The sequence below is a fragment of the Bos taurus genome, chromosome 5 (assembly GCF_002263795.3).
Source record: "Bos taurus isolate L1 Dominette 01449 registration number 42190680 breed Hereford chromosome 5, ARS-UCD2.0, whole genome shotgun sequence".
Taxonomy (NCBI): domain Eukaryota; kingdom Metazoa; phylum Chordata; class Mammalia; order Artiodactyla; family Bovidae; genus Bos; species Bos taurus.
In genome coordinates, this window is record NC_037332.1 from 110547212 (window position 1) to 110828407 (window position 281196).

General features: G+C 51.2%; 8 protein-coding genes, 3 long non-coding RNA genes and 6 other non-coding genes across 29 annotated transcripts; 8 read left to right on the top strand and 9 right to left on the bottom strand.

Moving 5' to 3' along the window:
- The first annotated feature begins 12189 nt into the window (after positions 1 to 12189).
- Positions 12190 to 18383, top strand: APOBEC3Z2 (apolipoprotein B mRNA editing enzyme, catalytic polypeptide-like 3B). Its single transcript, NM_001346123.1, has 4 exons — positions 12190 to 12331; positions 13862 to 14027; positions 17473 to 17752; positions 17937 to 18383. Exons 1-4 carry the CDS (start codon positions 12288 to 12290, stop codon positions 18053 to 18055), a joined length of 609 nt encoding a protein of 202 aa, NP_001333052.1. The 5' UTR covers positions 12190 to 12287; the 3' UTR covers positions 18056 to 18383.
- A 3340-nt stretch (positions 18384 to 21723) lies between these two features.
- On the top strand, positions 21724 to 27135 carry APOBEC3H (apolipoprotein B mRNA editing enzyme catalytic subunit 3H). Its single transcript, NM_001346124.1, has 5 exons — positions 21724 to 21872; positions 24442 to 24598; positions 25513 to 25780; positions 26029 to 26144; positions 26881 to 27135. The coding sequence occupies exons 1-5, from the start codon at positions 21805 to 21807 to the stop codon at positions 26890 to 26892; spliced, it is 621 nt and encodes a 206-aa protein (NP_001333053.1). The 5' UTR covers positions 21724 to 21804; the 3' UTR covers positions 26893 to 27135.
- An 11934-nt stretch (positions 27136 to 39069) lies between these two features.
- CBX7 (chromobox 7) lies at positions 39070 to 61866 on the bottom strand. 4 transcript variants are annotated; one of them, XM_024991818.2, is made up of 6 exons: positions 61579 to 61866; positions 59377 to 59420; positions 52689 to 52754; positions 48623 to 48689; positions 45580 to 45652; positions 39070 to 45186 (listed from the first exon to the last, which is right to left on the bottom strand). In XM_024991818.2, the coding sequence occupies exons 1-6, from the start codon at positions 61645 to 61647 to the stop codon at positions 45029 to 45031; spliced, it is 477 nt and encodes a 158-aa protein (XP_024847586.1). In that variant the 5' UTR covers positions 61648 to 61866; the 3' UTR covers positions 39070 to 45028. The 4 variants fall into 4 exon arrangements, with proteins under 4 accessions (XP_024847586.1, XP_024847584.1, XP_059742463.1 ...); XM_024991816.2 differs by having other exon boundaries at positions 45580 to 45754; XM_059886480.1 differs by lacking the exon at positions 61579 to 61866 and adding an exon at positions 60525 to 61383 and having other exon boundaries at positions 45580 to 45931; positions 48623 to 48726.
- Positions 61867 to 82363: 20497 nt separating this feature from the next.
- LOC132345357 (uncharacterized) lies at positions 82364 to 86193 on the top strand. The gene is made up of 3 exons (XR_009494677.1): positions 82364 to 85366; positions 85492 to 85562; positions 85841 to 86193. It is a non-coding gene; the product is annotated as an uncharacterized lncRNA (long non-coding RNA).
- A 19845-nt stretch (positions 86194 to 106038) lies between these two features.
- Positions 106039 to 106453, bottom strand: LOC112446629 (uncharacterized). The gene is made up of 2 exons (XR_003034630.2): positions 106346 to 106453; positions 106039 to 106225 (listed from the first exon to the last, which is right to left on the bottom strand). It is a non-coding gene; the product is annotated as an uncharacterized lncRNA (long non-coding RNA).
- A 45-nt stretch (positions 106454 to 106498) lies between these two features.
- LOC132345359 (uncharacterized) lies at positions 106499 to 115411 on the top strand. The gene is made up of 2 exons (XR_009494678.1): positions 106499 to 106536; positions 113465 to 115411. It is a non-coding gene; the product is annotated as an uncharacterized lncRNA (long non-coding RNA).
- Positions 115412 to 118297: 2886 nt separating this feature from the next.
- Positions 118298 to 148453, bottom strand: PDGFB (platelet derived growth factor subunit B). Of its 6 annotated transcripts, none has more exons than XM_059886638.1 (10): positions 148374 to 148453; positions 144181 to 144302; positions 143942 to 144020; positions 138242 to 141446; positions 129870 to 129966; positions 127481 to 127570; positions 126134 to 126342; positions 124740 to 124881; positions 120241 to 120394; positions 118298 to 119888 (listed from the first exon to the last, which is right to left on the bottom strand). In XM_059886638.1, exons 4-9 carry the CDS (start codon positions 138302 to 138304, stop codon positions 120267 to 120269), a joined length of 729 nt encoding a protein of 242 aa, XP_059742621.1. In that variant the 5' UTR covers positions 138305 to 141446; positions 143942 to 144020; positions 144181 to 144302; positions 148374 to 148453; the 3' UTR covers positions 118298 to 119888; positions 120241 to 120266. The 6 variants fall into 6 exon arrangements, with proteins under 6 accessions (XP_059742621.1, XP_059742622.1, XP_005207395.1 ...); XM_059886639.1 differs by having other exon boundaries at positions 148382 to 148415; XM_005207338.5 differs by lacking the exon at positions 144181 to 144302 and having other exon boundaries at positions 148374 to 148433.
- Positions 135872 to 194923, top strand: LOC101906018 (uncharacterized). Of its 3 annotated transcripts, none has more exons than XM_015471391.3 (3): positions 135872 to 136736; positions 153815 to 153887; positions 154514 to 155041. In XM_015471391.3, the coding sequence occupies exons 1-3, from the start codon at positions 135994 to 135996 to the stop codon at positions 154574 to 154576; spliced, it is 879 nt and encodes a 292-aa protein (XP_015326877.1). In that variant the 5' UTR covers positions 135872 to 135993; the 3' UTR covers positions 154577 to 155041. The 3 variants fall into 3 exon arrangements, with proteins under 3 accessions (XP_015326877.1, XP_015326876.1, XP_015326878.1); XM_015471390.3 differs by having other exon boundaries at positions 154663 to 155041; XM_015471392.3 differs by lacking the exons at positions 153815 to 153887; positions 154514 to 155041 and adding an exon at positions 194096 to 194923.
- A 939-nt stretch (positions 194924 to 195862) lies between these two features.
- LOC112446867 (small nucleolar RNA SNORA2/SNORA34 family) lies at positions 195863 to 195997 on the bottom strand. Its single transcript, XR_003034953.1, has one exon. It is a non-coding gene; the product is annotated as a small nucleolar RNA SNORA2/SNORA34 family (small nucleolar RNA).
- Positions 195998 to 198595: 2598 nt separating this feature from the next.
- On the bottom strand, positions 198596 to 204856 carry RPL3 (ribosomal protein L3). The gene is given in 10 exon segments (NM_174715.1): positions 198596 to 198691; positions 198897 to 199016; positions 199262 to 199357; positions 199728 to 199829; positions 200332 to 200492; positions 200983 to 201169; positions 202070 to 202205; positions 202761 to 202929; positions 203668 to 203860; positions 204837 to 204856. Coding segments are annotated over 10 exon segments (1212 nt in total). The 5' UTR covers positions 204840 to 204856; the 3' UTR covers positions 198596 to 198646.
- On the bottom strand, positions 199528 to 199603 carry MIR2440 (microRNA mir-2440). Its single transcript, NR_031048.1, has one exon. It is a non-coding gene; the product is annotated as a microRNA mir-2440 (primary transcript).
- Positions 200830 to 200923, bottom strand: LOC112446876 (small nucleolar RNA U83B). The gene has a single exon (XR_003034962.1). It is a non-coding gene; the product is annotated as a small nucleolar RNA U83B (small nucleolar RNA).
- On the bottom strand, positions 202206 to 202261 carry LOC112446879 (small nucleolar RNA U82P). Its single transcript, XR_003034963.1, has one exon. It is a non-coding gene; the product is annotated as a small nucleolar RNA U82P (small nucleolar RNA).
- Positions 204310 to 204373, bottom strand: LOC112446859 (small nucleolar RNA SNORD43). Its single transcript, XR_003034945.1, has one exon. It is a non-coding gene; the product is annotated as a small nucleolar RNA SNORD43 (small nucleolar RNA).
- Positions 204857 to 205071: 215 nt separating the features above from the next.
- On the top strand, positions 205072 to 213416 carry LOC132345358 (uncharacterized). Its single transcript, XM_059887165.1, has 3 exons — positions 205072 to 205196; positions 206256 to 206394; positions 211756 to 213416. Exon 3 carries the CDS (start codon positions 212362 to 212364, stop codon positions 213400 to 213402), a length of 1041 nt encoding a protein of 346 aa, XP_059743148.1. The 5' UTR covers positions 205072 to 205196; positions 206256 to 206394; positions 211756 to 212361; the 3' UTR covers positions 213403 to 213416.
- A 17587-nt stretch (positions 213417 to 231003) lies between these two features.
- On the top strand, positions 231004 to 261347 carry SYNGR1 (synaptogyrin 1). Of its 3 annotated transcripts, none has more exons than XM_005207334.5 (4): positions 231004 to 231153; positions 251786 to 252023; positions 253405 to 253550; positions 257551 to 261347. In XM_005207334.5, the coding sequence occupies exons 1-4, from the start codon at positions 231055 to 231057 to the stop codon at positions 257770 to 257772; spliced, it is 705 nt and encodes a 234-aa protein (XP_005207391.1). In that variant the 5' UTR covers positions 231004 to 231054; the 3' UTR covers positions 257773 to 261347. The 3 variants fall into 3 exon arrangements, with proteins under 3 accessions (XP_005207391.1, XP_010804016.1, NP_001029795.1); XM_010805714.4 differs by having other exon boundaries at positions 257617 to 261347; NM_001034623.1 differs by lacking the exon at positions 257551 to 261347 and adding an exon at positions 254784 to 255086 and having other exon boundaries at positions 231024 to 231153.
- Positions 261348 to 262643: 1296 nt separating this feature from the next.
- Positions 262644 to 262716, top strand: TRNAG-CCC (transfer RNA glycine (anticodon CCC)). The gene has a single exon. It is a non-coding gene; the product is annotated as a tRNA-Gly (tRNA).
- Positions 262717 to 281196: the final 18480 nt, after the last annotated feature.

The following is a 281196-nucleotide window of genomic DNA, read 5'->3' on the forward strand; positions in this document are numbered from 1 at the left end:
TTCTAACACAAGTTAGTTCATCTTGTTTTGCTGTTTGTTTGTTTTTGTTCCAAACTAGTTTAAGAGTTCCACTTTCACTCCTCAATAGATTTTTATGTATTTCCCATATGCTTCTTCACTCATTATTTCATCTAGTTCTGAAGGGCTATTGAGCATCATCTTGATCAGCCAACCATCTTCATACCAAGATCTGTTGACAAGTCCTGGATTTTCTGCTAGAGTTTCATGCATTTCAGTTACTTCTTCGAGAGGAGAACAGAGTTCACTAGCAGCTTTCACACTTGTCAAAGCACCGAATTCCTCTTGTTTGTCCAATTCCAATTTGGTCTCAACTTCAAGCAGACTACAGTAAAACAAACAAACAAACAAAAAAAACCTCTCAAAGCTTCCTGTGCAAAATTGCTGATTCCCCCTGTTCCAACATGGTTTTCAGTTGTTACCCATTCATGCTTGTCTGTGAATGTACACACCCAACAGCAGAGAGGGGCCTCATGGCGGCCTCCCATCGCCCCCAGGGCCACGGTGGGCTGGGCGCGCTGGGTGCAGAGATGACGCCAAGTCTGCAAGCTCTGCGCCGCTCACAGCACCATCTGTTGGTGTTATTCAGTCGCTAAGTCACGTCCGACCCTTTGCGACCCCCATGGACAGTAACACACCAGGCTTCCCTGTCCTTCACTATCTAACTCGTCTTCTTTCTGTGCTTTGTATAAACACATTTCCCCCCAGAACCTTTGGAGTCTGGCTTCTGTCACTCAATTATGTTTGAGGTTCATCCACTCTGCTTACCATCAGTTCTCATTGCTGGAGAGAATCCCACCAGGTTCTTCATCATCTATGTGGTTGATGGACATTGGCTAGGGGCACAGTGACCGTGGCGGAGCTTAGGAGACCATGAGGAGCCCGAGGAGAACAGAGAATGCCCGAGCTTAGATTCATCAGGACTGTGTTCTTTCCCCTCAGAACATTGCTCATGTGTCTGTACAACCAATCCCATCAATTCTTTCCAATCCTGTATGGGGATAAGCTCTCATAGTGGTCCTAATTTGTATTTTCCTGATGTTACTGAGGCAAACTTGGGTCCACGAACCCACAGTCAGTGAAGCCAATCTACTGACACCAGGTTGTGATGAAGGGAAGAGCAGTGCTTATTGCAGATGCCAAGCAAGGAGTCCAGACAGCCAGTGCTCAAAACACTCCATCTCTCCGATGACCTTCAAAGAAAAGTTTTTCAGAGACAGGGTGAGGGAGGGGGTCATGAAGTGCATGATCAGCTCGTGGAGATTCTTCTGAATGGTAGGTGGTGAGGTAACTGGGAGTCAACATCATCGACCTTCTGGTTCCAGTTGATCTGGGGTCTACATGCTCATGGGCAACAAACAGTTAACTTCTTCCACTTGCTGGGGGTTTCAGTATCTGCAAAACAGCTCAGAGGACATGGCTCAGAATATTATCCATAGCCCTTGGGGAGACTCTAAATGGTCTTGATTTTGTTTAATGGCTAAACTATTATATTATTTTCTCTTGCTTGACTGTTGTCCTTCTGTTTCTGCATTTTCTCACTTCTCCAATTAAATTTATTCTTTGGAACTCAGGGAAGACCTAGGAGGCTAAAGATTTTCTACAGGCAAGAAAGAGATGGGTGGAAGACACTGGGAGAGGCCCGGGGGGTCCTGCTTGGTTATACTAAGGACAAGATGAAAACGCTGTGTTTGTTTACTCTCTTGAAGGGAAATCCTATTCCTTTCACTCTCTTTCTTCCTGTAAAATTTGACTTGACCAGCTTGCTACTGGCTTTCCTATTACAGATGAAGTTCCATGGACTTGCTCGAAAATATTTGCTAATCTTCCTAAACACAGAATAATGTAAGACAGAGATGAGGGTCCCCTCGCCCCACAGCAGTTATAAGAGACCTTGCTGTGTCATAGAAGTAGTTCAAAGCACCAGTTCAATGACTCTGAACATCAGATGGAATTTTTTTTTTTTTTTTTTAGTTTTCTGTTTTTTTTTTTTTTAATTTTATTTTATTTTTAAACTTTACAATATTGTATTAGTTTTGCCAAATATCAAAATGAATCCGCCACAGGTATACATTTGTTCCCCATCCTGAACCCTCCTCCCTCCCCCCTCCCCATACCATCCCTCTGGGTTGTCCCAGTGCACCAGCCCCAAGCATCCAGTATCATGCATCGAACCTGGACTGGCAACTCGTTTCATACATGATATTATATTCACGGAGCATCAGTGTTGATTTCGGGGCTGTTGGACTCTTGTGTGAACGCTGGTAGCTACTACCAAGTAGAATAGGGTAATATTGGGAGTAGCTGGAGTCAGCTGCCAGTTCCAATCCTGTCTCCACCACCTGCTGGATTATAACACTTGACAAGTTACTTGCTTCCCTGGTAGCTCAGCTGAATCCTGCAATGCAGGAGATTCCTGGGTCGGGAAGATCCGCTGGAGAAGGGTCCCTTCTGTGCTTCAGTCCTGTCTTATAAAATGGAGACAGTAATAGAACTTCTTCATAGGTGGCTGTGAAGCTTAAATGCCTTTGTTTATATTTATAGCTACACATATTATGAAGAGTGCCTGACCCATTGTAAGCAGTATACATGTGTTTGCTGTTATCCATTACTAGAAATCTGTCTCTGAAAACAGAGCATTAAACATTGTCACAAAAATGTTGTGTAAGACCCATACACCGAGAGCAGCTCTAAGAGAAGGTATGTGTGTATGTCTGACTCTTTGCAGCCCCTTGGACTGTAGCCTGACAGGCTCCTCTGTCTATGGACTTTTCCAGGCAAGAATACTGGAGCAGGTTGCCATTTCCTACTCCTGACCCAGGGATCGAACAAAGTCTCTTGTGTCTCCTACATTGGCAAGCAGACTCTTTACCTTTCTTCTTTCTTCTTTACTGGTACCACCTGGGAAGCCCCAAGAGAGGGTCAGTGAAAGCTGCTCAGTTGTGTCTGACTCTTTGCGACCCCATAGACTATACAGTCCATGGAATTCTCCAGGCCAGAATAATGGAGTGGGTAGCCTTTCCCTTCTCCAGGGGATCTTCCCAACCCAGGGGTCAAACCCAGGTCTCCTGCATTGCAGGTGGATTCTTTACTGTCTGAGCCATCAGGGAAGTCCAAGAGAAGGTAAGGGAGACCTAAATACATAGAGAGAGGTACCATGTTTGTGGATGGGAGGGTTCACTATTCACTGGGGTCAATCCTCTGGTTCCACGCAATCCCAATCCTGCCCCCTTGTGGTAGCTTTGCCACGTGTGGGCTTGGCCAGGCCAAATGACATTTCCCAGAGTTCCATTCCCAGTAGTTTTGGACCAGGCCCTGGGAGGACTGTCCTGGCTGGTTTCCAGGGAGGACGAGAAGTAGCACCTCTTCAAGGTGCTCACGTGTTGATGTGCTGACCAGACTCAGCACGCTGGTGTGAAGCAGTAACTGCCTGCAGCGGCCAGGACTTTCCCACATCCCCCTGATCGCATTCTTATCTCGCTGAAGAAGGGCCCCAGCAGGACACCCAGACCACTGAAGTCAGAGGCAAGAATGATTGTAGGGGTTTCTGTTCACCCTTGTGTGCTCCACAGCTCGTACTGAGGGTCCCAGCTTGTTCTCATTCACCCACGCTTACATCCATCTTCCCTTGCCAGCTGCTTTCTTGCAGACTTCAGCATCAGACACAAAGACAGCATCTTACAAAGACTACTTAACCAGCCCCCACAATTCCAGAAAGTGGGAGTTCTGGAGGAAACCCTTATATGTGCCATGTGATCCCGGAGTCCCACCTCTGGGTATACATTGGAAGGAAATGAAATCAGCGTGTCCGAGAGAGGGCTTTGTGAGGCATTCCGTGTTCACTGCACCATTGCTCACGACAAGGAGACAAGGAGCCAAGACAAGGAGCCAAGACAAGGAGACAACCAAAGTGCCCATCAGTGGGAGAGTGGATAAAGGAGATACTGCAAACACACACACGCATATCCTGAGATATTATTCAGTCATAAAAAGAAGAAAATCCTGCCATTTGTGACAATGTGGGTGAAAGTGGATGACGTTATACTACATGAAATAAGCCAGGGAAAGACAAAACAAAGTATGTTATCATCTATATGTGAAACTTCTTAAAAGTCAGACTCATAGACACAGACAGTATAATGGTGGTTGCCAGGGGAGGTGGGCAAATGGGGAGACGCTGGGCATCGGGTACAAATTTTCAGTTATGAGTAAGTTCTGAGGATCTAATATACAGAATGGTGACTATAGTTAATAACCCTGTATTGGAAACTTGTAATTTGCTAGAGGTAGATCTTAAGAGTTCTCACCATACAAAAGGTGACTCTGGATGTGTTAACTTGAATGTGGTCATCATTTTACAACGTATATGTGTATCAAATCATCATGTTGTATATTCTAAATACATACAATTGTATTTGTCAATTACACCTCAACAAAGCTGGAAAAAAAGAGAAGTCCTTATATGAAATGTATATATCACAGATGCCCTGATTTTCTTGGTTGAACTTTGACTAATGAATGCATCCCTGAAGTGTTACCCTCCTCCATCAACTAACCAAGAACATTAGCAAAATTTTAATGCTCATTCTACTTTGTGGGAGATGTATTTGCTTCTTGGGGGATGTGATGAAGGCTGAGCCCTGAGTGTCCCTGGTACCAATGGACAGTTGGATATTGATTTCCAGTGGGTTCAAGCTAGGGCATCATGATCTGAATTGGATCCCTGCTTCCACCTATACCAGCACGTTGCTAAATAATTCACGTGTTAAAGACATATTTAGAACTCATCGATCATTTAAAACAATAGAGGGCAAATTTGTGGAGTATAATTGAACAGTACTTAAGATAAAATTTATCTCATAATATGCATGTATTAGAAAAGAAAAAAATTGATATTTGAAGCTTAAGTGATCAGTTCAATAAAAGGGAATAGCAAAAGGATTAACATCAAAACCTAGTACACTGAAGCAGACAAAGCTGAAAAATCTCTTCCAAAAAGAGAGAAAGCAAAAATAAACTATATTATGAGTAAAATGGAGTCATAGTTATAGACACCATAAAAAGTCTCTACCTTTTATAGAAGTACATGTCAGAAGAGAATACTATGAACACACACCAATAGATCTGAAAAATGAGGCAGAATGAACAACTTTCTAGGAAAAAAATGATAGAAATTATGCCAAAAGAAAAAGAACACATGAGTTAACCCTAAACCATTTGAAGAAATGCAATTATTAGTTTAAAAGGTCACAAAAGCAATCATATCATGTTACAAGCCCAGAAAGTTTTATGCTGAGTTCAATCAACCCTATAAGTATCAGAACTAAACTTTCTTAAGAAATAAAAAAAAGTTAAACCTCCCCTAGTTGTTTTTGAGCAGTTACAATAATCTTGATTTTAAAACTGAGTAAGAAGAATGTGAAAAAGAAAAGCTATAACCATATTTATTTATAAACATAAATATGAAAAGTCATAATTAAATTGTTAGCAAATATTCACGCCAAGGAAGACTTAAAGAATATAGGACTTACGGACTTCCCTGGTGGCTCAGTGGTTAAGAATCTGCCTGACAATGGAGGGGACACAGGTTCGATCCCTGATCCGGGAAGATCCCACATGCCTCAGAGCAACTAAGCCCACGTGCCACAGCTCTTGATTGAGCCTGTGCTCTCGAGTCTGGGAGTTGCGATTACTCAGCCCACATGCTGCAGCTGCTGAAGCCTGCGCGCCTTAGAGCCTGTGCTCTGCAACCAGAGACACCACCCCAATGAGAAGCCCTTGCAATGCAGCTAGAGAGTAGCCCCTACCCCCTACTACTAGAAAAAAGCCCGTGCATCAACGAAGAACCAGCACAGCCCAAAATAAAGAATACAGGATGTGTAATATTTATTTCCCTATCTTAGAAGAATTTTCTTGGGACTTCTCTGGCAGTCCAGTGGTTAAGACTCTGAGCTTCCACTGCGTGGGGCACAGGTTTGAGCCCTGGTCAGGGAATTAAGATCCTGCATGCCTTGCAGCATGGCCAAGAAATGAAATTTTTAAAAAAATTAGATATCTGTCTCATATCATATACATGCATGGAAAAACTGATACATTTGAAAACATTAAAAATTAAAACATCTACCTATGGAAAGACTTCATGAACTAACAGTCTAGTCACAGATTGGAAAAGAGTATCTGCAATGTGTATAACTGACAAAGGGTTACTATGCAGAATATTTAAAAATTCTTATAACGCAATAAGGAAAGACAAACTTCCTACTAGAAAACAGACAAAGGATGCAGCCAACAATTCTAGAAAGGGGCAAAAAATTATGAAAAGATGCTTGGTCTCCCTAGAAATCTGGAAAATATAAAATAAAACCTCAATGAGATAGCTTTTCATATTTCATCAGGTTGGGGAAATGAGAGGTCTCATAACACCAGTATTGGTGAGAATATGGGGAATTGAAAGGTTATTGCTGACCCATGAAAAGACACCGGATTCTTGGCCTCCGGAAGAAAAGAATTCAATCCGCGGCCAGAGACAAGGCTTGATCACTCAGAGCTTTTGTGCAATAGAGTTTTATTAAAGTATAAAAGGAATAGAGAAAGTTTCTGACACAGACATCAGAAGGGGGCAGAAAGAGTACCCCCTTGCTAGTGTTAGCAATGGAGTTCAATTCAGTTCAGTTCAGTCGCTCAGTCATGTCCGACTCTTTGTGATCCCATGAATTGCAGCACGCCAGGCCTCCCTGTCCATCATCAACTCCCGGAGTTCACCAAAACTCATGTCCATCGAGTCGGTGATGCCATCCAGCCATCTTATCCTCTGTCGTCCCCTTTTCCTCCTGCCCCCAATCCCTCCCAGCATCAGGGTCTTTTCCAATGAGTCAACTCTTCATATGAGGTGGCGAAAGTATTGGAGTTTCAGCTTTAGCATCAGCCCTTCCGATGAACACCCAGGACTGATCTCCTTTAGGATGGACTGGTTGGATCTCCTTGCAGTCCAAGGGATTCACAAGAGTCTTCTCCAGTACCACAGTTCAAAAGCATCAATTCTTCAGTGCTCAGCTTTCTTCACAGTCCAACTATCACATCCATACTTGACTACTGGAAAAACCATAGCCTTGACTAGATGGACCTTTGTTGGCAAAGTAATATCTCTGCTTTTTAATATGCTATCTAGGTTGGTCATAGAGTTATATACCTTCTAATTAGTTATTACAATGAATCAAAAGAATGTCTCAAGTTTGTGAAAATTTTTCCAGACCTACTCCCACAATTTACATTTTGGATAACAAGATTAGAATTTAACAATAGAAAGATCCTCCAGACCCACTCCCGTAATATACATTCTAAAATATCAGGATTAGTCAGATTTTCAGGAAGGAGAAGCTCCTCCAGCCGGATACATTGCTGTTGTATAATCCCTAGTACAAAGTTTAAACTGAGTTGTGTAATTGACTAAGACTTATTTAACTTCTATGCACAGTACATCATGCGAAACGCTGGGCTGGAAGAAGCACAAGCTGGAATCAAGATTGCGGGGAGAAATATCAATAACCTCAGATATGCAGATGACACCACCCTTAAGGCAGAAAGTGAAGAGGAACTAAAAAACCTCTTGATAAAAGTGAAAGAGGAGAGTGAAAAAGTTGGCTTAAAGCTCAACATTCAGAAAACGAAGATCATGGCGTCTGGTCCCATCACTTCATAGGAAATAGATGGGGAAACAGTGGAAACAGTGTCAGACTTTATTTTTGGGCTCCAAAATCACTGCAGATGGTGACTGCAGCCATGAAATTAAAAGACACTTACTCCTCGGAAGGAAAGTTATGACCAACCTAGATAGCATATTGAAAAGCAGAGACATTACTTTGCCAACAAAGGTTCATCTAGTCAAGGCTATGGTTTTTCCCGTGGTCAAGTATGGATGTGAGAGTTGGACTGTGAAGAAAGCTGAGCACTGAAGAATTGATGCTTTTGAACTGTGGTGTTGGAGAAGACTCTTGAGAGTCCCTTGGACGGCAAGGAGATCCAACCAGTCCATTCTAAAGGAGATCAGCCTTGGGTGTTCTTTGGAAGGAACAATGCTGAAGCTGAAACTCCAGTATTTTGGCCTCCTCATTCGATGAGTTGACTCATTGGAAAAGACTCTGATGCTGGGAGAGATTGGGGGCAGGAGGAGAAGGGGACGACAGAGGATGAGATGGCTGGATGGCATCACTGACTTGATGGACGTGAGTTTGAGTGAATTCTGGGAGTTGGTGATGGACAGGGAGGCCTGGCTTGCTGTGATTCATGGGGTCGCAAAGAGTCGGACACAACTGAGCAACTGAACTGAACTGAACTGAACTGAACGAATGTAAAGGGAAAAAAAAGTTTGTCCTTTTCTCCTCCTCGAGAATTCCAGACCCCTAATCTCCAGTACTCTTGCCTGGAAAATCCCATGGATGGAGGAGCCTGGTGGGCTGCAGTCCATGGGGTCGCTGAGGGTTGGACACGACTGAGCGACTTCACTTTCACTTTTCACTTTCATACATTGGAGAAGGAAATGGCAACCCACTCCAGTGTTCTTGCCTGGAGAATCCCAGGGACAGGGGAGCCTGTGGGCTGCCGTCTATGGGGTCGCACAGAGTCGGACATGACTGAAGCGACTTAGCAGCAGCAGCAGCAATCTCCACTTTAAAGTGTCTGCCTGGAATGCGGGAGACCCGAATTCGATCCCTGGATCGGGAAGATCCCCTGGAGAAGGAAATGGCAACCCACTCCAATATTCTTGCCTGGAGAATCCCATGGAAGGAGGAGCCTGGTAGGCTACAGTCCATGGGGTCACAAAGATTTGGACACGACTGAGTGACTTCATTTTCACCTTCACTTTCAATCTCCACTTTGAGAGCCCCAGACCCCTTTCTCCTTGGGGACCCTGGACTTCTTATCAATCTGCCTAGGAATTGACTCTGTCAGAATGGTAACATTTTTTGTTTCTCCTGGAAGGGTCTGCTGGTACTAGAGGTTTAGAAAACAGCTTGGGAACTTCTCTGGTGGTCCAGTGGTTAAGACTGAGCTTCCAAGGCAGGGGGCCCAGGTTCGATCCCTGGTTGGGGAACTAGATCCCACATGCTGCAACTAAGACCTAGCCCAGCCAAGTAAATAGGTAAACCTTTTTTTTTTTTTAAGCAATTTGGCAGTGAGTGCCAAGTAAGGCATTTTATTCCCACAAGGAGATGTCGATCCTTTAAGGGCAGCAAAAGCTCAGCTAAAAGGAGCCATGTTCCAGGCCTCCGGGTGAGGTATTGTAGCAATGAACACGACCTCTGGGAAGGCAGGTGCACTGCAGTTTCAGCTCTGGGTGTAAAGCGGCAATTAGCGTATTGAGAGCAATATTACACCATCATTGTCCAGGCGGCAACCAAAGCAATCTTGTGGGTCACGGGCTGGTCTGGGCTAAAAGTCTGTGTCACTTGTGAACAGTGAACATCTGTGTGCAAATTTGTATGTTGAAGCCCTGTTTTGGAGTCCAAACTCATCCTGCTCTCCACGGTACATGCTGACAAATTGAGAGAAGAGGGGTCAGGGCAAGGAATAGCGACTGTATTAGGAAAGCCAGCAGACCAAGAACACGGTGGACTCGTGTCCCAAAGATCCACCTTATCTGAGTTAGAATTCAGGCTTCTTTAATCCTAAAAGGAGAGGGGGTGTTACTGGTTGTTGTGAGAATCCTTTGTTCTTGCAGCTATCCAGGTAAATCTGGTCACCATGTTCCAGTAAACCTCCAACAAGACAACTGTTACTTTCTGTTCTGCAACTTTTAATCTCTATGTGAATGGGAAAGTGCCTTTAAAGGTCAGAGGCTGGCTGGAGACTGGTCTATCACATATATTCCTGGCTCTAGGCAGCGTTCTTATATGTGTGTGTGTGTGTGTGTGTGTGTTTAAAGTAATCTTTATTGATTGATTTTCCCTTTTTTTAGTTTTGAGTGTGCTGCAAGGCATGTGAAGATCTCAGATTCCCCATCAAGGATTGAAGCCTACCATGGTGGCGAAAGTGCCAAATCTTAACCTCTAGACCACCAGGGAACTCCTTGATTTTCCCCTTTTTAAAAGTGTCAATAAACTGTTATTTACAACAAATCATGTGGTTAGTCTGGGACTAGCGTCTACCACCCCTGCGTTAGAGTGGGACCCATAACCTGAATCCATGGGAAATTCCAAGCAACATTGGTTTATAAGGCTACAGAGCCAGCGTGACTGAACACAGGCCACAGAGCACAAGGGTTCGAGCTTAAGGAACAGATTCAACCTGGAGTCAGGTTTGTTCTTCTCTGTACAGCCTGAACCCCAAGCAGGCTGGAACTTGGAGGTGGGAATGATTTCGGATGCAGTCAGGAGCAAACGGCAGCAACCGGCAGCAACCGGCAACTGGAAGCAAGAACTTCGTTTCCCAGACCAGGAGTCCTAAGCCCTGGACCACAGGAGTCAGCAGGTAAGGCTGAGGTTCCTAGTCTTGCCTGCCTAATCAAGAATGAATTCAGGCAAGGAGGCAGAAGGTAAAGAGTAAAGTAAAAAGTTTATTGAAAAGGAAAAGTACATTCAGAAAGGCACAGGAGAGAGCTCCGAGAGAGAGAAATTAGCAACTTTGGGGAGTTTAAATCCTTTATAATAAATCCTTCATAAAAGGGCAGTTTTCTGAGTCTATGTCTTCCCTCAAGCCAATCACCTTACTTTGTCCTCCCTGGTTAATTTGTCTCAGGACCCTCCCCTGGGGTGCGCACGCCCACCCTAACCCAGTTGGATCTTGAAGTGAAGGCTTCTGGGAGGAGCAAGACTCATCATGGCCTGGAATTATCCTCTGACTTTTGATTCCAAGGCTTCCCCGGTGGCCCTGGGTTGGGAAGATCTCCTGGTGAAGGAAATGGCAACCCACCCCAGTATTCTCGCCTAGAGAATTCCATGGACAGAGGAGCCTGGCGGGCTACAGTCCATGGGGTCGCTAAGAGTCAGGCTGTTGTAGCCACACATTCCGGGAAGCAAACTCACTCAGAAGGACAATGCAGATAGTGGAGTGCAGTTTATTACACCGGCGGGCCCAAGGCAGAGTCTCCTCTTAGCCAAGGACCCCAACCAGCATCTGTGAAAATCTTTTATACCCTGTGTGTATGTGTCTGAACCCACCACTCCAAATTCCTTGAGACTTACATAAACCAAGGAAAATACAATCCCAGTAACCCCATCATTCACGTGCTATGTGCTCATGTGCTCAAACAGTCAAACAGTTAGCCAATAATCAATAAACCCGAGGTTATACTCCGATAGATACAGAAAAACTTATGGCCTGTCTCAAGGAAGGGGTGATTAGTGTATGTTTTCTCTTAGGCGATGAGTAACCTAGATACGATCTTCAAGGTTCCCCTGTCTGGAGGGGTCTTATCCTTCTGTTGTTTTCATAGGCACTAAACACAGAGTTCAGAGTCCATTGGAAAGGTAGCCGAGCATGATCAGCATGAACAGGCCTAAGATGGAGTCCAGGCCCTATGAATTCCTTCTTCAAGGCAACTAATAATTTTCTACTTTATTTCTTGACTCCAAGGAGAGTTTCTGCGCGTTTGTAGGGTCTCCTCTGTCAGACAGGGTTTTTTCCTTTCATTGTCTTTGCCGTGATTATTCCCTAGAGATAAGAGACAAAGACTGGCTACTAACCCTGTAAATTCCTTAACTGGAGCCCACCTATCTCTTATCTCAAGAAATGCAAGCAGAAGGGTGGCTTATTGTAGATTTCCAACCTGGAGCCCACCTGTCTCCTACCTCATAAGGGCCACACTCCCTCATGGCGTCCATTCATTCAACAGGCAGGTGTAGAGCTAGGCGCAGATTTGGGCTGGGTGAGTGGATAGGGTGGAGAGGGATCCAGTCTGCCCTCCCCCAGTGGGATCGGCTGCGGTCTGCTCTCTTTAGCCAGGGTCTGGCCCATCCCCCTCTTGGGCATCTTTACTTTCTCTTTCCCTTTGCAGTAACGTCAGGTCCTACCCCATGGAGGGGCCTGGCCCCATCAGAGGCTGAGCTCAGCCAAGAGGGAGGGCCCAGGGGAAGGTGGGTCTGAGCCTGAGGAAGCAAAGCACCCCGGGGGCCCTCCCACCCGGGGCCCTCCTCCCACCCCCGTGCCAAACCAGGAAGGAGGGCGGGCTTCCGCAGAGCCGGCCTGGGAGGTCACTCATAGATAAGGGGTTTTTCTACCCGAGAGTCCTGAGAGAGCAAGTGGAGCCCCTGCGCTCAAGACAAAGGCCAGGGATGCAACCAGCCTACCGAGGCTACAGCCAGATGCCCTGGACCAGGTACTGCTGCCCGCCCACTCTGTCTACTGGGCCCCCTCTCCCGAGGTCTCTAGGGCTGTGTCTCATCCCTCAGCCTCCTTCTCCCTGAAGTCTCTGCAGCTCCAGCCCCGTTCTTTTTCCCCCTCTGGCACCTTTTCTGAAAGGACCCTCTCCCACTTGGAGTCTTTGCCCTGTTCTGGGGAGGGGGCGCCCACTCTTGCTTCTGAACTGGCCCCTCCCACACCTCCCCGCCTCTCTGAGGGTCCTCTGGCCCAGCTCTCAGTCTGAAATGCTGTGGGCCAGTTCCTTTCCCACCTGTGCTGGGCTGCACCCTCTATGAACACTTAGAATTTGGCCAAAGGATGGCTGAAACAGCTGGTGGACTGTTTACAGCACTCCGATCCATTTTCTCTACTGTTTAGACCACTGTAAGCACAGTGTGAGAATACTTCTCTAAGGCAAGTAGAGACATCCCCTCTTCCGAGGGTACCTCAGCTCTGAGCAGAAAAATAAATGGTTTTATTTACAACCATTGGTTTAAGTAAAACCATTAAATGGTTTACAACCTGGCCACACCTTAGGTGACCACGCTTAACATTTATAACTGTACCACGGGTCTAGAATCGAGGAAAGATCAGGGGAAGTGCTCCTGTTTTAAAAGTGAGTAGGAAAGAAAGCCACATCCAAGGCTTCACACGGCTGCAAGGTCACAGATGGCACAGCTGGAGATGGCCTCGTCTGGTTGGGGCCCGGCTCCATCACTTACTGCTGTGTGACTTGGGTGGGCTACTTGCCCCCGCTGTGTCCCTGCTCCCTCCTCTATAAAATGGGCTTGGTTCCCCTGGGATTTGGGGGAGGAGTCAATGAGTTCAGATACAGAAAACACTTGAAACAGTAGCCTGAACCGGTGAATTTAGGTGTTAATCTCGTTGAAAAACTGAAACAACTATTGATATCATGTATAAAATAGATAACTAATGAGAACGGACTGTATAGCTCAGGGAACGCCACTCGGTGCTCTGTGATGACCTAAATGGGAAGGAAATCCAAAAAAGAAGGGATGCGTGTTTGTGTATAGCTGATTTACTTTGCCCGACCGTAGAAACTAACACGACATTATAAAATAACTTTACTCCAATAAAAATTAACACAAGCAAACAAATGCACAAGTGAAAAGTCAGGAATGAATGGAACTGAAATGTCAAAGGATATTATTTTGTAGTGGAGAGGTTTTTATTATTTTTTATGTTTTACTAATGTTAGGCAGGAAAACTGGAGTGGGGATTAGGGTGCTACAGGAAAGAGCAGAGCCTGGGCCCTAGGGGCAGACGTCACCCACCCTGCTGACCCAGCACCGTCTTCTCTTCCCCAGTCTTCCTGTCTGCCAAAGGCAGCAGGAAATTCCCAAGGCCCAGGAGGGTTGCTGGGAAGCAGAGCACCAAGAGCAGCCAGGGCGTTGTGCTCAGGAGACACACACAGCTGGGAGAAATGCCCGGGTCGGAGTGGAGGGGGGCGTTCTCTGCATTTTCTCTTTTCTCTCTTTCGCTCCAGAGACTCCAGCGAACACATGGCACGGTTAGATCCTGAAACCTTCTACTTCCAGTTTTGCAACCTACTCTATGCCAACAGGAGGAACTGCTCCTATATCTGCTACAAGGTGGAAAGAAGGAAATACCACTCACGTGCCTCCTTCGACTGGGGGGTCTTTCATAACCAGGTACAGGCCCCAGGAAACTCTCATCGCATTTATTTGGTGCCTTAGAATTGCAGTGCGGGCAGCTCAGATTTCACGTGCTGCCGGCATTGTGTCCTGCCAGGGGAGGAAAAGCCCGGGAGCAGGGAGTGGATGGCAAACTGCCCTTTTAGGATCCTTGCACAAGTTGTTTTCCCAAAGTTATGACTGGGGGATATAATTACAACTGCCATTCACTGGTTTTCCGACTGTGTTATGTCAGATACTAGGAAAATTCCTTTTGCAGTGCGTCCAGTTTTTATAAAAAATGCAGTTATAGGGACTTCCCTGGCAGTCCAGTGGTGAAGACTCGGTGCTCCCAGTGGGGGCATGGAAAACTAAGATCCCGCAAGCAGTTTGGTGGGGCCTAGATAAAGAAAAGAATGCAGATATAGCAGTGATGGGGCTTCCTGGATGGCTCATGCAGTAAAGAATTTGCCTGCAGTGCAGAAGATGCGGGACACACGGGTTCTTTCCCGGGGTCGGGAAGATCACCTGGAGAAGGAAATGGCAGCCCACTCCAGTATTCTTGCCTGGAAAAGTGCATGGACAGAGGAGCCTGGTAGGCTACAGTCCTCGGGATTGCAAAGAGCTGGACACGACTGAGCGCACACGCACAGCAGTGATAGTGTCCAATGTCTTTGCAGGGTAATCGTTCAAATCTAGTTCCTGTTTCAAAAACGGGATGAAATTTTAGCCCCCAGATGCTGTCCCTCCATCACAGGTATTACAAAGGTCCATAAGCAAGTTGATATAGTGGAAAAAATTGTAATCAGTCCTATGCCATTTGGGGGCTGTCAGGGAATTCCGTGTCTTCCCATACATTTTCCTAAGTCCTTGGCCTGTGAAGTCTCTACTTGACGCTCCTGGAACCTCATACAAGATGGCAGTTGACATCCCACCAGGCTTTGTTTAGAGTCTGCTGGTGGTGGGTCTCTGAGTTGTCATCAAGCTTGGCCTTTAGCTTCGGAGGAAAGCATGTGGGCTTCCCTGGTGGCTTGGTGGTAAAGAATCCACCTGCCAGTGGAGGAGATGCAAGAGATATGGGTTCCATCCCTGAGTCAGGAAGATCCCCTGGAGAAGGGAATGGCAACCCACTCCAGTGTTCTTGCCTGGGAAATCCCATGGACAGAGGAGCCTGGTGGGCTACAGTCCATGGAGTCACAAAAGAGTCGGAGACGACTCAGTGACTTAACAACAAGGATGTGTTTAGGAAGTCTGGTCTATTGTGTTCCAGTGCCGATCAGACCCTAGTAGCTGCTCTGCTAGTTGGGTCCTCACCTGCCACACCCATTCCACTTCTGTGCCTAGGGCTTGGGATCTCACAGGGGAGACCCACAACCTTCATTCTGCCTGTCCCCCAGCTGGTGAGCACGTGGCCAGGTCTCCTGGATGACCACTGCAGCATCAGCAGTGCCTAATAAGTCCACTGCCCTGCGGCTCCTGGGGCAGCATCTCACCACTCCTGCAAAATGTCCCCCACCTGCCTGCAGCCTTTTCAGAACCTACCTGGGGAAGGCAGCTCTCATGGGCTGGGTTGGGTAGGAGTGTGCGCTGTAGCAATATTACCCCATCAAAATATAATCCGAGTCATACGTGTCATCTGACTTTTTCTACTACCCAGTATTCAAAAGATTAAGAGAAACCGATGAAATTAATATTGATAAGGTATTGGGCAATGCAGTCATCCCTCTGTATGGAGCGGGAGGTTGGTTCCAAGAACCCTGCTAACACCAAAATCTGTGGATACTGAATTCCATATGTAAGATGGCATAGCATTTGCATATAACCTACCCACATTCTCCCATATACTTTAGATCATCTCTAGCTTACTTGTGATATCTGATACAATGTAAATGCTACATAAACATTTGTAAATGCAGTGTCTATGTAAGTGAAAGAGGAGAGTGAAAAAGCTGGCTTAAAACTCAACTTTCAAAAAACTAAGATCATGGCATCCAGTCCCATCAGTTGATGGCAAATAGATGGGGAAAAAGTGGAAACAGTGACAGGTTTTATTTTCCTGGGCTCCCAAACCAATGTGGATGGCGACTGCAGCCAGGAAATTAAAAGATGCTTGCTGCTTGGAAGAAAGCATATGACAAGCCTAGATAGTGTATTAAAAAGCAGACATCTCTTTGCTAACAAAGGTCCATATAGTCAAAGCTATGGTTTTTTTCAGTAGTCATGTACGGATGTGAGAGCTGGATTATAAAAAAGGCTGAGCACCAAAGAACTGATGATTTCGAATTGTGCTGGAGAAGACTCTTGCGAGTCCCTTGGACTGCAAGGAGATCCAACCAGTTATTCCTAAAGGAAATCAAGCCTGAATATTCATTGGAAGGACTGAGGCTGATGCTGAAGCTCCAATACTTTGGCTACCTGATGCAAAGAGCCAACTCACTGGAAAAGACCCTGATGCTGAGAAAGATTGAGGGCAGGAGGAGAAGGGGACAATAGAGGATGAGATGGTTGGATGGCATCATCAACACAATAGACATGAGTCTGAGCAAACTCCAGGAGATGGTGAAGGACAGGGAAGCCTGGAGTACTGTAGTCCATGGGGTCATAAAGAGTCAGACACAACTTAGCGAATGAACAAGATGTTATGTAAATTGTTGCCAGCCGGGCAAATTCAAGTTTTGTCTTTTGAAACTTTCTGGAATTTCCTTTTTCTGAATAATTTCAATAGGTGGTTGGTTGAATCCACAGATGAGCAGCCCTCAGATAAGAGAATTGTCTGTGTATCTAAGCTATATACTTATATGAATTTTATAATGCATAACTAATATAAAACTTCATGAGATAGTTTGCATTCTTTTTTGTTCATACTAAGTCACTGAAACGAACTGTGTTTTTTATTTTTAACATTTATTTATTTGGCTGCTCCAGGCAGCATACAGGATCTGTTTTAGTTGCTGCCTGTGGGGTCTAGTTCCCTGACCAGGGATCGAACCCCGGTCCCCTGCATTCAGAGCGTGGAGTCTTAGCCACTGGACCACCAGGGAAATCCCTTAACTGTGTATTTTCACACCTGCCACACAACTCCCTTCACTCGAGCCACACGTCAGATGCTCTGTAGAGGTGTGTGGCTGGTGGGTTCCCTGAGGTGCTGGGCAGCTCTGTGAGCCTCCTAGCAGACAGCACCCAGGGAACCAACCTGGACCCCAGAGGGCGTGGCACGAAGCCGGACTCAGGATACTTGTAGAATGAATGCTTGAGAGGATGGATATTGGAATGAATGGATGAGTGGGTGACTGTGGGAAGGGACAAAAGGAAGAAAAGAAGGGAGGGGACAGATGGAAAGAAGGGATAACTAGTAAGCCACCTGCCTCTGGGACACCAGCCCCTGACTCCTCCTCCTGCTGCCACCCTCACGGCCTGCTCTGCCGCCAAGAACAACCGCGCTTTCCTCCTCCGTCTCTCCCAGGTCTATGGTGGGACTCGCTGCCACACAGAACTCCGCTTCCTGTCTTGGTTCCACGCCGAGAAGCTGCGCCCTAACGAGCGTTACCACATCACCTGGTTCATGTCATGGAGCCCCTGCATGAAGTGTGCGAAGGAGGTGGCTGACTTCCTGGGGAGGCACCAGAATGTGACGCTGAGCATCTTCACCGCCCGTCTCTACAACTTCCAGGAGGAGGGGTCCAGGCAGGGGCTGCTCAGGCTGAGCGACCAGGGAGCCCATGTGGACATTATGTCCTACCAAGGTGAGAGCAGAGGGGGCTGGGGGGCTGGGCGAGGGGAGGTATGGGGGGGCACCTAGAATACCTCCCGAGAAAGAGGGGAGTGGGAGGGGAGCCTGGGGAGCGGGGAGGAGGGCCCAGGGCACAGGGAGAGGGTCAGCAGAGGACAGGCCCAGTTCTGACAGCTCTGCTTTCCTCTTTATCTCAGAATTCAAATACTGTTGGAAAAAGTTTGTAAACAGTCAGAGGAGGCCCTTCAGGCCTTGGAAGAAACTATACAGAAATTATCAGCGGCTGGTTGAAGAGCTTGAGGACATTCTCGGGTGAGGGCTTCTTTAGCCTCCCCTTTACCCCGACCCACGGCCTCCCCCTCACCTCCGCCCACTGTTACCTCCCTTCTCAGCCTCCTCTTCCCCCTGCCCCGGTCCTGCCGGGCCCCTGCCCTTGAACCTTTCCTCAGTCCTCTCTCCTTTCTTCTCCCAGCGTCTCCCTCTCCCCCAGCAAGGGGGCCCCCGCCTCCTCCCATCTCACGCGCTGACCCAACCTTGTTACTGAACTGAACATAAGTGGGTATGAACATGTATACGTGTGAAAATGAGATTTGAAAAACAACCTTGAAGACTGACTTGACTAATCAGAGAACGAGGATTCCTGATGGGAGTGACTGTATTCGTTCGCTAGGGCGTCAGCAACAAAACTCCGCAGACTTGTTAAGTCACTCTGGTGACTTAACAAGACGCATTAATTTTTCTCGCTGTCATGGAGGCTAGAAGTCCAAGACCAAGGTGATGGCAGGCTGGGTTTTCCTGCGGCCTCTCTCCTTGGCCACAGGTGGCTGCCTTCTTGCTGTGTCCTCAGATGGCCTTTCTTCTGTGCGTGACCTCTGGGGAGCCCCTGGTGTCCCTCTGTGTGTCCCAATCTCCTCTGCTTATAAGGACATTGGGGCTTCCCAGCTGGCGCTAGTGGTAAAGAACCTGCCTGCCAATGCAGGAGACGTTGGAGATGCAGGTTCAATCCCTGGGTCAGGAAGATCCCCTGGAGAAGGGCATGGCAACCCATTCCAGTATTCTTGCCTAAAGAATCCTCTGGCCAGAGGAGCCCGGCAGGCTACAGACCACTGGGTTGTAAAGAGTCGGACACGACTGAAGCAACTTAGCACACACAAGGACATCAGTCAGATTGGAGTAAGAGTCACCCTAAGACAGTGGTCCCCAACCTTTTTGGCACCAGGAACCAGTTTCATGGAAGACAATGTTTTTCCACGGACCGGAGGGTTGAGAAGAGGATGCTTTGGGGATGATTCTCATAAAGAGCATGCAACCTAGGTCCCTTGATTGCACAGTTCACAGTAGGGTTTGCACTCCTGTATGTGTGAGCTAAGTTGCTTCAGTCATTTCCAATTCTTTGCCACCCCATGGACTGTAGCCCGCCGAGCTCCTCTGTCCATAGCATTCTCCAGGCAAGAATACTGGAGTGGATTGCCAAGCCCTCCTGCAGGAGATCTTCCTGACCCAGGGATTGAACCCGAGTCTCTTCTGGCTCCTGCATTGGCAGGCGGGTTCTTTACCACTAATGCCATCTGGGAAGCCCTATTTGTGCTTCCATGAGAATCTAATGCTGCCCCTGACCTGATGGGAGGCAGAGCTCAGGCAGTAACGTGAGCGATGGGAAGCGGTTGTAAATACAGATAAAGCTTTGCTCACTTGCCCACCGCTCACTTCCTGCTGTGCAGACCCTTTCTAACAGACCACAGACAGGTGCCAGTCCATGGCCCGGAGGCTGGGGACCCCAGCCCTAAGAGCTTGCTCTTAATTCAATCACTGCCTTCAAGGTCCTATCTCAGTTACGGTCACGTTCTGAGGAAGTGGAAGTGGGGACTTCAGAATATGGATTTGGAGCTCACAGTTCAGCCCCTACAATGACCAAGGGCATCTCTGAGCTGAGCGGGCGCAGTGACAGCAGGATCCTGGTCCTGTGTGTCTCTCTCCAGGTTATGCCCCACCCCTTGACCCTGACTCGTCTGCTTCCATTCTAGACCTTGGTGCCCCCACAACCCCACCCTCACCCCACCATCACTCTGACATCATCACAGTCCGAGCTCACTCTGCTCATTCCTGGTCCCATTCCCACATTGCTGCCAGCGATGAAGCGCTGAGGATGGTGATGGAGAGTGAGTGGGGGCGGGGGGTAGTTAATGGTTAAGTTTACATTTAAATAGGCCTTTAGGGGAAAAGGTAGGATTGGGCACTTGAGAATTGAGATGATCAGAAATTTTCCCAAAAGCAGAACAGAAAGTGGAAGGGCCTCCAGGAGTCAGGTCAGAGACCACAGCTCGGCTGCTCAAGGTAGATCAGAACGTGAGTGTCTGGCCCTGTGATTGCAGAGCCAGCAGCCACATAAACGCACAGAGGAGGAGGGACTCGGTGGAGATTCCAGAAAGGGTGGCGGGAACGATGGCAAGGGGTAAAGAGAGTAAGCTCCTGATGAGCTGGGTTTCTGGGCCACCAGAGGCACAGGAAGGACCGGCAAGTAGAAAGCTGTTGGTTTGGAATCTGTCATAAAGTCCTCATGGAGAAGGTCGGGGGTCCCACTCCTCTTGGCATCTGGCATGAATTGTCAGTGGCAGCAGATGCTTGTCCGTTTGCTCTCCCCTCTTGTTTGCACTGCTGCCTGGGGGTCCTGAGCAGAGTCCCGGGGGGTCCCTGGCTGCTTCAGCTCATCTGCCTCGATGCCCTCCCTCTTGGTGTTTCCTTCAAGGAGGGAGGCACAGACGGACACAGCTGTGGATGACACACGTCCTGATTGTCTCCAGCATTGAAAGGGCCCCAGTGGCCAGCTCAAAATGCCCCGCTCCTGGCACGCCTGCATCTCGGCCCATCCCCGGCAGCTCACGGGGATTTCTAGGGCCGGGGCTGGAGGATTGCTGTCATTAGGGAAAGGCCAGCAAAGGGTTTCAGACTTCTTGTCCACCCTTCCTGCTTCTCAGGCCAGGGGTGACTTAGCTCTGAGTCTGACCAACACTTCAGTGTGCAGATCTGATTAGTCTTCCCAGAAGGACCCAGATCATTCTAGACTTTTCCATTGGCTGTGACCCTGGACATTAGGACAAAGGGAGGTAAAGGGGACAGCATTCTTATAGATCCTCTAACTTCCTGCCCAAGGTCTTGTTACCCCCGAGGCCACACCAGGGCCTGTGGGGCAGAAGGGGGTGTGTGCAGGGTCCGAGAGCAGTGAGATGACAAGCTGGGAAAAGTTAACTTAGGAGTTGCATCTGTGTGCAATCTGGACCGGAGGTGGCCGCGACTGCTCTAAGACCTCTTCCCTAGGTTTCCCCTTTCCCCAGAGCTACTTTTTCATCTGGAGGTCTTGACATGACAAGGTAAGCAGGCAGCTTACCCTTTCTTTTGTACCCACCCTCCACCCACTCTTTTTAATGGAACAATGGGGAAGCGGGAGGAGGGAGCCAGGCCAGGCTGCCTGGACAGCTTTCCAGTTCTTTCATATTTGCTGTGTGACCTCGAGAGACTGTCTTAGCCTGTCTGTGCTAGGACCTCATCTAAAATGTCAGGATAACGATCCTCCCTGCTTGAGGCTGTCGGGGCGCTGGGGTGGCTGATGGTGCACAGATCTGCCCAACACAGGGCTGGAGATGAAGATCTGTAGTGCTGACCCCCAGCCCTCCTTTTCCATCCTGCCCAGAGTCTTGCCAGGGTACTAAATGACAACAAAGTACCAAGCCGGGGTGGGTGGAGAGAGCATCAGCTTGCCCCTCCCCCAGTGGGAGCAGCCTCTGTCCTGCTCTCTACAGCCAGGGTCTGGCCCATCCCTCTTGCTGGCATCTTTACTTTCTCTTTCCCCTTTGCAGTAATGTCGGTCCTGCCCATCCATCAGAGGCTGAGCTCTGCCAAGAGGGAGGGCCCCAGAGAAGGCGGGTCTGAACCCAAGGAATCAAAGCACCCCGGGGCCCTCCCACGCCTGGTGCCAAAACAGGAAGTGGGTGGAGCCTCAGCTGAGATGGCTGGGAGGTTGCTTTCAGATCAGGGACTGTCCTAAAAGCAGGGGTCCTGGGAGTGTCTATGACCGAGGGCTGGGCTGGGTCAGGCCATCCTGGGCAAGGAGCTTGCGTTTGGACTCCCGGAACCAGGTAAGTCAAGAGCCCGGGAGGAGGAAGAGGATGGAGAAAAAGAAAACCAGCCTAGGACCTCCTGCCTCAGCTTCCCCAGGCCAGAAGGGCATCTGCCACTCAGAAAGCTGTCGGGGAACATTCTCAGATAAGGGACTCTCCCAAGGCCAAGGGCAGCCTGCTGAGAGGGAGGTGGAGCCAGAGCGCCCAGTGCCAGGGCAAGCCGAGACTGCCAAGGGGGCTGGAGCCAGGCTGTGGGGACCAGGTATCGATGCCAGTTCTCCTCTCAGCCTCAGGCTCTGCCACCATCCACTCCCAGCCCTGGGTTCTCTCTCTGGCTCCTTCCCTGCAGGGCTCCACTTCTGTTCCTCCTCTTGCCTCAGGCCTCCCAGCCTCACCTCTGCCACAGCCTGTCTGTCTGTGTCCCTGGCCATCTCTGTGTCTGGCCCTGGCCATATCCCATAGACATGGCCCCCAGGTCTTCCTGAAGCTTTTTGTGCACCCTCAATCCTAGACTTTAGGTTCAAGGATGATTGAAACAATGTCTGGAGTCAGCTACAAAAGCATTTTTGTAAAACTTTATTTTAAAGGCACAATTTTGCAAAAGAATACTCTCATTTCTGCTCTGTGGAGGGAAAACTCTCCAAGATAAGAAGATAACTCATTTCCCATGAAGACAGTACCAAGTGTGAAAAATTCAATTGATCTTTAAATACTTCTTAAAGGTTGTTTCTGTCACACCTACAGTTTTAGCTAGTCAAGGTCAAGGTGCAACATATGTGCTATGAAGATAAGTCCTCTCGTCTGAAATGTGAAGGGTCTAAGCCTTGAGTTGTCTGGGTGTCCCCAGGACTGGGGAGTTTCCCAGAACACGGGGACTTCAGGGCTAAAATCAGGAAGACTCTGGGCAGATGGGGCAGTGGTTGTCTTAGATGTGCTGCAAATGGGATTTCCCTTCTGATCTGGCCTCCAGTTCCCCTCACCGGGAGTATGAACTTCAGGGGAGGTCAGTGGTGGGTAATGAAGGGTCCCAGTCCAGAGGTGGTCTCTTTAGCAGTTGTTCTCCAAATCCACCTAAAGTTTTACTGATTAACACGAGGCATATTAGGTTTCCATTGATGAGATAGGTTTCCACTGGTGAAATCTGTGGCTTTGCTAATTAGAATAACAGACACCAGAAATGGCTTTTCATTGGTGGAACTGGTGATATTTCAGTGAGTCAGCTGGAAATATGGCAGAGCTTTTCCACCCTTGTAGGCAGAGTGTTGCAACCCGGGGTCTGGGCTATGAGGGCATCCTTGGTTTGGTTCCTGTGCCAGTTCCGATGCTCTGAGGTCACCTGTGTCTGACGCGATGATAGGCCAAGTGACATTACCGTGGGTGGAGAGTCCAAAAGGACGGTGGTCTGAGGCCATCAAGCCTCCCAAGCTTGTTCAGGCTGGCATCTGCTTGGCCTTGGGTGTCCACATGTGGTGGGGCTCTGGCCAGAGCGTACCTTCATGCACCTCCCTGGGTCTGGCAGGAAGGCTCCTGGTTGTATCCACCTGCTTCAATTTGTGCAGAGCCAGCAGCATTTATTGAAAAAAAATGGGATTTCTTGAAATCCCATGAACAGAGGAGCCTGGCAGGCTACAGTCTATGGGGTCACAAAGAGTCAGATACGACTTAGTGACCAAACAACTACGAAGCCCTGGGGGTGTCTGGTCTACAACTCATCTCCTCTGGCCTCAGGCACCCTGATCAGATTCTGATCAAGATACGGATGCTTGAGGAGTGTGGGGTTAATGGATGAGTGAGTGAGTGAAGGAATACCTAATGAAGGAAAGAAGGAGGTTCTTTCCTTGTGCTGTGGGCAAGCTCACATACTAGAACCTCGTGGTTCTGCATTTCCACGTGGGCTGGGCCACTTTGCAATGTATTACATGAAGGAAAGCAAGGTACAAAACGAAATACTTTACAGAGTACAAGCATAATGGGCGGGGGAGAAAAAGCTAAGTGAGTGCTTCCACCAAAGGTGTCTGTTGCAACACACCCTTGGTGACAGCAGTTTTTCCTGGTCATGTACCTCTGTGCTCTTTGTACAGACTAAAGTGTGATACACACACCTCAGCCAGGAGCACAAAGAGTTAACAGACAAACACCAGCTTCCATCCCCCCATCCCCCAAAGAGAAAGGGTTCTGACATTAGACATGGGATTGAGGTGCTTGTGGGACCTACACAGAGGGGTCTGGAGCTCAGGACAAAGATGTGAGAGCCGAGGAAGGACATGCCGTGTTCAGTTCTCGGGGTGCCCCCGCCCTACCCTAGCCCAGGCATCCTGCCTGCAGTGTCCTCTAGCGTGGGCTGGAGTGGGGGGGGGTCTCTTTCAGGCCAGAGGTGGGAGGTGGTCTCTGAGGTGGGAGAACTCACCCTCTTCCGTCTCCCTCCCCGGTCCCCCTGGTCAGCCAAGAAGGAAGAGACCCTCCCATACCTCCCCTTAAGGGCCCAGGCGAGCCCAAGGAATTGGGTTCAGAATGTAACCCAGCCTAGGGTGGCAACAGAGAAAGAACGCTCTCTGCATCTTGGATTTTCTCCTTCCTTGTTGCACAGAAACACGATGAATCTGCTAAGAGAAGTTCTGTTCAAGCAGCAGTTTGGCAACCAGCCCCGGGTCCCAGCACCTTACTACCGGAGGAAGACCTACCTGTGCTACCAGCTGAAGCAGCGTAATGACTTGACGCTTGACAGAGGCTGCTTCCGCAACAAGGTGCCAGACGGGTCCTCTGGGTACAGGGCCGGAAGGGGCTAACCTCATCCATGCAGGGGAAATCGCGAGACTCAGCAGAGTCTGAGTTAACCCAGCTTCCCAGGAACTCTCCACCTTCTTCCCCATCCCAGGCCACCACAGAAGGCCTTCCTTCCAGCACAAAGTCTTCCTGCTCCTCTTTGAGAAGTTCATGTTTTCTCATCCTCCAGGTCTCAGCTCAGTCATCACTCCGGGAAGCCAAGCGCTCTTCCAAGGACTGAGCACCTAACCTCACCTGCAAGATCTCCATCACATTTCTGCCTTTCTGCTCATCTTTCTACCTGTCTGTTCTTCCTCTCTTCCTCCCTGACCTGCTCCTTGGTACTACCCTCAGGTTCAAACATCTCCAGACAACCTCCTGATTGTGTCCAAACACCAGCTCACACTCTACCTGGTGGCTCAGTGGTAAAGAATCCACCTGCCAATACAGGAGATGCGGGTTTGATCCCTGGGTTGGGGAGATCCCCTGGAGAAGAGAATGGCAACCCACTCCAGTATCCTTGCCTGGGAAATCCCATGGACAGAGGTGACTGGTAGGCTATAGTCCATGGGGTCACAAAGAGTTAGACACGACTTGGTGACTAAATAACTACGAAGCCCTGGGGGTGTCTGGTCTACAACCCGTCTCCTCTGGCCACAAGGACCCTGATCAGATTCCGGTCAAGATACAGATGTGTGGAATTAATGGATGAGTGAGTGAGTGAAGGAATACACAATGAACAAAAGGAGGTTCTTTCTTTGTGGTATAGGCAAGCTCACATCCTAGAAAGTTCACAGGATAGAGCCCCTCATCCCCAACTTCACCCTCCATGTGTGACCTCTGGCCTCTGCCTTCTAACCAGCCCTTCCTGCTCTCTGTCTTATACCCTCTCCAGAAGCAGCGGCATGCAGAAATTCGCTTTATTGACAAGATCAACTCACTGGATCTGAACCCGAGCCAGAGCTACAAAATCATCTGCTATATCACATGGAGCCCTTGCCCGAACTGTGCCAATGAGCTGGTCAATTTCATCACCAGGAATAACCACCTGAAACTGGAGATCTTTGCCTCCCGCCTGTACTTCCACTGGATCAAGTCATTTAAGATGGGGCTGCAGGATCTGCAGAACGCTGGGATCTCAGTGGCTGTCATGACCCACACAGGTAGGAAGAGAGACAGAGCTGTCAGTGCCCTGGAGGTTCTGCAAGTTCCAGGAGCGAAAGCCACTGCGTGGGAGTGGGAGAAGAGGGGAGGCTGGGCAGGAAGGACGCAGGCCCAGTTGGGACTCAAGGGGTGATACCACCTGGAGGGGAAATTCCAGGGACAGGAATAGAAAGAAGGGGGAAGGAAGGAGGAAACCTGCTCCTCTGCCCTCAGGGCCTGACTCTGCTTCTCTCTCTCATATCTCAAGAGTTTGAAGACTGCTGGGAACAGTTTGTGGACAACCAGTCAAGGCCCTTCCAGCCCTGGGACAAGCTGGAGCAATACAGTGCGAGCATAAGACGAAGGCTCCAGAGGATCCTAACGGTGAGAAGCCAGCCCCAAAGCAGGTCCCCGGCCTCTCCCCGACTCCCTCGCCAGCTTCAGCCTCCCCACTTCTATCATCTGTCCTCTGCTTGCTGTCTCCCACCCCCCACTCCCTTCTCTTTTCTCATGACACCTCCTTTTGGCTCCCTCTCCCAGGCGTTTGCAGTTCCTTCCATGTCTCTCTTGATAGATCCTTTTTGTTTGTTTGCTTCAGGTCTTCTTTGTGGCTTCCCTGATGGCTCAGATAGTAAAGAATCTGCCTGCAATGCAGGAGATCTGGATGTGATCCCTGGGTCAGGAAGATCCCCTGGAGAAGGGAATGGCTAGCCACTCCCATGTTTTTGCCTGGAGAAGTCCATGGACAGAGGAGCCTGGCGGGCTACTGTAGACTATAGTCCACGGGGCCACAAAGAGTCGGACACGACCGAGTGACTGACACTTCTTTGTGGCACACAGCCTCTTAGATGCCCTGCAGCATGTGGGATATTAGTTCCTCTACCAGGGTTCGAACTTGAGTCCCCTACATTGGAATGCAGACTCTTTATCACTGGACCACCAGGGAAGCCCCTTAATAAATTCTCCTTAGCTCTCTGTTTCCCTCCAGGCCTCCAGGGCGCACTTGCCTCAGTTCTTTTCCTTTGCATTTCTAGTCCCTGCGTTTTCAGCATCACCTCTCCTCCCCTACCTCCCTCACACTTTCCTGCCAATCAAAGCTTTCTCATTCCTCTCTCAACAGGCCCCAATTTAGAAAAGATCTTCAGAGGCTTGAGCATCAGACTCTCATCCCTTTGTCATTACGGAGTGACTCAAGATGACAGTTCCTGGGGCATCCCAATGCTTCATGAACTGCTGACTCTCAGGATCGAGGAACAAGCTCCACAGGCAAGCCGCACCCTTGCCCAAGTCCAGAGATCTTTCTTCTGTTTTCTAAGTGGGAAATTTTTTTTAATTGAAAAAAATAGTAATAAAGACAATTTGAAAGTCTGTAAAACTTTACTTTCTAAAAGGGTTACGTAAGGGTTCGTCTTTCCTTCATTAAACGATGAGTACAAAGAACTTTAGTGCTACAGCTCTAGGGAAAAATTTGCTCTAGAATTCCTAGAAGAGTCTGGAACAGTGGGACCATTTTGTGATTCAACTATGCTCTATTCCTTCTCTGTATCTAACATTTGCCTAAATAAATAAGATAAGGACTTCCCTGGTGGTCCAGTGGCTAAGACTCCTTGCTCCGAATGCAAGGGGCCAGGGTTTGAGCCCTGGTCAGGGGACAATGAGATCCCACATGCCACAACTAAAGATCCTGCAAGCCGAAACCAAAAGACCCCATATGTTACAACTATGACCTGGCACAGCCAAGTAAAACAATAAACCAAATATTGTTAATAAGCAAAGTAAAACTTTATTGCATGAAGTTGACCACAGCCTTGACTGGGGAAAGAGCAGACTTGAAACTGTTTTCCCGTGTTCTTGGTTGAAGCAACAGGCATTCCTGGAATGCTGAAATTCCTGACACAGGAAAAACATTTAATAGAAAGATGTTGGATGGTTCACGGAATCTCTAGGAAGGACGAGGAACTAGATTTGAAGGCTTCACTGCCAGGAAGCCTCCAAACTATGCTGCTAGCTGGTCTAGTGGCCAGGACTGCTGGTGATGGCATGCTTCACCCACAGCAGCTGGATACTAACAAAGAATCCCTGCTTCGACTGCCCCCACTGCCAACAGTCCCATCAGGATGGAGGAAAGGGACAGGAAACAGTTAAAATAAATAATGAATACAGCATAAGATGAGAAGAGTAAAATCTAATGTATTACACTGAATGTGAACAGAGGGGCTTCCGTGGTGGCTCAGGTGGTCAAGAATTTGCCCGTAATGCAGGAGACCTGGGTTCGATTCCTGAGTTGGGAAGATCCCCTGAAGAAGGGAATGGCAACCTGCTTCCGGTATTCTTGCCTAGAAAATTCCATGGATAGAGGAGACTGGTGGGCTACAGTCAATGGGGTCCCAAAGAATTGGACACAATTGAGCGACTAACACAACACAAAATGTGAACAGAATAAATATTTCCACACTGCTTACAAAAAAAAAATACTCTTTAAGTGATAGAGCTTGGAAATAAAGGGATGAACAAACAGACAAAGGGATGAACAAAAAGATATCAGGCAAATTAAATTTTATACAATTAAAAATTTTTAAAAATAACAGCTAAAAAAGAAAGCTGAGTGCCAAAGAACTGATGCTTTTGAACTGTGGTATTGGAGAAGACTCTTGAGAATCCCTTGGACTGCAAGGAAATCCAATCAGTCAATCCTAAAGGAAATCAGTCCTGAATATTCATTGGAAGGACTAATGCTGAAACTCTAATACTTTGGCCATCTGATGCAAAGAACTGACTCACTGGAAAAGACCCTGATGCTGGGAAAGATTGAAGGCAGGAGGAGAAGGGGATGACAGAGGATGAGGTGGCTGGATGGCATCACTGATGCAATGGACATGAGTTTGAGTAAGTTCCAGGAGTTGGTGATGGACAGGGAAGCCTGGCATGCTGCAGTCCCAGTGGAGAAATATCTCCAGAAAGAATGAAGAGACGGAGCCAAAGCAAAAACAACATGGAGATGGCAAGAGTGAACATTGACATTTTAGGAATCAGTGAATTAAAATGGACTGGAATGGGTGAATTTAACTCAGATGACCATTATATCTACTACTGTGGGCAAGAATCCCTTAGAAGAAATGGAGTAGCCATATAGTCAACAAAAGAGTCTGAAATGCAGTACTTGGATGCAATCTCAAAAACGACAGAATGATCTCTGTTCATTTCCAAGGCAAATCATTCAATATCACAGTAATCCAAGCCTATGCCCAGACCAGTAATGCTGAAGAAGCTGAAGTTGAAAGGTTCTATGAAGACCTATAAGACCTTCTAGAATTAACACCCAAAAAAGATGTCCTTTTCCTTATAGGGGACTGGAATGCAAAAGTAGGAAATCAAGAAACACCTGAAGTAACAGGCAAATTTGGCCTTGGAGTACAGAATGAAGCAGGGCAAAGGCTAATAGAGTTTTGCCAAGAGAATGCACTGGTCATAGCAATCACCCTCTTCCAACAACACAAGAGAAGACTCTACACATGGACATCACCAGATGGTCAACACCAAAATCAGATTGATTATATTCTTTGCAGCCAAAGATGGAGAAGCTCTATACAGTCAGCAAAAACAAGACCGGGAGCTGACTGTGGCTCAGATCGTGAACTCCTTATTGCCAAATTCGGACTTAAATTGAAGGGAAAACCACTAGACCATTCAGGTGTGACCTAAATCAAATCCCTAATGATTATACAGTGGAAGTGAGAAATAGATTTAAGGGACTAGATCTGATAGAGTCCCTGATGAACTATGGATGGAGGTTCACGACATTGTACAGGAGACAGGGATCAAGACCATCCCCAAGAAAAAGAAATGCAAAAAAGCAAAATGGCTGTCTGAGGAGGCCTTACAAATAGCTGTGAAAAGAAGAGAAGCAAAAAGTAAAGGAGAAAAGGAAAGATATACCCATTTGAATGCAGAGTTCCAAAGAATGGCAAGGAGAGATATGAAAGCCTTCCTCAGTGATCAATGCCAAGAAATAGAGGAAAACAATAGAATGGGAAAGACTAGAGGTCTCTTCAAAAAAATTAGAGATACCAAGGGAACATTTCATACAAAGATGGGCACAATAAAGGACAGAAATTGTAGGGACCTAACAGAAGCAGAAGATATTAAGAAGAGCTGGCAAGAATACACAGAAGAACTGTACAGAAAAGATCTTTATGACCCAGATAATCACGATGGTGGAAACACTCACCTAGAGCCTGACATCCTGGAATGTAAAGTCAAGTAGACCTAAGCTAGTGGAGGTGATGGAATTCCAGTTGAGCTGTTTTTAATCCTAAAAGATAGTGCTGTGAAAGTGCTGCACTCAAGATGCCAGCAAATTTGGAAAACTCAGCAGAGGCCACAGGACTGGAAAAGGTCAGTTTTCATTCCAGTCCCTAAGAAAGGCATTGCCAAAGAATGTTCAAAGTACTGCATAATTGCACTCATGTCAGTTCAGTTCAGTTGCTCATTTGTCTCTGACTCTTTGCGACCCCATGAACCACAGCACGCCAGGCCTCCCTGTCCACCACTGACTCCTGGAGTTTACGCAAACTCATGTCCATTGAGTCAGTGATGCCATCCAGCCATCTCATTCTCTGTCACCTCCTTCTCCTCCTGCCCCCAATCCCTCCCAGCATCAGAGTCTTTTCCAATGAGTCAGTTCTTTGCATCAGGTGGCCAAAGTATTGGAGTTTCAGATTCAACATCAGTCCTTCTAATGAACACCCAGGACTGATCTCCTTTAGGATGGACTGGTTGGATCTCCTTGCAGTCCAAGGGACTCTCAAGAGTCTTCTCCAACACCACAGCTCAAAAGCATCAATTCTTCGGGCTTTCTTTATAGTCCAGCTCTCACATCCATACATGACTACTGGAAAAACCATAGCCTTGACTAGACAGACCTTTGTTGACAAAGTAATGTCTCTGCTTTTTAATATGCTGTCTAGGTTGGTCATAACTTTCCTTCCAAGGAGTAAGCGTCTTTTAATTTCATGGCTGCAGTCACCATCTGCAGTGATTTTGGAGCCCAGAAAAATAAAGTCTGACACTGTTTCCACTGTTTCCCCATCTATCTGCCATGAAGTGATGGGACCAGATGCCACGATCTTAGTTTTCTGAATGTTGAGCTTTACGCCAACTTTTTCACTCTCCTCTTTCACTTTCATCAAGAGGCTTTTGAGTTCCTCTTCACTTTCTGCCATAAGAGTGGTGTCATCTGCATATCTGAGGTTATTGGTATTTCTCCCGGCAATCTTGATTCCAGCTTGTGCTTCCTCCAGCCCAGCATTTCTCATGATGTACTCTGCATATAAGTTAAATAAGCAGGGTGACAATATGCAGCCTTGACGTACTCCTTTTCCTATTTGGAACCAGTCTGTTGTTCCATGTCCAGTTCTAACTGTTGCTTCCTGACCTGCGTATAGGTTTCTCAAGAGACAGGTCAGGTGGTCTGGTATTCCCGTCTCTTTCAGAATTTTCCAGTGCAGGGGCCCAGGTCTTGGTCCCTGGTCAGGGAACCGGTTTCCACAGGCTGCAACTAAAGATCCCACGTGCTGCAGCTAAGACTCAATGCAGCCAAAGAAATATTTTTTTAAAAAAAGAAACAGAAATTAAGGAAGCAATCCCATTTACCATCACATCAAAAAGAATAAAATACTTAGGAATGAATCTACCTAAGGATGCAAAAGACAGATACTTGGAAAACTGTAAGACACTGATTGAAGCTGAAACTCCAATACTTTGGCCACCTGATTTGGAGAGCTGACTCATTGGAAAAGACCCTGATGCTGGGAAAGATTGAGGGCAGGAGGAGGAGGGGATGACAGAGGATGAGATGGTTGGATGGCATCACCGACTCAATGGACATGAGTTTGGGTAAACTCTGGGAGTTGGTGATGGACAGGGAGGCCTGGCGTGCTGCTATCCATGGGGTCACAAAGAGTCAGACACAACGGAGCAACTGAACTGAACTGAAGACACTGGTGAAAGAAACTGAAGATGACACAGATGGAAAGATATACAGTGTTCTTAGTAATATTGTTAAAATGAGCACGCTACTCAAGGCAATCTACAGATTCAAAGCAATCACTATCAAAAACCATACGCATTTTTTTTATAGAAATGCAATGAATAGTTTTAAAATTTGTGTGGAAATACAACAGACTCTGAATAGCCCAAACAAGAGTCTGCCTTCCAATGCAGGGTTCAATCCTTGGTCAGGGAACTAAGATCCTACATGCCTTGGGGCAACTAAGCCAGCACAGCAACTCAAGAAGTCAGTGAGTCTGCATTCACTGCAGCCTGCGCTCCACAACTACAGAAGGCCTTGCACTGCAACAAGAGATGCCTGAGTGCCACCACAAAAACCCAGTACAGTCAAAATTCAGAGAAAAAAGACAGAGAGAAACAAAAGCTTTTAATAATAAATGTGAAATATGTATGCACCAAGTTGAGCAGTATCCGCCCAAATTAATACTCTTCCCAGGACCTCAGAATATTGTCCTTATTTGGAAATAGAGTCATTGCAGAGATAATTATGTATGGTCAGATCACACCAAAGCAGGGTGGACCCTTCATCTAACACGACTGGTAGTCCTTTAGGAAGAGGAAAGACACAGATTCGCATGGAGAATTTCATGTGGGGACAGAAGTGGAGGCTGGAGTAATGATCTACAAGCCCAGGAATGCCAAGGGGTATCAGCACAGCACGAGAAAAAGGCCCCACCTGGAGAAGCCATGGGAAGGAGTCTTCCCTAGCATCTTCATCGGATTCTTTACCCCTGCGCCGCCTGGGAAGCCCAGTCACTAGCTCATCAGACCACTATTTGTAGACACTTACATCGGACTGGTTTCCAAGGCTGCCATAAAAAAGTACCGCCAATGGGGTGACTTTGAGCAACAGAAATGTATCCTTTTACACTTCTGGAGAGCAGAAGTCTGGAATCAAGGTGTGGGCACAAATTAGTGATAACTAATTTAGAAATATTTGTGTGTGTCTGGTATGGGGATGCTATTCACAACTGTGATAAAATTTATGGAATGCCTAGCGTGAGTCTGAAGATGAGATATGTGGTGGTTTAGCTGCTAAGTCGGCTCTGACTCTTGTGACTCCATGCACTGTAATCTGCCAGGCTCCTCTTCCTAGGCAAGAAGGCTGCAGTGGGTTGCCTCTTCCTGACTCAGGGATGGAACCCTCGTCTTCTGCATTGCAACTGGATTCTCTACTGCTGAGCCACCAGGGAAACCCAAGAAGAAATATGTACACTTTATGAACAGAATTGCAACAATATAATAAAGGACATAAAATAGAGCTACATGAAGTGAAGAAACATTTAATGTTCCCAGGGAAAATATTTTACTTTTCCTTCTCTTCAATAAATTCAAAAGAGTATTAACAAAGATTTCATTTGGAATTCTTACATAATTTGACAAATCCAATTCTAACCTCAATATGGAAAGAGAAAAATCTGCAGGAATAGCCAAAATGATTCTGAAAAAGAACAACAATGTTGTGGAAAGGGGAATTGCCTTGTCAGATATTTAAAAACTTTGAACATATTAAATGTCAAACATACCCTAAAGCTATAGCAGCCAACTAGGCTAAAATTGGCCAAACTGATAAATTTTGAGCTTTCGAGCAAGTTGTGATAATAATGGATGACAGTCATTAAATAAAATAGGGAACCCTGAATCCATACTAATATAAATAAATGTTAATAACTACATTGAATGTGTGATGAGGAATTGGATTTTCCATAGTTTCAAATTACAGGCAGACTTCGTTTAATTGCGTTCCCCTTTTTTGCGTTTCACAGGCACTGCATTTTTTACAAACTGAAGGTCTGTGGTAGCCTGCGTGGAGCAAGTCTACAAGCAGTGTTTTTCTTACAATATTTGCTCACTTCGTGTCTCTGTGTCCCATGTTAGCAATACTTTCAATATTTCAAAGGTTTTCATTATTATTTTGTTATGGTGATCTGTGATCTTTTTTCTTATTATTTTTAAAATCTATTTTTAATTGGAGGATAATTGCTTAACCATGTTGTGTTGGTTTCTGGTCGGTGATCTTTGACATTACCATTTTAATTTGCTTTTATTGTTTTGTATTTGTAAGCTAAAGTGTGTACTTAAATTTTTTTTTGGCAGCACCATGCGGCATGCAGGATCTTAGGTCCGAGCCCCTGCAAGTGGAAGTGTAATCTTAGCCACTTGACCGCCAGGGAATTCCCAAGGTATGTACACTCTTAAAAAACATAATGTTACCGCACACTTAGTAGCCTACAGGGGAGTGTAAACAAAACCCTTATATGGGCTAGGAATCCAAAATATTCTTGCGACTTGCTTTATTTCAGTATTCATTCTATTGTGGTAGTCTGAAACCAAATCTGTAATATCTCCAAGGCATGTGTGAACCTTTCCCAGAAATGGTTATTAATTTCAAAGCAAAAGAAGTAACTTCACAGTGGAGAAGCCTGGCAGGCGCCTCCTTAATCAAATAAACTGGACAACATGAGGAACGGCACGCGGATGGGGTACCATGACAACACAGGTCACTTTTGTGATGTTCCTGCTGCAGATGCAAGACCTGAACCTAATCACAAGTGACGAAATAAAATTTATATAATAGGGCGGGACGAGAAAAATTAAAATTTTCTCTGTGTGTGTGTGTTTGTTTGGGCCTCCGCCTTCCCTCCCTAACTTGCAATATGCATCTGCACTACACATTAACCAGAGTTTCTCAAAGAAAGGAGTGCCTGCTCAACCATAAAGATCAACTTTTCCCCTTTCTTCAGACGCTGGCAACGTAACTTCGTAAAGAACAGCACTCTTTCCCAGCTCTGCAGGGGGTCATGGTGACTCACTGCTCACTTTGTCCAGGCTTACCTGGATTTATGTATCCTCGGTGAACTTTATGTGAAATAGCAGTGTGTCCCTTTGACGTAGGGTCCTTTGTCTTAAAAATGTAAACATCTCTGCCCTTGACTTCTAATTAACAGGCAGAATAATTCTAAGAGCTTTCTGAGACTCTGTTCCCCAGGTTAAAATCCTCTGTTTGGCTCAATTAAAATTCCCCCCCTTTCTTCTTAACTTGAGGGTTAACTGAATTTTCGTAGACATGTGTGAAAGTCGCTCAGTCATGTCTGACTCTTTGCAACCCCATGGATTATACAGTCCATGGGATTCTCCAGGCCAGAATACTGGAGTGGGTAGCCTTTCCCTTCTCCAGGGGATCTTCCCAACCCAGGGATTGAACCCAGGTCTCCCGCATTGCAGATGGATTCTTTACCAGTTGAGTCACCAGGGAAGCCCCGAGGAAACATCAGAGGAGCCCAAATTCAGGGACACACTTCAGAGCGCTCACTTACCTGTCATGGGTCATACAGCACCCCTTGCTGTGGGCAGCTGGGGAGGGGAACTGAGGAAATGAACCTTTTGTTGGATAGTTGCCATTTCCTCTCATCCAAAATGATGAAGGTTCTATTAGCAGTAAGATGAATTGGGTGTCCATAGGCAACTGTTATGATTTATGTCCCCCCTTAATATTCACTGTGGAACTGCTATATTTAAAATGGATTACCAACAAGGACCTGTTGTATACCACGTGGAACTCTGCTCAATGTTATGTGGCAGCCTGGATCGGAGGGGAGTTTGGGAGAGAATGGATACATGTATATGTATGGACCAGAGATCAAACTGCCAACATCCGTTGGATCATCGAAAAAGCAAGAGAGTTCCAGAAAAACATCTACTTCTGCTTTATTGACTATGCCAAAGCCTTTGACTGTGTGCATCACAACAAACTGTGGGAAATTCTTAAACAGATGGGAATAGTAGACCGCCTGACCCGCCTCTTGAGAAATCTGTATGCAGGTCAAGAAGAAACAGTTAGAACTAAACATGGAACAACAGACTGGTTCCAAATCGGGAAAGGAGTATGTCCAGGTTGTATATTGTCACCCTGCTTATTTAACTTATATGCAGAGTACATCATGAGAAAGGCTGGGCTGGATGAAGCACAAGCTGCAATCAAGATTGCAGAGAGAAATATCAATAACCTCAGATATGCAGATGACACCACTCTTATGGCAGAAAGTGAAGAAGAACTAAAGAGCCTCTTGATGAAAGAGAAAGAGGAGAGTGAAAAAGTTGGCTTAAAATTCAACATTCAAAAAATTAAGATCATGTCATCTGGTCCCATCACTTCATGGCAAATAGATGGGCAAACTGGAAACAATGAGAGACTTTATTCTGGGGGGCTCCAAAACTGCTGCCGATGGTGACTGTAGCCATGAAATTAAAAGATGCTTGCTCCTTGGAAGAAAAGCTATGACCAACCTAGATAGCATGTTAGAAAGCAGAGACACTACTTTGCCAAAAAGGTCCATCTAGTCAAAGCTATGGTTTTTTCAGTAGTCATATATGGGTGTGAGAGACTATAAAGAAAGCTGAGTGCCGAAGAATTGATGCTTTTGAACTGTGGTGTTGGAGAAGATTCTTGGGAGTCCCTTGGACTGCAAGGAGATCCAACCAGTCCATCCTAAGGGAAATCAGTCCTGAATATTCATTGGAAGGACTGATGCTGAAGCTGAAACTCCAATACTTTGGCCACCTGATGCAAAGAACTGACTCATTGGAAAAGATCCTGATGCTGGGAAAGATTGAAGGCAGGAGGAGAAGGGAACGACAGAGGATGAGACAGTTGGATAGCGTCATCGACCTGATGGACGTGAGTTTGAGTGCATTTCGGGAGTTGGTGATGGACAGGGAAGCCTGGCGTGCTGCAGTCCATGGGGTCGCAGAGTCGGACACGACTGAGCGCCTGAGCTGAGCTGATATGTGTGGGTGAGTCCCTTCACTGTTCCCCTGAAACTAGCACAACACTGTCAATCAGTTATGCTCCAATACAAAATAAAAAGTTTTTTTTTAAATAAAATACAAATTAAAAAAATCATGTTGGAGATCTAACCCCCAGGATCTCAGAATGTGACTGCATTTGGAGTAAGAAACTTTAAAGGGGAGATTAAGTTACATGAGGTCATAGGGGTAAACCCTACTTCAGTATGAGTCCTTTTAAGAGGGGACAGACCCACACAGAAGGAAGGCCGCGTGAAGACACGGGGAGAAGATGGCCGTCTACAAGCCAAAGAGAGAAGCCTCAGGAGAAACAGCTCATCCACCTCCGAGACCTCAAGCTCCTAGCCTCTAGAAGTGTGAGGTCCTGCTCCAGTCCCTACCTCACCCCCTCCTGTGGTCCTTTGTTCTGGTGGCCTTGGGACACTGATACAGAGACTAGGAGTGTCAGCTTCAGTGGGGTGCTAGGTTGTAGAGGGCAGGGTCTGGAGAGACTCAGCCCAGCCAGGCCTGTCTTCAGCAAGAGGTGGGTACAGGGCTTCCCTGGTGGCTCAGTGGTAAAGAATTTTCCTGCTAATGCAGGAGACACAGGTTCGAGCCTTGACCTGGGAAGATCCCACATATCGAAGAGTAAACCTGTGGGCCACAACTCTTGAGCCTGTGCTGTAGAGCCCGGGAACTGCAACTACTGAAGGCCTTGCACCCTAGATATGGCCCCCCACTCCGCAGCAAAAGAAGCCACCGCAGTGAGAAACTCACGCACCGAAACTAGAGAGAAGCCCGCAGGGCAACATAGGACCAGCACAGCTAATAAATAAATCCATTAATTAACTAAAAAAAAAAGAAGTGGGTAGAAGCTCCAGAAGGTGGGGCTGGGGGGTGCTTTAAGGCCATTGTTGGTGTTCAGTAGCTAGGTTGTGTGCAACTCTTTTCGACCCCACGGACTGCAGCATGCCAGGCCTCCCTGTCCCTCACTATCTCCCGGAGTTTGCCCAATTTCATGTCCATTGAATCGGTGATGCTACCCAACCACCTCTTCCTGTGTCACCCTCTCCTCCTTCTGCCTTCAATCTTTCCCAGCATCAGGGTCTTTTCCAGTGAGTCAGCTCTTTGCCTTAGGTGGCCAAAGTATTGGAGAGGGAAGTAAGATTGGAGCTTCAGCTTCAGTATCAGTCCTTCCAATGAATATTCATGCTTGATTTCCTTTAGGATGGACTGGTTTGATCTCCTTGCTGTCCAAGGGACTCTCAAGAGTCTTCTCCAGCACCGCAGTTCCAAAGCATCGATTCTTCAACCAGCAGCCTTCTTTATGGTCCAACTCTCACGTCCGTACATGACTGCACTGAAGCCCTAATGCTGGGAGCTGATGTTTCTTCCCCTTTCAAGGACAGCTGGGGACCTTCAGAAAGTCGGGAAGGCTGGTGGTTGCCTGTTCCCAGACCAGGGCCCTCTCCCTCCTCACCTTCTGCGGGTCCTCTTCTCTCCTTTTTGTGGTAGCTGGCCTTGTGGGTCTCCACGAGGCTTCTCAAGGTCAGTGGCCTCCTTTCCTCCGCTGTCTTCTCCCCTCCTGTTCCCGGGCTCCATCGGACCCTTGTCTTTCCTCCCACTTGCTTTAAACCCTTCCTCTCTTTTCCAGGTTTTGTCTTCCTTCTCGACTTGCCTTCTTTCTTGTTCTTCAGCTTTTCCTTTTTAACTCATTGTTTTTTTCCTTTTGGGCTGAGGTATACAGGATTCTACTCCCCCAACCAGGGATTTAACCCATGCCCCCTACGGTGTGCTAAGTCACTCACTCATGTCTGACTCGTTGTGACCCCATGGACAGTAGTCCCCCAGCCTCCTCTGTCCACGGGATTCTCCAGGCAAGAATACTGGAGTGGGTTTCCATGCCCTCCTCTAGGGGATCTTCCCGGCCCAGGTATAGAACCAGCATCTCTTAAGTCTCCTGCATTGGCAGGCGGGTTCTTAACCACTAGCACCACCTAGGAAGCCCGTTGGCAGTGGACACAGCTCTCTACGACCTGGCTAGGTGCACCTGAAGAGCTAACCACACCCTGTCTGTCCCACCCATGAAAATGAGCACAGTAACGATGCCACCGCAGCAGGTTGTATTCAGGTAACACACCTGAGTGTCAGGCTGCGAATTCATACCAGAGTCCTATGCAACTTTTCTTGGGGACCCACAGAGTCAAGGCTCGGAGCTGAGGGCAGAGCCTGCTGAGTCCCCTACGCTCTAACTGGAGTTTTCAAGGAGCTGCCAGGGCAGAGACCAGACTCCCCCGGGTCAGGAACTAAGAAGCAGCTGGAACTCACCCACATGCTGCCTTCTCGCCTCCTCCAAACCAACTCTGACCTTGGCCCCCTCTCCATCACCCCTGTGGCTTTATCTACTGTTGAGGCGATCCGAGCGTGGGTTGGAAAAGAATTTCCAGACACAGAGTACAGCAGAAAAGAGTTTATTAAGAACAAAGAGCAGAGATAAAGTGGGCACTGTGAGCGTGGGGGACCGACAGCTCCTGACAGGCCAGGGAGAGTTGACCGCGTTCGTTGGTCAGTAGCCAATTTTTATAGCCTCAAGACAAAGGAAATTCCCGCTGGAAGGTGGCGTTAGATGACCGGTTGGGGCGCTATAGGGCATTTACTGGGTTGGCATCTTTGCCTAATTGGGAGTCAGGAAGCTTGTTGGTGATGATGGGGGGTTGGGGGCAACAGTTACAAAGGGGCTCAGCCAGCGTCAGCGGTGGCCTTGGTTCTGGGCCCCGCTTCTGAGGCCTTGGTGCGAGGCCTCGCACCGGTGGCCTGGGGGCAGGGCCTCAACATCTACCACTTATGTGCCCACAGCCACCTCAAACTCAGAACAAAAGCTGGCTGGATCATCTTCTTTCTGGGTGCTTGCCTCCTGTCCTCTCGTCCTCATCAATGATTTTAGCCATGGGAGGATGGATGGGCCATCTTCACTTCCTGCCCCATGGACTCTCCTGATACCCTTGGCCTCTAGGTACAAGGGACTCAGCACCCCGGCACCCTTGCCAATGACAGACAGGAGGCTTCAGATAAACATTCCCATCTCCAGTCCTCCGGGTGGTGGGGGACCACTTGGAGGCGGGGGACTGGAATGCTTCTCACAAAGTCCAGGTGGAATCAACCCTCTTGCCCACGGCATCAACCTCAATGACATGCTTTTCCTCCTTCCCCATCCCTCTCTCCCTAGTCCTTACCCTGCTCCCTGGGACCACCTCCAAAATAAAGTCTCAGACCTATACCCAAGCCTAGTCTCAGACTCTGTTCTCATAGATACCGTAGCAGTTTTCAGGAGCTAGCTGCTCTAATGAAGTAAGACTGGATGGCTTAAAAACAGAAATTTATTCTGACACAGTTTGGGGGTTGGAAGTCTGGGATCAAAGTGTTGGCAGGGCTGGTTCTTTCTGAGGCTGAGGGAAGGACGTGTTCCAGGCCTCTCTCCTCGGTTGGTAGACGGCCACCTTCTCCCTGTGTCTGTTCTTATCATTTCCCCTCTCTGTCTCGGGCCCAAATTTCCCACCAGTCAAATTGGATTAGGGTCCAGGCTAATGATATCATTTACACTTGATTATCTCTGTAAAGACTCAATCTCCAAACAAAGTCATACTCTGAAGCCCTGGAGGTCGAGACTTCAACTTGTGCATTCAGGGAGGTGAGGAGGGTGGGGCTGGTTCTGGAAACACAATTCCATCCGTAACAGAAACTGAAGCTAAGACAGAGTTGTGGACACGGGTCTCAGAAGCAGATCCGTAGGGTGGGACATGGAAACAGGTCCCCCACAGTCAGACCTCTGTGATAATTCCTGACTGTGCGGTGCCCTGGGACGGGCGGCAGAGATAAAGCACTGGATACAAGACGGTGGCCCTGAATGTGGACTTGGCTCAGTGTGAAAGCTCGAACAAAGAATTGGCAGACCCAGGTCAGCCCACTCTCAACTTGGGCCTTCTAGGTTTTTTCTATTTTAAATATTTTATTTATTCGGCTGCATCAGGTCTTGGTTGCAGCCCATGGGCTTTGTTGCGGAACCTGGACTTCTCTAGCTGTGGTTCTCGGGCTCAGTAGTTGCCCTGCAGCATATGGGATTCTTAGTTCCAAGATCAGGTATTTAACCCTCATCCCCAGCACTGGAAGGTAGATTCTTAATCACTGGACTGCCAGGGAAGTCCCTCTTCTAGATGTTGTTTTGGAGAGTATAGTTATTTTTCATAGATGTATGTGTGTGGTGTGTGCGCCAAGTCCCTTCGGTAGTGTCTGACTTTGCAACCCGTGAACTGTAGCCCACCAGGCTCCTCTGTCCATGGGATTCTCCAGGCAAGAATACTGGAGTGGGTTGCCATTTCTTTCTCCAGGGGATCTTCCCAACCCAGGGATCGAACCCACATCTCTTATGTCACCTGCATTTACCCCTAGCACCACCTGGGAAGCTCCTCGTGTATGTAAATGAATCATATTTTTTGCATTTTATTTATTAGTGTTTAAAAGGCCCCTGACGTCTGGCAGCCATGGGACATATCCTGCGGGCCGTGGGGCCCAACATTTAGTCGTTAAGAGAGGCAGAGCTGCAAAGGAGACTGAACAAACGGCCTCACGGGCCTCTTATGCTGAGGGCCAACAGGAAGGAATCAGAACCCGAAGCCCTGGGATGAAAGCATTAGGGATAAAGGATCTAAGAACCTTGCCCACCAGAATCCCCTGACTCCTCTGGCTGGCATTGTTAGCCTATGGACCACCTGGTGCCCATGTGAGGGCCACACCTGAGGCAGATATCCCTCAAGGTCACTCTTTTCCTTCTCAATTCACCTTCATCTCCCCTCCTCATCCCAGCATTGTCCAGAGACAGCTCACTCCTTCCCAGGAGGAAATGCCTTATCCTCCTGAAGAACTGTAAGGCCCACTGACACACAGGAGTGGGAGTACTGAGACCACATGTGGGGCTGCATGTGAGGGTCTGAGACTTAGAGGGGAAAATTAACCAGACAGGGAGAATGTACAGGTACGAGAGCACCTCCAGATCTCAAGATTAACAAGCCAATGCGGATGCCTGGCGCTGGCCCAGTGTATTGCCAAGATGGATCTGGGGCGGGGATGGGTCTGAGAGGTCTGGAGGGCTCACCCCAGGGGTGCAGCTCTTCCCTCGGCATGGCTGTGACGCCATCGCAAGCAAAGATCAGGTGTCCAAAAGCTTTTTTTCTAAAATCATCTTTAATGTTTTAATAATTTTTTTTGCCTCATTTACCAGATAAATCATCTAAATAAATAGATGCTATACAGTCTCTTACCAACATCAGTAGAAAAATAAAACCACGCTCTGCATCTGCTCCAGCTCTCCCCGCACACGCTCACTCAGAAAAGGCATGTGCTTGGAATTGACTCGTGCCCCCCAACCCCTCCCAAATACATTCATTTAGTCTGAACAAAGCTCGACGCTCATTCTGTGCAAAGGAAGCGTTCTTGTGCTGAGCCCTGGAGGCCCGGCGGGCCAGTTATAAAGCAAAGGCAAAAACCACCGGACCATCGAAGCGCCCTCTCCCGGGGCAGGAGCCAAGGAGGAAGCTGGCGACGGGACCACCATCCTGAGAGCAGAGGTGGTCCTGGAGTGGCCTGTGGCATCAGCAGGGGGGTGGCCGTGCCAGGGGCAGAGAACATGCCCTTTGCCCCACCCCACAGCAAAACAAAAGTACCAACCGGTCTCTACATTCAAAACAGGTGGGCCTGGGGGAAGGAAAGGCAGGTGGTCCAACTTTTTCAATGCCCCCTCCCCAAGTGAGTACTGGCCTTCTGGGGTGGCTATGGGGTGGGGAGGAAGGTCGTGCCCAGCTTTTCCCCTCACCCCAAGCCCCACTGGGATGCTCAGGGCTGGAGAAGGCCTGAAGGCCACTTCCAACCCCTCGCAAAGGTCTCCGTCCTGTGTCCTGGGTGGGTAGGTCCTAAGAGCTTTGGCTGCCAGGGTTCAGCCCTCCAGACAGCAGGGCACCCTGCAGGCCGTGAAGGGTTGAGAGTCAAGCAGTGTTCCACCGCAGCAGCCACCTCGTCCCACAAAAGAGCACCCCCCCAAACCAGCACATGATGCAAACAGCTCTTCAAAGTGAGGGCGGAGGAGGCCACCTGTCCCCAGGGATGGGGTGGGTGTGACTTCTATTGGAAGCTGCCAGTCAAGTTCAAAGCCAGGGCCAGCATCTTTCTATCACAGCGAGGCCCCTGCCACCACCCTCCCCTCTGCCAGGAGCCCCTGACCTGGGACATCGGTCCACTCTGGCTGCCCATCCCCTCCCCAGGGCTCCAGGCAGGAGGGTTCCCCACAGCCCCTCGGTTCCCCGGTCCACCCCCACATACTCCTCTAGACACAAACCCCTAGGCTGGGGGTCAATCAAGTCACGCGGTGGGGGGTGGTGCCATCCCCCAGTGGAAGCACTGAATTGGCCCTGGACAACAAAGGACTGAGGAGGAAGAGGGGACCCACACGCAGCGATCTGGAATTTGGCCAGCAAGGCATCCCAAAGAAAAATGGGGTTGCAGGGTGTCTTTGGTTTGGGAACTTGGGAAGAAGGGGTCTGGGGAAGAACTGCCCTATTGGAGGAGCCTCAGCAGGATTCTGCCTACTTCCTGAGGACAAAGCAGAGCATGGAGCTGGCCCTGGGGCAGGGAGCGGGGGTCGGGACCCAGTGCCTGGCCTGAGATGGGGACAGGGGAGGGAGCCAGTCTTGTGCTTGCTCCCCTGGTGCCCACCCCCAACCTGGCTTCTCCCCTACAGGGCCAGGGTAGGGAAGAGGTCACTCCTCACTACGGGGAGAAGCCACTAGTCCACAGGACGCCTCTGTGCAAACTAGAAACAGAGCGCCCCCTCTTCTGGCAGACACAGGCCCTACCAGGGCGGGGGCAGGGGGCGGGGCTTGGGCACAGCCTGACCCGCCCTCTGCTACAGCCCGATCACAGGAAGACATGACAGAGGTCCCCCCAGGGGGAAACAAGGTTAGTCCCAGCTGCAGCGTTGAGGGTGGATGCAGAGAAGACCCACAACAGGAGGAGGAAGGGTGTCAGGAGTCAAGGGCTGCCCTGAGAAGGTGGTGGGACGCTCTCTCCCTCCCTGACCACCCACACCCACGTCTGGTTGGCTGAGTTGGGGCGGGGGGCGGGGGGGGGGGCAGAAAAAGAGGGGAGGGGAAGAGCTGGAAAGTCACCTGAGTCAGAGAGAACAGGGGCCCCGGCGGGGAGAGGGCGCGCAGGAGAGGAATGGAACCCAAGTGCCTCAGAGCTTGCGCTGATGCAGGGCACACATGCACACACTTGCACGCCTATGACTGCGCTGATGCAGGGCATACACACACACACTTGCACACCCGTGACTGCGCTGGTGCAGGGCACACCTGTGACTGGCCAGGTGAAACCTCAAGAGGGCATCCCACACCTGGAGCACTGGAGGCCATCTGGCCGCCCAGCCCCAGCCGACCCCTGCCCTCCAGTGAGGGCGCCAGCACGCTGATTGGACAGGTCCTGTCAGGTGAAGCGCTGGGGGTTGCCTATGGCAAGCTCTTTTATGCTGTGATTCACCCCACCCCCTCCACCCCCCATTCACCTGGTCAGGGCTTCTATACAGGAAGTTTCCAAGACCTGCTGCACACGGCTACGGACATGTGCGTGCAGTCACGAGGGCACGAAGGACAGTGCACACACCTGTGAGGCCAGGTGCGCATGTGACCGGTTTTCACAGGCCAGGTGGGGTGGGGTGGGCTGGGGAGTAGCTCTCAGCGAAGGGGTTTATTAGCTGGCAACCACCCCACCCCGGGAAGGGAGAGACCTTTCTGGGTTGTGCCCAGCTATCTCCAACCCTTCCCGGCTGCCCCTAAGCTCTCAGACCCCGTCGCTTTTGCTCAAAGCCAGTCTCCATCTCCCTCGAAGAGCTGGAGTGCAAAGTTAAAAGGAAAGACCCCTCCCCAAACACACACACAGAAGGGAAAAGGGGTAACCAACCAGAAAGGCGGGGGCAAGGTGCTCGGGGGGAGGTTTCAGGTCTTCCCATCCTCCTTTAGTCCCGGGGCCGGTTGCTATCTCTCCGGAGAAGAAGCAGGCCAGAGGCGTCCGGGGGAGGCTGGCCCTGTCCCCGTCCTACCCTGGAGACGGCGTCCCAAGTGACAGAGCAGTGCCAGGCCTGCCCAGGCCCCGCCCCGCCCCAGCTCTGTAAACGTCTGTCTGTCCGTCCGCGCAGAGAAAGGGGCGGGTGGGCGGGACAGTGTTGGGAGCATCACCCCTTCTCCTGGTCAATGTTTTCGTTGTTGTTTTTTTTTTTAAATAAAATAATTATCCCGCCCTAACCCCCTCATTTCCGGAAGTCCCCACCCCGAGCCCCAGAAAACAGTTTAAGAAGAGTTAAAAATGGCGGATCAGAACTTCCCGCTGCGGTCTCGGAAGAAGCCCTCGGCGGCCTGGGCCTCGCGGAAGGTGACGGTGATGGAGTTGGCGGTGATGTCGGTCACTGTCACTTCACTTGAGGGGAGCGTGGGTGTCCAAGAAGGGGGCCCCTCGCCCAGGTCTGCCTCTGCTGCAGCCGTGGAACAGACGGATAGACAGACAGACAGACAGACGGGGCGGGGGGGGGGGGGGGGGCAGCGTTGGCAACAAGGTGGGGAAAGTGGGCATGGAGGGCCGCGTGTGAACCCCCCTTCCGGCCCTCTCACCCCCAACACCAGGTCTTCCTCTGAGTCTCCAGCCAGGTCAGAGCCTAGTTCGAGGCTGGCCACATGGGGAGAGGTCACGACATTTATCTTCCCTGGCTGGACACGCGCTACTTCCGAGTGGCACCACGGAAAGAACTCTGGGCTAGGTGCCAGGGTTCCCCGCAGGCTGAGGGGACCCTCTCTGGGCCCTGACAACTCGAGGGGCCTTGCCAGCTCTGAGGGTCCCTGGGTCTGCGCCGGGGGCCGGGCTGCCTTACCCTCCTCTTCGGGGGGTTGCTCGGCAGGCTCCCACTCGCTGGCCGCCTGCAGGACGTCCTGGGCCGGTGACTCCTGCAGGAAGAGCTCCCGTCGATGGCTGTGACTCTCCAGGTTGGGCCCGCGGGGCGGGAACTTCTTGCGTGAGAGCCGCAGGTACTTGTGGGCCTTGCGGGGCTTGCGGAGCGGGAAGGGCAGGGTGGGCACCAAGGGGCCCTTGTCCGCCAGCTCTGGCGCCCCCGCCTTGACCACCCCCTTGGGGCTCCCGCTGCCGAGTGGGCGCGTCAGGGAGAAGCAGAGCTTCTCCTTGCCCTTGGCCTTGTGGGAGCTCCGCAGGTCCATGCTGTACAGCCGCTGCGGGGGCAAGCCAGGGCACGGCGGGTCAGCCCCGCCCTCCCGCCTGCTGCCGCGCCTTGGCGCATGCCGTCCCTCCCGCCCGGGGTCCCTTCCCCAACTTTCGGGGCTCAGAACCAGCCTGCACCCCACCCAGCACCCCAGCCCCTGGGCCAGGTCCTGCTCGGCCTTCATCTTGGCCCCCGAGGCACGGCCTCAGGGCCACGGGGCCAGGGCTGCAGGGCACTTTCCTTCGGTCCACGGCAGAGCAGCAGACAAGAGGTACAGATGGAAAACTGGCCGACAGAAAACACACCAGGATTTCTGCGGCCGATAAATTAAGGAGCTATTCATCATAGGAAAGGAAACTTTGCTTCTAACAGGCCCCCAAAGCTGAAACGGTCAGCTGCCAGGGAGATGGTGGGAGGCACAAGGCTCTGAAGTTTCTTGGAGAAAGTTAACACAGCGCTGGGGTGCACTGCGCAGCCCAACTATAGGGACGGTGCACTGCTGGCAGGCCGCAGATGCCCCTTGGTTCCCCCAGGGCCCTCCTCAGCTCTGAGCTGCAGCGAGGGTGGGGTGGGAGGGGTTCCTGAATGGGTCCAGACCCCTGTCGATGTCCTGCCTCATTCATGTTGAAAGGGGCTGGAGGGCACGTGCTTCCATCATTCAAAGGCTGAAGTTTTAAAATTTGTGCACTTGTCTTACTGACTCCTAGGGGAAATTTATACAAATCCAAGAAAGATCTTCGGTGCTAAGATGTTGAGGGCCTGGGCCATTCTGGGACAGGAGCTCCTCTGCTGTCACCAGAGGCCAAGAGTTCCCAGAAGAGAGTGAGGCCCACAGATGGGACCTGCGTGTCAAACATCTCAAGCTGGGGACAGAGGTCATCACAGGTGCAAGTGCCATGCTCTACTCCCACCTGCTAATCCCCATCACTTGGCATGGGCATGGGTTGTCATGTGGGAAGAGGGCTTAACTGGGAGGAGACTGTGAAGCTATGGCAATGCCTCAGCACTGCACAGCTTATCCCATAGGCAGCTTTATCAGAAACTACCTTCAACCTGGCTCACAGGCCGAGGAAACTCTCGTATAGTTCTGTTCTTCTCTACCTCACCATGAGAGAATTTTTTTTTTTTTTTTTCATGAGAGAATTATAGTTACTAATGGGTCTGGGAGCACCAGGAGTCAGATCTGGGTTTTAGTCCAGCTGTGTGACTTGGTACTGGCCTCCCTGAGCCTCAGTTTCTTCCATCAATGAAATGAAGAAATTATAGCAGCCAGCCTCCAAGATGGTCCCAAATATCTGCCTCTGGGAATTCATACCTGTGTGGAGTCCCCTCTGTACTGAATACTGCAGTGTGGGACTTCTGAGGCTAAGTCACTAAGGACACGGTGCTTTGTCCTTGCTCTCTGTTTACCCAACCCTAGGGGAGGCTAGTGGCCCTACTATGAGGCCAGCCAGCAGCCCTATGGAGAGGCCCAGCACTGAGGAACCAGGCCTCCTGTCAACATCCAGCACTGATGCACCAGGCACATGGGTAGCCATGTTAGGAGCAGATCCTCCAGCCCCGATCAAGCCTTCAGATGAGTGGATTTCCAGCTGACATCAGCTTAGTAATCTGAGCCAGAATCACTAAGGAACCAGCTAAGGTACTCCCTGACTCCTGACTCACTGAGATGGTGTGGTGTTAAGCATTTACTGCCTTCAGTTGCTCAGTTAAGGGTTACTTTGTCACACAGCAACAGATGACTGATGCACCCTCCCTGTGGGCCTGGCATGCAGATAAACTGTGTTCATTTGTGAGGAGCACGGAGCGCAGAGCTCAGCATGGAGATGTCTGACATGCTATCCCTTTCTCAGGACCCAATCAACACCAAAACCCAGGGATCACACCCACTGCAGGAAGGGAGACCCATCTAATCTGGCAAAAGCCTCATGTGATCTACAATTTAGAGTGGACAGGAGGCTGGACATGGCTCACACTGCACATGGACCAAGAAGCCTTATGTTTGGCTTTAAAGTCCCAGGTGGGCCTTATTAAATTAAGGACAGCAGGTATTGTTATCATCCGCATTTTGTAGAAGAGTAAACTCGAGCTCAGAGACGTGCCTTGAATCACGGAACTACATCAGTCTAGCCCACATCCTCTTTTCAGTGCAAACCAGCGAAGGGTAGCAGCGTGCCCTCAAGACCTCAAGCAGAGGGTTTCTTCTCACTCAAAATGACACGTTTCTAAGACATTCCAAGGCTATGATTCCAAAATTCTATGAATCTCCTTAGATTCTAACATTCCAAACTCCCCTTGTTTCCTCAACTCTCAAGTTTATCCTCCTAAGGTTCTCAAATACTACAACTTTGTATTTTGGGGACTCTGAGCATCAATTTATTTACAAGATTCTAAGCTTTCAAAATTCTAGGATCCCATGAGCCATACATCCACCCTCCCTCCCTCCACCGGCTCTCCCACCCATGCTGTCTTCCCCTGGGTACCAGCCCCAATTCTGACTCTTCCCAACTCCTCCCACTGAAACTTACCCACTAAGTGCCCCACCCACCCCACCCTCCACAGTGCCCTGGATGGAGCCAGAGGAGGGTTAGTGGTTTAGCAGAACTAGCCGGGACAAAGGCACAGAGGGTAGGGGCGGGGGTGGGGTGGGCGGGCAGGAGCAAGGGGCCCTAAGGGATGGCACCAGAGCTGGCGGGGTTACCTGCAGCAGAAGCCGCTTGGGTTTCGGACCTCTCTTCCTATACCCCGACGCTCGGTCTCTCTCCTCCCTGGGGTGCAAAGCAGATGGCAGAAGAAAAGGAAACACTGGTGACATTTAAGGGTAAGTAAGGCGTCCGCTCCACCTGGCCCTCTGCTGTCTACGGGGGAGGGGGGCACCCACCACAGGCTACCACCCATCCTAGGGTCGGGCTCCTCCCGTTGCTCTCTTTAGGCCATGACAATGGGGCAAAGTGTTCAACTCCCAGGGCTCCCTCTTCTCAACTGACTAAAGGTGAGGGCACAGCCACCGGTCCCATCTGCTGAGGTGGGACTCAGGGGGCATCTCCAAAAACACGTGGGTCTTCATGGCCCCAAGGTCAGGCCAGACCTCTGCTCTCTATGCACTGGGAACAACCCCCAGAACATTTCCAGTTTCCACTCTTAGGAGACTTGTAGAGACACCTCTCAATCAAATTTGCCTTGAATGGGCCCAGGGGAGCTGAGGAGAATGGCGGACGAGTCCTTCTGCATGTGAGGCTCTGCCCAGAACTCCCCGCCAATTTGGCATCTGCACGAACCTGGTGGGGAAGACAGGCTCCCATTGCCTGTATCGTCTGGCTGGGGAAGGGGAGAAAAACTAGCTTGCATTCAGTCCCCAGCAGATGCCAGACTCTCTGCCGGATGCCCTCCTCACTTCACACACATGCAAGGCACAACCTGAGGACGCATACAAAGACACACACACCGCAACACGCCAGATGCCCCAGCCCTGTGCTGGAGCAGAGGGATGATTCAAAGTCACTGCGCTTGGCTTCACTCCACTCATGCTTTCTGAGGCTTTAGGCCAGTCTCTCAGTCTGAGCCCAGTTAAGCCAGTAGGTCCATGGCCCCTGTTTCCCTCCTCAAAGGAGTGGCTGCCACCCGCTTCCAGGCATCAGACTCCAGGGGCGCTGGGGGCAGAGCTGTCCCTCCCACCCTGTGGAGCTTCAGCAGGTCTGCCCTGGGGTCCCAGAACCAGGGTTTGAGAGAAGCACCAAGGGCATGCGATACCCAGACCAATCAGGCCTCTCCGATCCTGGAGAGTGAGAATCTAGTCTCAGAGCCCGGTGCTGGAGCCCAGGTCACCCCTACCTGAGCCAGGGGACACCCTGGCTGGCCACCCTCCCTCTCTGGGCCTCAGTTTCCTGGTCTGGAGCACGAGCTTCCCTTCTCAGCTGGGCCCTGGGGCTCCTGTGGGGAGTGAGAGGTCCCTGACGCTTCTCAAAGCAGGGCTGGGGGGGGGGGGTGCGGAGGTAGAAAGACTAAGATCATAGGAAGAGAGAGGGAAGAAAAAAGAGGAAGAGGAGAAGGAAATGGCGGCGGGGAGGAAAGGGCCTTGAGAGAAAAGAAGCTGATGATGTCTATTATATTTGTGTAAGTGTTGTTCATTATTACATTTATTACCGTGTCCTGGGCACTCTGTACAAGGCACTGTTCTCAATGCTGCGACCCTCACCCTATGAGGGAGGCAGTTTCTATCCTCATCTTATAGCTGAGGCACAGAGAGATTAAGTCACTTAACCGATGCCACAATTCTGACAACCTTCGCTACTGGTGAAGATGCTGAGCTCTGGGCACCAGGCCTGGCGAGGTCAAGCCTGGGAGCCCCGTCAGGGCCAGCGGGGGCAGGCCTGCAGCCTAGGCCACATGACCTGGCTTCCCACCTGTGGTGCCCAAGTTTCCACCCTGTAACTGTGGGTGTGGGGGCAGCAGGAGGGCGAGGTGGGGGCTTCCACTCTGTCAGTCCTGACCTACCCAGGGACCAGTTTCTGTCAACCCCGGAACCCTCGGCCCTTCGGTGTCCAGGGCTGTGGGGATCGTGGCCCCAGCCAGGCCTCAGTGTCCCCTCGGCCCTCGCAGGACACAGGGACTCCCTGACCAGACTCCTTCTGAGTCCCTTAAAAACACTGCAAAGCAGGTGTTAGAATGCTCATCACCCCCCTTCCACTTCCTTCTCACCAAGACCCAGAGAGGAGGAGGAAGTCAAACCACACAGTGGGTCTGCAGGTCTCAGACAGTGGGTCTCATTTGTCCCTTAACTACTGACTTTTCTGACTCAAAGGAACATCCAAACCCTCTCTACCAGGACTCACAGGCAGAGTCTGAGCTGCGCCCCACCCCTTCAGCTGCCCATGCCCACTCCACAATGCTCCACCCCTGCCCAGCTCACACCAGTCCAGCCAGCCACGCTCAGAGCCCCACTCGCCTCCGTGCCGCTCCTCAGCCCAGGGTCTCTGCATCAGTGTGCTCTCTCCGTGGATGGTCTTCCGTAACATGCCTGCTGGGCTCCTTCCCTGCCTCACTCAGCTCAGGTCTCTGGACAAACGCCAGCACCCAACCACCGGCTGAAAGCAGCGGCCCCGCCCCGCCGCGCCCCGTCCGAACAGCAGCCACACGCCTGCATCTGCACCACCACTGGCCTACTCTCACTGCGGGCCTCCACGCTGGAACGTGAGCCCCGCGAGGGCAGGGACGCTTGCTGGTTTTGTGCCTCGCTGTGCCCCAGTCACTGAACAGTGCCCAGCACACAGGACAATCTCAATCAAGACTGGCTGGACAACGACAGTGCAAGCTAGGTGACCCCAGTTACCATGAGGAAAACACTCGCACGCCAGTGTCCACACTTCATGGCTCATGACGTGCTCTCACACACCTTTGCTCCCCACGAGAGCCCACGAGGTCAGCACTGTTCTCCCCATTTCACAGACAGGGAAGCTGAGGCTCAGAGAGGAAAAAGGCCCTGCCCAGCACCTCACGGCTGGGGAGTAGCCGAGCCAGGATGCTGATCCAGGCCCTTGACGCCTGCCCAATGGTCTTACCACAGTCCAGGACATTCCACAGGGTTCTCCCAGTGTCACAACCCTTTTGGATCAAGGTCCCACCAGCACTCGGGAAACAGAAAGAAGCTGTGGGACAGGAACACTGTGATTTTTAAAGGAAAGACCAGTGGGAACATTTCCTTTGAACCAGCAGCAGGAGACCTCCTGGGGGAGAAGCGATCAGAAGGGGGTGGGGAGGGCAGAGAAACAGCATCACTGGGAGTCAGGAGGCCCACCCCGATAAGCCCTAGTTGGACTGTCTCCCAGCCATGAGTCTCCTGGAAAAGTCCCTTAGCTCTTCAGAGCCTCGGTCTCCTCATCTGTCAAACGAGACCCTCATCCCTGTCTCAAGAGGTTACTAAAAGGAACCAAACAAAAATGACTTTATAAAATGGTCCTGCACTCTACAGGGGCAATGGGTCAGGGAGAGGCAGAAAGATTGGGCAGTCTGCTGGCAGGGAGGCCGGTAACACCAAGGCTCATCAGAAGGGAATGGCTAGATTATGCTCAAAAAGCCCTCCAACCAGGAGAAACGAGGTTTTCAGCAAAAGCTCTCCATTAAAGGCGTGCCCGCACGGCATCGGAGGAGCTGCCAATCGCTAACCCACCCTCAGAACTGCAGCAGAGCCCTGGCAGACACAGGAGCCTGAGACTTGGGGGCAGCTTTGTCCACGGCCACCCAGCTAGGAGGGGCCAAGCAGGAGGGGCTGCAACCCAGCTGTCCTGGCTCTAAAGTCACACTCCCCACACCCAGACCTTTCTTGAGCTTCATCAGACTTGGTGAGAGGGTCTCTAGGGGAAATCTCTCTCTGGTCCATCGCTGGGCTTGACAGAGCAATACTGATACTGCCACCCCTCACATGCAAGGCATCTCTGTGCCCACTTTCACCTTCTTCATGGCAACTGAAACCCCTACCTTCTGGGAAAATCGGGGCACGTGTAGTTAGGGGTGGCCAACAATGGCCAAGAGACTGAGGCTTGGGGTGGTTAGCAGAGTGGCTGACATCACCCAGTAGCAGGAAATGGACAGGACCCTCGGCTGCCCTGGGACCTGGTACCCAGTACCTTTCCCCAGCTGCAGCTATCCCTGCCAGAACCCTGTCCCCGGGGCCCATGACCCTTGTTCAGAGTCAAGCCACCAACAGGGCCCCATGAAACCTCAGAGCCTGCCGTCCCCGCCCCAGCCCTGGGGCCAGCTGAGCCCCTTACTTCTCCTCGTAGGCCATGACCAGGCGGGGGTCCAGGATGTGTTCCTCCGGCTCCCACGTGCTGTACCTGGGGAGACAAACAAGCGGTCAGAGCTGTCCCGCCTCCGACCCTGCCTCGCATTCAAAGGCCACAGCCGCTGTGGGCAGGACTTGCCCCTTCCTGATCCAGCCTGTAATTGTCTCCTAATCCCATAAATTGTCCCTAGCCCACCAGACTAGGTTGGGGGCCTTCTGGGGGCTTCAGCACCAGAACTCCCCTCATCCTGATCACGTCACCATAAAAATGACTTCGTCCAGCTCCCGACTAGATCCCCATGTTCACCTCAGGGTCGCAGAGTCGGACACGACTGAGCGACTAAACTGAAAGAGGGCAGGCCCATACATCCCTGGAGTCCCTTCCCATGAGAGGCAAGAGCACGTGGTGAAGAACAGGGGCTCCGGAGCCAGACTGCCGAAGTTTAAACCCCAGCTCTGCCCTGGCTGCGGCACAACTGTGAACAAGTGGCTCAATATCGCTGTGCTGATGTCCCCATCCATAGATGCTTTTGAACTGTGATGCTGGAGAAGACTCTTGAGAGTCCCTTGGACTGCAAGGAGATCCAACCAGTCCATCCTAAAGGAAACTGGTCCCGAATATTCATTAGAAGGACTGATGCTGAAGCTGAAACTCCAATACTTTGGCCACCTGATGTGATGAACTGACTCATTTGAAAAGACCCTGATACCGGGAAAGATTGAAGGCGGGAGGAGAAGAGGACGACAGAGGATGAGATGGTTGGATGGCATTATCGACTCCATGGACATGAGTTTGAGTAAACTCCAGGAGTTGGTAATGGACAGGGAGGCCAGGAGTGCTGCAGTCCATGCGGTCACAAAGAGTCGGACACGACTGAGCAACTGAACTGAACTGAAAGGTCTCTTGCGCTGACTAAATTCGTTCACGTGTTTAAGGTGGCCAGTGCACAGGAAGTGCTTTGTGCTTGTTACTGTTCCTAGCCCCCGACGCCCCAGCCCGTGTGGGCTCTGCCTGGCCCAGCTGCTCCCTCCCTCCTCAGCACACACCTGCATCATCAAGGCCAGCTCTGAAGGTCCCCTGTCACATAGCAGGAAGTCTGGTAAATGCCCAGCGACTGTCTGGTGCAGTGATCCTACAGCAGACTCCTAGGTCTTTCCACAAGGGACCTTCCACCACTCCCAGGCCAGACAGCATTCTAGACAGCCAGGACAGACCTGAGTAATTCCAGAGCTCAGCCATCCTTCTTCCTGCTGCATGATTATTTACCTAGTATCTGCTTTTAACTTAGCTTGCTATTTTATTTGAATAATTTTAAAAGCAAATTTTAAATAACTTCCAAAAGTGGGAGGGGGGTGATTCATCATAAATAGATGCTAGTACATAAAAAATATAACTTGAAAACATTTATATATGTATATAATTATGCATACAAATGTGTATGGGCATGTTAAAAAAAAAAAACCACCCAAAGCAATAGGCTGTGATTCTGGCCAAGACTGCCCCCAGGAGTGCTGGACAAGAAGGGAGGTGAGTAGGTATTAGGGAGTATTAGAAGGCAGAGAGAGGCCGGGCCGTGCCCCTGCCATCTTCTAACCAGCCAAGCTAAAACCTTCATCTTCAACTGTCCTGATTACTGTGAAACCTAATAATAGTCCCACCTATATCTGAATGACAAGCTGCCCGACAACAGACCTTTCCTCCTTTCTTTCACTGACACTTCTGCACACTCACTCTGTGTAAGGCCCCGTGAACTCAGCTGTGAAGGTCTGTGCCCTGAGTGTGACACGCCCACCACCATCCCAGCTCCTGTCCTTTGCACTTGCTGTGCTCTCCTCCCGGGGGCCCTCTTCCTCCAGGGACCTCCTCACCCTTTAAGAGTCAGGGTCCTGCAGGTCCCTGACATCCTCTCCAAGCACAATGAACCCTCCCCTCAGCTGCTCTCCAGGGCCTTATTGCTGCCCTTGGCACCTGCCATACATATTGATGAATCAAGCTGGTGCCCTAGCTGGCAGGCTGTGACCTCTCCCCAGCTTGCCCAGCCCCCATGTGTTCCGGGAATGGCTGTAGAAGTCACTGCAGAGTGCTGCTCATTCTGAAGAACTGCAAAAGTGAAACTGATATTTTTTACATAGTTTGGTAAAGCCCAAACTGAAAGCAGTCAGCAGCTGGCAGAGACGTCAACCCTTCCTCCCCACAAAGGCTGAATTTCCTCAATTGTACCTAGTAAGAAAAGAGGGAGAATTTTGTGTTCCTCTGTCTGCCCTCCACCCCCCATATCCTCTAGCTGTGGAAGTCTCTTCAGTGCTCTAGTCTCCTCTGCCCTGCCCACTTTTTGGTGATGTAGCTGCTGTGTGGTTTCTGGCAAGTCCCTAACCTTCTCTGTACTTCAATTTCCTCATCTTAAGAATCACCATCACCACCGCCACCACCGTAATGGTTAGGTGCCAAAGCAGACAACCGCAGGGATTCATCCATCCCTTGTAACACTTTTATGAGGTAGGTTACAGACACTACAGAGGAAACTGGGGCAGAGAGGTGAAGCATCTTGCCAAGGTCACTGAACCAGTAAGTAGCCAGTCTGTGGTTGGAACTCAGCTGAATCTTGGCCACCCTCTCTCCCTTTGGGTCCTCACATGGCGACGTATCTGGCTACGCACTGAGCTGTGACATGTTTGGGAGAGGGGCACGGTCTGATTGACCACGTCTTCAGTGCCTGACCCGGGGCCTGGCACACAGCGGGGTGCAGAGAAAGGGTGAGACTTGGCAGCAGGAGGCCTGGCCCTGCTGAGGAAAGGCGGGATGGGGTCGCTGGACGGGCGCCTCACCCTCTCGGATACCCTCGCCCCTCCGAAAGAGGCGGTCATCAGCAGCCCTCTGCAGTGTGGGGAGCCAGAGGTCGTGGCGAGCGTAGATCACGCTGTGTGAACCGCCCGGGTTCAAACAGGACAGGAGTGCGCGGCCGTTGAGACTTGGTCTCCGCGCCGCCGGTTGGGCCGGAACGCAAGGAGACCGACAGGGGGCTCCACTCCGCCGCGCCGTGGGCCCCGCCCCCAGCGGCCGGGCCGCCGCGCGGGCACACGCACGCACGCGGGGGCGCGCGCGCCAGATTACCGGGCCGACCAATGAGGGGCAGGGCGGGGGCGGGGACTGCGCGCGCCGGCTCCGAGGTAAACACGGCCACGTGACCGCCACCCCGCCCCCGAGCCGGGGTAAACAGGCTCGCGGCCGCGCAGGTTGGGCCCTGCCGCGCAGACTCCCGCAGTGCCGGGGGCTGGACGCCCCATAGAGCCAGGCCACCCAGCACCCCTCCACTCCGATTTAGAGCCACCCAAATGAGAAGCAGTGTGCCGGGCTCCCGGAGAGACTGGCGGGGGCGGCGGTGAGCAAGTGACTCACTTGCTGGGGCCTCCAGTTCTTCATCTGTGAAGCAGAGCCACCAATAGTCCATGTCTTTTAGGGGGGATGTGACAATCAGATGTGTTAAGCCACATACAGCACTTGTGGTACACAATAAAATGTGGTACATAATAAAAGCAAACAAGCAGTAATTAAGTCAATATCGAAAGCCTCCAGAGCGCACACACACTTGCCAAGACCAATCTCAGGACTCTGCTGCCGCTACTCAGCAGGGTCTTGGAAGAGAAAGAAGGGCCTCCTCTGTGTCTGGCACTGCTATGAACCCTTCCTTGTCTCAGGCTACCTTCCATGGGGCTCCGTGAGGCTAGAGCCCCATTTTACAGCTGAGGAAATGGAAGTGCCTATAGTTCAAATCATGCCACCTTTATGATCTGGGGGAGGGCCTCCTCTGCTGAGGGTTTCTGTCTCTTCATCTGTCCACTGGGTTGCCATTAGGCAAATTACTTAAGTGGGCCAATGCCTGATTTTAATAGGGGCTTATTGATATCAGCCTGGTTATTGGTGTATCCTGATAAACTGATACTATCATTCCTAAAGCTCCATGGAGGCCATCCTCCCCACAAACGGGGTAGCATTTACAAATGGGTAAGAACAGAGGGAAAGAAAATGTTCCCAAAGAGGGGCAGCAGGGTCCCTGGCAGGCTGAGATAAGAGTAGGGTATCTGAGGGCCTCTGTGGGGCTGAGAGCATGTAGCTGATTATTAAGCCCCTCCACCCTGTGCCCCCAGGCCCTCCCTGTGCCATTTGCTGTTCTTTCCAGAACAAGCAGGATAGCTCCTCTACCCCATCTGCTGGGGAGGAAGGGCAGTTATTCCTCTCCTGTTGCACTGAGAAAACAGGCAAAGCACCCAAAAGCTCAACAGGGGCCTGGCAGAGTGAGTGCTGGTTTACATCGTGGTTTCTGTATTAATAGAACCTGCCCAGAATGGGGAGGGTGCTGGGAGCAGGAGAGTCTGACTCGCCCTCCCACCCAGGGTGGCACTGCACTAGCCAAGGCTCCCAGGCCTGCAGGGAGCAGCAGTCCAACTACTCCACTCCCCACCCTCTTTCTCAGCCTCTTCTTCAAACAAGGCACCCTGAGGAGGGGAGACTAAAGTGGGTGATAAAGAAGCCCTGGTTCTCTTCCTCCTTTCTGTGACTGAATCTGTTGTCCCCCAAGTGAAGTGGGGTGGCAGTGGTTGGCATAAAGTGGGTACCATGTTGGCATTTATATTACTGTAGTGACCTCTCCTCTCTGGGCTCTGGTTTCCTCATTTGAAACATGAGAGGACTGATCTAAATGAGGGCTAAAGCTACTTTAGATGGCAGTAGAATCCCCCCAGACCCCTCTCCTGGCTGGTGAGACCTAGGAGCCCAGCTGCGTAACTTACTATTAATAGCAAACATTTACTAAGTGCCTTGTCTGGGTTAAGCATGCACTAGGTACTCTGTATCTGTCATCTAATCCTCACATCACTGCTGTGTTGGAGGATTCATTCCAATTTGGAGATGAGGAAGCAGAGATTCTGCTCTGCTGGGGACCTGTCCAAGGGATCCCAGCTGTTTAGCTGTGAACAAGGACCAAAGTGTGAGGAAGTCAGATGCCTCAGGTCTTCTGGCCACACAGGACTCCCTGAATTCCTGTGGGGGGTCACAAAAGGTAGTCATGAGGGCCCGTCTGGTGGTCTCATTATGTTAGGGAACAAGTGGGCCCCAGGGGCATGGACATAGGCCAGCAGAACTATGTAGGGACAGCTCTTGAAATGCCAGGTCCTTCCCGTGACTGAAGCTCTGATGGGCAGACATACTAATTCAGGATAAATAAAAGTGGGGGAAAGAACTTGAAACAGACAAATACATCTGTTTAGAGAAGGGAATGTACACAGCAGGAAAAATAGCCAACAATGCCTCGAAGGCCAACAGGCTAGTGTTCACACTCCCATGCAATGTCTTCTGGTGCAGAAGCTAAGAGAGGAGTGAGTATCCAGGGAGTATGCCCACTTCCTTTTCTAGTTTTCCACCTCCTCTTACTGCCCCTTCACCCAGACTGGAAGCCCACCTCTCCTCTGCCTAGTGGAGGAGGGGATTATCCTTCCGTCTCAGGGTGTTTGGGAATGGGCAGCAGGAATGGATGAGTGCATTACCTGGCTGGCCAGCCCCCAGCCCTAATCAACAGGATGCCTGCAGGCCATCTGGGACACACCCTAGAACTTTCACCCCACAAAGTGAAGAAGCCTGTGAGAGGAGAGCTGGGCCTGGACTACTGAATCCATTTTGCAGAGAGGGAAGCTGAGGCAGCATGGCTGTTTTCCCCTCCGCTGTGTCTCTCACCACTGTGTGTCCAAGACACTCCCAGGACCCAAACATCAGGTCACCCCCAACAGCAACACAGCAGAAAGCCCCTGGCACAGATAGCAGGGGCTCTGGAACCAGGGGGGATTCCAGGAGTCTATCTCTAGGAAGCCAGGAAGGGAGGTGGGGTGCCCACAGGCCAATGGGGAGGCCCCACGACCTGCCCATTCACTCCCCTCCCCCCAACAACTCCTGCTGGGAGGTGACTGGTTGGTGAGAAGGTTCCTGATTCGGCCTCAGCAGGAGAGGCGGGGCAACTGGGAGAGGTCCTAGACCCAAGTTGGCCCGCCTCCCAAATGGGAGATGGAGGAGGCAAGGAAGAGGGGCTCACTTCAAGCCCCAACTCTGCCTCCCGTTGCTGTGTGACCTAAGGCAAGCTGCTTACCTCTCTGAACCTCATCTTTAGAGATGAGAACCACAGCTGTCTCACAAGTCTGTAGGGGAACCTGCTCTGTAGACTGGAGAATGCTATCCAAAGGTGGCTCTGTCCCCAGCTCTATGGCACTGAAGACTCATGCCCCACTGGCTAAACTTGTCTTGCTCAATGCCACAAACTCCCACCTGGCACTGGTACATGCTGCAGCTTGAGGGCCCCTCCACCTTGCAGGTGGACATTTCTGAAGCCAAGATGCTGGGTCTTCACCGCTGAATGCCAGGAGAGGCCAGAAGCAGGGGAGCAGAGGCTCCAACCAGAAGATGGAGCACAACTCTGAAGAGAAGCTGGCACCCACCTTGACCCTCATATGCTCCAAATCCCTCAGCTGGCAGAGAGAAAACTGAGGCCTAGAGAAGAGGACGATTTAATCAAGGTCAGCTGGCCAATTACTAGAGCAGCTGGAGTGAAAAGTGAGGCAGGAGAGCGGGGAAAAGGCAGATGAAAGGATGTTCAGGTAGGCAGACAGACACACACACAAAGGAGCCTTACTTTGGGGGCCATCCTTTCCACTTGACCAAGTATTCAACTTTACCCTGGGGAGAAAGAGAGAAGGAGACAGTGAGATACACAGATGCCCCTAGGACCACTTGCAGGGCTGAAGGCCCAATCCCCTCTGCACACAGAAGTCCCCCAACACATATACACAAGACCCCCATCAACCAGAGATTCTCAATCTTTGGCTGCTCCATGTCCATCCCAGACCATCCTCCCTGCGAGAGCACAGGAGTGCACTGGGCCTTCCCTACACACCTCAGGGGTACCTGCGGTACAAGCTTGGAGCCCATGTCACGTGTGGGAACGTGCATGGCCAAAGATCCAGTGTCCAGTGTGCCAGAGCAAAGACCAGAATGCTCTTTTTTTAAATTAGAAGACTCTCCAAGTCCTAGAAAACTCCTCTTTGGGGAGTCCCCCAGGCCTCTAGCCCCATCAGCCCCATCCCTGTGAGACAGTGCCTCTGGCCCAGAGTGGACAGGCTAGTGACTCCAAGACTCTCAACTTACTCTCAAGTCAAAAGACCCTGGCAGGGCCCCAGAGAAGGCAGACAGTCCTCACCGTGAGAAAGGGTGCTTATCCCTCCCTCCAGGAGTGAGAAAATAAGAGCCAAGTTCCTCCCTTCCGCACAGGTGACAGGGGCCTTCCCAATCTGACAGGTGATACCCCTCCACACTAGAACTTTAAGACCAAGATAATGTCATCTCCTCAAAGAGGCCTGCCCTGGCCACCCTCCCTCCCACCTCATAGTTCTCTTTCTGTGTGGCACACAACCCCAGTGGAAAGCATCTGTTTACTTCCTCTTTTGCTGCCTGTCTCCTCTACCAGAATGCCAGCTCTGCAAAGGCTGGAGCTCCCTCCCCTGGCACTTAGACTGGTGCCTAGTATATAAGAGGTCCTCAGAATTTTGAATGAATGTGAAAGGAACAATGCTCCTCACTCTCTGGCACTACGGGCCCCATGTAGAAAGGGATAATTAATGTACGTGCTTAGGCTACACTGCATAGAAAGCACTGGGTTTTGAGGAACAAATTCAAATTGAGGAAACCCTAAGGGAAGGGAGGAGGAGAAGGGGCAGCCCCGACATGAAGACAAAATTCAACCCCATTGGAGTTGGGGGAAGAAAAGAAAAGGTCATGGCCTACCTTAACCCCGTTACCTTTAGCCCAAGATACCAGGGCTGAGTTTTCTCCCTTTAAAGATGAGTCGGCAATGAGCCAACTTGAGGTCCTGCTCTGCACTCATCTCTTACTGTTTGACCTTGATCAGGTCGCTTCCCTAGCCCGGGCCTCAGTTTGTGCCTCCGTCAAATGGGAGGAGGTCAACTCCCGCCCTGCCGTTACAGCCTCCCTAGGGGCGACAGGGAGGAGATAAAAGGACAGTGGTTTTAAGTGTTGGGACAGGGAATTTCCCCAAAGCCTTCCAGTCCCAACTTCCAGCCTGGGGCCAGACTACTTTGCAAACCTGTGCACCGGAAATGGGCACGGCCAAAGTCCAGGCCCGAGGCGCGGGGACCGAACCCAGCAGAACAGATGCCTCCTTAAATCGCTGGGTGTACGTTTGGGAGGCGAAGGCAAAGGGGGAGGAGCTTTGAGGATGCCGAAGCGCCGTAGGCGGCTTCACTGAGCCGTCGGGCGGGGCTGGGAGTCGGGGAGGGGAAGACTGAGGGGGTGTGCACTGAAGTGGGGGAGAGACGCGGAGGTTGGGGTGTGGAGGCGATCGGAAAAGGTCGAAGTCCAGCAGTTAAACTTAAGAGGCGGGAGGAGGCTTTTCCAAAGCTCCGCCTCCAACTTCAAAGGACTTGGCACCAAGAGTACAGAGTCCTGAGTTCGAGACCCAGATCCGATGCGAACACACGAGGCAAGCCGTTTCTTCAACTTGGGCCTCAGTCTCCCCATATTTAATGAGAGGAGGGTGAGAACGGATAGCGTTTGGGGTCCCTCCAGTCCGATCCTAATCTCCAGCTCTGGCTGGCTCAGCTGCCCCCAGCATCCTGGGGCGACAACTTTTAATTCTACTCTCCCTACAAGGTGGCGGGGGAAACTGAGGCACGGGCTGGGGATACGGGCCCGGCAGCGCGGGGCTGCCTGGGTGCCCCCGCCCCCACTTTCTCCCTGGCCTCCAGGGTAGAGGGGACAGTACTGGGGACAGAAGGGGACCCCATAGGGGTCCTGGGAGCCGCCCCCCGGGCAGCCTCACCTTCCGCACGCGCTTCTTCCGGATGCTCTCTACGGCGAACACCTGCTCGCCGATGGCTGACAGCTCCATGCGGGGCGGCGGGCGAGCGGGCCCGGGGCCGGGCCGGGCCGGGGGCGGAGCTGCGGGGCCGCGGCTGCGGCGCGCGATGCTCGGGCCGGCGGGGTCCCCGTCACCCTCGCCCGGGCGCGCACGCGCACGCGCACGCGCGCACACCCCCTCGCGCTCCCTCACGCCGCCGACGTTCCATTTTTGAACCTGCGCAACGTTTTCCTCGGCGCGAGCGAGCCCGCGGGCGAGCGCGCCGGGCGGGGGCGAGGGCGGGGCGGGGCGGGGCGGAGCGGGGGCTCGGCTCTCGTCTAGCCGGCCACGCCCCTCCATGGCTCCGCCCCCGCTCGGGCCCGCCCCCTCTGGAGGTCCGCCCCCGGGCCTCGCGCGCGGCGTGTCTCTTTCCAAAGCTGGCGGCCCGCGGGACTTATTTGGCGCGGGCTCCGCTAGGCGAGGGTTGTTGGACGTGATGTTAATACCCAGGAGTGTTTTCTAAAGTCCTCCCGGTGACTCTGAGGGTCTGGAAACGGCCTGGCCCCGGTTGGGCATATGAGGGCCTGGGGGAGAGCGGGGAGGCCATTTGCCTCGCCTCTCACAAAGAATAGACGAGATCGCGGCGCAGACCCTCGGGCGTCAGGAGGGCGGGGACGGCCAAGGTTTCCCAACCTGTCAGGGCGTCTCAGTACCGCGGTCTCTCTGGATCCGGGCTCGGGAGCTGTGTGGTTTGCCAGTCTTGAGCAGGCGCCTCCGCGTCCATCCTTAACGTCTGTCTGTCCGTCCGGGCGGTTGTGCTGAGACGCCCGGTCCCCACGCGGCCGCTGCCTCAAGGGCCCCCGCTAGGCAATACTTGGCGGCAGGTATGGCCGCGGCGAATCTAAGGTGTGCAGCGGAACGGATTTTGACGCCACGCAGCCCCAAGTCCCCAGTCACACGCACTTGACACTCTGCACGTAGTAGGTGTTCGACTCTGTGGAATGAATGGATCTTGAGATCTCAAACAAATCCATTCATTATCCCCATCCACTCTAACACGGTTCTGTCTGTACTACGGCGCCAGCTTTCCGTCCTCACCAGGAACCCGAGTCATCCGTGCCCCTTGGGTTCCCAACCGCCTGCCTGCATTTACCCCCCAAATCCTGCCTTTCTGATCTCCTCCCATCCACACCCCTTGTCCTTTCTCTGGACTACAGCAACCAATGCCCTCCGAGCCGAGTCCACAGTGTCAGAATGAGCTTTCTAAAATGCAGATCTGACTGGATCACTCTAGTGCTTTAAAACCTTCCATAGCTCCCTGTGCCCCTCAGAATAAAGTCCAGACGCCTCTGCCTGGCGTCCTGGGTAGAAAAAGAGAAAAGAAAAAGAAATTATTTTGCACGGACTTTTTATAAGGAGCAACGGAAGCCCGAGGCAGTAGAATGATACATCCAAAGCACTGAAAGAAAATAACCATCATTTTAGAAACTGAGTGAAATTTTATTTCAAGATTTATGTACCCACTGAAAATGTCTTTCCAGAACAAGGGGAAATCATAACATTTACAAATACAAAAACTAAGACTTTGCCAGTAGCAGACCCTCCCTAAAGGAAATTCCAACGGAAGAACTTCAGGCTGGAGGAAGATGATCACAGACAGAGGTCTGATGCAACAGAGAATAAAGAACAATGAAGAACGTTGATAATACAATAACAATGTCTTCTGGATAAAAATAGAGTTAAAATACACAACAATGGCATAGAACTTGGGTGAATGGATTAAAGTGTTCCAAGATCTTTCTATTCCTCAGGAGGAAAACGAAAATAGATAGCAAATATACTTAAACTCTGATGAGTTAAGACTGTAAGTTGTCATTAACAGGGTAAACAGAAAGAATGGAAATGCAGTATATAGTATTTAGCCAAATTATTAGAGGGGAAACAGAATGAGAAAATCAATCAATCCTAAAACAGCAAGAATGGAGAGAAAAATACAAGATAGGTGGGACAAATAAATAACAGTTATAAATTCAAATGTACTATAAAACAATGCAAGTGGACTAAATGTTGTAGTTAAAATACAAGATTACCAGGCAGGATAAAAATCCAACTACCTGTAATTTACAAGAGACATCCACAAGAAACATTTCCAAAACAAGGACACTGAAAGGGTGAAAGGAAATGCATGGTAAAAAAAAAAAAAAAAAATTCTTATAATACAAAGGCTAATAAAAGAAGACTGGTGCAGTTACTTTAGTATCAGAAAAAAATCACTAGAGATAAAGAAGGTCACTTCATAGTGAAAATGGTCCAACTGACCAGAAAGAAAGAACAATTTCAAATTCATACGTAAATACCATAGTCTTAAAATATAAAAAAACAAAGAAGAGAACTATACAGAGAAATAGACAAACCCACAATTACAATGGGAAATTTAAAAACACATCCTTCTGTAATCAACAGAACAAGCAGAAATATATTTAATGAAGATAATATTAAGAAACTTGACTAGGGGACTTTTACAGAACAGTGTAGCTACAAGTGCAGAATATTCTCCTTTCAAGACATAGGAGATATTCACAAAAGCGGCAAAGTTAAGGACAGAAAGTTATCAGCAAAAGCAAAAGTTATTTCTATGAAAATATTAGTTGTACTGAATTTTCCCATGGACAGAGGAGCCTGGTGGGCTACAGGCCATAGGGTCACAAAGAGTAGGACACAACTGAAACAGCAGGCAGGCATACCTCAATTTGAAAATCCTGGGGAAAATGCTACCACTCATTAGCAATAAACACTGCAAAGCAAAAGAAAAAAAAAATCAGTTAACGTAATTCACCATTAGTTAAGGAAGAAAGACATATTGTTATCACAAAAGATACAAGGAACGTTCAAGATCTGTTTATGTTTTAAAACCTGTAGCAAATTAGGAATACAAGGGAATGACTTTATCCTGGTAAAAGCATCTACAAAAATCCTACAGCAAATATTCTAATTAATAGTGAAATGTTGAGATTAGTAAAAAGGCAAGGATGATTGCAATCCCCATTTGCATTAAACATGGCATGGAATATTCTAGATCTGTGTTATCCAATATGGTAGCTGCTAGCCCCCATGACTACTGAGATCTTGAAATGTGATCTAGTCTTAATTGATGTGTAAGAGTAAATTTAAATACATGTTGAATTTTAGATAGTACCCAAAAAAACCCATACCATAAAATGGTCTCATTAATAATTGTATATTGATTACATATTGAATATTTTAATACACTGGGTTACATGAACTATTTTACAAAAATCCATTTCATCTGCTTTTTAACATTTTTAGCATGGCTATTAATTTTAATTTTAAAATATACCTGTGGTCTGCATTTATGACTTACATTAGATTTCTTCTGAACAGTGTTGACTAGACAGTAAGATAATAAATGAAACTAAGGGAAAAGGATTAGAAATAAACAAAACTGTCACTATTTTCTGGTTTTGTGTGGAAAATCCAAAATTTCCTCAAAATATTATTAGAATTGAAAAGACATGTTAGCAAAATTGTTGGATTAAAAAAGTCAGTATACAAAAATCTGTTGTGTTTTGTATTCCTCTATGCAGCGGTAAATAATTAGAAAATATCACTTTTAGTATAATAAAAATATGTAAAGGACCTAGAAATAAATCTACTGATTTATACATCTAGGTCCTTATGGAATAAAATCATAAAATTTCATTGTAAGACATTAAAGACTATCTAATGGGGAGTTAAACCATGCTCATGGATTGAAAAGACCTAGTCCTGGAACCATGACCATTCTCCCCAAATGGGTCTAAGTCAAGAGTCAAGGCAAGCCTAATCAAACTCACTGCAGGAATCTTTTGGGAACTGGATAAACTGAATGTAAAATTTGTATGGAAGTGCAAAGGGCTAGGACAAGTCCAGGTGCCCTTGAAGGAGCTGAAGAGAGGGAGGCTGGTGGTGATGAGATCACCCCTAGCAGATACCAAGACATTATAAAGCTAAAGCAAATAAGACAGTGAACTATTGACACAAGAACAGATAAATAGGACAGTGAAACCAAAATGAAAGCCCAGAGGATTATAACCACAGACAGATCAATCTATCTAGAGAGAAGGAGCAAGAGGCTGAAACTGCTGGTCAGTGAGTATGAACTTTTCAGTACAGGGTAACTGGGATTATCAATTCTCCATATTGGGGTGGGGGTGAAATTAGACCTCCCCCTGCCCCCAAATTAACTTCAAGCCTCAATGTGAAAGGCAAAACTCTGAAATTTTTAGAAAATAATATTTTAAAATATATTTATTAACATGAGGTAGAGGCTAATTTCTTACACGAGAAACAGAGTGTAAGTCACATCGGAAACAGTTGATAACTTCAGCTACATTCAAATTATGAACGTTCTTTTTCAAAAGACTATGTAGAGAGTGAAAAGAGAAGTCAGTATTCAAAACACTGTAAATGGACAAAGGAGAATATATAAGGAATTCCTGTGAACCTGTAGGAGGATAGACAACAAATTAGAACAGAAATCCAGCAGCGGGGAAGGTGGGCAAAGGCTGGAACAGGCACTTGTAAAGAGGAAACACAAGTGATCAGTCAAACGAAAAGGCATTCACCCTCACAAGTGATGCAAATACAAAGCCGCAATGAGATATAGCTTCACTCTGACTTGCTAAGCAAGGATCGTAAAGGCTGATAATGGCAAGTCCCGACAAGAACTCTCAGATACTTTCTGGTGAGAATAAAAGTGGACTCAGCCACTCTGGAAATCAGTTTAGTGCGACTGAGTAAATGGAAGCTTGCACATCGCCTAGGAGCCAGCAGTTTCTCTCCCAGGGACACGTGTGAGGACGATTTTTGCACATGCGCAACAGAAAACTCATTTTAAAATGTTCACAGGAAGGACATTTGCAAAAACTTGAACCTGGAAACAGCCCCAGCATCTACTAGGCTGGGCAAGTCTGGAATATTCACACACTGGATTATTACCCAGCACTGAAATTGAGTGAACTACATACGGTGATACACATCAGGGTGAATGAGTCTTTCAAAATAACGTTAAACAAAAGAAGTAAGACTATAAACCATACGGTATCACTTACATAAGTTCAAAACCAGGCAAAGCTAAATACTACTTTGTACAGGGATGCAGGTGTGGATGGTAAAAAACTAAAGAGGGGACAAGGAAACTATGATTGCAGAGAGTGGAATGGTGGTTTTCTTTTGGGGAGAGATATGAAAGTGGATGCAAGGGAACCCACGGTCCTGGTGATGTTCTCTTTTCTTATTTGAAAGCTGTTTATGTGGATGTAAGCTTTATTATTAGTCTTTGAATGTCCATAAGTTTTATACACTCTTGTTGTAAGCATGGTGTGTCACAATCCAAAAATGAAATTTAAAAGAAATCTTTGTGAAACTATAGTTAGGGACCAGACTCTACAGGGCATTTTAGACTGTGTTAAGGATTTTTGTCTTTATCTTAAAAAGTACTAGATTGTTGAGGAAAAATTGCAGCTGGAAGAGCAATACAAAGAATAATAGAAAAACTGACTCAAAATAATTCAGGGTATAAGATAACTTTGGGATGAAACCTCTTCAGAGATATTTTAGGAGATCCCACATGTGAAAAGCAGAAACAAGCTGCTTTGAGAAGGTAGCAATCAGAAAATAAGAAAGAATTCTTGAACATAAAAAATTGCCGAAATTTAAAAAATGAACAGAGGAGTTAGTGGATTCTAGAATATAGAACCAAAAAAAAAAAAAAAAAAGGAGAATATGAAAGAAAAGACAAAAGCTAAAAGGAATCTATGGGGTCTGACATCTGTATCAGGAGTTCCAGAAAGAGAAGGCAGGGAAAGCAAAGGGGAGGAAATGACCAAATAGAAAAGAATTTCCCAGATGTGAGTAGAGACACGGCCATCACGTTGAAAGGATTTATCAAGTGATGAGCAGGGTAGACACACACTAACAAATGTCTGAACATCAGGATAAAAAGAACATTAATTTAAAAGCTTTCTGTTTAAAAAAGATTGCAAAGAAAAGAATACGAACCAGTCTGGCATTACCAGTAACAGAGCCCAGAAAATAGCAGAGAAAGGTCTTTGAATTCTAAACAAAAATTACTTTGAATCTAAGAGTATATGCCTTCTGGGCCAGTTTAAAGTGTTCTATTCAACAGAAATTATGACTTACAGTGCTGTAAACAAGTAAGAGGCTACTCTTCTCATCTAACCAGATGAGGAAACATTGCTTGCTCGTTCAGTAGATCAGAGACATCAGGGACAGCATCTCTGTGATTCCGCAGGCTTTAGCTTATATTTGTTGCCATCTGGTGATAAGATGACTGCTTCAGCTCCAGACCACACACCCATGTTCCTTTCAAGAAGGAGGGTAGAGGGTGGTGCCATGTGCCCATGTTCCCTTTTATCCTGATTTTAGCAGGAAAACAAAGCTTACCCAGAGAAAGTGCTTATGGTTCAGTTGCCAGAAATGTGTTGCAGAGCTTCTCCCGGTTGCCAGAGATTCTGAGAAAACGGGTATTCAGCCAAATTACATTGCTGCCTCATACACAGAAAAGGGGCAAGAAATAAGTAAGGGAATGGATACCAGGTAGGGAACTAACAGGTTAGCCTCACTAGCCAAACTCAAATGTGATGGCTAAATAAGACAATTTTCAGACATGCAAGAACTCTGAAAATTTAATTCCTGAGCATCCGTCATTAGGAAGTCATTTGAGCATCTACTTCATCAAGAATGGCAAGGTATTACTCAGGGTAAGTAAGGCTAGCTATTAGACCAACACACATGCACACACACACACACACAGAGTCTCAGTAGTTAAATACACCAAGGATTCATTTCTTGACCACCTTGGAGCCAGTGATGGGTACTGAGGCCGGGAGGGGCTGGGGCAGTCTGTTCTCCATATTCATTTAGGACCCAGACTTCTTCCATCTGTGTTCTCCACAGGGACATCAAGCCAGATGACAAGGGAAGAGAGTAAATAAGACACATTATCTTCACAGAAGTCTAATAAACCTCCCAAGCACATTCCATCGGCAAGAACTAACTATGCATGTGACCCAGTGCAGGTGGGAGGAAGTGGGTCATCACAGGTGCCAAGGAAGCAGAGGAGCTGGTGGGCTTTGGTGAGTAGCTGCAGTCTCTGTACAGGGTGGATACTGAGAAAGCTGTAGGAGATGAAGCAGAGAGATTATCTAGGAGTCCAGTGGAGCTTCCTCAGACAGCAAAGAGATCAAACCAGTCAATCCTAAAGGATTTCAACCCTGAATATTCATTGGAGGGACTGGCGCTGAAGCTCCAATACTTTGGCCACCTGATGTGAAGTGCCAACTCTTTGGAAAATCCCCTGATGCTGGGCAAGATTGAGGGCAGGAGAAGGGGGCGACAGAGGATGAGGCGGTTGGATGGCATCACCGACTCTATGAACATGAGTTTGAGCGAACTCCAGGAGATAGTAAAGGACAGGAAGCCTGGCATGCTGCAGTTCATAGAGTCGCAAAGAGTGGGACACGACTGAGCAACTGAATGACAACCAGTGGAAAGAACTTTCAGGAAAATACCTGTTGCAGCAAGCCTAGAAAGCAATTTTCATGTCTCATGGGTAGAAACCCAGGAGTGGAATCATTGGAGTGTAAACGGCAACTTTCTAAGAACCTGTCAAATTGTTTTCTACAATGGCTGGACTATTTTACATTCCCATCAGCACCCAGAGATCCACTGCTCCATGTCCTTGCCAACACTTGATATCATCAATCTTTTCCATTTTAGCTATTTATTGCCGGTATACTGATAGAGAATTTGCATTTCTCTAATGACTATTGATATTGAGCATCTTTTCATTTGTTTATTTGCATAGCTCAGTTGGCAAAGAATCTTCCTGTAATGCAGGAGACTCTGGTTCAATTCCTGGGTTGGGAAGAACCTCTGGAGAAGGGAAAGGCTACCCACTCCAGTATTCTGACATGGAGAATTTCATGGCCTGTATATAGTCCATGGGTTTGCAAAGAGTCGGACACGACTGAGCAACTTTCACTTTCACATCCTCTTTGGTAAAATGTGTCTTCAAATATTTTGCCCATTTTGCAAATCATCTTCTTTGTCTTATTTTCAGTTTATAAGAATTCTTTTAATATCCCAAGTCCTTCATGAGATATATGTTTTGCAAATATTTCCTCCCAGACAGGCTTGTCTTTTCATTTTCTTAATGGCGTCTTTCAAAGAACAAAACCTTTTACCTTTAGGTATGTGATTCATTATGCGTTACTTTTTGTATGTGATATGACATGAGGATCAGGTTCATTTTTTTCCACATGGTTATCCATCTTGTCAATTTCTACCAAAAAAGACTGATAGAATTCTTATTAAGATTACTTTGAATCTGAAGTTTGATTTGGAAATGACTGACATTTATATATATGTGATTTTATTTATTTATTTTTGGCTGTACTTGGTCTTCGTTGCTGCACGGGCTTTTCTCTAGTTGTGATGAGTGGGGGCTACACTCTACTTGTGGCTGGGGGGCTTCTCATTGAGGTAGCTTTTCTTGTTGCAGGGCTCAGGCTTTAGGGCGAATGGGCTTCGGTAGCTGTGGCACATGGGTTCCGTAGTTGCAGCTCCCGGGCTCCAGAGCACAGGCTCAGTAGTTGTGATGTACAAGCTTGGTTGCTCCACGGATATGGAATCTTCCTGGATCAGGGATCGAGCCTGTGTCTCCTGCATTGGCAGGCAGATTCTTTACCACTGAGCCACCAGGAGAGCCCCTGACTGACATCTTAGCATTGAATTTTCCAATCCATGAAAATGTTATGACTCTCTATTCAGTAGCATTGAACATTTAGTTTTCATTTGATTTTTCTCAAAAATGTCAAAATTGTCAGCAATGTTCTGTAGTTTCAAGGGTGCAGTAGCTACACATCTTTGTCAGAGTTATCCTTAAGTGTTTCATGCTGTTGTAAAGTGGTGTGTTAAAATTTTAGTTTCCAATTGTTCACGACTAGTATATACAACTGAATTTGATATTTTGTATTGATCTGTACGACATTGCTAAGCTCATTTATTAGCTCTATTAGCTTGTTTTGTAAATCCCATCCAGTTTTCTATGTAGGTAATCTTGTCTGTGAATAAAGAATTTCCCTTCACATCCAGTCTGTATGCGTTGCTTTTTCCTGCCTCGAGGCACTGGCTAAGACATCCAATGCAGTGCTGACTAGAAGCATAGAGGGCAGACATCTTTGCATTTTCCTGATCTTTGGGAGAAAGCACTCAGGCTTTTATGATATTAGTTACAGACTTTTTGGAAGACACCCTTTATTAGATTGGGAGAGCTTTCTTCAGCTCCCAGTTTGCTGAGAGTTTTTATTATAACAGCGTTGAATATTGTCAAATACCTTTTTCTACATCTATTGGGATGAGCCTATGGCTTTCCTTGTTCATTAACAGGGTGAATTAACATTTGACTTCTATATCAATAATAAAGTTAAATATATTTTTAAGGTAAATACTCTCAGGCCCTGAGGGGTGTCGCAGACTCTCCTGCTGACTCACTTCCGACTCATCTCTCAATGCCATCCTTTTCATCCCGACCCTTGTGGTCACCGCCACTACCACCACCCTCAGACCAAGCCACCAGAACCTCGCACTTCAGTCCTTGCCACCTCTTTCATCCGGCACTGTAGCCAGAGTGACCATATCCTTCCCTACTAACCACTTGCAATATTGTGATTCTAATAAGACATATCAGTTTGGTTTCCCCATTTCTGACACAGAGCTCCTAAAACCCTTGGTATTTCCTAAGTGATAAGAGTGATAAAGGTATCCTGATATTTATAACAAACGTCTTTCAACCACATCTGAGTTTATGTTCATAAGGTGACTTCTGGAAAGGTAGGGACAGGTTGCCAAGGAAACTAACCAGAGGCTTAGAAGGTTGGAGCTTTCAGCTCCAAGGAAAGAAGAGCTGAAGGTTGAATCAATAGCCAGTGGCCACTGATTTAACCAATCATGCCTATGTAATGAAGCCTTCATAAATCCCCAAAAGCATGGGGTTCAGAGATCTCTGGATTGGTGAATACCTGGAGTCTTGGGTGAATGCACCCAGAGAGCATGGAAGCGCCACACCTCTTTCCCATACTCTGCCCTGTGCATGTCTTCCACCTAGCTGTTCTGAGTTGTATGCTTTTATAATAAACTGGTTATCCAGTGGGTAAGCTGTTTTCCTTAATTCTGTGAACTGCTCTAGCAAAGTAATCAGTCCAGAAATAAGGGGCTATGGGAATCTCCGATTTATGGCTGGTGGTACAGAAGCATAAATGACAGCCCGGACTTACTATTGGCTTCTGAAATGGGGGATGGCGGGGGGGACGGCTGGCCTTGCGGGACTGAGAACCTTGACCTGTGGGATTGGACACTGTCTCAGGGTAGAATTGTTCGCTGTTTGGTGGTGCTGGAAAAACACACAGGATCACCATTCAGTGGCTCTCAGCTCAGGGCCTCTATACATAAAGCTGTTCCCTTCGTGACTTTTTCCCCCGTCCCTCTTCCGATTGCTAAGGGCCTAAGCCAGTCACTATTGTTTACATCCTTCAAAATGAATCTCAAACATTTCCTCCTTTGTGAAGCCTCCTGGGCTACTCTTTCCTGCCCCAGCAAAGCCTCCTGGGCTTCGCTCAGTGACAGCTGTGACCCTGCTGCCCATCTGTGTGCCCTCCTCCATCGGACTGGGAGCTCCTCCTGGAGGACAGGGACCATGTTTGATTCAGTTCACCATCCTGGTGCTCTGCCCAGGGCCAGGGTCACAAGAGGGGCTTTGCATTTGTTGAGTGAATAAATAACGCTCAGTGAGAGGCTGGCCTTCCACAAAACCAGGGGAAGAGGGCACTAAATGGGGGCTTTGCAGCAGGAGGCGGGAAGGCTGCTGAAGGGTCAGCCTCGGGACTTTCCTGGTGATCTTGTGGCTAAGCCTCTGTGCTCCCAATGCTGAGGGCCCTGGTTTGATCCCTGGTCAGGAAACTAGATCCCCAAGCCATAACTGAAAGTCTCAGAGGCCTCAATGAAGATCGAAAATCCTGCGTGCTGCAACTAAGACCCCATGCAGCCAAATAAATGAATACATTAAAAAAAAAAAAAAAAAGACTGGCACAATCATTAAAAAAAAAAAAAAAGTGGGAGGGATGGGGGGAAGAGGTCCTGTAGATTGCAGAGGGAAGGCTACAGGATGTCAGGTGTCTGCTTAAGCCTGGGAACATAGCAAGATGCGTTCTGACCACCAGGTGGCGCCAGGCGCCCAGGTGTCTGACTGCCCAACACATGTTCCTCAACTTCCTTCATAGGATAAGACGCCCAAGAAGGCCAGAGCCAGAACCTGCAGGACCCACAGCAGCAACACAAGAGGCCGGCCTCTAGGCTGGCCCTTGGTGTCACCTCAGGTCCTCAAGGGGTCCTGCCCCATCTGCTTTTCTGTGCCTGAGATCCCACCTACTGGAGTTGGGATGACTCCGCTACACTGCAATTCCCCTGCTCCTCCCCTACATCCCAGGGAGGAGCGCCTTGGATGATGCGTGTGTCACCACAACAGCAGAAGAGAATGGGACATGGATCCAGGGTCCTTGGGTTCAAATCTCCACTCTGACACTTACTGGTCGTGTGACAGGTACCCAGCACTGAGGCTGGGTCTTGCTATGAGCAGGCACATTCTGAGCACTTTACTTGTGTTACTCCATTAATCCCTCCATCATGCTATGGTGTAGGAACCACCGTTAGCCCCATTTTACAGATGAGGAAACTGAGGCACAGAGAAGCTAAGTAGCTAAAGATTACACAGCCAGGAGGTGGGTCCTGCCAGGGAGGGATTAGGCATGGATGCAATGCCCAGGGCTGGGAGGAGAGGAGGGTGGGCGTGGAGGCACAGGAAGGAGGCCAGAGGGTCCAGCTATCAGGGGAGGCCAATCAGACTGAGGAAGAGCTGCCCAGGGGTCAGAGGAGAACGGCCGGGGGGGTGGGGCCACCTTGGAACCAAGCAGGAGAGACACGTGGAAGATGCTGAAGGCTGATGAGAGATGTATCAGGCTAAAGAGTGACCGTGAAGGTGGAGAGGTGGTGTGGACAAAAGGAACAGGGGAGAGGCATAGGTGGGAGTTGGGGGTCCCGGGGCTTGTCTGTTCAGGGCAGACACTTGAGGGTGTGTCTAGGCTGTAGGGGAAGGAGGCAGAGCAGGGAAGAACCAGTAGAAAGGGGGCAGTTGGTGGGAGGCGCGGAGCTGATGGTTCTGGAAGTCGGGGGAGAGGAACAGCACCGGGAGCACCTCCTGGGTGCAGGGTGAGCGGCCCACATCGATGAAGTCCCTGATCCTCACGCTTCCAGCTCTCTACTAGGAGCACACGGAGGCCTTCAGCGACTCACTGAGAACCCCAGGCCGTGTACTCTCCTCCCAGGCCCCAGTGCCTCCCAGGGACTCAAGCCCCCACCCAGTCCGGGGAGAGAGGCCATGGAGCAGGACCCACAGGCTCGACCCCACCCACGATGCCTATGATCAGGGCCAGGAGGCTGAGGCTGAAGGGGACGGTCCTGACCTCTGGGTCAGAGGTTTCCCAGTATATCTCCCTGTTTCTCCTCGGCCTGTTGCCCTCTGTCCTCAGGGCCAGGCTGGGCACAAAGCCCAGAAATGGAGTTGTCTTGGGGATCCCCACTTAGAAAGCATCTTAGGATGGTTTCTAGGCACTTACAACCGTATCTGTCTTCATAGGCGCGTTACTTCTCTGGTCCTCCAGCACCCCAGGAGGTCCACCCTGTTACAACCCTCTTCTTGAAGGTGGGAAGCAGCACAGAGATGTTGAGCATCTTGTCCAAGCCACACAGCGAACGAACGACGGAGCCAGAACGTTCCACACTGCAGACCACATCAGATTCTGTTATTAAAGCTTCTCACCCTCGGGTCTATCTGGTGTGGCTGCAGAGGCAGGACTGAGCCCCGCTGGTCCAGAGGCTGACACACTCTTAAGTGCTAGGCCAGCCTCCTGTCTCTCCAGAGAAAAAGAGCCCCCATTTCACAGATGGGGAAACTGAGGCCTAGAGGGGAACAACTTGACAGAGACCTCACCCCTGGGGTAGAACAGGACTCTTAGCCACCTGTGATGACCCTCTGCCACTTTCTGTCCTGGGAGACCCATCCCATTCCCCCCGGGGCCTCTCCCTGCACCGCCCAGCCCTTCTCCCTCCCTCTTGCAGGCAAAAACCGCCCACAGCCAGCCCGTATCCCTTTTCCTGTGGCTCATTCAGCAGCCCCCAGGAGGATTTCCCGGGGCAGGTGCGTGTGGGGTGCTGGATGAGGAGGCAGGAGGACAGGAGTGGGCAGGCCAGTCCGAGTCCCACCTGAGGACCTCAGGTGCAGCCCCAAAGCCCAGACGCTGCTGTGTCTGGGGCCCAGCTTCCGGCTGAGCGAGCCCAGGACCAGAAGGCCAGGCTCTGGGACTCAGATTCATTTCCTCCCGGGTCCTGAGCGCACCTGCTCCCGCCCCTCACCACATCTGCTTCTCCTTCCTCACCCCTAGCCCTGGTCTCGGTTCCTTTTCCTGCGGGGACACCCTGTGGTTCTCTGATCTCTTCTCGGAACCCTCGTCCCCTCCTCCATTTCAGTCTTCCCTCCCCCAACCTGGGCCTGGGGCAGCCTCCCTGCCCTCCCTGGTGACCATCTGGCTTCTGCTTCCTCGAGGGTAGTGGTGGGAGAACTTGGAGGGGCCTTGGCCTTCCTCCGCCACCCCTCAGTCTATGGCTGGGAAAGCTGAGGCCACCAACCCAGGGGCTCCTCAGAGGCATGGCAGGGGCTTGACATTTGAGTGTCCCTGTAGGCTGGCATGGGGCCAGCATAGGGGCAAGTAGTGCTGTGTGGCATGTCTGAGATGGCAGGTGGGTCAGCTGAGTTGGAATCCAGTTCCACCATGCCGTGCTGTCAGCCTGGGGCAAAATTCTCAACCTCTCTGAGCCTCCTTTTTTTTTTCATTTGTAAACTAGGAAGAATAAGACTTACTTCACAGGGCTGTAGTGAGAATGAACAAAATGTGTGCAAGATAAATATCTCAGTGTAAGGTGGCTATAACTCGTTCATTCAATAAATATTGACTAAACACTTAGGTGTCATTACTACTACTACTACTACTACTACTACTACTACTAAGTCACTTCAGTCGTGTCCAACTGTGTGTGACCCCATAGACGGCAGCCCACCAGGCTCCCCCGTCCCTGGGATTCTCCAGGCAAGAACACTGGAGTGGGTTGCCATTTCCTTCTCCAATGCATGAAAATGAAAAGTGAAAGGGAAGTTGCTCAGTCGTGTCCAACTCTTCGCAACCCCATGGACTGCAGCCTACCAGGCTCCTCCATCCATGGGATTTTCCAGGCAAGAGTACTGGAGTGGGGTGTCATTGCCTTCTCCATATGTGTCATTCTGTTAGTTCAAAAGAAAAGAAACCAAGTCCACGGTGCCCAGGTTCCCTGATCTCCCATCCTCTTCTTTCCTGATATGTCTCTCCCCCACATTCCTAATCTGTCTAGAGCAAGCAAGCAAGCTTAGTTGCTCAGCCATGTTCGACTTGCGCAACCCTTTGAACTGTAGCCAGCCAGGCTCCTCTGTGCATGGGATTTTTCAGGCAAGAATACTGGAGTGGGTTGCCATTTCCTTCCCCAAGGGATCTTCCCAAACCAGGGATCGAACCCACATCTCTTGTGTCTCCTGCATTGCAGACAGATTCTTTACCCACTGAGCCATTGGAGAAGCCCATGTCCAAAGATGTCTCCCTAAATTATCCAATTGCAGATATTCCTGCCACACTGGGAAGCCACCAGTGGCCCTCTGGTGCCTAGAGTATCAGACTCTCTGATAGCCCTCTGATAGCCCTCAAGGTCATTCCTGATCCGGCTCTCACCTCTCTTTCCCACGAGGTCTCCCCTTACTTTGTGACACCTCTGAGTGTCTGGGGGCCCTGAGTAGAACAGCGATCCTCTTCATCATTGCCAACAAACTCCTATCAAGTTTTTTTGGCCTGTTTCCTCCAGCGGCCCCCACTGCCTGCATGGGGGTGGGTGTGAAGCTCGGTCAGCCTCTTCATCTGAGCATCCACCTCACCCCAACCACCGACCCCCCACACACACACACTGCTTCCTTCCATCACCAGCTTTGGCAGGAACTGCTAGGCTCGTCACACATACTGGGGCGATCATTGCAGAGGGTGACCTGCACTCTGTCACCATACAGCCAGTGTCATGCACCTTCATCACGTTCCCAAGGCCTTGGATGCTGGCCCCTCTGCCCCTGAGCCTTAGCTTCATCCGAGGTCCTGGTCCCCTTCTAGATAATGGGCACAGTGCCTCCAGCTGCCTTCCAGAACTGTCAGGGCCTAGGGGCCAGACTGTATCATCCAGGCAGAGCCCTCAGCACGTGGGAGAGAGCGAGCCCAGAGGAACCTTCACCCCCCAACCCAGGGCTCAGTCTTCTCTCTAGGATCCTACCAAGTCTTCCCCACCTCTGCTTGCCCACCTCCATTGACAGCGCTGCCCCTCACAGAGGGCTGCCTGTCCGTTTCTGACTCTCAGTTCATTCTGAGCTGAAAATTGCCTCGATGAACCTCCGCTGATTCATTCATTCCTTCACAAGTTCATGCAACACTTGTCGCGCATCTATGCGCATGCGCCAATCAGTGAGGCGGGAGGAAGATGGCGATGACCACGAGGATGGAAATGAAGGAGGAAACTGAGGCTGGAAAGAGACAGGTCACCACACAGAATTTCCCAGCCGGGGGTGGGAGGTGGGGGGCGGCCAGGACTTGTTTTCATCTCAGTGCCCCAGGCGTCTGCCCTTTCTTTCCCCTGAATTAGATGTACCCCTCGCAGGACTTGGGGAGTAATAATACCTGGCGTGGGGGTGGGGGACTAGCCCATCTGCTCCGCAGAATTTGGGGGGGGTTGCTCAACAGAAGGGCCACTGGGAAGGATCCCTCTCCCCCCGACCCCCTGGCCAGGAGCCTCCTTCTGAGAAGGAAGTATTATTTAACCGACATTGTGTCAGGAGGGGAAACACGGGGTCCCTGGAGCTCAGCCAGCCTCCTGCCTTCAGGCTGTTTGGCTTTGTTTGTTTTTTCGGCTCTTTTTTTTTTTTCCTTTTTCTTTGGGCTAATTGTTCTCATTAAATCTTTTTGTCCTGTTTTGCTTTTTACCGCGACTGACAATGCTGCTCGGTGCTCAGCGCGGCTTCCTGTGTTTCTGCCCCAGCTCAGGCCTCCACTGGGGCCTTGCTTCCTGTTGTGAGCGGTTGCCATGGCGACTCGAGCCCCCCCCCCCCGCTCCCCCCCGCAGTGGGCTCCAGAGGGTGAGGGGGGTGGGCAGAGGGGGAGACAAGGTTGACATCATCGGGTGAGGAGGCAAGGGTCCGGGGTCTGGGGGGGGTGGGCGGTGAATGGAGGCCGGGCAGGCAGTGGCGGGAGCCTGGCGCGTTGTTGAGTTGTGACTCATAGCCTGGGAAGGGGAAGAACGCCCTCACATTCTTTTGGGAGGTAAACAAGGTCAGGGAGTGCGGCAGGGGATCCTGTTTACCTGCCCCTGCCCCCCACCTCCCCCCCGGGGACCAGGAGCCTGTGCAGGACAACACACTGGAACAGAACCAGACAGACCTCAGGGGCCAGGGGAAGGCGGGGGGCCTGGTGACTCCAGCCCAGACCCCCTTGGTGAGGGCTGGTGGGCCCCAGCTGCAAGGTGACAGCTCTGTGAACTTCAAGCAGGCCACTTGCCCCCCTGAGACTTGGTGCCTCTGTTTCTAATGGGTCGGTCCTCCTGTGTCGATGACCCCTTGTTCTCCCATCACCTGGGTCTGGGTCCTGGTGGGCCTGGCTCTAGGCAACCTCTGCAGCACAGCTCTTTGAGGCGCTGTAGTCTGTCCCCACCCACCGACAGCGCCTGATCCAGGTCAGGGATGGGAAGGCTGCACCTGAGCTGACCAGGGTGATGTCCGAGAGGGGCAGCCCAGACCCAGGGCCGGAGCAAGCAGGTAGAGATAGGTCCGCAGCCTGGAGTGTGGGGACACCTCTAGGATCTCACAGCTGGAGCCTAGTGCCCCTCATTTCTCCCCCCTCCACCCCTGAATCTCCCTTCAGCCTTCCCAGAGGGCTACCTCCTATCCCTGCCCCTCGGACAAGTGACAACCCCCCTGCCCATCACCGAGGGTCCAGAAAGAGCCCCTCCTGGATCCTGAACCCTGGTCAAACTCCTGGATTCCCTGATGCTGAGCTTCTGCAAGAACAGGGGTGGGGGTGGGGGGCAGAGCTGAGCATCAGCCCCTGTATCTCAGAGACAACCTCCCACCTTAATCCTTTGCATATTGCCAAACAGACCAGCTGCCCATGGAGGGAAGGGTCTGCCTCTCTGAAGCATGCCCCCATATTCTGCAGGTGTCATGGGGGGGCCCCAGGAGACAGCCTTTAGGGGCCACAGTGGAGATGAGGCCAAGTGGCCTGGTGGCTAAGAGCAAGGGCCTCAACTGAGAGCAAGTTGGCTCAACTGTCAGACTGGCTTGGACCAAGTCTGCCTCTGGCACTTGCCAGCTGGTACCCTCAGGCATGTTCCCTGGCCCCTCCTAGTCTCAGTTTCCTCACCTGGGAGAGAGAACCTGATAGGGTTGGTGAGATTGAGTATCAACCTGTGAATGAAGCACAAGGTACGTAGTAGGTCCTCAACAAACATCCATCCTGCACAGGCCCGCCGTGTGCTCCCCCTTGGTGCCAGCCCCCCCAGGCGCTCCTGTACCGAGTGCCCATCCCAGGGCAGGAGCGGTGCCCACCACATGCCCTGTGCCCTGTGGTTTTCCCATAAAGGGGATGGCCGCGGGCTTCCCTGGACAGGGAATATCCTGTTCTCGGTGTGGGGGGAGGAAGAGGAGCGGGAAGGACACAGCCGCTCCGCATTCCTGGCATTCTTGGCCGGAGCCTGTCCAGCTGCCTGGAGCAGGCGCTGCCGGGGGTGCTGGCCCAGTGCCACGCTGGCCTGGCCTGGCAGAACAGCATCCCACTTGGGGTGCCCCTTGGACTTGAGGGGACAGGGGACCCCTCTCTCGTACCATCCCACTCACCCCAGGCTATCACAGAAGCAGACAAACCCCAACCCAGGAAAGAGAGACCTGGGGGGCCAATAGGGGAGAGGGTTCTTTTTTTTTTGTATTTTGACTTGCTTCTTTATTTTTTTTTTAATTTATTTTAAATTGAAGGATAATTGCTTTACAGTATTGTGTTGGTTTTTACCAAACATCAACACTAACCAGTCCCAGGCTTACTCACGTCCCTGCCCACTTAAACATCCCTCTCTCCTCTCTCCGCATCCCAACCCTCCAGGTTGTTACCAAGACCCTGTAGGAGTTCCTTGAGTCATACGGCAAATTCCCATTGGCTATCTGTTTTACATATGGTAATGTACGTTTCATTGTCGCTAGGGAAGAGGATTCTGCTTTTAGTTCTGCCTGTGGGGCTCCCCAGATTGTCCCCCATCCCCAGGGAATGGGATTTTTGTCTGTCTATGGGACTTTTCAGGCAAGAATACTGGAGTGGGTTGCCATTTCCTTCTCCAGGGGATCTTCCCAACACAGGGATCGAACCTTTGGCTCTTGTGTCTCCTGCTTTGGCAGGCAGATTCTTTACCACTACCACTCAGGAGAAGCCCTGGAGAATGACTGGGGGGAGCAGGGGTGGCTGGATCAGGGAAGGAGAGGGAGAGGCAGAGGGCTCTGAAATTCTAGTCTTTGGTACCTGGGACACTTACTTTTCCTTTATGAGACTCAGTTTCTCCATCTGCAAAATGGGAGGGTTGTCTCCCTCCTTTGGGCAGTCTCTGCCTTGCTACCCTGTGGTGTCACGATCTGATAACTGCCTCTTTGCAAAGCCTCTTCCCCTGATCAAGAGCAGAAACCCAGCTCTTCTGTGCACTGAAAAGCTGGGGCAGGTTAGGGTGATTTCCACTATTTATCTAGGCCAACTCCATTTGCAGCAATGATCTGCAGACTTCTGAGACTCAGAGAAAAGCCAGAAACAGTGCAGTCCCAGGGTGGTCAGTCTCCAGAATCTCCTGCATGGGTGTGTCTTGGGGGGTCCTGGGAGGGAAATGACTTGTCCAAGACCCCACAGTCAGCCACGTTGAGGTGACTCTGGACCCCATGCATTCACTGTTCCTTCCCCAGACTTCTGAGGGCTGCGTTCATTCTTTTCCTTGTTTTTCTGCAAACAGAGCAGAGCAGTCTGGGAAGGAGCAGGGTCAGGACAACTCCCAGGGGTGGGCCTCAGAAACTCCTATCCTCGGGAGACCACACCCATGCACGGGCCCCTGTCCGCTCTGAGCTGTCCTCTGCACTGGGGGACCCGGGAGATCTCCCAGGGTGGGTGGGGAAGGGTGGGAGGGATGTGCTGGAATGGACACATTGGGGGTCAAATCTGGGGCACCAGTGTCTGGACTCCCTCCTTCTCTCCTCTCGTGCAGTTCAAGAGCCACCCCAAGCCCTTCTGCCCAGTCCTAGAGACCCTGTGAGCCGTCTGCCCTCCTTTCCCCTTAATGCAATTCAAAAGCTCTTTGCTGCTCTTGGGACAGAGACCAGGGGACTCTGGTCCAGGCCACACAGGGAGCCAGAAAAGGCTCTTTGCTGGAATCAGGAGCCCTGAGAGGTCCCAGCGCTGGACCTCCACGCCTGCATTGACCATTGGAGGGCAGAGCCTCCATGGTCCCAGGATTCTGAGGGTTCTGCTCTGCAGTCTCCCTCTGTACACACTCGAGGGCATTAAGCAGAAGAAGCCCCGTTCCGTCACTTGCTCTGGCCCGCGGCTTTCCCGTCAGAGCACAGCCCTGCTGCCCACCGCCCCACCTTCCCCATCCCTGACCTCCTTAAAAGCCCAGACACCCCAAAGCCATTGCATCTACTTCCCCTGACCCCTGTCTGTCTCCTGTCTGCTCTCTCTGTCTGCTGTCTGGTGTCTGTCCCGACATCTGTCTGTCTGAGGGACAGTAAGAGGAAAAGGCTGGAACCCCACCCTGCTGGGTCCACATGATCAGTGCACTGTTCACCCCGGGCTGGGAAATCACCTCCATTGTGAAGATGGGGAGCTGCCGGAGTGTGTGTCAGGGTGTTTATCACACAGCGTGCTGTCAGAGTGTGGGGGTGGATGGGTGGGGGTTGTGTATGTGTGCAGAGGTCAGGGGGGCAGTGTGTGTGTCATGAGCCCTTGGTGAAATAAACTATGATAAACTGACACAGTGAAATATTATGCAGCCATTCAAGATGATGTCTTTGAAGAATAGTGGTGACATAAGATATGGTCACAATATAAGATTTAATAAAAGAATAAAATGGGTGCCCAGAAGAAAAAGTTGAATGCTGATAATGCTAATATCTGGATACTTAGCTAGTAAATGCTAATAATGGTTATCTTTGGATTGTTAAATTAGGAGTAATTTTATCTTTTATCAGTTCAATTCAGTTGCTCAGTCGAGTCCAACTCTTTGCAACCCCATGAACTGCAGCACGCCAGGCCTCCCTGTCCATCACCAACTCCTGGAGTCCACCCAAACCCATGTCCATTGAGTCGGTGATGCCATCCAACCATCTCATCCTTTGTCGTCCCCTTCTCCTCCTGCCCTCAATCTTTCCCAGCATCAGGGTCTTTTCAAATGAGTCAGCTCTTCACATCAGGTGGCCAAAGTATTGGAATTTTAGCTTCAGTATCAGTCCTTCCAATGAACATCCAGGACTGATCTCCTTTAGGATGGACTGGTTGGATCTCCTTGCAGTCCAAGGGACTCACAAGAGTCTTCTCCAACACCACAGTTCAAAAGCATCAATTCTTCAGTGCTCAGCCTTCATAATCCAACTCTCACATCCATACATGACCACTGGAAAAACCATAGCCTTGACTAGACAGACCTTTGTTGACAAAGTAATGTCTCTGCTTTTTAATATGCTGTCTAGGTTGGTCATAACTTTCCTTCCAAAGAGTAAGTGTCTTTTAATTTCATGGCTGCAGTGATTTTGGAGCCCCCAAAAATAAAATCTGACACTGTTTCCACTGTTTCCCCATCTGTTTGCCATGAAGTGATGGGACCGGATGCCATGACCTTAGTTATACCCTTGCATATTTTGCATGTTTTCTGCAATGAGCATGTGTCGGTTTTAAAAGTTTTAAAAAGGAGAATAAAGGTACTAAAAAACACATTAAAGATAAACTAGAAAATAAAGAAACAAGACTTAAACTAAGGCCTAGCGGAAAACACTGAACTTAAAACTAAGCCATATGTGCAGCTTAAAGTCAGCCAACACTGAATGAGCACCTATTGGGTGCTGGGGATCAGTGGAGCGATTATAGAAATGCTCAAGATATAGCCCTCCCTGGCGAGTGCACTGTCCACTGGGAGGGTGGGACAGTCACCAGGCACAGACAATGCTGACACGGATGGAATGTGTTCCCCAGAGGAAGGCACCAGAGAAAGAGAGAGATGGGTGAATCAGGAGGGCTTCAGGGAGGAGGTGACTGCTCACAGGACGGCTTCAAGGGAGGAGGTGACTGCTCACAAGAGGGCTTCAGGGAGGGCAAGGGGTAACAGGGAAGTGCAACAGGGTGTTGTTAAGAGACCTGCCCTATGTCTGGAGCATCATTTAACTACAGAGCAGGAGGGACACGCAGGCTGCAATTCACTAGAAGCCCGCTGTGCTAGAGCTAAGTGGGCATTCAAAGGATTGGTCAGCAATTCACTCATCATTTATTCACTCAAGAAACATTCCTATTGTTCAGTATATACTATGCGTCATGCACTGTTCAGGCTTCCCAGGTGGTGCTAGTGGTAAAGAACCCACCTGCCGGTGCAGGCGACACAGGAGACTAGGGTTCGATCCCTGGGTCAGGAAGATCCCCTGGAGAAGGAAATGGTAACCCACTCCAGTATCCTTGCCTGGAGAATCCCATGGACAGAGGAGCCTGGTGGGCTACAGTCCATGGAGTCGCAGAGTTGGACATGAATGAAGCAACTTAGCAAGCATGCACATGTACTGTTTGGGGACCCCCAAGCACAGCTTCTATTCAAGTGGAGGAAAACAGGCAATAGAACCATTAACGAGTAAAATGTATGAGAGGCCAGATGGTAAGAAGTGCTCTGAGAAAAGATGAGGCTGCATGGGGAGGCGGCAGTTCATTTGCTGTGAAGTGGTCAGGGAAGGTCTCACCTGAGCGTGATATTTTGATCCCAGACTAAAGGAAGTGAGGTGTGGGATCTGGAGGAGGAGGACTTGGGGAAGAGGCAGAGGGAGGGCAAACGCAGAGCCTGAGGGGAGGGCAGGGGAGGCGAGGTCCACTTGGGGCCCATGGTGAGGAACTGCTCAGCCTGGGGTTGGGTGGGTCAGTAAGAGACTGGGGAGAGGCAGGGGCTGGACTGGGCTGGCAGCCTGGAGGTGAGGAAGATGAGGAATCTGACATGTGTTTGAAGGCAGAGCTGACATTGTTTGCCGCATCGGCCGGGGACAGGTAAAGGAAAGGGAAGGCTAATTCCAAGGTTTATACCCCAGCTGTGGGAGGCTGGCTGGCTGGGTGGGGCAGCGTCGGGATAGGTGGCAGCAGGGAGGCAGGCGCTGAGGTTGGACAGGCTGAGGCTGAGATGTCCAGCGATAAATGCAAGCCATCCTCGGGGAGTGATGGAGCTGGCATGACATTTAGGTGTCATGGGCTTGTGGGTGGTAATTAACCTATGAGAGAAGATGGGATCGCCTAGAGAATGGGTGTGGGCAAGAGGTCCACTGATTGAGCTCTGGGCTTCCCCCAACATTTAGAAGTCAGAGAAGGAAGGACGGACCAGCAGAGCAGCCTGAGAGGAATAGCCAGGGAGGTGGGGGCCCAGGAGAGCAGTGCAGAGATGGGGGGCTGGTCCTCAGCCAAGGTGCTCAGCCTTTAGCAGCATGCAAGTGGATGGGACATGAGAGATACGGTTCCTGCAAGCAATGGGGGCAAGCCTTTTAGGAAAGAGAGGGTTTGAAAAAAGAATAGAGGAAAGGCAGTCAAAAGGGCAAGTGAAGCCAATGCTTCTTAGGGGTGTTGCTGAAGAGGGGAACCACTGTGCCACCTGAAATCTAGACAAGAGGCTCAGAGAGCCCTATGCGGGCCTCTTCTCAAGGGGTGTCCAGGGGACAACTGTTTGTTGCAGGGGTGGGGGCGGAGGCAGGAGGCATTGGACAGAGCTTGGTCTGAGCTAGGTGTCCACACACAGGTGCTCAGGGCCATTCAAGGTGTGGGTGGAGCCAGGGGTGAGAAAGAAGGGAGCTGGGCTGGGAACCAGGGCAAGTGCCAAGGCCGAGGCTGGTTGTCCCCTGCGACCATTCAAGGAGTGGGAGAGTTCTGAACCCAGACACTTCATTAAGATCAGCTTCTCAAGTAGAAAGAAAAGACGGGTGTGAGTTAACAGCTAGCCCACGTGTTTACATCATTTTGATATTTCGGGTATGTGGGCCTCTCTCCTGTGCTCTTCTCCCGGGCATTGCAAATGTGAGGGCAGGCCTGGGAGCAGCGAACCTGAGTGTTGGGGTGAAGACAGGGTTGTTTTAGGGTTTGACTCATTTTCTTTTTTGTTTTTAAGACAGAAGAAGAATTAGCATTCTCTTCTGAAGAGTTTTCCTGGAAGAGAGGAAATTGGTGGTGCAAGAAGGGAAGCAAATTGCAAGAAGGGGATAAAATCCAGGGCTCAGGTGGGCCTTAGGGAGACTCTCAGATACACCAACCACAAGACCAGGGGGATGTCAGTGTGAGCGGGTGGGGGGCCAGGTTGTAGGAGCATGTGGGCATTTTCCCATGATTCCTTCTGTTATTTCAGTGAAAAAGCAGCAAGATCATGGATCATAAATAAGGGAAGAGGGCCCTGGATATTTGCAGAAGGAGGAGAAGGTGAGAAAGAACCCTCTTCCATGAAGGGGAAAACAAGCAGACCAGAAAAATGTGTCAGCGTCACCCATCCACACTGGCCGATCGCATTTTTCCCAAGATGGGAACATCTCCCACCCCACAAGCTCTTCTAGAACCTTCCATGCCTCCACTAAGAAATGGAGTCGAATTTTCCTCCACTTGAACCTGGGCAGGCTTTTGACTTACTCATTACTGATGGAATGGGTGGAACAACAGTACAACCCTTCTGAAGCTACATGAGAAGAGCTTCTGTCTTGTAGGATACCCATGCCGGAACCCTGAGCTGCCATACTGTATGGAAGCCCAAGCTAGCCCATGAAGAGACAACCTGGAAAGTCTCTAAGTCCATGGAGGGAGAGAGATGCCCAGTCAGGGCTCAGATGTTCCAGCCTCAGCCACTCAGTGAGACCCTGAGCAACACAGATGAGACCCTCCCAAACCCATGACCCACAGAATCCTTGTGAGATAATAAAATGTTGTTGTCTTAAGCTTTTATTTAATGATGCAGAAAATAGTTGGAACAAATACCAAAAGCCTAGAGATTCACGGTCATGACTTTAAAGTGATGCAACCCGTTGGCTCAGCGATATCCAACAGATTTTTGCAGGGACAAGGCCTGCACATTGGCGACAAGTTTCCCCTCCTTGGCTCAAGGGAGGAATAGAGAGGATGCAGAAGAAAAGAGAGAAGGGATTGAGTCTCAGATGTCAGGGTAAAGTCTTGGCCTTGACCCTATAGACTACTGAGAGTACCCCAGTGAGAGCTGTTTACATTCTGTGTGCATGCCAGGCCCACTGTGGTGGTAGCAATATAGAATACAGCCCACCTCCCCAGAGGACCTGGAGTTGGGGGTGGAGAGGCCTGGGGACTCAGCATGGCTACATCCTCAGCTCCTCCCATCTTTCTGAGGCCTCCAGCAAGAACTCAGTAGAAAGGAAAAGGGTGAGGAGTGATGAGCCTCAGTGCTCCCATCTGAAAAATGGGGGGCCCTGGACTTAAGGCCTGTAAATGTTCTTCTGGCTCTGAGACTAAGGATGGGACAGGGACATTTTTGGTGCTGGGCTGGATCCTGGGCTCTGTCCTGTGAGTGGGATATGCAGGAAAAGGACTCGAGGCCTGGCCCTCATCATTCTACAGGCCTTATTCAGGATTTCTGGATTCCAAGGAAGAACCAAGGAAAACCCAACATATAGGAGCAATTTAAGCTGAAGCTTCAATACTTTGGCCACCTGATACAAAGAACTGACTCATTGGAAAAGACCCTGATGTTGAGAAAGATAGAAGGCAGAAGGAGAAGAGGGGAACAGAAGATGAAATGGTTGGATGGCATCACCAATTCAATGGACATGAACTTGGGCAAACTCCAGGAGGTGGTGAGGGACAGGGAAGCTTGGCATGCTGCAGTCCATGGGGTCTCAAAGAGGCAGACACGACTTGGCAACTGGATAACAATGGGGGCTTTTAAAGACTAAAATCTATGGGCTATATAGTAACCCAAAAGCACAGGGGTTTTTGAGGTTTCAAGCAAAGCTTGATCCAGTCAGGCAGGCAGAGTGACAGGACCTGGTTTCTCTGCCTCCATCTCTCAGCTCTACGTGGTCACATTTGCTCCTTTCCCAGGCTGGCTCTCCCCTGGGGATCTCAGTATGTCCTCCACTCAGGTCTGGGTCTACTTGCTTCTCTTCAGGTCCAATGGAGAGAAAGTCTACCTCCTGGAGACCTCAAGGAGAGGTGGTTGCTGTGATTGGCCTGGCCTAAGTCAGGTGACTATCCCTGAACCAATCACAACCACAGGATGAGATGTAGTAACTGGTTAAACCAATCAGGGCCTATTTGGAGCTGGGATGGGGTCTACCCATCTGGTAACAGGGGGTGCTGTCAGGACGGAGGCAAGGGACTGGGTGCTAAGGAAAAAAAAGTGAAAAGTGAAAGTATTAATCATTCAGTCGTGTCTGACTCTTTGCGACTCCATGGACTGCAGTCTGCCAGGCTCCTCTTTCCATGGAATTCAGCAGGCAAGAATAATGGAGTGGGTAGCCAATTCCCTTCTTTAGGGAATCTTCTTGACCCAGGGATGGAACCTGGGTCTTCTGCATTGCAGGCAGATTCTTTATCATCTCAGCCACCAGGGAAGCCCCAAGGGTGCCAAGGAGGACCCCCCTTCCCCTCTCCCCCCGGCAGTGTCTGCTACTACAGGACACTGGAGAACAACAGACAAGGGCCCAGCCCATGTCCCTCAGTCCCCGCAGCAGAACCTTCTAGAGACTGCGTGCTCTGTCAGAGAGGAAGTGGTTGAGCACCGGAAAGGGGGGGAATCTCCTATCAAGGCCATTTCCGGTACCAGCTGCCCATCCGGCCGGCCTGGAGCCCTGGGATGGGGGCGGCCACCGTTGGCCGGAACCCAGGGTCTGCCTGGGACACTTGGGCAGCTGGAGACTGATTAAGCTGAGAAAAAGGCAGGCTGGAGAATGCGGGGTTGGGGAAGCCATCTGACTCTTCCCTAACACCAAAAAAGGGAACAGAAAAGGTCAGCTTAGGCACTGGGAAAAAGCCAAACAAGGAGCGTATGACGGAAGCAGACAGCCCCTTCCACCTGAGCTCAGCTCTGCAGTGTGCTGCCTTACAAGAACCCGGGAGCAAGGCTGCATAGGGATGACCTCGTTGCTCAGATGGGGAGGTGGAGGCCCCAAGAAAAGTGACTCACCTTGCAAGGTAGGGCAAAGCCCGGGTATGAACCTGAGCCCTCTCAAGACTCCCCTCCTCCCGTAGCACAGATTAGTCATGCCCATTCCCACGCACAGAGTCACGTGATGGTGAGGCCACAGGGTGGGAGGACATCCAAAACCCCCTACACCCCCACTATTCCAGAGGCCCAGCAGAGAGAGGAAGGGGGCTGCAGGGTCCAAGTGGCCCAAGTTCAAATCCGGCCTCTGCCACTCTGGCTGTGTGAACTTGGTCAAGTCAGGGTCCGCATTTATAAAATGTACCAAATACTTCCCTGAGAGGTCGTTGGAAGGAGTGATTGACATCACATATGCAAAGCCACTGACACAGTGCAGCACATGGTGAACGTTCCACGCCTCATGTAACAGAAGGGGAGTTTGTCAGGTTTAATTACCGTATCACCGCAGAAATGCTGTGATCTGCTAAACCCAGTGCAGCAAGCTGCAGAGGGCGGGGGAGGAGCTATCCCAAGTGAACCCTGAGAAACAGAGTGGGGGTGGGGCGTTGTCAAGAAATTCAGCAGGACAAGAGATGCGGGGGTCCTGGCTTTCTGGGAGGGATTCAGAGCGCTGTCCCCGCTGCTCATCGGAAGCCAGACACTGCAGGATCTGTTTTTCCTCTTTCCCCAGGGATTGTACTAGGACCCTCATCCCCTGAGCCTGGGCTCACCAGGGGTGAGAAGGTTGCAGACAGGGGGTCATTGTCCACTCTGACTGGGCCCAGATCTCGCAGCTGCCAACCCCTCTGGGACACAGGGTCTTCTTGGACCAGCCCAGCCATGTGTGTGTGGGTTGAGGGGTGTTTATCCCCCAGTTGCCATGGGAGACCCAGATTCTACACTGGGCACTCTCTCCAATGTCCTGACGGTGACCCCAGAGCATCTCTGACCAGCAGGCCTGGGTGGGGCCTGGGAGGACAAAGCCGCCTTTGGCTGCCGGCGGGCGGGTGGGCAGAATGCGTCAGCTTGTCGGCCAGCCAGAGAAACCTGGAAGCCAGCCTTGACATCCCCTCTCTTTGTCACCATGCATATCTTGTTTTTGTCATGACATGACATGACAGATGTTGCTTGCCACTGCTGCCACTGAAGTCGCTCTAGACTCCGGCCCCGCCGTCTAAGCCACAAGCCGCTGCCCTTGGTCACCTCCACTGCTGCACCCCTTCCTCCCCGTCTCACAGGCAGCCTGCCCTGCATCCAGAGCCAGGGGGAGCTTTGAGAAACACAGTTCAACCACATCAGTCCCTGGTGTTGAGTACTTCAGTGAGTACTTACAAAACACGTACCCTACAAAGGACGCATAACCAGAATATACAAAGAATTTCTACAAATCGATCAGAAAAAGAGAGGCAACCGGTGGAAAATGGGCAAGAGACTTTGAACAGGTCTATCACAAAAGAGGTTCTCCCAGGGGCTTGTAAACACATGAAGACATTATTAGTCATCAGGGGAATGCAAAATAAAAGCTCAACGAGATGCCAATACACACCAGCCAAAATGGCTAAAATAAAAATCATAGAAAATATCGAGTGTTGGTGAGGACGTGGAGCCACCGGAACTCTCAGGACACTGCTGCTGCAGGGACCATATTTGGTACAACGAGTGTTTGGCCTTGTCTCACGGAAAGTGGACAGATGCTCACCCTGAATCCAGCAATTTCACTCCTGGGCATAGGTCCAACAGAAATGCATGCATATGTTTGTGGAAAGACAGGTACAAGATGTTTTTCTTCATGGTTTTCTTCTGCTTTATTCAGTGCAGCCACAATCCAGAAATAATGTGAATGTCCATCATCAGTAGAATGAAATGAGATTAAACGTATGTCACAGTGTTGAGAGGAAGAAGCCGGTCACAAAGAAGTATATGTATGATTCCATTTGTGTGAGCTTCAAAAACACCAAAGTCAGGACAGTGATGTCTTTGGGGAAAAAGGAATGAGGGGAGACGCGAAGAGGACTTCTGGGGTGCTGGCAATGTCTTGTCTCTTGATCTGGGCACTGGTTATACAGGTGTGTTTAGCTTGTGAAAATTCATCCCGAAGAATGCTTACGATGTAAGCACTTTTCTTTACATATATTGCTCTACGATAAAAAGTTTAAAGAAAAATCCTCCACCTACATTGCCCAGAGTCCTCTGTGGTGGTCCCCACCAGCTTATCCATGGTTTCCTGGACATGCCATGTAGTTCTCTCCACCTGTAATTCCTGACTCCAGTTGGTAAACATTCTGTCTGGGGTCACCACCACCACCAAGAAGCCCTCCTTTCTGGCTCCAGACAGAGAGGGCTTCTGCCTTCTCTAAAAAACCATAGGTAACTTCATTTCAGCCCTTACTCATCTGACAGTCACTTCAAAGGATTTATTAACCACTCGTAATGTGCCAGGCATCTACATGTGTGCATGAGTGCTAAGTCGCTTCAGTTGTATCCAACTCTATGTGATCCTATGGACTGTAGCCCTCCAGGCTCCTCTGTCCATGGGGATTCTCCAGGTAAGAACGCCAGAGTAGGGTGTAATGCCCTCCTCCAGGGGATCTTCCCAACCCAGGGATTGAACCCGTGTCCCTTATGTCTCCTGCATCGGCAGGCAGGGTCTTTACAACTGGCATCACCTGGAAAGCCTGTCAGGCACCTACACTTGTGAATTAAAGAGTCCTAATTTAGCAGGTTAGATTTTTTTCAAATTTAAAACTTGCAGAAATAAATAGACATGGACAAATTGCAATAAATGCCCCCAAAGGGAAGTTCAGACAAGCAGTGGAGAAAAATGCAAAGGATGGGGGAGTGGGATGGGGTTGGTTTACCCTGGATGATCAGGGGAGGGTCTCCAGTGCAGAGGCTGAGACATCAAAGGGAAGCCAGGCCAAGGTCACTTGAGAGGAGTCTCGGCTGAGGGCAGTACACTGGTGAACGTTAAGCTTTGAGTGTGCTGGGGTTGGCACTGTTGGCCTGTTCAGTGTCTGCCAGTATTCATGAATGAATGATGGGAGGCTGGGAGAGATGGGCAGGGAGATCATAGATAAGGGTTTGGTGGCCTCAAGGACACATGTTGTCTCTTTCCAAGTGTGCACCTCCAGCTGGCATGGCCAAAGCAGGAAATAAAATTTGAGGTTCCCAGAAGCATAGACCCCCCTCTCCCAGCAAATGTGCAGAGATGCAGGCCAATCGCTCCTTCATTTACTCACTTATTGTGCCAGGCCCAATACTAGGGACTGTCCCCTTTGCCTACCATTCATGCCAGATCCCCAGAGGTTATTTTAACTTCTGGGATCTCTGAGGATTCAAGTCTCGCCCTGTTTCAAAATGTATCCCCACCTCAAACCTCAGTGCCCTTCCATTGCCCAGGCAGGACTCTCCCCTGATCACCAGGGGAAATCCAGGGGAAACTTGCGTTATGCCACCTAGTTATCTACAAGCCCAAACATGATTTGGGGGCAGCGCTCACCTTGCCAAAATAATGTCTGCTTCACCAAAGAATTCTCAAAGCTATTTTAATTAGTTTTACCAACAGGACTTCTCACACACTGTTGACCAGAGCATAAATAGGTACCTCCTTCCCAGCGTATGCCAGGACTTGGAGCAATTATGACAGCATGCGCCTGTAACCTAGCCACCCACCTGTGTAAACCTTGGAGCACCTTCCACCCAGGTCTACAGGGGGCACGCCCCATGTATCCCTGGCAACACTTGCAGCAGCTGTGAAGCAGAGGCAACCCAGATTTCCCCAACTAAGGAATAGGTAAGTAGATGTTATGGGCTTCCTAGGTGGCTCTAGTGGTAAAGAACCCACCTGCCAATGCAAGAGATGTAAGAGATGATCCCTGGGTCGGGAAGATCCCCTGGAGGAGGGCATGGCAACCCACTCCAGTATTCTTGCCTTGGAGAATCCCCATGGCCAGAGGAGCCTGGAGGGCCACAATCCATAGGGTGGCACAGAGTTGGACACGACTGAAACGACTTAGCACGCAAGTGAAAGGTGGTGGATGCACATGGTGGTTAGAAGTAGCTCACCTGTAGAACAACATGGGTCAAACCCAAAAGACCTATTTGGGAAAAAGGGAAATAAATAAAATGGGATGTCTGACATGTCGTTGTTCAGTCACTACATCGTGTCCAACTCTTTGTGACCCCATGGACTGCAGCACATCAGGCTCCTCTGTCCACTATATCCTGGAGTTTGTTCAAATTTCTTGTCTACTGAGTCAGTGATACTAACCAACCATCTCATCCTCTGTCCCCCCACCTTCTCCTTTTGCCTTCAGTCTTTCCCAGCATCAGGGTCTTTTCCAATGAGTCGGCTCTCTGCATCAGGCGGCCAAATTATTGGAGTTTCAGCTTCAGCCTCAGTCATTCCAATGAATAGTCAGGGTTGATTTCTTTTAGGATTGACTGGTTTGATCCCCTTGAAGTCCAAGGGACTCTCAAAAGTCTTCTCCGGCACCACAATTTGACAGCATCATCTGACATGTTTGCATTTGTGTAAACACATACACACACACATACAAAGACACACAAAACTATATCCTCTGGGGCTGCATACGTACTTAAGGACATACATTGAGTACTCTAGGCATGGAGCCTTTGAGGGGAGGGGAATAGGAGTTGGTTCATGGATGAGCGGAGATTTTTTTTATACACACACACACAAATACAAGTGCATACTTTATATAAAACAGGAGAGAGCCTTGCATGGACATTGAAAGTGTACTAAGAACAAAGGATTTTAATTAATTCAATAATCTGCCCTTGAGGTAAACAGAACATTTAAATTTTAAATGTTTACATCTTCTGGGAAGACTTAGGGGGCGGACTTCTTTCCCTGTTCCTCCTCCTAAGTACAGCTAGAAACCTAGACATAATATACAAAACAAACACAGAGAGACTCTAAAAGGAGGGGAGAAGAAGGCAGATTAGCTGGGGATCAAAGAACCCAAGGAACAAACACACTGATGAGTTTTCTGGTTGTTGTTGTTTTCCTTCTTTCTTTTAATTTGCCTCATGCATCGCAGACTTGGAGCTGAAGAAGCTAGCAACCTGGAATTGCCAAGAAGCCTAGACAATAAAAGCAACCCCTCCTCAAAAAAAAAAAAAAAAAAAAGCCTATTCTCTCTACTCAAAAAAGGAAAACCAGAAAAGAGGCAGCCTAGCAAAATGGAAACATTTTAGACATGAATTAATTGCTCTGTTCCAGCCAATCACCTCAGAAAAATCTGTAGCCCCACTATGCCAGCAAAGAGCAAGTTTGGAAAGTATATTTCCACCCTCAAAGGGTTACAGTGAGTGCTCCAATTTTCCCACCAGGTGAAGGCCAAGTAGTAACCTGGGACTTCACTCCCACCCAAGGCTGTAACAAGGAGCCTCATCGCCTCAAGTATCAGCAGAGGTCCAGTGGGGAACTTGGACTTGTAACCCTATCCAGCAGCAGTGAGGCAGCAGCCTCCTCACTTGCCCTGATGGAGCAGCATTAGAGGAAACCAGCTAAAGCAGAAGATTTAAGAAGATAGGATCTTATAACATAAAACACAAAATGTCCAGGTTTTAGTAGAATATTTCTCATTGTGCCAAGAACCAGGAAGATCTCAAACTTCCTAAAAAAAAGACAATCAACAAGTGCCAAGACTGAGGTAATAGAAATGTTATGAACATACTTGAAACAAATGAAAAAGGTCAAACGCCTCAGGAAAGAAATACAAGGTATAGAGAAAAATGTTAGGACTTTCCTGGTGGTCCAGGGGTTAAGAATCCATCTTCCAATGCAGGGGACGTGGGTTTGATCCCTGGTCGGGGAACTAAGATCCCACAGGCCACCAGGCAACTAAGCCCACGTACCACAGTGAAGAGCCCACACGTGCAATGAAAGATCCCACATGCCACAACCAAGACCCCACACAGTCAAATAATTTTTTTTTTAAGAAGAATGTCAACCACAGAATGGAGGAGATAAAGAATTAGTGAAAACCAGATCTTCCTTGACTTATGATGGGGTTATGTCCCAACAAACCCATTGCAAGTTGAAAATATCAAAAGTCAAAATGTATCTAATACATCTAACCTACCAAAGAGAAGGCAATGGCAACCCCGCTCCAGTACTCTTGCCTGGCAAATCCCACGGACGAAGGAGCCTGGTGGGCTGCAGTCCATGGGGTCGCTAAGAGTCGGACACGACTGAGTGACTTCACTTTCACGTTTCACTTCATGCATTGGAGAAGGAAATGGCAACCCACTCCAGTGTTCTTGCCTGGAGAATCCCAGGGACGGGGGAGCCTGGTGGGCTGCCATCTATGGGGTCACACAGAGTTGGACACGACTGAAACGACTTAGCAGCAGCAACCTACCAAATATCATAACTTAGCCTAGCCTACCTTAAATGTACTCAGAACGCTTACATTAGCCTACAGTTGGGCAAAACCATCTAACACAAAGCCTATTTTATAATAAAGCATTGAATATCTCATGTAATGTATTGAGTACTGAACTGAAAGTGAAAAATTGAATGGTCTGTGTCCAGAGAAGGGTTGTAAGCATATCAGTTGTTTACCCTTGTGATCTCATGACTGACTGGAACTTGTGGTTTGCTACCACTGCCCAGCATCACGAGAGAACATTGTACTGCATCTCGTAAGCCCTGGGAAGGAACAAAATTCAAAATATGGTTTCTACCAATATTATTTTAGCACCATCATAAAGTCAAAAAGTCATAAATTGAACCATTGTAAGTTACAGACTATATGTAGAGAATAATAGAAATTACCTAACTTGAACAGCAGAGAGAAAGTAGAGCAAAAGGAACAAAGTCTCGGGGAGCTGTGGGACTAAAGATCTAACATTCATGTCCCTGGAGTCCCAGAAGGAGAAGAGAAAGAGGGCAGGCCTAAAAAGGCACGCAAAGAAATAAGGGCTGACAATTTGGCCCCAGATGTAGGCCTATAGATTCAAGAGGCTGAGTAAATCCCAAACAGGAAAAACCCAAAGAAATCCACACAAAGATATCACAGTCAAACTTGTTCTGAAAACTAGAAACAAAGAAAAAGTCTTTAAGGCAGCAGGAGAGAAATGACATGTTACTTATAGGAGAAAAAAATAACTTGAAAGACAGTGGATTTTCTTTCAGAAACTACAGAGTTCAGGAGTTGGTGGCACAAAATTTTTCAAGTGCTGAAAAAAAAGAATTTTCAACCCAGAATCCTATATCCAGAGAAAATATACTTTAGAAATCAAGGAGAAATCAAGCCACTCTTGGGTGAAGGAAAACCAAGAGAATTGTCACCATCAATTCCAATCTGAAGGAATAGCTTAAAAAAAAAGTTCTTGAAACAGAGGAAATGATTCTTTAAAAAGTAATCTTGGAACATAAGGAAGGAAAAAGAACATAGCAAACAAAAAATATGGGTAAGCACATTAGAATTTCCTTCTTGGATTCGAGAGTTGAAGCAAAAAAAAATTTAACACTATTTGACATGCCTCTAAATGTATCTAGAGAAAATATTTAGGACAATTATATTATAAATCGGAGAAAGCAAAAGGACTTAAAGGGAGGGATGATTTCTATACTTCACTGAAAGTTGTAAAATAATGACACCAGTATACTGTGATATATTATGTACATATAATACTCAGAGAAGCTACTAAAAAGCGATACAAAGATATACACTTAAAATACCATAGATAAAATGGAATTCTTAAGAATATTCAAGTAAGCTGCAGGAATACAGGAAAAGAAAACAGAAGAATTTAAAACAGAACACAGAGAAGACAAAACAAAACAAAATAACAAAATTAAGCCCTAACACATTAATAACTACATTCAACACTAATGGTCTAAGAACACTTATTAAAGACAGAGATTGGCAGAGTGGATTAAAAAAACATGATCCAGCTGTATGATATCTACAAGAAATTCACTTCAAATACAATGATATAGGCAGGTTGAAAGTAAAAGGATTCTAAAAGATGTATCATGCAAACATTAATCAAAAGAAAGCAGATGTGACTATATTAACATCAGATTAAGTAGACTTCAAAGCAGAGAAAATTGCCAGAGGCAGAGAGAAACATTTTGTGATGATAGAAGTGTCAACCTACGAAGAAGTCCTAGCAATCCTAAGCGTGTATGTACCAAACAGTAAACTGCAAGGTATGTGAAGAAAACCCTTATAGAACTGAAAGGAGAAAATAGACAAATCCCCAGTTACAGTTGGAGATTTCAACATCATTTCTCATAAGTGATAGAACAAAGAGAAAATCAGCAAAGATATAGAAGAACTCAACAACACCATTAGCCAACAGATCAACATTTGTAGAACATACCACCCAACAATGGCAGAAAACACATTCAGGTACTTTCAGAACACGTATGAATGTGAGAGTTGGACCATAAAGAAGGTTGAGTGGAGAAGATTTGATGCTTTCAATCTGTGGTGCTGGAAAAGACTCTTGGCAGTCTCTTGGACAGCAAGGAGATCAAGCCAGTCAATCTTAAAGAAAATCAACCCTGAATTTTCATTGGAAGGACTCATGCTGAAGTTCCAATACTTTGGCCACCTGATGCAGAGAGCCGACTCATTGGAAAAGACCCTGATGCTGGGAAACATTGAAGGCAAAAGGAGAAGAGGGCGACAGAGGATGAGATGCTTGGTTAGCATCACTGACTCAATGGACAAGAATGTGAGCAAACTCCAGGATATAGTGGAGGACGGAGGAGCCTGATGTGCTGCAGTCTATGGGATCGCAAAGAGTTGGACACGACGTAGCGACTGAACAACAACAATAAGAACTTTAGAACATGTACCAAGATATATCATTTTTTCTAAACTCAGTAAATTTAAAATAAATGAAATAATGCAAAGTTGTTCTCTGACTACAATGGAATCAAACTAGAAATCAGTAACAGAAGTATAATAGGAAAATCTCCAAACACTTAGAAATTAGATAAAACACTTCTAAATAATCCACAGATCAAAGAGGAAGTCTCAAAGGAATTCCAAAAATATATTGAACTGAGTGAAAATGAAAATACAACATACCAAAATATGGGACACAGCTACAGTATTACTGAAAGGGAAAATTATAGCACTAAGCACACATATTAGAAAAGAGGGAAAGTATCCCATCTCGAGAATCTAGGAAAAGAAGAATATAATAAGCCCAAAACAAGCAAAGGAAAGAAATAATAGAGATAAAAGTAGAAATCAGTGAAATTGAAAACAAAAATAATAGAGAAAATCAGCGAAACAGAAAGCTGGTTCTTTGAAAAGATCAATAAAACTGAGACGTCTCCAGCAAGACTGACAAAGAAAGAGGAAAAAAGAAAGAATACAAATTATCAGTATCAGGAACAAAGCAGGAGATTTCACTACAGACACCATAGACACCAAAATGATTATAAGGAAATGCTATGAACAACTTTACACACATAAATTTGACAACTTAGATGAAATATACCCATTTCTAGAAAAATACAAACTACCTCAACTCACTCAATATAAAACCGATAATTTGAAATATTCTGTAACTATCAAAGAAATTGAATTTGTAGTTTTTAAAACTCACCCCCCCTACCAAAAGTCTCCAGGCCCAGATAGTTTCACAGAGAACTCTACCACATGTTTTAACACCAACTTTACATGATCTCTTCCAGGGAATGGAAGAAGAGAAAACACTACCCAATTCATTTTATAAAGCTAGTATTATCCCAATATCAAAACCAGACAAAGACAGTACAGAACAAGGAACCAATTTCCTTCATGAGTGTAGATGCAAAGAACCTTAGCAAAATATCAGCAAATATAATTAAACAGCATATAAAAATATTTATACATCATGATCAAGTGGGATTTATTCCAGGGATGCAAAAGTAGTTTGATATTTGAAAAGCTATCAATGCAATCCACTCTACTAACAGGCTAAAGAAAAAAAGAAATCACATGATCATATCAGTTGATGTAGAAAAAACATTTGACATGATAATTCATGATAAAAACACTCAGAAAAAATAGTCATAGAGGAGGAACTTCCTTAACTTGATAAAGTATCTACAAAACTCCTACAGATAACATACTTAAAAATGAAAGACTAAATGCCTTTCCCCCAAGATCAGAAACAAAACAAGTATATCTGCTCTCACACTTTTATTCAACAAAGTGCTGGAAGTTCTAGCCTATGCAAGAAGGCAAGAAAAGTAAATAATATACAGATCAGAAAAGAAGAAATAAAACTGTCCCTCTTCACAGATGACATCATTGTTAATATAGAAAATCCCAAAGAATCTACCAAAAAACTCCTAGAATTAATAAGTGAATTCAGCAAGGTAGCAGGATACAATATATATGTTCAAAAATCAATAGTATTTCTATATCATAGAAACAAGCATATGGGCACCAAATTTTAAATACCATTTATAATATCTCAAAATAAATAAAATGCTTAGATGTAAATCTAACAAAATACATATACAGGATTCACATGCTGAAAACTATATGCTGATCACATAAAGCAAAGATAAATAAATGGAGCGATATATCATGTTCATTAATTGAAAGACTCAACACAGAAAAGATGTCAGTTCTCCCCAGCTGACATACAGATTTAACAGAATTCCTTTAAACACTCCAGCAAGATTTTTTGTAGCTATAGACAAGATTGTTCTAAAATTTATATGAAGAAGTAAAGGCACTTGAATCATTTAAACAGCTTTGCTTTTTTCTTAATATATATATTTTATTGAAGTATGGTTGACTTACAATGTTTCAGGTGCACAGCAAAGTGATTCAGTCATTTAACAACTTTGGAAGAAAAAAGAACAAAATGAGAGGAACTGGTCTACTTGGTTTGGTATAAACTTTTATAAGGCATAAAGGATTTATTATACACCTACTGCAATCAAGACTGTTGTATTGGCTGCGCGGTAGCACATAGATCAGTGGAACAAACCACACAAATATTCCTGATGGATTTTTTTTTATAAGAACACAAGAGCAAATCAATGGAGGAAAGACAGACTCTTAATAAGTGGTGTCAGAGCAACTGAATATCCATAGAGAAAAAAAAAGCCCCCAAAATAAAACCAAAAACCCCTCAACCTAAAAAGTCTCATACCTTTTACAAAAAATTAATTCAAAAGGGACCATAGGCTTAAATGCAAAACATAAAACTATAAAACTTTCTAAAAATGCAGGAGAAAAACTTTGGGATCTAAGGCTAGGTGAATAGTTTTTACACTTGACACCAAAACATAATCCATAAAAGGAAAGACTGATAAATTGAATACCATCGGAATTTAGAACTTTTCCTTTGTGAAAGAACCTGTTACGAAGATACAGAATTGAAAAAAAAAATTGTAAACCACTTATCGTACAAAGAAGGGATTCCCAGGTGGCTCGGACTGTGAAGAATGATCCTGCAATGTAGGAGACCTGGGTTTGATTCCCTGGAGAAGGAAATGGCTACCCACTCCAGTATTCTTGCCTGGAGAATTCCATGGAAAGAGAAGCCTTGTGGGCTACAGTCCACAAAGAAATGGACACAACCGAGCAACTAACACTATCTGACAAAGGACCAGTATCCAGGACACGTAAAGAACTCTCAAAAGTCAACAGCAAAAGAAGAAAATATCTAAGTAGAAAACACATAAAGAGACACTTCACCAAAGAGGATATTCAGATGGCAGGTAAGTATGTGAAAATATGTTCAACATCATTAACTGTAAGTGAAATGCAAATTAAACCACACTGAGCTATCATTACGTACCTCTCAGAATGGCTAAAATAAAAACTAGTGGCACCATCAAGTGTTGGAGAGGATGCAGAGACACTCAGCTCAGTTCAGTCACTCAGTCGTGTCCGACTCTTTGAGACCCCATGGACTAGCACCACGCCAGGCCTCCCTGTCCATCACCAACTCCTGGAGTTTACTCAAACTCATGTCCATCAAGTCAGTGATGCCATCCAACCATCTCATCCTCTGTTGTCCCCTTCTCCTCCTGCCTTCAGTCTTTCCCAACATCAGGGTCTTTTCAAATGAGTCAGTTCTTTGCATCAGGTGGTCAAAGTTTTGGAGTTTCAGCTTTAGCATCATTCCTTCCAGTGAACACCCAGGACTGATTTCCTTTAGGATGGACTGGTTGGATCTCCTTGCAGTCCAAGGGATTCTCAACAGTCTTCTCCAACACCACACTTCAGAAGCATCAATTCTTTGGCACTCAGCTTTCTTCATAGCCCAAATTTTATGTCCATACATGACCACTGGAAAAACCATAGCTTTGATTAGATGGACCTTTGTTGACAAAGTAATGTTTCTGCTTTTTTAATATTCTATCTAGGTTGGTCATAGCTTTTCTTCCAAGGAGCAAGCGTCTTTTAATTTCATGGCTGCAATCACCATCTGCAGTGACTTTGGAGTCCAAGAAATTGAAGTCTGTCAGTTTCCACTGTTTCCCCACCTACTTGCCATGAAGTGACGGGACCGGATGCTGTGATCTTAGTTTTCTGAATATTGAGTTTTAAGCCAACTTTTCACTCTTCTTTTTTACTTTCATCAAGAGGCTCTTTAGCTCTTCACTTTCTGCCATAAGGGTGGTGTCATCTGCATATCTGAGGTTATTGATATTTCTCCTGGCAATCTTGATTCCAGCTTGTGCTTCATCCAGCCTGGCATTTCTCATGATGTACTCTGCATATAAGTTAAATAAGCAGGGTGAGAATATATAGTCTTGATGTACTCCTTTCCCAATTTGGAACCAGTCTGTTGTTCCATGTCCAGTTCTAACTGTTGCTTCCTGACCTGCATACAGGTTTCTCAAGAGGCAGGTCAGGTGGTCTGGTAATCCCATCTCTTTATATTGCTGGTGGGAACGTAAAATTGTATAGCCCCTCTAGAAAACAGTGTGGCAATTTCTTTAAAAATTAAACATGCAACTCTATATGATCCAGTAATTGCACTCCTGGGCATTTATGCTAGAGAAACGAAAACTTATGTTCACAAACAAACCTGTACTGGGATGTCTATGGCAACTTTATTCATAATAGCCCAAACTGGGAACAACCCAGATGTCCTCCAGTGAATGAATGGTTAAACAGACTGGGGGACACCCACACTGTGGAAAAGTACTTGATGACCATAAGAAGGGAACCACTCATGTCCACAACAACCTGGATGCCTCTCCGGAGAATCACGCCGAGTTAGAAAAGCCGACCCCAGAAGGTTACATACTGCATGATTCCATTTATATAGCATTCTTGAAATAACAAAATCGCATGCTTGCCAGGGTTTAAGGAAGGATAGGGATTAGCGGGGAAGTGGGTGTGGCCGTAAAAGGGCAACAGGGGGGATCTTTGTGGGGATGGAAATGCTCATTATCTTGACTGTATCCATGCTAACATCCTGATTGTCATGTTGTCCTACAGTTCTGCAAGATGTTCTCAGTGGGGGATACTAGGTAAAGGGTACATGGGATCTCTGCACTATTTCTTAAAATTGCGTGTGAATCTACAATTACCTGAAAATGAAAAGTTTAATTTAAAAAAAGACTTTAGCTGGTATCACCTCCCTCTTTCCCTCCCGCCTCCCCTAGTCCAGGAGGGCTGATGCTATTTCTACGGACCAGCACCAGCCGTGGCTGGCGAGCCAGGGTGTCAGAACCACTGCCATCCCCTTTGAGGAAACTTAAGAGAATGGGACTGAAGCCAGATGCTAAAGGCAGACAAATGTGGTTTCACATGAAACAAGGGGAAATGATACCAGAAGGCCTAAACTGGAAGGCTTGACATAAGCCCTGGCAGACTTCCAGGGTGGACGAGGACTGAGTGGAATACCTAAATCGTGGGAACCAAAGTGGGTTCTTCCAACAAAATGGAAGCTTTTAGGCCTCTCAGGACCTGCGTGAGGTCCAGGTCACCAACTCCCTCCTAGTCTGGCCCCAGCCTGCTCATCCATGGCCCCTTGCCCCTCCTGTGTGCTCTCTTCTGGGGATGGAAAGAATTTTACCCTGAGAGCAAGAGGGCTAGTGTTCAAGTCCTGGCTCCATCAGTTACTTGTGAGACTTTGAGTCCACTCCTGCCCCCTATGGCCTCAGTTTCCCCATCTGTCATATGGGAGCAGAGGGGTAGCCTCAACGGTTCCCTCCAGCACCAACTCCATGAGATCCCCAACCAGACTTCAACCCCCAAGATCTGACTCCCCCCAGCTCATGCCCCTCAGCAGCACACAGTAGGTCTTCAGAAAATGGGTGCAGGGCACAGAGTTCCCAAGTCACATAACCTATGGCTGTCAGGGCTCAGTCATGGAACAAGTTGCAGTTCTCTGGGAACTCTGGGTGATCCCATCTCACAGCCGAGGTGCAGGGTCTGCCGCAAGATTCACAGGGCAAGCACCTTCCTGAACTGACTCGGAGTTTCCCTGCCAAACATTCTTCCATTCTTGTCTCTCAAAATGCAGTCCCTTGATCAGTAGCATGGGCCTCCCTTGGGAGCTTGTTAGACTGCAGAGTCTCAGACCCTACCTAGCCCTGCTGATGCAGAATCTGCCTTCTGACAAGATCCCCAGGGGATTATTTTGCCCAGTAATGTTTCAGAAGCGCTGTCTTATAGCACAGACCCCTAAATCCCTCTGTGTGGCCCATTCATATCTGTTCAATCAAGCAGCAAAATGTTGTGGGGTTTTGGGGGGGCTGATTTTTGTTTGTTTTTTATCTTGGCTGCGCTGATATCTTTTTATCTTTGTTGCAGCACACGGGCCTCTCTAGCTTTGGCACGTGGGCTTCTCTTGTTGCGGCCTGCAGGCTTAGGTGCCCCTTGGCATGAGGGATCTTAATTCCCTGACCAGGGATTGAACCTGCATCTCCTGCATTGGAAGGCGGATTCTTAATCCCTGGACTACCAGGGAAGTCCCTGTGTTTTATTTTGTTTCTAGCAAAATATTTTAAGTGAATTCTAGCACCTTTTATTGCTGGGGACTCCCTTTGGGGACAAATTCAATGTTTCCCAGGCAACCATCCAAGAAGGCACTGGGCTCCCACGTACACAGGGTCAGCCCCTGTCTGGTCGAAACAGACCAGTACCCAGGCCTTACCCATCTGCTGAGGTGACCATCCTGTCCTGTGATCAGGTGACCCTCCGAGTGGCGGTCTGGCTGCAATGATGTTAACAATTATAAAGGCCAGAAGCCAAGGCGTGTCCCCTTCCCACCCCCAGCTGAGGTTCCTCCCCTTAATACGTAAACACACACACTTACACACACATGCAAGCACACTTGCCCTGTACGCACACACATTTGCCCAACTGCATGCACATACACACACCCCTCCCAGGCCCTGGTGTGCCTGTGTGAGTCATGGGGTGACTCACAGGCACATCCCCCTCCCTGACTGGGAACAGGAGAGGGAAAAGAGGTATATCAGAGCCAAACGTGAGAAAGTGACTTTGGACACGCCTGGCAAGGGACTGCCGGGTCAGGGCTGGGGCTTGGTCTCAAGGGGTCCCTCCTGGGAAACCAAGCAAGTCACCGAGTCAGCAAGTCCTCCCCTCCCGCACAAGCCCACAGGACTGTGTAGGGAGAGTTAAACACACACACACACACAGCATCAAGACCAGGCCCCATCCTCGGGCCTCCCAGTGGCTCCTGGAGGGGAGAGCCATTCCCACTGGTGGCCAACCATTGCCAATAGCCCCCTAGACCCCAGCCCACCCCACCCTCAGTTACAATCCTCACACTTCCAGGGCCCGCATCCCTCTCCAGGGAGGTGTGCAGACAGAGCAGCGAGTCACCCGCGTCATGCATGAGTGGCGGAGGCCTGGACCACACTGGTCTGGAGGATCGTGTTATCTGCCGCCCCCTCCTCAAGGTGGAAAGCTTCATGAGTAACAGGATCAGGGATGCAGTGGGCTGGGAGGATGTGGGGCCTGGGGGCAACACTGAGGTTGGGACGACCAGCCACCCCCTTGAGACCTGGAGCCACCTCAGTTTTCCGATTTGGGTGATTTCCTGCCGTCACTGACTCTTCTGAGGCTCTATCTTCCCTCAACTCAGAAAACACATGGGGGAGGAGGGCAGGTTATGTGGTGGGAGGGAGCTCATGTGGGGGGTGGGGCCCCCGCTGCTGGGGCCCCAAGTCCCACTCCGCGACTCAACACCCCCTCTGTGTGTGGGATCTTCCTCTGGGCTGAACCCTTGACCCCCGTCTCCCACCTACCCTGGGGGGAGTGGAGGCAGGCGAGAGGTGTCTGAGCCACGGGGAGGCAGGGGTGGGTGGCAGAGTCACCCCGGGTCCGGGAGCTTCTCACTCGCATCGCCCAACTGCTTCCCAGGCCCCAAACAGGTGGCCACGGAGCAGGGCTGGGGGGTGGGTGGTGCTCCGACGGCCCCCACGCCCCTGCTTTCCGCCTTGATTAGCAGAAACATTCCTACATCTGTCATGGGAAGACAGCCTGCTCCCCGGCGTCGTCAATCACCCAGGAAATGCAAACACATTCTGGCTGCTCCCAGACCTTCTTCCCACAAAGTCGTGGGCAGCCTGGGGCCCCCCACCCCCACCCCGGAGCAGGCGTGTGAGAGAAACTCACTTCCCACCCTCCACCTCAGATCTCAGCTTCTGCCACAGCGGGGAAGGTCTGAGTCACACACCTCTCTCCTTACACACTCTCTCTCTCTCTCTCTCTCTCTCAGGAATACATAGAACTGCCAGCAAAACATGGATGCACTCAAAGCCATGCCCACGGACAGCTGTGCACATGCACGCAGACACACAGACTGGGGGGTGCAAATGCACTCACAGTTTTGTGCCCCTGCAGAGATCTCTCTCTCCCATAGCTAGCACACAGTGGTGCACAGTAGGTCCACACCGAGTGGCCCTTCAGCACTCCCCACCTTGGGACCTCCAGTGTAATGTCCCTATTTCTTCCTCCTGCTTCCACTGCTGTCCATTCTCCCACCCGACTGGGATATGAGCTCTGTATGGGCAGGATCTTTCTCCCATTCACAGTACCCCAGCACCTGGCACAGAGCTTGGCATACAGTAGGAGCTCATTAGGTTTGCTCAGTCAAGGAACAAATACCTGTAATTTGGAACCAAGTCCCGTCGACTCTCAGACTGGTAAGGGAGATGTGCACTCTCAGTGCTCTGTACCACTGAGTTTGGTGTTTGTTATACAGTGTTAACATGTCAGTTGCTGACTGAAACAGCTGAACTCACATGCACTTTTTCACTTGATTCACTAAGCTTATCTGGCTCACCATTATCGTTACCCCTGTTTTTCAGATGAGAGAACTGAGACAGAGAGGCTATCACAACCCTAAGGGAGGGGCAGAGGCAGCGAGAGTCCAGAACTTGAGTACTTAACCACCCCATCACTCTCAGTAATCAAATCTCCTACCCCAGAAACAGGGGTGAGGCCACCCACCGGCTGGGACCAGACTCTGCTTGTTCTCTTGTTCCTTTTTTAGCTTGCTCCTCATGCAGGGAGCCTTGGTCTCCAGGAGAGAGGCTTGCAGCAGCCCTCCTTCCCAGCTGAAGCCTTCACAGTCTACAGAGTAATTTCACAGCCTCTGTCTCATCTAATACTTACAAGAGCCTGGGGAGACAGGTGTCTCTACCTTCGGCTTATACACGATGAGAGGCTCAGAGAACTGTACATCTTGCCCAAGGATGGAAAAGAATATGAGGGCAGATAAAAGCTAACATATGTGACAGTGTATTCTATAAAAATAAATTCAGTTGTAAGCAAACAAAAGAAATATCCAATTCATATCAGCTGAGGGAAGAGAAACAGGGATTTAATTTTTTTCCATCATACGAAATCAAGAAACAACAACAGTAATCCTGGCATTGTCCCATAACTCGACAGGGTCAGAGCTGGAGTTCTTACTGTTTCCTTGACTTTGTTATCATGCACATCACCTCATTACTGCAAAATGGCTGCTGATCCTCCAAGCACTGCATCTGCATTCAAAGCGAGAAGGGAGAATAGAGAAGGACAACCTCCTCGGAAGTCTCTTTCTTTTTATCGCAGAAAAGCCTCCACTGTCACCCTTCCTCTATACCCAACAGACTTCCTCTTACATCTCAGTAGTCAAAATAGGGTCACATGGCCACACTCAGACCAACCACTGGTCCAGGGGAATCAGAGGTCCATGACTGGGTTTGACCAATCACAGTTCATCTTCTGGCACTGAGATCACAGCATTTCTGCTGACCTCATAAGCAGATCAGTGTTCTGTTTATCGGGAAAAGGGAGGATGGCCACCGGTCAGGTGAGGCGACAGGCACACCACCAGTCAGTTTCCATACAGCATCTCACTTGGTCCTCATACAGCCTTATGAAGCCAGGACTGTTTTATGTCAACTTAGCAAACGAAGTAACAAAACTGGAGAGCTGCTCCGCGTTCTTAACTATTCTTCCAGACTGCAGGGCATGGAGGGACTCACATGCCAGCAAAGCAGGAGACTGTGCGATGCGACTATGTCAGGCCCACTTACCACACACACCTCATCACACACCTGCCCTCTCTTGGCTCCAACTGTGCAGGGTCAGACTACCTCGGTACCCAGGTATGACAGGTGAATGCACCCATGCCTGGGGGTGGAGGGGGGCTGCCCACAAAGCTCACTGCAGCCACTGTGCTTTAGCCAGAGATATGGGCTGAGCCTCTCTCCCCCCCACCCCCTGCCCTTGTGGAGAGACCTTGCTGCCAGGCTCTCCTACTTCAAAGGAATCTTGGGTAGAATGACTAAGGGATTCAGAGGAAAAAGTGCTCACTCTGACCACAAGGACAGTCTTTTTTCTCCCAGTTTTTCTTTTTTAAAAAAATTGTGGTAAAATGGGCTTCACTGGTGGTTCAGATGGTAAAAGAATCTGCCTGCAGTGCAGGAGATCTGGGTTTGATCCCTGGATCAGGAAGATCTCCTGGAGGAGGAAATGGCTACCCACTCCAGTATTTTTGCCTGGAGAATTCCATGGACAGAGGGAGGAGCCTGGCAGGCTACAGTCCATGGGGTCACAAAGAGCTGAACACGACTCTAGTTAGTTAGTGAATGATTAACACTCACAAAATGCACATAACATTAAAGTTAGCATTTTAATCATTTTTACGTGTACAATTTAGTGATTTCAGATACATTCAGATTGCTGTGCAACCAGCGCCACCATCCATCTCCAGGACATTTTCATCTGGCAAAACTGAAGCGATCATGCCATCAAACACTAACTCCCTACTCCTCCTTCCCCATCCCCTGGCAACCATTATTCTAGTTTCTCTCTCTATGAATTTGACTCCCCTAGGGACCTCACTGAAGTGGAATCATACAGTTTTTGTATTTTTGTAACTGGCTTATTTGACTTGGCAGAATATCGTCAAGATTCACCCATGTTGTAGTTTGTATTAGAATTTCCTTCTTTTTCAGGGCTGACTATGGGGCTTCCGTATTTGTCGAGTGGTTAGGACCCTACACAGAAGAACTGTACAAAAAAGATCTTCACAACCCAGATAATCACGATGGTGTGATCACTCACCTAGAGCCAGACATCCTGGAATGTGAAGTCAAGTGGGCCTTAGGAAGCATCACTTCGAACAAAGCTAGTGGAGGTGATGGAATTCCAGTTGAGCTATTCCAAATCCTGAAAGATGATGCTGTAAAAGTGCTGCACTCAATATGCCAGCAAATTTGGAAAACTCAGCAGTGGCCACAGGACTGGAAAAGGTCAGTTTTCATTCCAATCCCAAAGAAAGGCCATGCCAAAGAATGCTCAAACTACAATTGCACTCATCTCACACGCTAGTAAAGTAATGCTCAAAATGCTCCAAGCCAGGATTCAGCAATATGTGAACCGTGAACTTCCTGATGTTCAAGCTGGTTTTAGAAAAGGCAGAGGAACCAGAAATCAAATTGCCAACATCCACTGGATCATAGAAAAAGCAAGAGAGTTCCAGAAAAACATCTATTTCTGCTTTATTGACTATGCCAAAGCCTTTGACTGTGTGGATCACAATAAACTGTGGAAAATTCTGAAAGAGATGGAAATACCAGACCACCTGATTTGCCTCTTGAGAAATTTGTATGCAGGTCAGAAAGCAACAGTTAGAACTGGACATGGAACAACAGACTGGTTCCAAATAGGAAAAGGAGTTCGTCAAGGCTGTATATTGTCACCCTGTTTATTTAACTTATATGCAGAGTACATCATGAGAAATGCTGGGCTGGAAGAAACACAAACTGGAATCAAGATTGCCGGGAGAAATATCAATAACCTCAGATATGCAGATGACACCACCCTTGTGGCAGAAAGTGAAGAGGAACTCAAAAGCCTCTTGATGAAAGTGAAAGTGGAGAGTGAAAAAGTTGGCTTAAAGCTCAACATTCAGAAAATGAAGATCATGGCATCCGGTCCCACCACTTCATGGGAATTAGATGGGGAAACAGTGTCAGACTTTATTTTTCTGGGCTCCAAAATCACTGCAGATGGTGACTGCAGCCATGAAATTAAAAGACGCTTACTTCTTGGAAGGAAAGTTATGACCAACCTAGATAGCATATTGAAAAGCAGAGACATTACTTTGCCAACAAAGGTTCGTCTAGTCAAGGCTATGGTTTTTCCTGTGGTCATGTATGGATGTGAGAGTTGGACTGTGAAGAAGGCTGAGTGCCGAAGCTGTGGTGTTGGAGAAGACTCTTGAGAGCCCCTTGGACTGCAAGGAGATCCAACCAGTCCATTCTAAAGGAGATCAGCCCTGGGATTTCTTTGGAAGGAATGATGCTAAAGCTGAAACTCCAGTACTTTGGCCACCTCATGCGAAGAGTTGACTCATTGGAAAAGACTCTGATGCTGGGAGGGATTGGGGGCAGGAGGAGAAGGGGACGACAGAGGATGAGATGGCTGGATGGCTCACTGACTCGATGGACGTGAGTCTGGGTGAACTCTGGGAGTTGGTGATGGACAGGGAGGCCTGGCGTGCTGTGATTCATGGGGTCGCAAAGAGTCGGACACGACTGAGTGACTGATCTGATCTGATCTGATCTAGGACCCTGTGCTTCCACTGCAGGGGACATGAATTCGATCCCTGGTCGGGGAGTTGAGATCCCACGTATCATGCGGCAAAAAAAAGGGGGGGCTGAATAATAATCCATTTGTATGTATAGACCACATTTTACTTATCCATTCATGTCAATGGACACTGGCTTGCTTACAGCTTTTGGCTATTGTGCTGCTGGGAAGGTGGGGTACAAATATGTCTTTGAAACTGTGCTTTCAATTATTTTGTGTGTATAGCCAGAAGTGGAACTGGTGGGTCGTACAGTAATTCCATTAAGTCTTTTAAGCAACCACTGTACTCTTTTCCACAGCAGTGACACTATTTTACATTCCTGTGGGGGCAGTTTTAACAGCAAATTGGAGGTTGACCTTGAAGATGATCAGCGAGGCTTAGATGTGGGGAAACCCGCAGCACAGTGGGGAAGGAAGGAGGAGGTGCAGCCCAAATTGCGGACAGGAGGGCAGGCTGTTCATGGGGGCGGCTGGGGAGGGAGAGATCAGGGTGTAGATCAGGGCAGGGGCCTCTGCACGTCTGTGGGCGAGTGTGACTCTCGTTTGAGGATGGGACCCACAGATGACTTTGAACAAAGGAGTGACCTGACCACTCTACCCCCAGCAAGCTTCACGGGGCGGCTAAGAGTGAGGGGGACTGTGGCAGAATATTCTGGGGGTGGGAGACCCAGGAGGAGGTTTTTGATAGCTGGGGCAATAGAGTGAGAATAGAAACCAAGTCCACAAAAAGAAGCAAAAAAAGCAGTGAATATGGAACCAGGATAGCAGGGTTAGGACTAGGGTGAAGCTGCTGAAGCACTCACCTTGGGCACAACATTTTAAATAAATAATATTATTTAGGGCTTCCCTGGAGGCTCAGTGTAAAGAATCTGCCTGCAATGCAGGAGTTGCAGGAGACACAGGTTCAATCCCTGGGTTGGGAAGATCCCCTGGAGGAGGAAATGGCAACCTATTTCAGTATTCTTGCCTGGAGAATCCCATGGACAGAGGAGCCTGGAGGGTCCTTAGTGTAGTAAAGAGTTGGACATGACTGAAATGACTTAGCACACATGCATATTATTTGTTTAAATAATTTACTATAAGACTTCCCTGGTGGCCCAGTGGTAAACAATTTGCCTGCCAATGCAAGAGAGAAGGGTTTAATCCCTGATCCAGGGAGATCCCACATGCCTCAGAGCAACTATGCCTGAGCACCAGAACTCCTGAACCTGGGCTCTAGGGCCCAGGAGCTGCAACTACCGAGCCCCTATGCTGTAACTACTGAAGGCTGTGTGCCGAAAGCCTGTGCACTGCAACAGAAGCCATCGTATCGCAATGAAAAGCCTGAGCACCGCCTCTAGAGGGTAGCCCCCTCTTGCCGCAACTAGAGAAAAGCCCGAGCAGCGTCAAAGAGCCAGCATAGGCAAAAACAAATAAAATTATATAAAACAATTTATGACAATATTTATCATAATGTTCTAATATTTGTATTATAAATATAGATAAAATTTATATTTTATTTAAATAAAGGATCTGACCTGGCCAAGGTTAGAGTGAAGCAAGTGAGACATCCTGAAAGTGTAAGGTTGGATCATGTCCTTAATTGAAATTTGATATTTGGTTCACTGTGGACTTTTTTTTGCATTCATTTTGATTAAAAAAATTTTTTTTTCTGTTAATGAGCATATCTACAAAACAGAAACAGACTCGAAGATATAGAGGACAGACTTGTGCTTGCCAAGGGGGAGACAAGGACTGGGAGTTTGAGATTAACAGATGCAAAGTAGTATATTTAGGATGGAAAAACAACAATATCCTCCTGTATAGAACAGGGAACTATATTCCATATCCTGTGATAAACCATAATGGGAAAGAACATGAAAAAATATATATGTGTATCCTTTGCTGTTCATCTGAATCTACCACAACATTGGTATCCCCAGTACAAAATGCTTTTGGTGTTAGAAATCTTTAAATTTAAAAAAAAAAAAGAATTATATGTATATACACGTATAACTGAATCACTTTGCAGTACAGTAAAGTGGTTTACAATGCACAACATTGTAAATCAACTCTACTTCAATAAAATTTTTAAAAATCGTGTTGAAAATATTACTTATCTTGATACTGAGTGTTGGGTGTCGCCTGAAACTTTGCACCGAGGTGAGCACCTCACTTAACTCCATCCTGGACTGTGGCATAGATTCATGCAATTATTCAGCAGGACTTACTGTGAGCCTGTGACGTAACTGTGCTAGGATCTGGGGATCCAAAAGTCGGTGAAATCAGTGTAGTTCTCTGTCCTCAAGTTTAAGGCCAAGTAGATAATGAATCAGAGAAAGACCTGTTTTAAAAGAGTTTATTTGTTTTTTTATTTATGGCTGCGTCAGGTCTTAATTTTAGCATGCGAAATCTTCGTTGCGCACAGATAGATAAAATTTATATTTTATTTAAATACATTTTATCTTCCCTCTAGTTGAGGCACATGGGCTCAGGAGTTGCAGCTCACGGGCTTAGTTGCCTCAGCATGTGGGATCTTAGGTCCCCAATCCGGCATCGAACTTGTGTCCCCTGCATTGGAAGGTGAACTCTTAACCACTGGACCACCAGGGAGGTCCCCTGGGGAGATAATGTTCAGCAGGTAGACTTCTGACCTAGCCTAGAAGAAATGAGTGAAGTGTGGTACAGAATGAGACAGACATTTAGCTTTTGTTTCGCTTCAGGGTTTTGGCCACCCACTCTGAACCCCACTTCATGGGTCTTAGCCCATGGACCACCCCCTTCAATAGAAACTAAAAATGCCAATCCCACATTCTCAGACTCCCTTGCAGCTGGGGCCTTCAAGCCTCACCCATCAGATGCACCAACTCAAGATTTAAAAACAAAACTTGGGCTGCCAAGGAGCAGAGCACCTCCCTGCTGAGCCCCGAGGACAGCGGTGCCCAGGGCTGGGTGTTGGCGTGTGGGACGTGCTGGTCACAGGGGCTGTGACATCCTTCAGGTGTTTGGAGCACCGGCCTCAGAGGTCACCTGGGAGCATCGATCTTGTTTGCATACCACAAGCCTGGGTCTCCAGCTCACTGATGATTCATGAGTCACTCAACATTCTTTGAATACCCTTTTGAGTATCTATTCTTTGAACATCCTTTTCTGCTTAAGTTAACCTGAGTTGGTTTCTACTGCCTGCAACCAAGAATGCTGCCTTATATAGAAATTGGTGCCAGAAGGGGTTACAGACCATGGATGCTGAGGGATATTCAGAGAAGCTGAGATTGGTTATCTGGACTGCTTGGGACTGGAGACAGTAAAAATTAAGAGCATAACAAGGGATCAGACCAGGAATCCTATGGCATGCGGAGGAAAATGGGAATTGCAGTCCGCCACCTGGAATCACCTGGAATCAAGAGCCCGTTGAGGGCAGGGGTTTTGAGACTGAAATTCCACTGCCTTACAAAAGCATGTAAGGAATGAGGAAATAGACTGTGGGAATGTGCTGCTGGCTCGGACAGATGAAGAAACAGAAGACAGTGTCCTGAATTCTTGACTCCAGAGCCAGATCAAAACCAGAGGACTTGTGTGCTGAAGGTACCTGATTTCTTGCAGCCATAAGGCTAAGACAGCCAAAAATGAAACCGAATCTGAGCCTGCAGCGTGGCAAGTTATATCATTAGCAGATGCCATGGCTTTCATCAGCTCTGCTCCGTGGACATCAGATCTTTGGGAAACTGTGAGCTCCGCCTTTGTATGGAGCCACGTGGGAGGGTATGGGGTAATGCTGAATCCCTCCCTGATCCCCCATGCTCACTGAACTCCCTTGAGAGCTGAAGCAACTTCTCACTGTCTGATGATGCTGGCCCTGTCCAGGGCCCATTTAACGAGCCTCCTGTGTCCCCCCATCCTTCAGGGTCTTCGGATCACAAAGCCGTCCCCAGATGGCCAGTGGGATGGGGCAGCACTGAATGTCAACCCCAAATCAAATTTTGGGCAAAACTTTGCCCAGATGTTATTTCATATCATCAAAAATCTAGAGACAATCTGTGAATGGACTGACCGAGACGAATCTCAAACAGCTGTACCTAGTGGCAGTGCTGGATTCGGGGTGTCAGACTGATCAGCTGGGGTGGCTCTAATTGTTTTCAGGATTGGTTTGTTTTTCACAGGCATGCTGAAGCCTGACCCAGCGATGGCCCACGCTCACTAAGGCAGGGATGGCAGAGATGCCAAGGTGGAACGAAGAGACAGCTGTGTGAGTTAACCGTGGGTGACCCATCCCACCTGAGGACATCTCAAAATACTTTCATGCTTTCCTTCGCCAAGAGGGTGAGGACCAGGATGCTGAGGCAACCCAACAACTTTCAAAGGATTTGGTGTCCAGGTGCGGAGTGCTGCCGGTGATCTGACTCCTGATTTCTGGGGGAAGGCGGAGTAAGGGGGCTCCTAGCCCTTGGGAGGGCAGAGGCCATGGCAGCCATGACTGGCCATCACAGCAGCAGGACCAGGTGGCCATCCCAGTGGTCTGACCATGAGGACGGGTGGGGTTAATGGATCACAAAATCCCCAGGGCAAACATGGATCAACGACCCACAAGGACCTAAGGCTTTTCTTTTAAAAAATAATTTATTTTTGATTTTTCGGTTGTGGTGGGTCTTCATTCCTTTTGCACAGGCTACTCTTTGCTGTGGTCCGAGGACTTCTCATTTCAGTGGTTTCTCTTGTTGCCGAGCATGGACTCGAGGTGTGTGGGCTCAGTAGTTGCGGTCCACGGGCTTAGTTGCTCCACGGCGTGTGGAATCTCCCAGAGACAGGGAAGAAACACGTGCCCCCTGCATTGGCAGGTGGATTCTTATCCACTGCACCACTAGGGACGTCTGGACCTAAGACTTTTATAACCCGAAAGATCTGGGTCTGCTAAACAGAGGTCTGACTTGACAGAAATCAATGGGTGGTCCCATCCCCATCTCAAAGCCAAGTCCGTTCGCAGACCCAGAGCTCCCTGAGCAAGGAAAGGACCTGATATTGCACTCCGAGTCGGTCCCATGCATCTCCCCAAAACATTCCCCCAAGGGGACCATGGCCATTTATGGAAGAACTATGCCCTGGGGAGTAGGAGGGAGGTAGGTCTGAACCTCGCTGAGTCCTTGTTTCCTCATCTGTAACGGAGGACAATAATATCTGCCTGAAAGGATTGTGGGGTTAATTGAGTAGAATAATGGGGCAGTGCCTGGAATATAAATGCACGCTCTGGCTGCAGCTGAACTTTTCATCCCTCTGTGATTTTGTGCTCATTCCTTCTGTTTCCATCTTTACTGCACGGTAGTCGAGTGTGATTGGCCCGTTGCTGGATGCTGAGAGTTAAAAAATAACACCCCACCGCTGACCAAGGTGAGGGACCTGCCAGGATCAGTGTGTGGCCCTCATGTCTCTAACCTGTGCAGCTGCTCTGTAAGGCCATACAGGGGCTTAGTGCTGCTGGGACGGGGCCAGCTGTGTTCCGTGCTAAACCTTTGTTCTCTTCATTGGTGCAATACTCCTCGGAAGTTAATAAAATGAGGTGGCAAGTACAGATCTTGGGACATGGTAAAAGTAAGAAATAGAGAGGGGAGGGAGGAGGGAGATGGTGGATGAGTAGATAGAAGGACAGATAGATAGATGGGTGGATGAATGAATAGACAGATGGGTGAATGGATGGGTGGATGGATGATGGATGGATGGGTGAGTGGATGGATGTTGTGGGAGATAGGTAGATGGGTGAAAGGGTGGGTGGGTGGGTGGATGGGTGGCGGGGTGGATAGATGGATGATGAATGGAGAGATGCAGATATGGAGAGAGATGATGGCTGAATAGTTTAGAAGATGGATTCAACATGACCCCCAGCTAGCAAGAATCTTCTTATCAAGGAAGATGGCTGAGAAGTTGAAGTATCTTATCTGTAGTTGGTGACTGCAATGTCCCAGCCTCACCACAGTGTGTGATGATTAGCCAAGCTGCCACATGGGGCAGACACACTTGATTGCTCCGGTAACAGAACTTTATGTTCATTCATTCAACGGGCATCTATTGAGTGCCATTATGTACCAGGTACTAGGCTCTGGGGACAGAAAGATGAACAGAATAACTCAGTGGGGGCTTGGAGGAGATGAGAAAAGATGTACAGTGGACCCCTGAACAATGCAGGTTTGAATGGCATGGGTCCACTTACACACATATATTTTTCAGTAGTAAATACAACAGTACTATGTGGTCCTTGGTTGGTTGAATCTGCGGATGAGGAAGAACCAAGGATGCAAGGTAGATAGGGAGGGCTGCCTATAAAAATGATATACGGATCAATCCCTATGTTGTTCAGGGGTCAACTATACATGTCGAGTGAGCCAAAAGAGGTAAGTTTTATGGCGATAAATAAAGCACGTAAAAAGGCAGCGGGGAGTGAGGGAGTTAGTTCTGGAGCAAGACTCACTGGTGGGTTGACAATTGCATGGAAGCCCAAAGGAAGGGCTGAGATCTGAAAGGAGCAGTGACTTTCCCAGGATCACTACATGACTGAACCAGGACTATACCCCAGGTTGTGTAAAAGCATTGGGATTCTGGGGTTCCTGGTCTGATGTTATGAAATAGTGGAAACACACCAGATGTGGCGTTAGCAGAGGAGGGTGTGGTTGGGATCCAGCCACTCAGGAGCTGTGTGATCTTCTGCAAGTCACTTACTCTCTCTAAGCCTGTTTGCCATTACTTCACCCTTCATTTCCTCCTCCATTCCTTAAAACAATCCCACTGGTATTAAAAGGTCATAGATATTTTTCTTTACAAGTGTAAAAGGTCCATTATTTTGTTATGTTACAGAGGCAGCCAACTCTAAGCCTCCAAGGAGGGCTACAGTTCTACTCTAGTTGAGGAAGAAGTATTGCTAACTGGGACAGAGAAGATTCCTGGGGTGTGGGGGTAGGGGTGGAGAACAAGATCTGAGTGGGCCCTAAATAAAGGAGGAGAGTTCACAAGGTGATGCTAAGTGCCCAAGGATTGTGGAAGATTAATGGTCCAACCTGGGAGCCATATCATCTCTTTCCCAGAATGAACAGGGCTATATATTATGATTGAGTTTGGTTATGAACAGAAAACCTCAAATAAGAGTAGGTCAAATAGAGATATTTCCTCCTTTCTTATGTAAAAAACTCTTGAGCTCAGCGGTCAGGTGTCAGGGACCCCCGGCCCCTCTGTTGTGCTCCACCAGTCTCAGCACTTTTTCACCTCAGTGTTCAGGATGGCTGCTGAAGTGCCAGACATCACGCCTGTATTACAGCCCACAGGGCAGAGAAAGGAACCAAGAAGGGAATGCCCTGTCCCAAGCAGAGTGGATTCTGGAAGAATGTCATTTTAGGTTGGTGGTTCTAAAACTCAGAGAGGGCCCACCAGGACCCTAGAGGCCTATAGGCTGGACACTGCAGCTGCCTGGGATGGCACAGCCGGCAAGAGCACCCGGGAAGGGGCAAGATATAGGCAGCTCTGCCTGTTTCACCCAGGACGTTCCTGCAGCTGTCCATGGAACATCACAGCTGCTTTTCAGATGCCGAGATGTCACATACACTGGGCCCTCCGGCTGCCTGCTAAGTTCCATCCCCTCCTCCCGAGCCTTCTCTAGTGCCTTGGGACCCAGAACCCTGGGGTCTGGGGAATGGGGAGGGTTCTAAGACAGGCTGGGCAGGCAGGGGTAGAAGTCTTCAGATAGGGCCCTCTGATCTGCACTGTCCACCGCCACCACTGCAAGCACAGGGCTATGAATCCCCAGATGAATCTACACTAAATAGCTATCCAAGACCCTGGCACAGACAGACACAAAATACGGGATCAAGGTGAATGAATGAATGAATGAATGAGTCAGTCAGTCTATCAATCAGCCAAATAACCAACCAATCAAGGGGTGCCCCGATGTTATTCAGTCCAACCTCAGCCAACTTGTCACCAAGCTGCCAACTTGTCACTTACACACTTCCAGTGACAGGGAGCTCGCTACTTACAGGGGCAAAACGGTTTTAGTTTTAGATTGTCCTTATCGTGAGTCAGATTCTCCACCTCCTAGGTTTCCCTGTCAGCCCCAGTCTGCCAAAGGGCTTCTCAGGTGGTGCAGTGGTCAAGAATCCACCTGCCAATTGAGGAGGCTCAAGAGATGTAGATTGGGTCCCTGGGTCGGGAAGATCCTCTGGGAAGGAAATGGCAACCCACTCCGGTATTCTTGCCTGGAAAAATCCATGGGCAGAGGAGCCTAGCCCATGGGGACCCAAAAGTCCCCTAGTCCATGGGGACCCAAAAAGTAGGACATGACTGAGCACACACACAGTCTGCCAGCAGGTAAGACCCAGATACATGAAATCAGACCCAAGTCTTCAAGGATGAGGGGAAGCACAGAATCCCACAGGTGAACCCAGGAGACCACAAGCCTCCTGCTCATCTTCTTGTGCTTCAGATGGGGCTCTGACCAGAGAGGGACTATGACTTGCCCAAGGCCACACAGCTGGCTAAGGGCTGAACCAAGATCAGACCCCAGTCCCAACCTTGAGCTGTGCTCCTTCTAAACCCCACACTCCTCAGGGACCTCCTCCAGCCTTCCCCACAGTGGGTCTCCCATCCCACAGCCAGTCCCACCCCGTGATGCTGAGAATCCATAGAGATCTCTTTGTAGAGACCCTCAGACTAGAGAAATTCACCTCTTTTCACTGCCAGTGACGGGCACAGGGCTGGCAGGTGGGGCCCAGGTATCACAAGCTGCAGTGGGACCTAGCTGTACAGAGTGGGTTGCCTGGCTCTCACCCACTCCCGGAGGCCTCCCTCAGAGCAGTAGGCTGGCATGTGTGCATAAGCATGTGTGAACGTGAGTATGTGTGCGTGTGCGTGAATTTGCGCCTGAGCCTCCGGGAGCGAGAGGAACACGCCGCAAGCTGTCGGCAAATCCTGCCAATGCAGAAAGGGTAATTGTCGCACGCAGTGCCAACAGACAGATCTCGGGCGGATTCATTTGGTTTTGTTTTGTGGTTATTTTTTTTTTTTACAACTTTAAATATGGAATATAAATAAATTTTAAAAAATAAAAGGAAAGCCCCCAAAAATATAATCACCGACTTTACAAACTGAAGAAAGCAGATTTGGGAGACAGCAGGGAAGAGGGGAAAGTGCAGAAGAAGGTGGATAGGGAGGTGGGAGGTCAGACCCCACCCCTAGGGGGCCCTGGGGATCTTTTCCCTTTTCTCCCCCACTCCCAGCCCAAGAGCTGGTTTCCTGGGAGGAGCCACCAGATCCGGAACTCAAAAGGATCTAAGAGGAGGGGCGTGAGCAGGGGCATGGAGCAGGGTTGCCCCGTCCCTTGGAGACATTCTCTTGGGCTTTTCACACCTGCCTGAAGGGAAGACTGCTTGAGCTGAGGACTTGGGGTAATGGAGGCCACATGGACAAATGCTGCCTCCGTGCCCCTCACCAAGGGCTTACTCCTGTCTGACCACTCCAAATCGTGGGCTGGGTCATAGACACAGCCAGTCCACACAGAACCTTCGTGTCAATTAGGAAAAGAATCCCTCCATTTGCCAAAAAATTGTCATAATAAATACACAAATTGACCACGTCTATGGTGTGTGTGAACTGTGATCCCCACATGCAGTGCCCTTGTGCAGTGCACACCCTGTACAACCTTACATGGCAGTCTTGGCTGGCCTGGGATACGATGGGCAGGCACCCTGCTGCCCTCTGGCCCCTGGTTTTCTGTCCTACAGAACAGTGACTGGGGTTATCTGGGGCTTCAATATGGGGTCCAAGAGCCCCTTGGTGGCACAGATAAGGGAGGAGACACAGGATGGAGGTAGAGAGATGAAATGGGAAACAGTGAACTGGGGTGGGAAGTGGGAGGAGGCGGTGGATGCCCGGGTCACCACCTACATCCACCTTCGAAGCAAACTTCATCCCTAACCCGTCTGAGAGAGCACTTGACTGCCTGGTGCTCTGGCCACACCTGCCCAGAGGAGTCCACGTCTTCCAATAATTCAAACATATTAAATGAAAAGAAGCCACTGTGAGCAGAGGTGACCAAGGGGAGACGACCGGGCCTGGGCACCGCAGGAGGAGTTCTCTCCAGTCTATGCTCCCCACGTGGTCTCAGCCACAGGAGTATAAGCACCCTGGCCGGCCTGGGGGTGCTCGCATCAGAGCTGGCTGGGGGTCCGGGGACCAGGTGGGCCATGCTGAGAGGTCCTCAGGCCCACGCGCAGGGTTTCAGGCCAGTCCACAGCACTGGGGAAGGAAGCCCCTTTCTCCCAACAGCGACCCCATCAGTCTCTCTTGCACTTCTATCCCATTTTTGCCAGGTCAGGAGAGGAAGACAGCGATGGAGTCCAAGTCCTTCGTTTCCTTCTCGAGCTTCTTGGCAAGACGCTGGAGGCCACTGAGGGAAGACCCACTGGTGGAAGGGTGGACAGACGCGTGGAGGGGTGGGGGAAGCACCATTGGCCGTCCGAATCAGGCATCGAGACAGACGGACGAGGGGAACAATATAATCACTCCAAGGACCCCATGGGGGCAATACAGCAAATACCATATTAAATAACCCTGTAGGCCAAGCAGAGGGACATGGGGGTCAGAGACAGCCTGGGGCTCCATCCCACACTCACAGGCAACCAGGGGCAGGGTTGACCAGCTGTCTCTGATTTCCAGCAGCACTTAGGACTGGGAAGTATGAGGTTTAGACCTTCCAATTCCTTTAAGATGTACTGGGACACAGCTGGGTCAGGGCCTCCCCCAGCCCCTTACCCAACCTGCCCCGTGAAAAAACTCGACTGATAACTGGCAAGAGGGGATCACGGCTTAGAGCCTGGATTTTGTAGGGGAACTGTTTCTCCCCCTCACCCCTGCCTCAGCCCAAGCCCAGGCCGGGGAGAAGGAGCAGAGTGCTGGCCCTCACCTGCCCACACTCTCCTGCAGATGCCCCTAGGCTCCGAGGGTCTCCTTCAGTGCCGTCTTGTCATGCGTGTGCTTGAACTTCCGGTGCTTCCCCTTGGGGGGCCGGCGGACTCGCACCGTCCGAATGGTTACCCGAGTTTGGGGTGTCCTGGCTGCTTGAGAGAAATAAAGAAAGGTCTGGTTAGCAGGTGGATGAGACCGGCTGAGGTCGGGGCATGTCAATGCCCCCTTGACCAAGGCCTGCCACAGACCTCTTCAGATCCTGCAGGCTAAGGGGAGGGGAGTCTGGGACCAGACCTTCCAGGTTTGGATCCCAACTCCACTGCTCACCAGCTGCACCTGAGGAACAATGACTGAGCCATTTTACGCCTCTGCTTCCCCATCTGTGAAATGGGGATAATACACTGTCCACTTCATAGGACTAGTGGAAGGAATAGTATGCTGGCCAACACAGAGAGGAACAGATGAGTTCTGGCCTCAATTTATTTGTCATTATCCCACCGACACTGGCTCTTGTTTCCATGCCCTTGAACCTGGCCTGGACTTGACCTCGTTAACCAATATAAGGAGGCAGACTGGTACTGGCCAGGTTCAGACATGAGCCTCAAGAAGGCCTGGCAGCTCCCACCTTTGCACTTTGGGGAACCCTGTGCCTCCACATAAGAAGTCTGGTTCCCCTGCTGGGGATCCCATCGTGGAGGCCATGGGGTGAGGAGAAGCCCCGGACTTCAGGGAGAGGGACAGAGGGACAGAGGCCCAGCCGTCCCAGTGCAGCCTCCAGATAACTGACTGCAACCGTAAGAGATGCCAGCAGGCCCACCCAGCTGAGCCCAGGCAACCCACAGACCAGAGAACAGAAAATGGCCATTGTCTTAAGCCACTAAGTTTAGAGAAGAAGTGATCAGCAAAAACAGCAGCTGCTCTCATTCACTTGTTTCTTTCTTCCCCAGTTTGACCTCCTACTGAGGTTTCCTCCGACCCACTTCAGCCCCTTCTGGTCGGTCATGGGATGCGGAAGCCACTAGGCTTTGAGCATAAGCACACCTCCCACCAGGGACCTGGTCCTCTCCCCCACTGCAACTGTGGTCTACCTGGCCCTCACCACCAGCACAGCAAGGTGGGCCAGACCACCGGCATCCGAACTGGGCTCTGCCAGGAGTTAGCTGGAAGCTTTGAGCAAAGCCATGCACACTCTCTGCCTAAGTTCCCATACCTTTAAAACAGAACAGCTGCCCTGGCCTCCTAGGGTTAGGAAATAATGCGTGGAAATCACCAGAAACCCTTAGCTAACACTTACCATGCACCTGGCAAAGTTCTAAGCCTTTTCCTCCTCACAGCAGACAGAGATGTGAATAGTTAACAGATGAAGAAACCGAGACAGAAAGTCTGGAATTTTAACCCAGGGATCTGCCTCTGGAATCCATGCTTTCAATCACTGGACTGTAAATCACTGTGCCTAAAAGTCTTGACCAAGGTTAGCACTTCACTTCTATCTCTCTTCCTCCTGGGCTGCTAGGCAGACAGCCTGGAAATGAAAGTTTTCTCTGCCAAGCTCAAGGCCCACCTCTTCCTGGGAGCCTTCGGAGTTTCCCCCTTGGCTCATCCAGCTCTCTGGGGGCCAACAGTTGACCTTCCACCTCACAGACACAAGTCCCCATGAGGCACTTATCCCACTGCAGCAAATGCGAAATTTAGGGACTCAGGTGGGTCTCAGATCCTTCTTGAGGGAGGCTGCCCAGGGGGGCCACTGAAGGGCCAGAGACCGAGCCATCAGCAGGACACTAGGTTGGGCAAAGCCTGAGCAAGTTCAAGGTCATCACTCAGCTCATAAGTGACAGAGCAGAGATTTGAGCCCAGGAGGCCTGACACTGACCATCACATGAGCCATACTGCCAGCTGAACTGTCCCCCAGGGCCAAAGTGCTGAAGCTAAAATGGCAAGACCTACATAGCAAGTGGCTGAACATGCCTCCTAAGAAACTGGTTTAGAAAATCCTATGAGACAAAGGCAGGGAAGAGAACCCCATTCTAAACATAAAGAAGAATATAATTTTTCCTGAATAGAAAGCACTCTCCATGGTTACTCTACAAGTAATGTACAGCACGTCAGTTTGAAGCTGTCAAATTATCGCCCTTTCCCAGGGCATCCCTGCCTCAGCTCGGCTCTGAGAGCAGGAGGAAGAGGCTGACATGGCTCTGCCTTCAGGGAGCTTGTTAGTAAGAAATGACAGTGAGATTGTCCTGCCCCCTAACCAAAGAAAGTTACTGAAAATCAAAACAGTCACTTGCATGGATTTTTTTTTTTTTAATGCTTATCTAATACTATTGCCAGGAGAAACATCAACAACCTCAGATATGTGGATGACACCACTCTAATGGCAGAAATTGAAGAGGAACTAAAAAGACTCTTGATGACTGTGAAAGAGAGTGAAAAAACTGGCTTGAAACTCAACATTCAAAAAACTAAGATCATGGCATTCGGTCTCATCACTTCATGGCAAATAGAACAGGAAAAAGTGGAAGCAATGACAAATTTTATTTTCCTGGGCTCCAAAATTTCTGTGGATGGTGACTGCAGCCATGAAATTAAAAGACGCTTGCTTGCTCCTTGGAAGGAAAGCTATGACAAACCTAGACATCATATTAAAAATCAGAGACATCACTTTGCTGACAAGAGTCCGTATAGTCAAAGCTATGGTTTTTTCCAGTAGTCATGTACGGATGTGAGAGCTGGACCATAAAGGAGGCTGAGTGCCAAAGAATTGATGCTTTCAAATTGTGGTGCTGAAGAAGACTTGAGAGTTCCTTGGACTGCAAGGACATCAAACCAGTCAATCCTAAAGGAAATCAACCCTGAATGTTCATTGGAACGTGTGATGCTGTTCACATGTTCACTTCAGCTTCAGTGATGCTGAAGCTCCAATACTTAATGTGAAGAGCCGACCCGCTGGAAAAGGCCCTGATGCTGGGAAAGATTGAAGGCAAAAGGAGAAGGGGACAGCAGAGGATAAGATGGTTAGATAGTATTACCAACTCAAAGAACATGAATTTGAGCAAACTCCGGGAGATAATGAAGGACAGGGAAACCCAGTGTGCTTCCTTGGGGTTGCAAAGAGGCAGACACAACTCAGTGACTGAACAACAATCCTATTAACTTAATGAGTCTCATATAATCCTTACTTTTCTCTGAGGAAGAAAAGATAGCACAATACAGTCAAAAGAACCCCAAACTAGACGTTCCAAGACCTGGGTTCCAGGCTCAATTTTGCTGCTGTGCAACCCTCATTAAGTCCCTTAACCTCTCTGTGCTCCAGCAGCCCTATTAGTAACACAGAAGGAGGGACTTGTAAGGTCATCTCTAGCTCTAAAATTTTTAAATACTTAAAAAGAAGAAATTGAGCCAGTGACAGCTGTCAGAGTGAGAGAAGAGCCAAGAACAAAACAGAATACCTGAATTCTAGTTATGCCCCTATCTGAAACTGGCTGTGTGGCCTTGGGCAAGACCTCGGCCTATCTAGGCCTCAGGCATCTCTTCCATATAATGTAGAGGAGGCAACTGGACCAGATCATTTTTTAGTCCATTTCAATTCAAGTCAAACTGCATGCATGCATGCTTAGTCATTTTGGTCTATCCAACTCTTTTGACCCCACGGACTGTCGCCCGCCAGGCTCCTCTGTCCATGGGATTCTCCAGGCAAGAATACTGGAGTGGGTTGCCATTTCCTTCTCCAGGGGATCTTCCTGATCCAGGGATTGAACCTGCATCTCTTATGTCTCCTGCATGCAGGAGGTTCTTTACCAATAGTGCCATCGGGGAAGTACATGTAGTTAAAATCTCTCTGGTGATTTTCCCCCACTGCCCCTAATTCCTTCATCAAGGCTACAAGGGAAAAAAAGGGTGGGGGGGGAAGGCTACAAGGAATTAATTTGATTTTTCATTTCCAGGACAAGTTGTCAAATATCTGGATATGATATATGCATGGGGTGTTCTCTTATCCAGGTCATGGTTCCTCCCACCGTTTCATGCACTCATAAACAAAGCAGGGGGCTGTGGTAGCAAGACAGGGAGGGGGGCTGCCCTGGACGGGGAGGCCAGCAGACCTCTAGAAGGAGGTGACGTCTGACCTTAGACCCAAGTGAGGAATATGAGCTAGGCTTGGGAAGAGCTAGGAGATGTGAATTTCACCCAGACGGACATGTGCAAAGGCCCTGAGGCAGAAACTTAGCTGGCCACTCAATAAGACCACCCTGGCTGGGCTGGCATAAGTGAGGGGCATTGGTTGGAAACAAGGACAGAGCGCCAGCTGGGGGCTACATACTCGCATAAGCCCTCTCAGGCAGGGGAGGACTCTGGACTGTTGTCAGCGCTATGAAAAGCTTCAGGTGAATTTAACCAGGGGCGTGCCTGATCCAATTCTCCCTGAGTGTCCCCAGCAGCTGCCATAGGAGAAGGGGGCTGCGGGGCTGAGCAATGAGAGGCAGACCTTGGATGAGCAGTTACCTCGCTGCTCCTGGGAACTCCCCGGGGTTCGGGTCACGGCTCGAGCCACCACCGTCTCACACCTGCACGCCAGGTGGTCCACCAAGGTGACGGTGGCCTTCTTAAAGATCTTCTTCTTCCGCACGATCTCAATCTTTTTCACCTGGAGGACAGAACCCCCAAAGTGCCTCTGAAGGGGACCACATGGGCAGGGGCCCGAGGGAGCCGCCTGCCTGCTCAGTATCCCCTGAGGTCATCTTTCCTCGAAAGCCCAGAGGGCGGCAGGGCAGGCGCTTCAGCCCGAACAATGGCAGGACTTTGCCCTCTGCCCTCATAGCTTTTCCATCAAAACAAGCCCTCCCCACCTGGCCTCCGGCAGTCCCCTTAGGATCCCCCAGAGAGGGAGAAAGGCATTTCCGGGTTGAATGTGGGGCCTGTGGTATCCTCATTCCCTGAGCGCCAGCCAAGGTCAGGGGCTGCGGCAGAGGCGGGGAGATGGTTGTCTGGAAGGAAGCAGGGGGAGGCTTTATCCAGGAGGGAGGCGGGAAGGGGGAGGTCAGCTGTCAGGTGTCCATCCACAGAGTTGGCAGGGCTGGGGACAGGAGATATCATGGCGGTGGACGCCGGGGTGGAGAGTGACATTGGCCATCTCGGGCCCAGGGCCCAGACTTGAAATAGAAGGGGGACACAAGAAAAGGCCGTGGCTGACCACAGGGGCGGGGAGCATGGTGAGGAGGCAGAACACTTGGCAAGAGGAGAGAGGGGTCACCTGTCGGTCCTGGGCCCTGGGGAGGTGTGCCGTCCACCCAGCAGCTGCTGTGTGGCAAGGCTGGCCAGAGGGGTGCGGAAACCTTTCCACGTGAATCAGAGACTTCTCTGGCCCTGCCCTGCCCTGTGGAGCTCCAAGGACGGCTTCTGCTCTAAAATTTCCCTTGAATCACAGTGTATACCCAATCTTTCCAGCAAAGGGGCAGGCTTCAGCCTTCTGACTCTCTGCTAGGGGCTGCCCCAGCTCTTGCAGGGCCTGCTGCCTGGAGAGCGGGGTCTTCTGTGCCCCCCTTGGTGAAGACATGACTTGTTGAAGGGAGATAAGTGGGTGCTAAAAATGCTGGGGCACCTATGAGCCCTTCTCTGTGTGGAAGAAAGAAAATGGAGATCCCTGTATAGGGGAGAGCTTTGGGGAAAGCTGAACAGCTGCTCAGAAGATCCTGAGTGTCCGGTATGTTAGGCACCTGTCTGTTGCAGGAACATTTGTCGATTTTATCCACCTGGGGGCTTGTCTGTGGCCATGATCACCCCAGCCTGGGGGGCCTCCCCACGCCTGTCGGCCTTCTCTGGACAGACCCCAGGAGCCCTCCGGGAAGGCCTCTGCACCCGCCCCCAACCCCATTCCGGGCTGGGCGAGGGCTGCGCACCTGCACCTTCCGATCCTGCACCTGCGTGGGGCGGCACTGCACGTTGCGGTTGTTGCAGCAGCCGGAGCAGCGCTGCACCTCCACGCAGGGTGGCCACACCAGGAAGTTAGCATTGGTGCGGTCTATGAGGCGCCGCGAGATCTCAAACACCTCCGTGCGCGTCTTGCACTCCGCAATCACGGCTGGCTCTGCGGCGACCGTCGGGGAACCTGGAGGGAGCAGGGACCTCCTTCAGCGGGGGTGGACCTGTCCAGAGGCCCCCTGGCCGGTAGAAAAGCCCAGGGCCGAGCCCTTGTAGGACTGCTCGCCTTCAGAAGCAGGCAAGGCCCGTCCCACCTCCTGCAACCCCGGGTTGGAAGGTTACCAGCCATGGGCCTCGGGCAGGCTGCTGATGGGCTCGAGAGTTCAGTTTCCCCATCTCCAAAATGGGGTTGAGGAGATCTACACCCTAGAACCACTATAAGGGTCAAGTTAGATCGTTCTGAGAGTGCTGATCTGTGCTACATGTCAGTTCCTCCACCATTTTATTCTACGATTTCACACATTTATAAGTTTGCCCAGTATGTGGCCCTTACTTGTGTATTACCTTACACTGCTGTTTACACTGTAATATAGTCTTATCTTGTTGCTTTTTTCAAGCCTCAGTTTCCCCATCTGTGAAATGGGACAATAACTCTGCCTACCCTGCACTTGCCAGTTGAACAAGTAATGGGAGTGAAACTTGGCCTGCAGCAGACTGACAGTCAGTGCTGGGGCAACCGCCATCTGTCATTCACATACAGAGGGACTGAGGCTCTGAGAGCTAAGTTAGCTGCCCAAATTCACAGAGTAAGGAAGGAAACCCAGGCCACTTGATTCTTATATGGCAGGGCCCCAGCCTCAGTCTACAGCGTTTGGGGACCGTAGGCAGACAGTGAGGAGGAGGGGCTTGGATTGGGCACCTGCCTCCCTAAAAATGCTGCTGTGGGACCCAGTGACCTATATCCTCCTTTGCCTGATGCGCATCACCCCTTGCTGGCTGTGTGACCTCAGGCTGCTTCTTCACCCTCTCTGGGCTCCAGTTTTCAACTCTGTAAAATGAGGTCAATAATATCTGCCTCCCTGGTGGAACTAATGAACAAATGAGGGTTTGAAAGAACTATACCGAGAAAAGAGTGTGTGTTGGGGGAGGGGAGAATGATGACTCATCTCCTGGATAGAGGGTATTTAAGGATGGCTACACACTTTTAGCTCCACGCCTTCTCAAGCGTCAGGACGAAGAAGCCGGCCCTCCAGCCTTGGCTGGCCATGTCCCCAGTTCTCTGTCCCCAGCTCCCACCTTTGAGGGGCCATCACCCTCAGTCTTACCTAGGCTCCTTCTCCCACGGGATAAGCTCTCGAGCTCGCCTCCAGAATGGGACCGGGTCAAATTCAGGTCCAATTCAGCCCCGTCTTCATCTGTAGGAGGAGGTCAGACACACTGAGAACTGCCGGACCAAGGCCGGAATCTGATGGGGATTCCAGGACAGGTGGGAGGATTGCTCCCCTCCCCCAACCCCACTGGACCACCACCGCTCCGGGGAATAGTGTCCCCTTCTGGCTCCCTGTACACCCGAGGGTCCTATCTCTGAGGAGGGGCCCCGCCAGGCAAACAAACGCCAGGGTAGCCGCAGGGCTCAGAGGGTGGCGGGGCCCTTGACTGCATCGCCAAGGGATCGTCAGCCCCACTCCCGGCCCTTCCACCACATATTTGGACAGAACCCATGTCAATGGAGTTAAAAATAACCCATCCCCTTTGCTACTGTAAGAGAACCCTCCTTGGCCTCCAGGGCAGGGTGAGGACCCAGAGCTCTGAAGGCCAGTTTCCAGTGCCCCTCCGCCCAGCGTTCCCACAGGAAGTGCTGAATGGAGAAATTCCCAGCATCCCCAGGGGGGACCAGCATGCCCTGGACACAGCCCCTCCAGAGCCCCGGACAATGGCGCAGTTGGGCGGGAGAGAGAGAGGGAAGGCGAGGGGTGGGGGTGGGGGCCAAAGACCGAGAGAGGGTGGAGAGCCAGGTCTGCTGGGGTAGGGGCGCCCGTGCCCTGCCCCCTTTCAGGCACGAGTCTCTCTCTAGGCCCCAGTCTTTCACTGTGTTTATATCTCTCCCTCTAACCTTGTGCCCCGTGTCTGCCCTCAGCTGTCCATTTACTCCTAAAGTCACAAACCACAGCTCCCTTCTCGAGCCTGTGCGGCCCTCACCTCGGTGTCATCAGCATGCCTTGAAGGCATCTCTCTCTCTAGCAATGGCAGCCGGAAGCCGCTGCAGGAAGTGAGGGCTGCAGAGGACTCGGAGCTCCATGCTGAATTGTGGGCAGCCCCTTCTACCTCTCCGATGGTTCAAGGGTCAGCAAATAAACCACGAGGACATGGAGGACAAGCTCCTGCCCGCTTCACACAGCACCTCATCTCTTTTCCTCTGTCTCCCCAGCCCACTGGCCCTGCCCAAGACAAAGCTCCCCGCTCATCCGTGCAGGCTCCCGGGGGGTCCTGTTCAGAGGAGACCGTGCCCTAACTGGTGCCTTTCCGTCTAATCTGCTGCTCCTGCGTCAGCGCGTCTGTCTGTCCTTCTCACTCCCTTCCTTTCTCTACCATCTCTGGAATGTCCCTGGTGGGGATGAGATGGGGAAAAGATGTGCTTTGTGGAAAGGTTAAGTTGATTAGGAAAAAAATAGCCACATGGTTGCCTTGAAACAGGCCCACTATTGAAAGGTTCATCTCGGAGATCCCGACCCCCACCAGGGGTACGTAGGGGCTGCCCGAGGGTGGGGGCCAAGGGCCTTGGAAAGAAACAGCAGAAAGGCTAAATTTGGCAGTTGCCCCATTGTGTTGACCAGGGCTGGCCAGTCGGGCATGGGGTGAGGGGTGTGGGAGACGTGGGGTGGGGGGCCTGGTGAACAATAGGTGGGCCCAGCTGGGTCCCCCTCCCGCGTGCCTCGCCAGCCCCCGGCATAGGCGGGTTTGAAAGGGCCCGAGAATGCTTTTGAGAGGGAGCCAGGGGCCCAACGGGGAGAGGAAACAAAGGCAGGAAATGCTGTCCCCCGTAGATAGCAGTCTGGGCAAGGATTACAAAGTGACAAAGAGACAAAACCCCAGAGGGAAGGGGAGCTGGGGGTGCAGGGGGGGTGCCGACCAGGGCTCCAGGGAACAGGCCAGAGGTTAGAATAGAAAGGAATTTGCTCTGAAGACAGCGTTTATAAATACATTCCCGACCCAGCCCGTCAGCCCCGCCACGTGTGTGCCACCAAGCACGTGCCCATGCGCTGGGAGCGCTCTTGGGCATGGGCAGGGCTGCCCATTGGTCCAAGCCAGGTGTCCCCAGGAGACCTTGGGAGACTGGGCCCTCGGCCAGAGGGGCAGGGAGATGGCTCCTCCCGCCCCATCCTCCCTGGTTGAGTCTACACCTGGATAGACATTCAGCAGATGCCCTGGGCACCTTCTCCCCGACCCCTCCTCTTGGGAACCCGTCCTCTGCACCCCCGCCAGAGCCACATGTACCAGCCACATGTACCAGCTTCGTTTGCCATGCCCCACGTCCCAGGTAGCAACCTCCCGCCTACTCAGGCCTGCCCTGGACAGGTGTGGCCAAGCCCTCCCAGGCAGCCACGGGCCTCTGGTCCTCTGGATGTCAAGGAAGAGGGCGTGTCCTTGCCCGGCCCCTTGCAGCTCCCCAGGACTCAGCGAAGGGCCAGAGCACTGGGTGAGGATTCAATTTACCTACGGAGTCTCCATGCAGCAGGCGCTGGAGGTCATCGAAGGAACGGATGGAGTGGTCACTCAGCATCTTGTAGAGCTCCTCGGGAATGGGGTCTCCCTGCCAGGCAAAGACGAGGGGCCAAGTGAGCTGAGAGCCAGGGCTTTCCAGCCATGGCCCTCTTCCTCCCAGCACACACACACTCCCTCCCATGGGAAGTTCCCGCAGGGCCCCTTGGCCAAGGGCAAGTGGACAGCCAGGATGAAGGCCTGTGGGGTGGGGTGAGGGCAGATTCCAGGCTGGACAACCAGGAGCACAGAACCCTGGGACCAAGTCTCTAAGACCCAGCTCAGATCTGTGTCCCTCACCCCAAACAGACCCCAGCTTGCTTTAAAGTTAGATTTGACCGTATGTATCTGTTTCCCCTTGAAATCCATATTCTTGCCTGGAGAATTCCATAGACAGAGGAGCCAGGTGGACTAGAGTCCATGGGGTCGCAAAGAGCCAGACATGATTGAGCGACTAACATACACACACACACACACACACCTGTCTCCCCATCACACTACAGGTTCCGGAGGCTCCAACAATCTGATTTCTCTCTGCTTCCCCTCCACACCTGACAGCTAAAGGCAGACAGCATTTGTCATGGGAGATCGAATTATCCCCACTGGACAGATGGAAAAGCAGTGGCTCCCATGGCTGATTCATGTCAATGGATGGCAAAACCCATCACAATATGTAAAGTAATTATCCTCCAATTAAAACAAATAAGTTAAAAAGAAAAAAAACTCAAAAAAAAAAAAAAAAAAAGAGGCTCAAAAAGGTGACATCCTTTGTCAGAGTCCTATAGCTGATTATCAGCAGAAGCTGCATTCAAATCTAAGTCTTTATGATGGCAGAGCCCGTACTCCCAGCCTCCTGGGTATACAAGGTGTTTAATAAGTGCTTGAAGAGCTGGATGGTCTCAGGAGGCCACATGTACTTGTCTTATCTGTTTAGTCTCTCACTCAGAAGAGGAGAGAAGGGAATCCTCAGCTATGGCCAGGAAACCTGAAAGTTCACCCGTGCCCCATGCCCAACCAAACCCTATTTTTAGAGCCCTCTGGCCTGCCACCAAAAACACTTGAAACTTAATAAGCACTTTAACAGGCCCTGTTTGAAGCTGGGCTTCCTCCAGGGAAATCACAGGTCCCACAATAACATGACAGCAGCCCTCATAGGAAGGTCATGGCCACGTCCCCCACGGTCCAAGGAGACCTGAGGGGCTGACGGCAAAGGTCTTAAGAAAGAGGTGATGGCAGAACAGAGGCTGAAAAGCAGACTCTGACCATCAGCATCTCTGGGCAAAGATGATGCTCTGCGCAAGATCGGCTGCAGGTCCGAACTCACATCCCTGCAGACAACACACGCACGTGCACGTGCAAGCACACAGAAGGGCCCTGTCTTGTGCGAGGAGCCCCAGGGAGGGCATGAGCAGACCAGGCTTACTACTGCCTGACCTTAGGTTATACAATTCCCACCTCAGTTTCCCCAGATTAAGACGAGAGGTGCTCCTGCTCCAGCTAGTTCCCTACGTTCCAAGGACTGGAGTGCTAAGGGGTTCTGCACAGGCCGTCTTGAGAAAGAGCTGCCTTCTCCCTGCCTGACAGGTGAAGGAGGTCATCCTGCCTTGTGGCCAGTCCCAGGGATGCTCCCAGAAAGGTTTGTTAGGAGCCTGGTGATTGATGAGGTTTTAGCCTCCCCCAAAGCTCCATTTCCTCATCACTTGCAGCCCTGGCCACTGGAGTCAGCCCTGGAACCAGAAGACCCAGGATGGAGCACGGCCATGCTTTTAAAGCAAATTCCTTAAGAGCCTTGAGCTCAGTTGCTTCATTTGAACGTGGAGTGTATAATCCTGCCCGGTGCCTAGGGCTGTCGGGAGAGAAGCATGAAGGTCTAGCAGTTAAGCCTGGCTGGAAGCTCGGGTCCACGACTGCACAGCCGGGAAACCAGATGATACGCGTGTGAGATGGAAAGGATATCAACTCGGTTGGCCCGCACTTGCTTTTCCCATCTCCAGCCTGCCCTGCCTCCTCCCACCCAGAGAGACCACGCCTTTGTTGGTCTCCAGATGTGAACACAGGACCCAGTTCGTGCAAGGGAAAGCACGGGCTGATCTCCAGTGAAGCCCAAAGCAGGCCATGCCGCCTGAGGGTTCTGTCTGTCTCAGAGTGAGTAGTCCAAAGAGCTGGATTCCCCCTCCACAGCTACTGACCGTCCCGTGAACTCAGGTTGGCCACCGCCCCTCTCTGGTCCTGGCTCTCATCTATGAATAGAAGGGGTTGAAGACACTTGATTCAGTTCTCATCCTGCCTGGGGGTGGCTAGAGAAGCAGGAGAGGGAAGCCAAGGGTGGGGTACCCAGCCAGGTCTCCTCGGCTTCTTGTGGAGTAATGATTCATAATTCCCCAGGAGAGGGGCCCAACGCCCAGGCCCGAATGGCACATAGCGCTCATATCAAGATCTCCTTGCCCCCTAGAGCACCGGCTGCAGCTGCCAGCGATGGCAGAGCAGGCAGGTCCCCAAACCAGCCTAGCAGATGCTCCTGACTCGGCTAATGATGCCAAGAAGATGCCATCTCATGGAAGCAAACCTCCCAGCCTGAGAGAGAGACTGGGGAAGTGGGAGAAGCACACAGTAGGTGCTCAATAAATGCTGGTAAAATGCATGAAGGACTCTCCCCCTCTCTCTGGGGTTCCCTTCTGCATGATTCTCCCACCCCATCCACCAGGAGGACCACTCCCCAAGCACCCTGCCTCCTAAAGAGTCTACTTTTTTCCTAAGCAGAGAGGTGATTCCTGCATGTGCTTTCTGTAATTTGGCCACCAGATGCCCAGAATGCCCTGAGAGCTCCTGGATTTGATACTAACACCACAGCTAATGTCTATGAAGTGCTAACCACAAGGCAGGCACTGAACTAAATGCTGTATCAATGACCAAACCCAAGAGGCTGGTGCTGCTTTTATTCCCATCTTCCAGATGAGGAAGCTGAGGCTCAGAAAAATGAAGTAAACAGCTACAAGTCGACACGACTCCTAAGAGGCAGAGCAGAGCCCCCTCTCCCAACACCACGGAGGTGCTCCTCGGTTGCTGTCGGCTCCCTACCCTGTGTGTGTCATGAGCGGTGGTTCTCAATCAGGGGCGAGTGGGCCTCCAGGGGACACTGGCCATGTCTGGAGGCATTTTTGGTGGTTACAAATAGAGGAATGCTGCTGGTATCAAGTAGGTGGAGGCCAGTGCAGCTGCTAAACATCCTTCTATGCACAGGACAGCCTCCACAATACAGGATTCTGTGGCCCCAAACATGCACAGTGCAGAGACGGAGAAGCTCTGTAGTAGACAAAAAGGCAAAGGCTTCAGCTGTCACGGAAACCTGGGTTCTTGGAGTAAGTATTTTATTTATTTATTTGTTGGCCTTGTGGCATACTGGATCTTAGTTTCCCCACCAGGGTTCAAACCCATGCCCCCTGCAGTGAAAGAACAGTCTTAACCACTGGATCACCAGGGAAGTCCCGGAGTTAAGTCTTTTAACAACCTAAAACCTCAGCTTCTTTATCTTTTAAATGGGGCTCACAATACCTCGCCGGGGTTATTGGGAGGTAGAATCAGACCTAGCAGAGCAGCCAACAGATTGATGGGTAGTTAATGAGCCCTGCTGTGGTCCGTGTCCATTCCTTCTGTGCGGCTCCTTGAGGGCAGCAGTGAGTAGCACGCATGCGTGGGGCCACAGTGCAGGACATTTTTGAGGATAACAGTGGGTGGGTGGAAAGCTGCCCACCCAGGGGAGATATGTGACTGTGCGAACCACAGGAAATGACACCTGAGCCCCACACTGGCACTTGCCGGGGGCCCTGTAGGCTGGTGGGTGAGCCCCTTCCGGGGCTGGGGGTGGTTGAGAGGTGGGGACATTTCGCCTTGTGGTCAGCTCCAGGATGCGATGCCCTGGGGGGGACTCGGGGCACCTGCCGGGGGTCAGAGTCTCCTCGTGGTGTGGGAGGGTGAGTAGTCCAGAGTCTGGGTTTCCTGAGCACAGGTTCTAGAAACCTCCTTAAGGTGGGAAGCTCCCCTTCGGAAATGGGAAAGGAGGCCTGGCACCCTGATAAAGCTGCCCCAGATCTCAGGCCTGGGGTTCCTGGCAGGGCGAGGGCGTGGCGAGAGAAGGCAGCTGGGGCACAGCCAGCCTCCTAGGGAGCCAAAGCAAACAGCCTCCTCTCCTCCCCACCCCACCCCACCCCACCCCCAACGCCAGCTGCAGAGGTAGGAAGGGCACAAGCTGGCTGAGGCCAGGTGAATTACCTGCTCCCAGCCAGGCTGGCAGATTAAAGGGGCTTGGACCCCACCCTCTGCCTGGGCCTCAGCGCGCACACAGATACACACTCCCCAGGCTGCCTGAAGTTCCGCTGTGGGAGACGACCAGGGCTTGGCCCAAGCAACCAGGGGCGTTGTCAGTGGCTGGCAGAGGAAGAAGGCCTCAGAGCACCCGCCTGCCTGAGAGTCTCAGGCCTGATTTAGATTCGATGCCAAAGCCAAGCCCTTTGAAGAAGCCTTCTCTGGGCAGACCATAGAAGCCTTTTAGAACCAGCCTTTCCCACCAGCATTTCCCTGCCCTATTGCTCCTGGGACCCTCCCTCTCCCCCATCCTTATTACGGTTAGCCCAGCACCCCCCCAACCCCCCCCAGTGGGCTCCCTCCTCTCCTTCCAGCAGAAAAACTGTTAGACTGGGAAGAGAGAGGCCAGAGCAGCAGTTACAATCCTGGCAGTCCACTGCAATCACTGCCCCCAGCCACGACCACCACCCTGATCCCAACTCCCAGCATCCAGTGGGTCCCAGGAATCTGCATTTTCAAGAGACCAGGTAATTCTGCTGCTCTTGAGAAACTCTGAGCTAATCTAGTCTTCCCTCTCTCACGCGTGCTTTTAGATGGTGGAAACTGAGGCCCAGCTCAAAACACCCAGAACTATTTGTGATCTCACTTTCCTTCTGTTTCTTCCCCTCTGTCCAATCTTGGCAGTCTAAGTCCCAAGACACGGAAAAGAAAGACATGCTTGTCTCTCAAGACTGGGGAATGGTGCAGGGGGACTCGAAGATGTCTGCTGGAGAGCAGGAGAGCTGTACTGGGCTGCCCTGGGTGAGGACGGAATGAGGCCGTGTTTATAAAGCACTTAGCAAGCCTGAGATACATGTCCGGTCCTTCCCTCCCCCTTCAAGGATTCACTGTCCTCTCCACAAATATTTACAGATTATCCATCATGGCCAGGCACCATTCTAAGCAGGGGAGACAGTGGTGACCAAGACAAAAGCTCTCTAGTGGAGTTTACACTCCAGTGAGGAAAAATGGGTAAGAAACAACTAAATAAATCAGAAAATGAAGGTAACTGCACTAGAAGGGGTACTTCAATGGAGAAGGGGGGGATGAGGGAAGATTCTGAGAGGGTCTTAGGAGGCCCATGGCAAGTATTTCTTTACTACTTCTGCTGAATCAATCTCTCTCTCTCTCTTACACACACACACACAGTTCGGGTCTTGGACCAGAGCCTTCAAATTCTGTTTGATCCTAAGCTTGCAGACACTTCTAGGGTTGGGAGATTCCAGCAAGTCAGTCTCCCACTAAGTAAGGCCATTAGCAAATAAGAAAGAAGCTGGGTGATGAAGGTCTGTGGGCCCTTTACTTCTTCTCGGCAGAAGGGTGCTGAGGCCAGAGGCATCACATGACAATGAGTGTCACCCTCCCGGAAGCCAGCTCAGCTAATGGAGATGAGACCTTATGGACTTCAGCCGACCCTCAACCAGGCCCCACCTCAGAGCTCCCTACCCTTCCTTCCCAACTGCTGGCATACAGCGGACAGGACCAACCTCAAGGCCACCTCCACCAGGAAGCCCTCCTGGATTGGCTCCCATGTCACTAGGTTTTCCCTTTTCCCTTTAGGTCTCCTCCCTCAGAGCCTCCTGAGGCTTACGCAGGCTCTGCAGGAAAGTGCTTCATAAACTGCAAAGCACGACACAACCGTGAGTTCCTGAAGACCACGTTCAAGGATGCTGTGATTCAAGTGAGGAGAGAGGCACCAGCTTCCTGGCCAGAGCCTCCGCACCAAGCACACACCCCCATGGAGTTGTGGAACAGGAGGAGGAGGTGCTGGATGAAGCTGGAAATGGAAAGGGCAGGCCTGGAGAGGCCTTTTCCAGCTGTCACCCAGCCTCCCCAGAGCCGGCTGGGGAGGGAAAGACGACAGAGCCGGCTGGGGAGGGAAAGACGACTGAGCCGGCAGGGGTGGGAAACCCCCTCAGCGGTTCAGGGCCCTCAGTCTTGGATGGAGGGTCAAAGCCGGGCCTATGTGAAGGGAGAAGTGCTCTGGACATCACAGCGCTCCCAGTCACACCAACATCTTTTTCGGCCACCTGAGGATGGTTTGAAAAAGCAACTACAGAGGGGTCATGCTCGAGGGGCGTCGGGCAAAAACCAGCGCGTGCTGTGGAGCCAGGACCTGACGGGAGGGTTCCTGTTTCCATCCCCTCATCGGACCCAGGAAGGAAATGGGGTGGCTGCAGAGGTGACCAGGTTCCAGGGCCACCTGTTGCGCGGGGGTGGGAACCTGGTACAGGGTGGGTGTACGAGCCCTGCGTGCCTGTGTGCGTGCGTGGGTGTGCGCGCACGTGTGCTGAAGCTGCGTGTTCGGGGGCCGTGCGTACGTGTGTATGCGGTGCGCGCGCGTGTGCCCCGCGTGTGCACGGGCGTGGCGGCGGCGGCGGGCGCGCGACCCGGCCGCGGTAGTGCGTGCCCGTCGCTCTGCGCACCCGCCCGCCAGCCGGAGCGCAGCATCGCCTCCGGCCAAGAGTGTGCATGCGTGGGGTGAGTGAGCGCGAGTCGGGGGGCCGGGCGGGGTGGGCTGCGGAGAGCAGAGGCGGGGGCGCTGCCGCCGTTCCCAGGACGCCCTGGCACCGGGCCCAGCCCCCCAGGCCCCGCGGCGAGGCAAGCGGCAGCTGGGGCCGGCCGGCGCCCCCCTCCCCAACAGCTGGCCGCGGCCCGGGGGGCTGCGGGAGCGGAGAGGAGGGGACGTCGGGAGGGGCCTGCAGGCGGTCGGGCCGAGCCCCGTGTCCTCCCTCCCGGGTGCTGGCCGCCGGGGATGGGGGGGGCGGGTGGCCGCGGAAGGGCGGGGCCCCAGGGCGGGCGGCCGGCGGCCCTCGAGGAGCCCCGAGAACAAAAGGAGACGGCGACGGCTCCTCCGTGGTCAAAACAACCTGCGCTGGCGGCGGCCCAAGGCCCGGCCGCGGCCTCGGAGCTCTTCACCTTAACCCCTTCGCCGCCGCCGCCTCCTTCCTGCGCCTCGTCGGAGGCCGAGAGCGGCCGGTCCTCCCCCCGGGAGCGGGCGAGGTGCGGGTTCCCGGCCGCGGCCGAGCGTTGGCGGGACGGGACCCAGGCGCGGCGCGCGGCCCGTCGCCCTCTCCTCCCCGGCACCTCGCGCCTCCTCCCTGCCCCGCCCCCTTTCCCACCTGGATTCCGGGTAGACTTGCCAACTCACTGCTACGTGAGGCTGGGAGGGGTGCGGGGGACCCGTACGATCTGATAGCTCCCGCAGACGTTTCCCTATCCCAGCTTCCTTGCTGCGGGGCTTTTCGAGGCGGCGTGTTCCGCACCCTGCGATCGGGGGAAGAGAGGTGCGTCCTCTCGCAGGGTGCGGGCGCAGGTATGGCGCGGCCTCAGGCACACACCGCCGCCGGGGCTGGATTCCCTACGAGCCCCTATTCCGCCCCTCAGGCCAGGTGCCCCAAACCTCTCTCTGCACCCACCGCGCCCAAGACTGCAAGCGGCTCCGGCACTGCACTCTGGGGCCGGGCAAGACCTGCACGGCCCGGTGGGCACCCGCCCCGACCGAGAGGAGGAGCCGGGGTAGTTCGCAGACCCCCGCCGAAGCTTGGCGTGGCTGCCGCCGGTGCGCGAGCTCTCACCTCCGGGGCAAGCCGGGTCCTGGGCAGGACCTAAGCTTAACCGAAGTGGGCTCGCGAGGACGCGCTGCCTGCTGCCTAGGCAGCACCCCACCCCTCTTGCTTGGGCTAGGAAGGGGCTTATTCTCGGGTTCCTGGAGGGGTGGGGGACAGGACCACACACACCTCCTCCCATGACGCTTAAAAGATCGGAGATCTGAGATCCCCCCAGGGAAAAGAAAGCGACGGCTGCCCCCTCCCCTTAGAGCCTAGCACCCCCCGGACCTCGCGTCGCAGCCCTCGGAGGTCACCTCACGCCCGCCGCCAAGCCCACGGGTCCAAAGTTCACTGCAGCGAAAGGAGGGGGCGATCGGGAGGCAGGGATGGGGTAATGAATGAAGCGAAGCAGCCCCAGCCGCCGTCGCAACTCACCTCGGCGCTGACCAGACGCAGGTAGCAGCAGAGAGACAGGAAGAGCGCCCAGCAGCGATTCATGCCGACTCCGGGCCCGGCCCCGCGGGGCCCCGGACGCGTGGACCGAGCGCGCCGCCCCCGCGGCCAGGGTGGGGGGCGGGGGCTGGGGAGGGAGGTGGGCTCTGCTCGGGTCTGCGGCAATCAGGCGCTCAGGCCGCTGCAGCCGCCGCCACGGCTCACCCGCATGGCCCCCGGGCGCCGCCGCCCCCAGCCCGGGCTCCGTCGTTGGGGGGTTGGGGAGGGCCTGGGCGCGGGACCAGGGTCCGAGGCCGCTACCTGGGCGGATCCCGAGCCCGAGCGAGCATCCACGGCCGGGGGGCTGCGTCGCGAACCAGCCGAGGCGTCTAGCCGTGTGGGGGCGCCCAGGGGACTCCAACCTCCAAGAGGAAAAAGAACACGGCAGTCGATGGTTGTCTTCACTCCGCCGGCTAAAGGCGTTTTCCGCTGCCCGCCGGCTTAGCTTTTTTGCAACATTTTCTGGAAAGGTCCCTGAAGTCGGAAAGTGCAAAGCTGGGCACCTCAAAGCCAAAGTCTCCCCAAAAAAACTTTTTCCAAAGTTGGTTCTGCAGCGGCGGCTCGAGTACCCGGGCAGGGAGAGGTGCAAACTCCCGCCCGGGCCGGGTGGGGGGGGCCGGAGCGTGTGCGCCCTGGCGCGGGGCCCGGGCGGCGGGCACGGCTGCTCCGCGCGCGCGGCGTGTCCGCTGCGCCCTGGGCCGCGCCCGGCAGACAGGTGGACGCGGCGCGAGTCTGTCGGTCCGTCTGCACGCCCTCTCGCCGCTCTGGACGTCCTCTGCGGGCTGCGAGCTGCGGCTGCTCCGGCTTTCTCTTTGCAACGAGGCTGGAGGGTGGGTTGTCTTTTTTTTTTTTTTTCCCCTTTTTGCGCGTGTGTGTCTGTGTGTGCGCGCAAAATATCTCTATCTGGGGAATGAAAGATGGGCGCTGGCGGCCAGAGGGGAGCCCTCGGGGAGGCAGCGGGGGAGGCTGCGGGCGCACGGGGAGGCAGGAGGAGAAGTTGCCACCCTTTCAGCTGTTCCGGCCTTTATAAAGGAGACGGGAGAGTGCGAGAGGTGGGTGGAGACAGCTTTTCCTCTTCTGGCCGAGAGTCAGTAACGGGAGGGTGGGGAAGGCTCCAGGAGGGCCTGAGGCGAGGAGGGGGAACTTAGGGGTCTCCGAAAGCCCCGCCGCCCCTCTGCCCAGGAATCCGGTCCCTGGCAAGGGAGAACTAGGGACCATCAAACGCTGGGCCCCTCAGCAGTGTCTGTGGCCTGGTTTCTAGCCCACGTGGTTGGGGGCCAGGGTGTCTCCCAAGCCGCTGGCTTGCAGGATTCCAAGGCGGCACCTCCAAGACTGGAGGTTTGCGGCCCTAGCCCAGGCGTGGTGCTGAAGCACTCAGGCTCTGCAATCCTGCCTGGCGCTGAGTAGCTGGGTCACCTTGGGCAAGTCACTTCCTCTCTGTGCTCCTCCATCTCGCCTCAAAGTGGGGTGGGTGGATTGTGAGGACTTAATGCCTGGAGAGGGCAAAAAGCACCCAGCCCCAAACCAGCCACAAGGTGATCACACAAACCCTGCAGCCCGAACCATGCAGCCAAAAGCCTGATACGCTCATCTCCTCCTAGCCGGTTGCCTGGCACACAACAGGCGCTGCCGGCATTGGCTGAATTTGAAAATGTTGAACTGCAAAGTCACACAAACCCCACAACCCTGCAGCATCCTTGTAGGGCCGCCATCATGCTCCTCCAATCACCCTGATGTTTACTACCTCCCTCAGCCCCCAGGTTGGAGGCCGGGTCCCCCCACCCCCACCCCACGCCAGCATTCATACGGTTAACGCCTTCCGCCCCCCCAGCTCCTGGAGCTGCTATGTCCCTGCCTTCAGCAGTCACACGGTCACAGTCACAGAGTCACACGCTCACACGCGGAGCCCAGCACCCACCATGAGGCCCGCAGGCCCACCGCATCACCCGGCTCCTGGCTTGAGGACACCTTTATCTGGTCTCCTTGTGCTGTCTTTGTCGTCTGCCCTTTGTACCCAAACATCCCTATGGGGTGGCAGCCTGCTCCTCACATGTGCACACACCCTTCTGAGAGACACACCGACCATCTCTTCCTAGATTGTCTTCTTGGGCCTGAGCAGGGGCGGTGAGAAGGGAGGACCTCCCGGGGGGGGTGTCTCTACAGACCGCCACACACTCCCACCCTCTTCCCATTACCGCCAAGGCAGCTTGGCTGCGGACGGGTCATCTTGGTTCAAATACTGGCGTGGCCACTTGCTGACCAAGTGTCTCTGGAAAGTCTAACTTCTCAGTCCCTCGATTTCCTTCCCTATCTCGAAACTGGAGAGAAATCTACAATTGGAGGGAGGGAAGGATTTCCAAGAAGCATGGGACATTTTTGGAGGGGGAGGGTGAAAACATTTGTCGTCTTGGCTGGGTGTGATGAATTCACAAGTATTCACATATATCCAGACCAATAAGTGCTTTATTGGAGCTGAAGACAGTTGTAGAAGAATTGTTATCTACTTCATAGAGTGGTCTGGAGGCACAGATAATCCATGTGGAAGCACAGAACAGGATGCCTGGTACATGGAATGCGTCATTCCTTCAACACAGTCCCCCGTGGCCAGGCACCGTCCAGGCACTGGGGAGACGGCTTGGTGCTGATACTGCTCTGGAAGAGCCCCATGTGGAAGGACAGACAGAGGCACGAACAGATAAATTAGGAGACAGGGTGACAAGGGGGATGGGGTGGGGAAGATGGGAAGATAATCCCCAAACCCAAGATTTGAAGTCTGCAGACTTAGAGATAAAACCCTGCTCCACTGGACAGCTAGGTGACCTTGACCTTGACCTTCTGTATCCTTCTTTATAATTGACAATAGCTACCGTTATGACTGAGGTGTCCTTATGGCTGGTAGTGTTCTTATTACTCTGCATATGATCTTCAGTGCTCCAGTGAGATATGTTTGCTTCTGTCTTGTAAATGGAGTCAGTGAAGCAACCACATAACCACAGAGTTCAAGGTCACATAGCTGTGGAGTCAGGACTTGAATTCAGGTCATCCGGCTGCTGCGCTCACACGTTTGCTTAAACCACCACGCTGTGCCGTGTCCCGGCAGGTGATGGCGATGACCGCAACGGCACTTCTTACACAGGGCTTTGATGAGCTTTAAACACACAAACACCAAACAAAACACACCAAATCAAACACACAAACCCCTGAAAAAGCACCTTGCCAACTGAGAGTGCTGTACCAATATGAGTTTTGACTTAAATACAGAGTGCTGTAGGAGCACAAAGGGAGCGCACACAGCTCAGCCTCAGAAGGGGGATGTGATGGGAGAAGGCTACTGGGAGCAGCATCGTTGGGCACCCACTGCATGCAGGCCCTGTGTGAAACACTCGGGAATGGAATCGGGAAGGAGAGCCAGCCCTGGCACTCTGGGACCGCCAGCCTCTTGAGTTAGGGAGGCATAAATCATTCCAACCTAAGATGCCTTTGCACACTGGTTAGAAGTGGCAAGACGGGGACCACAGCAGAGGCAGCAGGGACCACATGGCACATGGACCTGAATGCCATGCTGAGCAGAGCCCTTTCCTGCAGCAAGCACCATATCAATATGGGCGTGGCAGGGAGGGGGACGAACACCTCCTACTTTTTCTCTTGATAGGCTGGGCTTAACCAACACCTCCTCCAGGAAGCCCTCAGGCTTGGTGCTTACTCTGGGTTCCCACAGCATGTCCCCCATAGTATTGAAAGTGGATGTGTTAGTCACTTAGTTATGTCTGACTCTTTGCGACCCCATGGACTGTAGCCCACCAGTCTCCTCTGTCCATGGGATTCTCCGGGCAAGAGTACTGGAGCGGGTAGCCATTTCCTTCTCCAGGGATCTTCCCGTCCCAGGGATTGAACCCAGGTTTCCTGTGTTGCAGGCAGACTCTTGACCATCTGAGCCACCAGGGAACCCCCCCTGCCCCATGGCATTGTCGTTGCCCTTTTATGGGTCTGGCACTAGACTACACCCATTTCAGCTCCTGCTGTACAGTAGTTGCTCAATAAATATCTGTTGAAGAAACAAATAAATGAGTCAACATCTTACCTGTTTCTTCCTGGCCTGTTGCTTCCATCTGAAGGGTGGAAAAAGTTGGGGAGGGAGCTTGGAACATGAGCCTCTAAACTGAGGTGCACAAGATATCTGAGGGGCACCCCCTTGAAGAACCCAGCCCATCTTTGGCACTGGGACCGCTGAGGAACCAGGCTTTCCAGGAGGGCTGGGAGTGAATTATGATAGGTGGAGGCCACACTCCCGTAATTCTCATTCCCCCTCACCCCAAATAGGTCTGACCCAAGTGGAAAACTGAGCAGCCGAAGCCCTCAAATAGGTGCTGGAGGGGGCCTGCCCAAAGCTAGGGGCTTTGGGGACTGTGTTTAGAGCAAGCTAAACCCTCGTCCATTGAAAGCATCTCATACCATGGGAGTGGGGACCAGGGGCTGGGGGAGGAGTTGGATTCAAGCCCACCCTCAGGTGCCCTCAAGTCCAGAAGGATGGGAACGGTGTGTCCTGGGTATTCCTGCTCTGCAAAGGGAGCCCTGGAAGTACCTCTGCCAGGCAAGTTAGCTTTTCCCAGCTTGATGGAAGAGGAACTGGAGCGTCAAGCTGGGGACGGTCCAAGACCAGCCCACAAATGGCCTGAGACCCCAGCCCGAGCTGAGTGATGGCCAAGTGTGTCCTCTGCCCCTGCACCCTGTAGCTGCCATCGGCTCCCCCAGACCCCCTCACTGGCCAGTCCCCTGCCTCCCTGATGGCAAGGCCTTTGCCGTTGCCTTGCCCCCATGATCACCTGGAGAGGGAAGTGTTACATTGTGCGTGCTCATTTCACAGACGAGGAAACTGAGACTTAGCAAGGGCAGCGGACAAGGCTTCCCAGCAAAAACTGCCTGGGTTCAAAGCCCCACTTTACCACGTATTAGCTCGTCACCTTCAACGAGTCATCCCACTTCTCCGAGCCTTGGTTTCCTCATCTGTAAAACGTGAATGATGATCGTAATTGCCTCACAGAGTCAAATGAGTTAAGACATCTTGAGTGTTGAGAGCAGGAGCAGGCGGTCCAGCAGTGTCATCAGTTGTCCCTGTGTGCGTTATTAGCACTCTAAGCTGCACACGTGTGTGCACACACACACCCACCGGTGAACTCCAGAGGCAGGGCTAGCAGCCCACAGCTGGGGAGGCCACAGCATGTGTCCTGTTAGACACCTCCCACCCTGGTTGAGGCTCAGGCCATTGAGGCGGTGAGGGAGGCAGGAGAGACCCCAAGAAGGCAGACAGACAGATACCCGACCCCCTGCCCCTGCCCCCGCAGGCCTAGGGAAGCCTGGAGCAGCCACCACACTGCCTTCGCAGCCTTGGACCTCGTGTCCTGTAGACAAAGGCAAGGGAAGCGTTGTGTTTGTTTTCCCAGGGCCAAGGCAATGCATTTTTAGCTCCTCCAGTCTCCAGACAAGGAAGAGGATGTTTGGACGGGCAGCTCTGATGTACCTGTCCTGGAAGCTGGCTGGAAATGGAGTAAAGCCCCCCAGGGTGAGGGAACCCGGGCCAGACAGACTGGGAGACAAGTCCCGTCTGGCACCTGGTCTGCTCTCACTGCACCTTTTGCTGCTCACCTGCTGGTCCTGGAGCACCCTGCTCACTGAGACAGCCTCACTTCCGGAGCATTCGCCCTGAGCCAGAGCTTTACCTAAACTGACAGCATTGAGAGAAGTACAGCAAAGGTCACCCTTTCAGCAGCAAACGAACACGACGGGCAGAGTCCTTACCCACTTCCCAGAGGGCTGGTGCTCGTATCATAGTTTTCATACCTGGAGAAGGGGGCACCGAAGGTCAGAGAGAGATACTAGCTTACCTGGTGTCACCCAGCAAGGAAGTCACCGTGCCAGAATTTGAATGCCCACACTTTTGCCGTCACCCTGATACATGATGCCTCCCTGTGTGGCCTGGATCACAGCTGCCCAGATTTTCATGTCACTTTACACATAGAAAAGCAAACAAATTACACAAGCCAGATGAAGGAGGCTGGGCAGGGCGGGGGGCAGTGGGCCCCCAGGCCTCGCCCACCACCCCAGGGTGGGAAGCCGCCTTCTCGATCTGGGTTAGCCAGCCCTTTCCAAACCAGGGTGTCCTGGCCGCTGCGTGCCGAAGATTTGACTAGGAATTCTGGAAAGGATGGGATAGGCAGGTAGCAGACAGCCCCCTGGGTGGGGTACACCTACAACAGCAGACAAACCCTCACCAGCTTTCCAGGGGAGTATATTTGTCACTGCAGGAAACATAATGGACCTGTCAATGGGTAGCCAGCTGCAGTGTAAAAGCCAGAGATTTTTCATCAACATTCATGAGAACAAATGTCTACGTGGCACTCACTTCCTTGGCAGCTTGCTCCAATCCCTTCAGGTGTACTGACTTAGTTAAGCCCCAAGAGAGGAGCCATGATCACCTCATTTTACAGATGGGAACACCAAGATTTGGTGCAGTTCCACCAGGGCAGGGATGAGGAAGGCCAGGACTGGGATTTGAACCTGGGCAGCCGGGGCCAGAATCACTCTCTGGATGTCTACACCCATCTGCCAGGCCAGGCAAAGAGGAAGACATGTAAGTGCCCAGCCCACCTGGGCCCCACCCTCAGTCACCCTCAGATTTTGGCCCAGCTCCACAGCTCTCTAGGGAGGGCCCTCTGGTGGGCATTGGTCTGGACCCCTGGCTAAAGAAACGTCACGCTGTCATGAATGATGCTGCCACGTACTGGGCAGTGGACCCTAGAGGCTTCGAGAAAGGAAATTCGCATGGGAGGTATACGTGGTCCAGTCCTGGTCGTCCTGTCTCTCTGCCTCAGCTCACCCACCCACACCCCATCTCCCCCTACTGCCATTAGGAAGTGCCCCTTTGGGAGAAGGTCTGATGTGGCTTCAATACTCAAGATTGATGGACAAGGACCCTGCTAGGTAAGCCCTGCAGGTCTGCCTTTGAGACCCTGCAGTGGGTGCCAGTTACTAGCTGTGTGTCCTTGGGCAGGGCATTGGCCTCTCTGAGCCTCACTTTCCTCATCTGGACACTGAGATAGCCACACTTGCCTTGCAGGGCTGCTCTGAGGATTGGACAGCAGAAACGATACGAAAGAGCCTGGCACCACATACTTGCTCAGTTTGCATCGAGGTCTAGCTCTGCACCATTACCTCCCGCAGTGTGGCCCACCTCACAAACCAGCGGCCATATCCTCGGGAGCTTGTCAGGAATGCACAGTGCCAGGCCAACCCTAGACTTGCTGAGTGAGAATCTGCATTTTGGAAAGACCCTGGTGAGCCGTGTGCACAGTCTGAGGATCCCTGCTCTAAAGCATGGGTCCAGAAGGCTCCAACATTGTGATTTCATGGCTCAATCCCTGAACCACCTGACAATCCAGGGAGAGCAAAGTGTATTATCCCCATTCTACAGACAGGAAAACTGAGTCCTGGAGAGATCACGTGACTTCCCTAATTCACATGATCAGGAGGCAGCCAAGTCAGATGTCATCCAGTGCATTGGGCTTCAGGGCTGGACCTGCTGGGGTGGCCGTCCTGGGCCAATCTGGCGCTGGGCATGGAGGAGAGCAGTGCAAGATCTCAGCGTGTTCACCTGTGGAGTGGGATCCCGACACAACCTGACGGTGGGGAGTGTGTGCCGACGTGGCCTGTGTGGTGCCTGGGAGTTGTCCTCATAGAGAATCGGGAGTTGCACTGTCAGCTCACCTCTCTGGAGCCCCCTGCCCTTGAGGGGCTTACAGGCTGAGGCAGGCAGGCGAAAGACAGAAAGACCGAGACAACTGTGCAAACACCCTCGGGTGGTGCTTATATAAGTCAACAAGCAAACAGAGGGCAGCCCGGCGGGAGTGACTAATCGTCTTAATAGTAACCACCACGCAGCGGGCATAAGGCTGCCTGTCACCGGGCACATCCCTGCTGTAGCCACGGGGTTGTCATTGATGGACCCAGTGGGAACGTGAGACCCAGGGAAGCTGGGCCACCTTGCTCCTCTTACCCTCCCCCTCCCCCTCCCCCCTTCCTCCCCACCCCCTCCTCCTTCTCCCCCTGTCCCCACTCCTCCCCCTCTCCCTCCCCTCCTCCCCCTCCTCTTTGGGGTGCTCCTTCATTTTCCTTGGATATGAACCATGCTGAGGAACCCAGAGTTCACAACCAACCTCCACCACATCCCAGCCGTGTGGCCCTCAGGTGGTCCCTGCCCTCTGGGCCATAGATGAGGGTGATTCTGGAACATACCTTATTTGGTCAGGGGGGTTAATCTAGTGACTGGATGTAGGTGCTTAGCACCGAGAGCATGCCGAGTAAACGGGGGCTGTGGTTATCAGCCCCCTGACTTGGAAAACTTGGTCCCAGAAATTTGCCCCAGAGGGAAGCACCACGGAGAAGACCATACCCTCCTTACAGATGAGAAAACTGAGGCTCAGAGAGGGAAATTGACTTCCCTTAGCTCGCCCTGCCCCTTGGAGTTGGAGCGAAGCCAGATCTGAACTGAAATCACAGGACTTCCAGGGCAGTCCTCAAGGGGAGGGAACAGCAAAGGTCAGAAAGGCAGACCCTTCCCCAAGTCCCATTCACCCAGAGGAAGACCTTTTCTCCCGTGGGATTTGGAGGGGATTGCGGGGATGGGCATCTGACTCGGGTGTGAGAGGGGACCAGAGGGACACGGGTCTTGTGCATATCAGCATCTGTGTGCTATGTCCATGAAGGCACATGGGCCCGGGGGTCAGAGAGGACAAAAATGCCTGGGGCAGCAGGGATGGCCCACACAGGGGAGACGCGGCGCCATTCCTAGCGCCCCTGGGGCCCTGTGTGCAGGTGCCCGGCCGGGATCTCCCCTCCCAGAAGACCACCACAGGGTGGAGGGTGCATCTCGGCCTCCACCCTTCATCTCTCCATCCATCCCCCACCTCTCCCAGCTCCTTCCTGTTTTGATGGAAGGAAAAAATTTCAGCTTTTTCCTTCTTTATTTTTCCAGACGGGTGACTCGCTCGGGAAAGGAATTCCCCCCTCCCCAAACCATCATAATACCTATAAATCGATGCCATAGATCCAGGCCCATCCTGTTGTGCTGGGACAGGCACCGCTATTTTTGGGCGCTCTATGGGGGTGGTACCCTAAGGGAGGGGATATGGTTGGGGGAGGGGGACCTCAGCTGCCTTTTCCCAGTCCACGTCCCCCTCCCAGATTCCTCCCCACCCCCACTCGTCCTCCCAGCCTGGGTTCTGGGAGGAGGGAAGGAAGCCTGCTTAGCCAGGGTATAAATAACTCAGGTGGTTACTCAGCTCCTGAGAACATGATAACATGAGTCATGATGTGAAATCAAGAGAAGCAGTGAACAGCCTTGGGCCGCCACTCCGGGCAGGGCATTGGGCTGCCGGCAGAGAGCTGGTGCCTGGAGACCCGCAGTGGGCAGAGCTCAGGAGGATGGGGGAAGCTGCTCTCCCCTGCATGGTCTCAGACAAGCCTCCTCCTAGCTCAGACCCTCAGCTCACCCATTTGGAACGTGGGGCAGGGTGGGCTGGGTGGACTTCATTCCCGGGGTCCTCCCTGAGCTGGGAAGAGGACGGAGGCCAGGGGCCATTCTGAGCATTGAAGCCTGGGGTCCTCTCCCTTCTCCTGTCCCAGTCAGCTGGAAGAGCAGGTCTGCTGGAACTTCTGGTCCCCCTTCCCCCATCTCCAAGGCAGGTGGCCCAAGGAGTTTCCTGGGCCTCCAGGGGATGTGCAGGGTGGGCGATGGGGGCTTAGACAGGAGCCCAAGGCTCCTGGGCACTTGGCCTACTGAACCTTCCCCCACCAGGGTGGCTCTGAACCAAGGACAGTCCCCGTCCTCCTCCTCTGGCTGCCTGACCTCGGGGTGGACATGAGGCGTGGGTGCAGAAACAGGACACCCTCAAGGATCCCGGCTTAGCCAGTGTGACCAGTCCGGGGCAGCCTGGCCAGGCTGCTGGCTCAGTCCCGGGTTCTGGCAGATGAGGGTCAGAAGGCAGCCCTAGCCGTGGCCACCCCCCGCCCCAACACACACCTGCTCACCCAAGGAAGTCCTCAGCTTCAGGCTCCTCTCCAGAGCAGGGCAGGCCTGGACCCCATGTTGCCATGGCAACAGGTTCTGGAGCCTGCGCGCAGGCGGAGCCCTGTGGCTGCCTGGCCTGCTGGGGAGAGGGCCACGCTGGAGCGAAGGCACACAGTACTTGTCCTGGTGGGAGGGTGCGGGCTGGGGCACAGCTGATTGCTGTGGATCCAGGATGGGAGTCAGGACCTGAGCCGTCTGCGTGGTGGTCAGCAACTCATGCCTTAGATCTGAGCCCCACCCCTGACTAGAAAATGGCAGAGCTGTGGGGAGGACCGATGGTGTCTTGGCTGTGAAGAGCATCACACAGCTGAACGGCTATGATCAGGGCCACCCAGAGCCTCCTCTTCTCATCTGTGAGGCCCCCTCCTTCTTACCTTTGGCCTTAATCCCAAGGGTAGCACCCCTAGCACCCCCACCACCGCCACCCCTCACCCCAGCTCTGCCCTGCTGACTCTTGGCCTGGCTTCTCCTCCAGCAGGCCGGGGGCCACCCCACCACCGCCCCCCACCCCTGCAGGCCCAGACAGCTTGGCATGGCTCAGACCCAGCCATTCAGTGGACCGCCTGCCCTCTGGCCCGTCACAAACAATGGGGACTCCAGGAATATTGTCCTGCCTGGGCTGAATCAAACGCTCTAAATTTAGCCCATCTGATGCGTCCTCTGCTTCCTGCCCCTGCTGCCCTCCTTTCAAGGCAATGAGGTCACCCCGGAACCGCTTGCCCCAGCAGCTAGACCGAGGGGGTTTCCAGGTCCAGCGCTGTGCTCTTGCTGTTGCGGAATGAGATGCCTTGAGACCAGGGATCATAAGTCCTTCCTTCCTCCTTCTCTTCCTCCACCCTCCTTCTCTTCCTCCCTCCCTCCTTCCCCCTCAGGCTGCTTTGCCTAGGGCTGAGTCCCCAGGAATTTACCACCAGCCTGAGCTGGGGAAGTCCACCACGGAGGGAGAGAGCAGTGAGCACCCAGGGAAGAAGCTCCCATTGACAACCCAGAGGCCTGGACATATTGGAAGAAACACAGAGTTTCATCATCATCCATTCAAAAAAGATGTATTGATGGGGCTTCCCTGGTGGTCCAGTGGTTAAGACTCTGAGATTGCAATGAGGGGGCACGTGTTCAATCCCTGGTCCGGGAACTAAGATCCACCATGCTGTGGGGCATGGCCAAAAAAAAAAAGGTATGTTGAATGTGTGCTCTGTGCTGGGCCCAGTGTGGAAGAGGAGGTAACCCTGCCCTCCTGGAGTAAACAGATCAGAGGAAGAACAAGAATCAACGGAGTAAACAATAAATGACCAAGATCCTTTCTGTCATGACACATGTTATGACGGAAAAGAAATCAAAGAGATGGGCTCATGAAACGTGACCGGAGGGCCCTAGTTCAGAGAAATGGAGAGGTGACATTTGAACTGAGTCTTGGATGATCAGAACGAACTATTTGAAGATCTGGGTGGGGCCAAGCCCCCCAGGCCAGAGGAGAGGCAAGGGTGGCAGATGGCCTGGAGGGAAGAAACTGGTCAGGTTGTCAGGCTGGGGCTGTCAGGAGGCCAGGAGACCATCCCAGGAGGGGTGGGGTGGGGAGGGGTGGGATCAGGAGGCGGCAGGGGCTATGTGAGGAAGAAGCGGGGTGACATTCCCGTGCGAGAGGTGGTCCCCTCCCCCCGGGTGATGAGCGAGGGAGTCACGTGCCTGACTCGAAGATTTAAGAGAATTATGGTTGCTGTGTAGAGGGGGAGGGCAGAGAGACCAGAGAGGATGTTGGAGCTGTAGCATCTCGGCATAATAAAAACCATTTGCTAGAGGACATCTTCGAGATTCACCTGCTTCAGTCTTCGTGGGTCTCTGAGGCCCAGAGAGGGTATCTGCCTTGCCCAAGGTCACACAGCATGTTGGTGCTCTGCCTGGAAAACCTTTTATAGGAGTTAGTAAGAGGGACTTTGACACCTAAAGAGAGCATCTTGTCTGAGATGCTGCCCTCAACCTGGCTCTCCCAGTCTGTAGGCTGAGCCGTGGGCCGTACCCAGGATCCAGTTGGGGTAGAGGTGAGCCAACTGGAGATGTACGGTCCCTGGGGGATGGCCAGGCCCCTCCCACCACAACCCTCTCCCCTTCCAGAAGCCCCCGCTCTCCTGCTCTGCCAAGAATCTGGGGTTGGCAGGGAGTTGTGGGGGGCCTCTGGAATGTCACTTTCCGGTGCCAGCAACAGCGTGCCAACCTCGGTGGGGGCCACGGGGGCGGATGGGGGATCACCGGATCTTGTCTGGAATGGGGAGCTGTCTGCCGGGAGCCAGGGGAGGGCTGGGCCCTGCCTGCCGCTTCCCAGGTAGGGGACATCTCACATTGGAGCTGCCCTCCAACCCCTAGCTTCTGTGAACTGCTGACCCTCTGACTCTCTACTCACCATCCCTCCAGGAGCAAGGAAGCTGGTTCCCTAGGAACGGCGCCCGCATCCCACTCTTCCCTCCAAGCCCACATCCCCTAGCTTTACCCTGAATCCCAGCTGGGGGTGAGGGGAGACCATGCTCTGTGAGATTCCTATTAGACCAGGATCGAGGAACAGCACTTTGGACAGAAACTGATCTGGGTTCAAATCTTATCTTGACAGCGGTAGACTTTCTGGGCCTTGGTTTCCTCATCTGCAAAATAGACATGATTCCCCCTGCACAAGGACTTCGTGTGAGAATGTAATAAGGAACCCACCACCCAACTCCTGGACTTCCCTTGTGGCTCAGCTGGTAAAGAATCTGCCTGCAAAGCGGGAGACCTGGGTTCCATCCCTGGGTGGGGAAGATTCCCTGGAGAAGGGAAAGGCTACGCACTTCAGTATTCTGGCCTGGAGAATTCTGTACAGTCCATGGGGTTGCAAAGAGTCAGACGCGACTGAGTGACTTTTATTTCACCCCACTTCCAGTGCCTGGCACCCTCCAGCGCTCCTTGTCTGTTGGATCCCCCCCCCAGCTCCCCGCTCCTGATCAGCTGCCCTATCCCCGCTTTCCCTGGCCACTGTGGGGAACTAGGAAGCTTCTCTGCTGTGACGGGACCAGAGACCAGGAGAGGTGGAGCTCGGGAGCGGCAAGGGGCAGTGCGGTCCCTGGTTAGGGTCCTGGCTCAGGAGTCAGACTGAACTCAGTTGAGCCCTGGCTCCTCCACTGACCAGCTGTGTGGCCTTTTCCAAGTTACTAAACTCTCTGAGCCTCGATTGCCTTACTTATCCAATGGTAATAAACCATAGCGGTGCCTTCCCCCACCAGGTTACCGAGCTATGGCTGTCACTGTTACCAGCGGGTAGGGGAAAGAGAGTCTTGGGGAATCTGGTATACCCCAGTGGGCTCAGGTTGTTGGAAGCCTCTGGTGAAGGTCAGAGACAGACTTGAGTGACTGGAGTGAGGAGAGGGCAGCCAGCACCCAGACACCCGCACACGCTCCTGTGCCTCTTGTGGCAAGAGAAGCCAAGGGGCTGGAGATTCTCTGGGGACCCCCCACATGCCCAGCTTTGCTTTGCTGGTGGTGGAGCTGGGTGAGGCTCCTTTTCCAGCCAGATGCCCTTCAGGCCTGGGCCAGGGCTGCCCCCTCCTTCCCTCTGCCAGCAGGGCCCAGGCCAAGAGGCCTTTATTTTTATACCCGCAAACAATGCCTGGCCGGGCACGGCCTCCTGCAGAGGACAGAGAGCAAGGATGGGCTGGAAGCCACACTTCCTGGGCCAGCACTCCTCACCCCCAGACAGGTGCCAAGAGGACACGGCCCTCGCACAGACAGGGGCACAGGGACTGCTCGGGTTCCTCTCGCCCCTGGCCTTGACCCTGCTCTCCCTCGGGGGTCCGGATTCCAGAGTCCTTCACAGTCCCTGTTCCCCACCCAGGCTGGGATGAGCCACCCCCACCAGACAGACCTAGATGAGGCACAGCTGCTATTCTTGGGTTCCCTGTGGAACCCAGGACATCTGGCTCCTCACGGGGGACTGGCTCCGATCCCTGTCCCACCCCAGAGCCCTCTCTGCGTCCTCGGAAAGGCTCCCCTGCCCGCCCCATGCCTTTGATCCATCACTGACCCCTCACCCCTCGCTCTGCTCCTAGCTCTCCAGAAAATTCCCAAGTTTGTTCAGCAGGAGGACATGAACTGGGAGTGACTGGCAGCAACACTCCTAGAGGGCAGGGCAAGGCCAACAGATCAGAAGTCAGGGACGCGAGGTCTGGTCACACCATCAACCCCCAGGTGACCTTGAGAGAGACCCAAAACCACGTTTCTCCCTTGGTTTCCTCTTCTGCAAAACGGGGATAATTAACCGACCCTCCTCCCATCTCAGGCGGGGAGACGATTGTGAGCTCTGAGGTGCTGCAGATGCATGGGTCGCAGGGCCTCTGGATGGGCAGGAGAGACTGAGAACAGTTGTTCCCAGGGCCCACTGGTCTGGGTGAAAAGCCGCAGACGCCAAGCCAGACAGCCTGGCTGCAGATCCCTGCTCTCCGTGATCAGGCTCAGACTTTAGGTGGGGCAACTACCCGCTTAGTCCCCATCTAAAATGGAATCAAGACAGTACATGTCTTAAAGAGTTCTTGGGAAGATTGAGATAAAAATTGAGAGAGGACGTGCTTGATTCACATCAGCTCTAACCACATGTGTGGCAGAGCTGAGAGGGACACGTGTGTATCTTCCTGCTGGCATCTCCTCCTACTGGGACCCCACTCCCACAGTCTAGCCCCGCCCCTGGCCACTGGGGAGCAGCCTCAAAGGGCGACGTCTGGGAGAGGGTGCTGGAGAGGGACACAGGTCACTGCCGTCCTCAACGCGGGCTGTCTGTCCTACCCCTGAGGCTGCTTTGACAGTCGCCATAGCAGTTCTGCCTGGTGTAGCCCCCGTAGTTGCTGTGTCTGCCTTCTGCCTGCACTCGTGAGTGTGCGCGCGCTCAGCCGTGTCCGACTCTTTGCTACATTTTGGACTGTAGCCCCCCAGGCTCCTCTGTCCATGGGACTTTTCAGGCAAGAATACTGGAGTGGGTTGCCATCTCCTCCTCCAGGGGATCTTCCCCACCCAAGGACTGAACTCACACCTCCTGCACTGCAAGCGGATTCCTGACCCGTTGAGCCACCAGGGAAGACCGAGATTTGGTCTGTTTTGTCTGTTGCCTCAGTGCCTAGAGCAGTGCCAGACACACAGTAGGTGCTCAACAAGCACGTGGATGGATGGTTTTGTTGTCAGCTCTACTGAGATGTCATGCACACACAGTGGAAGTCGCCAGTTGTCAAACTCAAATGTATACAGTGGTGTAAGCACCACCTCCATCAGGACCGAGATTAATTCCTCATCCTAAAGGTTCCTTCAGCCCCTCCTTAGTGACGTTCACCCCTGGCCCCAGGCAAGCACTGGCTTGCCTTCTAGTATGATAATGTTGAACTTTCCAGGATGCCGCATAAGGTGTGTGATGTGATCACGCCTGCCTTGGAGGAGCTGACACCGGCTGTTGCGTGGGTCCTGGTAAGGAGGGCTGAGGAGGGTGGAGGGGCCCGGCAGGATGGAGGTGAAGGGTGGAAGAAAGGTGGAGGGCTTGAGAGGAACCCTCAGGGCCAGGTGAGCATTCGGCTATAGCAGCAGAGTCAAGGCTTCCTGCTGGAGCAGCTGACCAGAGGGCGAGGGGACCCTCATGAAGCAGGAGTTCAGGGGGTGTTGCTGGCTTGCCTGGAGAGAGAAAGACGCTCAGAGGCACCTGAGTCCGTGGGTGTGCACGTAAGCACACCTGTGCACACACAAGGAGGAGGGCAGCCCAAGCAGAAGGCACTGAGTTAACAGCCGCGGAGAGGCACAGTCACTCCAAGCCTTGCTGTTTGCATCTTTTCCGCGGAGAGGTTCTTCTCTCCAGGCTGCACAGAGTGGAGCCAACATGTTTGGCGAGAAGGAGGGAGGGTAGGTCTTGGTTCCTGGGCCCAGCCCTGTGAGAGGCGTGGTGCGTGTGGAAGGAATCCCAACCTTAGGATGTAGCTGGTATCCAATGCTCCCTCTAACATATGAGGATGCGGAGGCGTGAAGAGGCTGAGCGATTTGGTCTTTTACAGTGAGAGCATGCAAATACAGTTTCTTCAATTTGTGACATGCTCTCCTTACAGCCAACCTCGACCTTCCCCCCATGGAGAGACACATCCTTCTGTGTTCCCCCTCCTCCAATCTAGAGAGCCTTGGAATTTGCAGACGCAAAGCTCTGTGGTTTCTGAGCGAGGTCAGAAAATGCGATGTAGCTTCCACTTGGTTCTCCTAGGACACTCACCTCTGGAGCACTGAGCCACCACCATGCTGGGAGGAAGCCCAACCAGCCCACATAGACCAAGTAGAAGAGCCCAGAGAGAACAGGAGGAGGAGAGAGATGCCCAGCCAGCCGACTGCAGCCACTGGTTGCAGCTGCATGAGGGACCCCAAGCCAGACCATCTAGCCAAGCCCATTCCAAATTCATGACCCATAGAAACTATGAAAAACAGTAAGATGATTCTTGTTGTTTTAAGCCGCTTAAAGTGTGGGGTTGGTTGGTTATGTGGCTAATTAAAACACAGCCCTCATGTTGATGGATGGCAGAAATGGAACCAATTTTGTAAAGCAATTATCCTTCAATTAAAAAAAAATAAACACAACCCATTGTAAATCTTGTGGGACTCATGATTCAAAATACTCTAAAATCCAGCTGCTTCTCACTGCTCCACCCACACCACCCTAATCTGGGCCCCCCATCGCCTCTTGCATGGACCACTCAGCAGCCTCCTGACTGGTCTCCCTGCTTCTGCCCTGGACCCTGCAGTCTGTGGTCTGCACAGCAGCCAGAGTGAACCCATGGAGCCAAGACACCTGCTCAGAGCCCTCCCGTGGCTCCCATCTCCCTCAAGTCTTGACAGCAACCCACAGGCTCTACATGACCTGCCTCCACGACCTCTCTGACCTCAACCCTCCCAACTTTCCCCTCCTTTACTCCACTTCAGCTGTTTCTCCAAACTCATCAAGTTCAGCCCTTCCCCAGAGCCACTGCCCGTGTGATTCCTTCTGCCTAGGATTGCTTTTCCTCCTGAGGTCTGCCTAGCTCACTCCCTTACCCCTTCGGCTCTTACCCCCAATGCCACCTACTCAATGAGGCCCCCCTGACCACCATGTGCCCCCAAAACTCCCCATCCTCTCCCTGCTTCACTTTTCTCCATTGAATTTCTACCTCCTAATGATGTGAAGTGAAGTCGCTCAGTCGTGTCCAACTCCTTGCAACCCCATGGACTGTAGCCTACCAGGCTCCTCCGTCCCTGGGATTCTCCAGGCAGGAATACTGGAGTGGGTTGCCATTTCCTTCTCCAAGAGATCTTCCCAACCCAGGGATCAAACCTGGGTCTCCCATATTGCAGGCAGATGCTTTACCATCTGAGCCACCAGGGAAGTGATAACTTACGTCTCCATTTTTCACGTGTGCCTTCATTGTCACAGGAGCTCCCCGCCAAGAGCAACTTTGTTTTGTTGTTGTTGTTTTCTTCTATTTTTTTTTTTTTTTTTTTTAATTTTTGGCTGCACTGGGTCTTCATTGCTGGGCTCCGGCTTTCTCTAGTTGCGGCGAGTGGAGACTACCCTTCCTTGCAGTGTGCAAGCTTCTCATTACGGTGGCTTCTCTCTTGTGATGCATGGGTTCTAGGGCATTCCAGCTCAGTAGTTGTGGCGCATGGGCTTAGTTGATCCATAGCTTGTGAAATCTTCCCAGACCAGGGACTGAGCCTGTATCCGCTGCACTGGTAGTCAGATTCTTAGCCACTGGACCACCAGGGAAGCCTAAGATCAACTTTTTTTTCACTGCTTTGTCCTCACTGCCTAGTTCAGGGCCTGGCATGGAGAGTTTTGATGTCTATTGAATGAACGAAAGAATGGATGAGTGAATGAATGACTCCAGAATCCTTCCACTCAACCAAAACCCCTGATAGTTCAGAAGATAAAAGAAGAGGCATTGAGCTGCCCTTCTGCCCATCCGGGGTACATCCTCATGGTCCAAATGAGGAGGCTGAGGCCTGAGAAGGTAAATCATTTGTTGAAGGCTAGCCAGTCATTTATGTGGTCAACAAATGTAAAAGCTTTAAAGCATCAAAACCTTCTGGAGTCTTCAAATCCAAACTTCCTGAGTTCAAATCCCAGGGCTTCCCCTCGCAAGCCTAGGGGCGAGTTACTTCATCTCCATGCCTCAGTGTCCTTGCGTGTAACATAGGAATAATCTTCCACCCCAGAGGCAGCACATTTGCCCTGTGACAAATGAGCTTTAAGCCCCAGCACCCCTCAGCTGCATGGCCCCATCCAAGGCAACATTCCTATTTCCTGTTCTTTTTTAAAAAACTTTTTAAATTTTATATTGGAGTAGAGTTGATTATGGAGAAGGCGATAGCACCCCACTCCAGTACTCTTGCCTGGAAAATCCCATGGACGGAGGAGCCTGGTGGGCTGCAGTCCATAAGGTCGCAGAGTCGGACACGACTGAGCGACTTCACTTTCACTTCTCACTTTCATGCATTGGAGAAGGAAATGGCAACCCACTCCAGTGTTCTTGCCTGGAGAATCCCAGGGACAGGGGAGCCTGGTGGGCTGCCGTCTATGGGGTCGCACAGAGTTGGACACGACTGAAGCGACTTAGCAGCAGCAGCAGCAAAGTTGATTAACTATGTTGTGTTAGTTTCAGCTGAACAGCAAAGTAATTCAGTTGTACCTGTATATGTATCTATTCTTCTTCAAAGTCTTTTCCCATTTAGCTTGTTAAATAATATTGAGCAGAGCTCCCTCTACTAAGCAGTAGGTCCTTGTTGGTTATCCACTTTAGTTTTTTTAATAAATTAACTTATTTTTATTAGCATATAATTGCTTTACAATGTTCTGTTAGTTTCTGCTGTACGGTGGAGTGAATCAGCTCTATGTATACATACAACCCCTCCCTCTTGGACCTCCCTCCCACCCCTACATCCATTTTAAATACAGCAGTGCGAACATGGCAATCCCAAACTCCCTAACTCTCCCTCCCCCGACCCACCCTTCCCCGGCTGGTAACCACAAATTCGTTCCCTAAGTCTGTGAGTCTGTTTTGCAAAGAAGTTCATTTGTACCTTTTTTTTTTTTTTTTTTTTAAGATTCTGCATGTAAGGGATATCATCTATTTCATGTTCTTAATCACATTTTCCTTACAGATCTCAAGAATGATTCAGCTTCAGGCCCCACCAATCCAGGATTGGCCCACTGCCCATGGCATGTTCAGAATTAAATGAGTAACTGCCCACGGGATGGTGCCTGGCATATAGTGAATGCCCAGTGCTATGTTGTCGAGGGCCCACTGTGTGCCAGGCACTGTGCTTGGAGCTGGGAATTCAGGGATGAACATAACAGACCAAGATCCTGTCCTTACAGAGCTTACGTCCTGAGAGGAAGAACAATAAATTAGTAAGCACAAGCTGATTAAATGGCAGGGAGGCCTGGCGTGCTGCGATTCATAGGGTCGCAGAGTCGGACATGGCTGAGCGACTGAACTGACTGAGCTGAACTGAAAGTGGTGCTGCAATGGGGAAGGAGGTTGGGAGGGGGCAGGGCAGCGCAGAGGGGTCAAGCAGGTGATATTTAAGAGGCGAATGAATGAGAGAACAGAGTCATTTCAGGCAGAAAGGACAGCGGGTGCAAAGGCCCTGAGGTAGGAAGGAGTGGGATGCGTTGGAGAAACAGCAACAAGGCCAGTGGGAAGTGAGGAAGCAGCAGCAGGAGATGCCGTCAGAGGAGCCCCGGTGCTGGGTCCACTTCCCTCTCCCCTTCCTGCCTCTGACGGAGGAGCGCTTGCAGAACTGCCCACCAGCCCCCCAGGCCCGAGCTAGGGTGCTGCTCCGCCACCACCCCTCCTGCCTTGTGACCTCAGCTGCAGCCCAGCCCCCGCCCAGCCGCCACTTCCCCTTCTAGTTATGACCCGGGAAGGCAGGAACCGCATCCTTTACGAAACTGCATCTTCCCTCCTCACTCCCTCTTGGACTTCCAGAGAGGATGGCGGAGGTCGGAGCGGCTGACCGACTGACTGCCTTCTCACCCCTCCCCCACCCACTGACCGCCCCCTCCCAGTAGGGTCGGACCCTGGTAGCCTGCTCTCCTTCCCTTTCAGCAACCCTCCCAGACAACTTGGGGGTTCCCCAAAAGCATCAGCCATTCCTTGGGCCCAGAACACCCTTTCTTCCCTCCTCACATCTCAGCTGTTACCGCCTCCTGGAGGTCCCTGGGTTATGAGCAGAAGAGAGGTCTTGCTCATCTCTATACCTTAGGGCCAGGCATAGGCCTGGCATCAAGAAGGATCTCAGTGGACAGACGGATAAATGAATGAACAAACAGGGAAGTTATCCGGGTCCACTTGGCACATTAGCCACTGGCCTGTTTGCTGAGCATCGTGCTGGCCACGGAAGTCAAAGATGACTATGACAGACACATCCCCTCGAGTTCAAGTGTAAAGACCCCATCCCCCAAAGCCAGACGTCTGGAGCCGGTCTGGGCTTTGCACACATGTACTGTGTGACCTTGGGAAGCCACTGACCTGTGCTGAGCTTCGCATTTGCCAAAGCCGCAGCTGGAAGAGGCTAAGTGGTCTCGAAACATTATGATCACGAGTGTGAACTCAAGCCAGGTGGCCTGGGTCAAATCCTGGCCCTGTGCCCATGCCAGCTGTGATCACGGGGGAGTTTCTTAACCCCTCTGATTCTCCAGTCCCCCATCTATAGATGCTGAAGAGCTTCAGGGCCTATCTCACGGAACGGGTCTGAAGATTCACAGTGGTGGCTCCTATGGGAAGCACTGGACACGCATTAACCATCAGGTTAATTAGACAGTAATCAGGGCCGATGTCCTTGATCTGTGGCTGAGGGCTGACAGGTCTGTTGCACATCTCTTGTGTGTCAGAGCAGGAGGCTTGGGAGTATCCAGGACTAAGGCTCTGGGGTTCCTTGTGGTATCAAGGACGGGGTGACTGTCACCGCTGGCTGAGAACTGGTGCACACCACTTGTATATTTCGGCTGTGCGTACACAGGTGTTCTTTCTTGTACACCCACCGCCAGCCCTAAAGCAGCCTCTGCCCTTCCTCCCCTTGCTGGACCCTCTGAGGGGTCAAATGTGACAGTGGGCACTGAGGGAAACTGAGGGTAATCCCACCCCATGGACTGAGCTTCAAGACACTCTCTGGGATATATCCCCCCAAACCACCCACCCACCTACCCCCACACTCTCCCGGGGAATGGTGGGCCAGAAATGAGGTCACAGGCCACACACGGGAGGTTCTGGGGATCCCAGCCACTAAGGGGCTGCCTCTCAGAGTCCTGCATCCCTGCCCCTAAGGGCTGGTGAGAGGGCCTCGGGTGAACAGAGTTTAGGGGTCTTAGTGACTGCTGTGTCCAGAGCCTGTGGCAGGGGGAAGCTGAGGCCAGGAAGGCTGAGTGCCCAAGGTCGCACAGCAGTGGAGGAAGAACTGGGACAAGAACCCAGGACTCTAAGTCCCTGGCCCTGTTCCTCCTCCACACAGTGATGCATTTCTGGAAATTACCCCCGGTCGACTTTCCAAAATGAGTCAGGAACATCTGTACCTTGGGGGGCCAAAAATACTCCCAAGGACTCCAAACAAAGATGCTGACATCTTCCCAAGGTGACTGGAAGCAGAACTGGCCTTCCCAGGAACTGCTAATAAGGGTACCTTTGGGTTCGTTCAGTTGGAGTTTCAGAAGGCATGAGAAAGCCATGTTCTTGTCCTGTTCTTGCTACTGTAAAGTGAGGGACCGGGCCCCATTTGACAGGGGACATCGCTGAAGCCCAAAGGGATGGAACGATTTGCCTAGCATCACACACACACACACACACACACACACACACACTCCTGGTTCTGAACTTGGATTGCCAACCCCAAGCCCAGAACCTTCTCTGATTCCCCGGAGGAGACTGTGACCTTCCCTCTCAGAGACCTGGGTAGACTTTAAACTGCATCAACTCCCACTTCCAATTCACATTCTTTTTCATTTTTAATGAAGCAACAATACATGTTCATTTATGAAAACCTGAAAAATGCAGAAAAGTCAAAATAAGGAAGAAAAATCACCACCCACGGCCCCACCACCCAGGACAATCATTGTTAAGGTTTGATGGATTTCCTTCTATAGTTTTTTGTTTGGAACCTTTTTTTAAACCTGGCTGAGGTCATACTGTATATTAAAAGAAAAAAAACAAAACGGTGGTATCCTGCCTTTTTGACTTGCCATTATATCATGGGCACTTTTCTGGTTATTTCACTCCCTGTAACCCCGTTTCTTTTTCCTCTTCTCTGAACCTCATTTTTATTGGCTGCCTAATAGTTTGTCAAGTGGAAGTTCCATAGTTTATTTAGCCATTCCCTTATTGTCAGATATCTCCGTTATTTCCAGTTTTTCGATGTTATAAATAATGTATTTTGGTAGATCTTTGTACATAAAGCTTTCCTTTTTCCATATTTAGGGATATCTCCTTGGCTGGAATGGAATTACTGGGTCAGTGAGTCATATAGATTTCTGGCACACTGGGTCGAATTGCTTTCCAAAGGCCTTAAGCACCATCCATTCTACAGAAGAGCAAAGAGAGGCCCCAAGAGGTGATGTGAAGTGTCCACAGTCACTCAGCCAATCAATCAGCTTTGCCCACCATCCTTCCTTGGTACCTCACCTCCCTGTACCATCAGGCATTCCTCTAATCATTCAGCAGAAGAGGTGCACCTCCTATATGCCAGGAACAGGCCTGAAAGTGAAAGTGAAGTCGCTCAGTTGTGTCTGACTCTTTGCGACTCCGTGGACTATAGCCTACCAGGCTCCTCCGTCCATGGGATTCTCCAGGCAAGAATACTGGAGTGGGTTGCCACTTCCTTCTCCAGGGGGTCTTGCCGACCCAGGGATCGAACCCGGGTCTTCCGCATTTCAGGCAGACACTTTAACCTCTGAGCCACCAGGAACCGGCCTAGGTCCTCGCAATACTGCAGTGAGCAAAACAGACAAAACCCCTGCCCTCAAGACATTTCCATCCCGAAGGCATGGAGGGAGAGAGCTAACAGGAAGACTGCCCTGGCATTCGGCTCTGTGCCAACGAGAAAAGATGTTCATTGGCCTGTCAGAATCGGAGCAGCGCTGAGGAGGCAGAGGGTGACATCTGGCAGCCCCGAGGGCAGGATCCAGCCCAGTTTTTCTCAACCCCGAACTGTTTTCTAAAATTTGGCCTTCCCTTAAAAATTGGGAGAGTTCTTGGATTGCTGGCATCTCCTGAATACTCTGCAGACCTGGCCAGGCAGGGCCAGATTCCCAGATGGTCCCTGGGGACTGCTGCGGCCCAGACCCCGCCCCCGGCCACCTGGCCCCACGCCGTGCTCGGCTCTTCAGTTGTGCTTCCTGCACAAGTGCAGTCCACGGGCCTTTCGTGATGTGAGCTGGGCTGGAGGGACTAAGAACAGTAACAATCGTGAATAACACTGAGACAGTAACAAGGAGGCCAAGTCTCAAGGCAGGTGACGGAGCTACAGGCGAGAGGCAGGGTCTAAATGGGGTGGTCGGGCTCCTAAGTCCAGGCTCTCGACCGCACCTGGCTAACAGTTTAGTGCAGAAGCTCTCAGGTACCAGAAGGACCTGCAGGTGGACAAACAGCCATGCCTCGGCCAGGGGAAGCTCAGAGGGGTCCCCAGGCCAAGAAGCAGTGCTGAGAAAATAGGCCAGGGGGAGGGGGAGGGGAGCTGACAAGGCAGGTTGGAGATTTCCTGTTTCTCTGAACCTGGGCTTCCCGCTGCCCAGAAGGTCCTCTCCCTCTTCCTTTGCCTGCTTAATGCATACTCTTGCTCAGCTGAGATGCCATCTTCTCCAGGAAGCCCTCCTTGACCCCGGGGGCAGTTTGCAACTGGCTCCTGAGCCCTGGTCCATCCCAGAGAAAGCACAGGGCTTGGCAGGGTAGGAGTTACTGGAGCACCAGCATCATCTGGGTTCTTAAATTTTCACAAGCCAGAAAAAAAAAAAAAAAAATTTTCACAAGCCAGACCCTCTGATGCTCACTCTTCAACCCCCAATCCCTAATACAGCTCCCACCCCTCAGTGCAGGTTAGAGAGAAAGCAAGAGTGAATGGTGACTACAGACCAGAGGGGATGGCTAGTGGCCTCCGACAGCCCAAGGAGTCTGAGTCCTGGGTGCATATCCCAGCTTTAAGCTCCCCAGATGGATGACCTTGGGCACTCCTTAACCTCTCTGCACTTCAGTTTCTTCACTTTTTTTTTTTTTGCCACACCGCATAGCATATGGGGCTTCCCTGGTATCTCAGATGGTAAAGAGTCTGCCTGCAATGCGGGAGACCTGGGTTCAATCCCTGGGTCAGGAAGATCCCCTGGAGAAGGAAATGGCAACCCACTCCAGGTTCTTGCCTGGAAAACCCATGAATGGAGGAGCCTGGCTGGCTTGGCGGGCTACAGTCCGTGGGGTCGCAAAGAATCGGACCCAACTAAGCAACTAACACTTTCACTTTCACAGCATATGGGATCCTAGTTGCCAACCAGGGATGGAAGCCCCCACGGCCCAAGGCAGTGGAAGCACTGAGTCCTAGACCCTGGACCGCCAGGGAATCCCCTCCTCACTTCTCAAACAAACTGTAAGGCTTCCCTGGTGGCTCAGGGTAAAGAATCCTCCTGCCAACACAGGAGACATGGGTTCGATCCCTGATCCGGGAAGATCCCACATGCCACTGAGCATCTAAGCCCGTGCACCACAACTATTGAGCCTGTGCTCTAGAGCCCTGGAACCACAATGACTGAAGCCCGCACGCCCTGGGGCCTGTGTTCCTCAACAAGAGAAGCCACCACAATGAGAAGCCCGCACACCTCAATGAGAGAGTAGCCAACACTCGTTACAACTTGAGCAAAAGCCCGTGCAGCAGTGAAGACCCAGCGCAGTCAAAAAATAAAGATAAATATTAATAAACAAAAATTATTTAAAAAATGAAAAAATAAAAAACTGTAATGGTATGCTTCACTCCCAGTCGCTGTGAGATTTAACTGGAAAAGTCATGGTGTGAGCGCCCCAATAGGTGCTCACTCTGTTTTATGAATGAACAGGAAGCAGGCATCCTTGGGGTCACGGGCTCAGAGGATGCCAGGGGCTTACAGAGCCCCAGCCCCTCTCTCCCATTTTACAGCTGAGAAAACTGAGTTCAGAGAAGGAGGAGGCCATGCCTTAAACAATAGCCTCTTCTCCCCTCCCCCAGTTGCTGTCAGCAGCTGCCCTTGGTCTTAGGTCCACCCAGCTAGAAAAGGTTAAGAGACTCAGTGACCCCTGGCCTGGCCCTTAAAGGACCAGTGTATGCCTTCTGTCCTGGACCCAGCCAGGGCCTGCTCCCGGAGCATTCACCTCTCTGGGAAGGAACTCTTCCCCCCAGAGACTGCCTCTCCTGGCCATCAAGGAGGGGGTGGCTTCCTGGCCTGAACAATGGGGCCGGGATGTCCCTCTCTGGCATGCAGGGGTGTGGGGACATTTAACGAGGATGCCATTCCCTTTCAGGGAGCACAGGGAATGTGGAGAAGGGGGCAGGAAGGGGCTCCAAGGCCCCAGTTGGAAGCAGCAGCATCTTTAGGAAACGCTGCCCAGCCTTGTCCTTGTGACTTGGGCAAGGGGCTCCATCTCAGTGGGCCTCAGTTGCCTCACCTGTAAAACAGAATGACAAAAACATCTACTCCATAGGATGGTTGTGAGATTAATCAAATTCTTTCAAAGGTCTCAACACGGGCCAAACGGGGTCAGAATTCACACCCAGGGTGAAGCCAGGCAGTGAGGGCAGCAGCTACACGCATACACTCAGCTGCCATCGTAGAAGCCCACTCTGCTGTCCCAGCTGTGTGAGTTTCGACAAGTTACTTAACCTCTCTGTGCCTTAGGCACCTCATCTGTATAGTGGGAATACCATAACGGTCCGTCTACTGAGGAGTGCTTGACAACCAACTGTTTACACATGTGAAGTGCTTCAAGAACCATGCTGGGCCCTTCCTAAGTGTTCATTATTGTGGCTGTCGTTATTATCTGTCCTCACCCTCGGTATCAGCTTCCTGTGGCTGCTGTAACAAATGACCACTAATGTGATGACTTAAAGCAACATAAATTTTTAATCTTACAGGTTGGGAAGAAAAGCTATTATAAACCTAGACAGTGCATTAAAAAGCAGAGAGATCACTTTGCTGACAAAGATCCGTATAGTCAAAGCTTTGGTTTTTCAGTAGTCATGTATGGATATGAGAGTTGGACCATAAAGAATTGGTGCTTTTGAATTGTGGTGCTGGAGAAGACTCTTCAGAGTCCCTTGGACCGCAAGGAAATCAAAACCAGTCAATCCCAAAGAAACTCAACCCTGAATACTCATTGGAAAGACTGATGCTGAAGCTGAAGCTGTAATACTTTGGCCACCTGGTGTAAAGAACTGACTCACTGGAAAAGACCCTGATGCTGGGAAAGCTTGAGGGCAGGAGGAGAAGGGACGACAGAGGATGAGGTGGTTAACGTATATACGGCCCTGTAAACTGCAGACTTTGTTCAGATGTCACCAGCTTCACCACCAATGTACTTTCCCTGTTCCAGAATCTGTCTAGGATCCTACGTGACATTCTGTTACCCGCATCCCTCCTGTCTGTGATGTTCCTCAGTCTCTCCTGATCTCGACATGTTTGAGGAGTGCTACTTGGGTATTTTGTCCCTCCATTTGGTTTTTTAAAAACAGCTTTATTGGGATGTAACTCACATACCATACGATTCACCCATTTAAAGTATACGGTTCCAGGGGAATTCCCTGGTGGTCCAGTGGTTAGGACTCTGCACTTCAACAGCAGGGGCCACGGGTTCACTCTCTGGTTGGGGAAGTAAGATGCCGCAAGCCCCACCCCCACCCATGTGGTCAAAATAAGTAAATGAATAAATGAAGTATACAATTCGATGACGTGGGGTCTACTACATTATTACTTTTCTAGAATTGCAGTAAAATAGATCTAACGTAACAGTTGTCCTTTCAACTGCTTTTAAGTGTGCAGTTCAGCTTGTTCCTTCTGACAAAGACCCTGGTGATTCCATTGGGCCCTGATGGATGATCCAGCTAATCTCCTCCCATCTCGTGATCACATCTGGAGAATTCCTTTTGCCCCAAAGGCAAAATTCCAGGGATTAGGACTTGGCTATCCTGGGCAGTGGGGTGGGGGTGGGGGGCGCGGGCGCAGTTACTCTGTCTGCCACGCCTTCCTTGGAGCCATCAGCCACCTTTTACCCGCAATTACCTGTCTGCCCACTGGCCCTAGGCTCTTGAATACAGGGTCTGGCCGTCCTCACTCATCTCTGTGCCTCCAGTACCTGGAACAAGGCCTGAGAAACCTGAATTCCTACATTCACCAGTACTCACGACTGCCTGAGCACAGGAAATGGCCGTTTTTGTCAAAAATGGTCAAACAGAAATTTCCAGTCGGCCGCCCTAGTCTGCGCCGGCACCACTTGCGGCCACCGGCTCGGGGACCTTGCTTCCGCCTCGGTTGTGCAGGATGAGCCATGCTCAGGTCTCTTCACAGACGAGCAGACGTTATCTCCCGCTGTCTCTGCCCTGAGCCCCTCACCTCGACACCGTATAGGCTGGGGAGTCACCGGGACCTTCCAGGTTGCTAAATCCTAAAGTACACCCAAATCCACCAGTAACCAGCCTCGGCTCCAGGTCTCCAAATGCCCCCCTGCACTGCCCAGACCCCCACCTCCAGCCCTCAGGCTTCCTCATGAGCTAGTAACTAGCGGGTCTCACCTGTCCTAGAAGGGGGTCCTCGGACCTGCTTGCCCTGGTCAGCTGACTGGCCGCTGCCTGGGCCCCCCTGGTGTGAGCGCGTATCAATCTCTCCCCTGCTCCGGCACATAGTAGATGCTCGGTGAGCATGAAACCCCTCGCAGCCCCTTGCTGCCCGCCCGGTGCTCAGTCTACTTGGCCTCACTTCTGGCTCCCCCACCACAGCCTCGGTGCTGCCAGGGAGCCCCCCACCCCCCTCACTTCCCACGAGACCGCTGGGTGTGAAGGGGGCAGAACAAGAGGGCTTTGAGGCAGCCCTATCTCCAGAGGGAAGTGGAGGAGATAAACACAGCTTCTCACTTTCCCAGCCTGTCCCAGGCCAGAGATAACCCGGGGGAGTCGGGATGCCTGGAGCCCTATTCGCAGCGGGGCCACCCACCTGCCCTCTGGGTCTCCCACATCCCCACTATCACAGACTTGGGGCTGAAACCCAAGGAGCCGATCGGAAGAGCCGCCCGAGACAGGCAGGCGATAAGCCAGCCAGAGCTCCTGGGCAGGAGGGGGCCCAGTCTCCAGTGTCCCCTGGAAAATGACCTGAGGGCCGCAGCCACTCTTCCCAAAGCCTGGCTCCACCCATACCTCCCCCGGGGAGCCCGCTCTGACCTGCCCCACACACTCAAATGAATGAATAAAGGAATGAATGACGGGACTTCCTTGGTAGACCAGTGGTTAAGACACTGCCTTTGAAGGCCAGGGGCATGGGTTCGATCCTGGGTTAGAGAGCTAAGATCCCATATGCTTTGAGATGCAGCCAAAATAAAACTAAATTTAAAAAAATTATAATAAAATTAAATAAATGAATAAATGGACAAGTGAACGAGTCACTCTTCGGTTTCTTACCAGAGGAGGGCCTCTCAGCCTCGTGTGCTCACCAGCCTGACCCCAGCCCTGCCCCCTTTCGAGCTTCCTGCCTCACCCCCTCACCCAGGTGCAAACAGCAGGTGGACAGAGGGGAGGAGGCCGCGCTCACCCAGGGACAAGCGTGCTGCTTCCCACAGCCCAGCAGCCCAGGCACTGCCTGCCTGCCCTCCGCCCACCCCCAGCCTGAGCAAGGCTTTCCCTGCAGCCCAGAACCTCCCAGCATTTGGGCCCCAGGAGTGCAGGCTGGCCCAAGACCCAGAATAGAGACCCCAGCCCTCAGCTGGCCCCGGCAGGCCAGTGAATGGAGGGTGAGCCACCTGGGGGTCTGGAAGCTCCCCACCATCTTGCTTTCAAGGAGTTCACTTGTAGCAGCAAATCTTATGCTCATGGCAGAATAAATGGTAGATGGGGAAACTGAGGCTGAGGCAGATGTCCAAGGCCCCAGAATGAGACAGAGCAAGACATTAGGAGGACTACAGGCTCATTTGTGTTTTTTGACCGCACCCACAGCACGCAGCATCTTAGTTCCCAGAGCAGATAAACGTGTGCCCCTGCAGTGCAAACTCGGAGTCCTAACCACTGGACCGCCAGGGAAGTCCCAGGGCTCATTTCTTTGAGCCTGAAGCCCCAGGGGGGCTCCTCAGGCCTCCTTATTGCCCTCATTGCCTGTGCCCTCCATTTCCATGACTCTGAGCTGCACAAGGCTCTCCTCCCCAGACGTGGTATCCCAGTGTAAGGGCCCAGGGCTCATAGCCTTGGCCCTACCATCTCTCATGAGTTCCTCTGAACCTCAGTTTTCCTCTGACATCAAGGAGCTGACAATAATAGTACAGATCTCATGACATTTTAGTGAGGATTAAATGAGATGCTGTCATTTGAATAGACATTTCTCCCCAAAACATATCTTAATAAGCACGTGAAAAGATGACCATGATTAATGGTTAAAGAAATAAAAATTAAAACGTCACTCCCATAAGGATGGCTATAATCGAAGGGAGATGGGGAAAAAGCGTTGGTGAAGATATAGAGAAATGAAGCTCTCATACATCGCTGGTGGGAGTGTAAAATGATTCAGCCACTTTAGAAACAGTTGAACAGCCCCTTGAAATGTTGAACTAAGAGTTACCATTTGAGACCGAAACTCCCCACCTCAGTATATAGCCAAGAGAAATGAAAACATGTCCATAACAAAGACTTGTCCAGGAATGGTGGTAGCAGTGGTCTTCCTCATAGCCGAAAAGCGGAAGCAACTAAATGTCCATCCGTGAATGGATGAGCCAAAAGGAACACATCCATATAGTGGAATAGTCTTCAACCATGAAAAAGAATGAAGTACTGATACATGCTACAACATGATGCTAAGTGAGAGCATCACAAAAGACCGCATGTTGTATGATTCCATTTGTATGAAGTGTGCAGAGTAGGCAAATCCATGGAGACTAGAGTGGTGGTTCTGGAGCTGGAGCAAAGGGTACGGGGAGTGACTGCTGATGGGTATCAGTTTGCTCTGCGGGGCAATCCTAAAATTAGATTATGGTGATGTTTGCACAACTCTGTAAATATACTAAAAACCACTGAACCACACACTTTAAATGGGTGAACTTTATGGTATGTAAATTATATCTCAATAAAGCTATTTAACAAATGAGATACTCAAGCTTGCCTGTCCAGCATCTGGTTAGACTCACAGGTGGTAGCAGCTAGGATTGGCAGCTTTGTTCCCTGCGCGATCATCTCTTTTGCTCTTTACAACCCCACGAAGCAGGCACTTGGTGGGCATTTGTGTGTATGTATGTGTGTGTATGCTGGGAAGACATTGTCAGGGCAGCCTTTCCAGGGAAGGTGAGTTAGGGCACCATTAGCTACATTTTCATGTGCCTGGGTCTGTAGTAGACTTTGGAGAAAAGGGGGACAGCAAGGGCTTCCCCGGCTCTGGCCCTTCCACCCTTTTCCTCTCCAGGCCTGTTTTTCCATCTGTCTATAGGGCTCCACCAGTGGTTCTCAAACTGTGTTCCAAGGTACCCTGCGACGACCAAGAAGAGATCTCAACTGCCCCTGAGAAAGGATCCCCCCAAGGTCCCACCAGGACTCCACCCTCATCCTTGCCTCCCCTTCAGGCCTGGCCCACCCCTACAGGATGTGACTGCCTGTAGGTGGGGAAGAGGAAGTTGTGGGAGGTTGTGCGCAGGAACCCACATCCTGGGGACCAGGAGATGGGAACTCCAGGTGCCCGTAGCCTAGCTTCCGGCTCCAGCCTAGGGAAGAAGCCTCAGCTGCCGCCTCCCAGGACACAGCCGCCTGGCTTGGAGCCTGGAGCCCATCCCAGACAGACGTGGTGCCGGCGCTTCCACTTCCCTTCTGGTAGGGGAGACGCTCTGGAGCCTCCCACCCAAGGCCTGGGGCCTTAGGCCTGGATTGCTCACGGCTCTGGCTACAAAGTCCCAGACAGCCTGAGAAGCTGGCAAGAGGTAAAGCTGGAGCCCGTGCTGGGCACTGAGGACCGTGCCCTCGGGGAGCTCACAAAGCCACCACCATGTTTGCAGGACTCTAACCCCAACATCACAAACCTGCTTGTGGAGCAGGCAGAAAGGTCAGTGAGCCATGTGGGCTAAGGGAGCTCCCCGCCCGTCCAAAGGAGGCTGCTGCTACTTGACTATAGGCAGCCTTTGCCAGACGTTTTGTTTTTCAAGAGAAGCCAGATATCTGTGTTTTAATGCGAAATCTCTAGATCTGGGCAAAATTGAGGGGAGCAAAACAGTCCGTAAACAGATGCAGCCTGTGGGCCACCAGTTCGCGATGCTGTCTCACTGATAGAAGCAACCACCCCTTGACAGAGGAGGAAGTTGAGGCTGAAGGAGGTGAAGATGGATAAGACCCCCTGAGGGATGGGAATCAGAGGCCACACTCAAGCCCACGTCTCCCGTCCCTGATTCCCAAAGGAAAACACTTCCATTCTACTGTCCCCTTGCTGAGAGAGAGAGAAGGGAGGGAGGGAAAAGAAACAGGAAGAAAGAGAGAAAGAAAGGAGGAAAAAAGAAAGAGAGGAGGAAAGAGAGAAAGGGAAAGCAGACCAGCTTCCATCTGTGGTCTGGTTGAACAAGTGCTGGAACACCCGCAGGCAGGGCCGCAAGAAAAGAACGAGGAAGCTCTGCAAGGGGCCTACGGGGCCACTCGCCAAGGTGCAGGAGAGGAAGAGCTAGGCCACCGACGGGCGTGTGTTTAAGGCAGAGGAAAGCATGTGAACATTTCTTGACATGTGTCTGCCTAGGTCATCCCTGGAAGACTCTAGAAACTGGACTAAGGAATGGAGTGGGAGCTGTTCGCTCCACTCCTGTGATGTATTTTAATTGTTGGACACGTGAGCAGCAGCCTTCAGCAAGTGAATCCTTTTTTTATTTGTTTCCATTGTCCCCTCTTCTTTCCCTCCTGTCACTCTCTGAACCTGGAGCATGGAGGGGGATTTGCAGGTGTCCTGGGGTCGGGGGCAAGCTCCCTGGGAGCTAGAGAGGATGGAAAAGGAGAGCTACCCCCTGAGGCCTGCTATATGTGTCCAGGCCCTGAGCATGCGAGCCTTTCAGTCCTCACAAAAACTCTGGGAGGTGAGGCTATTATGACCCCATTTTACAGATGAGGAAACTGAGCTGCAGGACCAGAAGTTGTGGAAGGTGGCTCAGAGCTCAGGGCCCAGGTTCCCACGGCGTCCCTGCTCCTCCCTTTCCCTTTGTCCACTGAAGATCCACCGTCTGAGGTCTTCTTGGCCCAACCCAGGCCCCAGACCCCTGGCGCCTTCTTCAGACTCCTTCCTGAAAGTTATGAGGGCAGTTCCGGGCCCCCAGACACACCCTCATGCTCTTGCCCATCAAGCCGGGCTTAGAGCGGCTGGTTTCCTTCCGGGAATGGCTCAACCCCAGGTCTGGAAACCATCTGGATTCCAACCAGAAGCATTTCTACCCCTGAACCGCCGATCTAGCTGGGGGCTACACAGACCCCAGTGGAGCCTGTGTCTGGGACCCCCCAGTGCAGCCTGTCCAGGGTGGGATTTGTAGGCAGGATACCTCAAGAATTCATAGTGTCCCCTTAGACAACACAGCATCATCAAGAGGCTAGTGTCCCACTGATTCCTCCGATAAGGAGGCCAGAAAGGTTGTGCCATCAGCCTAAAGTCACACAGCAAATGGGGACTTTGGGCCAGTCACTTCCTTGCCAGGTCTCAGCTTCCTCCCCTGTGGAGGAGGATAGAATGACGTCCTAGGCTATGAAGGGAAGAAGTGGGGGTCCACATATGAACACAGATGGAAAAGAGGCTTCCTGGGCCTTAGAAGCTCAGGCTCCAGAGACAAATAAACAGGCTTGACTCTGAGAGTGAGGAACTCAGAGAGGGAGCTGGGAGCCCAGGGGATGCCCGAGGCCAGCCTGGGGGTCAGTAAGGACTTCCAGAGAAAGGGGCATATGGAAGGCTGTGGGGCAGAGCAGCCCTCAGGAGACCCAGGGTATGACCAGACGAGAACAGGAAGGCCCTGAGTGGGGCTTTCTGGGCGGAAGTGGAGGTCGGGTTCCTCAAGGTGGAGAATGAGGTCAGGGCTTGGCCAACACCAGCAGGTGATTCCTTCTAGCCAGTTCCTGTCCTGTCCAGGGAGGCAAGCCCACCCCAGGGGGCCTTCCCCGTCACCAGCCAGTGGTCAGGCCTGGGCTGCCCAGTGCCCCCTGTGCTGACTCATATCCGCCCGGCTGGCCTTGGCTGAGGGAGAGGCGGACCCCACGCCTCGCTTGACCTTATCAGGCCTTGTTGCGTCCAGCGCCTGGACGTGGGCAGGGCCTCTGCACCTCCCCACCCCCTCACTGCCCTGGCCGCACAGGGCATGCTTGAGCTCATGGGAGCCCGAGGCGGGGACTGGCAGGCGGGGCAGTCGCCCAAGAAGGGGGGAGGGCAGTAGCCTGGCTAGGGTGCCCGGTGGGGCTGCCCATCGCCCCCGGCACGCTGGGACAGGGCTGGGCCCGGGCTATTTTTAGTTCCCAAATGAGGAATGGTGAGACCCGGATGTAGCAGCTGCTCCAGGGAGCATTTTCACTGCCGCAGCCTGCCCCCGGGAGCACGCGCCCACACACATGGACACACCCGTGTACTTGGCACTCATGCCCCTCCACGGGCACATGTACACAAACATGCTTGTGCACAGAGGCGTGCACACAGGGCACAAGCACTGAGACATACCCACGCCACGTATACCTACAGACATGTGTACACGGATCCTCGTGAGCACGACCCGGCCAAAATACTCAGAGGCCTCGCACGCAAGACTCACGCAAGGGCACACTCAGGGTGCACTGGCTGGCTGAGGGCCACGCAGCCACAGCAAGCAGCTCCAGGGCACCCACCTGTGTGCACACATACCGTCCTCCCATGAGGCTCTTCAACCCCTTGCCAGCCCTTCTGTTGATGCCCTTGAGGAGCTCCCAGCCTGGCAGCTATAAACAGGCCATGACCACACAGTGGGACCCACGTCATGGTGGGGAGAAAACAGGGGGTTGTAGGTGCACAAAGATGATAGCAGCTCAGCCTGGGATGGTCAGGGAAGGCTTCCTGGAGGAGGAGGCCCCCAAAGGAATGATCAGTGAAGGATCTGACTATTTTAATGAAGCCTGGAGTGGGTCATTTTCTAGTGCCTATGAAAATAACAGTAATGGGCAACAGCCATAGAAGCTGCCACGCATCGTGGCTCGCACTCTGCCAGCCCCTCCACCCCTCATCTCATTCCACCCTCTCAGCGCCTCTCAAGGCAGGTGCTATTACAACCACTGTTTGCAGAGGAAGAAACAGAGGCTGAGAGAGATCTTGGGATAAGACTGGTGGGACTGACCCCAAAGCCTGTGTTCAGGCACTGGTGCTGATTTTCTTGGCTGTGGGGGTGTCTCAGTTAGCTGTCACTGTGTAGCAAATGACCCCCAAATTTGATGGCTTGAAACAAGAGCAAGCAGATCTGCAAGTTCAGCAGAGCTCATCGGGGAAGGCACAGTTTTGCTCCGGGAGGCATGGGGCAACTCAATAGGGGACTGGAGGATCCATTAGCTCTGTGGGGGTGGGGGCCTCTGTTCCCCTCCACATGGCCCTTCCATGGAGCTGGCGGGCTTTGTCACAGCATGGTGGTTGAGTTCCAAGCGTGAGCAACCCGGGTTATGGGTAGTGGAAGCTGCCATTTCTTACAGCCTGGGTCTGACACAGCATCACTTCCATCATTTTGCCCAAGCATCCCCAGAACCCAGATTTAAGGGAAAGGAACACAGACACCTCCCCCCACCTCTCTGTAAGAAGACTGTCAGATACCAAGGGGCAGGGCATCTTCTAAAACCACCAAATTGAAGACAGAGGTGGCCCCAAGGCAGGCAACTACTGTCTATCCCAGACCCCCTGAGCCCTGCCCGAGCCCAGACCTCCAGCCACAGCTAGCAGATCAGTCCTAGAGCAGGTGGCCCCATTTCCCCCGTCCCCACCCTGCCCTCCATTCACGGCTCCTTCAGTGCCACGCACAGAGGGACCAGTGTGCGTGGCCATAGGGACCCAGCTGGCCCTGCACCCTGGCTGGAAAGGGGCAGCCTCAGAGGAGCCGGGTGCCCAGGCTGGGGAGGTGCCTCGCTCCTACCAGGGCTCTCCCAGGGCCCACCCCACCCCCGGTCCTATCTTCTCTGCTTTCTTCTTGCTCACCCCAGAGGGACTCAGAGTGGTCACTCCTGTGTCACCCCAAGTGAGACACCAGCATAGATGTCCTTTCCAAGGACCTTTCCTCTCTCCCTCACGATTCTGGGGTTGGAAGTATCCAACACGATAAACCCGAAAAGTCTATGTCCATTGCTTCTCTCCTCAGGTATCTAAGTTTCTAACACATTTTAACTCAATTTGACAAAACCAATAGAATTGTACACGGGCTTACCCTTTGATTCAGGAATTTTTCTTCTGAGGGATCTTCTGTGCCCCAGAAATCATCAGGCACGTGCAAAAGAGACAGTGCAAAGATGCTCATGGTGGCACTGCGCACACGGAGAAAAGATGGAAGCTACCTGCACATCCATCCGCAAGGGCTCGTTAAATGAGCCGTGTAGAATCATGGGGCGGACTAACTGCAGATACTAGAAATGATGAAGTTAGCTGTAGGAGTAAGAACCTGGAGCCCTCCCCAGACACAGTGGACAGGGGTGACAGCCACTTACAGGACACGATGTGGGCTGTGTGTCTATTTGAAAAGCACAGTCTCTTGTGTACAAGTTAGTTCTGCATGGGGAGCAGAGAGAAGCCATGGAGGGACAGACAGGGCACTAGGAAGGGCTCTGGGATGAGTCTGCAATGGTTTCCTGGGGCTGCTGTAACAACCAACCACAGACTGAGCGGCTAAAAGCAAGAGACATTTATTCTCTTAGTTCCAGAGGCCGGAAGTCCGAAAGCAAGGTGTCATGAGAGCCCGGCTCCCTCCAAAGTCTTAGGGCAGAATCCTTCCTGCCCTCCCGCAGCTGCTGGTGGCTCCCGCCACCCTGGACTTGCAGCCACGTCCCTCCCATCTCTGTTCTGTCCCTGTTTCCTCTCTCCATGTTTCCGTTTTCAAATCCCTCTCCTTTCTCTTATAAGGACATTGTCCTTGGATTTAGGACCTGCCCAATTCCAGGATGATCTTATTTTGAGATCCTTATTCTAATTGCATCTGAAAAAAAAAAAAAACCTTATTCCAAATAAGGTCACAATTTGAGGTTCTGGGTAGACAAAAATCTAGGGGACACTCTTCAACCCCTGCAGGGGGGCAGGTGAATGTGCCTTCCTACACGGAAGGTGTCTTTACGGACTTTGGTTTTACTTGTATTATTGCATTTTAGTTGTTTTTCTTTTTTGGCCCTGCCATTCAGCTTGTGGAGTCTTAGTTTCCAATTAATCGAACCCATGCCACCTGCAGTGAAAGTGTGGCATTGTAACCACCGGACTGCCAGGGAAGTCCCATATTTCATTTTAATTTAAAACAATTCTAAAATCCCAGAAGACCGGATGTATTCCAAGATCCCTTGCCTCCCAGGGTCAGCGTCTCAGGTTTCCCGGGAGGCCCAGTCTCCTCAGCGATGAGGTAAATTGTCACCGTGGGCAGGACTGAGCTCTTCCACACGGGCCCTGGCTGACCAAGCTGACAGTCGCCAGGGGTCCTCAGATGACCAGATCAGGAGCCTCCCGTGTTACTGGAGAGATGGCTGCTGGTGTTCACAGCCCAGCGCCTCCCTGGGAGGATGAGCTGAGCACCCAGTACATGGTGGGGGCAGGGAGGGGAGCAGTGGGCTTGGGGCTCTGCATAGCACCAACAACCCATTCTTTCACCCATTAAAAGTCCCCCCAGGGTCCTGGGCATTCACTGATGCGACCCCTCATTTTATACATGGGGAAACCGAGGCTGGAAAAGGAGAAAGGATTAGGCCAAGGTCAGCCCTTGAGTTAGGAGTCATGTGTTCCATCCTGTCTCAGCAAGGACCTGCCCCCCACTCTCCACATCCACCAACTGCAGCCCCCAGCGTTTCCACTGGAGGGTCATTCTTCCCAGGTGACCCTGTGAGGCAAGCTGGGCAGCGAGGTAGGCTAGGGAAACTGAGGTTCAGCCCAGCGAAGGGTCAGAGGGGGTCAGAACCCAGCTGGGCACGGTCTGTCCAGTTGGCAGACCCTGATTGGGCTCAGAGGGCCCTCAGAGCTGGCGCGGAGGTGGGCAGGGCATGCCGGGGGTCAAACAGACCCATGAAACAGAAGCCAGGACGGGGCGCAGCGGCCCTCCTTGCCCTGCCTGGCCTTTCGGGTCTGTCCTCCTTCCGACAGCCCCTGCCCTGCCCTGCCCTGCTGCTGATGGCTGGCTGTGCGGTACCCTCGGCCAGGGACCGAGCAGGGTTCCCGACAGCAGTGAGAGTGACCTCTGACTGTCTCTGGGACTTGGGCAGGCCCTGCCTGTGTGTCCCCCTGCTCACCTGGGGGCTGGGAGAGGGCTCCCGGGTCACAGGCACCCAGTGCACTAGACCGAGCCCCTCTGAGTCTCGGTAATTAATTAACCATCAGGCTGTTTAAAGGATAACGACAGCAGAACAGAGGAGGAGGAGGAGCTCAGCCCTTCCCAGGCGACCCCTGGACCGAGAGACACGGGTGGGGGTGCGAAAAGGAGGCTGGCTCTGAACCCCCCTCCCTTCTCTGCCTCTGCCCCTCCCGGCCTTACCTGGGGCAAGAGGGTTCCTCCAAGGACAAGACCCCTGGGCTAGGGACTTCTTGGTTGGGGAACTAAGAGCCTACCCACACCCCATGCATACCCGCCAGTACAACACCCCTCAAAAAAAACCCCTGGAATCTTGGACTTAGATCAGACCTCCTCCACCCACAGGCACTTACCTGGGCAGTGTGACCTTAGGTGGGTCACTCCCCCCAACCCCAGAGCCTCACTTTCTTCACCTGCCAAAATGAGGACATGGCCAGCAGGCTGGTTTGAGGACTGTCTGAAATAATGCCTGCTGAACGGATGTCACAAGCCAGGTGCTTAGTAGGTGTCCGTGACATTCTCCTAGTGGTCTGACACCCTAAGTCCTGGCCCTGAGTCCTCCCCCCATCCCCCATGGCAGAGTCACTGTCTTTATAAAACAGTCAAGTTGAAGTTCAATTCCAACCCCCAGGGAAGAGAAAGTGGCCCTTTCTCCAGGGCCAGATGGGGAAGGTGAATCAGCTTCCTCACCTGGGCTGATTCACACCTGTGCAGCGTACAAGACAGGAGGCAGGCAGGCAGACAGACAGACAGGGACATATTCTTTGCACTGAGGCAACCGCACCCACAGTCCTTAAGTGGCCGGTTCGGGCCAGCCTGCTCTGGAAGGTGGGATTCTAGATGAACCCCCCCGAGGGGACGTTGTGATGCACCAGAGGCAACACAGAGGCAGCACCCCGTGTCCAGGGGCGGACCCCCTCCTCCTTTCCCCCACCTCGCCCCGCACCGTTAGGTAATAGAGCCCCACCCTGTCCGCCAGCCCAGCCAGCCGCCTCCTTTCCTCCAAAGGTGCCCAGGGGCGGGTGAGTTAGGTGTGGGTGACTCAGGGGTGGGAAAGGCCCATGAAGTCATCCAACAGCCTCAGCCACCTCCGGAGTGCAGGAGCTTGTCTGGTCCTTGGACTCACCGGCCGGGGAGTTCCCTTGGGAGAGGGCTGTCTGCACACCTTTCCTGTCCGCCCTGGCTACAGGTTGGAGATAGCCCTGCTGGAGGAAGCGCCCAGCCCTGGACTCTGCTGGCCCTGACTGCAAACCTCCTCGCCCACCCAGCTCCTTTCCTCACCCCAGCCAGGGAGAAGAGAGAAGTGGACCCCTTGAATGGGCAGTGGGCCAGGGACTCCAGGCTGTGCTCGCGTAAGAGTCAGGGCACATGACTGTTTCTTTTATTACTTGATGGCCATTCCAGCTGAGCATTCTGAGCTTTAACTACCATCTAAAAAGCTGATCATCTAAAAAGCTGACAATAATGTGTTGCCTAGGACCAAAGTCCTCGACGCTGGAGTAACAGAGACAGGGGTTCAAATCTTGGCATTCTCTGGCCACAAGCCTCGGAGTCATTCATAAACCCTCTCCGGGCCTCAGTTTTCTCGTCTTAAAATAGGGATCATGAAGCTACCTGGCCTGGTGGCTGGGAGGATAAAGCAAGTGAACGTGTCAAGGTCCTGGCAGGAAACAGAGATAGGGGCTTTAGGAGAGGAAATATTGGGGAAGGGACCCCTCTGAGCTACGGGCAGATGAGATGTGAAGCCCCTGGAAAAGTGTCCGAGGAGTTGTGAGCGTCCCCAGAGCCGAGGAAGGACAAGGAGGCCTGAGGGTCTGCAAGCTGGTGAGAGGGGAGGCAGGGCGCAGGCCACACACAGAGGGGCTACAGCTGTGGCAGGCCCAGCTGTGACCAAGGAGGAGAACGGGGGGACAAATACCCCTCCTCCATCCTCCCACCTGCCCACCCACCAGCGCCTCCCACTGGCTGAAACCCAGTGGAATCTGCTGAGCCAGAAACCCACTGCCCCGAGAACCCACAGGATGGGACAGCTGAAAGGCAGGATGAGATGAGCAGAGAAAGGGCCTGGGGGCAACAAGCAGAGAATAATCCAAATAATATGAATGCGGCTTCATTCAGCAAACGTTTCCTGAGCACAGCCACAGCCAGGCTTTGTTCTGGGCCTGGGGACAGAGTGGTGACCCAGACAGACCAAGTCCCCACTCCACGGAGCAGAATGAGGCAGAGGGATTCTCATGATTGGGCCATGAGAAATGTTTTAACCAAGGAAATCCCTACAGGGCCATCAGAGACCATCTGCCAAACGGGGAAACGAGGCTAGAGGGAGGCAAGGGCTTGTCCAAGGTCACCCAGCAAGTCAATGGCATGGAGAAGCTCCCCACCTTCCCCTCGCCCTCACTCTTCCAAAGCCCAGGAGGTTGTCTTGCAGGAGATGCGGACCCAGGAATTCCTAGCCTGCCTCCCTTGGCCTTCTGCTCCCTTGGCCATTCCGGGCTACACACCGAGTGTTGCAGGGTGGGAGCCCCCATCAGGGAGCAGGCCATGCGGGGAGCAACATGCTTGCATTCCCAGACAGGCTGGCACATTCCTGCTGGGGAGCCACTGTGCCACCCGCCTGGCCCCGCCCGCTCCCCTGCACACAGAGCCATTGTCTGCCCCAGACACTTTGAGCAGCCGCTGCCCCCGGCCGCCAACACTGCCCCACGTCCTTTCATTGCCAGGTGGGGTTCTAGGAGCGGAACACCCCTGTCCCAGTCCCCAGCCCCAAAGGGCAGCCACATTACCTATCTTGGAGCCAAGCAGGGATCAGAGAGGGTAGATGACTTGCCCCAAGTCACAGAGGCCAAAATCCAAATCGCTGGACTCCCTAGTTAATTACTGTTTCTTAAGAACGCCTCCTCTCCTTTATACCTGCACTCCTGGGCAGCTGGACACCCCTCCAGTGGGCCAGCCTTGGACTGGCCCTTGACGACCCCTGCCCGGGTGTGAATATCCCCATTTTATAGGCCGGGAAGCCGACTGGGGAGGAAGGAGTTTGCCAAGGCCACCCAGGCACAGTGATGAGATATAGCCCGGGTCGTGAGTCCCAGCCCACACCCTCTTCTTCCTGCGAGAACAGCTCTGAGCTGCACCCAGTGGGGGAAATGTCCAAACAAATCCTCACGGCGAGGATGTGTGCCTGATACACAAAGGCCGGGCAGCCTGTCAGAGACTGTTCACTCACCTGGCACACGTGTCCCAGCCCACGCCCAGGGGAGGCACAGCTGGAAGCTTTAATGCAGGGTGAGGACTCAGGGCAACCCTGGCCCAGGGGAGATGGGAACCCCCTCAAGAGAAAACAACAGGTGCAGATGGGGTCAGATAAGAGGTGCTCTTCAGGACTTGCCCGGTGGCTTGGTGGCTAAGACTCCGCGTTCCCAATGCAGGGGGCCAGGGTTCCATCCCTGGTGGAACCAGGTCCCACGTGCCGCAACGAAGAGTTCACGTGTGACATCTGAAGATGCTGCGTGCAAAAGGAAGATTGAAGATCCTAAGTGCTGGAACTAAGATGCAGCATAGTCAAACAAATTAAAAAAAAATTTTTTTAAATCAAGTAGGGACTACCCTGGGGGTCCACTGGTTAAGACTCCATGCTTCCATTGCAGGGAGCTCGGGTTCCATCCCTGATCAGGGCACTAAGATTCCCATATGCTGGGTGGCACAATCAAAATACACAGAGAGAAATCTCCCCAGTGGTCCAGGGCTTACAAGCCCACCTTGCAATGAAGGGGATGTGGGTTCAACCTCTGGTTGAGGAACTAAAATCCCAGTGGAGCAACCAAGCCCATGCCCTGCAACTAGAGAGCTCGTGCCCCACAAAGAAAGATGCAACTGGGACCTGAGGCAGCCAAATAAATAAATAAATATTCAATTTAAATATACATACATGTTGTTGTGTGTGCATGCTCAGTCATGTCCAGCTCTTTGCAACCCCGTGGACTGTGCCTGCCAGGCTTCTGTCCACAAAATTTTTCAGGCAAGAATACTAGGGTGGGTTGTTGTTTCCTACTGCAGGGGATCTTCCTGACCCAGGGATCAAACCCGCGTATCTCTTGCACTGGCAGAAAGATCCTTTACCACTGCGCCACCTGATATATATATGTATATATATATATATATATCAGTCCCTAAAATGACAACCTCCAATGCCCCTCCCCTCACAATGACCTCTTCTAACCCCGCAGGGTGGATCAGGACCCTGTCCTTATCTCTCTTCTGAGGGCCATTGCTCGCACTGTCCTCCCAGGCCCCTTTCCTCACTTCCTTCTGGTCTCATCTCCCTGAACCTTCATCCGCGCCATCCTAAGGGCTATAGTCCATGGGGTCGCAAAGAGTCAGACACAACTGAAGCAACTTAGCATGCATGTTTGCATGAAGTAAAATCAAAACTGATAGTTTTTTTTTTAATTCAACCTACCCACAAAACTGGCTCCAAGATCAAGAGGAGATCTCTTCTGGCCTCCAGAAGCATCCTCGTTCTCCCTCTGGTCGGTACCCCGTTCCTGCCCAAGGGGAAACATCTGCCTGCTCTCGACTTTCACACACGTGCAGCCACAGCCCATGCTCCTTCCACGCCCTGGCTTCTTGCCCGCTGAGTGAGATTCGCCTGTGTAACTGTCTGTGGGCAGCAAGGGGGACTGGTGGGTTTTAGCCTAAGCAACTGGGTGGGCATGGTGCCTTTACTGAGCTGAAGACCGCCGGCGAGGAGCAGGTTTGGGGGTCTAGAGCTCTGTTTTGGGCCTTGGGAGGGGAGCAGGCAGCCCAGCACGGGACTGGATTAGACATCAGCTCAGCTCGGGGATGCCATTACAGCCTGAGGGTAGGGAATATTCCAGATGTCCCTGCTACCAAGGGAACCATCCCTTTCTGCTACTCATTCAGGGCCACCTGCCGTGGGTCAGGCTTCCCACCTGCTCTTCAATGGAAGGGCCTTGAAGGACCCAGTTTGGAAACTTACTCCTGCTTCAGGAGAGGAGTGGAGGCTCAGCAAGGAAGAGTGACTGGCCCAAGAGCACACAGCAGCTTAGGTTTCACAGAAACTCCTCGCTGTGCTCGGGAGACCACTGCCCAGCCCTCTAGGCATGCCAGAAGGATTTGGAGTGGCTCCACTGGCACCCAGATGAGGGTCTAGCCCATAGTAGGGTCTGGATTAGCTGAGAGGTGCTCAGAGTAGCAGAGTAACCCATGAAGGCTCCCTGTAGGAAGCAGGCCAGAGGAGCCTGAGGCAGGGTAACCCCCACCTGAGGTCACTGTCTCCCCAGCAGTGACATCACTGCTGTGGGCTACACAGCTAGAGGACCAGGCAAGCTGAAGCGGGGCCAAGCAGGCAGCTGGAAATATGTCACCAGCCCCGAGGCCAACCTCCCCAGCAACTGAAGGCCACTGGAAGATGACTGGCTCCCGTGTGCCTTGGACACCTGAGTGCGAAGCCATCGGGGTGGAGGAGGTGGGCCCATCGCAGATGGTCCCAATGTCTCACTTTACAGATAGGTAAACTGAGGCCTGGAGAGGACCACACCTCTCCCAAGGTTACATAGGAGTTGGGGGCAGATGTTCTCTGGGACAACATGCTCAGCCAAGGACCACAGTCCCCAGCACCCTGTTGGGTTAGGGTGGTAGGGGAGGCGTGAGTGCTGGAAGAGGGCTGAGTTCAGAATGATCCAGAGGCTTCAAGGTCGGATGGTCCTGACCCCCAGGAACTGACAGTCTGGGGAGCAGGTGTTGAGGGAGTACAACTCAGATGTGTCTGCCATCATCGTCTGTCTGCACCCAGAATATAAGTGCCCTGTGGGCAGGTTTTTACTCACAGGTGTAGCCCAGAACCTAGTGCAACGCCTGGCACACAGTAGGTGCTCGTTAAATACTTGAATCAGTGAATCCATAGAAGTGTATGTTGTTGTTGTTACTGCTCAGTCGCTCAGTCGTGTCCGACTCTTTGCGACCCCATGGACTGCAGCACGCCAGGCCTCCCCATCCTTCACTATCTCCTGGAGTCTCCTCAAACTCACGTCCATCGAGTCGGTGATGCCATCCAACTATCTCATCCTCTGTCGCCCCCTTCTCCTCCGGCCCCCAATCTTTCCCAGCATCAGAGAAGGGCATAGCAGGACCCAAAGGCCATCCTCAACCATACACGATGGCACTGGAGACAAGGGCTGTGGGACGTGGTCAGAACCCACTTCCCCTTCTTCTTCTTCCTCTCATAGGCCTGTCCGGCCTTGGGTGTCTCCAGACCATGGCTCCCTCCCAACAAACCCCCACTGAGTCCTGATTTCCAGCCTGTTCCCTGCCCCTTCCCACCACTCCTCCTTCCCCGGGGGGTTGTTGGGAGCAAGCTGGAGGAATTTCTGGCCCGAGTCAAGGGAGGTGCCCCGGCAGGCGGGAGGCAGCGTGCACTCGCCAGGGACCGCTCCAAATTCCAGCTCCCACGAGCCTGCTGGGAGCGAGCCAAGTGGGGCCGTGGGGCAGGGTGGGGAGGCCCTCCCCACGGAAGCCAGGAGAGCTCAGGGGAGTCTGGGGAAGGGCCAGGGGCCAAAGAAGCAGACAGTCAGAGCAGATGTGGTCAGGGCCCCAGGGGCACACGGCGCACCTCCTCCAGGACCCAGGTGGGAAGATTGAGGCCCCCCGGGTATCAAACTCTAAGCTCCTGACCCGGGATGCTGTGGGGGTGAGAGTCTATGACCAGACGCCAAACGTCTCGGGAAGAGGGGTGTTTGAGGGGATGCATAATGTAAGACCACATGAGAAGAGCCCTGGACTGGCAGCAGGAAGCTGGGGACAGTTCTTGGACTGCCCCTGTCCTCAGTGGGACCAGGCTGCACCCAGACTCTCCTACTTGTTCATGGGGGGCGGGGGGGTTTCCCTCAATGGGCCAGCACTCTCGGCCACTGTGAGTTCAGTGGGCAACGGGAGGAGGGTCCCAGGGAAAGGAAGGAGGTGCCGGAGTGTTTGGAAGGTTCTCAGCCTGGCCTCTCTGGGTCCCCTCCCAGTCCTGGGTCAGGGCCAGGTGCCATGAGCTCAGACAATGGCCCCTGCCCAGCTGTCGGCAAGAGCTGCCGCCAACACCCACACCAGTGCACCTGGCCTGCCACTGTGCCACCCCCCCCCACTGCCCCCTCCCCAGTGGCTCCTCCTGCTCTACCACCAGCTCCTGGGGCATCCTCAAAACAAGGTGTGGCAACAGAACTACAGGCAACTGGATCCAGACGTCCAGGACCACACTGGGAATTAGAACATTCTAGAACTGTGGGTTCTCACAGTGAGAAAATTCCAGGACCATCAGATATTGGAATATTTTTATTCCAGGCCCCCAAGACTCTTTGAACCAAATAATTTCAGAAATGCAATCTCTTGCAACCAAAGATCAGGACCACAGAAACATGGATTTCCACGGTGGAGTTCTGGGATCAAGAGCTCTCTGTTGTCGTTTAGTCATCTTTTTTGTGACCCCATGGACTGTTGCTCGCCAGGCTCCTCTGTCCGTGGGATTTCCCAGGCAAGAATACTGGAGTGGGTTGCCACTCTCTTCTCCAGGAGATCTTCCCAACCCAGGGATCAAGCTGGAGTTTCCTGCATTGACAGGAGGATTAAGCAGAAAATTCCCAAACAACAAGCACATTATCTCAGAGGACACAAGCCCGGGGAATCTTCCCACCACCCAGACTAACAACCAGGAGCAGACCAAGCCAGGCCTTGGTGGGGTCATTCCACTGGCCCCTGCTTTGGGCAGGTTTCCCTGCTCCTGAAACAGCAAAGGCAGGAAGGGAGAGGGGGCGCTTCTGAGCAAATTGAAGGAGCTGAGGGCCTCTCCTCCACGCCCTGGGCGGCTTCCTTTTGCCAACAGAGAGGAGAAGAGAAAGAAGGCCCTTGATGCCACAGGTTCGGGCGGCGGGTGTGTGGTCACAGGGTGGCAGGGTCTACCCCCTCCCTGGCTGGAGGAGCTTGGAATTTTCTTCTGGCAGGAAGGGCCCACCCTCCTAGGAATGGAAAACAATCCCTGGCATCTGGCCCCCGAGGCGTACAAGGTTCTGACAATCAAGCATTATTATTCTCCCTGCCTCGCCCCAGCCCTATGCAGAGGGGAAACCGAGGCAGGCGGGCTCTCGGTCAAAACCAAGAATCTGCCCCTGGCAGATTCCAGTCGTCCCCTTCCCTGACCGCGGAATGTCAGAGCTGAGACAGCCACAGAGGAGGGGCCTCAGTTGAGCCTGGCAGGGCACCTGGAATCTGAGACCAGAGAGGGCAGCCGTTCACCCAAAGTCACCCAGCTCACTGCAGCAGTCTCTTATGGCTTCCACTAAGGCTCACTTCCAGGGCGTCTTCCTCCAGGAAGCCTTCCCAGATCATGTTCCCCTGGGCTTCTCTGCCTGCTTAAGACTTCACTCCTCCACTAAGCTGCATGCTGTAATTACTCAGGCCTTGCTGTCTCAGTATTGTGTACAAAAATGTCTCATCTTCTCAGCCTATGCTGGGAGAGTGCCTCCTCATTAACCTGGAAGAAGAAGCCTTGGGCTTCCCTGGTGGCTCAGATGGTTAAGAATCTGCCTGCAATGCAGGAGACCCAGGGTTCGATCTCTGGGTTGGGAAGATCCCCTGGAGGAGGGCCTGGCAAACCACTCCAGTACTCTTGCCTAGGAAATCCCATGGACAAAGGAGCCTGGTGGGCTAAAGTCCATGGGGTTGCAAAGAGTCAGACAAAACTGAGTGATTAACACTTGCACTTTCTTCAGAAGCCTTGGGCAGAGGCCTCTAAGCTCCTGCTCAAACACTTCCATGGCTCCCTACTGCCCAGGGACAAAGTCTAAGGCAGCTTGGCTCTCGTTAGGGCTTTGTGGCTGCACTCAGTCTCATCCCTGATCCCACAAGCATGGGTCTCACTGAGTTCCTGGTGGCCTCTGCCAGGCCGTTTCTTTCCCTGCAGCCTCCTTGACTCCCCCATCCTTCCGCAGCCAGAGCATCCTCATCTCTGAGGCCTCAGTGAGACCACCTGCCTGGGGCCAGTGTCTCCTCTGGACCACCTTGGGTTTCCCCTCTGCAGCCCCACTGCCCTGCCAGCGGCGGCCTCTGCCGGGACACCCACTCCCCGAGGCTGGGTGGGGTCTCACCCCACCTGGGTCTTAGACTAATGGGGACTGTGGGTCTTTACTGAGGCCCCACGGCTGGTTCCAGCCTCTCACAGGCCTCCGCTCATCAGATCCCAGCAACAAACCTAGGAACGGATTCTGGGCAGATCACGCCCATTTTACAGATGATGAGACCAAGCCCAGTGTGGCTGAATGGCTTCCTCAAAGTCACAGTGTCAGCAGCAGAGCTGAGATGGGGGCCCTGAGAATCTGGCTCCAGAGCCCACATGCCGTCCTGTTAGATCATGTCGCCCTGGGCAGGCGAGGGGCAGAAGCGCTGAGCCCGAAGCACTGGGGAGTCTCGAGACCACTTAGCTCGACCCCTACAGCCCACAGAGGGCAGAGCTCTTATTTCAGGACCCCCTCTGCCCACCACCCACTCTGCATACCTGTGTGCAGAGAAACACACACACAGAAAAACAGTCACACACATGCACACTCAGACTTGGACACAAGCCCCCAGCCCCTGGGACCGCCTGCAGGAAACCCTCAGCTGCCCAAGCCTTTTTCACTTCAGCTTTTTCCTAAATTTGCTTTGAGGAAGTTGCTGGCCTCTTGGAGTTCTCTCTCTCACGCGCTCCAGACCACATCCCTTTCCACGCACTCCCAACTTCTCTGGAAACCTGGAGAACAGGAGAGGGGACTACAAACAGTAAAAATGATGAGTAAGCCCATTCTGCAGTTGGTAGTGGAACCGTGGAGCTTAGTTTGGGACCTGAACCTGCAGTCTTTGCACTGAGACCACATTCTTGGAGTCAGGACTTCATGAAGCTCAGGTTCTCGATGTCTCGTCACAGAAAGAGTTCAATAAGATACAAACTGATAGGTAAGAAGCAGATTTATCTGAGCACCACCAGGGCATGGGGGTTGTCAGTTTTTATAGGGGAGGGTAAACTCATGGGCTGATGAGTGGGAGGAGTATTCCAGCTGTTTGGGGGAAAGGGGTGGGGAATTTCCAGGAATCGGGTCGCGCTCACTTTTTGACCTTTATGGTCGGCCTTGGGACTGTCATGGTGCCTGTGGGCGTGTATTTGGCTTGCTGATGTGTTATAATGAGCGTGTTCTGAGGCTCAAGGTCTAGCGGAAGTTGGCTCATCTGCCATCTCGAACATATTTGGTTCTACTCCGTTTATGTTGTGTCCTCGGGCTATGTCATTCTTTTAAAGGTTGTGCCCTGCCCCTTTCTCTCTGGTTTCAGTATCAGGGGACAGGCTGCAGAAGAGAGAAAGGTGTGGAGGGGGGACCAGGTCAAGAGTACTGGGGAAGCAGGTTCCAGCAGCAGTAAATAGGGTGATGTCTGCAGTGAGAAAGTAGCATCTCTCCCTGGGTCAAGAAGATCCCCTCTGGCCACACACTCCAATAGTCTTGCCTGGAGAATTCCAAAGACAGACCACGGGGTTGCAAAGAGTCGGACACGACTGAGCAACGAACACACTGCAGACTTCTAGGGAGAGGCCTTCTAGGAAGAGGACAGAGCCAGTGCAGAGGTCCTGGGGCAGGAGTGAGCCTCCCATGTTAGAGGAACGGAGAGGTCAGTGTGGCCGTGGATGAGCATGAGTGTGGGCAGAGTGAGAGAGGTGAGGTCGGGGTGGTAGGGTGTCTAAGGTGGCCCAGGCTTCTCCTCTAGTGACTGGGCACTGATGGGAACCATGCAGGGTTCTGAGCAGAGGAACGATGCCATGTGTGTGCATGCGTGTGTGTTAAAATACAAGTAAGGTGAAATATACCACCTTAACCCTTTTTAAGTGCACAGTTCAGTGATATGAAATATATTCATGGGACTCCCCTGGTGGTCCAGCGGCTAAGACTCCTCGCTTCCAATGCAGGAGGCCAGGGTTCGATCCCTGGTCAGGGAACTAGATCCCACGTGCCTCAGCTAAAACCCAGTGCGGCTGAAGACATAAATCAATAAATACTGATATACATTCACCCGGTTGGCAGCCACCACCCATCCCTGTCACTCTTTTCATCTTGTAAAACTGAAGCTCCATATGGAGGGAGGTGACCTGACTTGAGTTCTAACAAGGTCACTCCAGCTGCTGGGTGGACCCTCCACAAGGACATCCAGACAGAAGCAGGAAAATCAGACAGAAGGCAAGAGGCAGGAGCCCTGGGTTCCCCCGGGGCCCAGCTTCCCTGACTACCTGGATGACCTTGGAGAAACCATTTCGTTCATTCTTAAGCTTGTTTATTCATGCCTTCGGTCAGTTGGTCTTTCAAGAAGTATCTGTTGAACACCTGCTATGTATCCTGTGCTGTGTACAGAGGGCACAGAACGAGCAGAACAGACTGGCCTCTGACCCGGGGTGGTGCCATGTGGCCGGGAAGACAGACATGGAGCAAAGAGCAGCAAAAGTAATGGAGTGAGAATGCTGGTGCGGATGGTGCAGGGGAAGCAGAGAGAGCGTCAGGGGAAAACGTTCTGCCAGGGGGAACAGCCTGGCAGAAGCTCTGAGGGGTGGGCCTCCTGCTTCTGTGAAAAACTTCCTCTCCCTTCCCTCCTCTAGATAAAAGGGAACAGAGGAACCCCAGTGGTCAAGCCTGGATTCCTAGTCTGTGAACTGGCTGTCCTCTCTGTGCCGGCTGCCCCTCTAGATGTGACGAGTAACTGAGCCAATGCAGGGAATTCCCTGGGGCTCCAGTGGTTAAGAATCCACCTTCCAAGGCAGGGGACTCGGGTTCAGTCCTGGTGGTGGAGCTAAAAATCCCACATGCCACAGGGCAGCTAAGCCCGTGCCCTGCAATTACTGAGCCCACATGCCACAACTAGAGAGAAGCCCGCACACCACAGTGCAGATCCCGGACCCCGACTAAAACAAAAACATAAATAAATATTTTTTAAAAAAGAGAGAGAGGGGACTTCCCTGGTGGCCCCATGGTTAGGAATCTGCCTTCCAGTGCAGGGGGCAGAGGTTTGATCCCTGGTTGGGGAACTAAGATCCCACATGCTGCAGGGCAACTAAAGCCCTAGAGAAGCCTGTGCCTCACCAAAAATAAAAAATAAAATATGAGACAGCCAATGTGTGGCAAGCTCCAGATACACAGATACACAAGGCCACGAGGCCCCACTCCCACCCACTCCAACCTGGTCTGCAGAAGTGGGCTCCCTGCGATGAGGTGCAACGACAGTCTCAGGGGAGACCTCCCACCAGCCACCCCCAAATCTCTCTCGACTTGCTTCCTGCTGTGCCTGAAATCCCTGTTACAAACTCATTCCTTTGCACTGTGCTTTCCTACCCTTCCAGAACCACACATTCCTATTCAGGTTAGCCCTGGCCGGGTGTTGCTCAGCTTTCAGAGTTCAACTCAAGCCTCCTCCTTTCAGGAAGCCTTCCCTGACTACTGCTGCCCGTGGAATCTCTCTTTCCCTCCCTTTTTCTCACTCTCTGTTTCCTTGCTCTGTGATGGCCTTTGGCTTTCACTGTCTCAGCCTTGGAGCTAAAAGGGTCCTGCGAAATCCAACCCAGGCTGCCTTGAGCCCCCATTCTTTCAGATGAGGAAACTGAGGCCCAGATACTGAGTTCTTGTGGCAAATGGTTTGGTCATCTGTGGAACAGAAGTAAAATACTGCCTCCTTGGGGCTCTGTCCACACATTCAGTATTCACTGATAGGGAGTGTGGATTGGACATGGAGTGAAGACTCAGGTCAGCGGCGTGTCCCACACAGGACCCGCTGAATCCTCACTGCGGTCTTCGGGATCTGTCACAGTGCTGGAAGGGGCTGAGCTGGGATCCAGCCTGACTCACCTTGTGAGGTCATCACAGCACAGCCAGAAGGCCTGGGCAGGATGACTCTGGTGGTCCCACAAGACCAGGGCACACCAGCCTGCGATGAGCTGGAAGGTTGACTGGGGCTAAATGGTGATGCATTTTGAATGCCACACCAAGGTGCCTGATGCACTGCTGTTGTTCAGTCGCTGTCGTGTCCAGCTCTTTGCAACCCCATGGACTGCAAAACTCCAGGCTTCCATGTCCTTCACCATCTCCTGGAGTTTTTCAAACTCATGTCTATCAAGCCAGTGATGCCATCCAACCATCTCATCCTCTGTCACCGCCGTCTCCTCCTGCCCTCAATCTTCCTCAGCATCAGGGTCTCTTACAGTGAGTCAGCTCTTCGCCTCAGGTGGCCAAAGTATTGGAGCTTCAGTTTCCGCATCTGTCCTTCCAATGAATATTCCGGGCTGATTTCCTTTAGGTTGACAGGTTTGATCTCCTTGCAGTCCAAGGGGCTCTCAAGAGTCTTCTCCAGCACCATAGTTCAAAAGCATCAATTCTTCGGTGCTCAGCCAGATGCACAGGATGTGCTTAATACATGTTTTTGCTGTATGCACAAAGAAATGTGTTGCAGAGTCATGGAAAGCTCTGGAGCAGGGTAGGGCCCTGCCTTTGATGGCACACATCTTGGAGCGCTCAGGTGAGCAGCTGACCCGAGGAAACAAGAAGGCATGCTGTCTCCATGGGCCTTCGTGTCGCCGTGCTGGTGTGTTCAGTCAGATGGAACCAGGTGACTGTGTCAGGGTGGAGGTGTGCTTGTGTGCACTGGGGCGTGAATGGGCTGCTGTGTTCCAGGGAGCTGCTGCCCCCTTCTGCTCAGGCTCCCCACATAGAAAATGGGGGTGATAAAAATGCTCCCCTCCTGTCAGCCTGGGGGGCAGGGGGGCAGGGACTTCGAGAATGGACAAGTCACATCCCTGCCTGGCCTAGTGCCTGGATGGTGGGGAACCTTCACATTAGGACCACGGCCTGGGTCCCTGTGTGATGCCCCAGGCTGGGTGACAAGGCTCTGGGGAGCAGCTGCTGTGGGGTGGGGGCCTGCTTGGAGGAGCCCCTGCCGGGGGACGAGGTAGTGGCCAGGGAGATGGGGAAGTTGGCCGGTCAGCTATCTTTAGCGCCTTCTCTCACAGCCCTTTTCCTCTGCCTGGCTGCGAGGGGCTGGGGCGGGGAACGGCGGGAAGAGGTCACTTCTCCATAGTCACATGAAGCCTGGTGACCCGGAGGCCAGCTGTGGGGCTCAGGCAAGAGGAGGGGGCCGACTGTGGTACCTGGCACCCCCGCCAGTGTGCTGGCCGCCCTGAGGGCAGCACCTCCTGGTGCCCCCCAACCCTGCCACCTCTCAAGCAAGCAGAGGCCGGAGCGTGTGTCTACGAGGGGGGGTTGGTGCCGCGGGAGCTGCTGGGATGTGGCATCCTCTCTCACTCCTCACCGGGAGCCTCCAGGCCCCTAGTCGATGAAGGCAATGCAGCGCAATGGTTAGCACCAACCTCCTGGCGCCTGGACTTGGCTCTCTGCTTCAGCACTGCTGAGAGTCCGATCTGAGTGAGGGGCTCTGACTTAGTCTCCCAGGTCTCAATGTCTTCACTGTGATAACAGGAGTGATGCCAGGAACCTTGTCACACCGCTCAGAGGACTGTCATGATCACCCAGGGAGATAGCATCTAAGATGTCAGGCAGAGAACATTCTAACTCTCTGACCTGGGAAGAGTCTCTGAATCTCTCTGGGCCTCCATTTTCCCCATCTGTGAAATGGGACTAGTGGTTGCAAGGATTAAATAAAGTAGCTTTGAAAGGGTCTAACATAAGGTTTGGCACATAGTAGGTACTCAACAAATAAGCCTCCTTGGGCACTTTCCTGGCAATCCAGTGGTTAGGACTGCATGCCCCCCACTGCAGGGGGCAGGGGTTCTATCCCTGGTCAGGGAACTAAGATCCTGCATGCTACATAGCAATGCCCAAACAAACAAAAACCAAATAAGCACCAACTCCTTCTCCTTTGAGCCAAAATATGCTTTGCAGGTCCTAATACCATAGGATTAGGGTGAAGAGATGCTTGGGTTCAAATCCTACCCCATCAGTTATACACTGTGTGCCCTCGGGCAAGTTGCACACTCTCTCTGAGCCTCAGTTTATTTATAAAATGGGGTAATAATAGGAGCTGCCTCAAGGGGTGATCCTGAGTATTGTTCAGTTCAGTTAAGTCATTCAGCCGTGTATGACTTTTTGCGACTCCATGGACTGCAGCACACCAGGCTTCCCTGTCCACCACCAACTCCCAGAGCTTGCTCAAACTTATGTCCATCGAGTCAGTGATGCCATCCAACCATCTCATCTTCTGTCACCTCCTTCTCCCACCTTCAATCTTTCCCAGCATCAGGGTCTTTTCCAAGGAGTCAATTCTTTGCATCAGGTGGCCAAAGTATTGGAGTTTCAGCTTCAGCATCAGTCCTTCCAATGAACATTCAGGATTGATTTCCTTTAGGATTGACTGGTATGACCTCCTTGCTGTCCAAGCGGCTTGCAAAAATCTTCTCCAACCCCACACTTCATAAGCATCAGTTCTTCGGCGCTCAGCCCTTCTTTATAGTCCAACTCTCACAGCCATACGTGACTACTGGAAAAACCATAGCTTTGACTAGACAGACCTTTGTCCATAAAGTAATGTCTCTGCTTTTTAATATGCTGTCTAGGTTGGTCATAGCTTTTCTTCCAAGGAGCAAGCGTCTTTTAATTTCATGGCTGCAGTCAACATCTGCAGTGATTTTGGAGCCCAAAAAATAAAGTTTGTCACTATTTCCATTGTTTCCCCATCTATTTGCCATGAAGTGATGGGATCGGATGCCACAAGCTTCATTTTTTGAATTTTGAGTTTTAAGCCAGCTTTTTCACTCTTCTCTTTCACTTCCATCAAGAGGCTCTTTAGTACCTCTTCACTTTCTGCCATAAGGGTGATGTCATCTGTGTATCTGAGGTTACTGATATTTCTCCCAGCAATCTTGATTCCAGCTTGTGCTTCATCCAGTCTGGCATTTCGCATGCTGTATTCTTCATATAAGTTAAATAAGCAAGGTGACAATATACAGCCTTGACATAATCCTTTCCCAGTTTGGAACCAGTCTATTGTTCCATGTTCGGTTCTAACTTTTACTCCTTGATCTGCATACAGATTTCTCAGGAGACAGGTAAGGTGGTCTGATATTCCCATCTCTTTAAGAATTTTCCACAGTTTACTGTGATCCACACCATCAAAGGCTTTAGTGTAGTCAGTGAAGCAGAAGTAGATGTTTTCTTGGAACCCTCTTGCTTTTTCTTTGATCCAGTGGATGTTGGCAATTTTATCTTTGGTTCCTCTGCCTTTTCTAAATCCAGCTTGAACATCTGGAAGTCCTCGGTTCACGTACTTTTGAAGCCTAACTTGGAGAATTTTGAGCATTACTTTGCTAGCATGTGAGATGAGTGCAATTGTGAGGTAATTTGAACATTCTTTGGCATTGCCTTTCTTCGGGATTGGAATGAAAACTGACCTTTTCCAGGCCTGCAGCCACTGCTGAGTTTCCCAAATTTGCTGGTATATTGAGTGCAGCACTTCCACAGCATCATCTTTCAGGATTTGAAATAGCCCAGCTGGAATTCCACCTCCTTTAGCTCTGTTAATAGTGATGCTTCCTAAGGCACACTTGACTTCACACTCCAGGATGTCTGGCTTTAGGTGAGTGATCACACCATTGTGGTTATTTGGGTCATGAAGATTTTTTCTGTACAGTTCTTCTGTATATTCTTGCCACCTCTTCTTAATATCTTCTGCTTCTGTTAGGTCCATACCATTTCTGTCCTTTATTGAACCCATCTTTGCATGAAATGTTCCCTTGGTATCTCTAATTTTCTTGAAGAGATCTCTAGTCTTGCCCATTTCTATTGTTTTCCTCTGTTTCTTTGCATTGATCACCTAGGAAGGCTTTCTTAGCTCTCCTTTGGAACTCTGCATTCAGATGAATGTATCTTTCCTTTTCTCCTTTGCCTGAGTATTGAGTTTATATATATGAAGGATATAGGACAGTGCCCGATAGGTATAAATTATTCATAGTTACTACCACCTCTAACCCAGGCACCACCCTCTGGAGGCCTTCAAAGTCAACGTGAGTGCTGGTTATCAAGGGCAAGGAGCTGGTGAAGTTGGGCCCTGGGCAGCATTGTGGATCCAGAGGGCTGATGGGTGCCACGGGCAGTCATTCAACATTTAACAGTTCTGATGTTAATAGGGGCTTCTCTGGTAGCTCAGTGGTAAAGAATCCACATGCCAATGCAGGAGATGTGAGTTCAACCCCTGGGTCAGGAAGATCCCTGGAGAAGGAAATGGCAACCTACTCAAGTATTCTTGCCTGGGAAATCCCATGGATAGAGAAGCCTGCCGGCAACAGTTCATGGGGTCACAGAAGAGTCAGACACAACTTAGCGGCTGAACAACAATGTGTTAATAGGGCCTGGAAGTGTCCTGGATGCCACCTCCCTCATTCCTGGGCTCGTAGATGTTAACCCTCTCTCCTCGCAGGGGTCCAGCTCAGGCTTTGGAGCCTCTGCTGGAAGGACAGGAAGAGCTCTTGGGGGTTCCTGGGAGCAGCCAGGAGACCGGATTCCGGAAGGCATAGGAAGCTGGAGGGGACAGCAGGCTCTGAGTGCCAGCCTAGCAGCAGGATGTCGTAAGGAGGGCGGGGGACCCACAGAAGCTTCAGACAAGCCGCTGCGTGCAGAGAGCCGATGGGAGAAGGGTGAGGTCGCTGGAAGCCAAGGCCAGGCACCCACGGGGCAGGGGCAGGGCTGGGGGTGATGGGGGATGAGGACTGAGGGACAAGGATTGGGGAAGAGCACCTCCACCCCAAGCCCGTCTCCAGGTGAGCTCCACAAAGTCGCTGGCTCTGCCTTTTAAGGCGATGGTGGCTTCTGCCGTCTCCATGTTCTCACTTGCTCAGAAATTTCCAGCAAGTATTTTCTTTATTCTTTTTTTCAGGAGGAATGGAATGAGGCTCCTTGTTTTGTCACCGCAGGATTCCAGAGAGGCCTGTATGGGGTTCTGGTGACAGGAAGCACAGACCTCCGGGGGCACTTGGAGACCGCTCTCCGTGACACGCTCAGACACGGATCTCAGGAGGCCCGGACTGCTGTTCCGCCCACTGCGGGTCCACGGAAAGGCCTGGGGACCCCCATATGGGACACCCAGATGAACCCAAGCATTGATGAGTCCCAGAGATGCAGGGAACGTTTATTGAGCATCTACTATATGCTCACTCACTCTCCAGACTTCCCCTGGAGAGTTGCTTCCTTTGAGAGCTCAGATCTGAGCCCCAAAGCCTCGTTCCCACCTCAGGGCCTATGTGCCCACTGGTCTCTTTGAGTGGGGCATGTTCAGCCCTTAGAGCTCCACGAGGTTGGATCCGATATACCCTCAGGTTTCAGAAAGGCCTCCCCTGCCCCATCTCTCTCGATCCCTGTTTTATTTCTTTACAGCATTTAGCACTTCTTTTTTAAAAATTAATTAATTGAAGGCTAATTACTTTATAATATTGTTGTGATTTTTGCCATACATTGACATGAATCAGCCATGTGTACATGTGTCTCCCATCCTGAACCCCCCTCCCTCTTCTTCTTTTAAAAGTGCATTTAGCGGAGTTCCCTGGCAGTCCAATGGTTAAGATGCCATGCTTTCACTGCCGAGGCCTGTGTTCAATCCCTGGTCAGAGAACTAAGATCCCACAAGCTGCATGGCACAGCCAAAAAAGCATATACTATGAAAGTAACGTTCTCAGTCAATGTCTATAATATAGAGCCCTTTCACTAACCAATGTGTGTGTGTGCGCGCCTGTGTGTAAGTCGCTTCAGTCATGTCCGACTCTTTGTGACCCTATGGACGGTAGCTCATCAGACTCCTCCGTCCATGGGATTCTCCAGGCAAGAATACTGGAGTGGGTTGCCATGCCTTCCTCCAGGGGATCTTCCCAACCCAGGGATCGAACCCATGTCTCCTTAAGTCTCCGGCATTGGCAGGCAGGTTCTTTACCACTAGTGCCACTTGGGAAGCCCTTCATAATCCAAGACTCAGCTCAAAAAGTTTTACAACCCAATAGTAAATATAAGTTTCCAATTTGAATGAAGAGTAAAATATACCAGTCAGGACCCTGACCTTACAAAACGGTAATATTCAAAAGAAGCTCACAGTTTAGAGGGGCTTCCCAGGTGGCCCCAGTCGTGAAGAACCTGCCTTCCAAGAGACACAGATTCAATCCCTGGGTTGGAAAGAACTCCTGGGGGAGGAAATAGCAGTCCACCCCAGTATTCTCGCCTGGAGAATCCCATGGATTGGAGCTACACAGCACGCACAATTCAGAATCATCCTACTGTTTTTAGATCCACAGCAATTCTTTTTGTAGTAATTGGATTTACTAACAGTATCGTAATTCTAAAGAACACGTTAAATCCTGTGTGTATGCTCAGTTCTGTCTGCCTCTTTGCAACCCCATGGACTGTAGCCCGCCAGGCTCCTCTGTCCCTGGGATTTTCCAGGCAAGAATACTGGAGTGGGTTGCCATTTCTTCCTCCAGGGGATCCTCCCAACCCAAGGATTGGACCCATGTCTCCTGCATTGGGAGGCAGATTCTTTACCACTGAGCTACCTGGGAAGCCCCAAGTTATATCAGGGATCTCTAAATTCTGGAATCAACTAACAAATGCATTAATCAACTACAAGCAAGTATTAGCCCACATCTATCACCAATGACTCAGACGTTTCTTTCGAATCATTTGACTATTTCATTTTTAAAGTTCTGAAAAGGCCAACAGACCACACAAAGATTTCTTTAGGCTCCTGCTTAACACTGACAGCTTCCGCAAACTTCTGGCCTTGATTCAGGGCCAAAGCATCCATCGCTTCTATTATCTAAATAATAAACCTTAGCAGACCAGTGTTTTATTTTTTTTACTCTTTTAGGCTGTGAGACACAGCCTAGGATCTTATTTCCCCGACCGGGGATAGAATCTGTACCCCCTGCAGTGGAAGCGCGGTCTTAACTACTGGGCCACCAGGGAAGTCCCTCGTCACTCCTAAAACTGTCCTGTTTGCTCGTGTTTGCTGTCTGCCCTCCCCAGCTAGAGGATAAGCTCAAGAGCTGGGCCTCTAAGTTCAGCACGGCTTCCCCAGCACCTGTGTGTCTGGCGGGCACTCTGGGTTTCTTAAGAGTGAAGCTGATCCCACACACATGCGTGGGCTTACTGCTGCCCCTGGGAAGCCCAAATTCTCATTCTGACCACAGCTCCAGCCGTTCTGTGCACCCACTGGACCCACCTTCTGCACTAGGTCCCACAACCACCACTGCCAAGGTGTCTGTCTCCAACCAGCTGAGGCCGAGGTTCAGATCTGTGATTTGGGAGGTGCCCAAGATCAGTCCCTGGCCAGGGGCAGGGCAGAAACAAGGAGATGGGGACATGGGGATATGGGGATGGTCGGCAGACAGGGGCTCAGTCAGGCAAGCCTGCTCTTGAAGTCTCTGTGCACAGGTGTGGGGCCAGGAGGGTGCGGTCTGTCTCTGCTGTTGGGTGCATGTGTGGACGCCATCAGCCTGTTCTCTGGACCCCACATCCCCAGTCATCCTCTACACCTGGGCAGATTCCTAAAAGGGAGTGAGGCCCAGCCAAGACATCTCAAACCAACAAAGCCTTTCCAACCTGGGCTGGATGGGCAGCTAGGCTCCAGGGCTGACATAAGGTCCGCGGAGGCCCACAGGCTCAGAGGCAAAGGCAACTGGGGTGGGTGAGGGGACGAGGTGGGGCCTCAACCATCTCAGCACCTTCCCCAGAACGTGACTGGAGAGGAGCTTCTGCAGCGACAAGACCAGGAACCCAGCTCCCATGCTCTGGTTCTGCCAGAGCTGCCTGGGGGCCTTGGGGCAGGTCCTGACCCTCTGGCTGTGGGCTTGACGCCGGGGACTATGGGGCATCTTGAAGAGCCCTGGTTGGGGAGGGAACTGAACCCCCCGCAAAGTCCAGAGTCCTGCAAGGCTGTCCCAACTGGGTGCTGCCCACTCTCGCCCCCTGGTGGCTCCAGCCTTGAGTGCAGCTCCCGCCAGTAAGGGCCCAGGTCCTGGGAAAACGTGCTGCGAGGGTAGCAAACTAGCAGAGGCTGGCTTTGAGGCCCACTGCCCTACTCAGCTCCGAAGGGACTCCAGGAAAGCTGGGCAAACAGATGGTGGAGGGGCCCCAGACTTCAGGGTTCTTGCTCAGCCTCCTCTACCACAGAACCCACCCAAGCGTGGAGGGGGCAGGGGTGGGGGTGTGGGGGGGCATGTTTATTCAGAACCAGAGGCTCAACTCAGGCTGCCTCCAGTAATCCTGACACAGAACCCACAGTGCCTTGGGTTAGATTCCTGGGTCAGGGAGATCCCATGAAGGAAATAGCAACCCACTCCTGGACTCTTGTCTGCAAAATGGCACAGGGGAGCCTGGCATGCTGCACACAGTCCATTGGGTCAGTCGACAGTGGAGCACACATGCTCGCTGGGCCAATCTTCCCATTACGACTCCTCCAAAGAATAGAAAACCAAGGCTCAGAGAATACCGGAACGCTGGCTGCCAAGATGCGGGGCAGGGATGTCAGAAGTGCGGGGGCTGTGGTCTCTGCCCTGCTTAGGTGGGGCCAAAGCAAAACATGCCACATAGGCAGATGATGTGGGCAGCTTGGATTGGAAAGGAGATGCTGGGATTCACTGCACCAAAGGGTGGGCGAGACCCCAGATGCCAGTGCAGAGATCCAGGAACCAAGCTGCTCAACAGCCTGTTGTTCAGTTACTGTATGTCTGACTCTTTGCAACCCCACGTACTGCAGCACGCCAGGCTTCCCTCTCCATCTCCCAGGAGTTTGCTGACTGACCTGCAAGATGCCAGATGCTCAACAATGGTCAGCACAACAGAGGGACCGGAGAGAGACCAGAATGCACATAGGGTTTCAGTAACATGACCAGCCAGGTGAGCCAGGTCAAGGCACTCAGCCCCCACCAACCCGTATTCTCATTCTAATGAAGTCGATTTTAATCACCAGGGCCTGCCACAAAGCAAATTCGTGTTCTGAGCCCCAAGGGGCCCTTCTGCTTGACATCCATTCTCTCCCACAGCCAGAATCTGGCTGATGGCTACGAAAGAACCTCAGCAAGCCCCAACTGGAATCCCTCCAGTGATCAGTGACTAAACCATGTAGCTGGACACTCAGCAGAGCCAGGGTCTGCCCTGCCAGTGGGTGACAATGACTCCAGATCGTGCACTGCCACCCAAGTGACCCAGACGCCTTACCCAATGACAAACATTTCACACAAAGCTCACTCCCCAAGCTGCTGGCTCTCAACTTTTGCTTTATCTTCACCAGGCATGGGGCCACCGTGGTAGGGCAAACAGCTGGGGGGACCCAGGGAGCATGAGGGCCCAAGGGAAGCAGCCAAAACTGAGAAAGCAAAGTCAGAGGCAGATGTCACTGGAAAATAATTTTATTGAGGTTCTACCAGCTGTACAATCTGTTCTATTAGGCCCCTTCTTCCTTTGCAATTCGGTCCTTCTTAAGTGGTCCCTGTGGAGAGAAAAGCAGCCAGGTTAGAGACGGAAGGCAGCAGTCACAACTTTCCCAACCCCAGTGGCCAGACTCTGGACTGGTCTCCCCTGCCCTGGCACAAAAGAAGCACCTTTTGTATCAGCACCACATGGGCAGGCTGACAGGTGACAGAAGCTGAAAGCCACCCCCACCCCAGCCTGAGGGCAGCAAGCTAAGTACTCACCATGAAGGCTTTCTTCTCCTCCACAGTCTGGAAGCGACCATGACCAAATTTGGAGGTGGTATCAATAAATTTGAGGTCGATCTTCTCCAGGGCCCGCCGTTTGGTCTGTACCAGCAAGGACTGTGGGCCAAAAGGGGAAGGTTAGAGAGCCAAGCCTTTGCCTGTACCACCTTAGTTCACAGCCCTTCATCTTAGAGGGATGAGGCAAGGATACAGATGAGGAATATATATATAAGCAAGCAACAAACATCTGGGCCAGGCCAGACAGGGAATCTTCTCCTCCTAAGACGTCAGGCATAGCGGTTCCTGCTTTTCCTCCCAACCAACTCCCCTAACAGAGCTCGGCACTCCCCGCCCAGCCTCACCTTGCGCAGAGTGAGCACTCGCTTCTTGGTTCCCACCACGCAGCCTTTGAGCATGACAAAGTCATTGGTCACCTCACCGTAGTGGACAAAGCCACCCTGGAAAGGAGCAAGGTCATCGGGTCAGCACAGATCAAGCATGAGGCTGTAGCCAGGTCTGACAACACCCACGCCCTGGGCCTCGTGGGCCCAGGACAGCCACCTGACCAGAGCTGTTCTCAGAAGGAAGGCAGCAAGGAATACTTCCGCAGTCTGACTCGGGCGCTGTGCCCAGCGCTCATTCCAGGGTCTCATCACTGCACAGCTGGCCCCACCCCGCACCAAACAGTCCCCACCACAGCTGGATGCTGCCCAGGGGACCAGTGAACTGTGGGTAAAAACTGATCCTGGCCCTTGTGGGAGGCCTGGGACTCAGGGAAATCCCCGGCCAGACCAGACAGGATTTGCAAGGACAGCTCCCATTACTCACCAGAGGGTTGATGCTCTTGTCAGACAGATCGTAATCAGTAGAGGCATTGTTCTTGATCAGTTTGCCGTCCTTGATGAGGTAGCCCTGACCAATCTTGTAGATCTGAAGGAAGAAATGAGCATAAATATTTGATTAACAAGAAAACAAGGCAGGGACTCAGGTTGACTGGAGGCAAGGACTGCCATTAGGGACAAATGATTCCCCAACTTGGGGGCAGGGTAGCCTGCAAAGGACTCTGGGAAAGCAGTTATGACCTTGACCCTCATGATGGGGCGTCCCAGGCTTGCAGCAAAGAAAAGCTGCCTGGGCCTGAACAATGCCATCCAGGGAGATAAGGGATGGGGCCTCTCCAACACCACGGGACAGAAGAGGATAAACGAGGCTCCCATCCTCAACCTGACCAGAATCACGTTCAAGGATGGCACTTTACAAACCAGGACACTGACGAGTCACAACTGTGCCACCAGGCATGAGCAACTAAGTCCACGTGATGCTCCACCCAGTGGACTGATGACAAGGACCAGAACCCCACACAATCCCCAAAGCGGAGCCACTCTGCTCCCCTAAGGCTGAAGTCTCCACAGGGCCCCCACGTGCACTTCACCTTCTTGTTGATCTCAGTGCGGTGATGGTAGCCTTTCTGCCCAGCCCGAGCCACAGAGAAGGCCACCCGGGCAGGATGCCACGCCCCAATACAGGCAACCTTGCGCAGTCCTCGGTGGGTCTTACGGGGCAGCTTCTTGGTGTGCCAACGGCTGGTGACACCTGGAAGAGACACAGGCTGTTAACATGATGCCTAGCACCATGCCACTGGCCCTTTCGTGCTATGAATGCCCAACTTCAGTTCGTGGTACTTTGTCCAAAGAAATACAACACCTGACTGCAACAATCCTCTCCCTTACTATACCTCCATCCATCCAAGGTGATTATCAGCTTAGACATAACCCTTTTCAGCAACAAGTTCAGGTCTTAGAGAATCATCCCTGTACCAGAATATCACGTGGACCCAAGAGGATTCACGAAGCCCCGAGCCCAGTGTTTTGCAGTGTGTTTGAAAACCATTCACCCCAATCCCACACGCTGACCCAACCACCTGACCAGAGCTGTTCTCAGAAGGAAGGCAGCAAGGAACATTTCCGCAGTCTGACTCGGGCGCTGTGCCCAGCGCTCATTCCAGGGCCTCATCACTGAACAGCGCGGCCCGACATCACTCTCCCAGGGTAACCACAGCAACGCAGGCCACTGCAAAGCTCACCTTTGTAGCCTTTGCCCTTGGTCACCCCAATGACATCAATCATCTCATCCTGGCCAAACACTTGGCTCACAGGGACCTGCTGCTCGAGCCTCTCACGGGCCCAGTCCAGTTTCTCGGCCACAGTGCCTCCGTTCACCTGGACCTCCATGAGGTGGGCCTTCTTCTGGCGCAGAGGAAGCAGGCGCATCTAGAAAGGCACAGGGGATTCAGCGTGAGAGGACCGCAAGCCGGACCAAATACCAAGAACCTTCCACCAACCAGCTCCCTGTTCCCGACTGGTCGTTTTGGCCAGTGCCTTTGGGGTATCTGCTCTGGTTTACCCTAGCCATCTAGCACGCTGTTAACTGCCAATAAGCCACTTTTTAAAAGAGCAGTGTAAGGCTGCAAATACAAGCTATGAGGACCAAAATCCAAACAAAGCTTTTTAAAAGCTGCCCAGTGCTGTACTACTGAGCTACCTTTAGTGGACACAGCACGGATCTGTGGTAACGTGGTCACCACTAACCACACAAGACTACTCTTCACTTAGAAATGACAGGTACACACACAGGTTTAACAACTGGGTTATACCCAGTCTAACCCAGAAAACTAAAAGCTAAAGCTAATTCAACTCAAGTCAGCCTCTCAACACTATTTTCAGTTAGGTGCTAGACTACCTACGTAAGTTATGACTCACCAATTCCTTCAACCAGTTTTCCTAAAAACAGGTCATGGTTTTATCTAATTAAGATTCACTGGGGACACAGTGCCCTCTGCTGGTAACAAAAAACCCTGCGTGGAGCCACTGGATGCTTTCTCAAGCTACCCTGCGTCCTTATATTCTGGCCTCAGGAACCCAGGTCTCAAGGCAGGGCCTTGGCTGGACTGTTGCTTTTAACAATCTCTCGTCCCCCAGGAAAATACATTTAAGGACCTGAAAATCTTACTGTCCCTAAAATCACGAGGTCTGGCACAAAACCAGTCTGAGCACAGAGTCAATTCAGAAGATAACAGAGTGCCCCCCAGAGCCACCGGTGACCATGTAGGCCATCCCTCAGCCGGGCAGCAGCGGGCAGTGACCCTCCCCGTGGCCCTGGCCAGCACTCACCTGGGTGTGGGCAATGACACGGATGACCTGACAGTACTTCTTCATGCTGCTGAAGTCCCTCTCAAGCTGCTTCTTGCCGTCTGCGTCCTGCCACTTCTTGCAGTATTTGGTGAAGGCCTTCTTCTTGGACTTATGCCTTCAGGAGCAGAGCAGAGTTGGGGAGGGGGCCCAGGTGCCAGCCTTCATCAGCCCTCCAACGGGTGAGGGGGAGGCACACAGGCACCGTGTGGGGACGGGGCTCATTGCCGGCTTCTAAGGAGCCTTTTCCACCGGCAAGCGGAGCCTGGATGGAGCTCATCGGGCAGAGCCGAGCGGAGCTGAGCAGAGGTCCACAAGGTTAATAATGAAACACAACATTCGGATACACAAATAAATTCTTGCTCCAAATTAGCCATTAACCAGACCACACACCTGGGGTGGGCTGGGGGTATCAGTTACCACTCTAAACAGACCCCCATACTTGTCAGCAACCTAAAGGATTGCCGAACTGAGGCAGCACCCGAGGTCAACACCAAAGGAAATGTCCCGGGACGCTGCTCCCATTGTTCCTGAGAACTGTTCTGCCCAAGAGACGACTAAATGTGACGCCAAAGCAGCCGCCCTGCCGCCGACTACGGAGCTGAGGCCCCACAAAGCACACAGCCCTTTCCCCTGGCCCAGCCCAGGGTGAGCCGAGCCGCGGCTCCCTTACCAGTTCTTGTAGAAGCGCCTTTTGCACTCGTCGCTGATATGCTCAGCAAAGATGGTCTTAAAGGTCCGGAGGCCTCGGGGTGTTTCCACGTAGCCCACGATGCCCACAATCACCATGGGCGGAGTCTCCACGATGGTCACAGCCTCCACCACTTCCTTCTTGTTCACCTCTGCAAATAAAGTAGGTGGTCAAAGCTGAGTGGACTAGCGAGTCCCCACACGCACCCTTCCAGGCCAGCAATCTGCTTCACAGGACGGGTCTGCAGAAGTCTGCACCTCTCAGGCCTGTCCTCACTGCAGACTGTTCAGCTGGCGCGCAGATATTTTCAACTCAATGAAAACCATCTGGACCCTACTCAACCACATAAGTCTGGCTCCAGCTCTGGTCTGTTGCAGCCATCTCTAGAGACAAATTCCTTATTGCTTTCAGAATACAAGAATACTAAGTATAGTAAGGCAGTAACACTAGAGCCCAGAAACCGTTTTAACTGTCTAACACTATCTGTTTCAGTCATCAGTGCTACATGTTCTAGTCACTTTTCTACTTCAATTTCCCAGGGAAAAAATACTGCAATGTGCTGCCATTTCCTTTTCCAGGAATCTTACCGACCCAGGGGTCTCCTGCTTAGCAGGCAGGTTCTTTTACCACTGAGCCAGCGGGGGAACCTTTCTGTTCTTTGGCTCTTAACAAATTTACTCACCACGCTCCTTGACTTCATTACACCCCTCTGCCCAGAACAATGCCAGTCACCTGAACTCCGGAATACTAATCAATCCTAAAATATATTTCCATTCTGAAGTCCAGAAGTTCTGTTGATCTCGCCAAAGCCTGCTCCATTCTGACTGCTTGGCCCCATCTAGTCAACTCCAGCTCTCCCATCAGCTAGAAAGATGCAGCATGTACTTACTGGACCCTGGCCTATCGACCTCCCTCACAATGTGGGTCATGCCAGCCTTGTAGCCAAGAAAGGCAGTGAGGTGCACAGGCTTGGAAGAGTCATCCTTGGGGAAGCTCTTCACCTTCCCGCGGTGCCGGCTGCTGCGCTTCCGAGGCAGGAAGCCCAGGGACCCATGCCTGGGAGCAGAGAACTTCCTGTGAGACTAAGAGAAATAGAAGAACATTAGCACCTTCTGAGGAGCTTTGTTCCCAGAGGCCTAGGTTTTAGGAGGATTTCAAGCAATGACGACTCCATGCCAGCAACCCAGGTAAGATATCTACATTCAGAATTGTTTAATTATTCGTAATCACACATCCAAAAGGTATTACTCAGTCAAACTTGAACATTTACTTCAACCCCTCAACCCCTCACCTTGTAACTTAAAAACAAACCATCCCCCTTTTCCTCTTTAAGAAGACACACACACAGCAGAGAGTCGCATTAAGGATCGCTTAACAAGCCTTACACTCAAGACTCTGATCATCATTATTGCCATTTTGCCCAGGGACTCCTTGTCAAAGGGCTGGGTGGTGGACAATGGTACTGAAGGATTCCCCATGCTCCCAACGGGAGCCAAACCGGAAAATGGTGGCCACTAGAATTTGACAGAGCCAAATCAGAACATGACAATCAGCACAGTGTCTCTGTCCGCCCGTCAGTAAGTTCATCATTTCTGGTTTCTGACAACTCTAGAGGCCAAAGGAGTTGTACCAACGTTCCCAGACGTTTCAGAATGAGGCCTCAACAACCCCTGTCCCGAATACCCTCTCCAGCCTGCCGGCCTGGATTTCTGAACCTCTTTAACACTAGAGCCAAACAATCGCACACAAGGTCCTCCTGCCAAAGGGCTCACGACTTGGATCTCAAATGCTGAGATAAAAATCTAGGAATAGTCCATGGTTTGAAAACCGTCGGGCCCAGGCCCCACAAGCCAAGGCCTCTAGCCAGCCGACAGGCAGGCCCCAAACCACCCTCAAGTCCCGGACGTTTTCAGGAAATAGACCTGGCCGCGGGTTCCGCTGAGTGCCCCGTGATATTACAGCAGAACCCCGGCGCCGGGTGAACCGAGATGGCGGGGATGTGCCGCGGATTCAGCCCTGCCACCACGACAAAGAGGAAGCCGCCATGACACTACATACCATGCTGCCGTCGGAAGCTGCCGGTAGAGGTCGGCCCGCTAGCCGCGCGAGATATATAAATCCTAGTCTGGCTCCGCCCCTTCCGGCGTGCGAGCGCGCACCCGCGGCAGACGTCGGGTCGCGGGGCCGACGCTGGACTCCATTTCCGCGCATGCTCGTTCTCGCCTTGCTTGCGTTCCGACCAGGGCGTCAGTTTGGTAGGTGGGATTTAGAGGTCCTACGGCGAGCGGCTGGGATCACACTTCCTGAAAATTCTAGGACGCGCCGGCGGAATATCAAAATACTATCGCCCTACAAGCGTTGGACAGTAGCCAACTTTTGAGGAAACGTTGAAACGCGCTATTACGGTGAAGGAAAAGGGTCAGTCACTTCTGGAATTGAATAACCCTATTGGGGCTTCAGTTCCAAAGCGTTTTCTCACGTGGTATATCATTTCCGTCCGGCACTCTAGATCATCGATGTTGCCATTTTGCAGGCATGTCGAAGTGGAATCAGTTGCACAGCCCCCACCAACTCAAAGTTGGAGAGAAAAGACTGAGCCCCTGGTTTTCCTGGTTCCCAACTCAGAGGCGCTTCCCGACACCAGCTTGCCTTTAATGCGTGCTAATTTGGGGTTTCCCCTCCCTCTAACTCCATCTAGGCCATTTCTCCCAGTATCGGGCTGCGGGGACTGGCGCTTGATTCTAAAGGTCTGAGGCGGAGAAACCCTCACCAGCTGCCGGGTGTCACGAAGCCTGGCTCTCCCTGCCTCCCAGATCCTCTGCATGAAGGACCCTCGCTGATCTCTGCCTGGGCTCGTGGTCACCTAGGAGTCTCCTAGTTGCTCTCCCTGCCGCCAGGCTTGTCCATCCAGATTATTATCTTTTGGTTACTTCCCGTGCCCTTCCCCATCCCCACTCCTAGTTATTTCCTCTGGTTTAAGGCTTAACTCCTGAGCCTGCAAGCCAAGAATCTGCCCTAACTAGCTGCTCCAGCCTCTTTTCTGTGGGTGAACACACACACACACTTTTCCACTTTCCACCTCCATCCCACCCTGTTCTGTTCTTTGATTCTGGGCCTGGCCATTGCTCACACCGTTATTAAGAAAGCGTTCTCATTTAACCTTCACTCCATCCCTCAGTGGCAGTGTTGAGAGTCCTCAGCCCCTTATTGGAAATCTTTGGGGCCAGATCTGTTTCCAAATTCAGCATTTTTCATGTTTTAGATAATATCATGCAATATGGTGCACATACTGTATATTATGTAATCCTCCCTAAGCTCTTTAATGAAACACATTAATTCTGTAAAGAGACATGAATATTCACATGGAGTGGAATAAATAGCCCCACAGTTCAAGGCTAACTTTGCTGCCTAAAAAATTCAGATTACTTTCGTTTTTGCCACCAACTGACTTAAGTTTTTTCATAATTCAATTTACAGCAATATGGATGGACCTAGAGAGTATCATACTGAGTGAAGACAGAAAAAGACAAATACTGTGATATCACTCATGGAATCTAAAATATGATACGAATGAACTTATTTACCAAACAGAAGCAGACTCACATAGAAGACAAAGGTATGCTTACCAAAGAGAAAAAGGGTTAGGGAAGGAATGAATTGGGAGATTGGGATTAGATACAAATTTCTGTATATAAAATAGAGAAACAAGGTCCTACTATATGCCACAGGGAACTATATTCAATATCCTATAATAAACCATAGTGGAAAAGAATATGAAAAAGAATATATGACCAAATCACTCTCCTTTATACCAGAAACTTAACATTATAAATAACAACTTTTTATTTCAGAATGGCAGACAAGGAATTATGGCCCACACTGTCCCTTTTTATAGAGAAAACTAAGTTCAGGCCAAAAAGGAATAATTTGGCAAAAGTCATACAATTAAGAAAGGACAGAGCTCAAGCCTGATTCTAGGTTAGGTTTTCATGACATCAGACTCAGGGTTCAGTCGCCTCTTCACTGGAAAAGGAGCTCCGGGGTCCTGAGTCACTCATTCGCTCAATAAGAAATTCTTCCTGAAGTCTTGCTGCATGTCAGATGCTGCACCAGGCTGTGGGAATGACACAAAAGGGAAGGGGGCAGGGCACAACCTTTGAAAGAATGACAAATCCCAAGGACACCACGTACTGATTAAAACCAAGTAGGTCCAAAACAACAGACTAGTCCGCTTCCACTAGACCTTGAGCCTCAGTGTACGCTCACTGGAACACATCAGCAAGCTACCGGCACACTGGCCAGTTCCGAGCCAGCCATCAAAGATGAGAAAGGGGCACTGGCCCAGTTCCAGCCTGGCCTTTCGCATGCTGTACTTACTCTGCATATAAGTTAAATTTACAGTGTGGCAATATACAGTCTTGCCATACTCCTTTCCCATTTTGAACCAGTCTGTTGTTTCATGTCCGGTTCTAACTGTTGCTTCTTTTCTTTTTTTTCTAACTGTTGCTTCTTGACCTGCATACAGGTTTCTCAGGAGAGAGAAGTAAGGTGGTCTGGTATTCCCATCTTTTAAGAATTTTTCACAGTTTGTTGTGATCCACACAGTCAAAGTCTTCAGCATAGTCATTGAAGCAGAAGCAGATTTTTTCTGGAATTCCCTTGTTTTTTCTGTGATCCAACAGATGTTGGCAATTTGATCTCTGGTTCCTCTGTCTTTTCTAAATCCAGCTTGTACATCTGAAAGTTTTTGGTTCATGTACTGTGGAAGCTTAGCTTGAAGGATTTTGAGCATGACCTTGTTAGCATGTGAAATGAGTGCAGTTGTACAGTAATTTGAACATTCTTTGGTGTTGCCTTTCTTTGGGATTGGAATGAAAATTGACCTTTTCCAGTTTTGTGGTCTCTGCTGAGTTTTCCGAATTTGCTGATATATTGAGTGCAGCACTTTAACAGCATCATCTTTTCCAGTTCTGTGGCCTCTGCTGAGTTTTCTAAATTTGCTGGCATATTAAGTATAGCACTTTAATAGCATCATCTTTTAGAATTTTAAATAGCTCTGCTTGAATTCCATCACCTCCACTAGCTTTGTTCGTAGTAATGCTTCCTAAGGCCCACTTGACTTCACACCCCAGGATGTCTGGCTCTAGGTGAGTGACCACACCATCATGGTTATCGGAGTCATTAAGAACTGTTTTGTATAGTCCGTCTGTGTATTCCTGCCACTTCTTAATCTCTTCTGCTTCTGTTAGGTCCTTGCCATTTCTGTCCTTTATTGTGCTCATCTTTGCATGAAATATTCCTTCATTAATGCCAGTTTTCTTGAAGAGATCTCTAGTCTTTCCCATTCTATTGTTTTCCTCTAGAGATACTGCCTCAGGCCTCAGCTTTCCCATCTGTCAGGTGAAGGATTCATTCATTCATTCAGCAAATGTGTACCGAGCCCACTGTGCCTAAGAACGACAAAAGGTCAACTAAAGATGGGGATCAAATTGCCAACATCCACTGGATCATCGAAAAAGAGAGTTCCAGAAAAACATCTGCCTTATTGACTATGCCAAAACCTTTGACTGTAGATCACAACAAACTGTGGAAAATTCTAAAAGAGATGGGAGTACCAGACCACCTGACCTGCCTCATGAGAAATCTGTATGCAGGTCAGGAAGCAACAGTTAGAACTGTACATGGAACAACAGACTGGTTCCAAATCAGGAAAGGAGTATGTCAAGGCTCTATATTGTCACCCTGCTTATTTAACTTATATGCAGAGTACATCATGAGAAATGCTGGGCTGGATGAACCACAAGCTGGAATCAAGATTGCCGGGAGAAATATCAATAACCTCAGATATGCAGATGACACCATCTGCATCTTATGGCAGAAAGCGAAGAAAAACTAAAAAGCCCCTTGATGAAAGTGAAAGAGGAAAGTGAAAAAGTTGGCTTAAAACTCGACATTCAGAAAACTAAGATCATGGCATCCAGTCCCATCACTTCATGGCAAATAGATGGGGAAACAGTGGAAACAGTGTCAGACTTTATTTTGGGGGGCTCTAAAATCACTGCAGATTGTGACTGCAGCCATGAAATTAAAAGACACTTGCCCCTTGGAAGAAAAACTATGACCAACCTAGATAGCACATTAAAAAGCAAAGACATTACTTTGCCAAGAAAGGTCCGTCTAGTCAAGGTTATGGTTTTTCCAGTAGTCATGTATAGATGTGATAGTTGGACTATAAAGAAAGCTGACCACTGAAGAATTGATGCTTTTGAACTGTGGTGTTGGAGAAGACTCTTGAGAGTCCCTTGGACTGCAAGGAGATCTGACCAGTCAATCCTAAAGGAAATCAGTCCTGAATGTTCATTGGAAGGACTGATGCTGAAGCTGAAACTCCAATACTTTGGCCACCTGATGTGAAGACCTAACTCATTTGAAAAGACCCTGATGCTGGGAAAGATTAAGGGCAGGAGGAGAAGGAGACGACAGAGGGTGAGATGGTTGGATGGCATCACTGACTCGATGAATATGAATTTGAGTAAGCTCCAGGAGTTGGTGATGGACAGGGAAACCTGGCATGCTGCAGTCCATGGGGTCGCAAAGAGTCAGACACAACTGAGCAACTGAACTGAACTGAAAGATGGGGATAAAGTATGGCTTTCACTATTCCTTGCAAGCCATCAGGTGGATGACCAGGAAAAGGACCCTGAGAGTCGACACGAACGATCAGAATCAGGAGATCTTTAGGATCTATAGGATCTGGGGACTATTTGTATGAGTCACTGTTAGGGGCCTTGGAGAGCAAGCAGAGATAGCAGGAGTTAAGATAACCATTTTGGAATATTGGGTAGATAGTGTTACTTTGGGGGCTTCCCTGGTAGCTTAGCTGGTAAAGAATCCACCTGCAATGCCGGAGACCCTGGTTCGATTCCTGAATCGGGAAGATCCCCTGGAGAAGGGGTAGGCTACCCACTCCAGTATTCTTGGGCTTCCCTGGTGGTTCAGATGGTAAAGAATCTGCCTGCATTGCGCGAGACCTGGGTTGGATTCCTGAGTTGGGAAGGTCCCCTGGAGGAGGGCTTGGCAGCCCGCTCCAGTATTCTTACCTGGAGAATCCCCAAGGACAGAGGAGTCTGGCAAGCTACAGGCCATGGGGTTGTAAAGAGTCTGAGCGACTAAGCACAGCACAGTGTTACTTTTATAAAGGATAGATTAACTTCTGTGTATAAGTTTAGAATCATTTATGGAGTTAACTGTATCATCTCTTCTTCTAAGAACAAGTCTAAGGCTATACAGCAAGATGTATGCAAATCAACAAGAAGAAACTAAGAATGTGAGAGAAGGGAAATAATGTGAAGCCAGAGAGGGATTGATGGCAAAAGCTCAGCTTCTCTGTATATACCAGTGCAGAATTGAATCACGCAGAGGGTTTTGGCTGAAGCAGGAAATAAAAGCTTTATTGCTTTGCCAGGCAAAGGGCTTGGGAGTTTGGTGAGAAGTTTTATGGCAATAGATCTCGGTGAGGTTGCTGATAAGATTAAGGGTATGTGTAGGGTCTCTGATGAGCTTCTCTGATGCCTTAAATCTTTTTTTTTTTCTTTGACATATTTATTTATTTGGCTACCTTGGGTCTTAGTTATGGCACATGAGATCTTTCATTGCAACAGGAACTTTCTAGTTGTGGCGTGTGGCTCCAGAGCATGTGGGCTCAGTAGTTATGGTGTGGAGGCTTAGTTACTTTGTGCCAGGTGAGATCCTAGGTCCTGGACCAGACTTGAACCTGCGTCTCCTGCATTTTGAGGCAGATTCTTAACCACTGGACAGTCTCTTTAATCTTTCCTCAGCCAAAGTTTCTTGGCTGTACCTCCCTTGATTAGCAACTGTTGGAACTGGCCTTTTGGAACTCGGGGAAGGTCATGGAGGCTGGAGTCTTGCCTACAAGAAACGGGGGACAAAAAGGCCTCCATGACCGGGAACCCGACAGGGCACCACTCAGTTTCAGGATCACACCCAAAACACACATTATAGACCACTGTTCATGCCATAGTAGTCCTTCCATTTGGCTTCAAGCCTCTTCCAGCCAAATACAAAAGATAAATATGTTTAGTAACATGATTCACAACATCCACATGATAAACACTGGCCAAAGGAATCCACTGTGCCTGGAATAAGGCTTTAAAGAAATTTCTCAGGGAGATAGGGTTCTCCGAAAGGGATCAAAATGGGATGCAGCTAATGACACCCTGAACATCACCCCACAGTGAATACACAGTTAAGCACATTTGTGCAGACCAGTGAAATCCGGGTGACACACCGAGCCCATCTGGGCGAGCTGTTTACAGCAGGTCAAAACAAAGGAGGTAGGTTACTTGATCCCTGATTACTGATTTAATCCAAAGAAAAAATCAAGAGTCTGGAAAGAAATGAACTGACTGTTCATAAATGGTCCTCTGTCAATAGTTTCTCAAAATGGAGCTAGTAAGGAATGGAAAAGGGCCCATGTTTTGCTCAAATCATTGAAGGGCAGTTATTCTCTGCTGCTAGGTAAAACCCAAGGTGTGGACCAGCCTTGGCAGCAGGAGGTTAGGAGGACCAGAAAAGCAGAATGGAGAAGCACAGGGGGATTCCCTGGTGGTCTGGTGGTTAGGACACAGCTCTCTCACTTCCAGGGCCCCAGGTTCAATCCCTCTGCTTTCTTTCATAGCAGAAAGAGAAAAAAAAAAAAAATGGAGAAGTGTGAGGGCAAGAGGGAAGAGAGGACTTGAGTGAGGCAGTTTTGTCATGAGCGTATTTCAGTGTCCATCTCTCTTGTTGTTGTCCAGTCATTAAGTTGTGTCTGACTGTGACCCCATGGACTGCAGAACACCAGGCTTCCCTGTCCTTCACTATCTCCCTGACTCAAACTCATGTCCACTGAGTCAGTGATGTCATCCAACTGTCTCATCCTCCCTTTCCCCCTTCTCTTGCACTCAATCTTTTCCAGCATCAGGGTATTTTCCGATGAGTCGGCTCTTCGCATCAGGTGGCCAAAGTATTGGAGCTTCAGCTTCAGCATCAGTCCTTCCAATGAATATTCAGGGTTGATTTCCTTTAGGATTGACTGGTTTGATCTCCTTGCAGTCCAAGAGAATCTCAAGAGTCTTCTCCAACACCACAGTTTAAAAACATCAATTCTTCGGCGCTCAGCCTTCTTTAAGGTCCAACTCTCACATCCGTACATGACCACTGGAAAAAACAATTTTGACTATATGGACCTCTGTCAGCAAAGTGATGACTCTGCTTTTTAATACACTGTCTGGGTTTGTCATCTCTCTTGCCAGACCATAAGCTTCATGGTGGCCGAGATTGCAGGGCCTAGCTCTGAGAAGGCTCAGGCTGTCATTTGTCAGGTGTGGGCATGAACACAGCAGGCCCCACCTAAACTTCATAGCTTCAGAGGCTGCCTCCCTTACCCATTGAGGCAACAATGCTCCCTCTTTGACAAGAGTTCACACCCTGACCTTTTGTGCTGTCACTGATTGTTGCACAACCTCCTGGCTCAGCTGACAGGGCGTTTGGGCCAGAACGCCAGTTACTATGAGCTTGTGGCATGAGTGCAGCTCCATGCCCCCAGAACGGGAGGCTGGGCACAGAGCCTCTGGGTCATGAAGGCCCCTCTCCCGGCTCCTCCACCACCATCTGTCAAGGTGATGCGCCGCAGAATGGAAGCGGGCTGGCCCGAGGCACCTGGCAGCTCCTGCTCCTGTGTGGGCCCAGCCTGCTGAGATTCTACCGGCCGCTTCTGGGGCTGCAGGCAGCCATGGCAAACATGGCTTCCCACTGCCTGCCTCTCTACGTGCTGGGCTTCTGCGTCTTCTGGGGCAGCAATCTACAGGTGACGGGGGCGCTCTTCCTGGCCCAGAGGCTGTGCATGGAGGTGCTGCTGCCCGTCCAGCAGACCTTGTGGCGGCTGCTGACCATCGCGCGGGGCTGGGGCCTTCAGCTGCTGGCCACCCTGATGCACAGAGCCTGCCGCTGCGTCCCATGGCTCCAGCGGCACTTGCGATGGGAGGCCCACCTCGCTCTGCTGTCTGTGGCCCAGTGTGCCTACTACAGCCTGGTTGACTTCCACCATGAGCACAGCAAGGCCTTGGAGCTGCTGCCACAGGCTGTGCTGCAGCAGACGGCTGTGTCCCTGCTGCTCTGCTGCCTGGACAGGCTGGGGGTGGCCATGGGACAGGTGGCCAGGGCCCTGTGGGGCGGTGGCCTGCAGTCCCTGGGATGGGCTAGGCTGCGCAAGGCACCCTCCAAAGATCTGGATGCGGTCACCACCGTCCTTCCAGTGACCACCATTCCTTTTAGCCAGCGCTTCCCTGGGCCTGACCCGGCCACCCTGAGCGGGCTCAGGCCAGCCTCCGTCAGCCTGTGCCTAGTGGTTGAGGACAAGGATGCCAGCGAGGGAGAAGGAGGCTGCAGTCTGGGGGCCAGCAAGGTGCCCATTAGCACCAGGTTCCACAGCAGTAGCACAAGCAAGACAGACTTCAGATCTTCATCCAGGCAAGCCCTCGCACAACAAGTCAAGGCAACCTGTATTCTTATTGTTCTTCTGTATATCTACGCTGCGTGTCTCTTTGTGCAGGTCTTAAAATAAATGACTAAGTGTGAGCCAGCCTCCGAAATGTCCGTGGTTTACCTTTGTCAATCAGAGATTGACTGGCATCAGATCTGTTCACCCAAGCCTTTGCTGAGCCGGGGGCAAGGGTGGGTGGTACTCAGTGTGCAAGACACGTTGAGTGCCAGGGCCTGGGCTAGGGGGCCTGGTTTCAGCTCTGTCGCTTCTGTGTGTTCTTGGCAAAGTTCCTGGACCCTTCTGGGCCTCAGTTTCCTTTTCTGTAAAATGTGGATAAAAAAGCTCCAGAGAGAGGGGATATATAAAAATAAGTCATTTGTAAGTTGTAGAATGTTCTTCCCTCTCAATTATCCTAACAGAGCATACAAGGCCTTCTTGGAGAACACTTAGATTCTACTAAAGGACATAAAAAGAAGACCAGAATAAAGACGGACATAGTTCATGGGTGAACTAACCTAATGTCTTAAAGGAGTCAATTTTCTCCAAATTATAAAGTCATTAGGATTACAACCCAAATCCCAAGGCATTTGGGGCAGGGAGGGAAGCACTCATAAACTGATCCTAAGATGTACATGGAAAATCAAGGTCCTTAAAATCTTAAGGCATTTTAAAAAAAGCAGAGCTAAGGTGGGAGCCTTGCTCTACCAAATATTAAGACATATTACAAAATCACAGTAATTAAAACAATGTGGCAGAAAAAGCAGGCAGACAAATAGAATGCAGAGTCCAGACATAAGCTGGCTACAAATGGGAACTTGGTACAAATAGGTACTTAGTACATTGAAAAGGTGATATCACAAATGAATGGGGAGGGACTTCCCTGGTGGTCCAGTGCCCAAGGGCCTCACTGCCAAGGTGGTTGTTGGTTTTCAGTGGCTAAGTTGTGTCCAACTCTTTGCGACCCTATGGACTACAGCACACCAGGCTCCTCTGTCCTTCACTGTCTCCCAGAGTTTGCTCAAACTCATGTCCACTGAGTCATTGATGCTATCTAACCATCTCATCCTCTGCCACCCCTTCTCCTTTTGCCTTCAGTCTTTCCCAGCATTGGGGTCTTTAATCAGCTCTTCACCACTGCCAAGGGCCTTGGTTCCATCTCTGGTTGGGGAACAAAGATCCCACAAGTCCTGCAGCATGGACAAAACGAAAAAACAAAACAGTAGGGAGAGCAGGGATTATGTAGCAGATAGAGTTGGAGAAGCTGGTTCACCACATGAAAAAATAAATTAACGTGGGTTTTTCTAGTTGGTTCAATAGTGCTCTCCCAAAGACAACAGTTCAACAATTCAGTCGCTCAGTCGTGTCCAACTCTGCGACCCCACGGACTGCAGCACGCCAGGCCTCCCTGTCCATCACCAACTCCCGGAGTTTACTCAAACTCATGTCCATTGAGTCAGTGATGCCATCCAACCATCTCATCCCTAAGACATGCCCATCTAAAACCTGTGAATGTGGCCCTATTTGGGGAAAGGGTCTTTGCCAAGGATACTTTGAACTGAGGATCTAGAGATTAGGTCATCCTGAATTAGGATGGGGCCTAACCCTAATGACAGGCATCTTAATAAGAGAATCTAAGGGAGGAGAAAAAGAAGGGAAGGCCGCGAGAAGAGGGAAACAGATTAGCCAAGGGGTGCTGATGCCACCTGTAGCCGCCAGAAGCCGGGAGGGAGGCGTGGAGCAGTCGGCTTCTTCCCTCAGCCTCTGGAAGAAACCAGCCCTGCGACATCTGCTTTCAGACTTCCTGTCTCCAGAACTGCAGTAGAGTTTCTGTTGTTTAAGCCACCAGTTTTTGATAATTTGTTTCAGCGGCCACAGGAAACAACAGATCTTATCTTGTATCTCAGCTCTAGAGAAGATTCAAAAACATTTTTAGCACTATACCAATGCAAAGGTTAGTTATGTGCTGGAGGCATTCATTCTTTGAAATGAAATTGGCTGCCACTTACTGAGGGTGGAATAGTTTTTTATTTCATTGGATTGTTCAATCAACCCACTCTTGTATCATCTCCGTTTTAAAGGAGCTTTCTCAAAAGAAGTAACTTCCTGGAACTTCCCTGGTGGTTCAGGGGCTAACACTCCATGTTCCCAATGCAAGGGGCCTAGGTTCAATCCCTGGTCAGGGAACTAGATCCCATATGCTGCAACCAAGAGTTCAAATGCCACAACTAAAGCTCCTGCATGCCACAACAAAGGTCAAAGATCATGAGTGCGGCAATTAAGACCTGGGGCAGACGATAAATTACATAAATATACATGTTATATATAGAGAGAATATAATATACAGATTATAATTATTATTATATTAATATAATATATAGATACATATTTATATAACTTATCATCTGCCCCAGGTCCATATATATATATATATATATATATATTTAGGCTTCCTTGGTGGCCCAGCGAAAAAGAAACTGCTTGCCAGGGCAGGAGACGTGGGCTTGATCCCTGGGTTGGGAAGATCCCCTGGAGGAGGAAATGGCAATGTACTCCAGTATTCTTGCCTGGGAAATCTCATGGACAGAAGAACCTGGTGGGCTACGTTCATGGAAGCACATAAGAGTCGGACACGACTTGGCGACTAAACAACAGGAATACATATATTTATTTTTTAAAAAAGAATTAGGTAACTCCCTGAGATCATCTAGTGGAGCTCTCTCCTTCACCCACAAGCCTTCCCCTCCCGCTCAGGGTTTCTGTGGCCACTTTGACGCCCCGCACTAGCACACTGGTGTCGTGAAGGCGAGCTCAGCTGAGTTCCCTCTGTTTCCAGGCCTAGGGCATTTACCCTGTGAATGAAATCAGATGTGGTGTCCCCTTGTAGACTTTCGCCTGTGCCATCCCCATTTATTTGTGGTTCAAGCTGATACTGCTGCCTCCTCAATGCTCAACCCACTAAGGCCAGACCACGGTTACCTCCCACCTGGACTGCTGAACCCGTCCCCACACACATCCTCGTGGTCCCCCTCCTGCCCGTTCAATACATTCTTTCTCCACCCAGCTGCTAGATGCCCTTTACACCAAGAATCAGACCATTATACCACAGATTAACACCCTCCAGGGACTTCCCTGGTGGCCCAGTGGCTAAGATTCTGTGCTCTCAGTGCAGGGGGCTCAGGTTCGATCTCTGGTCCAGGAACTAGATCCCACATGCCATAATAAAGACTTCACAGGCGGCAACTAAAGACCCTGCATGATGCACCTAAGACCTGACACAGCTAAATAAATTAATTAAAAAAAAAAAAAAAAGACCCTCCATGGACTTCCCTGGTGGCAGAGTGGACAAGAATCCGCCTACCAATTCAGAGGACACGGGTTCAATCCTGGTCTGGGAAGATTCCACATGCCACAGAGCAGCCCAAGAGCCACAACTCCTGAGCCTGTGTGCTGCAGCTACTGAAGCTCATGTGCCTAGAGCATGTGTTCTGCAAGAAGAGAAGCCACCGCAACGAGAAGCCTGCCCACCGCAACAAAGAATAGCCCCTGCTCGCCGCAATTACAGAAAGCCCGTGCTACAACAAAGAACCAAAGCAATCAAACTGAAATAAATAAAAATAAAAAAAGATCTTCCAGTGTCTTCCCATGAGACCCGCAGGACTGCCACCTGGGACCCATCACATTCCGTGTTCCTCAGGTTGCCCCTCTCACTGACCTCTCCGCTTCCACCTGAGACCCCACCCAAAGCAGAACCTTGAGATCTGCTTCTCTTCCTGCCTGGAACACAAGCTGACTTCTATTCTTGTTAAAGCATAAACTGTAAAAGATGATAAAATCACGACACTTGTACAGATATAAAATGAACATATGTCAAAGATTTTTATTTAGCTCATTAATTGACGAGGGAACCAGGCATATGCCACAAACGGATCAAAGTAGAACACAGAATCACGTAGTTATATGGAGTCAAGAAATGTTTAAATAAATTTACAAATAGACATAAAACTGGCTTTTTCTGCTGGGCTGGGAGGTGTCATTCCTCTGGACAGGGTTTATTTGCATGTGTACAGATAAGGCTTATTTGTATGGCTGTCCTTTATCTACAATGTACAGAGCTGCACAATAGTTTAAGGGCAAAGAAGAACCTTTAAACTACAAAGAACTAATCTCAAAACTCTAGCTTGTCATTAAAAGGATAACTAGGGATCTCTGTTTTAAAAAAAAATAATTATTTATTTGGCTGCATCGGGTCTTGCTTGTGTCATGTGGGATCTTTCGTTGTGGTGCAGGGACTGTCTAATTGGGGAGCACGGCCCCGGAGTCCTCAGGCTCCATAGTGGTGGTTCACAGGCTTAGTTGCCCTGAGGCACATGAGATCTTATTTCCCTTACCAGGGATTGAACCTGCCTCCTCTGAGTTGCAAGGTAAATTCGTAACCACTGAACCACCAGGGAAGTCCCAGTGATCTCTCTTGCTTATTCTTAATCTTTAAATATCCCTGTACTCTTCAGATTGTACCTTCTATATAATCTCTTCGGGAGCCTTCCCCAGTCACTTGATCTTGTAAACCAGTCTCTCTCCCCTCCTCAGACGTTATCCACACTGTGGATTTTAACTTAGCTTCTTCAGTGCTAGTGCTAATGTTCAGTCACTGATGTCCGACTCTTTGCAACCCCATGGACTGTAGCCTGCTAGGCTCCTTTGTCCATCGGGATTCTCCAGGCAAGAATACTGGAGTGGGTTGCCATACCCTCCTCCAGGAAATCTTTCCAACCCAGGGATTGAACTCAGGTCTCCTGCATTGCAGGCGGACTCTTTACCATCTGAGCCATTAGGGAAGCCCGAGAATACTGGAGTGGGTAGCCTATCCCTTCTCCAGGGGATCTTTCCTACCCAGGAATCAAACCAGGGTCTCTTGTATTGTAGGTGGATTCTTTACCAGCTGAAGCTCAGGCTTTTCAGAGATGAAACTATTTTTTTGTTTTGTCCAGCACCAAGCACATAGGCAAGCTGCGTAAATATTTTGGACAAATGGAAGGGTGAGCCTTCCGTTTTAGGGTCTGTTTGTTTTAATGTATACATAGTTGGACCTCTTGGGTCTCTCTAACAAAAATACATTTCTCTTCCCTGGGGGATATGAGGATAAGGAGCCCTTTCTCCCAGAATATACAAAAGTGCAGTGTGTGTCCTGGCCTTCAAGTCTCTGGAACCTTCCTTGTTTGCCATCCCCCAGATGGTTGGATGACATCACCGGCTCGATGGACATGAGTCTGAGTAAGCTCTGGGAGTTGGTGATGGACAGGGAAGCCTGGCGTGCTGCAGTCCATGGGGTTGCAAAGAGTCGGACACGACTGAGCGACTGAACTGAACTGAAATACCAAGCCCATCGCCCCCAGCATTTTACAAGTTTAACCGGATCTCCTAGTAGCCAACACAGGCTTTGTTTCCTCAGGTTTAAAATGGGAAAAATCACGTCTAAATCAAGGAGTCACTCATTTATTCATTCAGTGAATACATGATGAGTGCCTGTTACTAGATGCTATTAGACTCACTCTATGTAATTCATTATACAATTATAATATTTACTATCTCAGTCAATCTTCAAAATCTCCTGAAACTTTAGTAAGCAAACAATTCACCAGGCAGCTTGTTAGAATGTGGATTCCAGTTCATGAGGATAGGGGTGCCAAGGCTACTGGTTCGTGGAACACAGTTGTTTTTTTCTTTTTGGTTGTGCTGAGTTTTTGTTTCGGTGTGCGAGCTTCTCTTGTTGCGGAGCACAGGCTCTAGCGCACGTGGGCTTCAGTAGTTGCGGCGTACCGGCTTAGTTGATCTTCTGTTAGGATCAAACAAACCTGTGTTCCCTGCATTAGAAGGCAGATCTTAACTGCTGGACCACCAGGGAAGTCCCAGAACACATTTTAAATAGCAAGGCCCTGAGTACATCTTATTACTTATACCCATTTTTTTTTTTATACCCATTTTATAGCCCAGGTCACTGAGGCTCAAAATGGTTGAGGGGCCCACAGCTGGCAAAGGTGGAGAGGAGTTTCAGGGACAGAGTCCTTCAGACTTGGCTGTACATTAGAATCATCCATGGAGATTTTTTTCACCACACATCGAGGCATGTAGGATCTTAGTTCCCTGCTACTGCTAAGTCACTTCAGTCATGCTCGACTCTGTGCGACCCCATAGACGGCAGCCCACCAGGCTCCCCCGTCCCTGGGATTCTCCAGGCAAGAACACTGACTGGAGTGGGTTGCCATTTCCTTCTCCAATGCATGAAAGTGAAAAGTGAAAAGTGAAAGTGAAGTCGCTCAGTCGTGTCCGACTCTTAGCGACCCCATGGACTGCAGCCTACCAGGCTCCTCCACCCATGGGATTTTCCAGGCAAGAGTACTGGAGTGGGCTGCCACTGCCCAGGGATCAAACCCATGCACCCTGCAGTGAAAGTGTAAAGTCTTAGTCTTAACCATTGAAGAACCACCAGGGAAGTCCCTGGACCACATCGACAGGATTGCAGCTTGTGCTTCATCCAGCCCGGCATTTCACATAATGCACTCTGCATATAAGTTAAATTAGCAGGGTGACAAGATATAGCCTTGTACTTTCCCAATAAGCCAGTCAGTTGTTCCATGTCTGAATCTGTTAGTTCTTGACATGTGTATTAACATTTATACCACATATACGCATGGGAGAAACCCATGAGTAACTCAAAAGGGTGGCTCAACCTCAGGCCTATTTTGCATCTGCAACAAAGGACAACCGAGTTGTAGAGAAATGACAAGATGAAAGAAAGGGCTTTAAGCTTCCAAGGTGGCAAATAGTGGGGAAGTAAATATTGGGTTAGTAAAAAAATTCATTTGGGTTTGTCTGTAAGATGCTATGGAAAAAGCTGAATGAACTTTTTGACCCACCCAATATATGGGGGGAAATGAATGGAATACAGTTTGCTTTCAGATTCCTCCGGTGCTGTCTCTGGGCTAGGAGTCTAGAGTTGTCTCCAGGAAAAGAAAATTTATACCCTAGAAGAAGGAAGGGGAAAGAGAGATTTTTCTGTATTTGCTACTTCTTAATTGTCTTATGTCTTCCCCAGTGGCTCAGACAGTAAAGAATCTACCTGTAGTGCAGGAGACCTGGGTTCAATCCTTGAGTTGGGAAAAACCCCTGGAGAGGGAAAATGCAACCCACTCCAGTATTCTTGCCTGGAGAATCCCATGGACAGAGGGGCCCGGTGGGCTACAGTCCATGGGGTCGCAAAGAGTTGGACATGACTGAGCAACTAACACACACACAGAGTTGTCTTATAAGTTCAAAAGGATTCTTATGTCAATGAGACATGTTTTGGGGTGACATACTCTGGTTTCCTTCAATGATATTTCTGTATAGTGAAATAGTTTTCAGCCTGTTGACTAGGATTAGGTAGATCTATAAATAGTGACTTGAGAAATACATCGTTAAGTAAAACAAGCAATTCATGGAACAGTGCAAATGCCATAGTCCTACTTATTTAAAAACTAGATGCATGTCCATGCACATATAGTGAGTAAATTAATAGAAAAATGACCAGAAGGTAACTTATCAAACTGGATACATTTGAGCAGTGTCATGGGCATAAGGGATGGGGTGCAGGTGACTTTCCCAGATAGTTTTGTGTACCGGGCTCTATTCTTCACGAAAAATGTACCTGGTAATTATTTATACAATTTTAAAAATAAAAACCAATGTAAACTTCTGAGAAGAAACAAAACAAGAGTCATCTGGGCTTCTTCAAAATATAGATACCACCCCCGGGGCCTGCTGAGTCAGGAGCTGGGGGAAGGGGAAACACAGCTATGTGGTAAAGGAACCCCAGGTGATTTTGATGGGCACACCCCATTAAGCACCACTCAGCTAGGGAAAGTATGAGCAAATCGTTTAAGCTTAAAATCCAAGTAACTGTATATGTCTTCGCTGTATACCAGGAAGCTCCTGTAGGACATTGCAAAGCTCATGTTGGAAGCCTTTGTTGTTTAGTCCCTAAAGGGAAACAAGGGAAGTTGCTCAGTCGTGTCCCCATGGTCTGTAGCCTACCAGACTCCTCCATCCATGGGATTTCCCAGGCAAAGACACTGGAGTGGGTTGCCTTTCCCTTCTCCAAGGGATCTTCCCAACAGGGAACTAACCCCTGTCTCTTGCACAGTGGGCAGATTCTTTACCACTGAGCTACCAGGCAAGCCCCAGGAAGGAGCCTTAGAGCAAATTCCTTTCATCTCTGGAAAATGATGCAGTTGAACCAGAATCTCTTTCCTGGATGATCCCAGGCCCCTTCCGCTTATTTTTAGGATTCTAGATGGGCTGTGTTTCTAATCCAACCAATCAAAACCTACCACTGTGCTGTTAAGAACAAAACACCAGATAACACCAGATAAATACAGAATAAAAATAGAAAAATCACCCCTTGGTAATCCCTAATTGAATTAGGCAAGTATTGTCAAGAGACCTTAAAACCATTGGATGAAACACAGCTGAAAAACACTCTAGTCATGCAAAGTATCAGCTACAGATTGCTTATTAATCAGCAAGGAAAAGTGCACTTCAACATTAAGGAGAGACTGATGGTCACACTGTAAGCCAACAGCAGATAGTGGGATAGTCTGGCATTGTGTCTCTCCCAACCGGATGGACGCTGAAGTGCACGACATCATGTGTGAACTACTGAAGTCCAAATGTTTCAAATACATGTTATGAGGAAACAGTGGAGAATAAAATGGCAAAACACTCCAATGTTCTTGCCTGGAGGATCCCCATGGACAGAGGAGCCTGGCAGGATACAGTCCACGGGGGCGCAAAGAGTTGTGCACGACTGAAGCGACTGAGCACGCACTCATGCACGCATCAAGAAACGACAAATCATGCCTCTCTGGCTTCCGCTTTCACTAGGCCCGTTCTCAGGCTCTCCCTTCAGCCCTTTAAATTTATTGCAACTCCCACAGATGAGGTTTGCAGTGTATGCACAGGCGACAGATATGACAACTACAACATAAAGTAGGAAGAAAGTGAAAGTCGCTCAGTTTTCTATTTTTACTCTTTGCGACCCCATGGACTATACAGTCCATGGAATTCTCCGGGCCAGAATACTGGAGTGGGTAGCCTTTCCCTTCTCCAAGGGATCTTCTCAACCCAGGAGTCGAACCCAGGTCTCCCGCATTGCGGGCGGATTCTTTACCAGTTGAACCACAAGAGATTTTCTTTTTCTTTTGGCTACACTGTGTCTTCGTTGCTGCAAGATGACTTTCTCTAGTTGCAGTGAACGGGGAATGTGACATCCTGGAATGCGAAGTCAAGTTGGCCTTAGGAAGCATCACTATGAACAAAGCTAGTGGAGTTGATGGAATTCCAGTTGAGCTATTTCAAATCCTAAAAGATGATGCTGTGAAAATGCTGCACTCAATATGTCAGCAAATTTGGAAAACTCAGTAGTGGCCACAGGACTGGAAAAGGTCGGTTTTCATTCCAATCCCAAAGAAAGGCAATGCCAAAGAATGCTCAAACTACCACACAATTGCACTCATCTCACATGCTAGCAAAGTAATGCTCAAAATTCTCCAAGCCAGGCTTCAGCGATACATGAACCGTGAACTTCCAGATGTTCAAGCTGGTTTTAGAAAAGGCAGAAGAACCAGAGATCAAATTGCCAACATCCACTGGATCATCAAAAAAGCAAGAGAGTTCCAGAAAAACATCTATTTCTTTTTTATTGACTATGCCAAAACCTTTGACTGTGTAAAAGTGAAAGAAAGTGAAGTTGCTCGGTTGTGTCCAACTCTTTGCGACCCCGTGGACTGTAGCCTACCAGGCTTCTCTGTCCATGGGATTCTCCAGGCAAGAATACTGGAGTGGGTTGCCATTTCCTTCTCCAGGGGATTTTTCTGACCCAGGGATCGAACCCAGGTCTCCTGCATTGGAGGCAGACGCTTTTACCTCTGAGCCACCAGGGAAGCCCGGTTTTGACTGTGTAGATCACAACAAACTGTCGAAAATTCTAAAAGAGATGGGAATACCAGATCACCTTAAGTGCCTCTTGAGAAACCTGTATGCAAGTCAGGAAGCAACAGTTAGAACTGGACACGGAACAACAGACTGGTTCCAAATCAGGAAAGGAGTATGTCAAGGCTGTATATTGTCACCCTGCTTATTTAACTTATACGCAGAGTACATCACGAGAATTGCTGGGCTGGATGAAGCACAAGCTGGAATCAAGATTGCCAGGAGAAATATCAATAACCTCAAATATGCAGATGACACCACCCTATGGCAGAAAGTGAAGAACAACTAAAGGGCCTCTTGATGAAAGTGAAAGAGAAGAGTGAAAAAGTTGGCTTAAAGCTCAACATTCAGAAAACTAAGATCATGGTATCCGGTCCCATCACTTCATGGCAAATAGATAGGGAAACAGTGGCTAACTTTATTTTTTTGGGCTCCAAAATCACTGCAGATGGTGACTGCAGCCATGAAATTAAAAGATGCTTGCTCCTTGGAAGGAAAGTTATGACCAACCTAGATAGCATATTAAAAAGCAGAGACTTTACTTTGCCAACAAAGGTCCATCTAGTCAAGGCTATGGTTTTTCCAGTAGTCATGTATGGATGTGAGAGTTGGACTATAAAGAAAGCTGAGCACTGAAGAATTGATGCTTTTGAACTGTGGTGTTGGAGAAAACTCTTGAGAGTCCCTTGGACTGCAAGGAGATCCAACCAGTCCATCCTAAAGTAGATCAGTCCTGGGTATTCACTGGAAGAACTGATGTTGAAGCTGACGCTCCAATACTTTGGCCACCTGACGCGAAGAGCTGACTCATTTGAAAAAACCCTGATGCTGGGAAAGACTGAAGGCGGGAGGAGAAGGGACAACAGAGGATGAGATGGTTGGATGGCATCACCGACTCAATGGACATGAGTTTGGGTGAACTCCGGGAGTTGGTGATGGACAGGGAGGCCTGGCGTGCTGCAGTCCATGGGGTCGCAAAGAGTCGGACGCGACTGAGCGACTGAACTGAGCTGAGTGAACGGGGGCTGCTCTCTAGTTGCGGCGCACAGGCTTCTCATTGCAGTGGCTTCTCTTGTTGTGGGGCGTAGGCTCTAGGACATGTGGGCTTCAGCAGCTGCAGCACATGGGCTCAGTAGTTGTGGCACACAGGCTTAGTTGCTTCGAGGCATGTGGAATCTTCCCAGACCAGGCATGGAACCCTCGTCCCCTGCATTGGCAGGCACATTCTTAACCGCCAGGGAAGGCCTAGGGTGGTGAGGTTTTTACATTGCGCTTGTATCACTCAAGGTCCTCCAGAGAAACAGAACCGACAGAGCCAAGAAAAATATATGTACGATTTATTTATTTTAAGGAATTATTTCATGTGGTTGTAAGGGCTGGCAAGTCTAGAATCTGTAGGGCCAGCCAACAGACTGGAAATTCAGAAAGGGGCTGATGTAATCTGAATTCCTTCCACTCCGAGAAGCCTTAAGGCTTTCACCTGGTGAGATGAGAGGCCCACCCACATTATTGAGGGTAATCTCCTTTACTTAGTCAAATGAGTGTATGTTGATCACATCTACAAAATACTTTCACAGCAACCTCTAGACCAGTGTTTGACCAAATAACTGGGCACCCTAGCCATTAGTAAAACTGCACCAGGGCCTTTAAACACTCTGACCAGCTTCATCACTAATTCATTCCTCAGATGCATTCATGCTATTTTCTCCACCTATTGTGTTTTTTATGTCAATGTTTATATTTTTCATTCAATACTTCAAAGGAGTTCACTGGCAGCCTAGTGGTTAGGATTCTGGGCTTTCACTGCTGTGCCCTGAGTTCAATCCCTGGTTGGGGAACCGAGATCCCACAGGCCGAGTGGCCAAAAAACACAAAGATTCTGTGTGATTCACTTTATTTCTTTTTTTCTTTTTGGCTGTGCCGGATCTTAGGGCATGCGAGATATAGTTCTCTGACCAGGGATGTAACCCAGGCCCCCTGCATTGGGAGTGTGGAGTCTAGCCACAGGACCGCCAGGGAAGTCCCACTGCCCTACCCACCCCCCGCCCCTCCAATGGCAGCCTGTGTTTCTACTCTGTGGTATTCAGCTGGTACACGAGTCAGTCTGGAGGGTTCAGGACAGTGGTGGTGGCGGCTGGGAAAGTGCTGAGTCCTAACCACTGGACCACCAGGGAATTCCTTCAGCTGGGATGCTTGACCCAAGTGTGAACATGATGTCTCAGTGGTGTCAACACCGACTCCTTACGTGACAGCTCAGGGCTGAGTGTTCCCAGAAGGGGAATGTGAATGCTGTATTTTTTCTTAAGTCCTGAGCCAGGAAATGGCACGATGTCATCCTATTGATGAACGAATCTCAAACCTGCCTATGTTCAAGGGGAGGAGAACTGGACCCCACTTCTCTGTAGGAGGAGTATCAAAGAGACCATTCTTCAGTGACCGGTGCACGGTGGCGTTACATGTATATGGAACAGATGACTCTGAATGTGCCACCGAGGCCTGGAGCTAACTAGATCTGTGTGCACCTCCTACCTCCCCTCTTTGGGAAAAGAAAGGGATTGCTATATCGAAAGCCATCAGTTTTTGTTTTTTTTTTTAATAAACTTTTTAGTTTGTACTGGAGTATACCCACTCCAGTGTTCTTGCCTGGGGAATCCGAGGGACGGCGGAGCCTGGTGGGCTGCCATCTATGGGGTCGCACAGAGTCAGACACGACTGAAGCGACTTAGCAGCAGCAGCAGCAGCATAGCCAATTAACAATGTTGTGATAGTTTCAGGTAAACAGTGAAGGGACTCAGCCATACATACACATGTATCCATTCTCCCCCAAACGCCCCTCCCATCCAGGCTGCCACATAACATCAAGCAGAGTTCCCTGTGATATACAGTAGGTCCTTTTGGTCATCCATTTGAAATATAGCAGTGTGTGCATGTCCATCCCAAACTCCCTATCTCTTCCCTCCATTCTCCACACCCCTCTCACCCTGCAACCTCAACCATAGGTTCCTTTTCTAAGTCTGTGAGTCTGTTTGGTAAATAAAAGGCACATTTTTTTTTAAAATTCAGTTGAAAGACACTGCCAAACAACTCTCCAGAAAGGTACCTTTGGCAAATTTTTAACATTATCATTAGGCTTTGGTTCATCCACTCAAACACAATGAATGCATTTTTTGCCCAGGCAACTCCACATTCAGAGAAAACAGACCTAACACCTGCAATACTAAAGTAGCCTCCAGGGGGCAGGAGAGAAGGAGCAAAGGCAGGTTACAGCTCGGTCTGGGAACTCGAATGTCCGGACACAACAAGGCAGCTCTAGGCTTGCAAAAGCTTGACCTACAAAGGACAACCGGACTTCCTCCTTCGGCTTTGCTGCTAATGCAGAACACAGAAATACAGACAGTAGAAGAGGAAGCTGTTTCTATGACCTGCGACGATAGGTAAAACGTAGAGGTTCCTAGGTAAGTCAGGAAGCTACCCCCATTTAGGGCTTAAGAAAATACCTACCTACCCTGTCGTACACGCCTATCTTGAAGACCAACGGGGCTGGGGAGGCTAAAAGCCTTTGTGTCAGGCACTATTCCAAGCACATTTTGTAAGTTCTCTCATTTAATCCTGGCGGTAATCCTCAGGGATAGGCACTAAGCTTATTTCCAGTTTTCAGATGAGCAAACAGGCACAGAGAGTTGAAGCCATTTGTCCAAGGTCACACAGTGAGTGGAGGGTCGGGGGAGCCAGGATGCCCACCCAAGAATGTCTCAGTCTGAAGCTCCGGTTCCTAAATACTACCCTTGCTGAGATTTTTTTTCATTAGTGTGATCAAACCTTACTGCTGGAAGGGCTAGGGACAGTCTCTAAACTCTTCACACTTATGGCCCTATGCCTAGCAACAAGCCTAATGCAAGGTAGGCTTCAAATAAATATTTATTGAATAAATAAATGAGCATGGCTCACTGATCTGAATATTATTCACGGATTCAGACCATCAACCTTCGTCACTTTTCTCTCCATAAAAAAAATATAGGAATAACTTAAACACATTGAAAATCACCCTGTTTATGGACATTTTTGCAAAATTTGACAAACATATATGGTCAATTGTGTAACCATCACCCCAGACAAGATATAGAATGATTCCATCATCCTCCCAAATTTCCCTGTGCTTCTTAGTAGTAAACCCTACACACACACACACACACACACACACACACACACGCGCGTGCGCACACACACACACCCCACCTCACTCCCAGCCCCTGTCAACCACTGGTCTGTTTTTTGTTCCTATAGTTTTGCTTTCCCAAGAATGTCACATGAAGGAACTCACACAGCCTGTAGTCTCTTGTGGTTGAGTGTGTTAATTGTTCATTCCTTTTGATTCCTGAGTAATATTCCATTTTATGAATGTTCCACAATTTGTTTATACAATCTACAGTTAAGGAGCATTTGGGTCATTTTCGGGTCTCAGCTATTCCCAGTGGAACTTCCATAAACATTCCTGTACAGGGTTTTGTGTGAACATAGCTTCTCATTCCTCCAGGATCAATATCTAGGAGAGGAGTTGCAAGGTCATATGGCAGATGTGTAGTTAATTATATAAGAAGCTGCTAGATTGTCTCCCTAAATGGCTGCACCATTTTGTATTTTCACCAGCAATGTACAGACGTTCCAGTTGTTCTAAATCCTCATTAGCACTCAAAATTGTCAAATTTTAAAAATGTTAGCTATTTTAATAGGTGTGTGAAAGTACAGTATCTCATTCTGGTTTTAATTTGCATTTCCCTAGTGACTAATGATGTTGAGCATCTTTTCATGTGCTTATTTGCCATCTGTATATCTTCTTTGGTGAAGTGTGTCTGTTAAAATCTTTTGCCCATTTTTTTTTAAAAGATTGTTTTCTTACAATTGACTTTTTAGAGTCCTTTATATATTTAGGACACAAATGCTTTGTCATAAATATGCTTTGCAAATATTTTCTCCCAGACTGTGGTTTGCCTTTTCAGTCATTCTTTGAACACGGTCTTTTGATGAGTGTTCTGAATTTTGATGAAATCTAACCCATTGATTGTTTTCTTTTATGGATCATGCATTAGGTAATACATCTAAGAACTCTTTGACTAACCCAAAGTCACAAAAAATTTTGTTTTCTCTTAGAAGTTTCATACAACCACAGAATACGATCGCTGTATTAAATGAGATAACGTATGCAAAGCCCTAGCTCAGGGCCTGCTGCAGAGTTAACATAAGAATCAATAAACAGAGTCTAAGATGGATATTTGTGTATGAAATGTTTATAAGAGGTGCCCTCACACCCACCACGTTTCCTCTGCACAGATCTGGTGTCCTGTCATCACAGAATTCAAGGTATTCTGTCATCACCGGGACAACAAAGGCCCCCTGCAGAGAGATACCCTTATCCAACCACCTCCTGGAACCACTGGGGACATGGAGGCCCTGGGGACTATGAGTCATCCTAACAGCCAGACTTTGAAGGCCACCATCCTCACTGCAGTGAACAGTTTTCCATCCAGCCTCTGTTTCCATGATACCCGGAGCTCTAGGTCAAGCAGTGATGGGGTGATGGGGACTAGGGTCTGTTTACTGAGCACCTACTGTCACAAAAAACTGTGGAAAATTCTTAAAGAGATGGGAATACCAGACCACCTTACCTGACTCCTGAGAAATCTGTATGCAGGTCAAGAAGTAATAGAACTGGACATGGAACAACAGACTGGTTCCAAATCAGGAAAGAAGTACGTCAATGCTGTATATTGTCACCCTGCTTATTTAACTTATACGCAGAGTACATCATGAGAAATGCCAGGCTGGATGAAGCACAAGCTGAAATCAAGATTGCCGGGAGAAATATCAATAACCTCAGATATGCAGATGACACCACCCTTATGGCAGAAAGTGAAGAACAACTAAAGAGTCTCTTGATGAAAGTGAAAGAGGAGAGTGAAAAAGTTGGCTTAAAGCTCAACATTCAGAAAACAAAGATCATGGCATCCAGTCCCATCACTTCATGGCAAGTAGATGGGGAAACAATGGAAACAGTGACAGACCTTATTTTCTTGGGCTTCAAAATCACTGCAGATGGTAACTGCAGCCATGAGGTTAAAAGATGCTTGCTCCTTGGAAAAAAAGCTATGACCAACCTAGACAGCATATTAAAAAGCAGAGACTTTACTTTGCCAACAAAGGTCCATCTAGTCAAGGCTATGGTTTTTCCAGTAGTCATGTATGGATGTGAGAGTTGGACTATAAAGAAAGCTGAGCGCCAAAGAATTGATGCTTTTGAACGGTGGTGTTGGAGAAGACTCTTGAGAGTCCCTTGGACTGCAAGGAGATCCAACCAGTCCATCCTAAAGGAAATCAGTCCTGAATGTTCATTGGAAGGAATGATGCTGAAGCTGAAACTCCAATACTTTGGCCATCTGATACGAAGAACTGACTCCTTGGTAAAGACCCTGATGCTGGGAAAGATTGAGGGCAGCATGAGAAGGGGACGACAGAGGATGAGATGGCTGGATGGCATCACCTATGCGATGGATAAGAGTTTGAGCAGGCTCTGGGAGGTGGTGGTAGACAGGGAGGCCTGGTGTGCTGCAGTCCATGGGGTCGCAGAGTCAGACAGGACTGAGCAACTGAACTGTGTGCCAGGCCCTTGGTTACAGCAGTGAACAAAGTAGACAAAATCCACACACTAGCAGAGGAAGACAATGAACAAATAATAATTACTGGATGCATAGTATGATGGTGGGCTGGAGTTCCTGCACCCCCAGTTCTGTCCCACACTTTGCAACCCCATGGGCTGTAGACCGCCAGGCTCCTCCGTCCATGGAATTTTCCAGGAAAGAGTACTGGAGCAAGTTGCCTTTCCTCCTCTAGAGGATCTTCCTGGCCCAGGGATTGAACCGTCATCTCCTGAAATGGCAGGCAGATACTTTACCACTGAGCTACCTGGGAAGCCTGCTGGTAGGGTGGGGGTAGGTAGGACCTCTCCAAAAGAATTTATTGCTCTTCTTCCGCCTTTGCTTCTGAGCCAAGTATCGCTGACCCCTCCAGGCTGGGAGTGGAGGACACACAGGACGTGAGCAGCGAGCGTAAAAGCAAGGTGGAAGGCTAGGAGGTGGCGGGGGGTGGGGGGCTGTGCTTCAGAAGGCTCTCGAGAGAAGGGTTATTCATTCGCGGTTCATTCATTCGAAGAGTCTTCCTGCGGCACCTCCTGTGTCCCAAGCACCCCATAAGGAGGACAAAGGCGGTCCCTCCTCGCTCATTATATTGGGGGCAAGGCAGATCGCCAGGAAACCAGCAAACAAGTAACGAAGGTGGTTCCATTCCAGAGCTGCGTAGGCTCGGAGGGGCAGTGATGGACGCAGGGCTGCCCGGTCCTGGGGGGCGGCGACAAGTCCTGCGTTTGCTGCACACACACAGCCCCTCCTCGTCCCCCCGCCCTCTCTACTTAGCAAAGAGGTCACCACGCCGGCGACGAGCGCGCCCTCCGCCGGGACCGCAGAACCCGCGCCCCCGCGATCTAGGGCGCGCGAGGCCCACCCCCGCGCCCGCCCAGCTCCCTCCGCGCACAGCGCCCCCTCGCGGGAACCCTCGGCCAAGCAGGTGGCGCGAGCAGGGGAGGGGGCGGGGGCGCCGCGCACGCGCACGGGCCGGCGGCGCGCGCCGAACGGGGGGCACCGCGCGGGTGCAGCCACGATGGAAGGGGGTGCGTACGGAGCTGGCAAAGCCGGGGGCGCCTTCGACCCCTACACCCTGGTCCGGCAGCCTCACACCATCCTGCGCGTCGTGTCCTGGGTAAGGACGGCCGGGTGACCCGGCTGGACTCGGGGTAGGGGGCCGGGGTGGGGGGCGCGGGCAAGGGCCGAGCTCCCGGACGGACGCCAACTCCCCCCGGGGCCCCGGGGGACCCGGGCGCGGCCGCTGGTGGGGAGCCGTCCGGCCGGGATCCTGGCGCCCGTCCCTCCTTCCTTTCCGAGCCCCCGGACGGGGGTGCCCAGCGCTCGCGGAGGCTTTCCTGCGCCCCCACCCCTGGCCTCCCGGTGACCCTACTACTTGCTCTCCCCCACGTCGCGGTGACCTCCAGGCCGCGACCAGGCACCTCACGGCTCGGGCTGCGTGCGGCCGCTTGGGCGGACTGGCGACCGTGGGACCAAACACTGGTTTCAGGTGGCTTTTTTTTTTTTTTTTGAGGGGGGGTGTGTGTCTGTGAATCACCAGGTGGCCTTGTTTTTGAGAGTGGGGGGTGGTGAATCAGGGCGTGGATCGTCTCGCGGGGTGCAGCGCGCTTGCCACGGACGTTCAAGGAGGAGAGGGCAGGAAACCGGGTTTTTGTGGCTTAACCTGGACAGTGTGGAGCAACGCGGCGGGAGCCGGATTCCGGGCTTCCACCGGGAACTGCCTTTCCGCAGCGTGACCTTGGGGTGGAAGCCACCCGAGAAATGTTCACGGGAAACGAGTAGTTAAATTTCGAGGTGGGCAGCGTCACCTCCTCTGGCTTGCCTCGGTTTCCCTATTTGTGGCGAGATGGGAGGAGCCTCCTTGAGACCTCCTTGGGCTGGGGTATTTCCTGAATACACCTGGATGCCCCAGCAGCGAGGGGTGGGAGCCGGAGAAAGGACCCCTGCCCACAGAGAAGGGCAGAGAGGCCCGATCTGGACCTCCAGCCTGGTGAGGGCAGAATACCCCAGTGCAGAGAACTGAGTGGGGGGTCCCCTGTTCAAAGCTGGGGTCAGGGAGAGGATGGGACAGGACCAGCACAGGGTGAAGGGTTCACATGGCCTGGGAGGTACCCCCACGGAAAGGAGGCCTGCCCCTCTCTGGAGAGGGGTATCTGGGGCTCCCTCGGGTTGCCCAGGCCTACTCACTAGAGGGTCTCGCCTCTGCAGGCCTGGGGCCCCTGCCTGTGGGCCTAGGTTAAAAGTGCCTGGATTGGGGACACTGGGCAGGGGCCCTACCAGCCACCCCAGGGGATACACCTAAAGCCAGCTGTGGCCAAGGCATACTCAAGCTCCCTCACTTCCTGGATTTTCAGGGCCATATTAGCGTGTGATGGGTGGGACCGCTTGGGTGTTTATCTCTGGCCTCCCAGAGGAAAAAGGAGCTATTTACCTTTGCTTTGTCTGAAAACGTTCAAACCTGCCTCTGGTGCCACAGGAAGCGTCATGGCCACATTTACACTCCAGGCTTCTCAAGTGCCCCCTAGATGGGGAGCTCTCTGGGGGCAGGGAAGCCCGGTGATGGCACATGGCCAGGCACCCCAGGGGTACATCTTGGAGGGTTTGTGGTGCCGAGTTCATTCATCCGTGTCATCTCCAGCTCTGCAGAGACCCTGGCAAATCCAGTGCAGCTCTGGGGGACACCTGCCTGACCAGGTGGGCTGGCTCTGTGCTCTGCTTCCCTCACCTGGCCTCTGGGCCGCTGGCCTGGGAGGGTGAAGTCACCGGCTTTGTGAGGGGGTGTGGGCGTTTTGTCTGCCTGGGTCACTTCTGCTGGTGATGGCTTCATTTAGCGAAGCTTTATTGAGTTGGCTAGGCCCGGAGGGAAGGTGGCATGACTCAGACACAGCCCTTTAGTGCCAAGGAGCCTCTGGTCCTGCTGGGGAGTGAGCCAGGCACCCCCAGGCAGAGAGGCTGGGAGCGCTCGGGGAGAAATCAGAGAAGCTTCTTGGAGAAGGTGATGTCAAATTGGGCCTGGAAGGATGAGGAGGGTTGACAGGCGAGCACATCCAAGCACAGGGAGGACCTTCCAAGCAGAAGAGAGAAAAAGTCACTAAGCACCTACTGTGTGCAGGACTGTACTCACGATTGCTCACCTATTTCCCCCAGAAACGCACTTGAGGCATCCGAGGTTCAGAGAGGCCCAGGGTTACTGAGCATCGCAGTGGCAAATGGAGAGGATTTGAACCCAAATCTTCCTGTCTCCAAAGCACAGTGCTTCCCCTGGATCAGGAAGCATTTGGAATCCTGGGATCTCAGATTGGGGAAAGATAAGGGTCATCCTTATCCTTTGGAGTATTGGATGGGGGGATGCTGGGTCCATCCCCCCATCCAATACTCCAAAGGCCCCCACAGCCTCCCAGCCCTGCTCACTACCTTTGCGTGAGCAGAGGCGTCTGATACAGGCTGACTGACACTTTAAAAAATGTACATAGGTTTTATCCTGATCATTAGAAGTACCTGCCAAGCCACTTGTGATGATTGTACCGTGACATATATGTACTTAGCACCACTGATCTGCACACTTAAAAATGGTTAAGGTGGTACATTTCATGTTACGTGTGTGTGTGCTCAGTTGTGTCTGACTTCGTGACCGCATGGACTGCAGCCCAGCATGGCTTCTCTGTCCGTAGGGTTTTCCAGGCAAGGTTATTGGACTTGCCATTTTCTATTCCAATACTGTATGTATCTTACCACAAAAAAAGGAAGAAAAGCCCATGTGATCCCACCTCATAAGAAGGGCCTCTGTCTCCTTCCAGTCTTTCTCAAAGACACGTGGTGTCATGTCGTGGACACATGTGCCGACCTGTCCTTTGCCCTCGTGTTCCTTCTGCTCCCCACAGAGTCTGGCAGGTCTTAAGCTTCACCTTTGAGCTAATGGAGTCTGAGCATCCATCACCGATTTGCCCTGGTTTGCCAGAACTTGCCTGCCTTCTACACAGGAAGTCCCATATCCTGGGAGCAGCCCTGTCCCAGACAGACAAGACGGCCGGTCACTCTGTCCAGGATTCCTGTGTTCCCCAGACCCTTCTTGCAGCCCTGGAGGGGCCCTAGCATTGAGAGCACATGGGCTCTTGATTTTGTAAAAATCTGTAAAAGAAAGATCTTTGTTATTTCTGTTATTTATTTGAAAGTGGGCCCCCAAAGCACGTAAGCTTCAGGGAGTCGCCAAACCTGGACCTACCCTAGAACCCGAGCCCCCAGGCCCACAGGACCCCCTGATCTCATGACTGAGGCTTTCTCAGCTTCTCTCCACCCCTGTTCACCTTACACTCCCCTAGCTCGCCCCCTCCCCCAACATGTGAGGGTGATTACTCACCACAGGGATTGAGAAATTGACCCTGAGGGTTAAGGTAGGGAAGAGAGCTGATGAGTCCTCTGGCAGATTCCAACTTGGATCCTTCCTGACCTGGGCAAGGTGAAGTTCAGGTAGAGCAGGTAGAGCTCAGAGCTGCCTCCTCTGTGCTGGCTGGGGGAACAGGAGGTCTGGCACCAGCCGTGGCCACCCCCTGTGCCTCTGTCTCCCCGTCAGAGGTGCCCAATCCGGCTCTGATCCTGCAGCCTGTCAGTGACCCCTTTCTTTATCCAGAGCCAGGTGAGACCAAAGGAGTTTTAGCAGGGAGCTAGCTGATTTCATATGAAGGCCCTCCTTCTATTTGAAATGTACATCTTTACTTTTAGAGCATTGAAATGACCCATGGGGAAAAAAATATTGGCGCCGATGAATGAGAGGTTTTCTTTTTCTTTCCAGATTAATGCTCTGTTTTGGCACAAATGAAACAATAAACTGTTTGAGGTATTGGTATTTTCAGAGTTGATCTCTTAAGGGCTTTGGCTTATAACACTCAGGATGCTGTAAGTAGAGTGGGACATCTTTCCTGCTGTGACAGAAGTAAGGGGCAGGCTGGAGATGACTTGTCTGCTGGCTGGAGACAGAAACTGGGCCTGGGACTGTCAGAGCCGCAGTTTCAACCCAGCCCGCTTGGGTCCACATTCAGTGTACCACCCGTGGCTTCCCTGAATTGCGGTGGCGTCAAGGAGTGGCTTGAGGGAGCAGTTTTACACCCTCATTTTTATCAGATTCCCTCAGTCATGCAAGCAAACACTGAGTCTGAAAGCTGAGTTGGCAGGATATCCCTGGAGGTCCAGTGGTTAAGACTCGGTGCTTCCACTACAGGGAGTGCAGATTCGATTCCTGGTTGGGGAACAGAGATCCTACATGCCATGGACATGGCCAAAAAAAAGCTGAGTTTGCTTTGCAAAGGCAGCGCCTTCCAAATGAGACCCCCTTGTCTCTCTTCCCAACCATTTGCCCTCCCTGTCCTGCCTAGAAATTCTGGAGCCTGCAGTGTGGCAGTGGGTAAAATGGGTCCGGGGTGGTGACAGAGCCTGTGGCCAGCTCTGGCGCTCATTCGTTCCACAAACACCAAATCCCTGCTGGGTGCCTGCCTGTATGTCCCACCAGCAGTCCTCTTGTCCAGTGAGAACAAAATTGAATCGGCAGGAGCCATCCAGAAGGCTTGGAAAGTGTCAAGGAGATCCAATGCAGAGTGGCTACCTCTGCCTCGGGGCATGATTCCTGAGCTGAGCCTGATAAAGAAGGCGGGGGAAGTTTATATTCCAGGTGGGAGGAACAGCAGGTCGGAGTGGGCTTCAGAAACAGTGCTGAGCTCCTGGGGACGCTGGGTGTGTGCGTGAGAGTGAGAGGTTGGTCCAGGGGCATGGGGGCAGGCAGGTGGGCAGCCCAGGGCAAGCCTTGGATGCCAGTTTCATGAGCTGAGCCTCAGCTGAGAGCCACGGAGAGCCTCAGAGAGGGAGTTCAGGCCGAGAAAGAGAACAGAGGCGTGTTTTGGAAGCTTCCCTGCAGTGGGAGGTGTGACTTTGGGTCAGGGTGGAGGTGTGACTTAGGGAGGGCTCTGGGGGAAGGCGGCCCAGCAGGAAATGTGTGGAATGGTCCAACCTGTCCTCTTCCAGCACCAGGCAAGGCCCTGCCACTTACTCAGGGAGCTGGGTCCGGGGCTCCTTTGGCATTTATCGCTGAAGGTCTTGAAATCTTCCTCGCCTGTGGCTGACCTGTGACTGGCTGGTCCCATCACTCTCAGGCCTAGGAGAGGGTCAGGAGAGGGCTGGTAGGTTTCTGCGTGTGTCTTGGGCATCTCGCGTCCTGGGACCATGCAGGAGCTTGAGGAGTCTTGGGTTTGGCTTCAACCACAGAGCCGCCAGAAGGGGACCTGGGAAAGTCCCAGCCTCATCAGTAGCATGGGATTGGGGTACTCGGGCTCCAGGGGGTACCTGATTCGGTTTGTGAAAATGGACGTATAAAGGGCCTGCCACCCAATCTGCTCCTCTGGGCACGTGACATCCCTGTCCAGTGGGTTTCATCCCTCCCCCGCCACTTTAAGTGAGATTGCAGCCTGCACCAGACTTTCAGGACGTGGCCCCTGCTTCCTGCGTTGGGGAGTCCCCAGCCACATGGGGAGTCCCACACGGCCACTTGTGCAGAGCTGTTAGGCGGGCCTGAGCCTGGGGAGAAAGAACAAAGCCTGGGGGAGGGAGAGCGGAGAGAAGGAAAAGCCAGGAGGAGGGGGTGGGGAAGGGAGAGGGCAGATGGTAGAACTGGCACGGGAGCCGCGTTGGCACCTCCACCGGAAGAACCAGCTGTCTGGTAGGAGGGGAGGCCAGGCCGGCGTCAGGAGTGTCTGGGGCCCAAGGCCTGAGGCCACGTTCTGCGCCCACTCCGACTGTGACGGGTGGTGTGACTTGAGTAACAGGCCAAGATGGGGCCTCAGTTTCCCCATCTGTCGGATGGAAACAGGAGACTCAGGTTGGGCTGGTGAGTTCCCAGCCCTTCCACCCTCAAAGAACCCACCTCTTGCTCCTAGTACATTGCAGGCGGGAACTTTGAGATCAGTAAGTGTTTGAAGAAGTGATGTCAACCTCCCCCTGCCCCCCACAATGCTTTGTGGGGGTCTGCAGAGCGGGCCTGGCCCTAGGGCCAGAACCGTGTGAGCTGGACAGTGTCAGCTGGAGCTGGCAGGGTGGCCCAAGCCCTCCCCATGTTTCTGGGGAAGCCCTCCCACCCAGGAGGAAATCGTGCTCACACCCCCTCTGCTGGGGAAGATGCATGGGGGAGGGGCACCGCGGGGAAGGGGTGGCCTTTTGGCTAGGACAGTCCCAGGCTGTCAGGCCCAGGCTGTTTAGAAATCAAGCATCCAGGAGCCCCAACCTTCCCGGGCTCCTCAAACAGCTCAGGGTCCAGGGGTCAAGAGGACATGGTCTGATCTCCGGCCCTTTTCTGAATACCCCCTGACCCCTTCCTTAAAATTGCAGGGTAACCTGGTCCCGCCCTGGCCCTGCTTCCCCCAGCACGGGCCGCCTTCTCAGTGGGGGCTTCTCTTTGCTTCATGCCCTCCCTCCACCCAGCCTGGAGATGGGGCAGAGTCCTCCTGGCTCCTGAGGCTGCTTGCAGACCTTTCTCCCCCAGCTTGGAATCTCAGGCCAGCTCCAGACCAGTCACTGCCCTCACTGTGGCCCAGCCCGCCCCTCCCGGGTCACTTCCCCTGTCCCTCGAAAATGCAGAGACTCCGTGTCACGCCTGCCCGCCCGCCCCAGCACCGTCCTGCCTGCCTTCCTGGTCTCTGCAGCTCCCCGCTTCTGTGACCCTTCTCTCTGCCTGGCCTCTTCCTCTCCGCCTCAGCCGCTCTCACCGGGCATACCCTGGTTCAGGCTGTCGTTCCTGGCGAGAACTCAGGTGTCCACCCCTCCCTGCCCCTCCCCACCCCTCCCGTCTTTCCAGCTCTCTCCCTTATGTCCTTGACCCGGGACCCTCCCGTGGTGCCCTGGCCCTTGCCGCATCCTCCCTGTGCCCCTCTCCAGCTTGGGCTCCAGGGTGGTCTCACCCACCTGCTCTGGGCTCTAGCCTTCCTGCGTCGCTGCTGTGCTCACCTGGCAAAGTCCTGCTGCCATCCACCCTCGGCCTCCGCACACCTGCCCTCCCCCAGGCTCTCTTCTGTTCCGGCGGCCAAGGCCAGCCTTGCAGGGTTCACCAGATCCACACTGTCACCTGCTCAAGGACTCGAGTTCAAGGACTCGAGTTCCCTCTCTTCCTCCTTCCCTCCACTCTCGCCTCCATCCTCCACTCTGGCTCTCTCCCGTCAGCTTACAAACGTGTGTTCTTTCCACCCCCTCGCCCAGTTCTCTGGTTCGAAGGTTTGGCTGTGGTCACTGTCCCCGGTGTTCCTCTCTGGTTTTCTCTCACATGTGTGCCCCGTTCAGGCCCTTGCCCTCACCCCTCCACCTTGTCAAGATCATCTCTGCCCTTCACGTGGCCAGATCCCACGGCCAGTCGTCATTAATGGCTCTCTTGGCTGCATCTGGCCCATGAGGGGTTTGTACTTCCTCCTGGTGGTTCCAGCAGCCGCAGGACTCTGGCCTCCTCTTTAATGTGCCCTGTCTGTGCGAGGCTCACAGTCTAGCAGAGGGAAATGCAGCGGAGAAACCACTTAAGATCTGGAGGTGAGCGCAAGACCTAGAGTGAGGGGACGAGGGGACACGCACTCAGGCGCGGGATGGGCTGGAGCGATGGGGCCAGCCAGGCGGAGGGGGGATGTTCTAGGCAGAAGGAATGGCAGGGGTGGAGGTCGAGGCCGAGAGGTACCACATGGTGATGTAAGTTCTAGGGGGCAGGGACCGTGTCTATCAGGTCACAGTCACGTCCCCAGTGCTAGATGGCGCCTGGCATCCCGTCGGGGCTCACATGTGGGTGAATGAAGCTGGGAACTTCCCTGCCCCACTCTCCTCCTACCCACGTTCTCCATTCAAGTCTCCAGTCTTCAGGGCGAGTGGGTCTCAGTTTCCCCATGTCTAAGGGGGGTCCCTGCCCTGCTGAGGTTATGCAGCCACAGGAGGGGGAAGACGGGACACCGTCGGATCAGCAGACTGAGTCTCAGTGCCTCGGGGACAGGGCCCCTGCCCAGCAAGCCCACTCCCACCCCCACCGCAGAGAGCACACACAGGAACAGCTTGCAGGAAGATTACGGCCTAATCCGCCGCAGGTTGCTTCCAAGGCTGCAGAGGGGGCAGCCAGGCCAGAGAGGAGAGAAGGGGGCCTGCTCGCCCCGCCTCAGCCCCGAGGCTCTGCACAAGGCTCTTGAGGAAGTCGAGTGCCCGCCCGGTGCCCGTCACGCGCCGCTGTGCTGGCTTAGGCCCTTCCCCTCACATGACTCCAGGGGAGGCAGGGCCCATTTCCAGGAAGGGAGCCCTCGAAGCCTGACTCGTCCCTCAGATGCTTGGCTGTCCCTTTCTTCATCCATCCTTCCCCTGGAGGCCCAGGAGGCAGAGATTTCACAGGGACGCTGGCAGGAAGGTGGCTCAGCTGTCACTGAGGGAGAGGACTTGGCAGCCTGTTTTTAGGGAGTGAGCTCCCTGTGGTCAGAAGTGTGTAAGCCAAGGTGCCAAGGAGAGAATACTCGTTCAACTCTCATGCTGCCTGCAGCTCTGCCCGTTGTTCAGGCTTGCTGTTCATTCCCGACCCTGCCTCTAGGTTTGAGTCAGAGACACACACCCAACAACGGAATCGATACATAAGAAAAAGAAAATACATAGTGATGTTATCAAGAAAATAAATGGGTGTGTTGGCAAATACTGGGAGTCAGGTCTGGAGGGCTTCTCTGAGGAAGTGGCTTGTATTGAGATTTGGATATTGAGAAGGAACCAGCAGGAGCCAGCTTGGAAGACCCGGGGGACTCTAGGCATCCCAGACAAAGGAAGCAGCCATGCAAAGGACCTGAGGCAGGAATGAGCTTAGGAGGGAGCAAGAGGAGAATGGCAGGAAAGGAGGCTGAGCGGAAGGCAGGAACCCTGGGGGTTGTGGTGGGGACGGGGCTCTCACCATGGAGATGTGGGATGCAGCAAGGGGTGACGTAATCTGACTTAGGTCTAAAGAGATCTTTGCAGCTGCGGTGAAGTAGATGGGGCAGGGGGCAGGAGTGGTACACAGGGCCTGGGAAGCTGTTGTCATCGCCTGGCGACAGGGGACGGTGGCCTGGACAAGCGTGTGGGGCGTAGAGGAAAACAGAGTTGTTTGGGGAAGGCTGAAGAACTAGGCCCACGAGCCAGGTTGGATGGGGTTTGAGGACACGCCCACTCTGGGGTCTGAGCAGCTGAGTGGGGGTCAGTGTGCAGATGGATGGAGGTCGCTGGAGACTGGGAGAGACCAGAGATGAGACCAGAGGCCCAAGCAGGGGGACCTTGGGAATCCATCTTAGGGACTTTTTGCTCAGCCCAGGAGGGACTGAAGGCTTCCCTGGTTGTTCTGTTGGTAAAGAATCTGCCTGCAATGCAGGAGACCCCGGTTCGATTGCTGGGTCCTGAAGATCCCCTGGAGGAGGGCATGGCAATCCACTCCAGTGTTCTGGCCTGGAGAATCCCCGTGAACAGAGGAGCCTGGCGGACTACATTCCATAGGGTCACACAGAGTTGGACACGACTTAGCGACTAAGCACAGCACAAGAGGGACTGATGAGAGTTGGGGGGTGGTGAGTGCCCCCTGGCGGCTGTCTGGAGCCAGCTTGGAGGAGGCTGGAGAGGTGGCAGTCCTGGGTCAGGCAGCAACACTGTGGCCTGGGAGTGGAACATTGCGGCCTGGGAGTGGAACATTGTGGCCTGGGAGTGGACAGCAGCCCAGACCGCCAAGTGGAGAGCCAGCGAGCAGATCAGCTGGCTGCCTTGCAGTGTAAGGCTGGGACCAGGGACTCCTCCCAGCTGCCCAGTTTGGGAGCAGACGTCCTTGTACAGGGTGAGGCAGAAGATGCCATCCGGAAATAGCAAAGCTGGTGGGCAGTATAGGCTCCCAACCTCATCTCTCCATAGTTTATGGAGGAAGACTCAGCAGGTGCCTAAAAGTGTTTAAAGCCAGCCCTCTGGGAAGTTCCTGGCAAACAGCAGTGACCTCTGCCCCCGCCTCCCCCTGCCACCCCCACCCCACCCCACCCCACCCCACCAGCTGGGCCAACTCTCTCTGAAGCCCAAATTAGCCTGATGCCCGGCAGTGGTCCAGGCCCAGGCTGCCAGCTCCGTGTGCAGACGTGGAGGAAAGTGGGCCAGGACCCTCCTGCACTGTGGGTGGAGACAGGCGCGGGACACAGCTGTCACTCCTGGGGCTCACCTGCTCCTAGAGTTTGGGGTCTGGAATTCACTTCCTCATGGGGAGGCAGCTGAAGGTTAAGGGTTGGCTCACGTCCTGGAATGGGGCTGGCAGGCACACTGACGTGCTCCGGGTGGGCTGGCCATGGGCAGGCCAAAGTCCAGATAAGCTTCAACTTCCCTCTCTGTGAAATGGGCTAAGTAAACCTGCTTTGGGGGGTGCTGTTTTCTTGCTGCTGTTTGTTTGTTGAAGTGTAGTTGATTTATAATGTTGTGTTAGTTTCTGGTGTACGGTGGAGTGATTTGGTTTTACATATATGTTTATGGATTTTTTCAGATTCTTTTCCATTACAGGTTATTATAAGATATTGAATATAGTTCCCTGTGCTATCCTGTAGGATTTGATCTATTTTATATACCGTGGTGTGCGTCTCCTAATGTGTAGGGGGGTGTTTTTAGTTTTTTGTTTTTTCCTTAGAGGTTTTGATGGGGATCAAACAAGATGATTTTTGTCAAGCACTCCCAGTGGATGCAGGGCCCCTGTGGAGGCTATGGGTTGGCTCAGTGTCTCAGCGGGGGACAGACGCATAGATGACTCCCAAGCAGGAGTATGTGCAGGGTCAGGGTCGGGGAGGGTGACTAGGAAAGAGGGTGTCCCAGAGGGCGGCTGCAAGTTGCCACCTCCCAGCAGGCTCTAGAAGGGTGTGCAGGAGTTTGTTCCTCTTTGATGGAAAAGGTGGGGAAGGGCGTTCCAGGAGGTGGGAACTGCTGGGGTGAAATGGTCAAACAGCCTGTGGCTTTGCCCACACTGGCCCTCTGGGATGGCTGAATTGTGGGGTGGGAGGGAAGAGATGTGAGGCCAGGCAGGGTCTGGCAGTTCTGGAGTCTCTGTCTCTGTGTGTCTGAATCCAGGAGCCTGAGATGCTGAGGTCCCTGCCGATTTATTTTTCTGAGTTTGGCATAGCTCTGCTCTAAATGCCATCTGGAATCTGGGTTTTCTTTTTTTTTAGACACAGGATTGGATTATAAAGATGGTGAAAAAAAACAGTGTCTTGGCCCGGTTTACTTTGGTGCTTTTTTTTAAAAAACATTTTCTTTAGTGCAAGGGAAGGATGTTGTTTTTCCTGTGTCTGCCAGTAACCAGGGCCCCCCGAGGCCCCCACCCTCATATTCTCTTGTTTCCCAGCTGCTGGTTCTGCCTCCGCAGACCTGTCTCCAGTCCCTGCAGCAGATCTGCTCTTTGGGGTGAGCGTCTCCCTCCCATGCCTTTGCGGCTGTGGCCGGTATCAAATTTCATTTGGGTTTCATTTCCGGTTCTCTGGTGGCTGCTCTGTGTACACCTCGCTGTCCCCTTAGATCCGGCCTCAGCAGGTTACCCCAGAGGCCGCCCGACACAGGGCACCAGCCTTGGAATCAAGAGAGACCCAGGTTTGAGTCTGCATCCACCCCAACCAGCCGTGTGACCTGGGCAGGCCCCCCGGACGCGGGTAGAATGAGAATAAGGACAGGGACCTCGAGGAGTCAAGAACATGCGCTGCAACCCCATCGTGGTCCTGGAGGAATCCCGGTTCCTCCTCTGTCTGACTGTGGAACAGAAACCTGAGGTTGGGGCCTGCTTTCAGCGGGGGCTGCCTCCCACCCTCCCCAATCCTGACCCTGCACATACTCCTGCTTGGGATTCATCTATGGGCCTGACCCCCACTGAGATCCTGAGCAGCCCACTGAGTCAGGTGGGGAGACTGCGGCTAAAGGAGGAGTTCACCTGGGCTCAGAATGTCTGTGGGGAGCGTGGGCAGACTGCAGGGGCCTGCTTGTGTGTTCTTAGCAGTACTTCTTCCCTTCCTGGAGCCTCAGTTTCTTGACCAGCAGACTCTCAGCCTGGCCCGGGGAGGCTCCCTATCCTGGCCCAGCCCTGCAGCCGGGGCACCTGGCATGACCCCCCAGGCCCCCCTCCCCTCCCAGCAGTGGGCCTCTGTCTGCAGGTTCTGGTGACGTTCCCTCCACAGGACAGTCCCCTCCCGCCCCTTCACCCCATCCCTTGACCCACACCAGCCCTGCCCCCTCATCCCTCACCTGGGTGCTGCATGGTCCCGCTGGTCCCCCTGCTTTTACCTTTGACCCACAGTCTTTTCTCCACCTCACCGGGGTGATGCTTTTTAAAACCTAAGTCAGATCAAGTCACTCACCTTCTGCTGAACTCCGCCTTCCCTTTGAAGCCCTGGGTGACCTCACCTTGCTCATTCCCTTCAGCTATACTCTGTGAGCCTCTTCAACCACCAGACTCATTCCCGCCCCAGGGCCTTTGCACTTGGGGCTACTTCTCCATGGAACGTCTCTCCCAGATATCTCCATGGCCCTACATCCCTGCAGACAGGCGTCTGCTCAGAGCTCACTGGGTGACCCCCGTTCACCCAGTCTGTCTCCTCCTGTCCCTCCTGATGCTCCTTTAGGCTCCTTCTTGACTCAGCTCAGAAATCCGTGCTCAGGGCTCCCTCCCTGATCCCTGCCACTTCCCTCCCATGGGTCATGGCCTGCATTATCTACTCCACTCGTTTAGGGTCAGTCTGGCACCTTTTGGATGCTCCAGGTCAAGGTCACTCCAGGTCACAGGCTGATCCTTGCATGCAGGACCTCACTCATTGCTCACAGAACGTCAGTGGTTTGGGTACTGTTACGCCCCACTGTGCAGACTTGGAAACCGAGATTCGAGAGGTCAAGTGACCGGCCTGGGGTCACCTGCTAGACAAGGGGCCAGGCAGATTCAGCATCCAGGCTAATGTGCCCCAGGCTCTTGCCTCCTTGCTCCTGTCCCTCCAGAGCTGGTCAGCCCCTGACAGTTGTGTCTCCACAGAGGTGGTCACCCCTGGACACCCCCTCTCAGCCCAACGTAAGGCACCAAGAAGCCTGTGACCTGTGATGAATGCCTTCCCGAGGCCGTGTCTGTGGAGAGGAGGGCGGGGAGCTCTGAAGGACAGGCGGCTGGGAGCTGGCCCGAGGGCCCCTCCTTCCACTCTGCCTGTGGCTCCTCCAGGCCCCTCGGAGGCTGTTTTGATCTTCCCTCGTCCCCTCTTGGGGACACGTCCTCGCCAGCACTTTCCTCTGGCTTCCTTAAGGATGCCCTGCTCTTCTCCCGCAAGAGGGCTTGTCTTAATAGTTCCTCCTCTGCGGTTGCCAAAGCCCAGACTTCCGCCCACCTGCTCCCGTCGCCCCACAACCTCCTCGAAGCCTGCTTTGGCGGGGGGGGGCCCACCCTTGTTCCAGCCCCCAGGGAGCATGTCTGTCAGGAAGTGTCCAGGGCCTCTGGAGAAGGCAGTTAACCCTTACAAAGTCCCGGCCGCTCTGCTCCAGGTGCTCGCTGATGTCATTCTCCCATCAGCCCTGGACTGATTTTTACAGAGGACCAAGCTGAGGCTCCGGAGAAGGTAATGGCACCCCTCTCCAGTACTCTTGCCTGGAAAATCCCATGGACGGAGGAGCCTAGAAGGCTGAATCCATGGGATCGCTGAGAGTCAGATGCGACTGAGCGACTTCACTTTCACTTTTCACTTTCATGCATTGGAGAAGGAAATGGCAACCCACTCCAGTATTCTTGCCTGGAGAATCCCAGGGATGGGGGAGCCTGGTGGGCTGCCGTCTGTGGGGTTGCACAGAGTCGGACACGACTGAAGCATCTTAGCAGCAGCAAGCTGAGGCTCAGAGAGGTTAAGTCATTTGCTGGAGGCCACACAGCATGTGGAGCAGGCTTGGGATTTAAATCCATCCGGTCTGTGTGACTCCTCGTGTCTGAAGTCTCTTTCTAATCAAGAGGCTTTTAAGACCCCGGTTCGATTCCTGGGTTGGGAAGATCCGCTGGAGAAGGGATAGGCTACCCACACCAGTATTCTCAGGCTTCCCCTGTGGTTCAGCTGGTAAGGAATCCGCCTGCAATGCGGAGACCTGGGTTCGATCCTTGGGTTGGGAAGATCCCCTGGAGAAGAAAGCTGCTACCCACTCCTGGAGAATTCTATGGACTGTATAGTCCATGGGGCTGCAAAGAGTCAGACGCGACTGAGCGACTTTTACTGTCTTTCCGTTTTGCTGGATCGGTGGTGTCTAGTGACCGAATCTGAAGACAGGTCCTCAGATTCCCGACCTGGTGGTTTTCTGGTAGGAGTCTTAGACTGATCTCGGTCACAGTCCAAGGGGCTGTGTGAGTGGTGGACCCTGGAGCTGTGCAGTGCACGGCCCAGGTAGCCGGCTGTCAGAGCCCGCCTTCATCTCGCATTGGCGTCTGCCTTGCTCCTCTGGGCTGTGTCAGTAGCCCAGGGGTCCGTCTGACAGACTGCTTTGAAGTCAGGACTTCCTGCTTCTCCCCTCCTGTGACCCTGAACGCCAGACCTGCCACTCTGGCCCAACAGCCTGCTTTCCTGCTGATCCCCTGGGTCTCTGGAAATAAAGGGTAGCCCCTCCTTTAGGGGTCTACCTCCTGAGGCTGAGCCAGCTTGGTCAGGTGGAGGAGAGCCTAAGGCTGAGATTGAGGGGAACTGGGCTCCGATTCAGCCTGTTCTTCCGACAGCAGTGCCACCTTCTCTTTCGGAGCCTCGGTTTTCCTGCTCTGGCAGTTGGGGGCAGTAGGGATCGCCCTCACTGTTCCATGGGGTGATTGTGAAGACCAGAGCTTGTGACCGGGCAGAGCTGTGAGCCTGGGGGCCTCCACAGGCCTGGGGTTGTGGTGACGTGTACGTTCCTAAGTCAGGATTGGCAGACGTGTGGCTCACGGGCCGCCACTGCCCACTTCGGTGCCTGTGGCTGAACCAGGACACAGCCTATCAATCCTTTCTTTTTTTCTTGAATTGCAGAAAAAAATTCACATTACCCACAATAAGCCATTTCAGAGTATACAGTTCAGTGACATTTAGTGCATTCACAGTGTTGTACAACTGCCGCTTGTCTGGTTTAGAGACTTCTTCATTACCCCCATGAATACCCCCCATACCCATTAAGGAGTCACTCCCCATTCCCCACTTCCCCAGCTGCTGTGATCGCAGGTCTGTTTGCTATGTTCTGCCTATTATGGGTATAATACATAAAAGAAATCATAATGCTGACCTTTCATGTCTGGCTTCTTTCACTTCTTTCTTCATCAGTTTCAAGGCTCCTCTAGTTGTATCAGAACTCTGCCCCTTTCAGTGGCCGAATAATATCCCATTGTATGGATGTGCCACAGCTTACTTCTCCACTCATCTGGTAGTGGGTATTTGGGTCAGAGTCCTTAACACACAGTGTCATGAACCAGTGATCTCCAAACTTTAGATCATGCACTCCTTTAGGAAAAAAAATTTTGAGTCAGTCCTCCCATGAAGTGTGAATCTGAAACCCATGCACTTACGGTCAATTAGTCTATGACAAAGGAGGCAGAATATACAGTGGAGAAAAAGCAGTCTCTTCAATAAGTGATGCTGGGGAAACTGGACGGCTACATATAAATGAATGAAATCAGAGCATTCTTTCACACCATATACAAAAACAGACTCACAATAGATACAGAAAACATAAAACCCATAGAGGAAAATATAAGCAGAACACTCTTTGACATAAATCCTAGCAATATTTTGGGGGGATTTATCTCCTAAAGCAAAGGAAATAAAAGCAAAAATAAACAAATGAGACCTAATTAAACTTGAAAGCTTTTGCACACCAAAGTGAAAGTCGCTCAGTCGTGTCTGACTCTTTGTGACCTCATGGACTAAACAGTCCACGGAATTATAAACAAAACAAAAAGACAGCCCCACTGAATGGGAGAAAATATTTGCAATTGATAAGGCTGATAAGGGGTTAATACCCAGAATAGGTAAACAGGTCTTACAGCTCAACACACACACACACACACACACACACACACACAATCCTGTAAAAAAAAAACGCAGATTAAAAAATGGGCAGAAGATCTGAATAGACATTTCCCCAAACAGGACATGCAGATGGCCAACAGGCACATAAAAAGATACTTAGCATCACTAATCACCAGGGAAATGCAAATCAAAACCACAGTGAGGTATCACCTCACATCAGTCAGAACAGTTAGCATCAAAAAGAACATGAATAGCAAATGTTGATGAGGATGTGAAGAAAAGGGAATCCTCATACACCTTTGATGGGAATGTAAATTGGTGCAGCTACTGTGGAATACAGTATGGAGGTGTCTCAAAAAACTAAAAATAGAACTACCCGTATGACCCAGCAGTTCCACTCCTGGGCATATATCTGAGGAAACCAAAAACACTGACTTGAAAAGATACATGCACCCCGGTGTTCATAGCAGCATCATTTACAGTTGCCAAGAAATGGAGGCAGCCTCGGTGTCCATCAACAGATGGATGGATAGGAACTTCCCTGGTGGCCCAGTGGCTGATTCTATGCCTCCAATGCAGGGGACCAGGGTTCAGTCCCTGGTCATGGAACTGGACCCCACATGCTGCACTAAGAGTTTGCATGCCACAATGAAGATCCCACGTGCCACAGCTAAGACCCCCACGCAGCCAAATAAATAAATATACTTTTTTTTTTAAAAAAAAGGTGAATGGATAAAGAAGATGTGGTATATATATGCAATGGAATACTCAGTTCAGTTCAGTTGCTCAGCTGTGTCCAACTCTTTGCAACCCCATGGACTACAGCACACCAGGCTTCCCTGTCCATCACCAACTCCTGGAGCCTGCTCAAACTCATGTCCATCAAGTTGGTGATGCCATCTAACCATCTCATCCCCTGTTGTCCCCTTCTCAAGCTGCCTTCAATCTTTACCAGTATCAGAGTCTTTTCCAAGGAGTCAGTTCTTTGCATCAGGTGGCCAAAGTATTAGAGTTCAGTATCAGTCCTTCCAATGAATACTCAGGACTGATTTCCTCTCTGATGGGCTGGTTGGATCTCCTTGGTGTCCAAGGGACTCTCAAAAGTCTTCTCCAACACCACAGTTCAAAAGCATCAATTCTTCGGCAGTCAGCTTTCTTTATAGTCCAACTCTCAAATCTGTACATGACTACTGGAAAAACCATAGTTTTGACTAGACATTTGTTGGCAAAGGTCTCTGCTTTTTAATATGCTGTCTAGGTTGGTCATAGCTTTTCTTCCAAGGAGCAAGCGTCTTTTAATTTCATGGCTGTGGTCACCATCTGCAGTGACTTTGGAGCCCCCCAAAATAAAGTCTCTCACTTTTTCCGTTGTTTCCCCATCTATTTGCCATGAAGTGATGGGACCAGATGCCATGATCTTAGTTTTCTGAATGTTGAGTTTTAACCCAACTTTTTCACTCTCCTCTTTCACTTTCATAAAGAGACACTTTAGTTCCTCTTCCTTTTCTGCCGTAAGGGTGGTGTCATCTGTGTATCTGAGGTTATTGGTATTTTTCCTGGCAATCTGGATTCCAATGTGTGCTTCATCCAGCCTGGCATTTCACATGATGTACTCTGCATATAAGTTAAATAAGCAGGGTGACAATATACAGCCTTGAAGTACTCCTTCCCCAATTTGGAACCAGTCTGTTGTTCCATGTCCAGTTCTTACTGTTGCTTCTTGACCTGCATACAGATTTCTTAGGAGGCAGGTCAGGTGGTCTGGTATTCCCATCTCTTTAAGAATTTTCCACAGTTTATTGTGACCCACACAGTCAAAGGCTTTGGTGTAGTCAATAAAGCAGAAGTAGATATTTTTCTGGAATTCTCTTGCTTTTTTGATGATCCAGCGGATGTTGGCAATTTGATCTCTGGTTCCTCTGCCTTTTCTAAATCTGTCTTGGAATGGAATACTACTCAGTCATAAAAAGGAAGGAAAATTTGCCATTTGCAGCAACATGAATGGCCTTGGAGGGTATTATGCCAAGTGAAATAAGTCAGACAGAGACAAATACTGTATATCAGTTAAATATGGAGTCTAAAAAGTGCAACAAACTAGTAAATACAACAGAAAAGAAGCAGATTTACAGATACAGAGAATAATTGTGGTTACCATCAGAGAGGGGCAATACAGGGGTTAGGGATTAAGAGATACTGTTATGTATAAAATAAGCTACAAGGATTTATCGTACATCATGGAGACTAGCCAATATTTTATAATAACTGTAAATGGAGTATAGCCTTTAAAAACTGAATCACAAGTATATATTATATACTTATAACTTATATAATATACAATTATACTTCAATGAAAAATGTAGATTTGTTTTATATATATATTACTACTGCACTGATGTATCTAGTCTGTTATAAAATCCATGTGTAGACATCTTAAAGATACAATTGAAAAAATGATGCTTCTCATATTTTTTCTCACACCTGCCATGGAGTCTCTACCCATCTAAGGTGTTAGCTAAGGACAAAAATGTATCTGGTTCACACTGAAATTATAGTTCCTCATTGTGGAAAAATTGGAAAGCAAAGTGAAGTGGGAAATGGGCAATTAAAATCCTCTGCATTAAAATGGATAACCAAGAAAGACGTACTTTATGGCACAGGGAAGTCTGTTACGCGGCAGCCTGGATGGGAGGGGAGTTTGGGGGAGAATGGATGCATGTGTGTGTGGCTGAGTCCCTGTGCTGTCCACCCGAAACCTCACAGCTTTGTTAATCAGCTATGTGCTTAGTTGCTCAGTCGTGCCTGACTTTGCGACCCCATGGACTGTAGCCCGCCGGACTCCTCTGTCCATGGAATTCTCCAGGCCAGAATACCGGAATGGGTTGCCATTTCCTTCTTTAGAGGATCTTCTCAACCCAGGGATCTAACCTATATTTCCTGTGTCTCCTGCATTGCAGGCAGATTCTTTTACCCAGTGAGCCTTCGGGGAAGCTTAATCAGCTATACTTCAGTTCTATGCAGCTGCACCTCACGTTCACTGCAGGCCACATCTGAGGCTCTGTCTTCCTGTCTGTATGTCCATTGACTGTGGGTGGGCCTCTTCATCGTCAGAGTTTCAGGGGAGGTGAGAGGCAGGAGGAAGAAGCATGGACTTCAGGATCAGGTCGCTGGGTTTAAAGCCAGCTCCGCCACGTCCCAGCTGTGTGACTCTGGGCACACAAACTAACACCTTCACCTTCCTTGTCTCATCTGCAGAATGCCAACGATACTGATTGTATTCGTTAGCTGCTGCTGCGTCACACCACACCCCCAAATGCAATGACTTAAAACAGGCAGTGTTCGGGGACTTCCCTACTGGTCCAGGGGTTAAGACTGCCTTCCAATGCAGAGGACACTGGTTCAATCCCTGGTTAGGAAACTGAGATCCCACATGCGGTGCAGCAGTGAAGCCCACACACCAACACTAGAGAGAAGCCTGCACACGGTAACCAAGATCCTGCATGCTGCAGCTAAGACTTGATGCAGCCAAGTAGATAAAGCACACGTGAAAAACAACAACAAAAGGGCTGGATTCTCACAGTTTCCGTGGCCGGGAACCTGCTTAGTGAGGTGCCACTGCCTCGCCATCGCGGTGTTGGCCAGGGCTGCGGTCTCATCTGAAGGCTGAGGGTAGGTCTGCCCTCAGGCTCACTTACATGGCGCTGGCAGGCCTCATTCCTTGTGGGCCACGTTCCCTGTTGGCTGTTGCCTGGAGACTTCCCTCAGTTCCACGTCCGTGTGTTTCTTCATAAGGCAGCTCAAATCCTGGCAGCCGCCTCCCTCAGAGCGAGCAAGGAGGGGCCGGAGAGCAGGAGCTTGACCGAGGCCGGGGCTTTGTAATCTCCTCACACAAGTGACATCCCGTCACTTCTTGCCATACTCTGTTTTGTTTAGAAGCAACTTGCTAGGCTCAGCCCTCAGTCAAGGGGAAGGGGATAGCACAAGGATGTAGATACCAGGAGGTAGGGTCAGGAGGGGCCACCCCTGCTGGCAGCCAACTCAGCTGAAATAGTCTTGGAGGTTGTTGGGGGCGTTAAAGGAGGTAACACCTGTTACACTTGGGGCCCTGCAAGTTGCCCTGTAATTGACAGGGTTGTAACTGGTGTCTTCGTAACTGGTGTATTTGTTCATTTGTCATTCTTTCTGCTTGTCAGCGCCTGGGCATCAGGGAAGGGTGGGACCAAGGACAGGGCCTGAGACCCCAGGACAGCCTGTCATTCCACAGAACCCATGATGGGGCTGGCTCATGCCAGAATCAGCCAGGGGCTTGCGGGCTTGGCGGTTCACCACCTGGAGGGCTGAGACCGCTTCTTCTGGGAGGCTGGGTCCAGTCCTAGAGGAACCTTGGTGTCAGGGCCCAGGAAGGCCTCTTAGCACCTGGCTGGAAGGGGAGTGGGGCCACATCTGTGGTTGGTGCGGGGGGTCCTCAGTGCCTCCAGCTGGAGAAGGAAGTGATTGACCCACTTGTGCTGTGTGACCCCAGGCAAGTTTCCCTCCCTCTCTGGGCCTCCCCCTCTGACCTGCCTGCCTCACCTCGGCCCTGTGACTGTTTGGGGTGAAGAGGGCTCACAGAGGGGCAGGCAGCCGGCGAGGTGGTTGTTAGCCCTCCCCTCCTGCCCCCCCACCCCCCACCCTGGGCTGGTCCTAGGAGGGGCCTGCCCAGGTCTCACGGCCACCCCCACCCCTCCCCTGTCACCACAGGTGTTCTCCATCGTGGTGTTCGGCTCCATCGTGAACGAGGGCTACCTCAACAGCCCCTCAGAAAGCGAGGAGTTCTGCATCTACAACCGCAACCCCAACGCCTGCGGCTACGGAGTGACCGTGGGCGTGCTTGCCTTCCTCACCTGCCTGCTCTACCTGGCCCTGGACGTGTACTTCCCCCAGATAAGCAGCGTCAAGGACCGGAAGAAGGCTGTCCTGTCCGACATCGGTGTCTCGGGTGAGCCCCACCCCAGTGGGTACTGTGCCTGCCTCCCCCCGCCAGCAGCACAGAGTCTGCAGGGGGCTCTCCTGACCGTGATCCTGCTCAGCCTCACACACACCTGGGAGGTGGCTGCCACCCTTCTGCCTGTTTTCCAGATGGGGAAACCGAGTTGCAGGCTGTTGCAAAGGGACAGACTTGGGGTCACAAGGCTGGCAGCAGGGTCATGTAGGACCAGGGCGGGGCCCGAGACCCCAAGACAGCCCACAGCTCACGGCAGAGTAGGAACACAATGTCTGGAGGGGGTTCCTCTGCTTTCACTGGCCTCCTCTGGCCCCCCTCCCTGGTGGAGCCCCGTGAGAACTAAGCTGGGCGATGGCCAAAGGCCCTGCACACAGTAGGTGCCTTGGGAGGGTCAAGACTTGGGGCTGGGGAGCTGCCCTTGCCCTTCATAAGTGACTTTGGCAGAGGTGCCCTGGCCTCTGTCCCAGTGAGTTTGAGAGACTGATTTGAGGAGGCTTGGGCTTGGTGTCCCTGGCCTGGGGCACTCAGGTCTCCGTCTGGGGCCCCTCCAGCCGCTTCCAGGACTCTCAGGATGTGCCTGGTCTGCAGGTAATGAGGCTTGGGGCCCCTTCGACTTGAAGGTACAGATATGCCGCGAGTAGTTCTCAAACTGTGCTCCACGGAGCCCCAGGGCTCCCCTGCAGTGCCTCTGGGAGGGGCTGGGCTCTAGGTGCCAGCCCTTGGGCATGCACGCTCTTCATCCGGAGCAGCTCTGGGGCTCTCTAGGTAGACTGTAGGCATACAGAGAAGAACTTGTCCCCACAAGGCTCCCACCCTAAAAACTCCCAGACCTGGGCTCTCAAAGGAACCCTCAGGCATCTCAAGGCTCTGTGGGACTGCAAACAGACGTGTCCCCTCGTCCTCCCCGGTCCCGTTCTCTGGGAGGCTGCAGCCAGGTGGTGGGGGGGGTCAGGTGGCCGCCCCTCACAGAAGAGGTGCAGGCCTCAGGCTGGACCACTGGTCAGTCAGGGATGGAGCCGGGAAGCCTGTGCTGGCTGAGCTTAGAGCAGCACGGCCGAGGCTCACTGACTTTTCTTGTCTCTCCCCATCCCTCCCTCTCTCACTGCCCGCCCCTCCCTGACTCTGCTCCCGGCCTGGCTGCCTCCTTCCCCCGGGTCTCTCTCCTGCTCTGGGTCTGGCCGGCCTCTCTGTTCTCCCCTGTGCTTTCCCGTGCTCCCCGCACTCTGACCCCCCCCACCTCCTCTCCCTCTGTGGGTGGGGAGCGTGGGAGACTCGCCCTTGAACCTCCCCGGTTCCTTGGTTTTTTTTCTCTGTCTCCTCCTCCCCACCCGCCCTCTCCGCCCACGTGGGCTGCCTGGCCCCACACCCACCCCAGCCTTCTGGGCCTTCCTCTGGTTCGTGGGCTTCTGCTTCCTGGCCAACCAATGGCAGGTCTCTGAGCCCAAGGACAATCCGCTGAACGAGGGGACGGACGCGGCCCGGGCCGCCATCGCCTTCTCTTTCTTCTCCATCTTCACGTGGGTGAGTACACCGTCCAGCCAGGCCACACCCGCCCGCCCCAGCCGAGCTCCCGGGCGGGTGGCCTTTGAGCACAGCCAGGGTCTCTGTTCTGCTTCCGGCCTCAATGCACACGGCGGGGCTGCTCCCTGAGGAGGTAGACCGCTGCCCTTTGCCAGCCAGGACGGTCGGGGCTGATAGCAGACCCTGGCTCCGGTGCAGGGCACCCTTCCTGTGGGAACAGCTTCCCCTCCTAACCACTCTGGTCATTGAGTGGTAGTTATTTACTGTTCCCTTTTACAGACGAGAAGGCTGAGGCCTAGATGGAAAGATAAGGCTTTGAGGTTCAAGGCTGAGAAGGAGCAGAGGCTGAGAGTCAGGAGACCTGGGTTGAATCTTGGGGCTTCTCCTGATTTTCTGGGCCTCTGCCTTCCTGTCTGTAAAACGGGGAGATTGGGTTTGCAGTGGGCTGTATCACAAATATAGGAGCCCATCTGGCAGGCAGAATGAGAGAAGGCCTGAGTGGAGCCGGCGGCAGGTGTACAGCATCCTGAAAGGGCACCCTCTACCCGGCCCCTGTTCTGAGCAGGACTGGGGACCCACAGAGGCCAGGGCTTCTGATTTTCCCAGGGAGGCCAGGAATCTGAACTTCTATGTGGATTCTGATCTTTTTGTGTTAAAAATACATATATATTTGACCTCCACATATGTATGTAGGTCAAAAAAAGCATGTCTCTGGGCGCCCCTGGCCAGAGGTCACCCCGTTTGTGGATTTTGGATCTGGTGGTCTCGCGCGCCAGTCGGCATGGCAGCGTGACTGACCCCTCCTTCCCACTGGTTCCCTGTCCTCCCAACATATTTTTTCTTCTCCCGTCTCCCTCCTGCAGATATCTAGGGTCATATGGGCTTCCTTCCCCCTTCCCAAGGGTTCTCCCTTCCCCTCCCACAACCCCCTCCCTTGCAGGCCTTCGAGCTGTCCTCGGCCTTCTGCAAGAAGCCCCCCGGGGCTGTATATAGGCACCAGCACCGGCCAATCCTGTGAGACTGCTGCAGCCAGCCTTCCCTGTTTCCCCTTTTCCCCTGGGGCGGGGCTTGCAGAGGAGGAGTGCGTGATTGGTCACCGGGACTTCCAGGGGCGGAGTCTGAATGGCTGATGGACAGGTGCCGACTGGGCCCCCTGAAGCCAACCTCCCTGATGGCGCCTCTGCCTGCCCACTCTTCTTCCCCGCCGGCCTCACCCCTGCTCTCTCCTGGCAGAGCCTGACTGCAGCCTTGGCCGTGCGGAGATTCAAGGACCTTACCTTCCAGGAGGAATACAACACGCTGTTTCCCGCCTCGGCACAGCCGTAGGCCTGCACAGCTTCCAGAAGCAGGAAGCCCTAAGTATATGCCCAGTGGCAAGGTTGAAGGGCAGCCCACTGCCTGGACCAGCCAAGATGCCAGGGCGTGCAGGGTAGCGGAAGGCTGGCTAGAGGGGCCAGTTAAGGCTCACCACTTCCTCATCACCTCCTTTGTTGATTCTTCACGTGTCTGTTCATTCAGTAAACATTTATTGAGCAACTGTTCTGTGCCTAGTGATGAATCAGAGGTGGTTCCTGGCCCCAGGAGCCCACAGGCTGGGGATGGGAAGACAGACAAACCGAAATCTCTCTCAAACTCACTGCCACAGGTTGGAGGTGGCTCCATAAGGGCTGAGAGCCCCTCTCACAGCTGCAATATGAAGGCCAATTTTACAGCCCCCATGGAGGCTGGCTGCCAAGAGGGGCCTGGCCCAGCACAGCAGAGGACTCCTGGTCTGACTCTGCTCTCGTGTGCTGCGGGACCCTGGGCAGAACCATGCCCCACTCCGTGCCTCAGTCTACCTCCCTGGACTGAGGAGTGATAATGAGCCAACCTCTCAGGGCTGTTGTGCAGATGAAACGAAGGTTGGCACAGGGCTTGGCACAGAGATGCTCAATAAATGTCACTTCTTTTGTTCATTCATTCATTCTCTCCAAGGAGTCAGGGACACCTTCATAACTTCTCCTTTGGAAGTGATTCCTGTGTGGTGAATCCCTGATCTTCCAAAGGACCTTGGCCTCCAGTCCGGCACAGGTTCCCTCCTTGGGGCCCTCAGCTGCCCTGGAACACAGACTGGCCCCCAGGACAAAGCCCGGCGCAGTGGAGATGCCACAGAGAGTGCGCCTGCTCTGAAGAAGCAGAGCCAGGTGGACCACTAGGTCCCTGGGCTCTGAACGGAACTCCCAGCCTCACCTCTGCACCCAGGCCCAGCAGGGGCCCACACTCCCTCCATGGTTCCTGTCTGTGGCTCTTTGAACTGGATGGCTCAGAGAGTCCTTAACTCAGCTGAGGTGAAGGAGTGACTGCAGAGATAGCACTAGCTGCCTGTAGCCAGAGTCCTGCCCTGGAAGGGTCTGCGAAGGTCATCAGCTCCAGACCTCTGCCTTCATGCAGGACAGCAGTAGAGTCAGGGAGCTCGGGAGGACCATGTCTGCAGAAGTTCCTCTCAGGGACTCATTCATCGTTCCCTTTGTGCTCTTGTGGACTCGCTGATGGCTCAAGGGTGCTGAACACGTGGGTAGAGCCACGTGGGTGCTTTCCACCTCCCTTCCCCAGGCTCCTGCATCTGAGCACCCTGTAGCCAGGACCTCATACCAGCATCATAGAAAATACAAAAGGGCCACTCCTGATTCCTCAGCCCACCTCCTTGAGGCCTGGTCTGCCTTTTCCAGGCCCCTGGCACTTTGCCTCTGCCTCTCATCTGTTGGCCCTCTCAGGTTCCTGGTTGACTTAGGGCCTTGTCAACTGGCTGATCCAAAGGAAGGAGATGGGGAGGGCCCTGGCCTAGGGAGGGGCAGGACCCCTATGTTCAGATCTGGGTTCTGGCACTGACTCTGCCATGAGGACCCCTTTTCTAGGCCTCAGTCTTCCTGGCCCCCAAAGAGAATTATGTAGAACATAAGCATTTTCCCATCACAGGCAGATGACCTGGGTTGGGAAGACCTCTGGAGAAGGCTTTCAGTGTAAACCTGTAAACACTATCTTTTCATGACAGGTTTAATTTATTCCCTAGCTTGGTATGATCAGTTTCATTGTCCTTAATAATAATGTAATTGCTTTTACTTAAAAAGCGTTTCCCACCTATGTGTATATGCTGTAGATAAGTCTTTCCCAACTGAGTTCTATGTAAAAAGGGCTTCAGTGGTTAGATAAGTGGTTGCTTGCTTGGGGATCCCAGCATACATGAAATAATCAAAGCTCTGATGACTCCTATGGTCCTCTGTTTAACTCAGTTTCCCAAACTTATTTGATTAAGCATTTCAGTTAGAATTAGGTTCAGCAGCAAATGACAGAAATCACAAATGACAGTGGTCTGAAAAAGTCAGTCTGGGAAGACAGTCCAGGGCTGGCATAAGTGACTCCAGAAGTCTTTAGTGACTGAGGCCTCTTCCATCCCTACAGTTTGCCTCATGGACCTCATGGTCCATTATGGCAGCTACAGTGCCAGCTCTCATGTCTGCATTCCAGGCATCAAGTCAAAGGGTGAGACAGGGAACTTGGGGCCGACGCATTGGCTAGAGCTTAGTGATAAGGCTATGCCTAGCTGCAAGAGGGACAGGATAACTTTTAGGAGAGGCCAACATTTCTCTGTCCCACCAAGAAATTTTTTTCTCCATCCCATCTAACATCCTAAGAACACGGTTGGAGAAGGATATTATGGGGCTTAGGCCATTTTAACACTCCAGAGTGGAGACTCTAGAATTTTTTTTACCCTCACTAACCTTTGGCATTAGGGGTCATCAGGCAAGTGATCTCTGAAGTTCTTATTGGCTGGACAGTGTGGTTCTGGGCTGGCTTCTGAGGACAGCTTTCCTCCATTCCCCCTCAAGCGTGTTTTGAGGATATTTAACCCTCTACTGTCCATGTCCTGTGGACTAACCTCTACTAACCCAGTGCTCTTGTCTGTCTCTCCCCTAACCACCCCCTCCCGCCTGTCCTTGTCCCTGCCAACCCCCGTCCCCAGGCGGGCCAGGCTGTGCTGGCCTTCCAGAGGTACCAGATTGGCGCCGACTCGGCCCTCTTCTCCCAGGACTACATGGACCCCAGCCAGGACTCCAGCATGCCTTACGCCCCCTACGTGGAGCCCAGCACCGGGCCAGAGCCCACCAGCATGGGCGGCACCTACCAGCAGCCGGCCAGCGCCTTCGAGCCCGAGCCCCAGGGCTACCAGTCGCAGGGCTACTGAGCCACAGGGACCACCTGCCCCCCGCCTGCCCCTGAGCCACCCCAGCTGCCCCCTGCCCCCTCCCTCCACACCCAGCCCCCCTGCTCCCTCCCTGGCTGCCCTGCCCGGCACCTCCAGGTGGTCCCACTGAGGTCCAGGGCCGCTCGGGTGGGCGGGGGCAGTGAGGGGTTGGGGGTGTCCACGTGTGTGCAGGTGTGCAGCGCCCTGGGGGGTTGCGTTCGTTCCTTATGTCTGCAGGCCTTCATTGAGCACCTGCTGTATGTCAGGCCTGTGCTTGGCACGAGTGCTAGGGCAGATGGTCCCCAGAGACGAGGAAGAGGGGATGTGGAGGAGGCCCTGCTCTTAACCAGAGGAAGGAATGGAGAGAAGGTTCCACCGGGAGGATGCTGGGAAGGTTTGACTGCGGGGTGTGAGTACCCGCAGGGCGCTGGGGGCTGTCACCTGCTAGGAGTGACACCCCCGCCCTGCTCAGAGTGTTGGGCCGCCTCCATTTTATGGTTGAGGAAACTGAGGCCTGGCGAGGTCAGGGCACTCAGGCAGCCAGTGATAGAAGTGGGGCCACCATAGGCTACCCGACTGCAGAGCACCTTCTGTCCCCCAGGGTCCCCACCATCTCCCATCCCCGAGCCCGGGGCTCCGCTGCTCAGTGCTACAGTCCCTCTGGGAGGCCTTGGGGACCTCAGCCCGTGAGACACCCTGATTCTGCTGCAAGCCAGGGGCCTGCTCTGCCCCGACTGTTCCGCCCAGCGGGACAGCCCTGCCTCCAGGCCCCTCTCCCCACATCCCGCCGGCCTCTGCCCTGGCCGCCTTCCCGGGCGAGAGAGCCGAGTGGGCCGGCCTGGCTCCCATGTACCACTCCGAGCTGTGTGCATCCTCCCAGGAGCTCCAGCAGGCCTTCACGGCCTCCCGACGGAATGACTACTGTCCCTGCCTCTAGGAGTGGCGTGCTAAGTCCCTGCCTGGGGCTAGGTGGACAAGGAGGCCTGGAGAGGGAGTGCCCGGCCCAGGATCACAGTGAGTGAGTGGCAGAGCTGGGCTTGCTACCTGGGCTACTTGGTCCCAGCCACCCAGCAGGTGCCCCCTTCCCTGCCCCTGCGACCTCCCAGGAAACAGAACTGATCTGGGGCACTGTGTCATCTTTCCTTCATCCGGGGTCAGCTGGGGGCCGAGGGGCGGGGATGGCCAAGCCAAGGTCTTCCAGAAGGCCTGCCAAGTGACTGGGCTCCCTGTGGGAAGACAGGGCTCTAGACCCAGCTTGGCCTCCACCTGGAAGCTGCTGCCGTGGGACAGACTGTCCCCAAGATGAGTGGCAAGAGCCCCTCAGGCATGGAAGTCTGGGGGAGGCCACAGGTCAGGGGAGAGGGTGGCAGGTGTCCCCCGAGGCACGGGGGGTGTGAGGAGGGACTCTTGGACAATGCAGGCTCTCCACTGAGCCTTATAGGATGGGCAGACCTTGAAGCGGGGAGACTGTGGGGACGGTGTCCACCTGCCATTGCCTCGGGGAGTGGGGCAGCGGGATTGTGGGTTGGCACAGTGCTGGGTGTTCCCACCACCAGCCCCCACGAGAACCCTAAGAGGCAGGTCATAGCCACCCACTTGCCTGTTGACTCAGCAGTGATGGGGCATTTGTGGCGGGAACACAGAGGGTGGGGTGTCTGCCCTTGAGGAGCTGACTATCCTCAGAGATGAGCGTTAAACCGACCGCTGGACCCAGGGTCCCTTACAGGGGCCAGGCGCTGTGTGAGTACAGCTGTATGGATGCGGGTTCCCACGGAGGGGCCCGGAGGATGGGTAGGTGTTAGTGTGGCAGTGAGGGAAGGAGCGGGAATTTCCTTGGCAGAGAAGCAGCATCATTGCCCCCACTTAACAGAAGGAGAAACTGAGGCTCAGCGCGCGAGTGAGTTAGCAGTGGAGCATGGATCAGGTCTGATCAAGTCCTCCCAAGGGGCAGCGGTGACGGGAGAGGACCCCAGACAGCCGGATGACAGCTGCTTGTTGGGGACTTCAACTTTCCACGTCTGGGGAAGGGGCTCCCCCAGGTGGCCCAGGTTGGAACAGGCTGGGACTCTGGTATCCTCCAAGTTGAGCAGTGGGGCTGCACTAGACCAGAGGTTTGCAAAGCAGGTCAGGGTGCAGGTGGATGTGGTCTGTTTCTGGCAAAGAGAAGTTTGGTGTCCACACAGGATGCTATGAGAAGTCCTCCCCCTCGTCTCCTCCCTATCAAAAGCCTCCCTTGCTGGGGAGACCCCAGGGTGCTGCCTGTCTGTTCCCCTGGCACTGACCAGCTGCTGGTGATGCTGGGTGAGAGAGCAAGGTACTGCATATTTATTACAGCGTCTCCCTGCCACCCCAGAATGGGAAGGTTTACCAGACCCCCTGCCAGGAATGGGGGTGCTGAGTCATTTCACTCAGCATTCCCCACTAGTCCTGGGGTGCCGCCCAGGCAGGACCCCATCCGGGGTCAGGCTGTGCCCTGGTGGGTGAGAAAGAGAGGACCAGAGATGTGGAGCGCAGGATTTAATTGAGACCCAGGGCTCCTGACTCCCCTTCTGAGTGGTCGGTGGGCAAGTCTTGCTGCTTCTGTTGGCTGGGGACAATCCCCTGGAGGCCTCAAGCCTGGAGCCAGTGCTCACAGGTCAGTGGCACCCCCTTTCCCTCCCTGCTGCCCCTCCTCTGCCTCCCCCCTGCTTCCAAGCCTTTCCTTGGAGAAGGGCACCCCTGCAGTCTGACCTTGCTGAGTTTGGACCCCCTCCTCCCATCGAGTACTAGAGAGGGCCAAGGAAAACTGAGTTCCACACGAGTTTAGAGCTTCGAGGACCCTTACAGGGGTGAAGTCTGGGCCAGGAAGACAGTGACTTGTCCATGGTTAAGCACAGAGCTAGAGGTTCCAGATCCAGGTCTCCAGCCTCTGATTGTGCAGTCACAGGTCATCTGCCTGGGTGTGGCTCCTGCCACACCTGGGGGTGTAACTGTTGGGGCCAGCTCAGAGGGTCCCAGCATCTGCTCCCCACTCCTGCCTTCCCAGGTGATTCTTGATCTTCAAAGTCTGTTGGGGATCTCAGGCTTCCCCCATGTAACCAAGACCACCCCCCCGTACTACCCCTCGGGAGCCCCCAGTCTTGGCCCAAGACCCCTTTGATTCTCTATGGAGCACAAAGGGGGAGCACCCCTCCCAACAAGAGTTTGTGGGAGGATGGACGTGTCCACCCATCTCCTGGCGCTGCCCCTCAATGTGACACTCCCCGTACCCAGGTGCCCACAGCCCTTGTCTGGGTGCCCCCGCCCTGCCCGCAGCGTTACTGCCTGTGTATAGTATAAATATATATATTTTCTATATATAAGATGTATAATATAAGGCTCCACAAATATATCTGTGTGTGTGTGCGTGTGCGCAGTGAATGGCAGTCCCCATCCTGGGCCCCCACTCTGGACTCCCCCACCACCTGGTTAAGTCTCTCACGAGTGAATCCAGTGGCCCCATGGCACCCTCCTCTATGACATCCGTCCATTTGTGGTGAACCAGTGAAGGTGGTGACTTCTGGTGACATAGTAATAAAGTGAAGACTCAAAACCCACCAGCGGACTGCAGAGCGTCACGGTGTTTCTTTGTTCTTCATGAGTGTGGTTTGGCATTTCCCTATCGCCTCTGTCTCCCCTGACCTGGAACATGCTTTATTGTTCATTATTGTTTAGTTAAAAAGTAAAATCATTACAGTTGAAGCCAGTACCCCCCAACTTGACTTGTGTACACGCACGCACACCCTATCGCCACTCTGTAGCCTGGTCCCTTCCAGAGGCAGCGAAGATTAGGAGCGTGACCTCATTCCTTCCAGACTGTTCCCATGTGCTTATGTACACACATGTTTGCAGGACACTGTTTTTAAAGTTAGCTTCCCTGAGTTGTTTTAATATTTAAACAGATCTGTAAAGTGCCAGACTCTGTACTGGCCTTAGGAATTCAACAGTGAACCAGGTAGACTGTCCCTGACCTCACAGAGGTGGCCTTCCAGCAGGGGAGATAGATGTTAAACCAACACGCAAGCAAAAATCTCAACTGCGTGAGTGCTGAGTGTCAGAGATGCAGTTTAGACCTGAGCCCCTCTGAGCAGATGACCCTTAACCTGAAGCAGACCCCTGGGACATGATGGGACTGGGCTCCAACCCTTTGGGTTTGGGTAGACCCTGAGCCTCACTGTAACAGCCTTTCCTTCAGTCTTCAAGAAGATTTATAAAAGAAGAGATGGTTGGATAGCATCACCGACTCAATGAACGTGAGTTTGAGGAAACTCTAGGAGATAGTGAAGGACAGGGAAGCCTGGTGGGCTACAGTCCATAGGGTCACAGAGAGTTGGACACGACTGAGCAGCTGAGCAACAGCAGTGCCCACACTGTTCGCCATTTGCACTTTCTGTCCTTGAATCTTTATTCAGGTGTTCCCTCCACTCTCCAGTGACCACGCACCACATATGTTACCTGTCCAAAGACTTCAAAAGTTGACAACGAAGGACTCAGATCTGCCATCTGGGGTGGGGGTGGGGGAGTGATTCAAAAGACAAAGTCTTGGGTCAAGAAGATGGGTCCCCAAAAGGGCTGAACGGGACATCCCAGTGGAGACTGCCAGCCTTCCAAGATGACCAGCCCTCCACACCGATGTGGGTTTTCAAAAAGTCATCATATGATGGCCATTCACTGGACTGGAGGGAAGTCTGTAAAAGCCTGAAAGGCTTGTCACAGAGTCAGGACAATTGGGGGAAATGCGAAAATGCTTTAAAAAAATATTACTAGTTTTGAGAATCAGGGCCACTATATAATTTTCAAAGACCAGTTCAAAATTAAATGCACAGCCTCTTTGAAAAGTAATAAAAGGGACTTCCCTGGTGGTCCAGTGGCTAAGACTGTGCACTCCCAATGCAGGGGGTCTGGGTTCAACCCCCAGTCAGGGAACTAGATCCCACATGCTGCAACTAAGACCTGGCACAGCCAAAAAAAAGCAACAAGAAACCAGTACAGTTAAAGGTGCTAAAATATAAAGATTTTTCCTTTCAAAATATTTTATTACTTATATGTAAGGGGTAATAGTGATACATGAGTAACACTATAAACCTAAAATTGCAAAGCAAATTTTCATTGTCATAAATTTATATAATACAATAACACCTTGTTAATATGATATCTGACTATTAAACTTTTTTGACTCACTTTTTTGCAAATTCATTTACCAAAACACATACTTTTGCCAGTATCATTTCAATTGAAATAATGGAAAGCTATGACAATCATTCCTGCCTAATTCAAGATCACAATTTTTTTATAACTTTTAATTTTGAGAAGGATCTTTCTGCTGCTGCAACTGTTGCTGAAGTTGTTAAGAATATTTCATAGGCTGTCACATTAGGAGAAATTTCTAATAAACTTTCAAAATATAAGTTGAAGTACATCTACACATGATTCTTGTGGAACCATTTTCTAAAAAGATTTAACTCTTCATGCAAATCAATTTCATGTAAGTCTGACTTGTAGTTTTAAATGTAAATTTATACAGTGACATTTTAATGTTTTCCCCAACATTTTCTGTAACTTACGGAAGTTGTATAAGAAACAGAGTGACTTCATGATTTGTATATAATAACCTGTTATACATTTGCTTGCTCTATCCTCAGTTACAAGGAAAAGTTAATTTTTAAAATGCCTTCCTCACTAATAATGCAACTTCACATGAAAATGAAATTCCTTCCTATAGAAGATGGTCTGTAAATTTAATTTCTATTTCTGAGCCTGTGAATACTTGCTTTGCAATGCTGCAGCAGTCTTCAAAATGAGAGGTTCAAGCTCTGAAGGATTCTAATGACTCCTGACATGCTTTATAGCAACATCCACGCGTATGCTTTGGTTTTGTAATAATTCACTGACAGCTTACTGCAAGAGTCCTGGCAGTTCTTTCACAGCCTTGGGCTGCAGCATTTATATTTCTGTAGATGCTACAGGATCCACTTCCATGTGGGGTCCCTTCTCATCACAGCCTTGATGGACCGCAGCCATCTTCCACTGCTGCCAGTCTGGGCACAGATCCTGGCCCCTTGCAGCCCCACAGTGTCTCAAATTGCCCAGCCATGTGGGTGCACGCCCGGTGGCCAGGCCAACTGCTCCTCACCCAGACTGCCCACTGCCCGCCATTCTTGTTGGCCAGAACCTGCTTGCTGCCACCTGCTGTATCTTCTCTGCTCACACACATGCTTCGTCGTCCTGTTGGATTTCTCTTAGGAAACAAGCTCAAGGAGAAAATTGTTAAGTATTTCAAGATGCCACATGTGGACAGTAAACCGAAAACTGGATCCCTTCTGAGAGCAGGACCTTGTGTGACTGCACTGGTCACATGCCCGGGAGTTCAGCGCCCTATTTCCCCTTTATTTGATTCTGAATCTTTTAAGGTATGATTTTTTAAAAAATCATTTTATATATTTATTTATTTTTGGCTGTGCTGGGCTTTTGTTGCTGCGCACAGGCTTTCTCTGATTGGGCAAGCAAGGGTTAGCCTTTGTTCCCGTTGTGGTGGCTTCTCTCGTTGCAGAGCACAGGCTCTAGGGCCCTTGGGCTTCAGCAGTTGCAGCTCCTGGGCTCTAGAGCACAGGCTCAGTAGTTGTGGGGCACAGGCATAGTTGCTCCATGGCATATGGAATCTTCCCAGATCAGGGATCGAACCCCTGTCCCTTGAGTTGGCAGGCGGATTCTTATCCACTGCATCACCAGGGAAGTCCAATTCTGAATCTTTTTTTTTTTTTTCTCCTCCTTTTAGTCTCCTTGTCAGGTAGACAGCTACACTTGACTGGGCCTGTAATATTGTGCTATAATAAGAAACACATACTTAGTCTTCATCCAATCTGAGTTCCTGGCACAGAGCTCCTAAAATCCTTGGAATTTCTGAATGAACTGGGTAAGAGAATTGTCTTTTATGTTCATAATAAGCCCCTTTTAACCACACCTGAGCAGATGTTCATGAAGTGACTTGGAAAGCCCCTAAGGATGGGGGATTGTTTCCAGGGGTATCAACCCTGTGATTAAAGGGTTGGAACTTTTAGCCCTACCCGCTGACTTCTGGAGAGAGGGGAGGGGCTACAGATTGAGTTCAATCACCAATGGCCGATTATTTAATCAATCATGCCTATGTATTGACACTCCATAAAAATCTTAACCTAAAGGGCTTCCGAGAGCTTCTAGGTCAGTGCTGGGTAGATGGCAGACCCAGAGAGAGTGTGGAAGTCCTGCAACCCCTTCCACATGCCTTGCCTTCTGTGTCTCTTCCATCTGGCTGTTCCTGAAAGACATCCTTTTATGATAAATAGGCAGTAATAAGTAAAGCACTATCTGGAGTTCTGTGAGCCATTCTAGCAAAGTATTGAACCCGAGGAGGAGACCATGGGAACCACTGATTTATATCCAGTAGCTCAGGAATAGTTTCTGAAGTAAGGGCAGTCCCTGAAACTGATCTCCTAACTTGAGGGATGGGACCCTAACTCCAGGACCATAGTGTTATAACTGAATATGGGACTTCCCTGTTGGCTCAGTGGCAAAGAATCCACCTGCCATTGCAGGAGACACGAGTTCGATCCCTGGTCCAGGAAGATCCCACATACCTTGGAGTAACTAAGCCTGTGCTCTAGAGCCTGGGAAGCACAACTGTTGAGCCCATGTGCCACAACTACTGAAGCCCAAGCACCCTAGAGCCCGTACTCAGCAACAAGAGGAGCCACCACAGTGAGAAGTCTGTGCCCTGAAGTGAAGACTAGCTCCCACTCACTGCAACTGGAGAAAACACCTGTGCAGCAACACAACCCAGCAGAGCCAAAAATAAATAAAATTATTAAAAAACAAAAAACCAAATAAGCTTTGGTTAGGACACTCAGCTGGTGTCAGAGAATTGGTCAGTGTGGGAAACCCACATACCTTTGGTGTCAGAAGTGGGAGTAGAAGTATAGAAGAAAACTGTTTTTCCCTTTAGGGCCAGCTCTATGGTAGGCACTTCGTAGTATCTATTTCACTTTTACACCTGTGGATAGAGGCACTATGCTTATCCCATTGTACCAAGGAGGAGCTGGGCACCGCCAGGGTCACACTGGGGCAGAGCCTGAAGCACCATAGGGCCCCACCTGCAAAACCCATGCTCTTAGGCATTTTGCTGCCTTTTGTTTAAATATTTGTATATATTTCCAGTAATTCACAGATCCTTAAAGGCTTTTATGCAGCAATTCCCCCGGCTCTGAATGTTTCTGGATCAGCAAAGGCTTCGGCTTTCGTAAGCCATCCACCCTCCTCTGGGTTCACCCATCTCTGCTGTCTTCCCAAGCCTGTCCCAGTTACATGTCCTAGAAAATGTTACTTCAAATACTGGAAAAACTTCAACAAAACCAAAAGCCTTTTCCTCAAACTTTTTCCAAATCTGCAGGCTTTTTAAAAGTCACATCAGTTGGGCCACTGTCATCGGCTGAGCCCTAGCTGTCAACATGGCAGACGCCCAGGCCCATCCTTGGCCTTCTTCTCCATCCACACTCGCTTCCTGGGTGAACCCACCTGGTCTTGTGGCTTTAAACATCCACTGTAGGAATTCCCTGGTGGTCCAGTGCCTAAGACTCCGTGCTCCCAATGCAGGGGGCCTGGGTTCAATCCTTGGTCAGGGAACTAGATCCCACACACTACAAGGAAGATCAAAGATCCTGCGTGCCACAACCAAGAGTACGCATGCCGCAAGCGAAGATCCCACGCACTGCAGCCAAGATCCCACCCTGCGGCGAAGATCCCACGAGCTGCGGCAAGGATCCCACACTGCGGCGAAGATCGAGCTTGCATACTGCAGTCAAGACCCGTCTCCAGCCTCCTCCCATGACTTCAACCATTGCCCAGCACCCCCCTAACCCACCCCTTGTTCGTGCTGTCCCCTTGGTCCAGAACGCCCTTTCTCCCTTCTCTGTCTGCTTAGTTCCTCTGTGCTCCTAGACTCAGCTCCAAGGTCACCTCCTCCTTGACATCTTCCCTGATCACCCGCTCCCACCTCCCCTGCTGCTGCTGCTGCTAAGTCGCTTTAGTCGTGTCCGACTCTGTGCGACCCCATGGACGGCAGCCCACCAGGCTTCCCCGTCCCTGGGATTCTCCAGGCAAGAACATTGGAGTGGGTTGCCATTTCCTTCTCCAATGTGTGAAAGTGAAAAGTGAAAGTGAAGTCGCTCAGTCGTGTCCGACTCTTCGTGACCCCATGGACTGCAGCCTACCAGGCTCCTCCATCCATGGGATTTTCTAGGCAAGAGTACTGGAGTGGCTTGCCATTGCCTTCTCCGCCCACCTCCCCAGCACTCTGTAATTACCATCTTCTTCCTGGGGCTCACCCATCCAGTCCTCACAGCAAGGTCACCTTGGCTGAGGTGACTAACAGGCCAGAAAAGCAGTTTGGTGGCCCAAATGGCAGAGGCCTTAGCACCTTCTGTGAATCTGGAACTGTTCCCAGAATCCCAAGGTCAAGTGGTAGATGCGTACGGCATGAGGAGGGGGCAAGTGGGACTGGAAAAGGGGAGGAGAAGGGACAAGAACCAACACGTTTGGAGCAGATTCTATGTTCTCGTGCTAAAGGCCCTGGAGATGCTCCTGGATTGTTAAATCCCTGGGAGGTAAGGATTTTAAAAACAAAAGAACTGGTGTATAAGAGTTACAAAATAAAGGTAGCTTTCAAAGCAGTTCAAGAGACTATTCAATAAAAGACTTTAGTATGAAATTGGCTATGTATATGGAAACAATCAAGTTGGATCCCTTACACGGCATTAAAACTCCAAATGGAATATGTTAGTTGCTCAGTTGTGCCTGACTCTTTGCGACCCCATGGACTGTAGCCCACCAGGCTCCTCCATCCATGGAATGCTCCAGGCAAGAATACTGGAGTGGGTAGCCGTTCCCTTCTCCAGGGGATTTTCCTCACCCAGGGATCCAACCGGGGTCTCCCACACTGCAGGCAGGTGCTTTACCACACAATCATTTAAGTGACTATTTATGTGAATTTGGGGTAGGGGAGGTCTTTGTCAACCTAACACAGAAGGCAGTGACCAGAAAGGAAAGTACTGAGAGACCGGACTATATAAAAATGTAAATGCTTCATATGTCAACAAAGTGAAAATGAAAAACCGGGAAAAATATTTCCTACGTGCTACCAGATAGAAAGGGCTTCCCTGGTGGCTCAGCGGTAAAGAATCCTCCTGCAATTCAGGAGACGCAGGTTTGATCCCTGGGTCAGGAAGATCCCCTGGAGGAGGGCATGGCAACCCATTCCACTATTCTTGCCTGGAGAATTCCATGGACAGAGGAGCCTGGTGGGCTACAGTCCATGGGGTCGCAAAGAGTCAGACATGACTGAAGCAACTGAGCACAGCACAGCACCAGACAGAAATACAGGTTCATAATCTAAACAGACAATTCACATATAAGAAATATAAATGGGCCAAAGTTCAATTTTTCTAGTAATCACAGAAATATGAGTTAAGTCAAATTGAGGCACTGTTTAACATTTACCAAATTATCTGGGACTTTCCTGGTGGTCCAGTGGCTAAGATTTCATGCTCCCAATGCAAGGGGCCCAGGTTTGATCCCTGGTCAGGGAAATAGATCCCACATGCAACTAAGACCTGGCATAGCCAAAAATAATAATAATAATAATGAAAGTGTCATGAGGTACCATGGAGAATGCACCGTATAAAACTGCTGATGATGAAACGGTCACTGTATAGGTTATACACAGCTTTTGCATTCTAGGGCAGGAGAGGGGATCTGTTTACAGAGAAGATCCTCCCTTTGTTCTGAATTGTTTTGGAAATACCCTTTCCTCCAGCCCTCTTAGTCAGCTGCAAAGTAACAGCCCCCTGATGCTCTTGGGGACATTCCAAGCTAGCTGCTTTAGACTAAGGTGTTAAATATTCTAATCCATTATATAAACTGGGTTAGCTAGTTAAAGGACGCCTCCAGCCCTCACCCCAAACTCGATTTTGGACTGCTCTCTGCAGGAAGGTGCAAGAGCAGGAGCTGAAGCACGCTTTAGATGGGAGGCCAGGATTCTTCTCCCCTGCGGTGGCGGCTGGGGTGGTCTGCATGCTGGGCAGTAGGCTGCATGCTGGGCAATAGGGGTCCAGTCGAGGGCATTGAGCCCCTAACCAGAGACCAAGGTGGGCTAAAAAGAAAACAGTCATGTGGCCCCAGTGGAGAATCCCAGACTGTGGACTTTGGCAGCAGCGACCTCCGGTTTAAATCTGCCTTTTGTTCTCCACAAACCTGCAGTCAGATTTTTATTAGGTTGGTGGTAGCTGTGTTATAGGGAATTCAGGGAGAGTGTTGAGCCTAGAGAAGCCGTCCTGGGAGCTGAAGCCTGGAGATATCAGTAGATGGCAGGAGATGACCCATTTCTTGGAAGAAGGGCAGCGGTCCAGAGGAAGGGAGGTGGCTCAGGCGATGAGTGGCAGCCAGGTCAGAGCAGGAAACAGGAAGCATGGCTTGCAAGTCACTTGGCAAAGTGAACATTTGAAAACTTGGTCTCATGGGCTGTATTAAAGAGCAGTGTTGCCCAGCGGCCCAAACCCCAGAATTCCAGGACCCTTGGCTGCATGTCGGAGGCAGGAGAACAGGCCCTTTTCTATGCCGGGTGACTGGAAATGGCAACTGCAAACTGGGAGGCAACTTTCCAGTTGCAGCAAAATCCTTAAAAATGTGCATACTCTGATCTTAGTTCCCCAGTCAGGGGTTGAACCTGGGGCCATGGCTGTGGAAACACTGAGTCCTAACCACCGGACTGCCAGGGAACTCCCAATAGCTCATTTCTTTTTATCTTTGATAATATTTCATTGGTTGGATGTCCCACAGTTGTTTATTCGTCTACTGAAGGACGTCTTGGTTGCTTCAGTTTTGGCAATCATGAATAAAGCTTCTGTAAACACCCATGTGCAGGTTTTTGTGTGAATGTAATTTTCAACTCATTTAGATAAATACTAAGGTGCATAATTGCTGGATCATACAGTAAAACTATGTTTAACTCTGCAAGAAACCACCAAACTGTCTTCCAAAGTGTGTGTGCCTTTTCTGCACTCCCACCAGCAATAAAGGAAAATTCCTATGGCTCTACATCCTTGTGAACATTTGGAGGTGTCCATGTTTTGAATTTCAGACATAATAATAGATGTGTAGTGGTATTTCATTGTTTAATTTGCAGTTCCCCAAAGACATGTGGGGGATTCCCCATTGGCTCAGTGATAAAGAATCCACCTACCAACCAAGGAGATGTGGGTTTAATCCCCAATCTGGGAAAATCCCCTGGAGAAGAAAATGGCAACCCATTCCAGTATTCTTGCCTGGGAATTTCCATGGACAGAATGGACAGAGGAGCCTGGCAAGCTACAGTCCATGTAGTCTCAAAAGAGTTGGATATGACTTAACAACAACAGTGAAGACATGTGGAGCATCTTTTCATACGCTTATCTGCCATTTCTGTTCCAGGTTTGGGGGATTCCCAGGTGGTGCTGGTGGTAAAGAACCTGCCTGCCGATGCAGGAGATGTAAAAGACACAGGTTCGATCCTTGGATCGGGAAGATCCCCTGGAGGAGGAAGTGGCAACCCACTCCAGTATTCTTGCCTGGAGAATCCCATGGACAGAGAAGCTTGGCATGCTACAGTCCATGGGGTAGCAAGGAGTGGGACATGCGCTGAGGTGATGGGTTCTGTTGGAGGGCTACTCTCCCCCCACTGTATCAGTTAGCCTTTGCTGTGTTAACACACTATTCTAAAACAAAAGCACACATCTGTAGGTGTTGTGAGTTTCAGCTGATTGTGGCTGGGTGAGGCTGGATGCTTCAAGCCGCACAGCTGGGTCTGTTCTGTCTCTCACTGTGGGTTTCCGGGTCTGCTGGGGCGGCTTTGCTCCACGGTCTCATACCTTCTTTAGACCACTGTACCCAATTTAAATATATATTTTGATAAATGCATTTCAATATAATTGATCTCCTTTATAAACTTTGATATATTATTTCGTGCATTTTAAAATACTATTGGGGGTGGGGGGCTGGTGGTGGAGGCTCCTCCTAGTGGTCAGAAGCTCAGAGAAAGTTAAGAAATCTTGGTCTACAGGGATTTGCAATGCAACCTTCAGTGGAATCCTGAACAGGAAACAACCAAGACATCACACAAAGGAAACTGGTTAAGTAATCTTGGTTTTACTTTTACAGTGGAATACCATAAGGGAAGTAAGAACTTTCTTGTAGAAGAATAACGAAATAAAACATTAAAATTACATTCAGTGGAAAAAAGTTTATAATATAATACATACAATGCTATCCAATTGCTTTCCCATACCCCTGATAACCACTGACCCACTTCTGATGACTATAACTTTGCCTAAGAATTACTCATTAAAGAAAATAAACAATTGATAAGATGCTCAGAGGGCTTCCCTAGTGGTTCAGATGCTAAAGAGTCTGCCTGCAATGCAGGAGACACAGGAGACACAGGTTTGATCTGTTGGTCAGGAAGGTACCCTGAAGAAGGGAATGGCAACCTACTCCAGTATTCTTGCTTGGAGAATTCCATGGACAGAGGAGCCTGGTGGGCCACAGTCCGTGGGGTTGCAAAGAGACACGGACTGAGTGACTAACACTTTTACTTTCAAGATGTTTAGAGAAGTTAGCTGAGTTGCCTAAGGCTGGAAACCTTTTGGATTTCCACCTCTCCATCCTCTTTATTTTATTTATTTATTTATTTATTTTGGAGAGTTCCAGAAAAGCATCTATTTCTGCTTTATTGACTATGCCAAAGCCTTTGACTGTGTGGATCACAATAAACTGTGGAAAATTCTGAAAGAGATGGGAATACCAGACCACCTGATCTGCCTCTTGAGAAATTTGTATGCAGGTCAGGAAGCAACAGTTAGAACTGGACATGGAACAACAGACTGGTTCCATATAGGAAAAGGAGTTCATCAAGGCTGGATATTGTCACCCTGCTTATTTAACTTATATGCAGAGTACATCATGAGAAACGCTGGACTGGAAGAAACACAAGCTGGAATCAAGATTGCGGGGAGAAATATCAATAACCTCAGATATGCAGATGACACCACCCTTATGGCAGAAAGTGAAGAGGAACTCAAAAGCCTCTTGATGAAAGTGAAAGTGGAGAGTGAAAAAGTTGGCTTAAAGCTCAACATTCAGAAAACTAAGATCATGGCATCCTGTCCCATCACTTCATGGGAAATAGATGGGGAAACAGTGGAAACAGTGTCAGACTTTATTTTACTGGGCTCCAAAATCACTGCAGATGGTGACTGCAGCCATGAAATTAAAAGACGCTTACTCCTTGGAAGGAAAGTTATGACCAACCTAGATAGCATATTGAAAAGCAGAGGCATTACTTTGCCAACAAAGGTTCGTCTAGTCAAGGCTATGGTTTTTCCTGTGGTCATGTACAGATGTGAGAGTTGGACTGTGAAGAAGGCTGAATGCCGAAGAATTGATGCTTTTGAACTGTGGTGTTGGAGAAGACTCTTGAGAGTCCCTTGGACTGCAAGGAGACCCAACCAGTCCATTCTGAAGGAGATCAGCCCTGGGATTTCTTTGGAAGGAATGATGCTAAAGCTGAAACTCCAGTACTTTGGCCACCTCATGCGAAGAGTTGACTCATTGGAAAAGACTCTGATGCTGGGAGGGATTGGGGGCAGGAGGAGAAGGGGACGACAGAGGATGAGATGGCTGGATGGCATCACTGACTCGATGGACATGAGTCTGAGTGAACTCCGGGAGTTGGTGATGGACAGGGAGGCCTGGCGTGCTGCGATTCATGGGGTCGCAAAGAGTCGGACACGACTGAGCGACTGATCTGATCTGATCCTCTTTATTCCTCCCCACTCCCACCCCATCCAGCATATTACATCTGTGACAAGGTTCTGGGGCTTAGGACTTCAAATATGAATTTGGGAGGACATGATTCAACCCTTAACAACACTGTCACAGAGTAGGAGGTCACAAAGACAGCTCCTGAAGCAAAGGAGTTCCATGGCTTCCTAGCTGTGTGACCTTGGGCAAGTGACCTAACTTTTCTGGGCCTCAGTTTTCATGACTGTAAACTGGGGATTGTGTGTATTGCTGACAGCTGTCTCCAGCTGCTGCCTTTGCAGATCCACCCTCATGTTGCTGCTGAGGTTGTAGGAACATGCTGCTTCCAGCCAGTGACTGAGCAGAGGGGAGCTAACACGTGCTGAGCTAACGTGACTTCCAAGGTGGCCTGGCTGACACTGTCCTCCGACTGCACTACCAGCCATCTGAGATCCTTCCTACCCCACCCACCGCACTGGCCATCCCCCAGGAGTCAGACTTTCAGACCTGCATCATAGTCTGATGGCATATCCTACCCAAGGGTAATAGTAACACGTTCCACAGGGTAGTTATGACAACCCTGCACACGAAGTCATACGTGTAAAGCACTGAGAAAAGCACTTGGCACTTGTTCGGTGCTCAATAAAAGCTTCTTCATTCACAAAGCATTTATTTGGTATCTGCTGTGTGCAAAACACTGAGGTTGCAGAGATGAGTAAAACCTAATCCTTTCTTTCTCTTATTTTTTAAAAAATTATTTATTTAGTTATTTGGCTATACCAGGTCTTAGTTGCAGCACGTGGGATCTTTAGTTGCAGGATATGGGATCTAGTTCCCTGACCAGGGATCAAACCCAGGTCCCCTCCATTGGGAGCTCAGAGTCTTAGCCCCCGAAGCACCAGGGAAGTCCCTCGTCCCTGGTATTGGTCTCAGCATCTCTGAAGAGGTAAACCGAAGGGAGGATAGAAGTAGTGCACGGAGAAATTGAGAGCAGGGTATGGGGGAGGGGTGAGCATTCTGGAAATGATCTTAAAGGAGTAATTCAGGAGAAATAAAAAGCTACAAAGGTGAGGATGCCCAGGGCACTCTCCACCACCCACAATCCACCCTGCACCCAGGAGTCCCAGTGATCAGAAAGATCCTCCTCAAATCCAGATCTAATCACATCTTTCCCCAGCTGCCAGGCACCTGGGGCCCCCAGACTCCCATGGTCACGAAGCATCTCTGGTCCAGCCCTGCCTCTGTGGCAGCTTTGGTTCAATCTCACCACCACCGAGGGCTTCCCAGGTGGCGCTAGTGGTAAAGAACCTGCCTGCCAATGCAGGAGACATAAGAGACAAGGGTTCGATCCCTGAGTTGGGAAGGTCCCCTGAAGGAAGGCATGGCAATCCCTCCAGTATTCTTGCCTGGAGAATCCCATGTACAGAGGAGCCTGGCAGGCTCCACGGGGTCACAAAGAGTCAGACACGACTGAAGCGATGTAGCACACCAACACTGAAGCCAGACAGACCATCGCTTTAGGCTTCAGCTACCGCCCTTCTTTCTCTACCAGGTCTACACTCTTGCAGGTACCTCTGCCTGGAACATCTTTCCCTTCACTGTCATTTGACCACCTCCTATGTATCCTTCATGCGCTTCCCTGATAGCTCAGTTGGTAAAGAATCCGCCTGCAATGCAGGAGACCCTGGTTCAATTCCTGGGTCAGAAAGATCCCCTGGAGAAGGGATAGGCTACCGACTGCAGTATTCTTGGGCTTCCCTTGTGGCTAAGGTGGTAAAGAATCCACCTGCAATGCAGGAGACCTGGGTTCGATCCCTGGGTTGGGAAGATTCCCTGGAGAAGGGAAATGCTCTCCACTCCAGGATTCTGGCCTGGAGAATTCCATGGACTCTATAGTCCACGGGGTCGCAAAGAGTCGGATACAACTGAGCGACTTTCACTTCACTATGTATCCTTCAGGCCTCAGCTAAGATGTCCCTTCCTCTGGGCAGCCCTCCCTGATTTCCTAAGTCAGAGAGGTGGCTCTCTTCTGGGTCCCCTAGCCCCATGTCTGCCCTGTACACTGCTCTGCCTGGCTCTGCCAGGGCCTGATTGTTTGTTTCCCTCACAGGACTGTGAACTCCCAGAGGGCAGGGACTGTGTTTACATTTCGATTTTTAGTTTTTCATTATGAAAAATTTCAGACATATACCAAAAAAAGAGAACAGCCCATGAAACCCCATACACCCATCACCCCAGAGCACACTGGTTTTGTCCCATTGGTTCCGTCTCTCTCCCCCTTTTCTACTTTTTCCCTCCTTTACTTAAGTATTGTAAAGCAAATCATCCCCACCCCCCATGTATTTCACTATGCTTCTCTAAGAAATTGAATGAATAGTTTTTAATCACATGAATGACTGCTGCAGAGCTGTTTATAACAGCTCCCAACTGGAAACATGCTTATTAGTTAACATTTGAAAATGAAGGGGTGACCAGTCAAAGGACTCTGATGCATCTCTTCAGAGGATCAATATGAAGACCACAACAGCCTCCTGGCAAGATGCTCGTGACCAAGAAAAGCCCAGAAAGACAAAGAGCTCAGTCCAAGCTGGTCTCCGCACTCTCTTTTGGCAAGCATGCCAACATAGCTGCCTGGGTTCCCAGTCAGAACAGAGAGAGCAAAAAGGAAGGTGAGGATGGGGGTGGCGAGATGTGGGCGAAAATGCTCTTCGCCCCTCCAAATGTTCTTCTTTGTTCTTAACGTCATCTTTCCAAGCTGTTACCTGCAAACCAGACTTGCTGCGGGGCTGTGTGTGAGGCTGAACAAAGGACTGGTGGCATCTGCTGGCTCCTCGGGGAGCTGGCTGGAGCCACTGAAAGCCTTGCTGCAGACCTCATGACAAAGGGTGGATCCAAACTCCGGGCACAGCCCGGAGACAGCCCGTCTCAGTTTCCAGAAGGTGGTCGACAAGCCACACGGCTGTTCGTTCTTCTGCTGCCAGGGTTTTAGAAAGGCTGCAGGGTGGTGGCAGGGAGTCACCCGATGTTCCAGGCCATGTGTGTGCTTCAACTGCATCAGGGTCCTCATCCCAGCCAGGTGGCCTGCCCACCTGGGCGCCTGGAGCTTGCTCTGCCTGTTTAAATGGTTATCAGGGTGAGTGGTTTTGAGATCTCTGTTCCTCTGGCAGCCTTGCCTTGATGACAAACCCTGACCCAGAGGGTTGTCCTGAGGAAACAGGATCCACTTTTCAGCTTGGTTCCCAGGCACACTGACCCCAGAGGAGAAGGGGACCTGTCCCCAGCAGACTTCCTTGGATCCACCCCTACTGCTTGGGAGCTCAGTTCAATTCAGTTCAGTCGCTCAGTCGTGTTCAACTCTTTGAGACCCCATGGACTGCATCACACCAGGCTTCCCTGTCCACACCAACTCCCGAAGCTTACTCAAGCTCATGTCCATTGAGTTGGTGATGCCACCCAAACATCTAATCCTCTGTCATCCCCTTCTCCTCCCTGCTTCAATCTTTCCCAGTATCAGGGTCTTTTCCAAGGAGGTAGTTCTTCGCATCAGGTGGCCAAAGTACTGGAGTTTCAGCTTTAGCATCAGTTCTTCCAAAGAAATCCCAGGGCTGATCTCCTTCAGAATGGACTGGTTGGATCTCCTTGCAGTCCAAGGGATTCTCAAGAGTCCTCTCCAACACCACAATTCAAAAGCATCAATTCTCTGGCACTCAGCTTTCTTTATAGTGCAACTCTCACATCCATACATGACCACTGGAAAAACCAAAGCTCAGTGTCCTGTAAACAGGAGGCATGATGACTTCATACTTGTTCTCCCAAGTGCCATTCTGAGCCCAGTGTCTTCCTGCTCCCTAGAAAATCCGACTTGAGGAATTCTGGAAAGAGGACCCATCAGAGTGCATTGGTTAGGGGGCAGGGATGGAAAGAGGCTTAGAGGTATATGTCTGGAAGTCCTAAGTTGCAGTTCCAGCTCTCCATAAGTCACTTGGGAACCTTAGGACTATCTCTCCCACTTGCCTCATTTACCAATGTGTCCATTCATCTCCATCTCACTCTAACCAATGTGATGCCACACATGGTCATTAAGCAGCTTCCTGGGGGCCTGTGAGGAGACCCAGAGCCAAACTGCCATAGTTCCTGTCCTTGGAAAGGTCCCTCCAAACAATAACTATGGTTTTAAATGATCAAAAAATGACTGACGGCGTGATTTGTAGTGAGGGAATGGATGGGGTTCAGAGTAGGCTACCCGCAAATATGCCACTTTGGGAAATTGATTATTTTGAATTAAAGTTTCTTGGGGAACAGCCAATGGGAGAACACTTGTCCCCTTGAAAGCAGGAAATAAATCTCCCATGTGAAGCTATTCTCTGTGTACCGGGACGAGAGGAGAAATCCTTATCTCCAGAAATGTGAAATGCAAGGTCTCAAGGCCAAGAAGGCTGCCTAAACAAACTCTGTTACTCTTTCATTAACTTGCTACCCCAAGCAAAAAGCCTTTTGTTTTGTCCAAACTTCACAAATAATTGTTTCTTTGTCTGCAAGATATAAAAGCTGCCTGCTTCGGTCAGTTCTTTGAGCTTCCTATGTTTGGGGCTCCTGTATGGATGAAATTAAGTTTGATTGATTTTCTCCTGTTGATCTGTCTTTTGCCAATTTAATTCTATTAGACCAGCCAAAAAGAACCTAGAAGGGCAAAGGGAAATTCTTCCTCTCCTAGAGGATCAAGAAAAATGCCAAGGGCTTTCATTTGCTAAGGGGCTTTGAAGATGGAGCGGAAGTTCACTGGGCAGGCATGCGTGGGAACAACAGGGACAAAGATGGCGGCAGGAAACACATGTGTTTGAGAAACTTGAAGCAGTTAAGCTGAGGCTGAGCTGGGAAGGGCCTTGGAGGGTCTGCCTACCTCACGGAGTTTCCAGAAAAGGTCTTGGTATCTTGTACTGACCTGTTTTTACCCACAACAGCAGGACACTTCTGAGGGCAAGCTTGTGGATTCCCCCAGCAAACAATTCTCCAGTCCTCTGCAGATACCAATGGGGCGCCCTGTAATTTAATTCGTTCTAACACTAACCTGTATTTTAATCCATCTAACACTAACCACTTGGAGTTAGTGCAGGCCCCACAAGTTAAGAGGGTTTCCCAGGTGGTGTTAGTGGTAAAGAACCTGCCTGCCAATGCAGGAGATGTAAGAGACAAGGGTTCAATCCCTGGGTTGGGAAGATCCCCTGGAGAAGGGAATGGCTACCCACTCCAGTATTGTTGTCTGGAGAATCCCATGGACAGAGGAGCCTGGCGGGCTACAGTCTACAGGGTCGCACAGAGTCACACACGGCTGAAGCAACTTAGCACACACACACGCCACAGGTTAAGGGTCAAGTGCCACAAGACTGCCCTCCTTTTCAGTTGCAAACAGAGGGTCCTCAGCTTTCCCACATTTCTGTCCAATCTGGCTACAGATCAGAGTCCCTTGACCCCCTCCTCCCATTCCATAATTTGCTGTAACAGCTCACGTAACTCAGGGCGACACCTTACTATTGCTGGTTTATTACAAAGGACACACACAGCCACACGAAGAGGTACACAGGCAAGCTCTGTTAGGGTGCACAGAGAGCAGAGCTTCTGTCTCCACGGAGTTTGAGGTGTGCCACGCTCCCAGCAAGTAGACGTATTCAAAACCCAGAAGCTCTCCAAACCCCTTCGCTGAGGGTTTTTATGGACGCTCCATTATCTAGGCATGATTAGTCGAATCATTGGCCACTGGTGATTAACTCCCTTTCCAGCCCCTCTCCCCTCCCCTTGGGTGGAGGGTGGGGGCCCTAAAGCTCCAGCCCTCTAACCACATGGTCGGTACCTCTGCAATCAGCCTCCATCCAGAAGTTATCTAAGAGCTTCCAGCCACATCGTTCATTATCTATAAATTCCAGTACAGTGAATAAGTGCTTGCTATAAATAACAAGATGCTCCTATCGTCGCTGTCAGGAAATGTCAAAACTCTTATTATTTTTAATTTTAAAAAATTGCTTATTTTATTTTGTTTTAAAATATTTATTTGGCTGCACAAGGTCTCAGTTTCAGCATGTGGGATCTTCGCTCATCACTGAGGCATGCTGGTTTTTCAGTTGCGTCATGTGGGATCAAAAAATGACTGAGGGCGTGATTTGTAGTGATTCCCTGACTGGTGATCAAACTCGGACCCCTTGCATTGGGAGTGGGAGTCTTAGCTACTGGACCACCAGGAAGTCCCCAAAACCCTTTGAGAAGCTCTGTGCTAGGACCTGGGAAGAAGACAAAGAGTCAGAAGACTGGAGTTCAAATCCTGACATTTCTGTTGGCTGACTTGCTGAATTGGAGTTTTCTGCTTTATAAATTAGGATGATTACAATGCCCATCTCACTAGGTTGGAGTGAGAAGTAAATAAATGTATGATGAAAAAACATCCAACAAGTTCCTGGCATCCAGTAGGTGCTCAATGTGTGTGTATTCTCTTTTTAAAACATTAAATTGTAATCTGAATGTAATTAACATCAGCACCTACCATAGGTCAGGTCTTCCTGTGGCATCTCATTTAATCCTTGCAGTCATTCGGCCAGGTAGATTATCACTCCCATTCTACAGAGGACACTGAGGCTTAGAGAGGGCAGGGGGCTTGTTTAAGGTCACACAGGTGACAGGATATGGGGCAAGAATTAGAAAGAAGTGGGCTGGACTCCAAATCTTAATTCTTTTGACTTTTTCTCAATAGGTAAACCACCAGGCTTCTCCTACCTTCATTGCAGAGACTGCACATAGCTTCTTGGTATTCATTTCTCAATCCTTTTTCTGTAACAGCAACTTGTAGTTGGTCACTTTGTAGCTCCATTCAAAGCCTTCATTTCCTGACCTCCTTTTCACCAAGATGTGGTCATGGGCTAGGATACAGCCAATGAGATGTAAGGAGAAGTATCATGAGGTACCTCTGGGGTATCCTTAAAAGAGAAGGGAGATTGTGTGCCAGGGTCCTCTGTCCATGGAATTTTCCAGGCAAGGACATTGGAGTGGGTTGCCATTTCCTACTCCAGGAGATCTTCCCAGCCCAGGGATTGAAAGTCTCATGCATCTCCTGCCTTGGCAGGTGGATTCTTTACCGCTAGTGCCACCTGGGAAGCCAGTGAGATTGCATGCGTGCGTGCATGCTAGGTCGCTTCAGGTGTGTCTGACTCTGTGCGACCCTATGGACTGTAGCCCACCAGGCTCCTCTGTCCATGGGGATTCTCTAGTCAAGAATACTGGAGTCGGTTGCCATGCCCTCCTCTAGGGGATCTTTCCTGACCCAGGGATCAAACCTGTGTCTCTTATGTCTCCTGCACTGGCAGGCAGGTTCTTTACCACTAGTGTCGCCTGGGAAGCCAGTGAGACTGCTTACAAGAAAATGCCATCTTCTTACTTTTCTCTTTCCTTTCTGCTGGCTGAACTCAGATGAAATGGTTGAACTCAAGGAGCCATCTTGGGCCATGCAGAGCTAGCTGTGTTGGTAGGACAGCAAGATGGTGAATCACCATCCCAGTCGTAGACTGCCTCCCTCTTCCCCCTTCTGAATGTTAGCTCTTCTCTATTAAGTCTTCTTTCAGCTTTTAAACAGGCTCAAGTTTCTCCCAAGCTAAAAGAAAAAACCCTCCCTCAAACCCATGGCCCCTTCCCTCCCTCTTCTGAATCCACCAACTGGGAGGAACCACCTATTCGCAAGGTCTTTGTGCCTCCATTTCCCTGCCACTCCTCAACTCACCTATCTGGGTTTCTGTCCTACCATTCCATCAGAAGTGCCTGGGTCAAGGGCCTGGGATGGCTAAATCTAATGGGCTTTCTTCGGTTATCTTCTACCTGGATCTCTCAGGAGCGTGCCATGTTATTGCCCATGCCCCCCTCACCCTGGGTTCTGGGGCACCTCTGCTCCCCTGGCCTCTCCAGCTGTTCAATCTGTTGTCTTTGCTCGCAAACCCTCTGCTTTGAGCTCTAGTCCTCTCTGTCTAAGGAATGATCTGATTCCTTTTCTTGCATGTCTCAAAAGCATCTCAAACTCATCACTGTCCAGGGAATCCCCTGGCAGTCCAGTGGTTAGGACACCAAGCTTTCATTGCGGAGGTCCCAGGTTCAATCCCCAGTCAGGGCACTAAGATCCCACAAGCTGTGCTGCACAGCCAAAAACAAAGCAAAAAACAACAGAAATAGCATCAACATGTCCAAACTGAAAATTCTCCCTCTCCAGAAACCTAGCTATTCTTGTCCGAAATCTGAATCTTTGACACATCTCTTCCCATCATCACCCACAACCAATCCATGGTCAAGCTTTGACAGTTTCATCTCCTAAATAAAGTCCATCAGCTGACTCAGGCCACTCCAGGGACTGTTGCCTCGATCTAGTAAACAGTCTCCTAATCCGTCTTTTCATCTCCACTCCAAGTCTCTTCTAAACACCAGTTCTGCACACAGTAGTCAAAGGAATCTTTGTACCAACAGGGTTATGTCAACGACTTGCTCAGAAGTCAACAGCTTGCCTTTGTCCTCCAGATG

What these genes read in the sequence shown, in the direction of transcription:
- LOC101906018 (XM_015471390.3), top strand. Translation starts at nt 135,994, where the DNA reads ATGGAGTTGTGGAACAGGAGGAGGAGGTGCTGGATGAAGCTGGAAATG. An exon ending in CAAGAGTGTGCATGCGTGGG is followed by an intron (nt 136,737 to 153,814) that starts GTGAGTGAGCGC and finishes TGAACTTTCCAG; the next exon opens with GATGCCGCATAAGGTGTGTG. An exon ending in CGGCTGTTGCGTGGGTCCTG is followed by an intron (nt 153,888 to 154,662) that starts GTAAGGAGGGCT and finishes TGGTTCTCCTAG; the next exon opens with GACACTCACCTCTGGAGCAC.
- APOBEC3Z2 (NM_001346123.1), top strand. Translation starts at nt 12,288, where the DNA reads ATGCAACCAGCCTACCGAGGCTACAGCCAGATGCCCTGGACCAG. An exon ending in AGCCAGATGCCCTGGACCAG is followed by an intron (nt 12,332 to 13,861) that starts GTACTGCTGCCC and finishes CTTTCGCTCCAG; the next exon opens with AGACTCCAGCGAACACATGG. An exon ending in GGGGGGTCTTTCATAACCAG is followed by an intron (nt 14,028 to 17,472) that starts GTACAGGCCCCA and finishes CGTCTCTCCCAG; the next exon opens with GTCTATGGTGGGACTCGCTG.
- PDGFB (XM_059886638.1), bottom strand. Translation starts at nt 138,304, where the DNA reads ATGAATCGCTGCTGGGCGCTCTTCCTGTCTCTCTGCTGCTACCTGCGT. An exon ending in CCGTGGGAGAAGGAGCCTAG is followed by an intron (nt 126,343 to 127,480) that starts GTAAGACTGAGG and finishes TGCTCCCTCCAG; the next exon opens with GTTCCCCGACGGTCGCCGCA. An exon ending in GAGTTCCCAGGAGCAGCGAG is followed by an intron (nt 120,395 to 124,739) that starts GTAACTGCTCAT and finishes ATTTCTCTCAAG; the next exon opens with CAGCCAGGACACCCCAAACT.
- CBX7 (NM_001192618.1), bottom strand. Translation starts at nt 61,647, where the DNA reads ATGGAGCTGTCAGCCATCGGCGAGCAGGTGTTCGCCGTAGAGAGCATC. An exon ending in CCAAGCGGCTTCTGCTGCAG is followed by an intron (nt 45,932 to 48,622) that starts GTAACCCCGCCA and finishes TTGCCCCCGCAG; the next exon opens with CGGCTGTACAGCATGGACCT. An exon ending in GCAACCCCCCGAAGAGGAGG is followed by an intron (nt 45,187 to 45,579) that starts GTAAGGCAGCCC and finishes CCACGGCTGCAG; the next exon opens with CAGAGGCAGACCTGGGCGAG.
- APOBEC3H (NM_001346124.1), top strand. Translation starts at nt 21,805, where the DNA reads ATGACCGAGGGCTGGGCTGGGTCAGGCCATCCTGGGCAAGGAGCTTGC. An exon ending in GTTTGGACTCCCGGAACCAG is followed by an intron (nt 21,873 to 24,441) that starts GTAAGTCAAGAG and finishes CTTGTTGCACAG; the next exon opens with AAACACGATGAATCTGCTAA. An exon ending in GGCTGTCATGACCCACACAG is followed by an intron (nt 25,781 to 26,028) that starts GTAGGAAGAGAG and finishes TCATATCTCAAG; the next exon opens with AGTTTGAAGACTGCTGGGAA.
- SYNGR1 (XM_005207334.5), top strand. Translation starts at nt 231,055, where the DNA reads ATGGAAGGGGGTGCGTACGGAGCTGGCAAAGCCGGGGGCGCCTTCGAC. An exon ending in GTCCGACATCGGTGTCTCGG is followed by an intron (nt 252,024 to 253,404) that starts GTGAGCCCCACC and finishes CACCCACCCCAG; the next exon opens with CCTTCTGGGCCTTCCTCTGG. An exon ending in TCTTCTCCATCTTCACGTGG is followed by an intron (nt 253,551 to 257,550) that starts GTGAGTACACCG and finishes CCCCGTCCCCAG; the next exon opens with GCGGGCCAGGCTGTGCTGGC.
- LOC132345358 (XM_059887165.1), top strand. Translation starts at nt 212,362, where the DNA reads ATGAGTGCAGCTCCATGCCCCCAGAACGGGAGGCTGGGCACAGAGCCT.